The sequence below is a fragment of the Lepus europaeus genome, chromosome 11 (assembly GCF_033115175.1).
Source record: "Lepus europaeus isolate LE1 chromosome 11, mLepTim1.pri, whole genome shotgun sequence".
Lineage (NCBI taxonomy): Eukaryota > Metazoa > Chordata > Mammalia > Lagomorpha > Leporidae > Lepus > Lepus europaeus.
In genome coordinates, this window is record NC_084837.1 from 72,814,313 (window position 1) to 73,024,372 (window position 210,060).

Sequence of the window (210,060 nt, forward strand, 5' to 3'; positions counted from 1 at the left end):
GTTCTGAGCTTCAAGGCAAAGTCTTAAGTTCCCTTTCCTACCTCAGTCCTCAGAAGCTGTATTCTAATTCCGCTATCTGCTAAATGTTAGGAGATGTGTGGCAGAAGTAGTTCCTGAGCCACCTGGCTAAGGAGTACCCAAAGGCTCAATCTGAAGTACTGGCCTGGGAGCAGGGAACTTGGGTCCCTGTCTGACACTGTTTATTTTTAAATTATTTTTTATTTAATAAATGCATTTTTACATAGAGACAACTTTAGGAATACAGTGGTTCTTTCCCCCATGCCCCCCCCCCCCCCGCTCCCATCCCACCTCCCATTCCCTCTCCCATCTCCTTCTTCATTATGGATCATTTTTTGCATGACTTTATATACAGAGGACCAGTGTTAATCATAAACTTCAACAATTTGCCCCCACACCCACACACAACATACAGAGTACAGTATGGGGAGAGAATTTGTAGTCAATTCTCATATTGCAATTCAATAGGGACAGAGGTCCTACCTGGGGAGCAAGTGCACAGTGACAACTGTTGTTCCTTTAACAATTGACATTCTTTTTTATGTCAGTGATCATCTGAGGCTCTTGTCGTAGGCTGCCAGGGCTATGAAGGCCTTTTGTGATCTTAGACTCCATCGGTGTTTGGACATGGCCATAAGCAAAGAGGATGTTCTCCTCTCCCTTCAGAGAAGAGCTGACAGTGATTTTTGCCATGGCAGGTCTGGTACTGGGTTTCAGATTTTTTTTTTGACAGGCAGAGTGGACAGTGAGAGAGAGACAGAGAGAAAGGTCTTCCTTCCGTTGGTTCACTCCCCAGATGGCTGCTATGGCCGGTGTGCTGTGCAGATCCAAAGCCAGGAGCCAGGTACTTCCTCCTGGTCTCCCATGCGGGTGCAGGGCCCAAGCACTTGGGCCATCCTCCACTGCCTTCCCGGGCCACAGCATAGAGCTGGACTGGAAGAGGAGCGACCGGGACAGAACCGGCACCCCAATCGGGACTAGAACCTGGAGTACTGGCACTGCAGGTGGAGGATTAGCCTAGTGAGCTGCGGCGCCGGCCTCAGGTCTAAGATCTTGACTTAATTCTCCTTTCCTTTGCCAAGCCAGAGGTGAGGCTTCTTTGTCCATGCTGTACTATTTGGAGCTGGAGGTGACGAGCAGCTCTTGCTTGCTTGCGTTGTTCAATGTGCCTTTTCTTACTGTTAGAATACAATCAGGTATGGTGGCCTCGCTGGTCTCCTTAGCTCTTGTGAAGGTGCCTTGGTATGTGGATAGCTGCTCAGATTGGTGTCCGTGGGGGATGATCCCCAGAGCACCTTACTCAGCTGCCATCTTACTGTGTCCCATCTGCTTGTCTTTAGGAGGGTTGATCACTTCCTTCCAAGGACCCTGGATCCTGTACCTAGATTATGGTTCATCTTTAAGTACTTTACTGGTGTCTATGAATTGGGTGCTTTCCCTTGAAGGAATGTGTACCCCTGCTAGCTGTGCTAAGGAAGGTTCCCAAATGCCATCTACAAAGACCTGGAGCCGGTGCAGCTCCGTTTCTGTCAGGCAGCCGCTGTCCTACAAATCTCTCCCCCTGGGATGGTCACATTTGAACCATATGTGACCAATGTGTGGAATGTACTTTGTTATGTATGGTGCTGGTGAGCTTGCCAGACCAAATGTTGAGCTAAGTGGGAGGTATGATGCTGACTACTGATGCTGTGGTCCATGAGGAATTGCAGTTCCTACAAGGAAGAGGTAGGAAGGTACCCATGCCAAGGACACGAAGGGGACCTGGAGGAACCTCGTCTTTGAAAAAGTAAGCCTGGTCAGAATGCAAAGATTCTTTTCAAATTGTAGCCCAGGTGACTATAAGTGAATACAGCCCTACTGTGTGTGCCTTCGTGAACTCTGCAAGGCGACTTCAGGATGTAGTTGTAATTACATTGTAGCTGTATTTTAATTTCATTGTAACTCCCTGTCTTCAGTGATTTAGTGCTGTTTAGGGGTCTCTGTTTATTTTTAAATGATCATTTAAAATATGTGCCTGTGTCAGATGACTGTAAACTGTGCATAAAGTGAACAGGGAGTGAGGGAATCGCAGACTCAGAACTCACCTTGTAGCCTGAGTCCCCATTGCGTGGGAAAAAGGAAGGAGAAGGACCAAGAGAAGCAGGTAGTGCGTCCTGGGTACGAGCTGGGGGTGAGTGGAAAGGAAGCAGCCCCTCAAGCAAGACTGTATCCTCTGGCTTCCCTCTGCTCCTTGCCGTCGGATGTTCCATTCTCTGCTTTTTGTCCTATCTTCTCAGCAGCCATTGAAGGGTGCTACCTTTGGAGAACACTTCTGGGAGTTGCTGTTCTCCTCACTGTCACCCCATTGGCTTCTGGGTACTCCTGAGAGGCGTGAACCCCGCAAGCCTGAAAGTCAAGGGAGAGTGAGAATCCAAAGAGAGGGGCTGCAGTGTGGGAAGGCCAAAGCGGCACCCATGCGAGCTGTGGCTTCCCGAGCGCTCAGAGGCTTAATGCCCACGCAGGCTGAGGCAATTGTTCAAGTCGATCAACTCTAATCAACCTCGTGCTTCTGAGGAAAAGGCTGCCGTTTTTGACGGTCTCACTTGAACTCACAGAGCAGATACAAACTTCTAGAGAATTCCCCCCGTCTGATTCCTTTTCAGGGAAGAGCAAGTCTCTAAGCAGAGTGGAGGGTATGAATCCAAGTGGAGAATACGGAGTAAAAGTAGATTTTTAACCACTGCACACCCTTCACGGTGACAACTATTTAAAAAAAAAAAAAAAAAAAACCTAGGCAGTCCTAAGTGCTGGGGAGGAGGTGAAGAAACTGGAGCCCTGTGCATTATTAGGGGAAAGAATGTAAATTGGTACAGTCAGTACAGAAAACGGAGTGGAATTTCCTAAGAAAAGTAAAACTAGAAATACCCTGTGATCGAGCAATTCCACTTCTTGTTCTATTCGTGTCCCTAGCAGAACTGAAGGCAGAAACTTGACCAGACATTTGTGTGCCCATGTCTGTAACGGTGTTCTTCACAACGGCCAAAAGGTGAAAGCAATCTGGTGCCCACGGACAAATTAATGAATAAACAAAATGTGATCTATCCATACAATGAAATATTATCAAGCCTTAAAAAGGAAGGAAATGTGCTCACATGCTATACCATGGACAAATCTTGAGGTTATTATGCCAAGAGAAATAAGCCAATAAGGACAAATATGGTCTGATTCCACATATGAAGTTTCTAGAATAGTCAGATTGGTGGAAACCAAAAGTGGAATCCTAGTTGTCAATGGGTAGAAAGTTTCAGTTTTGCAAGATGAAAGAGTTCTGGTGGTGAGGGTTTTATACAGTGTGAGTCTACATACTCCTGAGCTGCACACTAAAAAATGACTAAGATGTTAAGTTTTATGTGTATTTAACTCCACTTAAACATTTTTTAAGAGAGAGAAAAAATGGAGTTTCGACATCTCCCCATCTGTATATCTCACTACTGTTTTTTCTGCAGAGCTTGGAAGGCAAGGATGACTTGAAAACTATGTACCAATTCATTTCCTCTGATTTCCCCTGTAATGAATTGAACCATAGTTCATTAGGAGAGGAAAAGTAACTTGAATGTCGGCCAAGTAGACCAGGGCTGGCCCGCATCCAGGCCTCGGTGGAAGGAAGTGTTGAAGCAATCAGCTGCATTCATCCACGGGCAACATGTGTTTTGCTGTATCTGCCTCCCCTTGCACAGGCAGGCTGAGTTGCGGTTTGGTTTTATGGTTCAGGAGGAGAGGGCCGCAAAGGGCCCCAGACCCTGGTGCTGGAAAGCAGCATCCAGGCCTGACCTGAAGTTTAGATCCCATCCCTGGAGTGCGGCACCGCTGCGGAGGCAGCAAACAGCTTTACCTGTCGGCAGATTGTAGCCTGAGCTTTCTGGAAGGGAAAGGGGAGTGTAGCAGGCAAACACTAGACAGAATCAGGAGACTGGTCATTCCATTGCAGCTCAGGAGCTGTGTGGCCCTAGGCACAATGTCCCTAACCTCCAAGGGTTCAGGGTGAGGATGGTGTATTGTGTCCACTCTATCTTCAAAATCTATGAAAACAGTAAAAGTCAGGGCCATGCTGTGGTATGGTGGATTAAGATGCTGCTTACAATGTCAACATCCCAAATTGGAGCACTGGTTTGAGTCCCAGCTGCTCTACTTCTCAGCCAGCCCCCTGCTGTTGTGCCCGGGAGAGCAATGGAAGATGACTCAAGTGCTAGAGTTCCTGCCATCCCTGTGGGATACCCAGATGGAGTTCTGGGCTCCTGGCTTGGCCTGGCCCAGCCCTGGTTGTTGCAGTCATTTGGGAAGAGAACCAACAGATGAAGATCTCTTTGTCACTCTCTGTTTAAATAAATATGTAAAAATATTTAACAGTAAAAGTCATGTGGAGAATTTCCTTTGAGGGACCACTGTTGTAGTACAGTGAATTAAGCTGTTGCTTGCAACATGGACAATCCCATATCAGAGTGCCAGCTTGGGTCTTGGCTGCTCCGTTCCCAATCCAGCTTCCTGCTAGTGTGCCTGGGAAGGCAGTGGAAGATGGCCTGGGTATTTTTTGGGACCCTGCCACCCACATGGGAGACCCAGATGGAGTTTCAGGTTCCTGGCTTCGGCCTGGCCCAGCCCAGAGTTGTGACCATTTCGGGAGTGAACCAGCGGATGGAAGATTCTCTCTCTCTTTCTCTGTCACTCTTCCTTTCAAATAAATCTTTTCTTTAAAAAAAAAAATGCTGTCATAAAAAATAAAAGGAAAAAGCATTAAAACTAACGTTCCTTGAAACCATGATATATGATTAATTTCTAATGTAGAAAGATGCAATTATTTCATCCTAAATGAACTCAAATCACTTTTATTTCCATGATCTATAATTGCAGAATCTTTAGAAAAAAAGTAGATTGGTTGATTTATTTCTTTTGTTTTCTTGTGATTAAAAGTGGGAAAAGGGTGGGTGTTTGATGCAGAGCTTAAGACACGGCTTGGGATGTCTTCATGTGATACTGGAGTGCCTGGCTTTGTGACCCAGCTCTGCTCCCAATTCTAGCTTCCTTATAATGAAAACCCTGGGAGAGGCAGCAGATTATTGTCAAACCCTTGGGGCCTTACCACCTCTGTGGAAGGCCTAGACTGAGTTCTGGGCTCCTGACTTTGGCCTGGCTCAGCCCCAAATTGTTCCAGCCAATTGGTTACCCAGCAGATGGGTAACCGTTATTTGTATCTCTGCCTTTAAAATAAAATGAAAATTAAAAAAGGGAAGCTTATTTGATTGCCTCGGTGGCCATTTTTAAATTCTCTGCATTCATGTCATAAATAACCATGAGCTTTAAAGTACCAGCTCTGGGGCCAGCGCTGTGGTACAGTAGGTTAATCTTCCACCTGCAGGATCGGCATCCCATATGGGCCGCAGTTCTAGTAATGGCTGCTCTCCTCCTGATCCAGCTTTCTACTGTGGCCTGGAAAGCAGTAGAAAATGGCCCAGGAACTTGGGCTCCTGCACCCATGTGGGAGACCTGTGCAGGGAACTTGTGAAGACCTGCCCCAGTGTGCCTGAAGATGCTAGAACCACAGGATGCCGAGTGTGCGAAGCATGAGACAACGGAACCTTCTAGACTCTCTCCGTGCTCCTCAAACTTGAGCATGCAACCAAAGTGCTTGGAGCTCCTTTTATAATATGGATTTGGGTTCAACAGGTCTAGGTGGGCCCTGTGAGTTTCCATCCCAGCATTCTCCTAGGTGGTGCTGCTGCTCTGGGTAACACACTGCTCCACATTTTGCTCGCCTTGTTAGTCAAATGGGGACCACTTACCTCAGCATCGGCATGACCTGGGAGCTTATCAGAATTGCGAACTCTCAGCCCCACTGGGTTGGAATCTGCAATGTGACAAAATCCGCAGGAAACTCAGACAGACTTTAAAGAGTGAAAACCAGCAGTCTTTCCTGGAGGTACAGTGGGTTAAATGATGGCCCCTAAGACATATAGATACACCCCATGCCTGTAACTTAGTAGTGTGCCCTTATCCGGAAAAAGGTCTTTTCAGATGTAAATTAAAGATCTTTTTTTAACAAAAGATTTATTTACTTATTTTGAAAATCAGAGGGAGAGAGAGATCTTCCATCTGCTGGCTTACTCTCCCAGAGCCAGGCCAAAGCCAGGAGCCAAGAGCTTCATCTGGGTTTCCCACATGGGTAGCCAGGGCCCAAACCCCTGGACCATCTTTCACTGCTTTCCCAAGGCCATTAGCAGAGAGGTGCGTCAGAAATGAAACAGCCAGGACATAAATTGCCCATAGAGGATGCCAGCATCACAGCTGGGGGCTTCACCTGCTACACCACAACACAGGCCCCTAAACGAAATACCTTAATGTGAGATCCCTCTGGATTACCTGGGAGAGTCAGTTACCAAATGAAGTCCTTAGGAGGAAAAGCCATGGGAAAGGACAGAAGGAGAGGAGGCCATGGGACCACGGAGGCAGGGATTAGGGTGATGTGACCATGAGTTGCAGAGGCCACGGGTTGCCAACAGACCCTGGAAGCTGGAATAGGCAAGGAAGGATTCTCTTATAGAACCTCCAAGGGGGCACGGCCATGCTAGCACCGTGGTTTTTATGGAGAATATATTTCTGTTTAAAGCCACCGGCCTATGGAAATGTGTTACTGCCGTTCTAGGAAACTATTCCGGGGAGGAAGGGCTGCAGCTCACCCAGGCAGGAGCCTGTTGTCATGAAAGGAAGGTGAGTTGCCTAAGCAGTGACCAGCTCAGGATAAAGGGTCTCATGAAACCCCTAAAAGGGTGACCTCTGCCCAGAGCAATTCAAGGAGATGCCTGAGGATTTTAAGAAAGAGGGAAGTAGGCAACAGGAGGCTTAGGAAGGGGTGAGGGAACCATGGAAGGTGGATAAGCAGAGGTGGGAGAAAGAAAAGGACAAGAAGGAAACACAGATGGGAGTTGCTGGGAGAGGACAGCGAGCCTGGGGCTGGGAGATGAGGGCGGGGCTTCCCCAGAGCACAGTCCTCAGTGCCATCCCCAGACAGGCTGAGGGGAACTGCAGAAGGACTCACCATGAAAGGATCCGCCCAGATGTGTGAGAAGTGGGAGTGCAGGCTGTGGAGAGAGACTAGAATGAGATCCAAGTGGGAGAAGCAGGAGTGATTGCTCCAAAATATAAGGAAATGTGGTTTTTAAAAGTTTATTTGGACACGAGAGAGATTTGTAAATAGACATAGTATCTCCTATTCCGATAATCAGTGAGCATCCTATGTGATCATTGAGCACAGAATGCCATATATTTGTCATCTTTATCAATAATGGCTGCTTATTTAAAAGCTAAGAGAAATTCTTCTAAAAGATGGCATCTTTGAGCCTCTCTGTTTCTTAACGCCAGCTCTTTAGCTTCCATTAGAAAATGTTTAAACCTTATTAGTTGGTTCTAGAGGGGGGCACCAACCTATAGACTTTTGGAGTCTTAAGTAGAAAAAATCCTAAAGTTTATCCCCTCCAGCACTCTAGTGGGCAGGAGTGTCCTCCCCAGGAGTCTTGACCTGCATGTGTCCAGCTTCTATTGCTTGGCCATGCTTTTCTTGTTTTCAGTGAACAGACCACTCACCATTACTCACTAAGTGACTGCAAAGGCCACATTATAGAATTTGTATGTTGGCACCTGTTATTCTTGTGAATCTAAGAGAACCAGCTGCTCTTATCGGCTCAAATGTTCATCCTCTCATTCATTCACCAGAAACATATTGGGAGTGTGCTATGTGCCAGAGACCAAGATGGATAAAACATAGATACCTAGAGAAAGCATATTGATCAATTTACTTTGGCTGCTCACTAGATCCAAACCAATATACCTGGTTTGATCTACCCTTGGCTGGTGGTTAGTGAAAGAGGCCAAGGTCTCTAATCACTGTTTTTGAATGTAGAGGACTGGTGGAATCTAAAGTGGAATGGCTGGGCTAAACTAAGACAGAAGCCAGAATACACCAGTATCCTCAATACCTGGCCCCTATCCTCCAATTTTAATATCTAATTTTCTGCCATTCCACCTTCCAAAATTAATGACTAATCTGTTGACCAATTAGAACCTACAGACATTTGTTATTATATTTAATTTTTACAGAGAACCAAATTCCACTTTAAGGGTAACATATAGGAAAGATTTTGGGATAAGCCAGAGAGTTCCAAATACTCTTTGTGAGCAAAGTACTCTTTGGGAATCAGTTTTACTACCATAGAAGGGGGGATAAGCTATGTTTTGTGTGATTATCATGAGTTTAAATCAGATAAACTGGTCTGTGGTCTTAATGATTTATGCTAGTTCCTTCTCACCACACCTCCCTCAAGGACTACCTGCAAAATCGTGTCAGTCACTTCTGCATTATTACCATAGGCGGAGCTTTCTCCAAAGCGAGAGCTCATTTCTCTGTTGGTGGTTGTTTCTAGAAGCCTCGTGAGTAGTAAAAGTAGTGGCTGCCTTTTGGGAAGGTGATAAGCATACCAGAACAGTTGTTGCCCAGAGAAAGTGCTAGTTTCAACAGGAAGGGAGGCACTGTTTAGCTCTTGGTCATTCAGATGGTTTGAGTATGGAACGAACCAAAGTTACTCAGGAAAGAAAAAAAAAATTGCTTCAGCAGATCCATTGGTTTATCTGAAAGTTCAAAGAGGAATACTAATTATTTCTGAGTGGAATGAAGACCCTCATTCCCCTGAAGCAGTAGGGCTACATGCAGACATATCCGCAATTGAGGACTTGCAGTCTGTCAGTCCATGCGCAGTGAGTGCCCAAGTCACCCTTACAGTCACTAAATTGCTTGTTTGATCTGAAAGTGAGAATGCCTTATACATTTTCATTTTGCTGTTGGGGCTTAGATACAAAGAGGAAAATAGTACTGTGTTTATGAAACAAAGTAATAACAAAAGCATTGGAAATGACTGTAGTGCTTCTCTGGTGTAATATGCTTTTTTTTTTTTTTTTTGACAGGCAGAGTGGACAGTGAGAGAGAGACAGAGAGAAAGGTCTTCCTTTTGCCGTTGGTTCACCCTCCAATGGCCGCCGCGGTAGCGCGCTGCGGCCTGCGCACCACACTGATCCGATGGCAGGAGCCAGGTGCTTCTCCTGGTCTCCCATGGGGTGCAGGGCCCAAGCACTTGGGCCATCCTCCACTGCACTCCCTGGCCACAGCAGAGAGCTGGCCTGGAAGAGGGGCAACTGGGACAGGATCGGTGCCCCGACCGGGACTACAACCCGGTGTGCCGGCGCTGCAAGGCAGAGGATTAGCCTAGTGAGCCGTGGCGCCGGCCTGTAATATGCTTTTAAAGATGGCTTCACTGAGGTTTAGATTGGTGAAAAGGGACCCAAGTAGTCATCAGAATATACAGCTATGAAGGGAAGTCAGGCTGGTGAAGTCAAATGCCTCCTAGATTTGCAGCCAGAATCCCTGGAGGGCGTCTTGGATCTGGTACTTACTGTGTGGCTTTGGACAAACCACTCAGCCTCCCAGAAGCCTCTGCTTCTGTTTCGGCATCAGTGAAATAGAGACTTCTCTGTCTCTGTCCTCACTGGATTGGTTGGTTGGGTAGAGGGTGCCAATAAATAGGGATGTGAATGAGTTTGTTGCTAGACTAACTTAAACCATTGGCCCAATCCAGCTCAAGGACCAGGGTGGCTTGGCTAGCACTATGTTTTAGAAACACTGTGCTCGAATGCCTTTAGATGGGGCAATCTCCCTTTCTCCCACAGGCTCGACCTGCAGCTGGACTGATCATCAGGTTTATGTTGCCTGCCTGGCTGCGGCAGACACTCTGACTTGGGAACCCTTATAACCCAAACACCACTGTAGAGGTAGGACCAGCTTCTCACGCAGGTGAAATCTTTCTGAGGGGTACCTGGATGACACTGCTTCCTTTCTCTCTTCACAAGCTCAGCTTGTTGTCTGTAACTCTTCTATGCAATTCCTTAGAAAAATCAAAATCTGTTAGTAGGGAGGATGACATTTTGAGCCTTAGCAATGGATAGATAAGTTTAGCAAATTAAAAAGCAGTTTTTTCAGAGCAATTTTGGATAACAGAACCTCAGACACTGGCCATGTGTGTTGAGGAACGTATGAGCGGGAGAGGGAAACTCTATCCAGCAAGTAGCAAGGGACTAAATATGCACGGATGGGAGACATCATCATCTGTAAAATGGGAATATATATCATATATTCTTGGGAGAGTTAAATGAAATCACTGTGTAAAAGGGCTTAAGACAGACAGGAAGAAAGTAGTTATTGTTGTTTTCCTGTCCTGAAAGAATGAACACACTTTTCCCAACCAAATGCATAGGGAAGAGGCAGTTTGTGATGTGTACTCGTTCCTCACCTGTGCCTAGGTGTCTTGCCTTCTCTATTTCTCACCCATGTGTGGTCTCCTCCACACCAAACCTTTGGCTATTTGATAAACAGCTACACGAGGCACTGAATATCTCATTTATATCTGAATTCTTTGCCTGATGAAAATATTGCACAACAGCTGTTGATCATAATGGACTTTCTAACACTTAACAGTTTGGCCAAATGGAGGCAGTGTTGTGGCCACCCTGAGGTCTGGTGTGCTCACCGTGTGTGCTTATAGTAAGTTACTTTAATGAGGCCCCACATCTGAAATGAACTGAAATTGTACAAAGCTAGAAATGTCCCTTGTGGTTAGGTAATATCCAAATAGAATCTGGTAATTCCCCATTGAGGCAATTGTTGGAATACAAACGTTAATACTACCACTTTATACTACATGAACCTCTACGGCAGTTTCCCATACTATATTTCTGGAGAAACACTCTCCAAACACGTGTGAGAAAAAGAGAAGGCAAGGCATATGGGACCATCAGTATTTTGTGGAAAAAGAAACTGAGATATTCCTTGGGCAACAAGATGGAGAATGCGCAGCTGTTTAAAGAGGTTTACCTGACATCACACCCCAGAGCTGAGAGGCTAGAAGTCGAAGCCCCGGCCTTTCAACAATTTGTCCTGTTGCAAAGAAGTGGCATGTTGAAAGACAGCTGCTTTGGAATGAGAGAGGGTCTTGAATTCACATTCCTCCTTTACTCACTGAGTGCTTGGGGGCAAGTCCCCGAGACTCTCTGGGCCTCCGTCTTCTGAGCAATGCATTGTGGGATGACTGGTGCAGGGATACTAATGTGAGAGTTGTCGTGAAGTATAAAGTGAGAACAGGAAAGCATCTGGCTTGTCTTCTGCCCCTTTGCTGCATGGTATCACGAATCAGACTAATTACTAAACATCATCATTGTCAAGCTCAGGGCTTGGGGTTTTCGTGTACCAGACACTCTGCTAAAGAACTTTGCATACATCATCTCCTGTATTCCTCACAGCAAGCTCTTGAAGCATGCATTTCCCTGACTGGATTGACGAGAAAGCTGCAGGGTGGACAGACGAAGCTGCTGATCCCAAGCATATATTTCAGAAAGGCTGAGCCCAGATCCAGGCCTTCGCTGGATCCCTACTGGTAGAAATGAAAGGAGATTCACCCAGACTTTAGATCTCAACTTCCGTGTTTTGGGACATAAATAAGATTTTCATTGCAGGAAATATTTTACTAGTAAATTAAAAACAGTGCTGTGAAATAGTTTCTTTTGGTTATAAATTAGATTCTAGTGATTATAATGATTATATTTGTGTTCTCAGGCTTCTCATTTGTTCCACACATTGAAATGCTGTCTTGGCCGGCGCCGTGGCTTAACAGGCTAATCCTCCGCCTTGCGGCGCCGGCACACCGGGTTCTAGTCCTGGTTGGGGCGCCGGATTCTATTCTGGTTGCCCCTCTTCCAGGCCAGCTCTCCGCTATGGCCCAGGAAGGCAGTGGAGGATGGCCCAAGTGCTTGGGCCCTGCACCCGCATGGGAGACCAGGAGAAGCACCTGGCTCCTGGCTTCGGATCAGCGAGTTGCGCCGGCCGCAGCGGCCACTGGAGGGTGAACCAATGGCAAAAGGAAGACCTTTCTCTCTGTCTCTCTCTCACTGTCCACTCTGCCTGTCAAAAAAAAAAAAAAAAAAAAAGAAAAAAAAAGAAAAGAAATGCTGTCTTGATAGAAAAGAGCAGAGAACAGTTCGTGGCCTGGATTTGAACAGATTGCCCTGTCTGAATGGGTTGTTTGTCTAGAGAGTTATTTTTTTATCTGCATTATCTATATACAACCATACCAACCTTTCATTTCCCTTTGTCTGTATAGACATAGGCTTTGGCTATAGGTATATATTTAAAGTACACATAGATAGTCCAGGAGTGTTGGATAGGAGATACACATTCATCCAAAGCCCATTTTCCTCTGAAAGCAGTCCCAGCCAGGGACCATGTAAAAAGTGTGTTAGTAATCATCAAGTGAATTAGTGTGGATCTACTAAATCTCAAAACGTGGCCTGGCTCTCAAGGGTGATTGTCTGACCACAACATAGTCAGGTACGCGAGCAAATTCCATGTATCTTTAGGCTAAATGAGCCAAAATTCAAAGTTCAAATATTTTCTCATTTCCTAATGCCTTTGCTTAAATTCTTAGAATACTGGTGTTTTCCTTATTTGACTCCAGGGTCGGTTCAGGGTCTCTGTAAGCAAGAATGCTGACTCAAATTATCTTTATAGTAAATATGCAGAGTGAGAATGAGGATAGGGCAGACTACAAAAGAGAAGAGCTCCTGCTCCCATGGGGCTTCTACTCCCACACACACTGGCCTCGTTATTCCTAAACATAATATGCAAATGGGATGGGAGTGGCTGTTGAATCAATGGAAAACATTTCCATATTTGTAAATGAGTTTAATTTTTCAGTCTTTAGGTGATAGTCAATAGATACACTCATTATTAGCCATAAAACACAAGGAAAACAATATTTGGAAAATCAACCCATTTATTTGATTCCACTTACAGAGCTAATTCCAAGATGTACTACATACTATAATTCAATGAACTAGATGAAGTACACACATTTTACCCATGGCTACATACAATGATTGATTCAGTGCACTAGGTAACTGTTAAAATCTCTAAGGTAACAAACTTGAGGTAGGAAAGAGAAATGATTTGAAGAGTTTCTACCTGTGTTTTTTACTCATCTGTTACCCTTAGCTTTTGGGTCATAGAAAGAAAGGGAGGGAAAAATGTTAAGGGAAGATAGTGGGATGAGAACACTATTTAGAAGTTGGATCCCCTAGATTAGAGAATTAAAAATAATTTACAGGACTTCCCCTCCACCAAATCTTGGAAGCTATGGTAAAAGTTAAATCATGGTTTCAAGTTATCTCTTGGTTAGCCACACTAATGGAGCCAAGGAATAATGCAAAGACATGAAATGCATTTTTATTTGTATCTGACTGGATTGTGTGATTTTTTCCCTGCAGAAGATGTAGGATCCTAATTATATTTTATCCAGGCTACTGCTAAGTTGGCTTGTATTAACTCAAACTATAGCTGTTGTAGCAGAGGTAAGTAGCTGAGGCATGAATTGGAGAAAATGGGAAAGGACATCCTCTTATTCAACTTTTGCCAGTTTACACATGGATATATAGTAGTTAACTGGGCATAATTCATGGGAAAAGTAAGATACTGAATTTGTAAATATTCCTCCAATGAGTATGAATGCTGTTGTATCATCTTCCCCCAAAACCAAATTAAAGCTCCTCTATGTAGAACAGCCGGTGTGCTTGGCGCCAGGTCCTCTGATATTGGCCTGGCATGGCCAGTCAACTTGAATCCTTCTTCCCCAGACATTAGATGCCCTTGGGACAGGGCAGTGGAGGTCCAGTAGGAAAGCAGACAGAAGTTTTGCTGGTGACTGATCCTTTTCCAAAAACATCATCTGGAGCTGGGTCTTCAGAGCTGCAGTTTTCTCACTGACCATTTCCGCCACAGACTCTTAGCCTCTGTCCTCTTTCTCTTACTGCCTGGTTCTCTTTGGTTGGGACAAGAGCACATGACTGATAACTCCCATCGTGCTGATGATCCACAGGAAGTAAGCCTAAAATACAACACTGCAGGCCGCCGAATGTCCACTGTGAGGTTGATACTACCCAACCAGGATGGATGGGCTCCAGGTGAACTACTGACAGGAAGTGCTCCAATAGGTACTGACCAAGCTTCTTTACTGTCCCAGGCACGTGTCTGAGTTTCTTGGAGTAAAAATCATTTCCAGCAAGCCACTGGTCTCATCCGGGTGCAAGGACAGGTCATTTTTTTTCTGTATGTTCTCAACACTCCTTCCTTGCAATGCTTTCACCTGGAATCGTCTCAGAAGTGTGACCAGGATGACTTTCATCATCACCATGGCTATGTACTTCCCTGCACATCCACGGGGCCCAAAACCAAATGGCTGAAAATACCTGTAAGGAACCTATGAAAATGAGCAGATAGTTAGCCAGAGTGTTCAAGGCTGGCCTCATGCAGCCGTATTTGATCAGCTCTGAAAACACAGGTGAGTCAGAACCTGTGTTAGGGTCTTAGCTGTACTGCCTCTTCCATGAGAGGGACAGCGCCGACTCTCCTGACTCTCTACCCTGTTTGATTCACCTCTTGTGACACAGACCCAACCTAGACAATCTCATTTTGTTTTTGAATAAATGTGCTGGATTAAATCGATGCAAATCATCTTATTAAAGGAAGTCTTAATCTAAGGGATCTTCACAGAGCTTGTGGAAAATGTGTATTTTGAATAAACTATGCATGGATTTCAAACTATATATGGTGCATGGGATCATTAAAATAAATTTCTTTGCGCCGGCGCCGTGGCTTAACAGGCTAATCCTCCGCCTTGCGGCGCCGGCACACCGGGTTCTAGTCCCGGTTGGGGCACCGGATTCTATCCCGGTTGCCCCTCTTCCAGGCCAGCTCTCTGCTATGGCCCGGGAAGGCAGTGGAGGATGGCCCAAGTGCTTGGGCCCTGCACCCGCATGGGAGACCAGGAGAAGCACTTGGCTCCTGGCTTCGGATCAGCGAGATGCGCCGGCCGCAGCAGCCATTGGAGGGTGAACCAGCGGCAAAAAGGATGACCTTCCTCTCTGTCTCTCTCACTATCCACTCTGCCTGTCAAAAAAATAAATTAAAAAAAAAAGGTTTAAAAAAAAATAAATAAATTTCTTTGCATTAAATTTTTTACCATAAACTTTTTGAAGTCCCCTCATAAACTTAGCTAGATTTGTTGAGGAGTCGTAGCTTTACTACTTTTGCAAGTAACCAACACAAAGTTTGTTTCTATGTGATGCTATATATCTGATGAAAAGGAACAAATGCAGGCAAGGATATGGATTCCTGGCTCATCAGTGCCACATAGCTAACTTTTTATAGTTATGTAGAAAATTAATGAGGACACATCCTCCTGTCTTGTCTGAATCTAGACTTACAGCATGTAGTAAATGTTCAATAAATTTTTGTTGACCAAATGAGTGATTTATATAACTTTATCTGGATTGCCTGGGTAGAAACAGGATAAGCATAGTACTAGATTAATACTGGGTTTCTACATCATACGAAACGGAAAAAGGACACAGGGAGGGAACTGTCTGGACAATTTAGGTTTAAAAACATTGTTGCCTGAAATTTGATATCATGGAGTCAGAATCTACAGTATACACCAGTTACAGAAAAATAAAAGGCTTAACTTCTAATTATTGAGTCCTATTTAGAATAGGAACTGTTGCTCATGGAGCCACTTGATGCACCAAAGGCAGCTTGCCTTGTTTTCCATCGGAAGCCTGGTTTGTTTTCCATCTGAAGCAAAAGTAGACTTTCCTTGGCTTAGATGGAGGTACAACTGGATCTACATGTTCACAAAGTTATCAGTTTAAATGCAAAAGTGAGTTGATTGAGTTAAACAAGATTTGTCTTTATTTGGTCAAATCAAAAGAGTCTGTATTTTTCACATCTTGGAGCTATTTCCTGGAGATGGAGACCCAGCATCCTTGACTTGAGAATAAACAAGATATATTCTAAGCTAGGGGGCATAGTGGAGGGGAGTGAGTTAGAAATGATAAAATGTACATGGGACAAGCACAGAAAACCAGATTTAATAGATGACATTGTCAAGAGTGATATATTCAGTTTTAAGGAAGGGCTCTTACATTCTTTGCGAAGTTTTCAAGAGTAAATTCATTGGGCTTGGGAAAAAACTCAAGTCGATGCATTCTTCCAATATTCAGAATAATGTTAGTTCCCTTTTTCACTGGGTAGCCATCGATGACGTCATCTTCTAAGGCTTTGCGCATGACCAAGTCAACGACAGGCTGGTACCGCATGCTCTCATAAATGAAGTTTTCCACCACTTTTAATTTTTGTATATCATCAATCCTTATATCTCTTTCACCTGTGGAGACAGATGAAAAGGACAAGAGAGAGAATGTTAGTTTCACTAGATGACAGGCAATAAAGCTCCTGTTGTCCCACAGAACAGTTCGCCTTGGCTGAAAGAAAACAAAAACAAAAAACAAAACAAAACAAAGCTACATCTAATTCTAATTTACCTCAGCAACTGGAGCTAAATATATTTGATACACAGAATCTTTTATAAAAATTCAGGTTTTAGGCCAATTTTCTTAAAAACCTTGGAGATTTCATAAAGAAGCCTGGATTTCCAGTAAAATCAGAAAACTTGGTAAGGCTGGACCCACATTTCCCTGTGGCAATGGTGGGCTGAAGTTGAATGGCTGATTACAGCCTGTGGTTCCACGTGGCCACATCCAGTCTATTTCAAACATCAGTTTGATCTGAGCGGCCTCTGAAATTTTTGGTTTTCTTGTCCCCTACTCTAAATTGTAGGGGACATTCATTCCCTCTCTTAGCCTGGGAGCAAACTAACACATCAACTATCCCAGAGATGGATGCTCAGGCTGCTTCATACTCAAAGTGAGACTGTGGACTTGATCCATTTCAATGACATTTTCTCCTCTGGTTAGCTGTGCAGTCATGTCCCTACAGATGTCTCTGTTCTCTCCTTCTATGTAACTCTGCCTTTAAAATAATAGAATAAATCTACAAACAAACAAACAACCCAGGATTCTGAAATAGTCCTGTTTCCCGTACAACTAAGCCATTTAGGAAAGGTCTGGTTTGATCAGAGAACTCTACCAGATCTCCCACCCATACATGGCTCTTTGCACACGTGAGGGTCAAACAGGGTATGTATATGTGGGGGAGGGAGGTAGAAGGGAAGACAATGGAGAAGGTGACTAAAGGTGCTCCCTAGGACGTAATGACCCTGTCTATGTTTGGAGCACAAGCAGGAGCAGGACACAGGTACACGTGGCTCCGCTGGCTTTCCACCTTTGCAGTGGTCTGAAGTTTCAGGGACATTGAGAAGCACAGAGACTTTTCATTTCTCAAGGAAGTTATGTTTAAATAGTATTAGAGGCTGAAGTTCCCCCTGTTCCCTGAACGCCATCCTTCTGTGACCCCATCTCCGGTCACTCCATGAGCTTGCTCAGTTCTTGTTCTTCCACCAGCCCAGGAGCCCCCTAAGTGCAAGGATGGTACTGACTTGTTCACTGCTGTGCCCCTGGCTCCTGGCACAGAGCCTGGTAACCCAGTGAAGGGAGGCATTTGAGAGAACATTGAGCCCAGATGTTATTCTGCTCCTTGCTAGCTACATTGCCAGGGTGTTTCCTAGATATGTGGTGCATCTACAGATTCCTTCTCTCACATACGTAACCTTTCTTTAAGATTTCCCCTTAGTTTCTTTTTTTTTTAACTTTTATTTAATAAATATAAATTTCCAAATTACAGCTTTTGGATTACAGTGACTTTTTCCCCCCCATAACTTCCTTCCTACCCACAACCCTCCCATCTCCCGCTCCCGCTCCCATTCCATTCACATCAAGATTCATTTTCAATTCTCTTTATATACAGAAGATCAATTTAGTATATATTAAGTAAAGATTTCAACAGTTTGCACCCACACAGAAACACAAAGTGTAAAGTACTGTTTGAGTACTAGTTATAGCATTACTTCACATTGTACAACACATTAAGGACAGAGATCCTACTTGGGGAGTAAGTGCACAGTGACTCCTGTTGTTGACTTAATAATTGACACTCTTGTTTATGGCGTCAGTAATCTCCCTAGGCTCTTGTCATAAGTTGCCAAGGCTATGGAAGCCTTTTGAGTTCACCGACTCCAATCTTATTTAGACAAGGTCATAGTTAAAGTGGAAGTTCTCTCCTCACTTCAGAGAAAGGTACCTCCTTCTTTGATGGCCCGTTCTTTCCACTGGGATCTCACTCACAGAGATCTTTCATTTAGGTATGGTTTTTTTTGTTTGTTTGTTTGTTTTGTTTTGTTTTGCCAGAGTGTCTTGGTTTTCCATGCCTAAAATACTCTCATGGGCTCTTCAGCCAAATCTGAATGCCTTAAAGGCTAATTCTGAGGCCAGAGTGCTGTTTAGGATATCTGCCATTCTATGAGTCTGCTGTGTATCCCGCTTCCCAAGTTGGATCATTCTATCAGTTAGTATTAGCAGACACTAGTCTTGTTTATGTGATCCCTTTGACTCTTAATCCTATCATTATGATCAATTGTGAACTGAAACTAATCACTTTGACTAGTACGATAGCATTGGTACATGCCACCTTGATGTTCCCCTTAGTTTCAACCATTTCAAGCAATGTCCAAATGGTTTTTAAAATATGTTTCCCTTCCACAACCAAATAAGTTGCTTCACAGGGTTTGTGTGAAGTCAAGGAAAAAAAAAAACAACTTTATATTGTGTGTCATCTCTTCATTTCTGTAAGACATTACCCATGTGAGAGGTAAACGCTAAGGAATTCCATTTTCTCCTAGAAAACAACTCTGATTTCTTACAGACGTGGCAGTGTTTCTGTGGAGGATTTGGGGTACAATGTGCTGAAGACAGAGCAGGGACAGATGGGGAAGAGCTCAGTGGGGACCTGGAGGCCCCCCTGCAGAGGAGGAGAGGGTGGGTAGGTCTGGGGGAGAAGGGGCTGGCATCCCCAGGTTGGAGTGGAGAGGAGAGCTCATCACTCCCCAACTTTGTTGTGATCCTCCCCCCCACCCATTCATTGGCCAAATGGAAGTTAACTTGTGATTGGGTTTCTTAAAACCAAGAAGCACTGCTGTAAATGACAGCCATCTTCCTGGTGGGGACACAGATACCTTTTGTAACTGAAAAAGTGGGCAGAACATTGTATGCTATCCCATGTTTTTGTAAAACAGACAAATCCAACCATAGGAAGGGGCCTCAAAAAGATCATGGAAAAACGGGATTAAAAAATAATGCATATTTTCCATGAACTTTTAGAAAGCTTCCTGAGTGTGTGTGTGTACACAGAAAAAGACCTTGAAGAATACACTGTAAAACTACTAACAGTGGTTAGCCCTGGGGAGCGGGAATGAAAGTGGGAAAGAAATGGAAGGTATTGGGAATGCCACTTTATGTTTTATACAGTTCTCTCTTACTGCATTTCTTCATTGGATGTATGTTTATTATTTTAAAAGACAGAAAGAACCGTCTTTTCAACCCAAGGGCCTAATCAAAGTGTAACAGAATGACTTGCTTCATTATTCTCTGGGTGGATTATAAAAGATACTATGTTTGACATCAAATTCTTAGGACATAAAAAGCTGGCATTCAGCATAAGCTGCGTTTTATGTCCTGTTACTTATTTGATAAATTCTTACCAACAACAGTCTGGATTTCCTCCATTATTGCCTCCTCAACACTAGGGTGCTCTGCAATGAGAAACAGCATGAAGAACACACTGACGGACATGGTGTCGGGGGCCGCAATCAACATCTCCAGCACACACTGGTTCACATTCTCTCTTGTCAGGTCACCACGTTTCTAAGCGATAGAAAGAGCGGGGAAATTGGAAAAATGAATCAAAGTTTTTTTAAAATGAGAGGAGGTGACACTCAAGAATCGACAACCTCAACCTAACGAAGTAATAGAAATTATTTATTTCTGTAATTGACTGTGAATGTTTTACATGACAATCTTTAGCTGAAACATAAAGAAATTTCGCTAATTATCCCTGTACCGTCAGCCCTCCAAATCCTCAGCTTTTGTGTCTGTGAATTCAACCAACTGCAGATCAAAAATATTTGGAAAAAAATTGCATCTGTACTGAGCATGTACAGATTTTTTTCATGTCATTATCCCCTAAACGATACAACGACTATTTCCATAGTATTCATAGTGTATCGAGTATCATAAATAATCTAGAAATGATTTAAAGTATAACAAAGTATGTGCAGAGTTATCCAAGTGCTATGCCATTGTATGTAAGGAATTTGAGCATATGTAGATTTGGTTATCCGTGGGAGAGAGTGGAGGCTCTGGAAACAGACCTCTGCAGATACAAGGGTCTAATGTACTTAGTGTCTTTGGTTTTCCTCCTTCTTCTTTTCATAATTTGTATTGTGACACAAAATAAGTTTCCATTTACGTGGTCAGTCTTGCTAGAAAGTTTAACGTGGGGGCTATTTGGGTTGGGTATTCTAGAATGGCTAAAGAAAATACTTAAATGCAGAAATACGCAAAATTTTTAAAGGAAATCTTTACACATCTACACACAAACAGTCATAACATGTATTATGAGGGAATTATGGTTAGTTCAGGTCAAGTACCTCAGCAAAAATCAAGTTAGTAGCAAAATCCATATGGTCTTCCAGTTTCTCTGCTGTGGAAATCCTGCGTCTTTTTTCCTCTACCAGAATATCTATGGCATCTTTCAAATCCTTGCTAGAAAAAACAGTCAAAGTATAATCTATTTGTACTCAGTTTAGACATCTAGCAAAATTGCTTCATTTGCTATTTGTTGAAATAAAATCTCCTTTAACTGAAGCCATTGGTGCTCATAAATAATTAATATTTTTTTCTGTAAATATACTTAACCTATACTTTAAGGTACCAGAGTTAGCTGAGATTTCTAGATAATGGTAGCAAAACCAAAGCTGTGACCTATAGATACAGGTTAAAATCTGATGACATAAGGCTAAATCAATCATATTTTTCAACTTCTGATTTGGCAAGTTCAGTATTTAAAAAAACCAACACAGAAAACATCTGTGAATGCTACTAGGGGAGGCATTCACTCTTCCATTGGCCACAAGCACCACCATTGCTTGTTTCCTATCCACTATAGCCCACTTTTACTTGCCTAGTCGTGAAAATAATATTGAGATTCCTGTTCTAGACATTAACTCAGGTAACTTATTCTTAAGCCTGTGTAGTTACTGTCACATTGTAAACACTAGGTAAATATCTGTTGGTTGAGCCACTAGCTGCATAAATATGTCTACCCAGTTTGACTATGTGGTAGAAGAAAAAAGCACCCTGGACAGAGAGTGAGGTTTTAGTTAGTGATTCTATGTAACTACTTTCTGTGTAGCTACTTGAAGTCTTCAACTTTCTGTCTCTTAAAGGAATCAAACTAAATGAAAAGTAAGGTCACCATAGGATCTAAGTTCTGTTATTCTTGCCTCTGTTTTTAAGCGTACATGTTTGTGAGTAAGAGTATTGTTTTCTGATACCAGGGAGTAGTATTCTATATTACATTAAATGTATAATAAATGTTTCAAATTCTTGTTGACATGGTCACCTTTATACTTAAAAGCCTTGTTGATGTTGTTGGAATAAAAAGCCTCTATGTTTACTCCAGCTCAGCAGGGAAAGTCAGAGAAAATTCTTTAAGCGGCACTCCATGTGTCTCTGAGTATACACACGCATGCGCACACACACATGCCCCCAGGTACACACCACAGACATCGCAGTCACGTTCATTTGTTCACCCACCCATCCATTCTGTTAGAAAATATTTGTTGAGCTTCTCCTATGTAGAGAGCACAGATATTCCATTGATGCGCTATGGTGCCCTCTTCCTAGTAGGCTTAGAATGCTCAGTCTTTTCACCTGCGCACTAGCCCCAAAATGTTCTGGGAACGGTTGTAATTCCCCTGGACTCTGAATTCATAAAGAATTCTTTGGCAGAACCGTAGCTGCTACTGAGTATTGACTTCCTCCCTGACCTAGAATCCAAGGTTTTACATCAGCAGCCTTCTTTTCAAGGTAAAAAGTTGTCCCTACATAAATGCATGCATCTGAATGTACATGCCTTTCAAAACTGTGAGAATTGTGTTCAGTGATGGTTTGCAGAGAATAGGAAGTTTCTGACTGACAGACATGTAGTGCAAGAGTACATCTGGAAATCTGTCCTTGGAATTCTGAATACATTTTGCACCCACAGTGGTGGCAAGGCTAATCAGCCTGCCTGACCTGTTAACGCTTATTTAAGGTAGTGTAGAACTAAAAAGCCCTACGTTTGCCAAAATAAAGAGTAAAAGGCAATACAACTGTAATATTTGGAATTAAAAGAGACAAAAGGGCCTGAACTGTGGCATAGTGTAGAAAGCTGCCACCTGGAGTGCCAACATCCCATGTGGGTGCTGGTTCAAGTGTCGGCTGCACCACTTCTGCTATGGCCTGGGAAATTTTTAAAAAATAAAAAAGGCAAAATATATAATTTAATAGAGATGGGATAGATGTGTCCATATCCTTCCCATACATGTATTATTTAAAAATGTGGGCATCATTTTAAGAGCATGGGAGAAGAGACTTAAAGATTTCAATAGCTCTTTATTACCCCCAAGACATAGGAGATTTAAACCAGTGCACTGACCATTTGCAAAAATTACATATAGAGGGAGCGAGTCTCATGCAGAAAGCTTCAATGGGCTTGATAGCCAAGACCAAAGCTAATCTAATGACCAAAAAGCACACAATGAGACTCTTCAGTCCACCATCACAACCACCACCAAATCTGACCACAAGAAGAGATCAATCCTTTATCAAACTGATTCAAGTCAGTAAGCTCTGATGGAAATGAAATGAACTGTATGAAGAACCAAGTGTCCAAATCATTCACCTAATACTCATTAATCACATGAGATCATCAGAGCAACATCCAGTTGGCCTGGAAACTTGTATTACTGAATTTCAAAATCCACAAATAGGAACTAGCTGGATCTTCAAACGAGTTCAGGGATTCTTACACATGGAGAATTTAATATGGCTGGGACATCTGAAGAAGATAGGAATGTAAGGGAAGGGGAAACTGACGTAGTTAGTGCCACAATGTCCCAGGCTCTATGCTCAGTGCACCGTGTAAATCATCTCATTAACCTATGCCCTCACTCTGGAAGAGAAGTTATAGTTTACCTTCAACAACTTCACAAGATCATTTAGGTGCTAAGTATTAGAGATAAGACACAAACCAAGTTGTTCTGCCTCTGTATGTCCTGGGCTTTCCACTGGTGTTAGAGGAAACAGGGTTTAGTGCCTGGCTACTTGCACTCTAAAAACCCACTGATTAGTTGACAGAGTACTGAGCATTTGCCCACTTTTCTACTGGACTAGTCTAAGACCAGAACAGAGTGATCTAATGACAGTTTCAAGACTCTCAAAATGCGAGCTGTGTAACAAAATCCCCCCAAACACATTTCAATGAAGGTAATTCTATTCATGATAAAAAAAAAAAAATCTGTGAGGACTACTGTTAGCTGTTACAAGTAGAGTTATATTAATTTAGAAATAAGACAACTAAAAATTGATTCTGTTTCAAGATAATGTGAAACAGCTTTAACAGATATTAGTGATAGGACGAGTCATCCCTTTGCTTCAAATCAGAGCGTTCTACAGTGCCTAGTTCCAGAAAGGAAGCTCCGCCCCCTTGCTGAGATGCTGGCAAGCCAAGGTCTTATTTTACTCCTTGGTCTGGCGAAATGCAGTCAAGCTGTTATAGGGAATGTTTCATCAGCAGCTTAATCAATAGCTCCCTTTGGGCCCTGGAGAGCAGAAAACTGAGTAAAAAGGCCAACAACAGCAAAGACACGACGGAAAAAACCTGATGGTGTTCATAAATCTTCCAAACTTATGTTACTTACACAGACTTCTCATACTTTTTGTATAACCAGGAAAACTTGAAGAAGATGTTTGGTTTGAGGAGGAGAGCTTGCCAGGCATCAAAATAACCCTGGATTTTAACGACGATGGCACTTTCTAGGGGGAAGGAAAAGAAAGAGCAGTTGAGAAAAATGTGCACCTAAACAGGGTGCTCTGAGCACTAGACATTCCCTGTAGATTCTACTGCCAGTCTGGGGTTCTAACCTGAGCAAAGTCTTATCTTTGGTAGGCATGTTAGCCTCTTGGGTGTCACCAGACAGATTGAGCTCTGATTTATTTTGCTTGGTGTCTAAATTGGCTAAGTTAACCAGAGAGTTGCCAGGTTTGAAGTTTGCGTTTAAGCCTAGAATCTCACATACGCCCCTTTTTGTGAACCTGCCAACTCTCTCCTATATATTTTTTATAACAGTAACTAATAATTATGACTCTCACGCCCTTGACTCTAGCACCCAAGAGGGCAAGAAGCAGAGCGCGTTAGGCAGCTAACAGCCACATTCTAACTTCATCTGGTATCGGGTTGTTATGAATATTAAATGAAAAACATATATGTGAAGAAGCTCTCATACTGCTGGGCACATGGTAGATACCAAATAAATCACAGCTGTCACCATCATTCCCACTTGCAGCAGCACCATTTTTTTTTCCATCATGCAGCCAGGGTCAAAGTTTTCACCTTGGTGGCTTTGAGGGACAGGTGTGTGTATATGCATAAGCGTGCAGGATCTTCAAAAAGTTCATGAAAGATGTCAATTATGAAAAACTATGCATGAATTTAAAAATTGTGGTACACCCAAATAAACTTACATTGCATTCCATTTTCCATGAACTTTTTGATTGGAAATGATCAGTTATACCAGTTTGAGTTGCAGTAGGATATGCTAATGACCAAATGAACTGCTCACATTTGTTAGGTTTGGATGGGGGGCTGAGTAGAATCATATTTCCGAGAGCAATAAGGAGAGAGAGAAAAACCAAGAAAAGCTGGCCCTACTTTAGAGAAATTTGTATTGTATAAGTGAAGACGGCAGAAACACAAGGGGGAAAAAACTTTATGAGGACTTAGCTATATTTTACGAAGAGCAATGTGCAAGACAGCCTGAGTGCACTTTAGTCTGCTGTCCCTCTAACCCCCCTGCTCAGCACAAGGCAGGAGATGCGGTCGTGAGAATGGAAAGCTTGGTACCGTCCATGGGGATGCCCAGGAAGAGCATGTTGGAGGTGTCCAGCATGATGCGCCGCATGAGGGTCAGCACGTCCACGCAGCCCGATTGGGTGGTCACCTCCTCCAGTTTGTCCAGGTGCCGCCCGATGGATCCAACGCAGATCGCCACCATCTGAACGAGCCCAGGGCCTGTCAAAGCTGAAGGGCACAAGCCAGAGAATGGGCTGCCACTCACTGCAGGCCACACGCAACGCAATCCATCAGGCCACTTTGCCCATTTTTTTTAGCTTAATTATTTGCCAGTTGTATTCACTGGTGGAGTGGAAATTTTCATATTCACACTTTCCTGTGTGTTCCTAATGTTCTACAAGTATGTGCTACCGTTACGCTTAAAAATGGATGAATGTTTTTTCAAACCAACTATGTAAAATTCAGCTCTTATTCGTGATCTCCAAATCATTTGTGAGACTGTGAATGAAACATGTAGCACTTGCGGTCATAAGTCACACAGCAGTATTTTTCATATCTGTTGTATACACTTCCTGCTAATGATGGATTTGATTTGGTCAGAGTCATACTTACCTGAAGCTTCAAGTGGTAGGATATTACTACACAACTAGTCAAATTTGGACCATAAATATTTGATCTAATGTGCTTCCTGTTTGGTTGTAGGTATAAAGTTCAGTGTTATAAATCACAAAAAGTGTTCTCTCAATTTCAGTTTCTCTTTCTACCACTTCAAAATCTTATTTTATTCAATCAATGGCCTCACAGCTAAGCAAATCTTTGTTTAGCAGAATTCCCCACTGAGCCGGGAATGCTTTAAGGAGTGACAACCACTTAAAAGCATTGTACAAGTCAGTAGTGCATAAGGGCCCTTGATACCCATTTGTCAAACAGAGGAATGAATAGAAGCTGGTAGAGTGAACTGGTTCTGATCTCGCCTCGTTTTGCTCCTAACTGCTGAGCTGTGGCTAGTGGGTCTCGATGGGGGGTGGTCTATTATGAGAGTTTTACTCTTAAATTTCCCCTTTTCCTCCTTGTTCTAAGTTTTCTTTAAACTTCTTTCAGGAGTTATCTTCTTCTTCTTTTTTTATTTAAATGTCTTTTCTTATTCAGGGCTAATAAAAAAAAGTCACAAAGATGTTAGGGTTGGCTGAGTCTCCAAGTACTGTGGATTCTATGTTCTGTGAATGCCTCATACCAGCGGCCTCCCCTCCATCCAACCTACATCACTACAGTGTCTCCTCACCTTTCTCCCTGCTCACATTCTTGCCTGGTTCCATAATTGGAACTAATGCCCTTCACTCTGCTACCAGAGGGATTTTTCTTCCCAAGACACAAATACGTGCATGTCATTGTGCTTAAAATCTTTAGGGATTTCTCATAGCTGGGGAGATCAGCTCATCTCCTTGGCTTAAGAGAGGAGTCTTTGGCAATCCGGCCCTGCCCTCCCATTGGTCTCATTCCTGTACGTATTTGTGTCAGGCGCAGGGCCTACTGACAGATCCCTGGACATGGACACATCGATCTGTGCTTCCACGCCTTCACCTGTCCTGTTCTGTACTCCTGGCGTATCTTCGCTTATCACACTTTCTTAACTAGGTAGCTTCTAGCATCTTTTGAAAGTCGTTATGATCATCCACTCCTCCAAGCCTCTCCGGACCGCTTGGGGGATTTGGATGGCTCATCTTGCCTGTGCTCAGCAGTGCTGTGTGCACCTCCCACATGACCATTATCTAGCGTAGTATTTGGTGACGTACTCCTCTGACCCTCCTGATCCTCTCTGCTTCCCCGCCCTGCTGCCACCCATTATAAGCTTCTCAAGAGCAAGAACCATGTCTTGTTTGTCGTATTCTTGGCACCTAGTTCAATGACAAGAACAGTAGTTTGTCAAGTGAATGACTTTCAGGATTCCATTGACTAATACAGGATATTGTTGTGTGAAAGTTAACTACTCCTAAATACTGGTTCACATATTCCTAAAAATTCTGGGTTAAATGACAAAGTAAAAGAAAACTTACATTTCTATGGGATTTTTACATCATTATTTTACATATTCCTCATAGTAGCCCTAGAAGACAGTTCTGTAATATGCATCATTTCATGTGGATGAGCAAACGAAGGTCAGAGAGGCTTAGTGACGTGCCTGGGGGCATACAGTTAGTGTCAGCACTGGGATTTGAACCCATAAGCTATAATGCTGAGTCCTGTTCGTTTTTTATTAACCCATTCTACAGTTTTGTAAGGCACAAGGAAATTGATCTATCCCAACTTGAATGATATGCAGAATAATAGCTCCCCAAAAGTTGTCCAGACCCTAATCCCCAGAACTGCTTCATATGCTACATGGAAAAAGAGATTTGGCAGCTGTGATTAAAGAACCTTGAGATGGGGAAATTGCTGCAGATTGCCTGGGACAGGCCCCACCTAACCCCATGAATCCTTAAAAACAAGGAACATTTCCTGGCTGAGGTCAAAGAGAGAGAGGTGCTGTGAAAAGGAGTTGACTCACTGTTTCTGCTTTTTAAGCTGGAAGAAGGGGCCATGAGCCATGGAACGGGGTGGCTTCTCAAAGCTGGGAAAAGGCACCCGAAAAGATTCTCCCCTAGAGCCCTAGAGCCTTGCCAACACCTTCCTTTTAGTCCATTAGGACCCATGTCACACTTGGGAACTTAAGAACTGTGAGGTAATGAATGTGCTGTTTTAAGTCTTTGTGGCAGTTTGTCACAGCAGCAGTAGGAAACGGATACACTGTGGCCTACAACAGTTGTGCTGAGTCTTGGCAAAGGGCCACTCTACAAGGTGGGATCAACGCTCAGCTAGCAGGGCCAGAGGCTTAGCTTTTTCCTGTCTTAGCAGCCATGCAGGAGGCGTTTGGGTTCATGATGGAGGCTGGCTGGAGGGAAGCGTATCAGTGCTACAGGGTCAGACCCAAGCTAGGTCCCGTCACTAGGAGGCTTTCCGGGTCATGGTTGCCTTTCTTGATCTTCCTTGATTGAAGTTAGTGTAAGACGTGATCAGCACATGATTTGTACTTCCCCACTGCTTTACTTCTGGCGTGGTTTAGTACGGGGCGGGGGGAGTCACTGGACAAGGAGGCTTAGAATCGTCTGCTCATTCATGACTAGCTATGCTGCCTGAGTGAAAACCACAGTCTCTCCCAGACGTTATTTCCCCAGTTCTGAAACTCAGAGCCCGGATGAGACAACATACACAGTCCCAAAATTCTCTTAATTCACCCACCATTTGCTTTCTGCTAAAGCAACTGGGCTAGCAGCTGATGACTCAGCAAATACACTTGCTGACTACGTTTAAATCAGATAAATGGCTGACTTAAATGTTTGATTGAATTGACCCTAACTATGCAGCTTCATCTTGTCTTTGTGTACATGTAATTGCTTCATACACCAACGGGAAGAGAAGGATTCGTGGTGTTTAAAAATGTAGGCTTTGATGTTGTTTCCTGGGCCACTTTTTACTAATGTTGGAACCTTGGGCAGATTCTTTGGGCTTTTTATGCCTTGATTTTTCTCATCTGTAAACTGTAGGCATAAGAGTATGTATCACATATGGTTGCTGTGGGACTAAAACATCAAGTATTTAAAACAGTGCTTATGATGTTGTAAAGGTATAATAAATGTTAGCTCTTCTTCCCATGACTTCAAAACTGCAAAGCATTAGAACTTAACAATATGATGTTTTACAAAAAGGCATATTTGTAGACAAAAAAGAAGAATGTAGCCAGGTACCTGCTTACCTTTCATAAAGAAGGGTCGAACTACTTTCCAGAGAGCTGGATTATTGTTAAAGATGATGCCGTTCTCATGCATGCCGATGCATTGCAGCCCAGGTTTGCTGCCAAATCGGGAGACGTAGTGGCTGTGCTTCATCACGTGGAACATGCTGGAGGACCTGAACAGAAACAAACCTGGGTCTCAATTCCCCACGAGGACTCCTGGTGGTGCATTTGGACCGTGAGGTAGCCCTCTTAACAAATGTGTGTCGATCCAAATGTAATGCCTGATTTCTAGTGTTCACGTTGAATAAGTACTTCTATTAGCATGAGAACATCCTCTCACTGATTCACTTCTACCTACTGACTCCTTGTTTGAGCATCGCAAAAACTAAAACACACACACACACACATACACACACCATTTCTTATCTCTCTTTCTTTGCTAATCCCAAGTTATCAAAATACGACCAACTATTGGTGTCAGGGCTGCAAGGCTGTTTAGAAGCTGGACCCTCCATACCACTAAAGTCCTGAGAGCCTCCAGCCTCCCAGGTACCATCTAGCCTCACTCCAGACAGTGCCACTGCCTACAAGAGTGAGCCACAGAACTGAGACTTGCTGGCATCACCAGAGCCTTGCTTTGTAAGTTTGGAACAAGCAATTCTTCTAATTCTTCTTCTTCTTCTTCTTCTTCTTCTTCTTCTTCTTCTTCTTCTTCTTCTTCTTCTTCTTCTTCTTCTTCTTTTGACAGGCAGAGTTAGACAGTGAGAAAGAGAGAGACAGAGACAGAGACAGAGAGAAAGGTCTTCCTTTTTCCGTTGGTTCATCCCCTAAATGGCCACTATGGCCAGCACACTGTGCTGATCTGAAGCCAGGAGCCAGGTGCTTCCTCCTGGTCTCCCATGCAGGTGCAGGGCTCAAGCACTTGGGCCATCCTCCACTGCACTCCCGGGCCACAGCAGAGAGCTGGACTGGAAGAGGAGCAACTGGGACAGAACTGGCACCCCAACTGGGACTAGAACCCAGGGTGCCGGCGCCACAGGTGGAGGATTAGCCAAGTGAGCCGCAGCGCCAGCCAGCAGTTCTTCTTAGTACCATTCATTCCCCCAGAGTCTCTCATCAGCCCTTCTAGGTGGGCTGTCATTCTGAGATTGAAGGATATCTCTTTGAGCACCTCTTCTGGGCTGGCCTGGAAGGCTCATGTGGTGATAAACAAGCTGTCTCAGGGCTCTTTCTGCCTTCCATCATGATCCATCAAGATCTCCAGGGTCTCACATTCTATATCATCATCTCCCATCATTAGAATGTGGTAAACCATCAGAGAGTGTAATTTGCATGGTACCAAATAGTGCAAATTCAAGATGTGTAAAAATGTCATCAACATTATAAGTTGTGAATCCCTTATCTGAAATGCTTGGAGCCAGAAGTATTCCAGATTTCAGATTTGTTTGGATTTTGAAATAGTCACATATATGTTATGAGATATCTTGGGGGTGAGACGCAAGTCTTAATGTGATATTTATTTGTCTCGTATGTACCTTATACATGATAGTGCAAATTTTATGCCATATTTTCAATAGGTTTATGTATGAAACAAAAGTTTTATGGTGTGGAATTTTCCTCTGGTGGTGTCATGCCGGTGCTCAAAGTTTCGAACTTTCAGATTAAAGCCGTGCAAACCTTCTTTGTCTCAGCTGTTGTAATGTTATTTTGGCGAACCTAGTAGTTACACAAGTTCCCATGTATTCCCTGCAACTTCGGCCCTCCCTCCCTACTTCTCCACTGAAATTTTTTTTCTCCTACCATGGTGGTTTTCAAAACTCCTGACTCGTGGATAAGAGTGGCTGCTAGGGAGTCTAACTGGTTCTCAAACTCACTTGCTCCTTCCTCTCAAGTTCAATATTTGGCTCTTAAAAGGATGCCTTTGCTTTAGCGAGGGTGTTCTGTTAATCCCTGCTGAAATACATTCCCTGAGAAGACGTTAGGCCAAGAGGGCTCTCTTCTGGCTCAGTGGATTAGGCTGTGGGCTAAAGATGAGTCATTTGTGATGTGTTCCATAGTCCTACTGAAAATTTAAAAGCAAGCCCCTGAAATAATAGTTGTGCCAACAAATGAAAGCAGTTATCACTATGTGAAAAACTGATTTACTTAGTATTTATTTCAGGAAAAATACCCTCCTATTTTCAAATCATGAGTCAGATATTATCTTGGTTTGATTTCTGATAATGTTCATCAGATGATCTCAAGTTTGAGGCAAGTTTTTCTCTTCCTGACAACAAAAATAAAAACAAAAAATCGAGACACTTTAGTGTATTTTCCAGGGAGTTACTTTAACTGACAGTTCAAATTTTATCCTATGTAGAAAAATCATGCGACGAAAAAAAGGCTGAAATTCTTATTAATTAAAGTAGCTGAAAACGCTGGCTTTTCTGAGCTCCTCATGCTCCATTCTGTAGTTAAAGCAGAGAGTTAGTACAGCAGATCTTCTCTGTTCTCAAACTGTGTCTAACAATCTTACATACCGAGCAAACAAGCAGAAAACCACATTTCTGCTCTGACTCCCAGAGCATTTGTGCTCTGAGCTAATCATATTAGCATGTCCCTTTCTTTTAAAGGGTTGCAAATCAGTTTTTAAAAGCCAGCAAAACCAAGAGCATGTTTTAAAGAGCCAACTTTTAAAATGCACATGTCCTTTAGGGGGCACCAACATCTCAGCTATTCTGAGTCGGACCAAGCCCATCAGGCACAAGTGACAGAGCCAGTGAAAGGGTTACCATCACAGAACAGCAATATAAGACAAAGTCGTTTCTCAAAATGCGATTTGTTGAGGTTATCTAGCCGGAACACACTGGGGAAAGTGAAGCAGGGAAGGGTGAGGACCTAGGCACCAGCGGGAACTCCTCTGTGCAGTCGGACGAGGCTGATTGAGGGAGATGTGGCGCTGTTAGGGAGAGTGAGGATTTCTCCACACCGAGAAGAGACCAACTCAGTCTCCAAGCTCAGAAGGGACAGTGGGCAATGCAAGGAGTCTGGTTGTTGGAGTTCTTCTGCTTCTTTAAACCTGACTGAAGTCAAATGACAGCTCTAAAGACAGCAAACCCATTGGTCACGATGAAGAGTAGGCAGGCAGTGAGCTCTTAGGTGGTAAGGAGGAAGGCACTTAAGTTCTGAGTCGCCACAAATCACCCACCTGTGCTAGAAGTACAGCGGAAGCCACAACTGGAATGATTGGCATCAAACATTTAAAAACACTTGCATAGATCTATTCTGAGCCCAAGACTTGGGTTCCATTAACCCCATCGCCTCTCTACTGCCCTTTGCCCCTCTGATGGCCTCACTTATACAGCGGATGTGCTAGGGTTGTTGCAGAAGAAAAAGAACCTTTGTTTTAACAGATCTAGCTGTAGCCATTCCAACCAAGAGATGGAATTTTAGCACTACTCATGAGACAATCTGTCTTTTAGCTGATGTGATTCAATATGAAGTATCTACTACTACTAATGGAGCATTCTAACAAACATGTGTAGCCTGAATCTAAATGAGCATTTAGACCTAATTTTCAAGTTACAAAAAATATGGGGAGAAGAGGAATATATGAAATGACATGTGATGAAACAACAAGATAAATTCAGAATGTGGGATATCCTACAAGACAACTGACATAGTCCCTTCAAAAGTTCCATGTTGTGGAAGAGGCTCCTTCATTTCTCCTGTTCATTTGAAAATTTCCTCAATAGAAAATTGGAAAACGGGCCAGCATTGTGGCACAGCAGGTAAAGCCACCACCTGCAATGCAGGCATCTCCCATGGGTGCTGGTTCGTGTCCTGGCTGCTCCACTTCCAACCCAGCTCCTGCTAATGGTCTGGGAAAAGCAGAAGAGATGGTCCAGGTGCTTGGCCCCTGCTGCTTACCTGGGAAACTGGGAAGAAGCTCCAGGCCCCTGGCTTCAGCCTGGCCCAGCCCTGGCCAAAGCAGCCATCTCGGGAGTGAACCAGCAGATGGAAGATTTTTCTCCCTGTCTCTACCCTTTCTCTCTGTAACTCTGACTTTCAAATAAATAAGCCTTTTAAAAACAAAGTTGGAAAAAATTGTGAATTATTAAGATTAAAATAATCTTCAATGTATCCTCAAGCCCTTTGACCCTCTCCTTGCATAGTGAAACTTAACTCTGGCTAAATGCAACTCATCTTGTCCTGTGCTTGTACTTGACAGCTGGACTGGACTGGAAGAAATGTGTGTGTGTGTGTGTGTGTATCTCCACCTGCTAACAGGTCTCAGTTAAAGTGAGCCCTTACTATAGCTGGCATTTCTACTACATTTCCCTTGTCTGTCCACTCTCTTGCTTACAATTGACTACTATATCCTTTCCTGTTGTTTCAGCTAATGACTTTATCTCCTGCTTTCCTAGAGAATAGAAGTGACTAAAAGAAAACGACCTGAAGCTCCAACTACCAGGACCTGTGCCCAGATAGCCAGCCCTCCCTCCTGTAACTATGGATGAAATTCCATGTTCCTACTCAAGGATAACCCCTTGCTTGCCCCCCGGGGCCCCTTCACCTCCCACCTAGCAGACCCCTTCTTTCTCCTTTAGCCACGATGTTCTTCTGTCACTGATCATTCTCACCGTGACTCACATACTGTAACTTCTTTCTGAAAAATCCAAACTCCTTTGACTGCACCTCCCTCTCCTGCTCCTGCCTGCTTTAGGGCAAACTCCCTCAAAGAGTTGCCCACCCTCAGTCCTTCTGATCCTCCCCCCACAATTCCCCCTAGTCAGAGTCTCACTCCCACCGTTCCATTGAAACTGTCTTGTTGAGGTCACCTAGGACCAACCTCTCTGTTGCCCAATGCAGTGCTCACTTCTCCATCCCTTCCCTGGCTATCAGCACTGTTCGACGTGCTAGGCAATTTCCTTCTCTCCGAGACATAATCTTTGCCTGGCTACCGGACCACTGCGCTCCTGGGATTTTTCCTCCTCTGCTTGTTCCTTCACAGTCTCCTTTGCTGTTTTCTAAGCACTTTGCACTGGAGGGTCTCAAGGATCATTCCTCCCCACTGGACACCCCACTAAGATGTCTGGTGGACATGTCAAGTCCCCCATGATCTTAGTCCTGACCGCTCCCCACCCTAAACCCCATTCCCCCTATCTCAGGTCACTATGTCCTCCTTCTTCTAGATATTTGAGGCAAAATCTGGACATGATCTTGACTCTCTCTCACACCCAACACTCAACCTGTCAAAAGTCATGTTGACGTTGCTTTCAGAATACACCGAGAATGTCACCTGGACCAGCTACCACCATCTCTTGCCTAAGCGCTCTTTCTGCTCCCATCCCCTGTCCCCTTACCATCTCTCCCCAACAGAGCAGCCAGAATTATTCTGCTGACTTGTGGATGAGTTATCTATGTCGCTCAGACTCTTCAGTGGTTTCCCCTCTCATGCAGGGTAAAACACAGACTTGTCACAGTGTGAGATCTGGTACCTTGGTGCCCCTCAGATCTCATTGCCTCTGTTGTCCCACAACAGGGTATCCTTGTCCTTCCTTGAACATTTCAGACAAGTTCCTGCCTCAGGGCTTTTGCATAACTATTCCTTCAACCTGGAATGCTTTCTCTCTAGATCTATGCATCACTCACTTCCCCATTTCCTTTTTGTCTTTTAAGATTTTATTTATTTATTTGAGAGAAAGAGTTACAGACTGTGTGTGTGTGTGTGTGTGTGAGTGAGAGAGACAGAGAGAAAGGTCTTCCTTCCACTGGTTCACTCCCCAAATGGCCACAACGGCCAGAGCTGCACCAATCCGAAGCCAGGAGCCAGGTCTTCTTCCTGGTCTCCCATGTGGGTGCAGGGGCCCAAGCACTTGTGGCTTTCCCAGGCCACAGCAGAGAGCTGGATTGGAAGAGGAGCAGACGGGACTAGAACCAGAGTCCATATAGGATGCCGGTGCCGCAGGCAGAGGATTAACTCACTGCGCCATGGCACAGGCATCCCCCTGCCCCCATTTCCTTTGGGTTTTTATTCAAAGGCTGTCTTGTCAATGAGGCCTGCCTTGATCACCTGTTTATGATTGCATCCTCCCCCACCCCTTCCTTCTCTTTTTACCTGTTTAGCATAAACCTCCTGCAAACGGCATGACCAGCCATCCTGGTTTGCTTGAGACTGTCCTAGTTTTAGCACTGAAAGTCCTACATCCTAGGAAGCTGTAAATCTGAGAGAGCAAACTCAGACAGTTGGTTACCCTGCTGTTCCACTATGTATTTTACTGGTTCATTGTTAGCTTATGAACATATCACTCCATGAGGATGGGGAATTTTGGCTAACTTGTTTCCCAAAATAACAATACTGTATTCCTAGAGCCTAGAACTGTACTTGTATATATAGAAGTTCCCAATAAATATCTATTTAATGAGTGAATGGAGAGCCATTCACTTAGGGTCATCTGAGGTCATAACTTAGGGTCATCTGAGGTTTAATCCATAATAAATTCTCAATAAATGTATGCTGAAACCATAACTGAATCCTCTATAAATTTATATACACATAATTTAAAATGTGCATGTTAATTAATTGGAGATTCTCCTTTTTTTCAGATGCTACTTGATTTGTTCCCTATTTATGACAAAACTAACATACACGTATAGCGTGGGCATGTAGTATCTTACATGGCATCTGAAGACCCTCGTTAATTTAGAGTGTGGCTGCCTGGGGGAACTGTGTGCATTTTACCAGCAGATAACCAGAGCACCTTCCCTGCAAGACCCCAGGTTGTTCGGGCAGCATCCCAGAGGCACGTGTGCCTGACTTCCGCCCCTGAAGTTCAGCAGTGCCTACCACTCCGGGTCCAAGCTGGTTGGGAAAGTTGAGCCATGATATCTACACAGATACAATGACTAGAGACTTCAAAGTTTTCAAAAAGAAAGATAAAGAAATCTGGTACTAGTTTTACTTCAAATAAAAGTAAAAAGCTTTCTGAGGTTAAACAGGGTCTTTTCAAGAGGTACGGGTAGTTCTGGAAGGGACTTGAAGAGCACACAAGGAAAAGAGATGGGGACAAACATGTCCTATCCTGCAGGGAGCCCAGCCTTTAACAACAAAATTGAGCAGCTCTGAGGCAATTAAGGAGAACACAAAGCCCCAACAAGTGAAAAGCCTGAGAGGACAGGACAAGAAAAGAACTGGGAGAGCTGGGTGAAGGGCAGGAGGTTGTCTCCACATCTGTGTGTGCATCAGTGCCTGACCTGGTCAGGGTTGCTAAGGGCACTTTCCCAATTAAGACAAGCGAAGTGGTCCGATGCCATCCTGACTCTAATGAATATCCTACCTCAGGAACTGTCTTCAGCATCCAGGGAACTTATCTGGTGATCTCAGTATCTAATACCAAAGTGTGTAGTACCTAAGAGGGCGTTCTCTCCTGGTCTCTGGTCCTTTCTCAAATCCATCGTTCTTCACTCCAGTTTTAGTCTGTACCACCATCACCTGGGCTAGAATCAAGGGCAATGCAATAAAACAAAACCGCTCCAACGCTGCCTAGGTGTTTCCCCTTAACTCCATGGAAAGACACTCCACTCTCTCTAGATGGAAAGTTCTCCAGCTCTGCAGTGCAATGGAATTACCTGGGAAGCTTCGAACGCTACTGATGCTTGGGCTCCATTCTCAGAGGCTCCAATCTAAAAGGTAGGGGGAAGTGTCGTGGTACAACAGGTTAAGCCACCTCTTGGGACACTTGCATCCCATATCAGGGTGTTGGTTTCAGTCCCAACGTCTCCATTTCCAATGCAGCTTCCTACTAATGCACACTCTGGGAGGCAGCAAATGGTGCAAGTGCTTGGGTGCTTGGGTCCCTGCCTCCCACATAGGAGACTCAAATGGAGTTCCAGGTTCCTGGCATCAGCCTGGCCCAGTTCTGATCATTGTTGCAGACATTTGGGGGAGTGAACCAGCAGATAGAATATATCTTTCTCCTCCCTCCCACCTCTACCTTTCAAAAAAAAATTTTTGTTTAAAAAAACTCCCTGGGGTGACTGCTATCCAGCCAGATGACAACTATCTAGCCATAGTGAGAACCACAGCTGTAGATCTGGGATGCAGGTTGGTATCCATCTGGATAACTATGCTGAGGCTCATTTCACCTGTCTGCTGTGGAAAACAGTCGAGACACTGATAAGAAAGCTGAATGCTGAGCTGAGGTCAGGAAGGCAGCCCTGCTATGCTGGGAGGTGAAAAAGCAAGAGAGAATGTCCCAAACCCAAACACCATCTGCTCCAGGACAGTTTTGAGGCCATAGGTAGTTGTAAAAATGACTGAAATTCTGCTTTTTAAGATGAGAACATTTTAAGAATAGATAAAAATCTGCTTAAACTTGGCTGTGCAGAGCTCACTAGACCAGGAAAAGTCAAATCAAACAGTAGTTATGATCTCATCATCAGAGCAGTGGTTCTGGGGCCGGCGCCGTGGCTTAACAGGCTAATCCTCCACCTTGCGGCACCGGCACACCGGGTTCTAGTCCTGGTTGGGGCGCCGGATTCTATCCCGGTTGCCCCTCTTCCAGGCCAGCTCTCTGCTATGGCCCGGGAAGGCAGTGGAGGATGGCCCAAGTACTTGGGCCCTGCACCTGCATGGGAGACCAGGAGAAGCACCTGGCTCCTGGCTTCGGATCAGCGCGGTGCACCGGCCGCAGCGGCCATTGGAGGGTGAACCAACGGCAAAAAGGAAGACCTTTCTCTCTGTCTCTCTCTCTCACTATCCACTCTGCCTGTCAAAAACAAACAAACAAACAAACAAACAAAAAACAGAGCAGTGGTTCTGAGCCTCCAGAGAGCTCAGCATCACCTGCAGGCATGCTCAAGCGCAGGCTGTGGGGCCCGCCCCCAGACTTTCTTAGGTCAAGGCAGAGCCCAGGAATATGCATTTCTCAGTGCCCATGTTTATTGATGCTGCTGATCAAGGGGGCGCACTAGGAGCACCACAACATTAAGAGAATTTCACGTGATCTTAGTGGAAAGACATTTCTGTCTGTGCATTTTATGTTCTGCCCTAGCTATTCTTAAAACTGTCACAGCACTAAACTGAACAAAACAAAGATCTGGGCAGAAAGTGAGGTATTGGATAGAACCAGAATAACATTGCTGGATAGTTTGAAATACTTGGAAGTATGACATGTTGGGTCCCCCCCACCCCGCCCCGCTCCCTTCTTTCCATATTAGCTTTAAAGAATTAGGCTTTGATGTCACCAGGGTATTTTGTGAAATGATGCATGTAATCTTGGCCTGGAAAAAAATCATGTCATTTCCAGAAATGCTTCACTTAACTTTTGAGCAATAGTCTACGTATGTATCTGAGTGGAAAAATCTTTACAAATCAGTAACGCTTCCTGGTTGCTTTTGTTTGTGGGTAAAGCTCTGTCTGGGACTAGAAATATAAAAATCCTATTAATGAGAGAGTGTTGGCGGACACTTTACTAAATATGCCTTCTTTGAAGTGCTCCAGTTTCTGCAATCAGTAATCAGTAAATGAGGAAGCTAGTATTTCATAAAGTTGCTTCTTCACGGTAGATTACATATTCCCTAGAGTAAACTCAGTCTGCTAACGTTATCCAGCAAATATGCCACTCAGAGAGGGAGGATACCACTCATTTTCCCCAGCGGGCAATACTGTTGCTGATTTACTTATTTAAGACTGCTCAGCCGGGACACTGGTTTGCAGTCACAAACAGAATGGCAGCATTGGATGGCTTCTCTTTTGGAGGTACTCAGGGGCTGACATTAGAAACTTTTATCTAATTGGGGGGGTCACAAAACTTTGTCACAGTTTTGGGTTTTGAATTTGTATGTGTGTGTGTGTGCACGCGTTTAATGCTTACTTGTAGAGTTAAGACCAAAATCTTAGGAAAACAGGAACGATACCACCCTGCCCTTAAAGTCTGTTTTGCCAAAATCAAATCCTCTGAATTTTCCGTTTCCACATTCACTGCTTAGGGAAATGTTGAATGATTTCTCAACTTTCTAGAGGTCTTGATCTATGTGCCTCTGACTTCAATTCAAGTGAAGCCTAATTATTCTGTTTGTTTCTTGTGTTTGTGTTTGATTTTTACCTGAGAACAATTTACCTTCATTTCAACAGTAAGAACATTTCCTTAGAAACTGCCAGGACAAATTAAAAAAAAAAAAGAAAAATAGGACCCCGCCTTGGTTTTGAAAGCGTGTCTCTGATTATTACAGACTCACTTGCTGATAATGAGCGTTTCCTCTCCACATATCCAGACCCTCATGAATTCTCCATACATCTTGTTGTAATAGTTGCAGGCGCTGCCGATCCCCATCCACAGGAATCTGGCGTAGGAAATGAGGGGACCGATTCCCATACAATAGCTAGGACCTAGGAAAAGTCGTCACATCACAGTCAACATCTCAGCCACTTCAGAAACAACAACTGCTCTAAGGTACCACTGCTTTTGGTCTTTTCTATCTAAATGTTCTCTGCATCTTCTGTTGTATGCCTGTGGATCACGAATATAGTGATTTACCTCAAAATAAAACAAGCTTAACATGAGGTTCTTCACCCCTCCATGAGGGTAAAGTAGTTCAATGTGCACCTGATCCTCATTCGGCTTGGTCTCAGTCTGAATGAACTTGGATACATGTTAACCTCCTCCTGTGTGTTTTTTGTTTTTCTTTTTTGACAGGCAGAGTTAGACAGTGAGAGAGAGAGAGAGAGAGAGAGAGAGAGAGAGAGAGAGAGAGAAAGGTCTTCCTTTACCGTTGGTTCACCCCCTAAATGGCCGCTACGGCCGGCACACTGCGCCAAGATCTGAAGCCAGGAGCCAGGTGCTTCCTCCTGGTCTCCCATGCGGGTGCAGGGCCCAAGCACTTGGGCCATCCTCCACTGCTTTCCCGGGCCACAGCAGAGAGCTGGACTGGAAGAGGAGCAGCTGGGACAGAATCCGGTGCCCCAATCGGGACTAGAACCTGGGGTACCGGCGCCGCAGGCGGAGGATTAGCCTAGTGAGCCGCGGCGCTGGTGTTAATGAGTTTCAAATACAAGTCAGTGGGTTGATCTGGCAGCAAGTGTGGAAACTGTTTGGCTGCCTGGTTTCCTCTGACAACTTTTGGTTGAATGCCCCAGTGGACAGAATGAGCGGGTTAGAACTGGGTCATAGTTTTGGAGTAATCGGTTTAACTGAGAGACACAAGGTCTGCAAAGATAATGTCCAATCTAAGAACACCCATTTCTTCTTTTCCCTTCAAAAGGACTCAGCAGAAAAGAATCTTGAACTAAATTTCACCGGGCACAGTAGAGCTGAGCTGAGCAGTTGGACAGTGAGTCTGCTCAGTGTCTAGACTGGAAGTTGAGTCCTGCCATCTATTTTAGTCAAGAGTGTGGCCATGCATAGCTGTGCTCACAAAGACAAGGGCAGAACTATAACAAACAAATCCAGGAAACAAGGGGGGGAATTGGATGTGAAGTTGTAGTTTTTCTGTCTTTCCCTTTAATTCCATTCCATCAGGGAGATGGTTACAAAGCCTGAACACATCAAACTGTATGAGCCAGCACACGCCCCCCTGGACAAGAGCTGTGTCATAATCTGGGAAGTCCAAGCTTTCACTAGATCATCTGAATGGGATGTTTAATCCCAAATTGAACAATGTTGTCTTTTACTTTGCTAAGCTGATAAGACCGAGACTGTTGGCTCTGATTTTTTTCCTTTGGGGGAAGACCTTTGTTAATAGCCATAGAACCAAAATATTGTCAAAGAGTTGTGAATCTTTTGATTATTTTAATAACTATTTTATACTGCAGATAACTGAATTTACTTTAAAATAATTCCATGGAGTTCTTAAAAAGATTTAAACAAGCAGATTTTATTGTATGTGTATGTATATGTATATATATATGTATATGTATATATATATATATATATATATATATATATATATATAGGACAGGCAGAGTTAGACAGTGAGAGAGAGAGAGAGAGAGAGAGAGAGAGAAAGGTCTTCCTTTACCGTTGGTTCACCCCCCAAGTGGCCTCCTCGGCTGGCACGCTGCAGCTGGAGTGCTGCGCGACCCGGAGCCAGGAGCCAGGTGCTTCCTCCTGGTCTCCCATGCAGGTGCAGGGCCCAAGCACTTGGGCCATCCTCCATTGCCTTCCCGGGCCACAGCAGAGAACTGGACTGGAAGAGGAGCAACCAGGACAGAACTGGCGCCCTGACCGGGACTAGAACCTGGGGTAGCGGCGCTGCAGGTGGAGGATTAGCCAAGTGAGCTGTGGTGCCAGCCTTAATTGTGTACATATTTCCTTAAAATGGTACCATATACTCCAACCTTTAATCAATTAAAATATGCATAATAGCAAAATGCCACACAGGGTATTTGTAGCTTGGCACATTGTAAATGCTCAAGTAATGTTTCCTGAATGATTACTTAAGTTTATATACATATAATATAAAGGATAAATTTTAAAATGCCATCCTTATTTGGGGTATTTTAGGCTATATTTACATGTAATACAAAATAGAAAATATTGTGTAACGCATATTTAGTCCACGTGAGGTCAAACACCTGGTTATATTTGAGAATAGATTTATTCAATGAACATTCACTTATTTCATAGGCCAGGCCTGTGGGGAACAAAGACAAACAAAAGGATGCACTTTTCATCTTGTATATAAAAGTCTGATGCCATGTAGAGATCTTAACATTTGAGAGGCAGCTTCAAACTTATGGTATGACAGTAGAGATCTGTATCTAACTGAAACAGAAAGAATGAAATGAACCCTGTGCTTAGGTTGACAAGCTAAGTGTTCTAACCAGAAGAGAACCAGAGTTGTAGGTCCTTAGAGAGCAACTGAACGTCAGCTTAATTTATACAACAGATGCTTACTGAGATTCTATTGCCAAGTTAGGGATGGCGATATTTTAAGAATAAGGGTCCCCATTACAGTCTCAAGACCAGAGAGGAGAGGATGTGAAAAATAATTACACAACCAAAACAATTACAACACACTTACACGCACATCCTAGAACCCTCTGGATGGAGAGAAGAATGCTCCAGGAAGGGAGAAACTAGGGAAGTATTCTGGTTGCATCCTCATTAAGCTGTGCTTGCCTCTCAGGCTTGGGAATGCTTATTATCTAGGCACGCAGTGATTATGGGAGCCTCTTTCACACCCTCTGAGGGCAAAAATACTTCACTGCATTTTTGTTCAGAGACAGCCTCCTTGAAGCCAACAGCTGGGACCTCTCAAATTGTTGCATTCTCCACCGAGGAATACACCCTAGAGAAACCCACAGACAGCTGTTGTCCACAGCTACACCAAACTGGAGACGCCCCAAACACCCCTCACCTGCAGAACTGCATAGATGATTCTTAAAAATTTGCTAGATATGCTAGCTAGCAAAAGAAGCAATGAAGATGGCCGGCGCCGCGGCTCACTAGGCTAATCCTCCGCCTCGCGGCGCCGGCACACCGGGTTCTAGTCCCGGTCGGGGCACCGATCCTGTCCCGGTTGCCCCTCTTCCAGGCCAGCTCTCTGCTGTGGCCAGGGAGTGCAGTGGAGGATGGCCCAAGTGCTTGGGCCCTGCACCCCATGGGAGACCAGGAGAAGCACCTGGCTCCTGCCATCGGATCAGCGCGGTGCGCCGGCCGCAGCGTGCCTACCGCGGCTGCCATTGGAGGGTGAACCAACGGCAAAAGGAAGACCTTTCTCTCTGTCTCTCTCTCTCACTGTCCACTCTGCCTGTAAAAAAAAATAAAAATAAAAATAAATAAATAAATAAATAAAATAAAAGAAGCAGTGAAGAAGAATAAATAATGGATGATTTGATTGTTGAGATGTTCAAAACCACGCAGAATTAAATATTGTCTGTGGATGTGAAAGTAGGTGGCGAATCTATAAAAAAAAGCAAGGGCGTGACTGGTGCAGGAGCCAGGAAATTTGAGCTCCAGGAATGAGGGAGAGCGAGTGGTTGAAAAGGCAGACATGGAGCTTCTGGGCTGCTGCTGACGCCCTGATTCTGTGCTGCAGACCGCGGCGGGAGATTTATCATCACGCGGTGCACTTTCCTGTGAGATATGTTCTTAATGGGAAGAAGAGGAATGTGTTTCCCTTTTTCCCAGCGCTCTGTTCTGGAGGGAGAGGACCCGTGTTCAAGGTTGGGATAGCTGTGCGTCCTTGGGGAAGGGAGAGCCGCCAGGTGCCAGGTAACTGCGAGTCCTGGACAGAGATCAGTCGCTTTGGAACAGTTTCCCCCGCCAAACGACTCTTTCCTCCCCCAGACTCTCACGGCCCCCTCCCTGGCGCTAAGTCATCTGCCCACGTCTGCCTCTGCTGCTTTGCCTCATCCATGTTATTCCCACCAGGGCAGAAACGGCGGCGTCTCATTCCTCTTTGCGTACCTCTCACCCCCAGCATCTGATGTAGTGGGGCTTCCCAGGAAGCAGAGGGGAAGAAGCTCCGTGTTGAGTCCCCATTTCATCATTTGCTAGCTGAGGGACATCTACTCTTGAGTCGCAATTTCTTCTACAAAATAGGTATAGACACACCAACCTCACCAGAGAAAATGGGCAAGAAGTTGTCTTGCAAATGGTAACTTACTGAAGGGCTTTGGTCATTCTACCTTCTTAAAGCCCTTTGGCTTTTGCTGACCCTGAGCTGAGTTCCGCCAAACCTGCAGAATCAAGGACCCCCAGAGAGCCAGTGACTCCAGGGAGCGAGCAGAGTTCAGGAGTACTGGTCAGCAAGAACCGCTGGACCAAGGCCAATTTTCTCCTCTTCCTGCCATCATCAGGAACTACAAGAGCTCACAGCCTGTGCCACTAGAGAAGGCTGACAGAGCTCAGGTTTTCTAGGGGACAGCATGACATTAGGAACTCCCTGGTTAGCAAAATCGACAGCTTCTAAGTTGTCTCCTTCTACTCCTTCCAGCTTGCCTTCCAGCCGGGGAGCCAACAAGCTGCTTCCCTCCCCGGGATAGAATCCCCACCTATAAATGAGGAGCTTGAGCTCCATACTTCTCAGACTTGCTGTAACACTTTGCCTGGGCAAGGCAGATCACCTCTCTGGGCCTCAGCTTCCTTTCCTGTTAAATGGAAAGGTTGGGCTGCTCTCTGTGGCTCTCGACCATGGCTGCTCTTAGAAAATCATTTGAGGAGCTTTAAAAATATACATATCAGCCCTGGAGCCCTCCCCGAGACAGGACTGGGAACCACGTGCTCATGTGACCTAGTTCCTGATGTATGGCAGGACCGAGTCTCTGGTCCGGAAGCAGTGCACAGAGTTGAGTGCTATCCAGGCTCCTGCCCCAGTGCCCAGTTCCCATGCTTGCCAACTTCCTCACTCAATGGCTTAGGAGATTTCCACAATTGCTTGTAGTGTAAGCATCCAGGCTGGAGGAGGGGAGAGGGTGCTTATTAAAGAAACAGACATTTCTAGGCCTGGAGCATGATTTGGGAAGCCTGGGGCAGGGCCCATGGATCTGGGATTTTTAACAAGTTCCCACCTCCTGGGTGGTTCTTTACATATACAGAAAATTGAGAACCTGTAGCCTACTGGATGGGCAATGTTGAGTTCTCTCTCCTTCCAAGACTCAATTGGACTATAACATCTGAGCCTATGACAGGGAAGAGGAGGGAAGGCATTCCACTCCCCCTTCTGCATACCCACCACACCCCTACCAGTCATTGACCCTGACCGAGGAGCCCACAAAGAAGAGGAGAGATCTAGTGAGGAAGGGGCAGCCCTGGGGAACAGAGTTCAACTTCAAGACCATGGAAGAGTCTTCCCTCAGCTCTGAGCACCCCTCTCCTGGAGCTGACCCCATCAGGGAGCAGAGAACAAAATTAACTAAATGTTCCATTGGATTGGATATTAAAGTAGTCTAAAATATCAGGCTGAATCAGCCAGAGAGGCAGGCAATTATCTGGAAAATTTTAAAGGGGTCCAGATACACAGAATTCTATGCCCGCCCCATTTTTCCATTCTCAAACACCTGTGCTGAGGCTCAGCACACGTGGAAGTATGCAAGTCCTGTGTCCTTGAAATGTATGATTACTGTATATCTTACAGAATGGGGAGGAAATTTCACTGAAAACTAAAGTAACAGTCTGAAATGTCTGATACTGAGTTGTCTGACATTTGTCAAATATCACCCATTAGTGGTAGAATGGGAGGGTGTTTTTTGTTGTTGTTGTTGTTGTTAGAATGATCTGCGTAATGATTTTATTCCTTCCTCTTGATTGGGCTGTAGGCCAATCAAACAGGGGCCGATATTCCAAGGGAACCACAGTGGTCCCCATTCTTCTCTCACTGCCCAGGTCTCCTGCAACCCTTATGGTGGCTCTGTCCTCACCACCTCACTCCTTAGGAGAGAAAAATGCAGAGTGGGATGAAGAGAAGAGACAAATACAAGAAAGGGAGAGGGTGTGGATGAAGCAAAGTGGGAGGGAGAGGGAAGTGAGTATAGGAGGCATTCCAGAGATATTTTTGCCTTCAGAGCAAAAATTGGAAAGACTTTTAATCTGTTTCTTAAAAAATTAGCCAAAATCCCTAGAATTTTACTTTGTTCCACCCCATCTCAAGCTTGTTTTAAAGGGCACTCATGCCAAGACTATTTTAGCAAAGCAGACTGCAGAGCGGAAGGGATTGTTTAAGCAATTTAAAAAATATTTTCATTTACATATGCAGATAATTGGGGTAGAAATGTTCACTTGAAGTCCTCATTTGCTAACACAGTGGTGGTCTTTGAGATCTTCCTGGGTTTGCTCTTTGTCCTTTTGCAAAATTTTCTTTGCCATCGTAGACCAAAAGCCCAAGTAAATAGCCTTGTCAGACACAGATAGAGACGACTGTCTTACCTGGTATGGAGGATGTGCCCTCGTACTTCCATATCAAGAGAAGAAAGCAGGTGAGCAGCAGGACTGGCATGGTAGCAGCAGGCATGGCAGCAGGCACCACGGTGGTGATGTTAAAGTGCATTGGGTTCAGCATTTCCAAAACCATCGTGTGTTCTTTGGCTTCAGACGAAGCAACTTAAAGTCCTGTGGAAATGAAAGGGGCAGAAAAATTGAAGAATCCCCTCTAAGGTGCATCTATGACTGCTGTCGTCTCAGGGGATACTGTACTGAAAGGATTGGCGCTTTGTTTTATAGTGCGGTTGGACACTCAGACAAGACAAATTTGTGGTTACAAGTCAAAACAAACAAGCCCAAGAGAGATCTTTTGGCTGAAAGTGCAGCATTTCTGGCCTTGGTAGAATCTCAGGTTCATTTAGACACTTGTTCTGATAGAACCTTATCTTGCCCTTGAGTGAGTAGAGTGACGTGCATTCCCAATTGAGAGCCAAACTTCTTACCAAAATATAAGAAACTGAAGCTCATTTCAGAGGTGGAATCATTTTGTGACTTCATCAGGAGGTTTGGTTTAGACAATCTTCTTCTCTTGAAACCAAATCAATTCAAACAAACAAACAAACAAGCAGACAATTCCCTAACTCCCTGGCTTGTACAAAATTAGCAAAATTGATCCTCTCCCCAGCCCCAAGTAGTAAGTTTCTACAGCACGAACACATTTCTTGGGCATTGTTGTATTCTCATGGCCTCCCGTTAGGCTGTCTGTTGAATTCAAATGGACTCACGTAGTTCAGTCTTTCTCTGTCGCTTGGATGAGGGTCTGAACTCTTGCACCACAAGCTGGAGTGTCCATGGAGGCCAACACTGGAGGGAGTGGGCAGAAGAAGAATGAGGGAGGAAGAATAAAGGGAGAAAAGAAAGAAACAGAAAGGGGAATGAGCAAGAGAGAGAGAACAGGCAGAGTAGGATGCGGCCAGCAGTAAGCCCAGGTGCTCCTGAGGAACCTCATCCCGACGGCAGCCGAAGTCCTGTGTAAGACAACCAGTTTCCAGTTTGATTTGCTGGCTCTACTGTGTTTTTCAACCGGTTTTCCTGCCAGATTTTGTAATACCTTTGCTCTCAGAAGAGTATTTCGGGAATGGTAGTTTGCCGTTGACGAGGCCTGGGTTGAACAAACTGTACAGTGAGGTAAGAAGCATCATTCTGTGTTTTCTGGTGGCACGTCACAGGCTCCGAGGTTTGCCTTTTCTAGGAAAGTGACCACAGTTTTGAGGACTTGTGATGGCTCTGAAGCAGACCTTGGGTGGGTTTTCTCCCGAAATAAAAATTCTAGATTCAGTAGCCAGGGCTTCTACCTGGATTTCAGAGGCTCTGTGACTCCCCTACAACGTTTTACGAAATGTACCTGCTCAGGTACCCTTTTGAAGGGAGAGAGCCCATAACTTTCCCTAGATGCCTGAGGAGTGTGCCATTCTGTTTCTCCCTCATCTGTATGAGACCTTAAACATCTAAACATATACCAACGTCTCTCTACTACAGAAATTCCCCTGTATAGTTGAATTCATTAAATTACTTCAGTGTTTTGTTGATCCATTTCACCATGCACATAATCATTAACACATATGTGCTAGGTTCTGAGAATGCCCACACCCATGTTGGGCAATTTTGATTTTTTTTTTCTACTACAGGAGGGGTCTTCAAAAATACATGGGAAATGCACTTTTATGAAAAGACTATGCAGAGATTTTTGGTACCAAAATAAACTTATCTTTTAATTCCACTTTCTGCAAACTTTTTGAAGTGCCCTTGTATGTAAGTTGAAACTGAAAGTCAGCATTGTGTCTGTTACATTCTGGTTGCCTTAATATAATGAGCAGCTACTTCTAACAAGCTGAGTTGTTCTGTTAGGTGTCTAATTTCCAGAGTCGCATTTTACATCATTCTGAGTAAGCTCTGTGTGACGTTCTGACAGCTGCAGTCCTTGAAGTTTCTGTTTGTACTGATGAAAGCTGAAACCAGTGTTAAAAACACAGATGAGGGGCCGGCGCTGTGGCATAGTGGATAAAAGCCAAAACTGCAGTGCCGGCATCCCATATGGGCGCCGGTTAGAGTCCCGGCTGCTCCTCTTCCCATCCAGCTCTCTGCAATGGCCTGGGATAGCAGTAGAAGGTGGCCCAAGTCCTTGGGCCTCTGCACCCGCTTGGGAAACCTGTTAGAAGCTCCTGGTTCCTGGCTTTAGATCGGCCTAGCTCTGGCCATTGTGGCCAGCTGGGGAGTGAACCAGCGGATGGAAGACTTCTCTCTCTGTTTCTGCCTCTCCTCTCTCTTTGTAACTCTTTCAAATTATTTATTTATTTATTTATTTATTTATTTGACAGATAGACAGTGAGAGAGAAAGACAGAGAGAAAGATCTTCCTTCCATTGGTTCAGCCCCCAAATGGCTGCCACAGCTGGAGCTACACCGATCTGAAGCCAGGAGCCAGGTGCTTCTTACTGATCTTCCATGTGGGCATAGGGGCCCAAGCACTTGGGCCATCCTCCACTGCCTTCCCGGGCCACAGCAGAGAACTGGACTGAAAGAGGAACAGCCGGGATTAGAACCTGGCACCCACATGGGATGCCGGTGCCACAGGCGGAGGAGTAACCAAGTGAGCCATGGAGCTGGCCCCAATAAACAAATTTTTTAAAAAACCACACAGATAAGAAAAGTGATTATGGCAAAAAGGATGACGATGCCCAAAGGAAGTGATGCTGGCAGAGAAGTCACATTAAGTGAACTCAGATATTTTACAGGATTGAAAGTGCAAAGTGCAAGGATGCTGGAAACTGATGCAGATTTACCAAGAAGTGTGACAACTCACAGAGACACACAGAGGATGCTCCCTCAGCATCCTGGGATACATACACAAAGAGAAGAAAGCAAAGACAACTTCTTTTCAAATAGTCTAGATGACTTCACTTTTTTTTTAAAGACTTTATTTGAGAGGTAGAGTTACAGACACTGAGAGACAGAGACAAGGAGAAAGGTCTTCCATCCGCTAGTTCACTCCCTAAATGGCGTCAATAGCCGGAGCTGCGCTGATCCAAAGCCAGGAGCCAGGAGCCTCTTCTGGGTCTCCCACATGGGTGCAGGGGCCCAAGGAGCATCCGGGACTAGAACCGGCGCCCATATGGGATTTTACCATTTTCCAATTCTTACAAATTATGGCAAGAGGGGCTTTGAATGTTTTGACAAAAAATGTAAAACGTCATAATCATATTTTTTCTTGATCTTTAAGATTGCTTTGCACAGTTTCAGCTTGCATAGTCATTTTCTCAGTCCTGCACTACTGTGCAACGTGAGACTATATGTCTAAATGTTTAAAGGGGCTAAGTAGCTTGTTTCCTTATCTTTCTTGAAAGTATATCATAAAGACCATCCCTACCCCTGACACACACACACACACAAAAGAACACTAGTTAAAGATTCCAGAGGGTAAGAATTCTAGCAATTACAAAGTACTTGCTGTATGTCAGACATTGTTCTAAGTAGTTTGTGAATATTAAATCAGTCATCCTTACAGCTTTGCCCCCGTTTTACAGATGGGAAAACTGTGGTATGAGAAGGTTGTGTGTGACAGAGCTGACGTTGGAGGCCAGGTGGTCTGCCTTCAGAGCCCAGGCTGGTACGCAGGCCATTTTGTTGCCTATTATTGAATTAGTTTGGTCCGTATAGTCAAGAACTTTTCATTTATTTGTGTTCATTCCTAAGCTGTTTAGAATGACTCACTTTAAAGGATTAAGCTTATAGGCCTCTGAAAGACACAGCTGGAGAGGCTGAGAGTCTCTTCTCCCTGCACATTGATTTTCCAGTTCAGTAGAACATTCTACTTTTCAGTTATCTATTTTTTTTTTAAGATTTATTTGAGGCCAGCGTTGTGGCATAGTGGGTTAGGCCGCCGCCTGCAAATGCCAGTATCCCACATGGGCGCCAGTACTCCCTGCTAGTGCACCTGGGAAAGCAGTGGAAGATGGCCTAAGTCATTGGGCCGCCGCACCTACGCGAGAGAACTGGATGGAGCTCCTGGTTCCTGGCTTCGGTCTGGTCCAGACACAGCCATTGCAGTCATTTAGGGAGAATGAAGATCTCTTTCTCTCTGTCTCTCCCTCTCTCTCTGTAACTCTGCCTTTCACATAGTTAGAAAGAGAGAGGGAGAAACAGCGAGAGATCCTCTATTTGCTGGTTTACTCCCCAGTTGGTTGTTAACGGCCAAGGATGGGTCAAACTGAAGGCTGGAGCAAGGAGTCAGGAGCTTTATCTGGATCTCCCACATGAGTGACAGGGGCCCAAGTACTTTAGCCCTCTTTTGCTGCTTTCCCAGGTGCAGCAGGGAGCTGGCTAGGAAGTGGAGCAGCTTGGACGCTAACAGCCACCCATCTGGATGCTAGTGTTACAGGCAGCAGATTAACTTGCTATGCTGCAACACAGTTGTCTATTTTTTAATTTGAAAGGCAGATAGGCAGACAGAAACAGAAATAGAATTTCAGCCTACTGGTTCGCTCCCCAAATGCCTCCAACAAACAAGGCTGAGGCAAGCTGAAGCCAGGAACCTGGAACTTAGTATGGGACTCTCAGGTTAGGGCCAGGGACCCAAGTACTTGAACCATCACCTACCACCTCCCAACGAATGTGTTAGCAGGAAGCCAGAATTAGGAGAAGGGATGGGACTCAAACCCAGGCATCCCAAGGGGCATTTTGCCCACTGTGTCAGATCCCTGGCCCTTGGTAGAACATTCTGATGGTCCATGTGGACAGGTGAAGCAGAAACCTTTGAATAGTGGTATAGGAATGTAGGAAGGTCCTAGAACACTACAGAGGTTGCATATATGTCTGCTGTGCCAGAAATATCCTATTCTCACCCCAAACACACACACATGCACATAGAGCCTTCAAGTGCTATGCACCTTCAAGGACCATCTTAAATGTCTTCATGGCCCCATGAAGTCATCCCCTCAGGTCCTGCCGTTGTAATTTGCAGGAAGGTCTCCGTGCACTCAGGCACCCGTGCTGGGTCTGCCCCCAAGCAGGGTCCTGGCTACCTAATGGACAAGACCTGTGCTTCCATGCCGTGGGAGTCACAGATGCCCCTGACTGTAACTCTGTCACTTAATGTCCCACCAAGCTCCCAGAAAAGAAATGTCAACCCTACAGTCAGAGCCCTGTGGGGATCCAGTAGTGCCTAGTTATCTTGGTGACCTTGGTGTCAGAACACATCCTAGGCCCCACAGTGCCACGAGGGACCCCTAGACTCCCTGGTACAGCCGATATCCACAGGGAGTGAGGCAGGGCCTTGCCTTGTGGAAGTATTGCTCAGTCTGGCCAGACCCTCCTCAATCCTACCTTTCCATGTTGGAGCAGTCTGTCCGGCAGGAAGATGGACGCAGCAGCCTTGGGTGTGAGGGCAGGGTGCCCAGCTTGCCCTCCTCTCCTGCTCTCTGGCATACCTGCTCCATCCCTCTCTCATGTGTTTCCACCAGCCACCTTGGTTCTCCTTGCTGCACTTTTGCCTTTGGTTCCCCACAGAGGGGCTGACTCCTAGAGCTACCACTAGAAAAAGTATAGGGCCATAATCCAGAAATAGACAGTCTTGACCACTATAATCCCAATTGTCAAAAGATCAAAATATAATTCTGAAAATACAACTCTGGAAAACAATTTTAAACTCTTTAAAAGACATTTATTTACATTTTAAAAGAGAGCCTTGTTTTTGAGAAACATAAAAACAGAGCACTTCTTGGTCAGTTTACATGATAAAACAGATGATAGCAGGTTTTTTTGTTTTTGTTTTTTGCAAGCCTAAGCACCCAGATCTACTAACATCAGGCACAAAAGGGTAACTGTTAGGAGCAGAGGAACCATATTCACAAGTAGGTCAAAAAGCAATATGTATAAACGTGTATTACCTGTGGTCATTTGAAATACCGTGATGGACAACCCAAGTCTTTGGGTGAGATCGATTAAAAAATGCAGTTGGTTACTGTTGTATATGCAGTTACGCAAACAGCTGGGTTTTAAGAAATTTTATCTCTCACAAATGCAGATGTACAAAAAGGGCATCTCTTCATTTATTGAGGAAGTTTCCATGTTTTCACATACATGTCCAGTGCGTACAAAGTCAGTGTTACAATGTACTTTCATGGAGTCAAATTTGCAAAAAATATATAAAACAGGTTAGAGCACTCTAAAAGTCTTGTGTGTGTGTGTGTGTGTGTATCCCCAGTACTGGAAATGATGCAAACATGAAATGTATAGCATATCAAATTGTTTTTTTAAAAAGTTTAAAATAGTGGAGGAAAACAAGACATAGGAGAATACCCCGAAAACTAAAAAGCCTAAAAGGAAAATTCAACATAGAAAAAAGTGTAATATGGAGTAGTTATGGTCAGTTACATAAAGGTAGCGTATAGGAGCTGTCTAGCTTTTACAATCCTTAGCTATGTTCTGAAGTCTTGTATTGTGATAGTAATTTTTTTTTTGGTAGGGCATGTCTGCTCAAAAAATAGGTTCACATTCATTTTCTATGTGGAGCTGCTCTTTTTGAAATTCTGTGATTCCATACGCACCAACATGAGCATTCCCTGTTAGATTTCTCCATCTTCTGTGCTGTGCTCCTGCGTTTTGAGTATGTGGAAATCCGCCCCCCAGGCATTTAGACAGAGCTCAGACTTGGTGGGAACAACACTGGTGATGGAACAGCATTGCCAATTGTGTGTCTGCTTCCTCTACCATGCACATAATTATTGTCAAGCCAATGAGTAACTTCAGGCAAAAATGACTTCTATTTGTTAAAAGCTCCCAGGAATTTCCTCAGCTGGACTTGATGCCAATGCAGACAGATGGTGCGAATTCTACTTTCTACTCTCCCTATACATAAGCCTTTTATGTTTCCCTGGGAATTGTAGTTTGGGGGATTTTAGGATTCAGGGTTTCAGTATTTGGGATTTAAGCCTTAGAGATGGTGATTTTGAGTATTTTAGACTTCAGGGCTTTTGGTCTTTCAGGATTTCAACATTCTGGATTATGGTGGTTGGGATTGTGTCGCTCGGGATTGCGATCAGCACTGCACTAAAAAACAAAACCTGATGTGACTTTGGCTCCCAGGTGCTGACAGGGTCTTAGAGAGGAAGCTCTAGACCCTTATTTGTTCCCCCAAGCAGGCGAGAAGGTCCCGCTGGGGTCAGGAAGGCTTGTGGCTATTGAGAGTGTTCTCGGGGGCTGGCACTGTGGCACAGCAGGTTAACACCCTGGCCTGAGGCGCCAGCATCCCATTTGAGCACCGGTTCTATTCCTGGCTGCTCCTCTTCCAGTCCAGCTCTCTGTTATGGCCTGGGATAGAAGTAGAAGATGGCCCAAATCCTTGGGCCCCTGCATCTGCGTGGGGAATCTGGAGGAAGCTCCTGGCTTCAGATCGGCACAGCTCCAGCTGTTGTGGCCAATAGGGGAGTGAACCATCAGATGGAAGACCTCTCTCTCTGCCTCTTCTCTCTGTGTGTCTCTGACTTTCGAATAAATAAATCTTTTTTTTTTTTTTTAAAGAAAAGAGGGTAAGTGGGATGGGGAGCTGCAAAGTGGTACAAGGAGGGTCAGGGGAGTAGGTTTGGAATAGGGATGAGTATGATGTTAATAAGCAGAAAGGAGCCTGCCAGAAACAAGGAGAAGACTAGTGACTAGGGGCTCAGAGAAGACAGTGGAGTGTGGGGGATTTGGGGCTATCAGCAGTGGGAGGGTACACCTGTGTAGAGCCTTGTAGGATGCAGTAAGATATGAGTGTTTGTCCTAAGAGGCATGAGAAGCCATTGAAGGGGGTCAAAAACATATTTGCATTTTGAAAAGTACACTCTGGGGGAATCAGAAGAATATGATGGATGTGGTAGGTGTTAGAGTGGGTGAAGAGAGACCAGCTTGGGGGGCCTGCATAGTTTTTTAGGCAGGAGAGGAGGTTGCTATGGTCTCAGTTGGTAGATGTGGATGTAAGTGGACAGGTCAGGGAGCTTCAATTGACATGCCCAGATCATAGTTTAAACCCGATGATGTAGACGGAGAGCAAGTGTTACATATGACTCCCAAGTGTCCAGACTTTACACCTGGAGGGGAATCCGTGCCATTCTCTGAGCAAGGACAAATTTTGAGGTGTAGGAGGCTCGTTGAGGCTTTTGAAATCTTGAGTTTAAAGAATTGTTGAACATCCAGGTGTTTGTGCCTGGTAGGTCACTGGGCATACAGCCAGTAATTCATCAGGGAGTCTGAGCTAAGGAGCATCATTGACTTATGGGAAGAAATCAAGTCCTGGCTATAAGAAACATCACTCGAGGAGACGGTGTAGTCTGGGCAGGGCATCTTGAGGGCCACCACAATTTAATGACAACGTTGAAGAAGACAAACCTGTCTAGAGAAAATGAGTTTACAACAAAGGCAAGAGAGGAGTGGCCCAAGGGGTAGCAGAAGACACAGGTGGTGGCTAAGTGCATCTTTGATAAACAAGGAAGCCTGACTGGGATGGTAATAAGTAGAAGGCAGAGGAAGGTGGAAGTTGGGGGTCCAAAAATTATGAACCTCCAAAAAGCTAATTCTTTTTAAAGGCAGAGTCAGAGAAACAGAGAGGAAGAGGCAGATATCATCTGCTTGTCACACCCCAAATGCTTGCAACAGTTAGAGCTGGGCCAGACTAAAGCCAGGAGCCCAGCTTTCCATCTAGGCCTCCCACATGGGTGATAGGGACCCAAGCATTTGAGCCATCCTCTGAAGCCTCCACAGGCACATGAGCAGGAAGCTGTAAAGGAAGTGGAGTAGTCAGGATGGGATGCAGGCAGCCCTGTGGCAGCTTAACCCACTGTGTCACAATGCCTGCCCCAGCTGTTTTTTGTGTTTTTTTTTTTTTTTTTTTTGACAGGCAGAGTTAGACAGTGAGAGAGAGACAGAGAGAAAGGTCTTCCTTCCGTTGGTTCACCCCCCAAATGGCCACTACGGCCGGCACGCTGCGCCGATCCAAAGCCAGGAACCAGGTGCTTCCTCCTGGTCTCCCATGTGGGTGCAGGGCCCAAGCACTTGGGCTATCCCCCACTGCCTTCCCGGGCCACAGCAGAGAGCTGGACTGGAAGAGAGGCAACCGGGACAGAACCGGCGCCCCAACCAGGACTAGAACCCGGTGTGCCGGCACCACAGGCAGAGGATTAGCCAAGTGAGCTGCGGCACCGGCTACTAACTGTTTATTTTTAAAGATTACAGCAGTTGTTATTGCTGTTGTAGAAGACAGACAAACGGTGTGGGTGTAGTATCATTGGTCCCTTGAAGAGAGTAGACGAGATCTGTTAGCTGCAGCATTAGTCTCACTCTCTCCTGGAATGTTCTACCAAGCACTATACATGCTTTACAGTTCATTCATCACAACAGCTTTTTGTAATACGTTTGATTCTATACCTTCCTTTTACAGGCAACCTCTCTCATACTCAAGCGTTTTCAAAAGCTTCTGTTGTGAAAACTTTATTGGGGCTTCCTGGTGGATCTTTAATGCTCTCTTGGCCATCCCAAGCTCCTGTGCTTTCAAGGACTGTGCAGATGACATCAGTGTGGAAGGTGGTGGGCAGACTGTGGCCCTTCAGAGAGAAGAACCTTCCTCTTCAAGTTTAGGCATGGATGCCAAACAAAGCATCTCTCTATGGGCCCAGTCTAGCTTCCAGCCAATGTGCAGCCTTTACTCAGTATCTGAATCAAATTCCATGAACTTCAAGGAACTGCACCTGGAGACCTATCCATGTTCTTTTTGCAACTGCTTCTGTTTAGTCATGCTTTTGTACCAGGCCATAAACTGACTTTGTGAGAGCAGTCACATGGAACTCACCTTTTTATCTAAAGAAGAAATGCCCTTGAAGACAATAGATGAGATTATTCATGTTAACTCTTTTGAGTTGAATGTAATTCATTAAAAGTCATGTTCCTTCTTCTGCTTCCTTTCCTTCTAGAAGGTGAGTTCCCCAAGGATGGGAACTCTGTGTCTCTTCTTCACAAGTAAATCTCATTTTTTAAAGATTTCAAAGAGAAGAAGAGAGAGGGAGGGAAGGAAGGAGAGAGAGGAAGAAATACACACACACAGAGTGAGAGAGAGAGAGAGAGAGAGAATCTTCTATCCACTGGGTCACTTCCAAAACAGCCTGAGCTGGACCAGTCCAAAACCAGAAACCAGGAACTCCATCCAGGTTTTCCACATGAGTGGCAGGAACCTAGATATTTGGGCCAACATCTATTGCCTTCCCAAGTGCATTAGTGCAAATGGAAGTGGAGTAGCCTGGACTTGAACCAGCACTCTGATATGGGATCTGGGCATCTCTAGCGGCAACTTACCCCCACTGTGCCACAATACCCATCTCTGCATCTTACTTCTCAAACAGTGTCCAGGCCCATCATCCATGCTCACCACAAGCCTGTTGCCCGAGTTGGCACTGTTTCCACCTTTGATCAGCTTGCATTTCCCATTGTAACCTTCTGAGGCTCTTTCCACCCTTCCTTTCCACTCTGCCCTGTACACTACCATTAGAACTCCATTTTCTTCACATCAGTATCCTATTAAAAGTCCTCTTTGCTTATAGTTGCTTGCAAGGTGTCCAAACTCATCCTCACCCAACACTGCTTCTTGGCTCTCTTCACTCAAAGTCTGACTCCTCATTGACCCACATACATCCTACCTGCGGAGTTCCTCTTCCTCCATGGCCCACCCTGCTCATCCAGGTATGTTCCACTGGCCCCCAGAGAGGTCTGCTTCGCCCTGTCCTTCCTTGACCCCTTTCTTAACTGGTATAAACACCCTTCCTCCTCTTCTATTTGACATAGACACGGGTCCTCTTGCTTTTGACTGCCAAAGCACTAGATAAATCAGAGTCTTGGAGCCTTTCCTTAAGCAAATATTTATCAAACACTTTCCTGAGCAAAATACTATATTAACTTCTGTTTCTATATATGAGCAGCAGTAAGGCGAGAAAACTAAATATGGTATAACCTAGGACATCTATGAGAATCAAAGTTCTGAGGAATGACAGGCAGAGCTGCCCATGAACTTCTACATCAAGGAAACACAAGGTATCAGGGCTGAAAAGAAATGTCACAAGATCTACCAGTAGTACAGCTGTCTCCCTTTAAAAATGAACCAACTACATGAGATCCAAGGAAGGAGGACCACTTGTCAAGGTCACTTGAAAGCGAGGCAGATCTACCTGGGTGCACATCTGCACTGTGCTCTCCATACCCCGGTGCTAGGGTCATGACACTAGAGGTTCTAGCTGTGCTTCCAAGTAGCTTTCTGAGTCCCTGGGAATCCTTGCTGTGATGGAGCAGATAGACAATAGGAAACAAGGGAAACCAGACAGATAAACATAGGATCACCTTCAGGCAAGTGTCTTGTCCACCCTATCTTTCCCATTGAGTCCCTGACTAACCATATGGGTTGGAGGACGTGAAAAGCCCAGGAGGTACCACTGGGAGAATGCAGCCTCTGGGGGTCCAACAATGCAGGGAAGACCATTGACAGCAGCTGAAAGACACATGCTGCAAAATTCAGGTTTCAGACATACATGCAGACCCAGAGCTCTTGGGCACCCATCAGGCAAGCCCAGGGCTTTCTTACTCATCTTGAGGTCCCATGATTTCTAACACAACACCTGGCACAGTAGGCATACAAAGCATATTCATAGGAACATTCATTTTTTCACTATAGCTTACTGGCCAACCACCAACAGTTTGGGGCTTGGGCAAGTTATCCCTGTTGTCCTTTGGCCTTAGCTTTCATCTTTACTCCTCGGATGATGCCTGTTGTCTCCCAGATACATAATCCATTATTTCCCAATGGGCTGTATCTAGTAGCATGAGTCTCCCAGGAGAGTTTGGTTTAAAACATAGCAGTGACTGCCTTAAAAGCCTTATAGATCTTGATCATGAGAGCCATAGCACGCCACGAGACAAAGTGCGGGGAAGTATGTTGGGGCCAGAGGCTCACTTCTTGCCCACTGATCCTGTTGGGCTGGGGTCGCCCAACATGCACACCATGCCTCTCCTCCTTTCTAAGCCTGTCTGATAGGAGGCAGAAAGGGGCAAGCCAAGCATTGCTCCAGGAACGGCATTTCTTTCTCCAAAGCGTTTTCCACCACTTCGCTTTTCAGTTCAATTTTGCAAGACTTACTAACATGTTTCTGAGCCCCGGAAGGCAGAAGGTAGCAGAATTTTGTGGTCAGATCTTGGTTTTTTAACCTGAAGAGGGAACAGGCAGAAGAGGCAGCACCCCAAGAGCAGGAGTAGGGCCAGAGGACCTGAGTTCGAGCCTAAGCCCTGGGACAACCAGCCCTGGCCTGCTGAGTCCTGGCCGAGGAGGTGACTTCTCCCTCAGAGCCATTCATTGTCATCCTCTAGGCCCTCAGGTCTCTGACACGTGGGGTTGTGTGATTCTATGACCATGGGAGCAACAAGAGAAGATCCCCAAGTGGACACCCAATCCTCAGGACAGCCCAGATGCCACAGAGACACTACTGACCCCCTTTCTGAGGGAAGACCCAGAGCCATACCCGAGCTTTGGTCCCCAAGATTTAAACTGAGGTCCAAGTGGCCTTACTTCTGTCCCCACCTGGACAAGATAAACTACTGTAAGGGAAAAAACACACCCCCTACTCCTATCCCGAATAGCCAGCTCCCTCTGCAGTCAAGAGGTCGATCTGTACTTCCTTCCAGTCCCCTTGGAGGCCACCGTGAGGGCCTTCTACCTAGTAGGCGCCCAGTAAATATCAGTGAAGTGAGCACTGAATAGTGAGCATCATGAGCTCTTTTAAGCTTGGGGTCAGCAAAGAATGATACATTCACATGTCCCAGAGGAATGTTTTCCTTAGCCTATCTGTGATTGTAAATGCCAAGTCCCAGCAATGCAGGGGCCCACAGCCACCACCCAAACAGCCATGATAACAGAGCACTACTGCCCTTTACTTGTGAGCTTATCTATTGTTTAATGAACAAACTGTGAGGCCAGAGATATGTCCTAGAGCAGGGCCACTCTCTGGCAAGGGAGCCACTGGCTGACCCCAAAGTGTTGGGGTTACCTAACCTCTGAACCTCCATGTCCTTATCTAGAAGAAAAGGGGTTTGGGCCACATGACCGCTTTTAGTTCTGGGTCTGGGGGCTAAGATGCCCTCCCCCAACCCTGCCCCAGAGCCTTTGCCCTCCTCATCTTCCTGAGTGTTTTTCTTCAGCACCTCTGCCTTAGGCCAGCCAGGGGTGCCTATGAGCCCGGGTGCCTATGAGCCCAGGTGCCCAGTCATACCCTGGGAGGTCAGGGAGGCCAAGGGACAAAGGGCCAGCTTTGATCACCTTCCCTAGCTATTCTCATTCTTTATGGAGCCCAGACCCAAACTGAGAATCTAATGAAAGCTGTGGAACCTCGCTCTGGAGAAACTCGCTAACAAATCCACACGCAATGCTCCAAACTCAGTGCTGGATCCTTGGGCCCTGAGGCTCTTCTGCAGGCATCCAGTGGACAGCTCCCAGGTCCAGTTCCTTTCTCCGCCTTCTGCCTCAGGTGACCAATGTCCCCAGAGGCTCCTTTCATATCAAAACCACCTTCCCTGACCAGTACAATATTGTTTTCAGGTCATAAGTGAGCAAGATTTCTCTTGTTACTTGCATGTTAACTAGAAAATCTCCCAATCTCCAAATGGAGGTCTGATGCTAAGACAGCAGGTTCTTCAGCCCATGGAGCGAGTGAAAAAGCTATTAGAGGAGTGGAAGAGGCGTTTCCGATACCCTGAATTCCCAGCCCTGGCCTCACGCAGACTGACAACTGGCTCTTCAGCAGGCACTGACCTCTCAGGACTCCAGGCTTCTGCCACGGAGGGCCCCATCTCATGGAGTGCGCATGAGCATTGTGGGCTGTTGCTTTCACTCCAAAAAGCTAATTAATTTATAATGTCCTACTATTGTGAGCTCCAGGAATATCACAGAACTTCATTTAAGGAATTCATTAGGGCACCACACAGCCACCCCTATTACTTTAAATCAGATTGCAAAAGGGTTCAACCAGAAGCATAGGATAGATTATGGCTAGATGCTCATTGCCTTAAAGGAAGAGCACTATTTACAAGGTATCAAACTGGGGGAAGGGCCTTGCAGGTTGAGAGAATAAGAATTGAGAGGGAAGCTAAAAGCTGCTCCCTCATCATTCCCTGTGCCCTTTCCTGGGTTCCTGGGTTCAGGGGGCATCCCTTTCACTGCATCCACAGTGATAGCTCCGCCTTGGTTTCTTCAGCAGAAAAACAGGGGGCCAGTGCTGTGGCGCAGTGGGTTAACCCCCTGGCCTGAAGCCAGCATCCCATATGGGCGCCGGTTCTAGTCCCGGCTGCTCCTCTTCCCATCCAGCTCTCTGCTATGGCCTGGGAAAACAGTAGAAGATGCCCCACACTTGGGCCCCTGCACCCACTTGGGAGACCTGGAAGAAGCTCCTGGCTCCTGGTTTCGGATCGGCACAGCTCCGGCCGCTGTGGCCATCTGGAGAGTGAACCATTGGATAGAAGACCTCTCTCTCTGTCTCTACCTCTTTCTGTAACTCTGTCTTTCAAATAAATAAATAAATAAAAACATGTTCAGACCTTGTTAACATGTCCAGCATGTAGTGAGAGTTCAGTGGAAGATGTTACTGTTAGTCTTCAGTCTCCAACAAGAACACATGTAATGATGGTCCGTCCTATGGACAGCTGGCAGGTGGAGGTCTCTGGGCTGGACTCATGCCCCTGGGGGCTCATTAAAAAAAACCTGTGTGCTTTTGGGTGAGTCACCAGTTCTCTCTTGGGCTCCCAGAAGGACTTGGGGAATGCCATCGTGTCTAAACTCCCTTGGTTCTAGGGTTCTGTGACTCTGGGATCCTGGTGTCACTAGTAGAGACGGTAAGGTGGCCTGAACAGAATTGTGTAATAGTTGACATTTGCCTCCAGGGGCCCTCCTGACCACACTTGCTTTTCTGTGTCATTTCCTCATATTTTCTGTCCACCCACTTTCCTTTCCCCAGTTAGAGAAAGTTGTTTCACCAAAGTAATTAGTATCCAGGGGCTAATCGTTCAAATTGTTCTTCCTCTGGGGGATATTTCCATTTTAACAGGTGTCCAGAGCAGTTCATGGGAGGACACAAAGACAATGTTTGGCATGCGTGCAGCCTCAGGGCAGCCCGCAGTCTTAGGAGGATAGAAACGTGAATGAGCCCACTACTGCTGATGAGTATGAAGAGGGAGGAGCCTAGGGATGTGGCCTGCAGAGGCTGCACGTGAAACATGGGGCTTGATTGACGGGGGCCTTGAAATGTGGTTGAGACTTCAATGGTAAATAGAGAGGGCCTTGTAAAACCAGTAGGTAGGAAAGAGCAAAGCAGTTTGGGATCATGAAACCCAAGAAGCTGGATTCACGTTGGGAAGGGTTAATACCCATGATGGACCTAGAAGGAGTGGCGTCGATGACGATAAAGGAAGATACAGGAGAGGCACTGTTGCTTGTGCGTTCAGCCCTGGCTTCTAATTTGTTTCTGTACTTGTATGCCACACAGCAAGTAACTAGAGAAGTGCTGAGAAAACAGCAAACTCTTCTAACCTGCCTTTGAGTGCTAGTAGCATGGGCTGGCAGGCAAATTGAGAACCGGTTTATGAGTCTTGCAAAATTTCTTAAATGTTTAAATTGTTTTACACCTCATTGTCCACCTGTCTTTTCCACCATTCTTGGTTTCTGTTCTCCAAATCTAGTCTATCTTCAGGGAGTCAAAGAATCGTTCCTTTCTGCTTTCTCCTTGTCCCACACTGTAGGATAATCCCTTGACTCACTCTCCCAGCTCATCAGCTATTGTCTATTTGGCTTTTCAGCCCATCCATTCGAGCTTTAATTTCAAAAATCAAAATATTGTTATCTGCTATCTGGCAACTTTTTTAAAGAGATTTATTTTATTTATTTGAAAGATTTGCAGAAAGAGGTAGAGCCACAGAGAGAGAGAGGTCTTCTATCCGCTGGTTCACTCCCCAGTGGCCAGAGCTGAGCTGATCCGAAGCCAGGAGCCAGGAGCTTCTTCCAGGTCTCCTTTGTGGATACAGGGGTCCAAGCACTTGGGCCATCTTCCACTGCTTTCCCAGCCCAGAGCAGAGAGCTGGATCCGAAGAGGAGCAGCCAGGACTGAAATGGGCCCCCCCCCCCTTTTTTTTTTTTGCTTCAGGCTGGGGCTTTAACCTGCTGTGCCATAGTGCCGGCCCCTTGGTAACATTTTTGTAGATGCAATGTCTATGGGTATTTTTGATGTCAGTCATTCAACGCATTCCTTTTTTTCCCCCGAAGAAACCTTTTATTTAATGAGTACAACTTCCATAAGTACAACTTTAGAAATATAGTGATTCTTCCCACCATACCTGCCCTCACACCCATACTCCCACCCCACCTCCTCCTCTCTTTCCCATTCCCTGTCCCATTCCCCTTTAAGACTCATTTTCAATTAACTTTATACACAGAAGACAACTCTATGCTAAGTAAAGATTTCAGCAGTTTGCGCGCGCGCGCACACACACATCAATTCAAACTGTTTGAGGACAAATTTTACAGTTAATTCTCATAATGAGTTCATTGAGGACAGAAGTCCTGCATGAGAAGTAAGTGCACAGTGACTCCTGTTGTTAATTTAACAATTAACACTCTTCTGTATGACGTCAGTGATCACCTAAGGCTCTAGACATGAGCTGCCTAGGCTATGGAAGCCTTCCGAGTCCACAATCTCCGTCAGTATTTAGACAGAGAGGCTTGGGTGTGCCCTGCATCACCAGCTCCAACCCACTTTCCCCACAGCTTTTTTGGGGCTGATGCCTCACTGCAGTGGCTGCTTGGCCAAGGAAGGAGCATGGACGGGAGCCCTAGGCCAGGTCGCCAAGCTGCTGATTGCCTCTGGTTTCCTCCTGCTCTTAGGACCCGCCAGTGCCAGTGGGATGCCCAGCTGGATTTTTGTCCCACTTTTGCAGAAATGTTTTTTTCTTCTGGGTGTGTTTTCATCTGCTGCTTTTGTCATATCGATCCCACCAGTTTGTATGTTTCCGGAACCTCTGGATCCAGTTATTTTATAGTTCAGTCATGTATTTTAAAAATACCTTGTTTGGAGCAGGTATTTGGCTCAGCGGCTAAGGCACCACTTGGGACTCTTGCATCCTGCTTTGACGTCCCTGGGTTTGAGTCCCAGCTCCACTTCCAATCCAGCTTCCTGCTTACACACAGCTGGGGACAGCGGATGATGATTCAAGCCCTTGAGTCCCTATCACCCACATGGGAGACTTGGGTGGAGTGTTAGGCTCCTGGCTTCAGCCTGGCCCAGGCCAGGCTGTTGTGGTCATTTGGGGAGTGAACCAGTAAATGGAACATCTCTGACTGTCCATTTCTCTCTAAGGGTCTGTTCCTTTCAAATGAAATAATTAAAATTATTCTGGAGAATTGGACAGAGAGTGAGGTTTGGCCATGTCCTTAGTCTGTCAGCTTAAAAATATATGGTGCCAGGGTCGGCGCTGTGGCGCAGCAGGTTAATGCCTTGGCCTGAACCACCAGTATCCCATATGGGAGCCAGTTCGAGACCCAGCTGCACCACTTCCGATCCAGCTCTCTGCTATGGCCTGGGAAAGCAGTAGAAGATGGCCCAAGTCCTTGGGCCCCTGTACCCATGTGAGAGACCTGGAAGAAGCTCCTGGATCCTGATTTTGGATCAGCACAGCTCTGGCTGTGCGGCCAATTGGGGAGTGAACCATTGGATGGAAGACTTCTCTTTCTGTCTTCCTCTCTTCTCTCTGTGTAACTCTGACTTTCAAATAAATAAATAAATCTTTAATATATATATATATATATAGCCACAGGTTTATGACAGCAATTCTAGATGAGGAGCCCTGGTGATATTTTGGTGACATCACTAAATGAGCAGTTAGGCTGGACAGGATAATCATCTGTTTGGCCACGTAATAATGTCTGATCTATCAGTTTTTCATCAACTGAGTGGCCCTGAGGCCAGAACCTGTGACAACAGATCACTATCGTTAATGTGGAAGGTGCTCTAGGCCTCACCTAAGAGATCAAGAGCTGGAGGTGAGAAAGCCTGGAGGCAGCAGGTGAATACTGGAGGCATACATACCAGGAGATCAGGGAGTAACAGTAACACAGGCCAGCCAAGGAGGACAGCTCCAAGAAGGAAAAGCAAGCAGCAAGGCAAGTGCCCAGCAGTGGCTTTCCAGAAAATAAGTAGAACGGAGAGTACGAGAGATTTTGGCCACCCATGAGAATCCCAATAAAACAGCCAAGGTTACCACAAGGCAGGATAAATTTGCAGAGAGGCAACGGGCAAATCCTTACAAAGCAATTTGAAAAAGTGGCAATTTGAAAAAAGGCTCTGGATGATACGTGATCAATTAGAACTTGGAAGTAAGAGACAATCAGCATTGTTAGTTTTTGTGACATTATGTTGTTAATGAAGTTGTATCATGTGGGAAATCGTTCGCTCTCCAGCTCTGCCCCATACTGTGTGACTCGGGGCAAGTTACTATACCAGTCTGAGCAATCAGTTCCCTTGCCAGTAAAATGGAGATAACAGCACCTTCCTTGCCTGAAGTAACTTACGGGGAAATATTATGAACTGCAAAGTGATATATGTGGCAGATGTGATTTTTGCATGAGGCTTACTCTAAGTTTCCTGGTGTTTAGGAGAAAAGAGTTTACAATCTAGTGTTTCTCAGCAGAGGAGGGGAGGGTTGGGAGGGAGAGAACCTACAAGCCCAAGCAAACGTCCCAGGAGTCCCTGCAAGACCCTGAACTGCCACAGCCAGGGAACCAAACCCATTCCTCCCAGAAATCCATCCCTTCACCCAGCGCTTTCCGTGGTGGTGGTGGAAGAGAGAGGACCTGAGGAATGTGGCAGACCAAGCCCTGTCTTTAGTGCAGGCTGACCTTGAACTAGGAATTGTAAGAGTGAGACGAGGTTTATCAATGGAAGCTGTGGGATTCATGTGAGTATGTAACAGAAAACCTTTTCCAGAGCCCCGGGCAAGATTAGGTGCCCCCTTCTGCAGAAGCTCGAAGGAGTAGGAGTTTGCCAGGAGGAGGAATGGCGACGGGGTAGCTTATCTCAGGAAGAGGTACAGTGTGCGCCAAGGCCCTGATGGTGAGGAAGGGGATACTCTTACCAGAAGTAGGAAAACTCCCTCTTTCCAAATTCAGCAGGCATTATTCCAGTAGTAGAGGGCACATACTATTTGTCTTGAGGGTCCCTGGGTCAGTGGGGCCACAAATTCCCACAGGGTTTCCCGACTTGGTGGGTGCGAGCAGATGAGGGAGTGGGGAGCCTCATGGGCAGAGGGATTCAGCTGAATTGACCTTTGCACTATGCTTCATTAGAGTCACAGTGAATAAAACAAAGAGCTCTCTCTCAAAGTAACACAAAAGAATCTACTCAACAGAACGTTAGAGAACAGATTTAATTTTCAGTTTGTCATGCTTACAAGTAGTGGGGCAGGGTAGGTGGCAGGAGGACGAAAGATTTTCCTGTCTTCTGCCCCTCAGAACTGGGGTCAACACAACACTATGTTGAAAAGTCAGGAAGCCCCTGACCCGTGGAGTGGAAACTGCCCCTGATGCCCAAGCTGACTTGAGACCAAAGTTGCGACTCATCTGCTGTTGATCCCAGGGTTGACATGGATGCTGTCATCAGTGGTCCTAAGAAATCAGTGGGGGTCGCGGATGCAAAGGAGAGCTCGTCTTGCCAGGACATGACTTAAGGGAAGAGATTACTTCTGGCCAAGTACCCTGAGAGTGACAAGCGCTCTAAGAATGGACGAGTGCTGGGGGTGGCGGGGGACTCTTCACACTCACGTCAGTGCTGGACACAGTCATTTCCTCCCACTTTGGGGATCCTGCTTCTGAAGATTATGGCTGCAGAATGATGGGGTTGCCCCACATAGTTACTGAATTAGAGGCATCATTGCCCAATTTTATGGGAACCCTAGGTTTGCTTCCATGGTACCAGCCAATTGAAGTTAATATTTTCCACCAAGAAACACAGGATGAGCCAAGGTGGGTGTAGCTATCACCATGGCAAAGTTCCTGTGACCAGTGATTCTGTACAACTTTTCAACCAAGAGCAGAAACATCTGAAATAGAAGAAAACAATAAAATCTGCTCGAGGCAGGGCTGGGTCTTAAGAAAACTACACAAGCTTTCATTTAAACCAGAAGCTGGTTAAACAACCTACATTTCTGAAGCTTCCATTTCTGTGGGTATCAGAGAGCAGCCAATGGTTATTCAGGCCATTTCTCTGGCTTGAGAGTCAGGAATTGGTGTAGACAAGTGAGTTACGCAAATATGCGCCTTAGCACCCATCCCACAACAATGACAGAGGAAGGGTGCGTGAGGGCCCCACATAAACCATTCTGGGTCCCCCTCTAAACATTCTGATCCAAGAAAGCTCAGTCAGTGAAGTGTTTGGTGTTAAAAACTGTGCACAACAGATTCCAAAATACATCACTGGATTGACCCGAACCTTGGTTGGGCAAGTTACTTAACCTCCCTGAGCCTCAGAGTCCATCGCTGGGCAATAGCTGTGACACTCGCCTCCCAAACTTGCAAGGTCATTTCCATAAAACCCCTTGGCACAATGGCTCACACATATTCACTCCCCCAAGCGCAATGTCAAACACATACTCACTCCCGAATAAGCAGTAGCTAATGTCAGTGATAAAATAATACCTCTTAGGCAACAAAGATGTCAAGAACCAAAATATTCCACCAAGGACTATGTTTCAAAGAAACGGGTACACTTCAGCAAGAGGTGGGCAGAGGCTAGAGAAGCATCGACTGGTCTCCCCAAGACAGCCCCAATTAAAGGGTGCTGACCAAGTGCCGTTATTAATAGCACCCCCTTAAATCTCAACAGTGCCATGCCCCATTTGGATGATACATTTCATGGTCAATTACATGTGAGTCTCAGATGGGCTCTCAGCAACATCTACCCCCTTTCTCTTTACCTGAAACATCAATAATAATACAGTGGTTGCAACTATGAATAGCAATAATGACTACATTTTAATGGGTATCCAGATTCACTTATTACATCTGAACCTCCCAATTAGTCCCATGAAGTAGATTTTATTTTCATACCCATTTTACAGTTATGGTTCTTGACAGGGTCAAGTAGCTTGCCCCAAGAGTTCATATCTCACCAAGTGTAGGACTGGGTAATGGCCCCAATGCGCTGTACTTCAGGTCTAGAAGTAGTAAGAGCATGGCTCTGCAAGTCCTCCAGTCTGGGACAGGGCAGAGCAGAGAGATGGGTAGTGATTTTGTTAGGATGAGAATAGACACCCTGGAAATTTCCCTCAGCCATGAAACTGATCTCCCATGATCCACAGGGCCTGGACCATGGATACGTCTGGGGTGGTGAAGGTCTCTTGGGTCGGTAGCCAACAGGAGTTTTGCCTTCCTGCCACCGTGTGAGGAATCCAAACAGGCCTTGGTTTCGTGGACACTCTGCTCCAGGGCCTGAGCCCAGGGCTCCAAGGTCAGTCCCACCCAGCACCACTTCCATTGCAATGTTTGCCTCCAATGTTATCCTCCAGTGCTAAACCATGTCAAAACAGCACCAGCAGATGAAGGCCAAGTCTTCTTTTTCTGACCTTTCATGGTATCTTGCAGAATAACTTTCAGTCAATGGATCCTGATACTACATGCAGATCACAACAGGCATTTTGTGTGTACATTGGTAAATGTACACAGATGGATACATATTGTATGCATGATCATAAATAAGAGCTAACATTTAGTGAGCACTTACCCTGTGCCAGTCACTGTTTTAAGTACTTTGTAGGTAGTGTTCTCATACCAACTTTAAGAGGCAGGTGCTACTACTGGAGTCCAGAAAGTAGAAGCAGCTTATCCAAGGTTATCCAGCTGCTGAATGGTAGAATGGGACTCAGATCCAGAGAGTCTGGCTCAGAACCACGCTCTGATCTTCTCTACTGCATCTTGCTTCCTCCTCTCTCCCTTCCCTTGTCCTGGTGGCCACAATGTTTATGCCCTATCTACGTCCAAAGGGCCGGAGGCTCGTGGAGCAGGCACTAAGCAGGACTGCGGAACCCTGCTAATAGATGGGGCTGTGTTTCACTCCTTTTAGGGAGAGTTGCATGCTTTCCAAATCATACTCCCTTCTCTACAAAGCTTGCAGTGCTGCTCAGCTCACCGTTTTATCTCCGACCATCATCTTCCTTCCCCGTCCACAGCTACATTCAGCGTGTGGTGTGGCATGCCTTTATTCCCCTGTAGCCCAGGGACTTGTTTAACCTTTATGCATGTGCCTTGTCTTAAACGTTCTCGTGTCTCTTGTCCACCCCTCCTAACCCGTGCAGCACATCTGTGTAATAGAGCAAAGGCCTCCGCCTCTGGAAATATAAACTTTGTAAAAGTCATGCCCCCTTCATAGATCTGGAGCTGGAGATCAGACTCCCACACTCCTTCTCCCACCCTGTTCCCTACCATCTCCCACCCCTGCTTCTATCCCTCCATGTCTATCAGAAGAGCTGACACATAGGTGTTGCCTGTAATCCTAAGGCAAGACCTGTTAAAATTGTTACAATGCTTCACAAAGATTATGAGTACTGTAAGAATGGTTTTCTTTGGTAGCGTACCAACCTGATTTTAAGCATTTGAATTGAAAAAAGGGAGCCAGCTTAAGTGCATGACTAAATATCCAAAGTACCAAAGTTGACCATAGCACATTCTGCTGACGACAAATTTGACAAAAGCTTGAGAAAGTGGGAAAGTTTTGGGAAGTGGTGGTTTAAGTACCACCCCCCAGGCTGCATGACTGCTCACGAGCTCTCTCCCAGCCCCAGGTTGTGCATCTGTAAAATGGGGCTAAAGATCCCTGCCCCTGTCCCATTCAAGGGAGTGTGATCATTAGAGGAAACAAGAAGTACTCAAAGCACCCAGAGAAGAAGTACTGGGCAGAGCTGGGACTTTTTCGTAATTATTGTAAGAACATTTGTCAAGCCATCACAAAAGCCAACGACACTTTTTAACTTGAAATACAATGGTGAGTCCATTACACGATGATCAGTTTTTGGCATACATCATGCTTAGGAATAATTGGAGATAGCTTCATCATTCTGGCTGTGCACAAGAAAATATGACGTCATAAAAGAACCCAGAGAGAGACCACACTGTGTTCACTTCCTCAGTCTCAAGGGAGATTCAAGATGAAATGGACATTGCACACAGCTTTCTTTAGCTCCAAGTCAGCCTGGTCCTTTGCTGAGGGTAACTCTGTAAGGTTTCCTTGTGGAACTGCCATGGGTGGGTAGGGGCTGGGCTATTAGAATTGGAGAAACTAGGAATGATAGGGTAGTTCCCCACATGGAAAGTGCTAAAGCGTGGAATCAGCCTTATTCAGCATCTTTAAAAATGAGTCAGTAGAGGGAGTGATGGTGCAGGGTTGCAGCAGACTGGAGAGATTTTAGAGGCAGAGAGAAAAAAATACCAGACAGATGGGGAGAAGCTATAGGAAGTCGGCATGAGTGGGCAGAAAGGAGGCAGAGGATTTTCAGAGTGGGCAAAGACAAGTGATGCATTTTATGGGAAAAAATGGCCCAAATTATGCTCTTGGTTCATTAACTTTTCTAGAACCCCAAACTCCAACGAAGCACAAGCCATGGTGTCAGCATTCCAGTATTGAGGGGACGGACTGGTAGAAAGGATTCTAGTATTGTCTCTGTCTTTAGGGAGCTTATGATTCAACTGGGGAGAAAGACATGAAATACAAATCAAAACAGTAGGATCTTCTATTTCAAAGCCCTCAGGAACCATGAGGAGATTAGCTCAATCAGAAGAGGGCAGTAAAAATCAGGAACTAATTTTGGTCAATCACAGATCAAGGAAATTAAGACAGGGAATATGCTTGTTTCAATTTACAGAGTGTTCTCTCCGCCCCCTCCCCTCCAACAACTCTAGTTTGCAATAGTAATTTCATCACAGGTGGCACAATGCCTTGATATAGTCAACTACACAGACACTCATGTTGTATACGGTGGGCAACAATACTAAGCATTTGAACAACGTGCTGTGGGGTAAAGAGGAAGGAAAAATTATTTTCCTTGGGGTATTCAAAAAGAGCTTTGTAGAGATCATGACAGAGGAGGAGGACTGCAATGAGAGAAGTGTGAGGAAGGCAGATCCTTCTGCAAAGAGAGAGCAGCAAGTGTGGGAGGGCCCACTGCAGAGGATGCAGCACCCTTGGATAGACTGCCCTGGGACTCTGGGCAATCTCTCATTACCCACCATCTCACCCTCGTATTTAGTTGTTGTTTTATCTCGCAGAGTCTCACCTCTTTTCCTCTAGTTTCCAACCAGCTGTGAGTAAAGATTTTCATCAGCCGTCTCTTGGAACACAATGACAACAATCCCTCATGCTTGGTTTCTCTTTTACTCACTTCTTCCTCCTTACTGCTGACGGCTCCCCATGCCACCCCCCGCTTACAAACCTGGAGACACCCTTACACCTCAATGCTAGGGTTTTTAATATTGTTATTAATACAGGATTCCCTCATTTCTTATAATAGTTGGATTTCCTGTTCTACAGTAAAGATAGTTGCACACTCAAATCTGGAGAAAAAACTGCATTCACAGGTCCTGGCTGTGAGACAGTGCTGTGAAGGCAGGTACTCACTTTCTCATGAGTAGAAGCTCATAAAGCTCATTCACTTTTGTGGTGGGCTGACCTGATGGATTATGGAAGTGCTGAATGAGGAAGACACTGCCTACCCCCATGGAGCTTATGGCCTAGTAAGGGAAACAAACAGAAGATCACTCAAATAAGCTTTCATTTCAGTCCTATGCTGAAGAAGGTTAAGATTTCAGGAAATATTAGAGCAGTGTCCTAACTGATCATTGTAGAGATAATCTTGAAGGTCTCGCGAGAAGGTGAAATTGCCACAGGAACATGTGGTATGGGAGGAACTTGCAAGCAACTCGGGAATTTAGAATTTGGAAGGAGGAAGAGGCCAAAAACCCTCAGAAAGAATAGTCAGAAGGTATTAATAAGACCGAAAAATCTATTTTTTGGTCCCTGAAGCCGAGAGAGTGTTTCAAGAAGGAAGCTCTGGAATGCTGCTGGGAGAGCAGTTAGATGAAGGCAGAACATGAATACTGGACAAAGCAGGACGCTCATGGCAGCCACAGCAAGAGCAACGTGGTCAAGTAGGAAGCCATAATGGAAAGAAGAGGAGATAAACAGAGCCAGTTCTTATGTGTGACTGACCCAAAGTGTGGCTGTAAATGGGGAGTAAGTAGAATGCATGATGGCTTGAGGGAGATGTAGACTTTAGAGAACTTTTTTGCTTACTTGGTTTTGTAATGGCAAATTCTAGCATATATTTTGTGTTGAAAAGACGAGACTAATAGTGAGGAAGAAGTTGAAGCTTTCAAAAGAGAGGGAGGTGATGTAGCTAATGGAGCAGAACCCTTGACTAGACAGGAAGGGATGGCACCCAGGGCACCTGTGGGGGGACTGGCCTTGGTTGCGGGCAGGACATGTGCCCCATTGTAGTATGACTGGAGGAGAGGACAAGTGCAGGTGCAGCTGGGCGGTTTTCTCGATCAAGCTTCTTCTCTTGGAATTAAAGGGTTGGAAGCATTAAAGCTCTGAGAATACCAAGCAAAACTGTGATTGTGAAAGTGGAAGGAGCGTCTAGAAAAGTAAGATAAAGCTTCTGGACTTTGCTTACTGCACAGAGTTATTTAGAAAACATGAAGTTAAAGCCATGTAAAAACAACCAGCTTTGTCAACATTCCCCAGTAGTTCTGAGTTGCGCAGACTTAAGTCTAGGAGCCTTCACCAGAGAAGGACAACTGAGAGGGGAACAAAGGATTTAGTCCATAGTTTTAGAACACTGTAGGAAGAACTGTGGCCTCTGAGGTAGATCCAGAAGGAAAGGAAGACAGGAGGAGGTTTAAAGACATAGAATAAGGGGTGCTGGGGGCACCATTGGCTTGGAAAGCTCACTGAGAATGGAGAACTCTTGCAATGCATTGAGCAAGTGAGCTGGAAGGTGATGGTGAGAGAATGGGATTTCAGAGGAGGCAGTTTCTGATAAGGTCTTAGCTGTGACCACACAAGTGTGTGCTGAGATGGATGGAAGGGAGAGGAACATCGCTGAAGGTGCAGATGTCTCAGAACTGAGCCGTCAGGGCACTGGTTGGTCAGCCACGGGTTGTTAATTGAGGTGAGAGCCTTTGGCAAGTAGGGATATAGGTTGAATGGGTGGACAATGAAATGGTTTCAGTCTTTGAGAAAGAAAGTGGAAGAAACAGTCATAGGACTGCAGTGGGATCCTGGACAGCACCAACACCAGCTCTTAACACTGCACATGGGGAATATGTGATTGAAAAACACAACTTTTGAAGAGGGCAGCAGGGAAAAACTAAATCCTTGGGAGTCAGCTCAAGTGCAGTGAAGAGATGGAGTTGGAAGGATCACTGGCGCAGAAGAAGAGTTTGATGGAGAGGGAGTAGGGGTTGGGAGCTGAGGTTGGGGTGAGGGGTGAAGGCAGAGTGTAGGTAACAGTCCCTGACCTAGGTGACAGCTGCAGCACACCTCTCAGTGAGGTCTGGGGTTAGCTGATGTCCTCAGATGAATCTGACCAATTTCAGTTTGGATGCTTACGGAGATCAAAGACCACCACCCAGTCAAGGTGAGCATGGCGTCCAGCTCAGCTTCTGAGGCTTTGTTATGGCCCTTCACTGTCACGTGTAAAGTGCACAGATGACAAACTACAGAAAACAAGTGTCAGACTGGATGACCAACTTTGCAAAACTTAGCACAGTAGTCAGACATCTGAGCCAGTTACATTTCCTGATGTTAGGTCCCATTTCAGACATTTCACAATGTTTATGTGTGTCGAAACATCACATGGTATCCCATAAACATGTGCAAATGTTAGCTGTCACTTAAAACTTTATTATAAAGAATAAAATGGAAATATTTGGTTAAAACAATACAATAAATCCTATTGCATCTGCCTTTCCAGTATTATCTGCAGCTGTATCAAACTGGTCCTGGCTTCCCAAGTACATTGTCCATGTTCAAGTCTCTGAGATTATGTGTGTGCATGTGTACATATGGGGGGGGGGGTTATGCCTCCACCTGCTATAGCCTCCACCTTCCCTAGGCTGGGGACAGACAGGTCACTGACTCTTCTATGTTCTCCTTTCTCCCAAAGAATCTCACTTGGCTACCCCTTATTCCCTGCCCTCCTTAAGTCAGCTGAGCGTTTTTCATGGCTCAGGGAAGCAGAATGCAGAGGGGTGTGTGTGTGGTGGGGGGGGGGGTCAGGGATTTTTCTGGCTTTTGAGTTTCAAAGCCCAGACCCTATAGAAGTAGGCAGGGATGGGCCATGATAACAGCTTGGGGGAAAGGGATGAGTGGTAGTTGTCAGTCTCTTGAGCCTGAAGTGAGAAAACAAGGCTGAGGTGGTAGGTGGGTTGCTGAGCAAGGACCTTCTGGGGTCTTGCTTCTACTCAGGGTTCTCTGTGCCAACCTGGGCAAAGGGCTGCATCACTCCTTGACTTCATATTCCTAACTGGAGTTGTAGTGTTAACCCATTCAGCCTGCTAATCTTACTTTGTCTTGACTCATGGTTTAAATTTGTTTAAATAATTTAAAATTGGGGGGTATTTTTACCATCCAGATTTCAGGCCTCCCTTGAGAAAACATCAGAAAATCTGGCCGCTGCTGGACCTGAACAGCGGCTGCCTGCCTCTTCCCACAGGGCAGGTGCTCCCCATGCACCTGCCTCCATGCCGGCCCTTTCCGGCTGTTTATTGTTCTGTGACCATTACCTACCTGAACTTTTTATTTTTATCTCTTTCTGTCTCTTTCCAATCCTGACACCCACTGAGCCCAGTGTCAGGCCATGAGCTGGAGAACACAACTGGTTCTGATCAAGCTGGTGCTAGCCCGAGACACAGTAGGCCTAGTTTTCCCCAACATTGAGGGTAATGGTTGGTATTCTCCATGAAAAGGTTTGAAATCAGTCTGTGGTCTCTCCCAAAGTCTTTTCAGATGTGTAGCCCAGATCCAGGGGAGGCAAGATTTAGCTCTCGCCCTCAAAAAGCTGCCAGAATCAACCCTTCTCTTCCAGGCTAGGAGAAGAGCGAGCAGAAGAGTGTGCTGTACCTCCCCCATGTCCCACTATGGGAACAGTACACTGCTATCCTTAAAAGGCACTTCCACATACACACCCACGCTGGCGTGTCCTCAGGGGTCTTATAAAACCATGCAGCAGCCTCTCATAACTAATTAGTGGCAGAGCTTAGAACCCAGATCTCTGGACCCTTCCCAGCCAGTGCCCCTTGCAGGTTAGATTGCTTCATCCTGCCTAGGAGGACTAGGTTGGAAGCACCCAACATGGCAGAGAGAGCAGCACTTCCCCTCACCTGGATGGAGGTGGGCAAGCTCTTCAACTCTTGCAGTTAAAGATGAGCCCCAGATTTCTATCAGGACTTGACACCTTTGATGGAACGTTCTAAGTTTACTTTGACTTCTAAATTCTGTGAGTTTAATAGGTTGTATAGAGTGAGTTTCCTACAAAGAGTTCACATCTGCTCTCACCCTGTTAGGATAGGTTTCTAAAGCTGACCTCTATACCACGTAGAGAAAGCTAGAAGCAAAAACTGACAAAGCAAGCAGGTATCACTAATCTGTGCAGGGCTGTGGGCACCTGCCAGCTTCCTGGGTCTGGTCTTCCCTTTTGTGCTTTTGTTCCTGCTGGATCATTGTCTGACTAGGAGCTTTCCTTCAGGAAGCGAAGGCGTTAAAAGTGAGCTTCGTGCATTTTACTGCTCTTTCTATGGACTTGGCTGTTGTCATGGTTACTTTTTTCAAAACAACACATTGGGACCTTCTCCCTTATTCCACACTAGAGGGGAAATCAAAAAAACAGGCAGACCTGCATACAGAAGAAAAGCTGATGAGGGCAGGATTTCCTTGTTTCTACCCCAATACATATTTCCAGCCATAGACAGCAAGGTGGCCCTACTTTCTGAACTTGTCACTTCAATATAAGTCTTCAGTCTTTCAATATAAGTCTTCAGTTATTCCTGGACAGAGTGATTAAGTCTTTGCCCTGGGTTGGTGTCCAAAGCATTGAGGAGAAAAACCCACTACACTGCTTGTAGCTGGGATGTCCCAGGCATTCTGGTAGAGAATGCATGCAGGGACGCCTTCCGATTTGAGCAGCCTAATGCATATTGAAAATGCAGACCCCTCTTTAAAAAACAGGAGTCAAAGCCTTTTCCTCTCCTCTGTGGTCTTTCTTCTTGGCACCTGACATAGTGGGTTTTACTTGCTGTTTAATGTTGCTCCCTCTTGGACTCAGAGATGGTCATGGGACAAAGGCAGACCCTCCTAGGCAACTCCCCCTGAGACTCAGTCCCCTGATGGTGCACCCCACCCTGATCCCCGCCTGGCCAGAAGAGCTGGCAGCCAGAACCCACCCTGGGAAGAAGTGGAAGACACAACCTGGTTTGAGCCAGGAGTCCAAGTTCCTGGCACATCTATTGTCCTATTGTACTTCACTTACGAAATGGGATTCAAAGATAAAATGATTAAGAATTTCAATATGGTGACTGCAGAACATTAAACTCCAAGTGCAACCCCTTCTGAGAGTTGCACACAGGTGACTGCATTGGCTCATTGCCTCCAGCCAGCCCTGATTCCTTGTCCTGGGAAAGGGGCCTCCTGGTGTTGGCCCCAGACAAGCAGGCAGGAGCACTCGAGGGAGGCTAGTGCTCCTGCCCTCAAGCCTTCCCCAGACTGAGGGGAAGGAAGATACTAAATAAATTAAAAAATGAAAGTGACCGCCAGCCTCAGTTCTCTCTGGGGTTTCTTCATGGGCACTTTCAAATCTTCTTACTATATTGCAGGGTTGCATTCTCTACATTAGACCCATCTCCCTGCAACCCTTCTAAACTACTTTACTGAGGTATAATTGACATACAGTAAACTTCAGACATTTAAAGTGCATGATGTTAAGAGTTTTACCATGCACTGTGAAACATATATGAACATATAGCATGAAACTATCACCAAGATCAATATAACATTTAATCTCCATCATGCCGTTGCAATCCATCCCTCCTCCACTCCTATCCGGAGACAACCACTGATCCTGCTTCCTGTCACTCTGTTCATTTGCACTTTCTGGAATTCTATGTCAGTATAATCTTACAGACTGTACTCTTCTTTTTTGTCTGGGTTCTTCTATTCCAGGTTATTAGTTTTGACATTCACATATTAACAGGTTGTTCCTTAATACAGCTGAGAAGTATTCCATTGTGCCACAGATTATCATTTTTTTTTTTTTTTGAAAGGCAGTGAGACAGGAAGAAACAAAGACAGATCTCTTATGTGTTGGTTCACTCCACAAATGCCCACAATAGCTCCAGGCTGAAGGCAGGGGCCAGGAACTCAACCTGTGTCCCCCAAGCGGGTGACAGAGACCCAAGTAACTTGAGTCATCATCTGCTGCCTCCCGGTGCGCACATTAGCAGACTGCTAGAGTCCGAAGTGGAGCTGGAACTTGAGCTCAGGTACTCCAGTACAGGATGCCGGCATCACAGGCGTGTCTTAACTGCTGTATCCAACGTCCACCCCACCTGCCAGCTTCTTAGCATTTCAGTTCCCAGTTGTCTGACTATGTCATATAAAGCCACTGTGAACGTTAGAGTACAAGTCTTTGTGTGGACATGTGCATATGTTTCGTTTCTCTTGGGTAAAGAAATGCTAAGAATGGAATGGCTGTGCTGTTTGGCAGTTCTATGTTTAACATTTTAAGAAACTGCAATATTACCTCCTCACGTTCCACTGAATTTCCCCCCAGCAGGATTGGGGAGTTCCAGTTGTTCCACATCCTCATCGATACTTGGCAGGAGTCAGTCTTTCAACTTCAGCCATTCTAAAGGGAAATGATTATGGCCTTAATTTGCATTTTTCTGATTACTAGTGACTTTGAGCATTTCTAAAGGAGGTTATTTGTCATTCATACATCTTCTTTTGTGAGGTACCTAGTCAAATCTCTTAAAAACCTATATTTTTCTTATTGACTTTTTTTTAAAAAGATTTATTTATTTGAAAGGCAGAGTTACAGAGAGGCAGAGGCAGAAAGAGAGAGAGAGAGAGAGAAAGGGAGAGAGAGAGAAAGATCTCCCATCCCCTGGTTTTCTCTCCAAATGGCCACAACAGGTAGAGCTGGGCCTATCTGAAGCTAGGAGCCAGGAGCTTCTTCCAAGTCTCCTACATAGGTGCTGGGGCCCAAGGACTTGGGTCATCTTCTGCTGCTTTCCCAGGCCACAGCAGAGAGCAGGTTCGGAAGTGGAGCAGCCAGGATTCGAACCAGTGCCCCTATGGATTGCCGGCACTGCAAGCGGCAGCTTTACCACTACACCACAGCGCTGGCCCATCTTACTGACTTTTAAGAATTTTTTTTCAATATATTCTGGACTCATGTTCTTTGACTGATACACGTGTTTTTGTTATTTCTTCCTAGTCTCTGCTTTGCTTTATTTTCTTTGTTTATTGAGGATTAGAAATTTAAATGTCTTAAAAAGATTTATTTATTTATTGGAAAGGTGGGGTTGAGGTTGGGGAGAGAGAGAGAGAGAGAATGAATCTTTCATCCACCGGCCCATTCCCCAAGTACCTGCAAGGGCTGGGACTGGGCCAGGCCAAAGCCAGGAGACCAGAACTCCATCCAGGTCTCCCATGTGGGTGGCAAGGACCCAAGCTTTCCCAGGCACAATAGCAGCGAGCTGGATTGTAAGTGGACCAGCCAGGACTTGAACTGTTTCCCATATGGGATACTGGCATTACAGGTGGCATTTCATCCCACTGCACCACAAAGCTGACCCCAGAAGTTTTAAATTTTTGATAAAGTCCAATTATCAGCTATTTCTATTATGGTTCGTATTTATTTGATTATTTGAGAGGTAAACAGAGATGGGGAGAAGGAGAAGGACAGGGAGAGAGAGAAATCTCTTATCTGCTGATTCACTTCCCAAACACCTGTAACAGCTGAGCCTGGGCTAGGCTGAATCCAGGAGCTGGCAACTCAATGTGTTTCCCTTGTGGGTTGCAGGGATCCAACCACTTGAGCCATCACCTGCTGCACATTAGCAGGAAACTAGAATTGAGAGCAGAACAAGTACTCAAACCCAGGCCCTTCAATATGGGAAGCAGGTGTCCCAAGTGGCATCTTAAGCACTCGGCAAAATCCCTAACCCTGGTTCATATGCCTTGCGTTCTAGGATAGAAACCTTTGTCAACTCCAAGTCTCTGCTCAAATATTTTTCTCCTGTTTCTTCCAGAAATGTAATAGTTTCAGGTTTTCCATCTAGATCTTTGATCCATTTTGAGTTCATTTTTGTATATGGTGTGAGATAGGATTTTCATTTTCCTTCTCTATAAATGTCCAGTTGATCCAGTGCTGCTTGTTGACAAGACTTTCTCCACTGAATTGCCATCATACCTTTGTTAAAAACTGGTGCTATGTGTGTGGGACTATTTCTGGGCTGTCAGTTCTGTTCCACTCATCTATGTTTACCAGTACCAATCTGTTACGATTTTTACAGCTGTAGGGTAAGTGGAACTATGAAGGTTAAGGCTGATAAATTGGAAAAGGAATTCTCTAACTTTGTTCTGTTTAAAAACTACTTTGTGTGGTGACCATGGAGGTGTGGTACTCAAATCTGCTTCAGAAGAAATTATTGTTCGGAGCATATGTGAAACCCCCACCCTGCGGATTTCCCCCACAGTTTACAAAAAGGCCACAATTCTCTAGGTAGCTCCTAACCAGTGACTAAGTATGGGGAGGGTACTGGTGGTAGCCTATTCCAGCCAGGTCAGGACAGTTCCAACAGGCACTCTTTGCTGGAGGATTCCCCATTGCTGGGTAAAACTTTCGTAGCGCTGCACTGTAGTGCAAATCCCTTTCCATGTGAATCTTTCTTCCCCTTCTTCTTTTTCAGGTTTCTGATCAGCAGTGGGGTCTGAAAGTTCCTTGCCTACTTCTATTCCCTCTCTTTTTATCCTGCCCAGTCATTCCCCTACAAATCTCTGTGTATCCACTCCAGCCTTGCCACATAATCCTGAGAAGTCCCTACTCGACTTATTCCAGGCCTTTTGCATTTCTTTGTAAACTTTGAGAGAATCAACTTAGGGGAGCCTCCCCAAGAAAGCCTGCTGGACTCTTAAGTGGAGTTCACTGGCTCCATAGATCAATTTAGGCAGAATTGCTACCTTAACCACATCGACATATTTATCTATTTGTTTAGATCTTCTTCAATTTCTCTCAGCAATGTTTTGTAATTTTCAGTGTGTAGATCTTACACGTTTTGTTGTTGTTGTTGTTGGATTTATCCCTAAGTGTTTTGCATTTTGGTACTACTATATTGGAATTGCTTAAAAAGTTTTATTTTCCAAACAATTACTGCTACTGTACAAGGCTGCAATTGGGTTTTATTTATTGACCTTATATCCTGAAGCCTTGCTAAATTCATTACTACCCTCAGTGGTTTTAGTAGCTCCTTTTTCCATCCCTACTAAACAAAAAATTTTCATGAGATCCTAGTGCATGGGGTGTGGGGAGCTGAAGCTCCTCCTGTCAGGGACCATCTTCCCTCCTGGAACTCTCTCATCTTCAATAAGAGCCTCTAGAAGCTTCTGAAGAGCTCACAAGGCTCCAAGTAACACAGATTAACCAACCACTCTTCTAGGGAAGCTGGTATTGACTGAGCACCTGCCCCACCCATGTATTTTATAGACATTTCATCTCATCATAGTCCTTAAAAGAACAACAACAACAACAAAAATCCTTGTGGGATAAACAGAAATAACTCCACTTTAAAGATGAAGAAATAGGGATTGCACCTCCGTGATTGGCCTGATAGTTGGTGTCTTTCTGAGGCAGGACTGCAATCCATCTCTCTGACTCCAGAGTTCATGCTCTTTCCTTCCACCTCAGGTAACAATCCCAGGTCACAAAGGCAGACTGAGGCTAAGGCAGACCTCTGCTGGGGCGCGCATCCTCCTACACCGGCCATCTCGCATTCATCCAACACATGGTGCTGCAGTTCCTTGAAGCCTGACAAGGCTCTGCTATTCCACCCCTACAGTGCCTGCTGCCCACTCTGGTTTCCCTGCCTTCTCTGCACCCAAACTGTTTTCTTGGTGGTGTCAGTGAGCTCTCTCTCACTTTGTCTGATGAACCATTTGCAAATCTAAGGGTTTTTTTTTTGGTTGTTGTTGTTTGTTTTTTTGTTTTTTACTTCTCTGGTGCTTTTGCAGAGAATATCTGCTGAAACTGTGTGACCCAGTTTGATCCAGTTCTCTCCTAAAGTCTCTGTTCATTTTGTAACCCATCCTCTGGCCTGATTTTGTGTGTGTGTGTATCTGCCACTCAATGCCTCGGGTTCACCCTGTCTGAAGTAGGAAGCCAGTTCATTCTATTCTACACGTATTGTTAGAGATGCTATAGGAGCCAGACCCGTGCCACCAAATGAGCCTAAATGTCTGCTCACTAGGCTTCCTGGGCTTTCCAGGATAGCCCTGCTGTTGCTAATAGAGTCATTACAATGTCTGGGGAAATCTGGTAGGTAAGTGTCTAAGTTGTGTTTTCCCAAGTGCTCACTCCTTCTTCCAACCTCAGAAGAGCACAGGCAAATCTTGATTTATAGTTTGGGGGACACATTTCACGTGTCCAAGGAATGTAGCCACTTGCATGAGCACATTCTCAAAATCTAAACCTTCTTGACAAACTCATCATATTCCTTTTCAGTCAAATAGTGAATCCCCAATTTTCTCTTTATTTCCAAAGATGCCACCATCCTTGTTTTCTTCCCTCTTTCCCTCATCCCGTCTAGTCACCAAGCCTAGTCCCTTGTTTTCTCTGAGCTAATCTTGAGTTGGCTCCTGTTTTCTGTGGCTTCTCTCTGCATTAGTTCAAGGATTTCAGAAGACTGTGTTCTCCACCCCGTCAGGGCCAATGTTACATGGGCAGAAGTCTGTTCCTCTAGCTCTTTGGGTTATAGATGATATTAAGAAACCAGGAGCCTGTTACAGCAGAGGATTTTGTGTTGGGCTCCCTATTCTGCCTTTGCCAACCCCAGATGCCTCTGTCTGATCTTTACAGTTTTTTTTTAAACAGTATCTGTAGCTTCACCAACTTCAATGTAAATATTATTCCCCATATGGAACTCCTTTAGCCAAGAGAGGAATCCCTTGATACCCCTTTTGTGTGATCTGACTCCTATTTCCTGCATGCTTTAGCCAATTTTACTCTACCTCCTATGATTTCCAACTTTCTGTCAATCTATCTCTTCCCCTCATTTTAAATCCTGGCTCTATATTTTTCTAAGGTAATATTTCTTTTTCAAGATATATGTGCTAGAGCAAATATCTTGGGATTTACTTAGTAAATATCTTATTTGCTATTAGAATGAAGCGCTGAAGCTCAGAAGGTCCCCAAATTAACTGGGAACAAATATCATTAGGCTGTGAGCTTCTTCAAGACGAGGACCATGTCTTATTTAACTTTATATCACCAGCCTCCAGTCCAGGTACATCACTTGAGTGCAATAGTATGTTCTCAATAAACACGTACCACTTTATGGTGTTGCCTTCAACAAGCTCTTTAGGTGTGAAAGACTGTGAGCTTTCCCATCTGGAAAATGGTGTTCAGGTTACGGACATCAAGAGTTATGAACATTAAATAAGAAACACCTATGTAAAGTTCCTAGCACAGGATCTGGCATGAAGAATTTAATACACACGTGTTTCACAGCTTCTTGTTACATTTTTAGAATTGCCATCAGAATGGTGGTGTCCCCAGAATTGTTCCTCCTCACTAGGGTATTTTTGCTAGTACCTCCTCTGGGGTAGTCCCAAACTCAAGTATGGGAGTTGTAATAATTGGTAGGGAAAATGAAAACTTGATTCAACAGGAGGAAAATCCACAAGGACATCTTACAATGCTCTCTGTTATTCTTGGTGTGGTGTTTGGCTGTGACAGTTAAGAAATGCCAATATATACGGACTTATCTTTTTCAGGTATTTCATAAAGGCATTTTGTAAATGGCATTATGATGGTAGGGACCATTTTCCTCTTCCTTTCCTTACTTTTCATATATGGGAGAGACACTGTAGATCTACAAGCTGAACAGCCTTTGGATACTCCGATATGTTCACTTGAACACTGAACTCCAAATATTCGTGTTCAGAGAGAATGAAAATTAGCCACCCCAGGGAGCTGTTGAATCACTTTTGTAGGCTTCATAATTCCCACATGTTTGGAGTGGCAATTGTCCCTCAACTGAACTATGTACCCAACTTTTCTATCTGTCAAATGGGGAGTAAAAGTCTGTACCTTCTCCTTCTTCTTAGGAATAGCAACTGTTATAATACAGAGGCAAGAGCACTGAACTGAATAGAATTAAGCTCTGTCCTCAGCTTTAGTTGCTGTCAGACCTGGGGAAAATCACTTCAAGTCAGTTCTCTCACCTCCAAAATGAGATGTCCACATCCAGCAACCTCCAAGTCAGTTCTCAGGTTAAAAGGGACTTTTTAATGAGATGAGTTATGAGGTCCTCTTTTTCTACCCAGAGTTCTATAGGAAAGGAGACTTGGTATGCCCTGTGTAGAGAGGGGGATTCGGCATGTGCTATGCATGGTAGGTGTCTGGTCATCATGTGCTGACCACTTATATTCGAGCACCACCCAGCAGGCAGGAAGTCAGAGGAGGAGCATGCCAGATTGGTGACAAGAACCCCAGGGAAGTAGGAGCAGCATACTACTTGGATACTTTTGCATAAGAATTATTTTTAATACTTGTATAAAAGTGAAGCCTATTAGTAGATATTCTTTTCAGACTATTGGAGGAATTACCCACAAGCATATCTCAGCAAGAATTGGAAAACGAAACAGGTGGTTGCCACTTACACCTTTTGGGTGTATTGGTCCCTCCTCTGGGGATGGGCAGGCTCAAAGGTGGTAGGCAAAGAGCTGCCTCTGTTCAAATCAGGCCACCTCCAACCCCAAAGCTTTCTAGATCACATCCCACCTCAGACTCTGTACCTGCATACAAATACCATCGTTATTTCCTGGTTGCAGGAAAGAGCCACAGGGTTCCAGTCCTAAGACTTGAGTCCAGGTCCCACACACACATGAACTGTCTGGCTTGAAGCAAGACCCCCAGGTCTCTGAGCTGATGTAAGGGTCAAAAGAAATAGGGGTGCATACTGGTCAGAGCCACACTGGCCCTCACTCTTCTACAAATCTCCTTCCAAATACTGTTTCAGTGAAATTTTACTCAATAAACTAAGACTGACCCATTAGTCAGGAATATTTGAAGAAGAGACAACCTCATGAACCGAAGAGGACAAAACATCAAAACCCTGCAACTATGAAGCCACATCCTTAAGGTGTCAGTTCACACCTGTACCCCCAACCCCAATCCCACCCCTGCTCCAGACACAACTGGATCCTCTTCTCCACATCTTTACTGGATGGCCTTTTACTTGGCTTAAACAAGATCTTGGCTTAGCTTCCTCTCTGCCTGTGCAGTCTAGGGATGCCCTCCAGGGAGTCCTGGCTCAGACTCTGCACCGGAAGGATCCCTTGAAGAGTGCTCCCCTACCTCACTTGAAATGTGCATCATGGCAAAGAATGGCCACACACCCTGTGGTTGCTGTTGTCACAACCAACCTGAGTGCCCACCTCCAGTTCATAGCCTATTGCAGCCATTGAAAAGGTGGGATCCAAGTCACTTCACTCCAACCCATGGAACCAGGCAGTAAGGAGTCTCTTCTGTGAAACGATGCCCAAAGACTCAAATTTTGTATCATCCATTCAAAATAGCTGCTTGTCCCATCGTGGGAAGGAAAAGGCACAGGCAATGGGAGCTGGTGTCCTGGGTTCAAACCCCAACTCCAGTACTCAGTGTGTAGGTAACTGCCTCGGCAAATGGCTGAACCTCGGCTGCACGTGTGTAAAATGGAGAGCCTGGTCCATTTGCACAGTTGTCACGAGCACTGACCAAAGCGGCATGTTGTAAATTGCCCCGTACTGTATAGCACCTGAATGGGTGCTCCAGCTTTTTCTCCTACTTCCCTCTCACCAGAGAAAGACTAAATTGTTTCAAATAGGGCTCATTTAGGAGGGTTCAATTTGTCACATCAAAAATCCATTCCTGCAGCAATTGACCAGTTCCTGCCTGATCGTCTCAATTCAGGTATTAAGGTGTCCAGAGTAAAGGGACACCTTTTACAGGGCAAGTCTCTCCCATTGCAGGACTGTCTGACAGGGGCTTTGCCCTCTGTTCCATCCATCGCTGGAACCTAGCCTCAGGTCTGCCAGAAATGAACCATCAAGTTTGTCTAGGGTTTTTAGGCACTAAATGAAGATTACGGTGGAAGCTATCCTTGTGAAATTGAAACTGTCATTTTTCCTAGGACGATCTCATTGCTGGAGAGTCTCATTTTGATTTCCTGATTTATGTTGAGTCCATTTTTGTCTGTGTGTGTGTGTGTGAGAGAGAGAGAGAGAGAGAGAGAGAGAGAATGTGCATATCTCAGAAGCAATTAATTCAACAGTGCCAAATGAGTTGGCTTAGTCCACATAGTCTGTTATTTCAGAGTATTTCCTAGAATGTCTCAAGCCCTGAAATTGTTTTTCTTGATCAAATAGCGGGTAGGACAGCCAAAATGACAAACTCTACATTGTCCCTCTGTTTCCTTACATACGAACTCAGAAAACATGGATTTGAAACATCTTAACCATTGTAAAACTTAGCTGCCACTGTACTAGAAATATATTTGCTTTCATCTTGATTATCTTTTATATTTAGCATACTATGTTGCAGTTAAAACTGGAAATACATCCAGACACAGCCAATACGAATTTTATAGCTAACTTTGAAGCCACAAACATGTTTCTACAATAATCACCACACTCCAGTATAAGCACATACAATCTACAGGATTTTACAGGATAAAGCTGTTTGCTTCTCCGTGCTTTCAATAGTACATTGCTTTTTAAGAAAGCTTTCTGCAATTCAACATAAAATATCCAAGTTTCTAACTTCCAAGCAAAGCCATGCCAAGAAGGTAAATTTTTTTTCCTGCCTGAACTTGGTAATAGTAAACAGAAATACAAGTCATGTGCAGCTTTTCCAATCAAATGTAGCAACGTTGCACTGTTTTAGTATATATTGGGTATATGTATTCGCAGAACAATTCTAAGTCCCAAATTTTCTGGGGTGGTCCTTATTTCGATGCCCTGATCAATTGCCAAGCTTTGTATTAAGATAAAGTTACTGTTTCTGAGAAAATATCCATATAGGGTTCAATTTAAAGAAAAGTAGCACTAGCAGTATTTATAAAAAAAAAATTTTTAAAAAAAGTAGGCATGATCCCAACTTTCTAAAGTCAGCTCTCTTACATCTGTGGTCTCTCTCTACAACATTGTTTGCAAGCAATTAATTAGGAAGATTTTTGCTTCGCCCTTATAAAATCCTAATCTCCTTTTTTATGCACCCAAAGTGGGTTTGTAATTACATAATGTTAATTGAACGAGTACAGATGAAATAATCATTTCTCATCTCCAATTCCGATTTTCTAGAAAGGCATTTAAGTGATTTCTAGATCCCTGAGAAAACCAAGCAAGGTGCAGATGGTTACAATATCTCCTGTTGTCACAGTCTTTTCATAAGACACTCGAAACAAAGAGGAAAATGCTTGCTTTTGTGCTATGAAAGAAAAGCTAGTCCTTGAATATTTGCCACACAAGACCCACACTTGCTCCTGGAATTGACACTGGATTAAAGAGCTGAAGTTTGGAAGAAAAATTAATTTTGCTACTCTCTTAAATTTTAGCAGTTTAAAAATACACTAGGAAAAAAATAAACTTATCTCCCTAACTTGGAGTGACATCCTGCGTGCTGCTATTTGTGGCTTTTTCTCCCCCTTCAAATGCAAATCTACAGAAATCAACTCTGCAAAGGATTTCCCCCCACCCCGCCCGCCGCCACTTTGATTCTCAGGTCTATGAAATATTTTGAGTGAACTGTTTTCTGATCACAAGTTCATGTCCTTCTTGATTCTTAAAGTCGAGAGGCAGTTATTTACAAGAATACATCCTATTATTAAAAGTTAGCCAAGACAGCTTAGTAAGAGAAATGAAAAACTGAAACATGTTTCAAAGAATTTTGTTTTCTTCAATAGTTGCATGAGTTTTATTTTTAAATTTTATTTTCCAGGAAAATGTGCAAATATCAAGGTTACCTGAGTCTGCTGGTCACTTCTAGTTTTTGGACTCTTGAAGATAGAAGGTGAGTTTTGCTAATGATGCGCGCGGCTGTTTAAGAACCGGTGGCTTTTCTGGCAATCACTCTTTGTGTGCCATCTTTTATAAAGGTGCTTCTTGTTGCTAAGAGATCAGTTGCTTAGAGACCACATCATTTAAAAAAAATATATATGTCAGGGGCCAACATAAATTATAACCCAGTTTTGTCATTTCAGCTAGCCCTCTGCATGTTTGGTTTTTGTAATAGATCGGAGCGTACCAAGAGAAGCCAATTACTAGTCACAAAGAGAAAACGGACCATGGGGAGGAGAAAAGATCTGTGCGTACGCTCCCGTGGACAGAGAGTAAGGCACAGACTCCCTTCGGTGGAGTCACATTGTGGCAAGGCTCCCGGAAACTTTGGTCCCAGACATAGGCTGCAAATGCAGATTGGCACACCCGGGTACCTGTCCCAGGCAAACTTGAGTGCGCTTTGGAGAATTGTGGAGCTACTTTGCCAAAGGAAAAGGCTACGCTTAGGAAAATGTAAGTTGCAAGTGTGCAGTGGTCACTGCCTGATGTCTGTGCGTGGGAAGGTGTTTGTCAGTGCTCGAGGTCCAGGTGTGTCCATGCTGTGACAGGGGAGCACGTGGACTGGGGCAGTTACTTGGCTAAAGTCTCTCTGTCTTTTGTCTTCTCTGCTGTATTCAGATACAGCAGCAGCCAGAAGACAGGAATAAATACAGTTCATTAAGTTGGGAGGGGGTTCAGCTTTTGGGGTGTTTCTCTCCCCACCCCCACCCTTTGTTATGTGACAGTGCCCATGGAGACCCTCTCCTCAAAATAACCCTACATACACCCCTTCTTAGGGATGCTTCCATTTTAGGAAAAGGGTCCAAGTTCTTTAATATTCAAAGGGATGGTTTCATTCCAAGCTTCCAAACAGGCAGGATGGGAGGCATGCAGGGGGCAAAATAAAGCCAGAGCCAGTCCTTGGCTGTTTCAACTGCAGCTCTGCTTTTTCTGCCTCCTTTCCCCAAGGTCTCCTTGACCCTATGTTAGGTGAGAAGCAAGCAAGCAAATCAGAGACTTGGCACTGGAATCAGGAGGTAACACAGTACAGAGGGTCTTCGAGATTTTTTTCTCCTTTTCTAGCCTCCAAAGGGCTGGGCATGATCGAAGCCTTCGTGCCTCAGACTTGGCTGGCACAAGCACCTTGTAGTGGACCTGCTGTGAGGGAGGAGGTGAGGCTGGGGGCTGGGGAGGGGACATCGAGGGTCAGTTCTCAGTTCACGCTATGGCTCTGGCCTCTGCTAGTGGAGCAGCACCCCAGTACTCCTGTACACAGTGGATGAAAAACCGCTTTGTGAAAAACGGCAGGTTTGGATTTACCTAAGTATATATCAGTAAAACAAAAGAGGGAAAAAAATTCTCCTCCAAGGCCATGGGGCAGATGCTCAGGAGAGATTCATTGCGAGAAGACATGAAACCCTGGTTTCCTCTCACCTCACACTTCACTGCAAATAGAATCAGAAAATTTGCGGATTGTGGAATCGGTCAGGTACATCAGCTAAACAGACAGTCATCCTCCAGTCTCCATCTTCCTTCTAATCCCCCAAAGTTCTTTTCAATGGCTTATATTTGGGGAGAGAGATAGAAGCAGAAAGGGAAGGCATCAGAGCTCGCAGGAGTTAGTGGTAGCAAAAGGCAAGAGAAAGAACATCCTGGGCACACAGTCAGTGCCTAGGAAACACTAGCTGAAGGCATGAGACGGGGCTCTAGACCCAGGAGCACACTCTCATCAGCCTGGGTGGAGGTGGGGGGAGGCGCACTGGACAGTGAAAGACCCATCCGGCACTGTCAGCACTCAGTGTGGCTGAAAGAAGTAGGCTTGGCTCCCTGAGAGCTCTGCTTGCAAATGTCCCAACTGGAAGGCTTGAAAGACAATGTGGGCACAGGTGGAACTGCTTGTTCAAAGAGTATAATCCGGTGTCGTTCTGGGCCCCCAGTGCAGCAGACACCTGTGCACAGGTGCCTGGACTACAGAGCCAGTCCCTCCCTGTTGGAAGTTGCCCAGCTCACATGAGCTCCATTTCCCAGTTTCGGGAATGGGGGAGTTGCTCTGTGTTCTGTGGGAAGCCAGAATAATGGGTGCCATGGCGAGAGATCGAGCCCCCAAGCCCCCTTGGTGAAAGCGGCTGCCACAGACAGGTTCCTATTAGTGGGAAACCAGTGTCTCCTGATGCCATTCCCAGCTGAGTATCTAGAGATCCTGGTGCTGTCTCTTGCCTGCTGCCCACCTTCCCATAATTCTCCCACAGCTTAGGCTCTTCCTGGCTGAAAATCCAGCAAACACCATTTCTGGGAAGGCGCACAGAGCCCTTTCATTAGCTAGAAGGTAGACAGGCTCCAGTCCAATCCTGAAATTTTCCAGCGTAGGGACCACACCCTTCCTGTTTCCCCAGAAGAGGCCTACAGAGCGGCCTATAGAGAAACAGCCCCTATCAGTATGCAAAAACAAAAGCTGTTGCAAGGGTTCGGGGCCCTTTGTTTGGGGGGGGGGGTCCCAGAGAAGCTGAGAGAAGCTCAGGGGCTCCCACACAAGCTGCTCACCCCCAAGCCATTTCTCCTTGCCAGGTGCCTTATGCCAGGCAGAAACTGCTCCGAGAGGCTGGAGCACCCACCTCAGGAGGCAGCAGAGGAAGGCCTGGCTGGAGAAGTGGCAGGCAGTCACCCGTCCAGGCCAGCAGTCACTGTAGGAGTAGGATCTGGGCTGAAAGGGGCAGGACACGCGTAGCAAATCATGGCTGCCTCCCGTTGAACTCCAAGGCAACTCTGGGATGCGTGCGGGACAGGGCAGGAGAGTCTGCTCTCCCAGAGGACAGGCACTTGTGCTGGCCAGAGGGGCTGCAACCAAGCTCCCCCCCATGCTGGTTGCCTCTCTGGCATGCCAAGACCTGAGGCCATGGCCCAGGGTCCCTGAGGACCACATCTCAAGACACGTGGCTCCGGTTGCATTATCTGATCTCACCTTCTCCCAGCCTCACCCCATCCTTGTAGTAGATGGAACCCTCAGGACGCCATATTTCACTGTCACTTTTTGGCATCAGGTACCACAGCCCTCTGTCCACCTTGCTCCCTGAATCCAGACTGCCTCTCAGCTGTGTTGGGCAAACAGCCCCACATGCACAGCCGCAGGGATTGTTACCTCAAGAGCAGGGCAAGACTGTATCACCTTGGGGGGAAGCGCTGTTTTGGGGGATCTGCCCTCTCACCCAATAATGGGCCTTGCCTCGCTCTCCAGGAGAATTTGCCTATAACAGCCCCACCCTTCCTCTGCCTTCCTTCTCCCTCTCCTCCCTTGCTACAGGAAATATGCCTTCCACTCATACCAAATCCCCAAAGCTCTGATGGCACCGACTCTGGCAGCCAGCCTGTCGCTGGAGGAGCAGCAGCACCCTCTTCCAGGAAGGCCCTCAGCAACGTGCACGCCAGCCACTCCTGGGCTCCAGAACGAGCACGCATGTCCCACTCGTGCCCGTTCTTCCCAAACGTACAGGCAGGAAGCCTTGGGGCTGCAGTCCGTGTGATAATTGTAGTAACAAAAGACGAGAGCCTAATAAGCAGCCTAGGACAGTCCAGTTTCATCACTTGTCTCAGAGAAAGAACCATGGTGTTCTTCTCCTAGGTTAGTTGGCTGTGGTTGACCCTCTTCATGGTGGTCATTTATCTGTAGTTACTGCCTGACAATTTTTAGGTGTGAATTACACACATCTGTAAGTAGTGACAGTAAGACAGGCTAGGGGAGAAGGTGGGAAACTGGAAAGAATATGATGTGGTGGGGGGTGTGTGGGAAAAACTAGAAGCCAGTTGTCCTTTCTTGAATGTACAAGATAACATGTCACACGCAAGACGCATGCTTAATATCCCCACCAAGTCAATTCCACAAACAACGTGCAACAATTAAGATGGGCACAGTGCTCACCTGTCAATCAAACTAGCTTCCGTTCTTCCCTCTGGCCTTTCTGCAATCCATCTCCTCCTGTCTCCCTCTTCTACCTGTACATCCCACCCAGCCACTTCTCATCTGCAGATAAACACCCCCGCCTCACCCCTCATCCACATGCTTCCCCCACCCCACACTCCTGCCTCCATGGATCACATCTGTAAATGATCTGGACAAAAATAAAAGCCAAGAAGCCCTGAACTGCTCTGTCCAGTCGCTTGTGTTTGGGGATTTGGGATTTTTTCTTTTTCCCTGTGAAGGTTGATTCTTCTCTGAACCACAATCTTCAGCCAGCAGGGTACCACGTGCTTTTTATTTCACTTAGCATTTCAAAGCCAAGAGTGCCCAGACTACCAGGCATGTCCACAAGCTCAGACATTCTTCCTGGCTGGTAAAAAGAGAATCCTTCCCAAGAAGAGTAAAGACCCTCCCACATGAAGAGGGAAGAAGAAGCTACTCTAAGCTTCCTAAGAAGCTACTCTACCCACCTCCCTCCTCCACTCTACTTCATTCCAATCCACTCCAACCCAACCCAATTTAGGGTTTCCCGACTGTTTCCATCCCGCAGACTTGCTGACTTGTAAGCACGCAGCAGGCAACTGGTAGAAGATTCATGAAGACCACTGAGAGAAAGGAAGAAGAGGCAGGGAGGGATCCACACGTGAGAGATACATTGGTCTCCGTTCCCAGGACACCTTGAGAGAGGTAAGCCTTGACTGATTCAGAGTACAAGAGTACACCTATAGAAGGCCTCTTGGGACAGAAGGTGCAGCTCGCTCCCTTCCGGCTGAGGCTTATTTTGGCGGAAAGAGCTTAGATTCATCCTACAACATAACATTTCTATCCTTGGGGGAAGGGGGGGGGAGGGAACATCAATAGAGGACAGGATCAGCAGGAGTGGAACTTGTCTCCATATGTCCCAGCCATACATAACTTAGGCTAGTGCCCCCCACTGTGCAGAGGGATGGACTCCAAACCAAAAATGCACCTGTGGAAGTGAGCTAGAAAATGTCAGTCTTTCCTTCCTTACCTGCCCTGTCCTTCCCAGCCCCCTCTGAACCGACCCTAATCAAAATAATGGAAAAGGCATCTTCTGAGGACAGAAAGCTCTGAGGTGCTCTAGTCAAGAGAGCAGAAGATCTCTTGGCTTCTGCCACAGGGTTTCCAAGAGGCACGGCTAAGGCAACGTGCACCTGGGTACAGGCAGGTGCTCCTCCGGCAGATAAGGGCAGGTCTGTTTGGAAGCGGCCAGGAAACTAGGCCCACTCGAAGCCGGGGCTTCTCCATACCACGCTGTCTTGGATTCTCCAAGTGTGGCTTCCTCTAGGCTGCCACAGGCCTCTCTGGGATCCTCAGGGAGCTGCAGCTCAGACATTAGTGCCTCTGCTCTGCAGAAGATAGCTTGTCCTCATCTAGGCTGTCCAGGCTTCTCCCCAGCTCCTGGGCCCAACAACCTTTCCCCTAACCCTGCTCTGGCCAGTCTCCACCCTACTCTTAAATCTTGTCCACCTTGCCCCTCTCCCCCACAACTCCAGTTGCTCAGTTAAAACCCCCCGAAGTGACTGTTAAGCTGACTTCCGGTTTTCTTCAAAGATGCAGGGCTTAAGTCTATGAAATGAAGCATGACCATCCCCTCCTTGCCGTGCAACCCAGAGCAGTTCCAGGTTGCCTTGGAGCCTGACCCCTGTGTGCATCATGGAGGTGAATTGAAGGTGGAATGTTAAAAAGTTCAATGCCCCTGAGGACTGAACTTGGTGTATGAGCTAAAGAGGTTTACTGTAGTGAAATGTAAGTACCTCCTTAGGCTGAGGGACAAGCTCCATGAAGATGACTATGCTTCAGAGAAATGTGGATTTTCCCCAGTCTATCTCCCCTAAAAAATCATGAGCCTCTCAAGAGTAAGGACCATGTCTTACCCATCTTCCTCTCCTTGGCTGCCAATGCCCGTGGTGCTCAGCGGTTGTTCAGGCATTTCTGAATGAGGGAAACTGTTTACCCTTTGCATCCTGTCCCCAGCCACTCCCCTCCCTGGCCCGCTCAGGTCCTGACAGCAGAGCAATCTGCACACGCCATCCTGCTATGCCCCCAGACCCATTCTGTCTTCAGACGGAAATTGGGATTCAAACAGCCTCAGCTCTGCCCTTGTGCAAAGAATGGCCCTGACTCACTGGCCACTCCCAGCAGTCTTAATGCAGTGCTTGATGTCCCAGAGCTGGAAACCTGGAGACCTGCTCCTAAGGCTTCCCTCGGGCACCCAGCTTCATCTAATCCAGTTTCTCCTTGTTCCAGAAGAGCAATCTAGAGAGGTAAGCTCTCCGTCTCTGCCCTCCGTACCCGTTGGCAGAGCTCCTGTGGCCACTACGGAGAAAAGCATTCTCCTGTCCTCTTAGCTCCCTCCTTTGCTCTCAGTCTCCGTTCCCCCTCCCTCCCCACCCTTCTTCTCGAAGCAGAAGCCCTGGTCTGAACCGCTGGCCTAACAGTCCCTTGCACACAGCCTCAGTCAGAACAGCTGCCTTTTTGCCCTGGCTCCGGGCTCTGCCTTGCTCCTCTCATCAGGCCTAGCCCCCCCACCCCTCCCCCTCCCACTCCCTTCTCCTGAATTCCTGGTATTGACCATTTGTTTCGATCAGTGGTGGAGAACTTCTGAAGCCTTTGTCCTCTCAGCTGGCCCTCTATTTTTCGAGAGGACAGGTAGGCGCTGCACTTAGCATCTGGCCCATTGCGGGTGACAAGGCCTGTCATCCCCCAACCTTCCTTGACAGCCTTTAACAAGGCAAAGGAACTCTGCAATATGGTGATGCCCTCTGCCGCCAACCTCACCCCCACACACCTGCATTTCAACTTCCTTCTTGCACTAAGCAAAAGGAAGGTGACTTCAGTGTATATGTGTGTGTTTGGACTAGGGGGTGGGTAGAGGATTCTAAATGGAGTTACTGGTATAGAACTAGAAGCTGTGGTCAGTTACTTTCTCTGTAGCAGGAAAGGTGGTACAGGTTCCCCAACAACCAGATGTTCTGATTGTTTGGGGCAGTCTTTGCTGTGCTTCTTCCATTCTTTTCTTTGAAGTCAATTTACAACTCAAATGTCTCCTTTAGACTTCACCCAAAATTCCAACATTTCAAAAATAATTCCTTTTCAAACCGTAAATTTGAGAAAAAAGGACCCCTGGATGAATACCTGGCCAGGCTACTTTATGCAGGTTCCTGGGACAGTTCTGGGCATGAAGCAGCTCTGCCTGGGCCAGTGCACCTGCCTCTTGCCCCAAGGCGTCACATCCCAAGAGTCAAATGTCTTCAACCAGGGACATGAACTTGGCTCTGCTTACCCTCATTCCTGGTTCCTTCCCACATGAGCCTGCAAACCATTGTCCTGTCTCAGACTTGGGGGGGACAGGTTCCCTTGGGACCTTCTGCCATGCTTGATGACAGGGATGTGTCGACAGGGCTCATCCCTTCCTTTACTCCTTTCGCCAGCCAGGGTTCCTGAATATCCTTGCCCCACTTCTTGCTGGAAAGTTTTCCTGCTCACTCATCTCTTCTTGTAAATGGGAGGCAATCCTCTTAACCGGCTCTAGAACTATCTGCATTTTATGCCTTTTTGGAGTGAATCAAGGAATGAGAGCCCCCTCCCCCCACCATGGAAGGCATTTTTAGCAGTTAACCCTAAAGGGCACAAGCATGGGAGGGGGCTAAGGATAGAGAGGAGCTTGGGGAAAGGCCCTCTCCCAGCTCCCCTGTGTCCCACACAACACTCAAGATACAAGACTCAGCTGAGGCTGGTGAGATCCCCCTGCCTAGCGCTGAGCTGCAGGCCCACTGCTGAGTGAATGGACGATAGACAGCAGGCCTGCAATGGGAGTTGAATGGCAAAGCCGTCTTTTGAATGAGGCCCTCCCTGGCCAATCCCTGCCTCTATAAGCCCACGCTCTTCTAACTTCTCAAAGTTTCTGTTTACTCTGAGTTCCTAGACACTTTCACAGGAGCCACCTAGGAATGAGGAAATGTTTCCCTTGGCATAGTGCCTGGCACATAGTAAGCACTCAGTAAATGTTAGTTATTAGTAAAAAGAATAACTTCAAAATGGGATACATAAAATGCTTGCATAGAAGCTTCCAGGAGCAGACAGGGGACCAGGAGGTAAAAGGAAGTTAAATTCTCAGGACACAGTGTGCCATTCACAAAGTGTTTCTCAAGTGGAGGGAGTTTCAGTTCTATTTAGAGTGGGAAAAGGATACCTCCTGGCCAAATGACAATGGTTAAGAGTCCCTTATTGCTCCTAAATTTCCAGAAGAGGGTGCAGGGTTTTCTGCACACTGGCTAAGCATTGTGCCCGATGCCTAAGATGGAAATTTACAACCAGAACATCACTGCACCGTCTTCTGTCTTGGCTGTGAAAGTTCCAGTTGGCCAAATGATAGAGCTTTCATATGATCTGGCAAATTGGAAATGGAAAGAGGTGAGTCTAGTGAGGTGTGTCAACCCATTTAAGCAAGCACTGTTTTCAAGATCCCTGCTGGAAGCCAGGGAACAGAGAGAGCAGCAGCTGAGGGTCTGCCCTCAGAATCCAGAATTAGGCCTCTTCCATAAGCCCAGGATGGCTGTGTTGTCTTCTTTCCTCCCGCCTCCCCTCGTGTTGCTCTACACAGAGGGTTGGAAGTTTGCCTCCATTTCCCAGAGACTTTCAGGATTTCTAACTTGTCCTTTAGTGCTGCCTTGATTTCCAAGTTGCTGACCTGGGGCACAGGCTTTGATCCACTGCCCAGGACTTGCCACACTCCTTGCCCAGTGCTTAAGTGCAGGGGAAGCCCTCTCTTCACTTTGAGCATTCCTGAGACCCAATAGCACTGCCTCCCAACACCAGAGTGGGTACCTGCGGGTGGATGCTGACTGCCCTGGCTGCCCCAACCAGCCCCCTCCCCAGTTCTGCATCACTGTGATCTTAGCATGCCTTGGGATTGAGCCAGTTTGTTTGTCAGAAAACCAGGTTTGAGGCAGATGATTAAAAGCCTTGAAAGTCGGGGGCTGGGATTGAGGGGGGGAGCCCTGAGGGTTTTAGAGCAGGAAATTAATATGATCATACCTGCGCTTCAGGTCGTGGTGGCTGACAGAGACCATGGGCGGAGAGACTGGTTGCATGGACACAAATAGATCACTCTCAAGATGGAGAGACCAATGTGAGAGATATTGCTGAACAACTGACAAAGATTTGGAGAGGCAGAAAGGAAGGGAAGTATATGATTAAACAACGAGGCGACTCCAAGACCGTTTTAGAAGAGAAATGTTCATGCTAATAGGAAGTGAGGAAGACAGAGGCCTACACTCTCTCCATGCTTCCTGTGTCATGAACACTGATGCTATTTGTTGAACATAAGACTAAAGGGCTTGGCCTCTAAGGCTACGCAGAAAAGTGTAGAACCAGGATTCCAACCTAGGAGTATGAGCCCACAGTCTTTTAAAGTGTTTCTCTAAAGAAGCCAGAAGGAGAATGAAACAGAGGGGTGGAAGGGGGTGGCAGTTTGAACAGGTTGAGGGGCTGGGCAGGATAGGCAGCTGGTCCTGCTAGCCAGCAGTTAGAAATAGTTAGAAATGCGAGCAGAGGTCTGGGGTGGGAATCCGGGAGTCACCTGCACAGCCTTTTTTTTTTTTTTTTTTTTTGAGAGGTAGAGTTACAGACAGTGAGAGAAAGAGACAGAGAGAAAGGTCTTCCCTCCATTGGTTCACTCCCCAAACGGCTGCCACGGCCGGCATTGTGCTGATCCGAAGCCAGGAGCCAGGTGCTTCCTCCTGGTCTCCCATGCCGGTGCAGGGCCCAAGCACTTGGGCTACCCTCCACTGCCCTCCCGGGCCACAGCAGAGAGCCGGACTGGAAGAGGAGCAACCGGGACTAGAACCCAGCACCTATATGGGATGCCAGCACCGCAGGCAGAGGATTAACCAAGTGAGCCATGGCGCCGGCCTCTCCTGTAGAGCCTTTAACCATGGAATCCCAGGGAGTGAGCACAGTCTCCAACATGAAAGATGGAGACAGAGGAAAGTTCCAACTTGAGCCACAAGGAATGCTGCTCTCTCAGGAGATAACAAGCAAACAGAAAAGAAGCCACCGAGTAGAAGGAAAGCCAGGAGAAGGGTCATTTAGCTGGATTCCAGGAGGGCAGGAGCTTAGAACACTTCGCGCTGACAAGTAGGTGGGGAAAAAATGAAGTGAGGCCAGCAGTTTCAGCAATTAGAAACACACTGGGGTCACTCATCTGTCCCGTTTATTCAGATGGTGGGCAGAGAAGCTATTGAGACTCTCCTTTCAAGAAATTTGACAATAAAAGGGGGGAGAGACTGAAGAGAATATGGGCAAGGAGTGGAGGAACTCCCCTTTGGACCAAGTCTAACAAATGAACTGGGCAGATTTCGTCACTCAGCCCTTGATCCCTGTGGGGTTCCAAGGGAGAAATCATCCTAAATAAAATATCTGTTCCAGGACAGACCACACTTTACTGGCAACAGTTTTGCAATGCCTTTGCTTCAACCCCAACTGCTCGCTGGTAGCAACTTTGCTACCATCATTGGTCATCTCCAAGGTAGTGCTGGACTCTTGGGGATTATCTGCTCTAGCCTTCCACCTCACCCTTTGCAGGTGCAAAGAACTGACGGCAGCTGTGAACATTTCCATCAAGTGGCAAGTCCTATCTTTCCCAGATTCAGCCCGTCACTTGGCTTCTGCCCATTTCTTCTGAATTGGGAAGGAAAGATCCTTCACTTTTGCATGCAAGCAAAAGGAGCCGAAGTCCTGCTCCTGACTTCATGCCATGCTTTGTGCCTGTCCAAGTGGGACACCTTTTCCTAAGCCGCACCAAGGAGCGTTGAGCAGCTGGAGCCCTGCCTGTACCTTCGTAGTCAGAGAAAGGACAGGGTCCTTCTGTAGGGGCCAAAAGCAGGCTTCTCCAGAGGAGCCATTTCCTCTGAGAGAGGCCCTGTAAAGGACACATGCCTGCCTGGTCCCCAAACACCAGCAGCTCTGGTTTTCCACTTGACACCCAAGGGCATGCCCTGCAGAGCTCAGGCTGAGTACTTCCTTGGCCATAATAGTCCTGGGCAACAGAAGTCAGTCTCCAGAGGGAGCTATGGATAAAACTGGGAAGAGACCAAGGCAGTCCGCCGAGTTAAGGGAACAAGTCTTCGGAGTTCAATGCCTAGTGCAGATATTACCAGCAACTCCGGGGCTCACATAAATGGCTACAAACACTCGACTAGCAAGTCTGAGCCACCGACCCACTGGAATGAGCCAGCTGAGACCAGACAACAGGAGTTAAATCATGTAAAAACTCTCATTTTTAAAATAGAACTCCATTTAGTCAAGAATCACTTGTGTAGGATATGTCTTCAAATGAAATCGTGTTGCCATTTGCCAGAGAAAATGTGCTTTAATTCCTTGATGCCAAAGAATGTCTGATACATTGTGTAATGAAACTAGAATAATTGGACTGCTTGTTCATTACAAAGATCTGTAGCTGAATACTCAAAATTCTTCAGCGGCTGAGTGGGCTTGGAGTGAATTAACAACCACTCTTTTTTTTTAAAAAAATTAATTTTGAGGTAGGACACAAATTTTACAATAGAATTTTTTGTGAGGCACGGCTGAATGCTTTTCACTTTGAGACGGATCACACACTATTCTTTGTTGGTAATGCCAGGCTGATTCAGAAGGACAAGTAGATTAGCAAAAAAAAAAAAAAAAGGCAAAAAACCAAAAAATATCAACAAAGAAATCCCACAGAGAAGTCCCTCCAACCTCACTCCAGTTGTTTGTTCTGTTTCCTTGGGATCCATTACACGCCCTGGGCCCGTCAACTCCTCTCTGTGGAGTTCCTGTCTCGCATCAAAGGCAGAGAACCAACTGTTCTACCCATGAGCTTGTAGATCCTGTGAAGGCAGAGACCCGGCTTTATTAACATCCCAGTCATCAAAAACATGCAGCAGAGTACTTGACACCTAAGATGCTCTCTGGAGGCCCTGCTGTTGGGTGTATAAAATAGGTTAGAGACTTTGGAATTGAAAAAAACAATAACAGAAAAACGAAATGCAAACTCAGAAAGACCGATGCTCCCTTCACCCCACCAGACATCGACGATGCACAGTCTCAACATCTTCCCATCGCCTGGGAAGATAAAGCCAAGTTCACGTCAGGCCAGTTCTATCTTGTCCAAGTCTAGCTAGCTTTGGGAGAGCTGCCCACACCCTCCATTGCAAAGCTCTGGCAGCAGAGGAGTTTGGGGAGTGGAGACAAGAGTGACAAAAGAGAGGAGTGACACAGTCAAAAGTGGCCAGACCAAGAAAGGCAGGTGAAAGAAATGTTTCAAGGAGGGAGTGTGGTTGTTTTAAAGACCACAGACAGGTTAAGGAGAAGGATGATGATGACCAAAGAAAGGCTCCTGGATTTCAGGAAGTTTCTGGCTGATTTTTCAGTTGTCCCCAGAGAGTTGTGAAGCAAGGCAGCAAGAGGGGCTTGGGCCCTGTGGCTAAGCCCACACACTTCTACTAGAGTCAGCTGCGGAAGGAGAGAGTAGGTAGGAGAGCTATCTGGGCCAGACTGCACCTGGGGATGCGGAGTGGATGCTCAAGGTTTATTTTGGCAGCGGACTTCTGGGAAGGGGCTATGGTAGAAGAGGCCTTGAAAGAAAGAATGCGAGGAGCAGAGGAAAAGCATATTCCTCCCCGAGGAGGCGAGACATAGAGAAGGAGGGCTGTAGATCTCACGGTCCTGCGTGAATGTCCCTCTCTCAAGTCCAGATGGCACATGAGGGTGTGACAGAGATGGGGGCCTTTGCAACCACCTCTTTTTACAGGGTGAACAAGTCTCTAAAAACAACAGACGGGCAGGTATACAGATCCACGGGCCTTGACCAGATGACGGCGTCACCCCTCCACTGGTGATCCCAGTGTCGATCCATAGACCAGTGTCTGTGATAAAACTTGTCCCTAAAATAGGGACCAAGAGATGCCTTCTTCATGGAGCTAAAGCCAGTATCAAGCACAGTCATTGAGCTTAGTGTAGCCATACTCTCCTCCCTTTTTTGGTATGAAAATGTTCTTTACTGAACATAAAATGGTGATGATAGATCAGAGTTTGGGTTTTTCTCTCGATGTCTTTAGTGACATTAAAAAAAAAAAAGTGTTCCTGATGGGTGCCCTCTCTGACCTCCACCACCACCACCACCATTTATTTTTCATACTCCTGTTTGTAGCAAATTGTTGGGGAACTACTGTTCTGAAACTCGGGTTTATACCCCCCCCCCCCAAATACAGCTTTAAAAAGCATGGCTCTAAAGTGAGGTCTTTTTGAACACTCAAGGCAAGACATCTCTGGCGTGGTCCCCTGTTCAGGATTTACAACCTCATGCCAGTGTATCAGCTGGACTGTGGATCATGTTCTGGGCAGCACAGCTTGGGGATGAGTGGGAAGCCAGTAGTTTTGAATCAACTATTTCCAAAAGGACCCGGAGATGACTTTTATGCACACTTCTCTCCCGACACACCAAGGAACAGGCTTGTGGTGGGAACTGAGTTCATGCAGCCCTGCGAAACAAGACCTTTAGACCTGGAAGGAACTTGAGAATCCATCCAATCTACATTCTCTCACCTGAGGCCCTTTCAAAGGGAGCAGGTTTGCCCTTGGCCAGGCAACCAACTGGCTGCAGAACCAACAGAGAGAAATCTGTCTTCCAACACCCCAACCAGCCCTCTTTCCCAGATCTCGACATGTCTTTAGCTCAGGATTATGCCCAGTTCCTCTTCCTTAAGAGGCAAGCCTCGAGTCAAACTATGTGGATCTGGGCCCAGCATGCTGGGTCTCCTAGCGGGGCCCAGAGCCCCATGGGGTTGAGAACATTGTCTCCTGTGTTACTATGGCTGTTTGCCTCAAATAGTCAATGCCTTCCTGATTGTGTGACTCAGAGCTGCTGCTGTGGCCTCACCTCCTCCTCCACATGGGGCTTCTCTTCTGACCACCAGGGGGTCACAAGGCCCCCCGGCTCTCACAGGATATCTCAGCCTCTGCCCCCACGGTTCTACCCCTTCCCTCATCTCTCTGCTCAATCCCTACCCCCACGAGTGGCACCTTATCTCTATGCCAACTCCCCTGGTGTGAGCCAGCTCTCTGATTTGACACAACTTCTCATAGTACTTCTTGAGGCTGAAAAGCTCAGGAAATGTCAAAACACCTCTAGGGCTCATGGTGGGCTTGGGATAGTGATAGAGAGGCAATACAGACAGTGCCACAGGGTGTTAGAAGAGGGAAGGATTTGGGCCACTCGTTTGAATGGTCAAGGACCCAGGAAAACTTCGCAAAGTAGACATTTGAGCTGGACCTTGCAGCATGAATCAGAGGTGGGGAGAGGACCTTATCAACCCAGCTCTCTGCCTCTTCTAGAGTAAGAATCGGATTCAAACCCAAAGCAGGAGGTGAAAGGGGAGAATTGTACTCTGAGGCAGGGAGGCTCCAGGCAGTGGGAGGCAGCCACTGTTCGGGGTTGGGTGAGAACCAAATGATCCTTCTTTGTTGGGACTTATACCCCAGCTGGTATTATTACAGCTGTCAATCCACTGACTATAAACTGAGCTTTAAAGCCCAGATGTCATTTAAGTGACCATAGTTTTGGCTTGTTACCTTGTTTAGAGTTTGTAGAATAGTTTTATGATGTCCACACTACCAAAAAACGAAATTTAAAAAGTTAAAGTTTTTAACTTTTATATTGACTAGTTTGGTGAGTTACATTAACATCTCACCCACCACCTATGCCTTTGGTGATGAAGGTTAAAAGCAAGGCTAGGGCAGGTGCAGAAGTCCTCTCTCGAGAACTGAAGTCTCCTGGAAGGTGCTCAGCCCCCTCAGGGTTTGGCCCACAGCAGGTGGGAGGGGCGGGGCTCCTGCAGATGCCACGTCTCCCACACCTGGGACGGCTTTCCTCAGAGGTGGGGACAACTCCTAGCTGAGTGTCAATGCCATGCCACAGTGCTCAGGGCCCAGGCCTTTGAGGCTGAGACGGTGGACGACACTTCCAAGTCTCTCCTGCATAGACCAGCTCCACCATCTCGATGTGGCCTAGAAACCAAGAAACGGGCCTAGATTTGAGAGCCATTATCTTTGGATTTTGTGGATCACAGGGCCACCCTGGCTTTACAGGAATTGAAAAACCATAGCTTCTATAAAACTGCAAGCCTTTGGATCAGAGAGTCCTAGTAAAACAAGTATGAAAATAGCGGTTTGCACACAGACTATCCAGGGCTTCTATACTTAGAAGTATAACATGTGTCCCATTGTGTTTTTTGGGAAGATACCAGGGATTTCCTGGGTCACAAATAGAAAACATATTTTGGATGAGTGCTGCAATAAAGCTACAGACAATAGGCGGGGGGGGGGGGGTGATGATGTATGCTTATCCAGATAAGATATTTCTTGTCTGAGGTATGTTGTAAGCCTCTTGTTTTTAAAAGTTTATTGACACTAACAAGAATCCAGAAATATATTCTATTGATTTTTGTGGAAAGAGCGTTCACATGGGCATCAGGAAAACTGACTTGGCTTCTAGCCCTGGCCCAGCTCCAAACACCGACTCATCCCTAAACCATCACCCACTTTGCTTTCTCACTTGTAAAAACGAAAGAGTTGGGTAGGGAGAGGAAAAGATGGTTTCCAGCTCTGCCATGTCTACGACTCAATTTAAGGGATTCCTTTCATTGACAGTGGCCCAGCACGTTCTTTTGTGTCATACCATTCCTACCAACCCGTGTATATCCTGTACTTCTCAAACTCTGAACCCCTGACTTCCTCAGGAGCTCCTCACGTTGATGGCTGGTTGACTCAAAAAATGGTCAACTGCTAAGGATCACTGTCCTGTCCCAGTTTATGGCTGTTGCTGAGAAGGAGCCAGCGGAGCGGGGAGTGAGAAAAGAGGAGCTGGGTCTGGGGCAGAGAACCACCCCTGGTGGAGTGGGATCACTGATCTTGCACAAGTTGGGAAATGAGGTCTGAGCTGGCCACTAGGTGCTTTTGTCCACATGGCTCGTGGCCAGTTGCAAAAGGAGCTAGCTGGTGCCAGATCCCCCATCTGCCTTTCCACGCAGATTTGCAGAGCCAGCCAGGGCATTTTCTTGCTCTTTCAATCTTCTGCCTTAGAAGGCCTTCAGAGGCGGGTGACCCTCCAGCCCGGGTGGGAATCCTTCCCTCTAAGGCCACACATACATTGCTGATAGTGTCTTCTGTTTTAAGGGCAGCTGGGCTTGCTACCACCAGGGTTTCCTTCTGGTCCCTGATGTACATGGTTTTCTGTTGAGCAAATAAGCACACACACTTGTCCCCACCCCCAACAAGACAAAGGCAACTCATTCACAAGAACCACGGCCCAGCTGACAGATGTTTTGGCCTTCTTTGCCCAGCAGCCAGGCAAGTCACTGACCCCAAAGGTGAAAGGCTGTGTCACCCATTCTCATGCCCCAGCTGGCCAGTTGCTACCCAGGATCATCCAAGAATGTTGACATTTGTATTTCCTCCCCTACTCCTGCCTCCACAGCTCTTAGGACAGAGCCATTTCCAAAGTGGCCTTTGACCAGGTCAGCTGGAGGATGGAAAAGATGGACCGTGTGGTCAGGGTTGCTTTGCCACAGCTGCTGAAATTCTACATCTGCCTCCTTGTGCCTTGGCAAGGCCAAGGCCATGAGGAGCCCTTTTGTGTGCTTCCCCACACACAGAGGGCAATCTTGACGAAAAGTCGCTTTCTAGGAAATGTAATGGCTGAAGCATCAAGTGCCACCTTTCTGGCCTCTCGCCTCAATGCTCGCTGATCTTCCATTCACTTGTAGTTCACAGCCCAGTGGCGGGGGGGTCAGGGGTGAGGTGGGAGGGGATCAGACCTTCACTAACATGCTGTCTTGCTTTTGGAGGGTAGGGGTGCACCCAGGAGAATGGCTGTTGAGCCCAGAGGAGAAAATGTTGAGTACCACAGGATAATCATGAAGGTTCGACAGAGGAGGTGACATTTGAGCTGGGCCCAGGAGAGAAGCAGCATTTCACTGGGCAGGGATGAAGATGGGGGCACTTTCACTTAGGACGTTGCATCCGTGTGGAGGCAGGGGGATGCAGAGCTAACCTAAGCAACAGGGAGAACAGAACAGTAGCCAGTAAGTCAGAACCAAGGCACCACAAATACGCTGCTTCGCATTGCCGGCCGGTATACCTACAAGTAAGTCTCAAGCAAGGAAGTACTGAGACCAGTTGGAGTAAAGCTCTTATTTAGACCATATTCTAAGTAGAAGTTTATTTTATGGAGGGGGAAGTAACCCCTTAAAAGAGAAAACGACTCCATGATCTCAGTACAGCTCACTGCTCATCTATCTGGGCTTTGGAGGCTTCCAGAATTTTTCTATTTAAGTTCCTGGGTGCTCTACATTACACCTCACAACTATAGCTAACCAGGGAGCTATAAGCAGCCTGTTAAACTTCTCATCGAGAGTTTGGATGTCCTGGAAATCACCTTGGTGCCGTTCCGTTGTTTTCAAAGATCATCTCTGAGGCAGATGGTGGGGTATGATAGACGGTGACAACAGTCCCCTGGGAAAACATGGAGTGAAACTGACCCTTTGCTCTTCTGGCAATTGTCAGGGCGAAGTGTTTCAGCAAGACCCTAAGGGCCTGTTGCCATTACACCTGCCTGGCCCGGAACCCTGGAACCTCTTGTTCCACCAGCTTTTAGAGTCCAATCAATGCCACTACCAATTCAGTTCCCCACTCCCAGGTCCCTACCTTTCTCTCTCTGATGAGCCACAACTCTTCCCCCAAATTATATTCCTCTTCTAATCCTTTCTGTTCGTGCAATGTTTTTGTTTAAAAAAATATAGTAACAAGGACGCTTCCCTAAGAAAATAATCACCCTCCAAGACAAAGGAACAGTAGGGTGTGAACTGGATACCAATGATTGAAGGCCAGCAAAATGCAATCATAGAAACAGCAGGAAGAGAACGAGGTGGAGAGAAGTGAACAGAAAGCTAGCAAGGGAAAGCGCCTCCCCTGGGAAGACAGTGCAACCAGTTCTGTGTCATGGCGCTGGCAGAAGAGAAGTCAGCACCAAAGGGAGCTGCCACATCGGTGGCCGAGAGGTACTTGGCTTGGGCTTGGAATGGGCAAAATAAAGTCGGGTTTTCTGAGGCAATCTGCTGCGGGCTGACGGAGCTGCAAAGAGTGTGTAGAGGCTGAAGGGACACCTCTTGGGGGAGACCCCAAAGAGGCAGTTTCTCAGACTGAACTTTGGCGAGGTTGCCACTTATATTCTGCCTCCTCTCTCTGATACCCTGAGATTATTCACACTCATCTAGTATTCTTCCTGCCTCACTCAAGGGCAGACACTGAACATGAAACTGAAGTGGCACAAAGCTTCCTTTCCACACGAAGTCAAATTGAGTGTTTCTGGTCTTCTCTTGCCCAGAGGCAGACTTGGCCTCCTCTTGGATGTAGGGACTCCACACATTTAAGGTCTTGGCTCCTTCCACTAAACCCGGTGGTTGAAACTATCAAGCAGAGAAAGATGCTCCTTCCATCTGGGAGCCTCAGATCGGGGGCCACAGCCTTGCCTATTGAGCCAACACCTGGTCTTCCTTTCCCTTTGACCATCCGTGAGGGACTGATTCTTCCACTCTTTTATCTTTTGACTGTGCCTGGTTTATCTGTCAGCCTCCTTTCCACAAAGTATCATTGTGTTGCTTCCTCTTTACAAGGCCAGGGTTCCTGCTGGTCAAATTCAGTTCACTGGGAATGCTGAGATTTTAAAACAAAAGTCCAAGGGGTGTGATGGACCAAAGATTAGACAAAAAATATTCTGGAAAGTTGCACAAACATTTTTTTTTAGCAGTTAAAGCTTCAGTAATTATTTCCCTGCTAGAGAAAAAATTTTAATAATATCCACAAAATGGTAGAAGACATGTAGATTTCTTACACTTCCCTGTTTATTAAGTAGCTGCCCCCTCTTGACCATTTTCTGGGTTCTCCTCCTACAGTGTTGCCACCAGTCCTCTTTCTCGCATCTATCTGCCCTCATACTCCTGAGAATGTATGTCCATACTGATTCTCCTGGCAGACTTAAACTAAACATTGAGACTGTTGCAAATTCAAGTCAGTGGCTCTGAGCATATCTTTCTCTGGGGTCCTTTCTCCCATTCTACCATGCAGGGGAGTTATTCTCTTGAAGGGATTCACTGATGAGGAGATCTTTCCTAGACCCAAAGATGTGACCTCCTTCAAATCATAGACTCAGAGGGCTCTTTTCAAATCTCACTGTGAGTTCTCAAATTTATCCTATAAACAGTGACCAAAAATGACAATCCTTGATGTCCTCTCACTAGAGAAGGTGCCTAGAGTCTCCTTGGCCAGCTCTTTCCGCCTCCCACCTCCCACCCACTCCAGCCCCCACAGTCACAGCTTCAGACTGAAGGCACATGCCACCATAACCAGCACTATATTAGATCTCTGCCTATAGAAAGTTCACTGTCATCTTCCAAGGTCCAGCTCAAATGCAACCTCCTGTGGCTAGCCTTCTTTGATGTCCAGCCTACATCATTTTCTCTTCTGAAGTCCTGTGACCCTTGGAATTGCCTTTGCTATGGATTTGGCACTTTGTACCACAAGGCAGTAAGCTCCTCGAGGGCAGGATCCATGTCTGATTCATCTCTGGGTCCCCTGCAGGGCTGGGCCTGGTAGACCCTCCGGGAGACATGCAGAACTAGCTGGGGAGCAGAAGGCCCTAGCTCTGCCCCAAGGTACGCTGCCAGTAGGCTGAAAGGAGCTTGCATCAAGTGTCAAGCTCCCGCTAAGGCTGGTCATTCCCCTTCCATCTCTTCTTGCCCCCAACCCACTCCTGAAGTGCCTCTCTCTTGCCCTGTCTTCAGCCAACTGTCACCCAGGAACTGAGTCCTCTGGGAAGGAGTCAACTGTTAACAGCTTAGAATGTTGCTGTTCCCAGGGGTCTCTGCATTGAATGGTAGAGATGGGCAGGAGGTGGGCCTTGGGGGAAAGTTGGAAGAAGAGGGTGGCAGGCACTCCTGTTGTTAGGACAGAGTGGGCAAAGGGGAATCTGGAGGGTGAGAGTGTTGATTCTTGACACCCTTTGACTGCCCCTTAATATCTGAGCTAACTTTCTTCCCCTTTGGTCTATGTCCTACTATGGCTGTCACAGAATAGCCCTTACATGAGTATTAATTATTATTCTTATTGCCATTACTAGAAAGCCAAGAACATAAGCAACATAAACACGTGAAAACATCCATAGCCCACCCTCAACACATGAGTGCTTGGAGATGCCAAGTCAGAGGTGTAGGTGAGTTTGGTTAGGTAGAGCTTGGGAAAGGCAGTGTTAATCTGGGTTTTGACCTCTGCCTTCCTGGTGGTGGAAACAGTCTGAACAAAGACAAGGAAATGAAAATGACAAGGTTGTATGGGTACAGGCAGTGGCTAGTGGCTGCAGACATGATCCTTGTAGAAGATACCCATAACGAAGCTCATTAGAAGGCTCGAGGTGGTGGGAGGGGATAGAGGAGCCAAGCTGAAGGGAGGGGTGGAGCTCTGGCATAGCCAGTAAAGCTTCCACCTGCAGCGCGGCATCCCATATGGGTGCCAGTTCAAGTCTCAGCTTCTCCACTTCCCATCCAGCTCCCTGTTGATGTGCCTGGGAAAGCAGCAGAAGATGGTCCATATACTTGGCCCCCTGCCCCCACGTGGGAGACTGGGAGCTTCAGATCTACCCAGCTCTAGACATTGCAGTCATTTGGGTAGTGAACCAGAGGACGGACTCTGTCTGTTTCTCTCTCTCTCTCTCTTCTCTCTCTGTGTGTGTGTGTGTGTGTGTGTCTGACTCTCGCTCTCCTGTCTGTCTCTTCCTTTCTCTCTCTGTAATTCTGTCTTTCCTATAAAGTAATTTTTTAAAAGCTGAAGGGAGATATGATCTTTGAATTCAACTTTGAGTTTCAGCTACAGGAGTTCATGGGTGAGTAAGAGGAAGTGTCTTCTAGGAACCTGAAGATCCCAGGCTGAGGATGAGAAGGGGCCACAGGGAGGGAGTGGATTATCCAAAGCAGCAAGAGCAATGGAAAAGCCAAGTGTGTGCGATGCAGTGGGCTGTTTGAGTGGAAGAGACGGGGGTCATGATGGTAGTGGCAGTGGTGGCTGCAGCCCTTTCTTGTTTTTTTTTTTATTATTTTTTTCTTTTTTTGCCAGGCAGAGTTAGACAATGGGAGAGAGAGAGAGAGAGAGAAAGGTCTTCCTTCCATTGGTTCACTCCCCTAATGGCTGCAACGGCCCAAGCCACGCCGATCCGAAGCCAGGAGCCAGGTGCTTCCTCCTGGTCTCCCATGCAGGTGCAGGGCCCAAGCACTTGAGCCATCCTCCACTGCCTTCCCGGGCCGCAGCAGAGAGCTGGCCTGGAAGAGGAGCAACCGGGACTAGAACCTGGCACCCATATGGGATGCTGGCGCCACAGGCGGAGGATTATCCTAGTGAGCCGGGGCGCTGGCCTGTAGCCCTTTCTTGTTACCCATGTGCAGCAAGACGTCCTGAAAGAAAATCCCAGGAAGCAAAACCTAGGATGAAGAAGGGGAATGTCATTAGAAACCTTCACCTGCTCTAAGGGCAATGTTGTTAACGTCAGTATTGAGCTTGTATTTATCCAGTTCCTGGTTCAAAAGTTAACATTTTTTTCCCTGTTTTTTTCTGAGTTGGGAGGTATCCTAAGGAGTGCTTAAATGTTGCACTTCCCGCTTGGCCCGTACCCTTTGGGGGCCATGGTTCAGATATCACTCTTGGCCCATTCAGCTCCCATCAGCAGCCAGGCAGTACATCTTACCGAAGAAAATCACCTTCGCATGACTTGAGCTTCTCCTCCACCCAGCAGCACTAAGCTAACGTTTGCTGAGGAGGAGTAAAACTCTGTCCTCATTTTTTTTTTTTCCAACCCAAGCCTACTCCCAAGTCATGTTAAGAGTAGTTTTTCAGGAGGTGGTAAGATTATGGGGGAATGTTGATTTCCTTTATGTTTTATACGTTTTCCAAATATTGCTTCCGCAGTTAATTTTTTGTCTTTGTTTTAATGGAAGAAAAGTGAACTGGAGGTTCTTGGACTTATCAGCCTAAGTTGTGTTCTAGGAGTCCTCCTAGGCCAGGAAATACGCAGTGACTTCACCTTGATGTCTCTCAAGGGAAGATCCTCAGCATAATACACAAAGTTTTCAATTTTTGTTTTCTGATGCTTAAAATTTTTCAGTCCAACATAATGCTTGCATTTATTTAAGGGACACAGTATAATAATGTGACACCTGTACACGACATGCCATGACCTAATCAGCACAATTAGCATTTCTCTCTGCTCAAATATTAGCCATTGTTTTGGAAAGCCATGTGAGCAGAAACTCAACAAAGGGGGGAAGAGAAGCTGTCCCTCACTGACCACTCAGGAGGGAGAGGAGGCTTCCACATCAACATCCCAGCTCTCCTGTGAGGACAGGCAGGGAACTAGGGGAGATGACGTTGCTACCCTAAGGCTGCCTCTGGTCCCCACAAAGCAATCAGCCTGCATCCCCAAATCACCCTGCTGACCAGAAGAAAGACCCCTGCCTTCCCTCACTTTTTCTCTCCTAGGTCCCATGATCTATTTATTTTCTATTTATTAGAGAGGAGGGGGATAAGCACTTGCTTGAATTATACTCCAAGGAGATGTAGAACCAGAGAAGCTGGGACCTGGCTTCTTAGTGAGTTGCCTTCTTCCTATCTTGTGAACCTCTGGACCCCACTGACAGTGGTAGGGTCTTCTTTTCCTCCCAAACTTCTCCCCATTTTAACTCACATATTGGAGGCTGTCGTGACTCTAGTGATATGAGAAGGGAACACATTCAAACCCCAAAGTCTTAGAGGCTGATGAGGGGAAAAAACAATGCACACTCATTCCCCTCTGGAGTGCAGTCTAAATTTTGTAGTTTTACCCTGAGAGAAAGATCACGTCACCTCTGAGTCTTAGTCTCCTGGTTTGCCTTATAGGAAACCTAACACTTACTGCACAGGCTTGCTAGATCTTCATGAGCATGATAACCGATGACGCACAGAGCACCCTCGTGCAAACATGACGCCCATCTGTGCCAGCTAAACGACTGGAACCCTGTTCTTTCCTCCTGCCTTCCACCTCCATGCAGATTCAATGTTCTAGGTATTACTTCAATACAGAAAGGGAGGGCATGTGCTTTCAGAGAGAAAGGGCAGCAGAGATGGGCTGGGGAATGTTATGTCCCTCGCACCCAAATTCCTATGTTGAACTCTAACCCTCAATGTGGTGGTATGAGGAGTTGGGATCTTTGGAAGGTAATTAGGCCATGAGGGTAGAGACCTCATAACTGAGGTTAGTACCCTTAGAAGAAGTGACTCCAGAGAGCACTTCAGTTCTCTTTCTGCCATGTGAGGATAACAATAGGAAGTCAACAACAATAAGAAGTGCAACCTGAAAGAGGACCCTCACTAGAACCTGTCCCTCCTGGCACCCTAATCTTGGACTTTCAACCTCCAGAACTGTGACAATAAAAGTTTGTTGATTAACCTATCCCATCTATGATAGTTTACTATGGCAACCTGAACTACTGAGTCAGGGAGATATTTCCTCTGCTTTATGAAAGATTATCTTCTTGGCAGATAGCCTCAGCCTCCCCCACTCTTCTTCTTCTTCTTCTTTTTTTAATATTAGATTCAACCTGTTTTCCACTTCAAGGTCTAATCTGGACACTGCACAATGTCTTCAATTCCCTGTTGAGTTCTAGAGCCCCATACCAGACTGTGCTATCTAAGACTATGTTTACTAGGCCAGAAGACTGTTAGAAGTTGCCATCTAGACTTTCTGTAGATTTCATAAAAACTAAAAGTAGCATTTCATATACTGTGGTGCAGAAATACTTTGATGTTGGTGCACCTCGAAGGAGAGAGGCAATCAAAGATGCTTCTAGCAGGCAAAGGTCCAGAAACAGGCTTAGACATGTTCTCTGACCATGAGTTGTGGTTCTGGGGCCCACTGGACAGCATGGGGGAAAACTCTCTAGCTTGGATCCTGAATTTTTGATCCAAATTCCTGTTACTCCATTAGTCTGTGAGCTCCTAGTACAGTCTTTCATGTATGTCTCCTGAAAGTTCTCCAAAAGTCAAAAAAAAATCCACAAAGTCAAATTCTAATAGTATTTAAGAGGTAGCACCTTTGGGAGGTGATTGGGTTATGAAGTCTCTGCTCTATCATCAATGGGTTAATCTATTCATGGACAACTGGGTCATTGCAGGAGTGGCTTCATTAGAAATGTGAGCCCTCTGGGGCTCATTTGCTATGTCAAGCTTGCCATGTGATACCTTCTGCCATATTATGTAACAGGAAGGCTCTCACCAGATACTTACAGTATGCTCTTGAACTCCCTGGCCTCCACAACATTAAGATAAATAAGCTTCTAGTATTTAAATTACCCACTCTGTAGCATTCAGTTTTAAAAACAGAAAATGGACTAAGCCATGTGGGGAACACATTTTAACCATTTTTTCTATCTATGGTACATAGCACATGTCAGGCACCCATTACATTTTTGTTGAGGTAACACTGAAGATATTTAATCATTTCTTTCAAATATGTATCCGAATAATGTAGAAAACTTGGAAACATAGACTCCTGGGACCTGACACCACCAGGTCAGGGCATAGGATTCCCAAACACAGATCCCCTCAGTCGGCCTCATCGAACAGAAGTGCTAGTGGTGGGGAGTACAAACCACAAGAGATGGATTCCAAGTGTGTAGCCAGCCCTTTCCATTCAAATACAGGGCATGCATTGCTTCTGTCTCTCTCACTGATTACAAGTAGCACTCTGAATAAAATAGAAAATGCAATTAACCTAACAGCTAGATTAAAGAGAGAAATCAAAATTAGAAGAATGACCAATAGGGCAGTAGTGAATTTCCTGGAACTGTTTTTCTCCTGGCTTTGACCCCATAGTAGCTGAATCATGAAACTGTATGGCAGTCACGGACAGCAACAACCCCCAGAAACAGCCCATCTTAGTGGCCAGATGACCTGGAGAAAGGGTCCCTGCAAGCCAGATAATGTGGGAAAAATCTTTGACTTCTTTCCTCATTGTTTTCTCAGCTCAAGCTCCAAGGCCAGATACAGCCTAAAACTATATTGCCACCACCACAGCAGCATTTTGGGCACTAAAAAATCCCTGGGAGAAAACCTGTCCCTCTGGTTAAAGAATCTGGGAAAGGGGCCCCTGTTATGTGAAGAGTATGGGGGAGTCCTGCCACTTTTCCCTGAGGGCAGGCCAAGTGACATGAGGTTTTGTGATATCATCAGTGGCTCTAACTCTGTGAAAGACCCATTTTTTTCTGGACTGAGGACCAGGGAAAGTGACTCTGGGAAGCTGAAGAATGTGAGGAAAATCCCATAGAGGAAAGAGTGGGAGAAAGGGATTCTGTGTGTGAACTAACATGAAAGTGGTGTGCATACTTCCAAGCTGCACCCATATGCAACATATCCAAACAGCATAGAAATGGATTTGAAAACTGAAATTGCATTGGAACCACTGTCTGCAGAAGGTGAGACACAGCTTGAAGTCTGGACTTAATTTGGTTGAATGTATGCTACAACAAAACAAGTATCTTAACAGAGCCCAGAGTCTCACTTATACACAATGTCCAGAATACAATCTAAAATCACCCAACATTATAAGAACCAGGAAAACATGACCAATTCCTGAGGGAGTAGACAAAACAATGTGAGAATCTTGAGGGAAAATACCCTAAGGCAGTTATTATAACTGTCCTTTATGACAGAAGTGACTACTGTTGAAGTGAATGGAAAGGAGATGTTCCCAGTAAAGAAACCAACTCAAAAAAAAAAAAAAGGCAATTTTAGAACTGAGAAAGACAATATCTGAAATTAAAAAACTCATTGGTTGGACTCAATAACAATGCATGAGAAAGAGTCAGTGTACTGGAAGGTAGATGAACTGAAATTGTTCAACCTGAAGAACAGAAAGTAAAGTTTAAAAATAATTATAGGGCCTTGGGTATCAAATGGTCTAACATGTCACTGGAATCCTTGAAAGAGATTGATACAGGAAAACACAATGGCTGAAAACTTCCCCAATTTAATGAGAGACATAAATTTACAAATTCCAAGTCGCTAGGGAGTCCCATGAAAGATAAACTTCAATAGGAAGTAACATCCTACCACTTCCTACCTTCTTAGTCACCAGTGCCAACTAGAGAAAGCACCAGCTCCTCTAGCTTCCAATTTTGTTCTCCTTTGCCACCACCAAGATCCAGAGTCAATGCCAGAGACTCTCTCACCAGAGCCCTGCTTACCTGCCTGGACACTCAAAGCGCCCATGTTTTTGACCTTGGGGTAAGGGCAGGAGCACATGAAGAGCAGTCAGACTCCTGGGGATTAACCCTGGCTTAATGACCCAAGTGTGAGATCTAGAGAAAACTCATTCCCCTTCCTGGGCCTCAGTTCCTCATCTGAAAATTCTCAGGGTCAAACTAGGTAATCCTCTAACTCCCCTTCAGCTCTAACATATCCACCCTTTATCAGCAACTCTCTGGACATTTTCTGCTCAAAAATAATATCAAAACCTCGTTCGACGAAATGAGGCACTTGGCACGTTTCTGCCAAATGTCTTTCTAATTTTCATAATGTGAGGATGGTCACAGAACAGAACCAAAAGTGGAGTTTCATAGCAACCAGGATGGAAGTCGGCTTTTTCCAGTGGGCTCCCACAGAGCCCTGCGGGCACCACGGGAAGGCTGCAACTCATTGGAAAGGACAGAAAGCTCTGTAGCCAACTTTCCAGTGGCAATAAAGACATAGCCAATGTCGTGTATTTTATATGCTAGAGAACGGAATATAAGGTCCCATTGCCTTGGATTCTGAGTTGGACATCAGGTCTGTGAGACTGTGTTAAGTCACCCATGTCTGTGAGCACATTGGTCACTACCATCTGTATAGCATCTTTAGTTCTGCATGTGTTATTTCATCCTCCCCATCACCATCCCCTGAGGCTGGCGGGAACAATCGTCTGTCTCCTCAGAGGACATAATCCAAGGTTAAGGGTTTTACTCCAGACTCTTCTAGCGCCAACTCTTCTAGTTTCCAACTTTGTTCTCCGTTGTCACCACCCACATCCAGAATCAGTGCAGAACCAAGCTGAGCTGCAGCCCTGGGCAAGGGGCCAATTATGTCACATTTGAAGAACAGACTGTAGTAGATTCAGATCCTCTCATTCCTCCAGAGAGGAACACGGTGTTGAGACTCCTTCTCTCATTCCCTGATCTGTCCCCCAGCCAGACTGCTCGGCCTGGAGCGGCCGCTTGATGTTCTCATTTGCAACACCCCACTACAGCCACCAAGACCACCACCACCATATTTGATGGCTCTGTTGAAAACCCCTATGCTCCTTGCTCTCCAGCTACATGAGAATCTACTGCGGCTTTAAGTCAGGTGGGCTTGGGAATCGGCGGTGCTTCTTTAGGTTTGCCACTGATTGGCCCCAATGTCTTCTTCCACTTGGCAGAGAAGACTCTACCAAGGAGCTGTTGTTCCCGCCCATCCTCGCACACTCTGCCCTGATGCACCCGAGGCCACTCTTCACCCCTCCCTTAGCTACTTTCACCTCGTTTGGTCACACGGTGTCTCCCCATTTTCAAGACAAATGCAAAGTTGAGTGTTTGAATATGGGAACTCTTGAGTCACTTGATACTGTCATCATTTCAGAACAGAAAAAGTCAAAAGGTGGGTGGGAACAGACCTTCCCTTCTTCGTTTCACCCAGGATGACTCAACCTGAGCTAAAGCTGAGTAGTCCTGGCCTTCAAATAGGAGGCTGGGAGTGGGGGAGCAGCATGCAGGCACCACTTCAAGTGGGGTCACTGGCCCAGACCCCAAGAACCATGTTCATGTGGCATAGAGTGTACAGAGGAGACTGAGAAATAAGAGAGAGAGCATGGTGGCATATGGAACCCTTGTTCATATGTTTCCCCTTCTATAAAGACCGTAACATGATCATACAGGAGTAGGCTTGGGAAAGACTGGGACGCGTGGCCTCACTGTGGCTATAGTCTGGAGTCACTGTGCTTTCTTACTTGGTAATTGGAACCTTGCTTCAGAGGAAAGTAGTTCAGTTCTCGCCCCAGTTAGGAACCCAGAGAGATGGAGAGAGCAGGCTTTGGCGTCAGGCAGGTGTGGGCTTGGATACCACCTCTGCCATTGCCTGACTCTGTGAACTTGGAATAATTACTTAGCCTCTCTAAATCTTGATTTTCTCTTTTGAAAAAAGGGAACTGTAATACTCATCCTGGTAGAGCCGCACACGGATGAAATATAATGAATGTGAAATGCCTAACACACCTGCCGTAGTCAATATTGGTTTTTACTCACATACAGGATAGAAGAGTGCACAGGTAGGCTGAGCATTCTTGGACGAAGTCATTTCATATTTTAGTTTCTTCATCAGTAAAATGAGGATAATACCATGGGCTTTTGCAAGAGGGTTGTGAGCATTGGTGATAATGCCACAGAGTCCAGCATGGCCCTGGATACCAGGGGTACACCTATATAGTTACACTCACCTTAGAGGTCATCAGCAGAGACCACTGTCCCTAGCAAGGAGTCCCTGGGAAGGTGGCAGAACTCTAGGTCAGAGCCTAGAGCCTGGGCCGGAGGAGGCTGGGTGTGGGTCTCACTAGACGAGGACCAGTACCCAGAGGTATAGGACAGGGTGTCCAGGCAGGACATGGCGTCTGGCAAGAGACTCGCTCCTTGGGACCAGAGCTGCTGCTTCACACACCCAGTTACACAGCCGTGTCTTCCAGAGCCATGGATTCATACACCTTCCCTTCATGCTCCACGGGGAGTGAGGAATGGTGAAGCCATACCTCGGGACAGAAGCACGCAGCACTGGGCGGGGGTGGGGTGTGGGTGTGGGTGGGGAAGGGGATCATTTACAGCAGGAGACCCGTGAGCGTGAACTCATTACTCCTGGGCAAGCACATTTTGTCTTTTTTCATGGTAGAAGCCAGTGTCTGTGGGGCTTCGGTCATGCTAGGCTCTCTAGGTCATACAAAACCCCTGGAGCTTCCTACACAGGTGGCCCTGGGGTACAAAAAGATCTCTGTGCCCTTCTGGGTGCACCATCTTCCTGGGCTCTCCTTTCAACAAGGGGGCCAGTACCCCATGGAGTACCCGTTATTTGGAGTTTTCCCAAAAAAGCCATGACCAAACACTCTGCTTAACAAATCCCACTTGTTCTAACTTGCCTCAAATGTCCCTTCCATCCATCAAAATCCTACCCCCACGTAGGGCCCAGCTCTAATTAGGAAGCTCTTTTAGGAAGCCCTCCAAAATCTCACAGCAGGTTTCCCTTCTTTAAAACACGCAGTCATACTGCCAACTTCGTCCTGCAAAACACCTGCTACTGCTTTGTTAACATCTACCTCTGCTACTTTTAATTCTTTTTCTTCTTGAATGTTGATTTCCTCATTCTTTCTCATTTCTTACTTCCAGCCAGTCCCTGGAGCCTGCTGCTTGTACTTCTCAGAGATCCATCAAATCCACCAACTTTGCTCTGCCTTCCAGGGCTATTTCCTGGTTCAAGCCCCCATCACTGCCCGAGCCTCCTTCTAACTGGCCTCCCCACACCTGGTTCTACCTGCTCTGAATCCATTTTCTACTCTAATCAGAGAACCCTTTCTAACATTCTAACACAAACATTGCTTCGAGCCCTTTGTCCCATTGATCTTCAGGTAAAACATGAACTGTCCAGTGGGTCTTTCAGAGTCCTCTGTCTCCTGGTCCCGTTTCTCAATATTCCTCACCCTTTTTTCCACCCCCATCACCAAGGCCTGAAACATCTCGGTCTCGGGCTCCTCACACACGCCACAAGCACAGACTCTAGCAGGAATACTTTTCCTTCCTTCCCACCCACCATGCCATTCGTGCAGTATGTGCTTGGCCCCACACATTCAGTCCGCAAGTCTCCAGTGTTATCCCGCTAAGCCTTGATTTGATACCCCCCAAACCCAGAGTGCCCTGTCTCCTCCCCATCACCACAGGTTTGTTTTTCTGCTTTGTAGTTGACTGTGTCCTTGCTTCTGTCTTTCAGCAAATCACAAGAGATTTGAGAACCTTATTTGGACAATTTACTATTATATCTTCAGGGTTAGGCCCAGTGTCTGCCTTCAGAAGATGCTCAAGAATAAACAAAGAGCAATGAATCTGTCCATCAGAATCCTCCTGTGTAGTAACCATTTCTTATGCTTCTTGTACCTCCTTTCAGTCCCTAATCCACAGGGCCCTGTGCATTCTAGGGTTAAAGGAAGTGATTATTTGCTCTTAGCAAAAAGGCCTCATTATTATTTATTATGTTAATAGCACGCTCCTCTGTTCCTTGATGTTTTCCATCTGTTCAGAGTGGAAGTTTCTGACCTGCGTGCTGGGAATGCAGCTGGCAACGTGGTGATCTAGAGCTGCCTACGGGGTGTTGATTTAGTAGGGTCTCCAGCCAGGGTTAGGTGACTCCTGGCAGAGCCTGAATGAGCCACTCATCATGGAATAGCCAGGAAGATCCTTGGGGGAGCCTAGAAACCCAAGCTCCAGCGCTGGTTCCACCCGCCTCCTTCACTATTTAGCTGCATGGCCCCAGACAAATCATTTAGTCGCTCTCTGATCTTTCCTCATTTGTAAAGTGTGGAAAATGGAGGGACCAGAAACTCATTTTCACTTACAAGCCTGAGTTACTGTCCTATGACAAAATATATCACCATGTTCCCATCTAGAGGGGAAGCAGGATTGGGCTCTTTCCAGCCCCCAAATCAAGACACACATATCATTTCACGAGTTAAGTGTTTTGTAGCAATAGTCTTATGTGTCATACATAGCTTCAAACTCTGTAGTGAGTTTTCATCATCTTCATTCTTTCCATAACAGTGTGGCAGAGACAACTATGGTCATGTTCTGAGAAAAATTTCAGGGGGCAATTTCTTTTTGTGACTTTATGGGGTGTATTTACACAGACCACGAGGGCTGTGGGGGAGGACGTTGGCCTAGAGGTCAAGCCATGCTTAGGATGCCCATGTTCCAGATCAGGGAGCTTGGGTTCAGTGCCCACCTCTGGCTCCCATCTCTAGCTTCCTGCTAATATAGACCCTGCCACGCACGTGAGAGACCTGCCTTTAGTTCCTGGTCCCCAGTGTCAACCTTCTGGTGGGATGGGAATACATTCTGTCTGTCTGTCTGTCTGTCTCTCTATCCCTCCCTGTGTGTGTGTGTATGTGTTTGTGTGTGTGTGTTGCTCTCTGTCTCTCAAATGAATAAATAAATGTTTTAATGATGGCTATGATATGACTAGACAATATAATCTTTTAAAAATATTTATCTGTTTGGGCCGGTGCTGCGGCTCAATAGGCTAATCCTCCGCCTAGCAGCGCTGGCACACCGGATTCTGTCCCGGTTGCCCCTCTTCCAGGCCAGCTCTCTGCTATGGCCAGGGAGTGCAGTGGAGGATGGCCCAAGTCCTTGGGCCCTGCACCCCATGGGAGACCAGGAGAAGCACCTGGCTCCTGGCTTCGGATCGGCGCGATGCGCCAGCCGCAGCGCACCAGCCGCAGCGGCCATTGGAGAGTGAACCAACGGCAAAAGGAAGACCTTTCTCTCTGTCTCTCTCTCTCACTGTCCACTCTGCCTGTCAAAAAAAAAAAAAATTATCTATTTGAAAGGCAGAGATAGAGATAGAGACAAGGAGAGAGATAGAAATAGGGAGTGAGAAAGGGAGAGAGAGAGAGAGAGAGAGAGAGAGAGAGATTGAGAGAGAATCTTCTCTATCTATTGGTTCACTTCCCAAATGACTGCAACAGCCAGGTCTGGGCCAGCTGATGCCAGGAGCCAGGAACTCTATCCTAGTCACCTACATGGGTGGCAGGGGCCCAAGTGCTTGGCCTTCTCAGGTGCATTAGCAGGAAGCTGGGTCAGAAACAGGGTATCCAGGACTTGAACCAGCACTCCCGTATGGGATGCCAGCACCACAAGTGGCAGAATAACCCGCCGTGCCACAACACTGACCCCTAGTTGATGTGATCCTATGAGCCCATCATCCTAGCTGCTGTCCATCATTGACGGAAACATTGTTATTAGCCACATGACCACATATGGGGATGCCAGTATCCATTCTCCCCCTCTTCCTGGTCAGTTGCATTAGAAATGGCAATCAGTGCATTTAAAAACCACCTTTCCCCATGCATCAGCCACAGTGCCGGGTGCTTTGTTTGCCTCGTCTGATTTACTGTCCTCCACAGCCTGAAAGGAAGTGATGCTGCCTCTGTTTTTGCAGATGAAGATGAAGACACGGAGGCTCCACAAAATGAAACTGTCTGCCCAAAGTCACCCAGTTAATGGCGGAGTGGAGGTACAAAGCCACATTTGTTCAACTCCAAAGACAAGGCCCTGGAACCACATTCTGATGTCTCCCTCACCCCGGAAAGACAGAGCAGTCTCCTGTCCCTGCTCGAGTGGCCACTAACCAAGAAGGTATTTGAGCTCAACAATTACAATGCCTTACTTCCCACTATTTTTATAAACTCCAGTTTCCAAAAACTTACCTGGTTTGATGGGCTGATGAGAGCCAGGTTCCAGATCTGCACATGTCCCCTGCAGCCAGGAGTCAGAGTCCCATCTCTGAGTCGCATTGCTCACACCCTGCCCATGACCCCAGATGGCTCAGACATCTCCTGGAGTGGGGGCAGGCCCTTGGACACCCAGTCTCCACGGCCTCAGTGGCTCCTGCTCTTGGCCGGCCGTGGACAGGGTTGTCAGCGTCCTCCCAGTCCAGTTCTAGAGGTCACAGATTGCAGAGGGCTATTCCACGGGATCAGGGACACATTGTTCTTTGTGTCCTGTCTGTGGCTATCATGGTTCGAATGCATTTGTTATGATTCAAAATGACAATCTTTCAGAAAACAACTGGTCATTGGAACTGAATATTCTATCACTGCCGACATTTGGAAAGTTGAATTTTATTTTGTCAGCCACCCAATGTGCATCTTTCCAGTAATGTGGCATTTCCAAGTAGTCCAACATAAACCACACATTCCCCCCAAGATGACCATACCCCTTTCTTCTGGAACGTCCACAGGGAACACCCTGAGATGTAACCTGCAGGGGAAAGAGTGACAGGTGGCCCCTGGCCCTCTTACTTTCATTGTCCCCAGTTATGGGAGGCTAAGCACTTTGCCAGGCTTTGCCCTGGGTTGTCACCAATCCACGCCATTTCTGTCTTGCACAGCCTCCCTTACCATTGGCCACATTTTACCATTCCTTTCCTCTCACCCCTTCACTCTCTCCTCTAGTCAGGAAGACTCTGGAATGCACCCATCTCACTGTACTATAATTCGATGCCTCAGGCTTAGCCTTAGCTCTAGCACATTTTAGTAGGCATCAAGTGACAACCACCTGTCCATTTCCTCATAAACACTGTGATCAATATTCCCACCCTCGTCTGCACCACTTGACGATCAGACATGAAAGAGTGATTTAAATTCATTCATGACAAAGCTGTGAAGATATAGGCAGATTCTGTCAGACACAGAGGCACACGCAGCTCTCACAAACACGGTCAGGCACTGTAATATCGTCAGAGTACCTGGCCAGCGCTTGTCACCGCACCTCGTAGACAATGCTCAAGGCAGTTCTGATACAATCTTCAGAACTCCTAATAACAGCCAGTGCAATAGTTGGAGCCGCATGACTACAAAGACCTGCCTCTTCGTTAGCTACAGCAATCTCAAGAAAACCGTGCCGTGCGTGTAAACAGCAGCACTTTGCGTTTCTCATCCCTGTCAGCAGAAGCAGCAGTTGGTGGACATGAAAGGCCCTTGGAACTCTGCATCTCACTATCCATGCACAATTTCCCTTTTACATAGGTAGCAAAGGACAGTGGCAGAAGTCAGGAGGGGCTCCGCACCCAGTTCCTCCTCGGAATAGCCGTGGGATCTCCATTAGGTCATTTGTACTCTATGAACCTCGGGTTTTTTCTCCATCTGCAAAATTGAAATTAGAACAGCATCTGCCCTACGTTGAGGTTCATATGAGGTAAAAGGATGTGAAGCCCTTTGCAGGCCAGGAAGCAACAGTCAAACGTTAGCCGCTATCTTTTCACACGCGTAAACTCCCAGTTCACAGCTCTAGGAAGGAGCAGATAGCATCTCCCCTACTAGAGATGCAGACATGCACCTGAGTAAGCACTTGGGGGCCTGAGGTCTTGAGTAGGAAAAACAAAGTCAAGTTCAGTTTCTCCTCCTCCATACACAGGGAATGTCTCAGGATGTCTCTTCACCAGCAAGCCATTAGTGAACTCAGCTGCAGCAGATACCAGCTGGGTGCCACTGTCTATCTGTAGGTAGCATCATATCCCACAGGTTGCAGGCTCCGTCCCCCGGACTTCCCCACTTTAGACCCAGTCACAAGCCCTGACCTCTGTCACTTCTGGTTGACCGGCTGCAAATTGGCGTTCCCTCCTCAGATTCAATTAATCTGCTAGAGTGGCCCACAGAAGTCGGGCAAGCAATATAGTCACATTTACTAGCTTATTATAAAGGATATTTGAAAGGCAACAAATAAACAGGCAGATAAAAAGATACCTAGAGCAAGGCCTGGGAGGATCCGGAGCGCAGGAGCGTCTTCCCTGTGGATTTGGGGTGCACCGCCTCTCGGCAGGTGAACTGGTTCTTGTTCACCTTCCTGTAAGCCTGTGTGTGCTCAGCTGTCCAGAAGCTCTCCTGCCCCTGTCCTTTTGGGTTTTTATGAAGGCATGACTGAAGTATGGACAACCATGCAGCAATACGATTGGACAAAAAGAATGCAGTTGATGATAATAGATGGAGTAAGCAATCCCAGCAAGGCCTGTCTGTTCAGATTCTTCTTGGTCCCTCTGCACAACATTCCTACCTCCAGGGTATGGGGCAGGACCCTTTAGGATATGAGGGTCTTAGGATCTACTATCAGGCCGGCGCCGAGGCTCAACAGGCTAATCCTCCGCCTAGCCGCGCTGGCACACTGGGTTCTAGTCCCGGTCGGGGCGCCGGATTCTGTCCCGGTTGCCCCTCTTCCAGGCCAGCTCTCTGCTATGGCCAGGGAGTGCAGTGGAGGATGGCCCAAGTGCTTGGGCCCTGCACCCCATGAGAGACCAGGATAAGCACCTGGCTCCTGCCTTTGGATCAGCGCGGTACGCTGGCTGAAGCCATGGCAGCCATTGGAGGGTGAACCAACTGCAAAAAGGAAGACCTTTCTCTCTGTCTGTCTGTCTGTCTCTCTCTCTCTCTCTCACTGTCCACTCTGCCTGTCAAAAATAAAAAAAAATAAAAATAAAAATAAAAGGATCTACTATCAAAGTGGGGTAGAGAATTCTTTTACGTCTAGCTCCAAGAAAGGAAGGGAAAGAAATATTAGAATCTGTTTTTAGTTTCTAGGACCCACATTAGGGAAGAGAGATTCCAGTTTCCCTGACCTGCCTCGGGGAGAAAAGGAAACAGGTGAAAGACGGGCAGGGAGAAGTCAGACAGAGGGTAACTCTGCTTTCTGAAGCCTGAAGTGCTCAGCATTTTTCTAGTCACTTAGGAAATAATGAGGACTCCGGAAGTTTATGAGCCATGGCTGATGGAATAATTATGTTAGAATTAATATGTTAGAATTAGTGTATAATACTGCTTGTTTATATTTCTATAACCCCAGGGTCCCACTTGATGCCCTTTTCCCTCTGCGCTAAGGTACAATATGTGACTTCCTTCTCTGGCCACAGGTACATCATCTGCACACTGCAGGCATTGTATGGAGTCCTTGACCTGAAGTCTGGAGCAGACCAGTTGTCAAGAGCCACATGCTGGGCAGAGGGAGACCGAGGACAGCCAGCCCAGCCTCCATGAGCTGTGAGTCCCACCTCTTCATCCAGCAGCCCAGCTCCTCCTAGTATGTTTTCCAAGTACCTAGGGAGCACTGGCTACACAGCTCTAGGTTGAGTAAGTACTGAGGAGAGCAAAAAGGGGTCAGCAGCACTGCCCTGAGAGGTGCTTCAGCTTATAGAGGCAAGAACTCACAGACACAGGCAAGCAACAGTCAAGCACAAGACAGCACGTGGTCAGGTGCCAAGGGAGTGCCAAGGCCTGAGGGAGTTCCTCAGATGTCCTGTGTAGGCCACTGGTGTCTCCATCCTTTACCCCATGCCCCCCACCGTCACCCCCACGACTGCTGACTGTTCTAAGAGCTCACCTGTGCCTTTCTCTTCCCAGCCTGTGTGCCCCTGTCTCCCTCTGCCTGGAACGCCCTATCTTGATTTGTCAGGCTCTTATTCACCCCACAATCCCCTACCCAGCTGCCAACTTGTGCAGGAACTCCTTCCTCATCTTCTTTTTTGAAACCAGTTGGTCCCCCTCAATGTTTCAAGCAGTTCATCAGCCCTCTTTGAACATCATTTGTTCTGTGCATCAAGCAGTGTATTAGCTTTTCTTTGCTACAACAAAATACCCAAGGCATCCAAACTTTATAAAGAAAAGAGGTTTATTTTGTCTCACCATTCTGGAGACTCACAGTTCAAGATCAAGGTCCCCATGGGTTTGAATTTGGATGATGGCCTTCCCACTGGCAGGGTCCCCAGGGGGCACAGAGCAGCACATGGCAAGAGACTGGGAGCACAGGTTTGCGGATCTTTATCCTTATAAAGCCAAACCTGGAGTCTCCACTCATGACCTAATCAGATCTCCTCACTTCCTATGTGCCCACCTCTAGTCAACATCATTGAATTGAGTTTTCACCCTTAGTACAATTAACATAAGACTCTGGGAACTAAACTCCTGAGGTCAGGGGGATAAATATTCAAATCTTAGCAAGCCAGTAGATGATTTCTTGGGTCTATCAGAAAAGACCTAACACAATGGCATCTCTCCCTGTCTTGTGGGTGATGTTATTTTTTAATGATCCCATCCGTCTCCCATGCTGGCCTACCAGCTCCACAAGATCAGATGTCCGACTTTTCCACTGCTGCCTTCTCCAGGCACAGACCAGACCTGCTCTTCAGTGAGCATCCACTGAGTTGGGCAGATGACAGCACTGGGGACCTGACCACTGCCCCAAAGGCCCAGAGTGCGGGGGGCTCCAATCGAAAAGGAAACAAAGTTGCTAAGCCTTCGCTCAACAAGGCCGCTAAGCCTTTGCTCGAGTTTGCAGCACTTCCGCATCCCAGTGACTCAGCGTTTCCAACAATCCAAGATGGCCCCCGGGGGAGGTACCTAGCTTGACAGGAGACTTCCGTATTCGTGAACAGTATGTGTCCTCGGCTGTGATAGGCCCTTGAGGGCGTGCCCGGCACGTGTCCTGCCTTACCTTTCTGCTGGTTGGCTTAGTTCCCTTGTGCCCTGGACAGCCCCCTTTCTGTGTCTATAAAAGCTTTTCCCCTCCCAATAAAGTCGAGAACCCGGCTGCGCCCTGGGTGTTGACTGATCTCCCGGCTCTGTGGTTCCTTTGCCACCAACATTCATCATCCCGCTCAGCCCCTGAGCTCCCCAGGCTGGCCCTGAGGAGCTCTACCGGACCTGCTGCCCCGTGATGAGCAGCACCACAAGAAGATGTCCAGGCAGGTGGTACTATGTCCTGGTTTGAGGGATGGCCTAGGCCCTCATGGAAAGAGGAGGAATCAGCAGAACTCCTTGGGAGGAAGAGAAACCCATCAAAATCCTATGAACTAAATTGAGAGAAACTATATAGAAAAGGAACACAGTGAATGAAATTCCTGATAGCAACAGCTTAAGTTAGGGAGTACTCTTCCTCTTTTGGAGGATGAAAGGAAAACAGAGCCACAGTTCCATTCCCAGTGTCTGTCGGGTGTGCCTTTCCCCACCTGAGCCACAGGCCAGAGCTGGGCTCTGCAGACAGCAGGGTGTTTCCTGGACTTGAGGTAGGCTGAGTAGCAACCTTCATGCCCCTTCCTGCCCTCTTTGGTTAGGGGGAGGAGGGAAAGGAGGCGTCATGAGTTTGGAGACCCCCATCCTCTTCACAGGAAGGACCCTGATCACTGGGCGGGGCTGCTACTCTTCCCAGGTCTCCAACTAAGAGAGCCCAAACAGAGAACAGGCAGAGAGCAGGGCTTTTCTATAACCCTGCAGCCCTTACCTGATTTGCAAGCACAAAGGGACAGTTAATAGAGACCTACTTTATGCAAATGCCTCTCTTTGTATACTATATTTAGAGAAAGGAACTGATTTGGCATTTAGAGATAAATTTTATGTAAGAGTTTGCTGCTGCTGCTGCTGTTGTACTGTTAATCATCCAAACAATAAGAGCAAACTGGAAATACTCAAATGTCAGTACACCCCCAAATGGCTTAAAAATACATCCTAGGCCCCCTTTAGTTGTCACATTTTTTAATTCTGGAAAAATACTTGGCATAATCCAATGTTTAAAATGGTTTCCAAGCCTCCCTCTCCAATCTCCTCCATTAGGGTTTTACAAGGGCATTTGACCGCAGCACCTTGGGCCAAACTAACTCCGCTGTGGCCATGGGCAAGTCGCTTACCTCCGGGTCTCACTCCCTGAATGCAGGCCCTCTAAGTGTCTCTCTTGCTGTGGAGCGCTTGCTAGTGCCGTGAGTCCAGGACCAGTGATCCATCCCGCTAGGAAACAGTGCAGTCCCTAAACTTAGAGGTGTACAGGAAACACCACTACTGACTAAATTGTTCCCGAACTGCTGCTCACACAGACGTTCCAGACTTTCAAGCCTAAGTAATGACTCCAAGGAATTTAGTGTTTTCTCCTTGAACTAAATGAATGCTGGAGCTGTAAGGGCCCTGGACAGGCCTTAATTGGCCCACTAGGAAGAAGGAAATTGAACTTCCACCCTATTCCTGATGTCCCTTCCAGTGGCCTCCAGGACCACTATGCCTAGATGGCCTCCTAAGCCCCTATAACATGTCATCACCATCCCTGCGGTGGCAGGCAGTGGCCCACCGCCCTCCCTCAGTCCCCTCATTCTCCACCTGTTGAGAAGCTACTGTGGAGGAGGCTCCACCCAGGTGGAAGGGCAGCCACGCTCCGACATAAAGCTTCCCAAAGAATTCAAATCAGATGTCCCATAGGAGGGAAAAAAAAATCCAAGTTTCCAAAGAAATGAATTTTAAATAGTAGAACCTGGGTCCTCCCAGATGAACTGAGGGAAATATATTTTATGGCACAGGAGCTTTCCAATCCGAAAGTTTTGAGTTTGGGTGTGGTTCTAGTTTTTTTCTTTATTCAATTGTGTGCTCTTGGGAAATCCATCTCTTTTTCTTTTTTTTTTTTAAGATTGATTTATTGGGGCTGGCGTTATAATGTAGTGGGTAAAGCCACTGTCTGCAGTCACTGTCTACAGTGGCAGCATCCCATATGGGAGCCAGTTCAAGTCCTGGCTGTTCCACTTCCGACCCAGCTCTCTGCTATGGCCTGGGAGAGCAGCAGACGGCCCAAGTCCTTGGGTCCCTGCACCTGTGTGGGAGATCCAGAAGAAGCTCCTGGCTCCTGGCTTCAGATCAGCACAGTTCTGGCCGTTGCCGCCATCTGGGGAGTGAATCAGCGGATGGAAGACCTCTCTCTCTATCTCTACCTTTCTCTATAACTCTGTCTTTCAAATAAATAAAAATAAATCTTTAAAGAGAGAGAGACAGAGACCTAGACAGAGATATCATCTGTCTGCTGGTTCACTCCTCAAATGGCCACAACAGCAGAGGGTTTGCCAGGCTGAAGCCAGGAGCCCAGAACTCCATTTGAGTCACCCACATGGGTAGCAGGGGCCCAAGCACTTAGGCCAGCTTCCCCTGCCTTCCCAGGTCCATTAGCAGGGAACTGGGTTGGAAGAGGAACAGCAAGGTCTCCAACCAGTGCTCATGTGGGGTACCAGTTTGGCAGGTAAAGGCTTAACCCTTTGTGCCACAATGCAGGCCCCTAGGGGGAAATCCATTTCTCTGACTACAAATGGCCATTTATAGTCAAGATAACAAGAAAGCACTTGCAAACTTTAAAGTTCAGCACAGATTTCACCATCCATATCCCCATCCCCAGCATCTGCCTCCTCCTCCAGGGTGTCTGTATACATCGCACCCATTTCATCCCCATCTCCAATCCAACTTGGACAAACTCTGCTTCAAGGAAGAGAGAGGTTTCCAAAGAAACAGGCTGCAGCACTTTCCCTTCCAGCCCTCCCCCGCTTCACCCCCTCCCCGCCACAAACTCACCACAGGGATTCCAAATGTGGTTTGATATGTGTGGATTTTTCTCCCAAAAAAACACTCCAAGTTTCCAAAAGCCACAGGCTGGACTTTGCTGCAGATCTTCGGACACGATGACAATAAATTGCCAGGACAGAAGCAAGGAGGGAGCTTTTCTGTGTCATGGACAAAAACCAGGAGACATTGGGATCTGCCTCTTAGAAATTAGAGATTCCCCATCTGCTGGCTTACTCCCTAAATGCCCACAACAGCTGGGGCTGGGCAGGGCCAGGCTGAAGCCAGGAGCCTGGAATTTAGTTTGTGTCTCCCAGGTGGGTGCCAGGGACCCAATTACTTGAGCCTCCCAGGGTGTGCATTAGCAGGAAGCTGGAATCAGGAGCAGAGTCGGGACACAAACCCAGGCACTCCAATATTGGATGCGGGCATCCCTAGCAGCACGTTAACTACCTTGCCAAATGCCCGCCCCATCCCTCTTTTTGAAATATTTAACTTCCTATATCTGAGAGGCAAAGCAACAGAGAAACACACACATATAAGTATCTTCCATCTGCTGATTCACTCCCTGAACGCCCACAACAGCCAGAGTTGGGCCAGGCTGAAGCTGGGAGCCTAGAACTCCATCCACGTTTTCCACATGGATGACAGGGGCCCACGAACCTCAGCCATCTGCTGGTCTGCAGGGTGCATTAACAGGAAGCTGGATCAGAAGCAGAACTGGCACTGTGGTACGGAATGCAGACCTCCTAAAGGCAGCTTAACCATTGCACTGCCGTGCTCCCCCACCTCTTGAACCTACACAGAAATGTGTCCCTCTGACAAACGACATAGCATCGCTGAATATCCCAGGAGACTGGGAAGTGTAAGGACAGACATGGTCCTGTTTTAAATGCAAAAAGCACACGGCAAGGGGCTACTCCCACACACTGAAGACCAGTCAGAAGACAGCCATCCACTCCCCAGAGTGGACCTGCTTGTTTCTTTAAGTGTAGACAAAGATTAGTCAGTTATATAGCCACAACTTCCTGTGAATTATTCAAGATACCTAGTTAGCACTTGGCTCATAGGTAACATTTTGTTCCTAAATTAGTTTGGGAATTTTTCTAAAGATGCTAACATGGAAAGCAGATAAAGCCAATTCATGGGCTACTAGAAGAGAGACCAATACGTTTCTCTGGCCCCAGTCTGATGAGCCTGTGTGATAAAGTTGCACACTGATCCAGTTCTTTTAATCTAGCTCTTGGATGGTTGAGAATGAAATAATGGTAAAATATGAGCTAAAACAAATTTATGAGCCAAAATATAAAAGGCAACTTGGTAACTGGTTTAAAAACAAGCCTCTATTTAAGTTCAATTATGAAAATTAAGTGAACAGGCCGGCAATGCGGCTCACTCAGCTAATCCTCCGCCTGCAGCGCTGGCATCCTGGTCTAGTCCCGGTCGGGGCGCCGGATTCTGTCCCGGTTGCTCCTCTTCCAGGCCAGCTCTCTGCTGTGGCCCAGGAAGGCAGTGGAGGATGGCCCAGATGCTTGGGCCCTGCACCCACATGGGAGACCAGGGGGAGGCACCTGGCTCCTGGCTTCTGATCGGCGCAGTGTGCCGGCTGCAGCGGGCATTTGGGGTTGTGAACCAATGGAAGGAAGACCTTTCTCTCTGTCTTCTCTCACTGTCTAACTCTGCCTGTCAAAAAAATTAAGTGAATAAAAGCATAAATTAAAAATGTAAATTTCAGAAAAGTAGAGTAAATGTTAAATGCAAGGAAATCCTTTTTAAGCTGTCCACTGATCCCGATTTTTACTGTCAGACCTGGGTAGCCATGTGGGTTATAATTCTGAGGTGGGAATGTTATGTATTGGGAAAACAAAAGTCAGAGACAGAACAAGAAAACTCTCAGGTTTGTGTTTGACACAGAAGTAGGGCTGAAGAGCTCGTTTTTGGTGAAAATGACAAAGGAGCATAGAGAAACACTTTCTTTTTCTGCTTCCCCACAAAAGGGAAGAAAATGCCAGTTATAGGAGAACAAAGCAATTAACTGAACCCCCAGCACAGATAACATTTCCCACTTTGATCAGCCTAGGTATCCAAACCAAGTTGCTCCAAGGCATGACCCTTTTAAGTGATTTTGAAATGTAAGCTGAGGCCAGAGGCCCTGTGCAACATGCAAAGGACTGAGAAAGCTGGGAAGAAAGACTCCACTGGACTGGCCATCTAAAAATATTTGCCTCTTCCAACCTCTGCTTTCTCTGCTCTGTCCTTTTGGGCTAGCAGAGGACGACAGTAGGGACTGTGCCTCGTACCTGTTGGTAGATTGCTACTGAGTTAGGTCTTCTACCAATCACTGTAGCTCAATGCCTAGTTTGCCTCTGCACCTCCCAAGGCCTGACTTCCATTCCAAGTGGTGAGAGGCAAAGCTCTTCTAGGCAAATGAAGGCAGAGAAATGCATCTGCACCATTGTAGTCAAATGTCTGAAAACCTGGGGCAAGAAATGAGACTGGAGTAAAGCTAATAACACAACATGGACCATACAGTACAAGGATTCTTGTTGGTAGAATTTTCACGAGCAGTAAAAGGGAGAACGCAGCTCCAGTTGAACTATTATATTCTTTTTTAATCAGGATTTTTCAAATCACGTGAAGTACCTAAAGAAAGGAACAGTGTACACATGACCCAGTGGTATCCTAAAAAGGTAAAAAATCACATTAGGAAACATGAGAGTACCTCGAAAGATTCATAGAAAATGAAATTAAAAGGTAAGCTTACTTTGGTGCAAAAAAATAATTAGTAATCTATGTACAATTCTTTCATAATATTCATTTTCCATCACCTTTTTGAAGATCCCTTATATGTGTAGGAGTCAGAATTTTTTGCACCAAAATAAACTTAGCTTTTAATTCTGTTCTTTTGTGAGCTTTTTGAAGTGCTCTCATACAACAGACCAGTGTAATAGAAAATGCCCTTCCTCAACCCTGTTGGCATGAAGCAGGATTTTGAACCCGAAAGAAACCTTAATATGAGACCCAGCATTAGGCTAGTGACAGCACCTGACAGAAGAGGCACAGAGCCTTGGGAGGGGCTGGTGCTTAAGGAGCTTGAAAGCTTAAGTGTGTTAGCTTCCTGGCCTGTCTACCAAGAACCCAGCCATGTAATTCCTTTAAATAGCTGTTTACTGCGTTTTCTTGAATTGAAGATCTTTAAACTGGAAAATGCGAACTGACTTGTCCGTGGCCGTATAGCTAGTTGGTGGAAAAGTCAGGGGGTCAAAACCAGCCTTTTGAATCCAAATCCAGAACTGTTTTCCCCATGTGTATGGCATCCCCACCTACTTTTCATACACCTCAAATCATCTAAAAGCGGTCCTTTATTGTTTATTTATTGATTCTGGCCTTAGGAAGTCAATAAAAAGTCTTAATTACCTAACATCCTGAAAGAATCAACACTTCTAACATTTAGAAGTTTCCTAGGACTCAGTCCAGCCCCAAACGGAAGCCAGTGGGTGACACATGGCACCATATGTCAGGCTGGTGACAGCCCAGATCTCTCCTGCCTGTGCTCATTGCTGTTCCCCACTTCCTTCAGAATCAAGTGCCAGGGCTAATTAAACCCCTGATTAATGCCCACGGCACCACTGGGAGCTCAGCTTGTAAGCTGGCTGGAGAGAATGCACAAAGTAGTCCCTGCTATTTGATTTCTACTGGCCGAGAGAGTAACTTACTGGATCCAGCAAATATTTTCCTAGCGCACGAACACATTCACTCATCCATCCACAGTCATGGATTCGTTCATCCATTCATTTGACAGTCTTCGTGAATACCATGGTGCAGAGAACACAGCGAGGCGTTTACAGTCCATTTGAGGAGAAAAGAACTCAGGAAAACCAGTTAAGATGGAGTGATTGCAGGCAGACAGGACAGAAGATGAGGGCCAGTGCTTCTTCCAGACAGAGCTGATCTGATCAGGAGGACTTCATGGAGGGCAGACAGAGCCTGCCAGATCCCGGGAAGACCTGGCGTGTAGCCTCGCGCGCCTTCCATCCCGGGGTTGAACAGACAACTATCCCAGTGATGCTGAGGAGCAGGAAAAATTAGCCCCCGTAGCTTGGGCACTTGTTAGTTCCTAATGGCTCCCCACAGTGCAGGAGGTCACAGGGGACCGGGTGTCCTCACTGCACACAGATGCCCTGGGACAAGGCTCCAGTCTGGAAGACAGACCAGCCTTTCCTCAGAGGTCTGGTTTCACCACCATAGTGGCTCTAGGCCATATCCAATCCAGTGCTCCTTCCTGTAGCAAATAATCTGTAGCTCTCCCTCTGTCGTACTGGAATGAAACCTATGGATAACATAATCTACCGGCACACAAAATTTCCACCCTAATCCATAACACTGAAAATATACTATGTGTTCACTGTGTTATAATCAAGAAAGAAGAAGAGCAAGTTAATAGGAAAGTATCTGGAGACCTGAAAAACCTGGTGAACGACCACACTAGAAGACTTAATGAAGTCCTATGGAAGGACTTCAAAAAGTTCTTGGGAAATGGAATTAAAGGGTAAGGTCATTTTGGTGCAAAAAAGCTTTTGAAATCCTGTAGAATGGCTTTTCCTGCGTCTTGAGTCTACTGGGCTTCAGACTAGAACGACACCATTGCTTCTCCTGGGTCTTCCGGCTTGCTGGCTCAGCCTGCAGGTCTTAGTACTTATTTTCAGCTTACGTAATCGTGTCAGCCAATGCCTTATAATAAATCTCTTTCTATATATATCCTATTGGTTCTGCTTCTCTGAAAAACCCCCAGCTAAGATACTCCCACACAAGTCTGGATCCTGGCCTTGCCCTGGCCTGCCTCTTGCCTTCTGTTCCCTGACTCTGGGGTTCTGGGCTCTCAGCTGGTACAGTGTTGTTCACCCTAACCTGGACCTCTCAGTCAGAAGGCTACAGCTTTGTCACCCAGGATTCCATCCCAAACTCAGCAGGAACCAGGCAATGGCAAACAGGAAGGGAGGGGGAGCACCAACAAGGTACCACCTGTGAGTTGACTGAGCCTGAGACTTCCACCTGTTTTCAGTGTCTGCACATGTAGGCTTGAGGCCTCTTGTGGAACAGGGGCCTTCAGAGGAAGGAGTCCAGTAGTGCCCCTCCAAGAAATGCAACAGGCACAACTGCAAGGTCAAGGTCAATAATTTAGGTGCACAGGTGTAGAGACCCCCCTCCAACTCCACCTGGGATAGAGAAAGAAGGCAAGGAGCAACAAAAAAGAAAATGGTTGTACTTTCTCCCAACATCTGGATGAGGTTTGTTTGGTGTGGGTGTGGGTATGAAATATAGGAACAGGAGACTTCAGGAAGATTTGGACATGTTGACTTTGAGGTACCTGTGGGCCTCTAAGTAGAGCAATGCCATTTGGTAGTTGTCCTTGTGAGTGAGCCCAGAGCGCAGAATAGAGGCCTGGGCAGCAGAGAGAGGGTTTGTGGTTGTAGGTGGTGGTCAGAAACTTTGGAAATCACCAAGAGCAGAGGCATCTACAGAGAAAGGAGGAAAGGGAGAACCCTGCGAACACTAGCAGTTGAAGGGGACAGCAGCTGAACAGACAATGGAGGCTGAGGAGGAATTGGCAGAAAGTGGGAGGAAGACCAAGGAAAAGTCATCTTGGAGAAGCCAGGGGAGGAAGTGTTGCTGAGTGTCAAAGGTTGCAGCAAGTTCAAATGCAATTGACGTTCAGACTGAAAAGTGTTCACCATACTTGGCAAAACAGTCAACAGTAAACTTGGCAGGATAGGTTGAACGTTAGGTGGGAAGAGGAGCTACATGGTTATGATCTGAGGAATGATGAGGGGCGAGGAAGTGGAGACAAGAAAAGTACAGCAACACGCAAGAGGGCTGGCTGACACTGCGAATAGGTGGTGTTGGATTGTGTGATTTTTTCACATTTGATTTTTAGCACATACTAGTTTAGGATTTCTTTGTAAATGACTCTTATCATTACATTGCAATTCTCTCTTATTAGTGCTTTCAACTTGAGATTTCATTTTGTTCAGTAATAATATAGAACTGTTTCCTGTTTTGTTACTTATATTGCATTGACCTGGTGTTGTTTTATTTTTATTTAAACTGTTTTTTTTAAAAAAAAAAAATTTATTTATTTGAAAGGCAGAGCAACAGAGAGACAGGTAGAAACAGAGAGAGGGGCCAGCGTTGTGGCATAGCAGGTAAGGTTGCCGCCTGCAGTGCTGGCATCCCATATGGGTGCCGGTTCGAGACACACCTGCTCCACTTCTGATCCAGCTCTCTGCTATGTCCTAGGAAAGCAGTAGAAGATGGTCCAAGTCCCTGGGCCCCTGAACCTGCGTGGGCGACCCGGAGGAAGCTCCTGGCTCCTGGCTTCAGATCGGCGCAGCTCCAGCCGATGCAGCCATCTGGGGAGTGAACCAGCAGATGGAGGACCTTCTTCTCTCTCTGTGTAACTCTGACCTCTGACTTTCAAATAAATAAATAAATCTTAAAAAAAAAAGAAGAAGAAGAAGAAGAAAAGCAAAAGAGAGAGAGACAGAGTATCTTCCATTCACTAGTTCATTCCCCAAATGCCCAAAACAGCCGGGGCTAAGCCAGGCCAAAACCAGGAGCCAGGAAATCTATCTGAGTCTCCCATGTGGTGGCAGGAACACAAATACTTGAACCATCAACTGTTGCCTCTCAGGTACATTAGCAGGAAGCTGGATTAGAAGCAGAGTAGCCAGGACTCCAACCAACCATTCTTACATGAGATGCAGGCATCCCCAGTGGTGGCTTAACCCACTGTGCCACCATTTGACCCCTATCTCAACCTTTTAAACACTTTATTTATTTATTTGGCAGGGGAGGAGGAGTGTGGAGGGTAGGGGAGAAATAGAGAGAAATTGTCCATCTACTGGTTCGCTCCCCAAATGCCTGCAGTAGTTGGGGCTAGGCTGAAGTTTGGTGCCAAGAACTCCATCTGGGTCTCCCACAGAATGAGTGGCAGGGACCCAAGTACTTGAGCCATTACCTACTGCTGCCCAAGGGGCACATTAGCGGGAAGCTGGAATCTAGAGCAGAGGCAGGACTTTAACCCAGGCACTCCTGTACGGACGTGGGTTTCCCAAATAGCATCTTGCCCATTATGCAAACGCTTGCCCCCTTTTCAACTTTTTACAATCATTTTTGTTAAATGTGTTTTTTTACATATAATTTTGCTGTTTTTAAAAAAAAGGAATAATTCTGTCCACATTTAGTATAGCAAATAATGCACTTGGTTTGATTTCTTATAATTTACTTATGTTTACTACTCAATTGCCATCCTATATCCTTTGTGTTAATTAGCTCATATTCACATTCTTGTGTTTCTCTTGCTAATTTGGAAGCTCTACTCGATTTTTCCGTTCTGCCAGCTGTGTCTTCTTTTTGCCACATATAGTCAGACTCATTCTAAAGATTTACTTATGTATTTGAAAGGCAGAGTTACAGAGAGGCAGAGGCAGAGAGAAAGAAAGGTTTTCTATCTGCTGGTTCACTCCCCAGATGGCTGCAACAGCCAGAGCTGCACCAATCTGAAGCCAGGAGTTAGGTGCTTCTTCCAGGTCTCCCATGCCCAGGCCATAGCAGAGAGCTAGACAGGAAGAGGAACAGCCGGGACCCGAACCGGCGCCCATATGGGATGCCGGCACTGCAGGCAGCAGCTTTACCCGCTAGGACACAGTGCCGGCCCAATCAGACTCATTCTGTTCTTGCATTATTGAAGAGTCCGACTGTTTCCCCAAATCTCCATTCCCCTGCTGTTCCTCCTCTCCTCTCCGGCAGAATGAACCCTTTAGAATGCTTTCACTTCCCACTCACACACCAACAGGAGGCCCATGGAAAACTTCTGCTTCCCCTCTTTCTCCTTTGGTACTTACAATTCCTTTCTCTTGAAATAAGTCTCTTCTATTTTCAGCCCTTATATTACAGTTACCATCTGACTGAAGTTAGCTCATGCTGTACTGTAAGGATCTTCGCACATCACTCTTTCATTTCCCCTTTCTATCCTCTCTCCTGAGGCCTGTAAGCTGATTCATTGATTGTTCGGGTAGATTTGGTCTAAGCATCTTTTTCTCTGATGGGAGATGTGGGTGACATGCCCTTGAAATCCTTGGGTAACCTCAGACTTGTTTGCTTCACCCTGCCAGGGCTGAGGTCTTGCAGTAGGATTCTTGGTGTGTAATGTTTTCCTCTCAGTAATCGCCACTGAATTTGCCTCAGTCTCCTCTGTGTCGGGTGGTTACAGAAGACAAAGTTGATCCTCTCATGCTCTTTCTTCCTCTATAAGGAACTTGGTCTTCTTTGCTGGAATATTGTAAGGTGTGGATCCTTAGACTTCAGGAACTTCCCACCTTACAGATCATTCGTCCTGGTAACAACTTGATGAAGCCTTCCAGTCTACAGAGTCAAGCCCTTTCTTTAGCTTAGGACATTTGCTTCTGGTTTCCTATCATCCCTTTTCTAACATTTTCCGACTTTGTCTGAAGGTTTTGTCTTTTGGATCCAGAGAATCTGGTGGTGATCTACCAGAATTGTTGTGTCCTGAAGTTTTCATTGTTAACTTGTCCCTGTTGTCCAGGGGCTTAGCTCTGTGCTAAGAAACATTGCTGGGTTCTCTTGGTATGATGGTCACGGTTTTAGTTTCTGTTTGTTTGGTTGGTTTCCCTTCTAGACTCAGCACCAGTGGTTGGGCTACCTTAAGAGGACACAGACCACCAACGGTTCTATCATGTCAACAGGGGGAAGACTCATTTCTCTGTTCTCTCCCCTCTTCCAGCCTAAGGAGTAGAGCTAGATACAGCACATCTGGACAGCTCCCTCCCTCTCATCCAGCTGGGTCTCTGCCAAGGTACCTGCTGGTGCCCAGACACTGGTATCCTCTAACGATGGCAGAATTGGGGGCAGTTTGGAGACCAGATGTGTATTTACACAGCTTTAAAAACTAGTCGGCATCAGGGGAGAACTTCATTCTGAACAATTTTGGCCTGGAATGCTGCTCAATTCTAGAATCACAAAGTCAGTTTCAAAAAGAGCAAGAAGAAAAAGAAGGTAGCATGGGTCCCATTCAAGAAGTCACCTCAAGGGCAGGTGTTGTGGCTCTGGGGCTTAAGCTGCCGCCTGCCACTCTAGCATCCCATATGGGGCACTGGTTCAAGTCTCTGCTGCTCCACTTCCAATCCAGCTCCTTGTTAATCCACCTGGTAAAGCAGAGGAAGATGGCACAGGTACTCGGACTTCTGCCACTCACGTGGGAAACCCAGATGGAGTTCTGGGTTCCTGGCTCTGTTGTGGCCATTTGGGGAGTTGAACCAGCAGATGGAGGATCTCTCTCCACCCCCTTCCCCACCCCTCCCATCCCTCCTAATAATTCTGCCTTTAAAGTAAATATTAAGAAGAAGCCATCTCAGTTCCAGGCCCTCAGCCTTCCTGGGCTTCCCCCAGCCGGGGCCACTCCTCCAGTTCTTGGCCTGAGTCTGGCTCCGCAGATGGTACATCTTCTCCAGGTTTGACATTGGTGGGACTCTTGGTCCCTCCCACCCTGCCCCTAGAGAGGCGAGGCCAGTCTAATCTGTCTAATCCGGCTTTCCACTCCGGTTTCTGAATGCAGGGAGCAAAGGTCTTCAGCCTTGAGCACCACATGCGCCTTTCTCTCTGAGCTGCTGAGATGATGGTTCCCCTGCCTGCTCTGCTCTCAAAGAAACCTTGTGCTCATACCATTGCTCCCTCAACACCTCCACAGAGTGCCGGGAGGAAGGGGGCCTGGCTTACGCATGGTAGCAGCCAGTGCTTGTCGTGCCTTTGTGCTGAGCCTTGGAGCTGAGAGCTGCTCTGAGCCTTGTCCACTTCTGCGGTTCGACTCCTTTGCCTGCTTCCCATCCATCATCTTGAGCATTCCCGGCTGGCCTAAGACTGGGGCCAAGAAGTTTCCCACTTTGGATCGGCAGGGCACGGGTGGACGCTGACAGAGCTTCCAGTCTGACCTTGGGCAAGTCACCTGAGCCTCCGAGCCCTGGCTTCCTCATCTGGGGAATGGTTCTGCAGCTGCCCCGCCCACTTCACAGGCTTATTATGGGACTCCGATGACATGAGAAAGTACTTTGAAAACCGAAGTGGTCTGCACACGGAAGATTTTGTTTTATCTGTTCAAAAACAACAGCTCACGTTTCACAAGTGGGACTTTGCGGTATTAGCTTACTTCCGTGGGCTTAGCAGTTTCAAATTCAGGAGTGAGTCTCGTGATCTCACAGGACCCACTCGTAGAGCTCCCCTTTGTATTCTTATTGTTTCTGAAGACAATAATTTTTTTTTTTTATTCATGGAAAGGCCATCACTCCTGATAAAAAAGAAAAAGACTTCCACCTTCAGACATGGCTACAGCTGAAAGTCTGCTGATGTTGGAACTGGCAGGCCCGTCACCAATGCTAATCAGACGGTTGCTGTGGACAGGAAGATGTAGCCTGGCTCACCCTTCATGGAGGGATTGGTGGCAGGGATGGAGGTTTGTGTGTGTTTCATCTGGCCTACGATCACAGCCTCCTGGGAGCAGCTCACATCTTTTCTGTCACCAAGTGAGCTAAGGGTCAAGGCCCAGCCACTGTGGCCTGACGTGGAACACTCTGATGGGCAACTCTAAGTTGGAGCTCCCACGTGAGCTGGCCAAGGCTTTTCAGGACTGCATTGCGTTGGATTTCTCCCTTCCCAGTCCTGCTGCCTTTCACCCTTTCAACTTCATAGATGCTGATCCCTAATAAACATCTCGCACCGCAAGATCCATCTCATTATCTACTTGCACACAACCCACACTGTGATCAGGCTACAATGCACTAGAAGAGTGGGCTGGCGTAGAAACACTATGTCTGCTGTGAAGAAAGGAGACAGAGCTGGTACGGGGGACCTGACACGGCCCCTCTGCTACCAATATGGACAGCTCCGCACCTAACAGATCGAAGGGCCTGGAACTCTGACAGGTGGGACTCTGTCGTTACCTGCCCAAGTAGGGCCATAATCTCACAGGGAAAGCAACAGCATCTGTTCCTACTCCCAGCCCTAGAGATAACCTGATTGGTGCTGTCACATTGAAATACCAAAGGCTGACTTGTAAGAAAATGAAAAATCGTGTTGGGTGTCATACAATGCCCCCTTCCCCCACTGGTATCAAGGTTAGCCAATAATCTAAATGTTTGCTCAAAGTTCTGGTCTTCAGCTGTCTTTATATGTGCAGATAAAAGAAAGAGAAGCATCTTTCTAGAACTCAACACTTTCTTATTTCGTTTGGAAAGGCAATGGATCCTAATGGAGGTCAGAGATTGATTGAAGACACCTCTAATTCTAGCAATAAAAGATAATCTGCTAAAATGAAGATCTGTCATCCCTTTACCCAATCCTCCCTCTTACCACCCCCACCCAACACACACACACTTAAAACTCAGTAGCTTTCCATTGCTTTTTTTTTTTTTTTTTTTGACAGGCAGAGTGGACAGTGAGAGAGAGAGAGACAGAGAGAAAGGTCTTCCTTTTTGCAGTTGGTTCACCCTCCAATGGCCGCCGCATTGCGCTGATCCAAAGGCAGGAGCCAGGTGCTTATCCTGGTTTCTCATGGGGTGCAGGGCCCAAGCACTTGGGCCATCCTCCACTGCACTCCCTGGCCACAGCAGAGAGCTGGCCTGGAAGAGGAGCAACCGGGACAGAATCCAGCGCCCCAACCAGGACTAGAACCCAGTGTGCTGGCACCGCAAGGCGGAGGATTAGCCTATTGAGCTGCAGCACCGGCCTCCCATTGCTTTTACACTAATAACTCCAGGCTTTCCAAGGCTGGCCCCTGGCACCAGCCTGTGTTCACTCCCTTCTCGCTCCCAGTGTCTCCGTACTGCAGCCACATTGCCCCCCTTCACATGGTTACTCAAATAAGCAACAGCACCTCCTGCCTTGGACCATGAACATGCTGTTCCCCGGCCTGCAACCCTCTCCACGCCCCCTCTACCTAGTTAACAGCTCCTCCTCTTCGGATTCCAGTTCAGGCAGCCTTTGCAACCCCTGCCCCCCCGCACCAAGTGCAGGACAGGCTCCTCAGTGACAAGATCTCAGAGAATTATGTTCACTTCCTCTACAGCGTTCACCTCACAGTCTGGTTCGGAATTATACCTGCATGTTTGTGATGACGTGGTCATTCTCTGTGTCTCTGCTTCGATGGTGGGCTCCAGGGAGGCAGGAATGCTGTTCTTTCTTCTCCATTCTATTCCTGTATCCTGCACAGTCCCTGGCAGATAGTAGGTACCCAGTTAGCATTTATTGACTAAATGGATCAATGAATGAGCAAATAAAAGAAAAAGAATTGCTGGCTGTGGTTAAGCGGCTTGGCATTTCTTGGGGTTAAGGTATGGGAATGGGGAGTTAAAGCCAAAAACAGCTTGAGTGGGAAATAAACAAGGTGGCCACTCTGAGACAGACTTTCTCTGTGATCAGCAGCAGAGGGGAAGGGTGGGGCGGGCAAGCAGCAAAGCCACATCAGAAGTCACAGCATAGCTGCCACCCTCATCAAGGAGTGCCAAAGGCCCAAGTGCCAGGCCTTAGAGTAAATGAGAATTACTCACTTGACAATCAGGAGAAAATGCTATGAGCTGGAGTTGGAGTATATTCTTGAATTGGATTTTATTCTCCAGAGCCCTGAAGTTAACTAGCTGGAGCCATTTCTTAAGGGCCATCCTATTGAACCTTTGGAAATGAAGCATCTGTCTTTTAATGGAAAAAACCGATTTCTCATTGTAAAGATGGCACACAATGTTCTTGCTGCTTTGGTCTTCAGAAAAGGGAATTCAGATATCTCCCTGTGTCCCTACTTTATTTGAAGCCCCCTATGTCAACAAAACAGCCCAGACTGATTGCTAACTTTTTTTTTTTTAATAACAAGTAGAAAGTACCACCCCTCCTGAGAAGTACCAGGCAGGACAGACTATGCAGACATTTGCCTCTCAAGAAGTTTCGAGAGGCTTAGGAATCCAGATTGCAGGGCCCCGCATAACCCATATCAAAGCCATTCTGTTCAGACAAGAATCCCAACTGACCGTGCATTTAAAAGTCCTGTCCCTTAACAAGCATTAAGGAATGTGATTAATTAACCAGTTAGTCAAATATTCTCTCATAGCACAAGTCCCTGTTGTGAGGGACACAGTGAAGGTGGGTCCGGTCCCAGTCATAAGCATACTACAACCCGACCTGCAGAACAGAGATGAGAAAGAGCTAAGTTGTTCAGCAGCACAAGGTGCACCGTCCTGTCTGCAAGTTCATACGGTCCATACCCAACAGCACTGGCCCATGTTGAGAATTTGCTACATGCCAGTGTTTCATACGCATTTTCTCATTAAAGTTTCACAAGCCTAGGATGTGGGTACACCTGTCGGTCTCTTTAGAGACATTGAGCAAGGCACCCAGAGTCACACGGTTGAAGAGCAGTTTCAAGCTCAGGTTGGTCTGATCCCAAAGCCCATGCCCCTGAAGTTTGCAGAGTTCAGGGCGAGGGAGCACTTGGGGCTGGCAGAAGGCAAGGCTTGCTGAGCAAGGGGCTCCAAGCTAGGCCTTAAAGGGGGGCAACACTGAGTTAAGCTAGTGAAGGAGAGACTGATGCATAGCTCTGGGGGCAAAAAGAGGGTTGTAGACAGAAGACAGGGGGAAGGAGGAAAAGAACACACAGCAAAGCTGCTGCTTGGATGCAGACCCCTTGGAGTCAGAGATGAGGGGCGACACCTGCCTGGCGGGCCCTGGTACCATGCTCCACCCCTCTTTCTTTGTCAAATGCTGCAACTCTACACAGAAAGGAGTTGGAGAAGGACCTGGGGGAGGAGTTTGCCTTTCCTTTGCTCTCATTCTACCTCTCTCTTTGCCCCAGTGCAATATCCCAGGCTCTGCACGCACCCAGCCCACCAGTGGAGATGCCACGAGGCTTTTGAGTCCTCCATCTCAAGAGATGCAGTTTCCCGGCCCGTGGCTCTCTGAAAGAGCCTGGCTGCCTCCAAATGGGCTTCAGAGCCGCTCTGTATGCTGGTTTTGAACTGAGGTGGGAAGCATTTCAGGCTACCACCCTTTCCCAGCCAACCTTGCAAGGAATGCAGGGGACCGGCTCTGTCACATACCACCACCACCTCACAGGGTCCTGCATGGCAATACCCTCACTCTGTAGCCTTCCACCCACCCATTCATGCACTCATTCAGCAGGAAATTACTGAATGGCGGTTTCAAGCTATGGAGCGCGCTGTGTGATGAGGGTGATGGGTTGAGACACTGGGTAGCCTCTAACCCCGGAAGCCTTTTATTCTGTTGGTGGTGGTGGGTGTCAGTGACAGATGGTCAGTCTGCAGTGATGGTAATGAATGTTAGGATTAAAAAAAGCAAACAAACCCAGAAAGCCCCATGCTGTTGTAACTGCTCACCTTGGAAACTGCTTGTCTCGTTCACTTCTGTATCTCCAGCGGCCATCATGGTGCCCGACACACAGAAAGTGCTCGGTAAGTGTTTACTGAATTACACGAAGATCTTAGTGGTGCTGAGTCCAACTCTGCCTCTTGCTGGCTTCTTCCTATTGGCCCTGACACCCGGATGAGAAGAAATAGAGGTACAAGGTGAAGGATACATGACAGTTCTTCAATTGGGCCACAGCATGCTAGAATCATTGGGGGGAATTAAAGCGAATGACGTCACCGTCATCCTCTGAGTGTCATCCATGTCCCCACAGTGAGGGTCCCTTGTGAACCACCGGGACAGTCATGCTTTATCGACTCCCTCCTCATCCTGGGTGCTCTTCTAAGGATACTCAAGTTGGCCAGTGTTCCTGTTCAAACTCAGAAATCCAGACCTGGACTCAGAATATCTGATTGACCTGTAACTTCCGTTTTCCTGGGCGTTCTCAGAGGCTCGACCCTGGCTCACCTCGGAGAGTAGGGAGCAAGAGGTCTGTTACCACCCAGACTTGCTCTCCCGTGCCAACATACCCACCTGCAATGCCAATCTGTGTGGACTAGATGCTTACAGAGCTCCCGTCCTTGGTCTCCCCTCTGCTGAGACCCCTATGGGGCTGTGGCCTCTATGTCAGGGGAGGTCTCTCCCCTTGACTGCTCCAGCTGGCTTGATGGCAGGGGATAACCCCCTCCTTGAGGTGTTGGACCTCGGAAACAGCTGTCTTCGTTTCTGGTTGGGGCTTCCCATATGAACGGAGCCTCCTGTAGGGAAGCAGAGTGAGGCTGGGGAAGGCTGAGAAAGACTGTGAGTGGAGAGACCGCAGGTGGAGTCTCTGAGGGGCACAGTGGCCCCCGGGGCAAAGTGGGCAGCTGGTGTGAAGAGTTCATCAGGAGGCCTGGGACAACTGCAAGGCAGGCTGGGTAGGTCCTGACGCTGGCCAGGCCCTCCAGCCCTGCAGCCCGACGGTGCGGCGGCATGGTGTGCACATGTGCCCAGCCTGCCAGCTGGGTGGTGGCAGAGTTGCGTCACAACCGGAGCTCCTGATTCCTGAGGTGGCTTTTGTCTTGTCCCCCACCCCCCCATCACCTGGCCACCTTTCAGGTGTGGGTCTCCTGGGAAACCTTGGAAGTCTCCCTTAGGGTTGGCTCCTGCTTGCCAGGGAGACCTGGGCTTTCCCGGTTCTGATGGGTGGCCACTGAACCCTCCAATGCCACTGCCTCCTGTCCCTGCTCACCCCCTTCCTGAGAGGGATCACCGGGGGGGTCTCCAGTGGCCCCCAGGGAAGAGGGATGAGCAGCCGGGCAGGAGGCGGGGGAGGGCAGCAACAGACCACAGGGACAGCAGACACGTGCCTTGGCATCTAGGCACACTGCGCCTTTTCTCCAAAGAGGCAGTGTTGGGGGAGAGGGAAGTGGAATCCAGAGACTTCTCAGGCCCTAAGAATTCCTGCCCTCCCCCTCAGTCTGACCCCTCTCTCTGCCTGTCTGGGCCACAGCAGTGCCCACGGAAGAACAGCGAGAAAAAGGAGGGCGAGGCGGCTTGGCTTCGCTGGTTCGCTCCACCGCCAGGCCAGGCTCCGGGAGCGCAAGCCATGCCTGCCCCTCCTCCGCGCGCTGCCTCCACTGGCTCCTCTCCCCCGCTGCCCGCCTGTCCCTCTGGGCTGCCCGGGCGCCACCACTGCTGTCCCCAGCCCGCCCCGGCAGACGGGCCAAAGGGCAGCGTGACTCACGGCGCTGCCACCAGCCCACGGCTTGCCCCGAGACGTATAAAGGCTGCCCTAGCCCGGGGCTGCCGAGCCGAGCCCTGCCCTGCCCTGCCCGGCGCGAGGCGCGCAGAGCATGGCCCAAGGCGAGGAACGAGGGCGCGGGCCCGCGGGCTGGGGGCTGCGCGGCGCCCTGGCAGCCGTGGCGCTGCTGTCGGCGCTAAACGCGGCGGGCACGGTGTTTGCGCTGTGCCAGTGGCGTGGCCTGAGCGCGGCGCTGCGGGCGCTGGAGGCGCACCGGGGCCGGGAGCAGCGGGAGGACGCCGCCCTGCGCGCCTTCCTGACCGAGCTGAGCCGCGCGCCGCGCAGGCCGCCCGTGCCGCCCGCGGACCCGGCGAGCGCCGCGCGCAACAAGCGCAGCCATGGCGGGGGGCCCGCGACGCACCTCCGCGCCGAGAGCCAGGACATGCTCATGATGATGACCTACTCCATGGTGCCGGTAGGCGGGGCCCGGCGGGAGGTGTGCGGAAGGGGGCGTCCGGCGCCCTCCTCTGCCCTGGCCAGGAGGCGAGGTGCCGTCGAGAGGGCCCTGGCTGTGAGTGTGGCTGGGGATGGCGCTTTGGCAAGCACGGGCATCAGTTTCCTCGTGTTGGGGGGTAGGGTGGGGGAGTAGGCTTCTCCCATCTCAGGTGTGTTGGGGAGGGGGGCGTAGGCGGTATTTTTAGGGTCCTTCTTTCTGTCCCAACTTCTGACCAGAGTTTCCACTGCCACGTGGCGTGAACGCAGCCCCGGCGGCCTTCTGGGCTCTCTGAAGGAATGGGGAACCCCAGAAACTGCAGGCGTGTGCATCTGGGAGAGTCCATCGATTTTCACTAGATTCTCAAAGGGACTCCAGTGCAAACTGCCCCCCGCCCCCCAAGAATTAAGACACGTTGCTCCGGGCCGGCGGCGCCGCGGCTTAACAGGCTAATCCTCTGCCTTGCGGCGCCGGCACACTAGGTTCTAGTCCCGGTTGGGGCGCCGGATTCTGTCCCGGTTGCTCCTCTTCCAGGCCAGCTCTCTGCTGTGGCCCGGGAGTGCAGTGGAGGATGGCCCAAGTGCTTGGGCCCTGCACCCGCATGGGAGACCAGGAGAAGCACCTGGCTCCTGGCATTGGATCAGCGCAGCACCGTAGCGGCCATTTGGGGGGTGAACCAACCGAAAAGGAAGACCTTTCTCTCTGTCTCTCACTGTCTAACTCTGCCTGTCCCAAAAAAAAAAAAAAAAGATGGCAGAGCTGATCCTTCTAACTATAAAGTGAAGCAAGACCCTAGCAACTGCAAGGCGTGGATGCGATGAGGAAGTGCAATGTGCTTTCAATGTATCCGTTAAATAATCACTGAGTTACAAATCAGCAAAAGCAAAGGCATTAAAACTGGAGGAAAAAAGATTTTTGGAGCAATGTGTCTTTTCAGGCAGAGTGAGAGACAGAGAGAAAGGTCTTCCTTTTTGGTTGGTTCACCCCCCAAATGGCCACTACAGCCAGCGTGCTGCGCTGATCCGAAGCCAGGAGCCAGGTGCTTCTCCTGGTCTCCCATGCGGGTGCAGGGCCCAAGCACTTGGGCCATCCTCCACTGCCTTCCCGGGCCACAGCAGAGAGCTGGCCTGGAAGAGGAGCAACCTGGCCTGGAAGAGGAGCAACCGGGACAGAATCCGGCGCCCCAACTGGGACTAGAACCAGGTGTGCCGGCGCCGCAGGCCGAGGTTTAGCTTATTGAGCCATGGTGCCGGCCAGTGGTGCCTTGGTACATCCACTTAAAGCTTCTGTAAGAGAGGCTTTTAGATACCTAACACCAGCTGCAGTGTTTTTTAAATTGTATGCAAATGCTGCGCGCTTCTACCACATCTTGAGAGAGACAGTTTTCCATTCCTGGCTTCATTTTTGAAACCTATATTATCATTTTAAAATCTGGACCTCAGCAAAAATTTGAAAAACACATTACTGGGGAAAGGAGACATCTCCTTAGGGGGTTCCGCCCCTCTGTCTCGCCTCTTCCGCACTTAAAGTGCTTTTGAAATTCTCAAGAAGGGATGAGCCAGGTCAACAAGGTTTTCTATTTTTAACCTGCTTTGGGGTGGAGGGTAGAGTTTTTGTCTTCAGATGGCCACCTGATTAGTCACCAACCCGTGGAATGGAGAGACTCCTTTCTGGGTCGTTTGAAAGCTACCTTTAACTCTAGGCCATCGGCAGTGCCGCCAGCAGCCCTGTTACAGGTCGGGGAGCGGGGGAGACTTCTAGGGAGTATCGGTGTGTTTTGATCTTTTCAAGTCACTGAGGAAATTTCTATGAGGCCAGGAGAAGGCAACCGTCATAGGGCTGACTTTCCTCTTGGGAGCAGTTCTTCACCAGTCGGCGGCTTAGGAATCACCTGGGAGGCCATGAAACATGCAGATTCCAGGGTCCCACCCCCAGACCCACAGAATCTTCATCACCAGGTCTGCTTTCCCCACCCTACCATCCCCGTGGTGAGCTGGAGGCAGGTGGTCCCAGCCCGGCACTTTTAGGAACACTGCACCTCTAGCTATGTGACGCACAGAAATATCTTGGGGATATCGATTCTGAATCAGAAGGTCCAAGGGGAGGCCAAGATGCTGCGTTCCTGACAAGCCCTCACTGATCCCAGCGTTGCTGGTCCGAAGACCACACTCTGAGTGGCAAGATTCTTGAGCACTGGTTGAACATCAGAATCATCTGGGAGTTTTTAAAAAAGAAATCACTGATGTCTGAATCTCACCCCCACCCCCCAGAGTCTCAATTAATTGGTTTGGGTTTGACCTGGGAGTTGGGTGCTCCCCACCAGCAGGAAGGGCCTTGGCCTGACTTCCTGACTTCCTCTGCTAAGCATGTACTCTTTTTTTTTTTTTTTTTGGATGGGCAGAGTTAGTGAGAGAGAGACAGAGAGAAAGGTCTTCCTTTTCGGTTGGTTCACCCCCCAAATGGCCGCTACGGCCGGCGCGCTGCGCTGATCCGAAGCCAGGAGCCAGGTGCTTCCTCTTAGTCTCCCATGTGGGTGCAGGGCCCAAGCACTTGGGCCATCCTCCACTGCACTCCCAGGCCACAGCAGAGAGCTGGCCTGGAAGAGGAGCAACCGGGACAGAATCCAGTGCCCCGACCGGGACTAGAACCCTGGGTGCCGGCACCACAGGCGGAGGATTAGCCAAGTGAGCCGCAGCACCAGCCAGCATTGTACTCTTCCAAACACCTGTGAAAACCTCACTTCAGAAGGAGAAGCCAGTTTAGTCACAAAAAACCTTTTACCTTATTCTAGCAATATGCTCACCATTTACGTTCACAAATGTTCCTTTCTCTATTCTCTGCTTTTCTCGGAACAGAGAATTACTCAACTGAGAAAACATTGGCTTTGTTTTTGTTTTTTAGACAAAACTTTTGACAGAAACTTTAGAGAAGTGCTTGAGAGAATGCTGTAGGCCAAGGGTACTTCGAAAAGTTCATGGGGAAAATGGAGTTAAAGATGAGCTCAGAGTCGGGCATTTGGCCCTCCATTTATGATGCAGGCTGGGACCCCCGTGGTGGAGTGCTGGGTTCCAGTCCTGGCTCTGCTCCTGATTCCAGCTTCCTGCTGATGTGCACCTTGGGAAGCAGCCAGTGATGGCTCAAGTGGTTGGGTCCCTGCCACCCGTGTGGGAGACCTGGCCCGAGTTTCTGACTCCTGGCTACAGTGGGCATTTGACTAGCAAATGGGAGATCTGTCTCTGTCTCTGAAATAAGTAAATGAGCAATTTTAAAATAAATAGAAAAGGTAAGTTAATTTTGGTGCAATTTTTTAAAAATTATAATTTTTAAAGATTATTTATTTATTTGAGAGGTAGAGTTACAGAGAGAGAGAGGGAGAGAAAGAGAGGTCTTCCATCCTCTGGTTCACTCCCCAAATGGCCACAATGGCCAGAGCTGGGCTGATCCGAAGCCAGGGGCCAGGAGCTTCTTCTGGGTCTCCCATGTGGGTGCAGGGGCCAAGGACTTGGGCCATCTTCTACTGCTTTCCCAGGCCACAGCAGAGAGCTGGGTCAGAAGAGGAGCAGCTGGGACATGAACTGGTGCCATGTGGGATGCTGGCACTGCAGGCAGTGGCTTAGCCCACCTTGCCACAGCACCAGCATCCATCGTTTTTTCATAATACATATTTTCCTTCAACTCTTTGATGTGTTCTTGTATTTATCGTGGAGGTAGGCATGCACCTTGCCCCAGCCTTCTTGTCCAACACCAGGTGAGGCGCTCACCCTGAGCTCTGTGTCCTCAGAGATCTAGGAACAAAGAAATAAGCTTTATGCCGACTGATGTCAGCATCACACAGGCTTCCAGAACGGTTCAGTTATCCCCGATGAGCCGCCTCAAGTTTCTGTGCCTCCTGGTGAAACTACATCTGCTCGGCGTGGCCATTCCGATGAGCACATTCCGACCAGAAAGTGGTTGGCAGCTGTAAGTGACTTTGTTGAAAAGGCAAGACAGTTAATACTTAAGGACAGTTAATTTGGTACAGTCAAGTACGTTAAATGTTTAAAAACAAATGAGTACCCCGGGGAGAAAGTGATAAAGGGGTCCTGCCTGGGCCTTGGTGATCCCTGAGCCAGGCCTGTCCTGGGACCAGGGACCAGGTGAGGGGTGGGACTGGAGGAAATCGGAGCCGTCTGCCACTGACTCCGGAAGGCCCTGCTGCTTTGTCTCTTCTCCCAGGCTCCTATGCTACTGCCTCCCTCGCCATCAGCCGCTCTGTCACCCCATCCTTTATATTTCACCCTTGCTGATGTTGTAGTAGCTTTATAATCTTGTCTTTATTTGCCCCAAATCTGGAGTATCTAGGTGTTTTGTAAATATCAAGTTAAACATAGAAAAGGCCTAATATGCTGAGACTGGTCGATATGTCTCCACAGTAACTCGACTTAGGGGGACTGGATGTGTTTCTATGCCCAGAGCAATGCACCTCCTTAGCAAAGAAAATCAGAATCGTTTCCATGTGTGGGTTGCAGATATAAATGATAAATTCAAGGAGCCCAAATATAATTCAATGATTGTCAAATGATGAAGAAACATTTGGCAAAATTTAACACATATACTTGATATACAATAAGATAGAAATCAGTGGCTTATTCCATAGCATGATAAAATGCAGTTTATATCTCTCACCCCAAACCCAGCTTTCTGTTTACCAGAGAAACCCTGGAGATGGCCCTACTGAGGTTAGTATCAAGACTGGGATGCCCACTCTCAGCACTAGTGTCTCACATCATCCAAGAGGACTTGCCAAAGCGATTAGACAAGGAAATGTTGTTTAAAAATGCTGGGGAGTGGCCGGCGCCGCGGCTCAATAGGCTAATCCTCCGCCTGCAGCAGCGGCACACCAGGTTCTAGTCCCAGTCCTGGTTGCCCCTCTTCCAGGCCAACTCTCTGCTATGGCCCGGGAGTGCAGTGGAGGATGGCCCAAGTCCTTGGACCCTGCACCTGCATGGGAGACCAGAATAAGCATCTGGCTCCTGGCTTCGGATCAGCAGGATGCACCAGCCGCAGCACACCAGCAGCGGCAGCCATTGGAGGGTGAACTAATGGCAAAAGGAAGATCTTTCTCTCTGTCTCTCTCTCTCTCTCTCACCATCCACTCTGCCTGTCAAAAAAAAAAAAAAAAATGCTGAGGAGTAAATGTTTGGCTGTGTTTAGATCATAGGGTTATATACTTGGAAAACCCAAGAGAATCTATTGGGTAGTCTACTGCAAAGAGTAGTGGAATTCATTGGGAATTATGTTATAAAAGTATTACAATGATATCAGCAGATTTTTTATATCCAAACTGTTGAAATATATAATAGAAGAAAAGACATATAAAACCAATGTGTGTATCAGTATCTTTTATCTTTTGCACTAAGAAAGAGCTGGGGGACCACTCTTGAATATTGCCTAAGATTGAAACAAATGGAAAGAAGTCCCATGTTTTGGGTTATGAAACTTAGCATTAAAATGAGTTAACTGTTTTCCAATTAATCAATCTCATCCCACCCCGTATATAAAATATATAAAATGATATGAAAATATCATTAGGGGTTTTTCCCCTGGAAGTAGACAAACTTATTCTAATATTCACATGGAAAAATAAATAAGCACATGTAGCAAGGAAATATATGAAAAAGAGCAATGGAGAGGACAGATTCTATCAAATATGAAAACAAAATTAGGGCCCGAGATTAAAACAATGTGAATGTGAATAGACCAGTGGGATGGAACAGAACGTCTGGAAATACCAAATAGAGCAACTTAGGACATGATAAAGACAGCATCTTGCATCAGTGCGGAAGAATAGATTTAATAAATGGTGTTGAGAGAGTGGGTCTGCCCTCTAGCAAAAGGAAAGGGTTGGAAAAGGGTAGTTTTAGTCTCATAATGTGCAACTTAACTGGCTCTAAAGAGATTTAAAAAAATGAAACTAAAATCATCCAAAAAATTACTAAAATCATTTTTAAAAGATTGATTTATTTTTTTGAATGGCAGAGTTACAAAGAGAGGGATCTTCCATCTGCTGATTCACTTCCTGAGTGGCCACAACAGCTGGAGATGGGCCAATATGAAGCCAGGAGCCAGGAGTTTCTTCCAGGTCTCCCTGAGGTCCAAGCACTTAGGCCATTCTCTGCTGCTTTCCCAGGCACATTAGCAGGGAGCTGGATCAAAAGTGGAGCTGCTGGAACTCAAACTAGCACCCACATGGGATGCTGCTATGCCACAACGCTGGCCCCACTAAAATTATTTCTAGTCTTGGGATTGAGAAGGCTTTTGAGATTGAGAAGGCTTTTGTTTCAAATGATAACTCAAAAGCCAGAAGCAAACAATAAATGAGTAAATTTGACAGCATTTTGAAAGCATATAGGGGCTGGCGCTGTAGTTCAGTAGGTTAATCCTCTGCCTGTGGTGCCCGCATCCCATATGGGTGCTGGTTCAAGTCCTGGCGGTTCCTCTTCTGATCCAGCTCTCTGCTATGGCCTGGGAAAGCAGTGGAAGATGGCCCTAGTGCTTGGGTCCCTGCACCTGGTAGGAGACCCAGAAGAAGCTCCTGGCTGCTGGCTTTGGATCAGCTCAGCTCTGGCCATTGCTGCCATTTGGCAAGTGAACTAACAGAAGGAAGACCTTTCTTTCTGTCTCTCCCTCTCACTGTCTGTAACTCTACCTCTCAAATAAATAAATAAAATATTTTTTAAAAAGCACACAAAACGGCTGGCGCCGTGGCTCACTAGGCTAATCCTCCGCCTTGCGGCGCCGGCACACCGGGTTCTAGTCCCGGTCAGGGCACCGATCCTGTCCCGGTTGCCCCTCTTCCAGGCCAGCTCTCTGCTGTGGCCAGGGAGGGCAGTGGAGGATGGCCCAAGTGCTTGGGCCCTGCACCCCATGGGAGACCAGGAGAAGCACCTGGCTCCTGCCATCGGATCAGCGCGGTGCGCCGGCCGCAGCGCGCCTACCGCGGCGGCCATTGGAGGGTGAACCAACGGCAAAAGGAAGACCTTTCTCTCTGTCTCTCTCTCACTGTCCACTCTGCCTGTCAAAAAAAAAAAAAAAACACACACAAAACAACAACAAAGCTTCCACATGATAACAAAAATACCATAAACAAAGACAAAAGATAAATGGCAAGTATTTGCAACACATATCATAGCTATGTACTTCATATATATATATATATATATACACACACACACACACACCCCTTGGAGTGGGGAGAGGGGAGAGGGAGAGAGAGGGAGCGCTCCTAAAAGTTGATAAGAAAAAAACAAGAATTTTATAAGAAAATCAACAACAGAAATAAGAATAATCCAAAAGGAAAATGGAATGTTCTCTTTGAGAACAGAAATACAAATGTCTCTTGAATATGTGGGGGAAATTCTGTTACTTATAAACAAGTCACAGAAAATACAAAAGTATAACTTTTGCCTGTCAAAATGCCAAAACTACAAAAGTTTGACAACACGTCCTTGGGGAAGCTGAAGGGGGACAGACATGTTTTTACATTGCTGTACAGAAAGCAATTTGGCACAATCTGGAAAAATTAAGAATGTATTTTCCCTTTGACCCAGCAACCTCCCTTGTGGGAATTGTTTATCCTCCCAATAGACTTCATCGCCTATGAGTGACATATGTACATCATCATTCACTGCAGAATATTTGTAAAAGCAAAAGCTTATAACCCAGGTCCATCAACCTAGAATTGGTTAAATAAACTGACCTGTACACCCCCTGGAATGCTAAAACTATACAGCAGGAAGGAGAAAATTCTCCGTGTAGTGCCTGGACTAATCCTCAGGATATTTTCTAAGTGAAAAAAAGAAAGGCAGAGAAAAGAGTACATATTGTGTTACCTTTTATAAACAAGAAAGGAGTACTTATGGGTGAGGATGAGGAGGGGAAGATCTTTTTCACTGGGTCATTTTGTATTATTTTTTACCTTTGAGCCATGTGGCTGTGTTATTCTCTTTTTGACATTAGTGAAAGATCCATAAACCACACATTACAGGGCAGCTGTGACCGTGCTGAGGAGCAATGGGGCATGGTGGGGATTGTACACACCTGAGGTTCTGTCTTGGCCCATGTTCTGTTGCTGCAACAAAATAGTTGAAAGCAAGTCATTTATAAAGAGTAGAAGGTTGTTTGGCTCACAGTTCTGGAGGCTGGGCAGGCCAAGGACGTGGCTCTAGCATCTGATGGGGCCTTCCTCCTGCACCTACCATGGCCGAGTGCATGACGTAACCAGAGGGAGCCAGTGCACTGGCCCAGGCCTCCCCTCTTCTTATAAAGCCACCGTTGTCACCATGGGTCTCCTTCATGACCTCATCTGATCTCCCAAGGCCACCTCTCTGAATGCCATTACCATCGGAACTTGGGGCTTCAGTGTTCAACACATGAACTTTTGGAGGACGATTCAAACCGTAGCAGATTCACATGCTGTTGTCTGCCAGGGATGCTCTTGTTGATGGTTGCTTTACAACAACCAAGCCGACTGTGCCTCATCTTTTGATTATTCCTTCAAGAGAAATAAAAACTCTGAACTTTCTTGTGAAATCTATGGCTTTTGAATGTTGACAACAACTAAAAGTTTTTAGTCGACTGACACCATCACATTGTTAGGGGCTGTGTTAGGACTTCTACACATGAGTTCTAGCAGTCTCACTTTATAATCCTGAGTGGTTTTGAACAAAAGTGTCTTTATGTAGTGTGACCACAACCCCTGTCTATACCAGCCTGATTCTGAAAGGGCATCAGTAGCTGTGACTGAGCCTGGTTGAGGGAACAGTGATCCTGTTGTGTGGGTTTGGGGTGGCCTGGGTTTTGTTTTGCTTTTGCTCTTTCTAAAATTCAACTTTATCTTCCGTAGATGGACAGTTCCTGTCACTATGGCTTTTCAAAGTCTGTGCTCCCAGTTCTGAAAGTTCCTCTCAGGAGGACAGTCTAGCTGGGTTAAGCAGTAACATTATTGTAGCAAACATACATCTTTTCATGATGACTGCTATGAAGCACACCTCTTTGGATCTGTAGGTTCTATTGTTTATGTTGGAGACAGATGGATTGTAGTCACAGCTCCCATTTGCAGGGATGCTGTGTTTCCCAAAATCGGCTGTGCAAGGGTTTGCTACCTTTTCCCATCTCCCTGGACTGGGTTACTTGTGGGTGGCCTAAGAGCTGAGGATCTAGACCAGGGCCCACAGGCCAAACCCAACCCATTTCTTGTTTTTGTCCCACCCATGAAGCAAGAATGGTTTTTATACTTATAAATGGTTGGGGGAGAAAATCAAAAGAACGTAAATATTTTATGACATGGGAACACTGTATGAAACTCAGATTTCACTAACCGTAAGTAAAATTGCACTGGAATCCAGCCATGGCCTTTTGTCTCCATGTTGTCTGTGGCTGCTTTTGCACCACTTCAGCAGGGTTGGGTGGTTGCAAAGGAGACTGTGAGGCTCCCCAAGGATAACATACTTTCTGTCTGGTCTTTTATAGGAAAATTTGCTAACTCCCCAGTTAGACCACGGTCCACTAGGGCAGCACTAAGCAGCCCCCACTGTTTCAGTCATGGTTAATTCTGAGGTCTGGGGCGGGCGCTGTGGTGCAGCAGGTTAAAGCCCTGGCCTAAAGCGCTGGCATCCCATATGGGTGCCGGTTCAAATCCCGGCTGCTCCACTTCTGATCCAGCTCTCTGCTGTGGCCTGGGATAGCAGTAGAAGATGACCCAAGCCCTTGGGCCCCTGCAGCCACATGGGAGACCCAGAAGAAGCTCCTGGCTCCTGACTTCGGATCGGCACAGCTCCGGCCATTGTGGCCACCTGGGGAGTGAACCAGTGGATGGAAGACCTCCCTCCCTCTCTCTCTCTCTCTGCCTCTTCTCACTCTGTGTAACTCTGACTTTCAAATAAGTAAATAAATCTTTAAAAAAATTTTTTCTGAGGTCTAAGACCCCTCCCATGGAGACTGAAGGCAGGACAGAGCCAACCCAGAGCCTCTCCCAAGGAGAGCTGTAGGCTCAGCCAAGCCATAGGCTTCCCAGATCAAAAGCAGTCAAGATCGGGACAGCTTCTAACCCATTAACCCTGAATCTTGGCCTTGCTTCATCCTCCAGCTGTTCTCTTCAATTGAAAGAGAGTTATACCCCATTAGTCGTGCTGTGTGGGCCTCACGGAGATTAGAGGCCTGATGCAGGAGGTCAGAAAAAAGGGCAGCAAAGTCATAGACCGGGAAGCAGAGCGTGGGAGCTGGGTTTCCGTGGCCCTCCTCCCAGCACCACGTGCACTTGAGGTGTCAGAGCCCATGTACTCGGAGCACACCTGACGCCGTCTCGTTGGTTGCATGCCAGAAGCCATCCCTGGGTGTCAGTTAAGGGTAGGGAGGAAACTTGAAGCTACATGTCTGCCGAGACTGTGTCTCAGCGGTGTTGCTGCTACAAACACATTCGTGAGCCTAACTCGTGTCTCAGGTGATGGTACTCCACTGAGGAAGACTGGTGAGCGCTGGCCCCTTAGCACCATCCTGCAGGCACCTGCTGCCTCAGTGCATACGTTTCACACGCATGATTAAAGCAGTCCGTGTAGACACGGTCAGCCTTCTCTACCCGGGGTTGCATGTCCATGGATTCAACCAACCTCAGATCCAAGTATTCAGAAAACAAAATTGTGTGTGTACTGAACAGGTTCAGACAATTTTTTCCTCATGAGTATTCCCTAAACAGCGTAGTCTAACTACTATTTGCATTGTATTATGTGCTGTAAATAATATAGAGATGATTTAAAGTGTATGGGAAGATGGGCCTGCATTACATCAAATGTGAGAGATTCCAATTTATAGAAAAGACTGTCCTGACACCAGTACCCTGCCTGTGTACTGAGAGACAGTTATGTATAACCAAGGTGCCAGTCCGTTCCTTATCGCATTCATGAAGACCATGCCCTCATGGCCTAATCACTCCCTGTGGGCCCCACCTCCTGATATCAGCACAGTGGGATTAGGTTTTAGCACGTAAATTACGGGTGGACGAGAATGTTCAGACCATAGCAATCGCTGTGACTTTATCATGATCCCTCCTGCCCCCTGCTCTCAGCAGTTTGCTCTGGGTTTCCTCTTTATTTCCAGTTTTGGCAGCGTCTGTCTGCCTTGGGTTTAATATTCGGCCCCTAAAGCCTGGGTTGGCATCACACCAACCTAACGCACCCTGTCTTGGACTACAGAACAGAGCTCCCCTGATATGGCAGTAGGGCTTCTTCAGCAGTGGAGGGTTTCCTGGTTCCCACCCCGTTGTACCACAGTGATGATGAGGTTTGCCACCTGCGGGACAGGAGTCATCGCCACCCCTTTCTGACCGGCTCAGCTATAGTTCACTTGTATTGATTCCTGTTGGTGGCTTTCCTGCAAAAAAATTGTGTAAAAAAGCTTGGATTTGGAAAATTGAGAAAATGTGAAGAGAAGGTAGAGGAACAACAACTAAGAAGAAGAGTTTAGATCTTAGTGATCTTGTGTTCTCCAGGATTTGCTTACCTACGTGAGAACTATCAGTCTTCAGATTTGAAGACTTAGGTGATTTTAAAAACAACAAAAAAGACTTTCTTTTGTCTGCATTCCTCAAACTGCCCCCCTCCACCACCACCAAAAAAAGAAATCCTTGGGCAAATCTCGTTGACATTCAAGCTTAATTTACATGCATTTTATCTGCGATGAGAGGTCACGCTGTATGAAACAAGCTAAAGCTTTTAGGTTGTGATTCAGCTACAAAGAGAACATTTATCAGCCCATCAGCTGCTTTTATGTAAATTTTTTTACAGCTCTTTATTTTAAATAGATATAATTTATTTCTAGTTTAAAGTTCAAGACACAATTCTCTTTACGGAAAGACAGAGTTGAAACAATAAGACAAACTAAAAGATCATTCAAGATGCAATTTGTAGAGTTTGTTCTGAATGCAGCAAGTAGAGTAACCCCTTCATCTGACTCTCAGAAAAAGGTTCTTGTGGTTTGCCCAAGTGCTGGGAAGTTTGGACGCCTTGCCTAGGCTACATGTAAAGGCTGTGAAGTAGTTTGAAAAGGGTTGTGGGTAACGTACCCAACCTAGAATGTCAAGCTGTTTGTGGCCTGCAAAATAAATCCACAGCTTTTCAGTAACTCAGGAGATGAGGGTTGGAGTTAGAATCTTTTACGCCAGAAAGTGGGGAATATTCCCTCGAGATAGGCAACCCTGGAAAACCCCGGCCTCTCTGAGCAGTAGGATATATAGAAGAAATTCCTCTGCAGAGAGTTCTGTGATGAGCGTGGGGGCTGTGAGGGAGAGAGACAGAAAATGTGGGCAACGTGGAATGGGCGAGGTTTGGGCGGGCCGGGACGACACATCATTCATTGCACATGCACTTCACTTCCGTCAAGGCCTGAGGGCTGGTGTGAAGATGGCACAAGTCAGCAAGAGCACTGGGGAGTTCGGGCTGGGGGGAGGGGAGCTCCAAGGTTGGCTAGGCTAGAGAGAGGCTAGAATTTCCACTTGGGAGAAGTTGAGAATGAACCCAATGAGCAATTGGGAGTCCTTTGTACCCTTTACCAGAGGGGAGTCACAAAGTGGTTTTCTAGGGAGACAGAGCTAATGGCACCATGCAGCAAAGAATGAAGTGGCAGAGACCAGAGCAAAAAGAAAAGTTTTGAAATCATTCCATTAATCCAGTCAAGAAGTGATTTGGATCTGGCTAAGGTAGTGGCATGAGATGGAGAAGGGATAAATCCTAGAAATATAAGAGATACAAGTGAATGAAACTCGGTAACTAATTGGCTGTAGGAAGTGGGGCAGGCGTTTGGCACAGCAGTGGAGTTGCTGCTTGGGGAGCCCACTTCCTTACTGGAGTGCCTGACTGGAGGCCCAGCTGCTCCGCTTCTAATTCAGCTTCCTGCTCCTGTGCACCCTGGCAGGCAGCAGATGATGGCTCAAGTCCTTGGGACCCTGCCGCCCACAGAAGAGGCCCCAATTTATTTGTAGGCTCTTGGTTTCAGCCTGGCCCAGTCCTGTCTGTTGTGGTCACTTGAGGAGTGAATCAGGAGATGAAAGATCTCCCCGCCCCACACACACACACACAAGCTTTCTCTCTCACTCTCTTTGTCTTTCTAAATAAAATGAAAATTAATAAATAAAAATTTGAAAAATACAGAAAAGGTGTGTGGCATCATGGCACAGCAGGTAACTGCCACTTGCGATGCCACATTCCATATTGGAGTGCCTGGGTTTGAGTCCCTCTACTGCTGCTTTTTTTCTTTTCTTTTAAGATTTATTTATTTATTTGAAAGGCAGAGTAGAGAGGGAGAGAGAGAGAAAGACAGAGAGAGACAGAGAGAGGAAGAAACAGAGGTATCTTCCATCTGATGGTTCACTCCCCAACTGGCCACAACGGCTGAAACTGGGCAGGTCCAAAGTCAGGAGCCAGGAGCTTCCTCTAGGTCTGCCACATGGGTGCGGGGGCCCAAGCATCTGGGCCATTTTCCCCTGCTTTCCCAGGCTCATTAGCAGGGAGCTGGGTCGGAAGTGGAACAGTCAGGACTCGAACAGGCGCCCATATGGGATTCTGGCATTGCAGTCAGCAGCTTTACCTGCTAGGCTACAGCACCAGCCCCTCTACGCTGCTTCTGATCTAGCCTCCTGCTAATGCACACCCTGGCAGGGAGCAGAAGATGGCCCAAATAATTGGGTCTCTGCCACTCACTGGAGAGACCCAGAAGGAGTTCCAGTCTCCTGGCTTCTGGCTGGCCCAGCCCTGGTTGTTGTGGGCATTTGGGGACTGAATCAGCAGGTGGAAGGAAGGTCAAAATCTCTGTGTCTCTCCCTTTCTCTCATACATAAAAGTAAATTGGTAAAACTTAAAGGAACGGAGCCACCTGGTCCAGATACACGCAACCCCGAGAGGGAGGGTGGCCACATGGACAGGAATGAGGACCCACAGAAGCAGGTTAGTTTAGAAATGAAATTCGGAGTTGGGGACGGAATGTGCCATGAGGAGAGAGAAAGAAGAAAGGAAAACTGCTACAGGATGTAGCGTTCCGGGATAGAGCATCCTGCTTCCAAGATCTGTGCCTTCTCCCTGAGAGAGGGCTTCACACGTCTACACTGGGAAAGGCGCCCCCAAAGTGAGCTAAACCTTTCCCAGTGGTTAGGAGCGTGAGCACTGGGACGGGCTGTGCATTTACTCCTCCCCTCCTATCGCTGTGTGAACTTGGCCAGATCACACCTCAGGTCTCTTATCCTTAAAGAGGCGGCAACAGCTCTATCTAACCTAGGTGTTACCCCAAGGACTCAATTCAGTCATCCATGCAAAGTCCTTAGCATGTGCTTATAACCCAGCCAAGTTCAGTCATTGGCTTTGTTATTCTAGTCTTTCCCACTGGCCCCCTTTCTGTGCTTTGGGGAATTTAGAAGCCTTGGAACAGGAAGTACTTGCAGATAGACTCCAAAGCACTCGCCAGAAAAAGGACAGAGTATAGGATGACTCTAAAGTTTGGAATCTTGGGTAATTGTAGCAACATAGAAAATTCTAGAAAAAAAATACTGTTTTCTAGAAAGTTGTTATTTAGGCCAGCACCGCAGCCTAATAGGCTAATCCTCTGCCTTGCGGCACCAGCACACCAGGTTCTAGTCCCAGTCGGGGAGCCGGATTCTGTCCCGGTTGCCCCTCTTCCAGGCCAGCTCTCTGATGTGGCCCGGGAGTGCAGTGGAGGATGGCCCAAGTGCTTGGGCCCTGCACCCCATGGGAGGCCAGGAGAAGCACCTGGCTCCTGCCTTCAGATCAGCGCAGTGCGCCGGCCGCAGCACGCCGGCCGTGGCGGCCATTGGGGGGTGAACCAACGGCAAAAGGAAGACCTTTCTCTCTGTCTCTCTGTCTCACTGTCCACACTCTGCCTGTCAAAAAAAAAAAAAAAAAAAAAGTTGTTTTAGGAAAGTTAAGTAAACTAAGTGCAATTTACAGATATTTTTTATTCACTGTGTCCACTGTGTATTCATGCATTCATTCATTTTTTAAAAAGATTTATTTATTTTACTTGAAAGAGTTACACAGAGAGAGGAGAGGCACGGGGGGGGGGGGGAGGAAGAGGGAGGTCTTCCATCCACTGGTTCGCTCCCCAGGTGGCCACAACAGCTGGAGCTGTGCCAATCCAAAGCCAGAAGCCAGGAGCTTCTTTCGTGTGTCCCACGTGGGTGCAGGGGCCCAAGGACTTAGGCCATCTTCTACTGCTATCCAGGGCCATAGCAGACAGCTGAATTGGAAGTGGAGCTGCCGAGTCTCGAACCGGCGCCCATATGGGATGCCGGCACTTCAGGCCAGGGCGTTAACCCGCTGCGCCACAGGCCCCACATTCATTCTTGCATGCACTAAATCTGCGTGCTTGTTAGACCGAGGGTCCCATGCAGCCAGGGTTGTGATACTAACAGCTTCAACAGTTGTTTTATAAGTAAACATCTCACTACAACCTTAAGGGATTTACCCCATTTTTTTTCCTTTGAGTACCCTCTTGTAGATACTCCCTTTGCTAAGGAAGGAGGGACTGAGCGCAGAGCGGGTTGCTAAGACATCTTCACACACGTCTTTGCTATATATAAAGAGTGCTGCAGGGCAGAGATTTGAGATAATGGTTTAAGTCTTTTTCTACTTCCTGCACAGGTAAATTGCTTAATGATAGTGTCTGCATACTTCTGAGAGAAGAATGCTGAGATAAGAATCCAAAATTACAGGCCGCGGCTCACTAAGCTAATCCTCCGCCTGCGGCACCGGCACACCGGGTTCTAGTCCTGGTCGGGGAGCCGGATTCTGTCCCAGTTGCTCCTCTTCCAGGCCAGCTCTCTGCTGTGGCCAGGGAGTACAGTGGAGGATGGCCCAAGTGCTTGGGCCCTGCACCCGCATGGGAGACCAGGAAGAAGCACCTGGCTCCTGGCTCCTGGCTCTGGATCAGTACAGCGTGCTGGCCATAGTGGCCATTTGGGGGGTAAACCAATGGAAAAGGAAGACCCTTCTCTCTGTCTCTCTCTCTCACTAACTCTGCCTGTCAAAAAAAAAAAAAAAAAAAGAATCCGAAATTACCTGGAGATGCTTGTTGAAGGGAACAATATGAACACACAATACCGCTAGTGGCAGTGAAAGATGATTCCACCACACTCCTGCTTCAGACACTCCATTAGAGGCCTGGGGAGACAAGTGGTTCTTAGCTCGCTTCAGAACACTCATCTCTTCCTACCCTGACTGCTTCTGCACTTACTCGTCTGTGTCACACAGCTCAAACTGTTTCTGTGCAGTTTGGGGCTTTAATTTGCCACCATTAGTCACCTTGTCCCTCTAAATATATCTCAAAGTTCTTACCCTGCCTCTAGTGAGGTATTTGATGAACACTTATTAATTGATAGATTGAGCCACAGCCCAACAGATACCAATATTAGCTCAAGTTTATGGCCGTTTCTGAGCCTGATTTCTTGCTGTGGAAGAGTTTTGGAGGTAGATCTTGGAATTTAAAAATTCTCACCACTATATTCCTAAAGTGGTACCAATGAAATTTGCATTCATTAAAAGCTTAAAAAAAAAAAAAAGAGGAAAAAAAATTCCCTCCTAAAAATTTGTGCTACCCACCATCAGGTATTGGTAAGACTGAGAGACCTGCTCCTCTCTCATTCAGTGGGTAGTCACTGAGCCCCTGCTGTGTCCCAGACACTAGTGTAAACACATAAGAAACAGTTGAACATAACATACAAGTCCCTGTCCTCCTGGGGTTTAATTCGGAGACAGAGGGCCACACAAAACCCATAGCAAATCAGTAAATTATCTACCGTATTAGACAGTGATAAACAATACAGTAGGGGAAAAAAATGGGGGCGGGAGAATGGGAAGATGTAACTGGAAGTCGTGTGACTGGGGAAAGCCTCCTTGAGAAGTTATCATTGAGCAAAGACTTGAAGGAGGTGAGGGAGTGACACGTGGGGTTGTCTGGATGCAGGGTCATTTAGGCAGAGGGAGCAGTACATGCAAAGGCCCTGAGGTGGCCCTGGGTGTCCAGAGAGCTCAGAGAATGGCAAGGAGATGGAAACAGAGTGAAGCAGGGGCAGAGGAGTAGGAAATGAGGGGAGAAGAATGAAGGAACCTGTGCATGCAGACCCTTGCAGGCTGTTGCAAGAACACTGGCTTTTAAAATGGGAGGTTTATGGCCGGCGCCGTGGCTCAACAGGCTAATCCTCCGCCTTGTGGCGCCAGCACACCGGGTTCTAGTACCTGTCGGGGCACCGGATTCTGTCCCGGTTGCCCCTCTTCCAGGCCAGCTCTCTGCTGTGGCCCGGGTGTGCAGTGGAGGATGGCCCAAGTGCTTGGGCCCTGCACCCGCATGGGAGACCAGGAGAAGCACCTGGCTCCTGCCTTCGGATCAGCGCGATGTGCCGGCCGCAGTGCACCAGCCGTGGTGGCCATTGGAGGGTGAACCAATGGCAAAGGAAGACCTTTCTCTCTGTCTCTCTCTCTCTCACTGTCCGCTCTGCCTGTCAAAAAAAGAAAAAAAAAAAAATGGGAGGTTTGTGGAGGATTGGGGCAGAGCAGGGATGTGACCTGACCTCTCTGTGATGGAGATAGACTCTACATGCGGACAGATCCGGTAGCAGACATAGGAAAGCCATCCGTATAGCTGTTGCAATATTGTAAGTGAAAGAAATGGTGGCTTAGGCCAGGTGGTAGCAATAGAGACACTAACAGGGAGGTGGGGTCCAGATACAGCTGGTGGCTGAGTGCGGGCGGGCACGGCATGGAGTGCCCCAAAGTGAGAAGGAACCCTGAGAAGGAAGCTCTATATCAAATATCAAAATAGTTTATTAGGAAAACTTACAGCCAGGATGGTAGCCAGGACAGAGGGATGGCCTGAGGACATGAAGCATGGTGGTCATGGTTTTTTCTCACACAGCATGGCACAAGGGGCAAAGTTGTACACTTTTCCAAGTCATAAGGGAGCTGAGGGTTGGAACTTGTGTTCAGTATCCCTTTCCTGTTCATTAGGAATCAGCCGCTTGGGCAGTCCTCTGGGAGCTTGGGCCTGAGATAACCTTTGAGGGTGTGGCTGGATAACGAGAACAGCACCAGCTAGGTTGGCAGGTGGTCCAGACAGAGACTGCAGGATGGAGAGAGGAATGGTTTGTCATCGCACAGTGACACAGTGGAGCAAATGGAATCTTTTGACAGTGAGGAAGGGGAAAAAAAAAGTTAAATGACGTCAAAGTCAGTGGCTGACCCACAGGAGGGAAGGATCACCATTCACGGAGATGCAGAACCACAGAAGGATCAGGTTTGGGGGGAGATGGGGCGTTGAGTCTGGGACATTGTTGATGCTGAGGTTGCCAAGAGATGTCCAGATGAGGGTGGGGGAGAGGCGTCTGCACATGGGGTTGGGGGAGGGCCCCCCAGCAAACGCTGGGGACAGTGCGTATGGGAGGACCCCTCTCCTAGGGGAGAGGAAGCTCTCATCTAGCCTGTCTGCTCCTTAGTAAACCCAGACTGTTTAAAAATAAAAAGCTCTTCTGTAAACCACCAAATTAAATCAAGTAGCTGTATTGTAAGCCTTTTGTTAAAAGCATCAGGCCTAGTTTATCAAGTATTTGCTACTAAATAAATAGGTGCTTCTAAGCCAGTCTAAGAGATCTTGGAGGGGCTGGTGCTGTGGTGCAGCAGGCTAAGCCACCCTTTGCCAAGCCAGCATCCTGTATCTGAGCGCCATCTGAGTCCCAGCTGCTCTACTTCTGACACAGCTCCCTGCTAATGCGCCTGGGAAAACAGCGGGCAATGACTCAAGTTCTTGGGCCCCCCGCCACCTAGGTGGGTGGCCCTGATGGAGTTCCAGGCTCCTGGCTTCAGCTTGGATCAGCCCCAGCTGTTGAGACCACTTGGGGACAGAACCAGCAGATAGAAGATCGAGCAATCCCCCTCCCCTTTCTCTCCCTCTCCCTCTTCCCCTCCCCCCCCTTCCAAATAACTAAATATGACTTTTTAATCCACTTTTTCTTTTCAGCTTCCACATATGAGAGAGAACATATGCTGTTTGTTTCTGGGTCTGTTTGTTTTAGCATAATGTCCTCCGCTTCCATTCACTTCCCTGCAAATGAAAGGCTTCTATTCTTCATTGTGGCTGAACAGTACTCGACCACGTGTAGACCAGATTTTCTTTCTGCATTCCTCCATCATGGGCAGCTAGGTTGAAGCCATCTCTTGGCTATTGTGAACAGTGCAGCAATGAACCTGGGAGAGCAGATAGCTCTTTGATAGGCTGAGTTCATTTCCTTTGCATAGCTGGGTATAGCCAGGAGCTGGGGCACGTGGCAGCTTTCTTGAGGAGCCCGAATACTATTCTCCGTAACTGCTGTGCTAATTTACATTTCCACCAACAGGGCATTAGGGCTCCCTTTTCTCTATATCCTGTTGCACCTGAGCAAGTGCAAACAGAGGAGCACCACACATTGATACAATTTGACAGTCCTTTTTTCTGGTGGTGGAGTGTGGGCTCATGCCCTAAAGAACTCTTGACCCCGGAGCCCAAAGCCACTGGGTTTATAAAGGCAAAAACCACAAAGAGGGGGAATACATGGTTACTAGGATCAAGCTAACCTAAAGCCTACACGAAACTAATACCAATTATGATCTAATTGTAATCTTGACATTAATCCAGGTACTGGCCTAAATCATATGTGGACATAGACAAATTGCAATCTTATCATTAACCCAGGTGCAGCCAATCTGTTTTTAAGCTTAAACGATCCTGTTAGGGGGTTTCTGTGCTTTGCAGAGTGTGATGCAGTGTGCCAAGTGTGATGTAGGGGACTGCTATTGTCTGATTGTTTTAGATCAGAGTTTCAGACCAGAGTCTCACGGTGAGCGGTGCTTTCTCAAGACGGAGTCTCAGGTGCTCCAAAATGGAGTCCCTACTGTCAAGGTGTTACTTCAATCTTTGCCAGCACTTGTTATTTTTTGTCCTTTTTATAATAGCTGTTCTCACTGGAGTGAGAAGATAGCTCATTGTGGATTTTATTTTATTTTTTTTTATTTGAGAGACAGTGTGCTCCCATGTGCTGGCTGTGGCTGAGGGGGTCCTGTAGCTTAGAACTTGCAGCCTCTGGTCCAGCAGTGGCGTGTGGCAGCATGGTTCTACCCCGAATGTCACGGTGCCAACGCAGCCTGGGCTCTGGGGGCAGGAGGGGGAGATGATGCAAGACCCTTGCTCGTGGGTCCTGTAACCGGGCTCCAGTTCTGAGACAGCTATAGCATTGTCCTCTTGCTAGCGATGCTGGCATCTACAGTTACCAGCTGGGGAGCTGGGCTGTGGCTGGCTGTTATGCCTCATCCCACTCTCCATGCCACTGTCTCAGGTGTGTGTCCTCCAGGGTTTCCATCTCTCCCTGGCTGGACTCACTGCCATTCGTCCCAAAATGCCGCCGCGTACTTGTGGCTCTGGTCTGTGGAGGAGGAGATGAGCACTGGGTATTCCATTCAGTCATCTTGCCCTTTCTCCATTTTTATTTACTTTTTTTTAAAATTTATTTATTTATTTTAATTTTTATTTTTGACAGGCAGAGTGGACAGTGAGAGACAGAGACAGAGAGAAAGGTCTTCCTTTTGCCGTTGGTTCACCCTCCAATGGCCGCCGCGGTAGCGCGCTGCGGCCTGCGCACCGCGCTGATCCGATGGCAGGAGCCAGGTGTTTATCCTGGTCTCCCATGGGGTGCAGGGCCCAAGGGCTTGGGCCATCCTCCACTGCACTCCCTGGCCACAGCAGAGAGCTGGCCTGGAAGAGGGGCAACCGGGACAGGATCGGTGCCCCGACCGGGACTAGAACCCGGTGTGCCGGCGCCGCTAGGCGGAGGATTAGCCTATTGAGCCGCGGCGCCGGCCCCATTTTTATTTACTTTTTAATGTTTGTTTATTATTTTCATCTACTTGAAAGGCAGAATAACAGAGAGAGAGAAAGAGATCTTTGGTCCAGAGCAAAGCCAGGAGCCCAGGACCCCATCCTGGTCTCCCACAGAGGTGGTGTAGGCCCAGTCATCGAAGTCATCATCCACCACCTCCCTGGATGCATTGGCAGGAAGCTAGATCCAAACCAGAGTAGCCAGGACTCAAACCAGCACTCTAGTAGGGGCTGTGGGCACAAGACCCGCCCTTCCCTCCCCCCCCCCCCCCCTTTTAATAAAAACCTCACATTCCCTTTGAGTTTTCAGATTGCCTTTACCAAACATTAGCTATAGCCTAAATTCCTGCTTCTCCCAGAGATGAGTCCAGGACATCTGACCTTAGCTTCCAATCTCCTTCAACATCTGTGGTCTACCGTCCAGTGCCAAGCAGCTGGCCCACCACGTTCACAACCTCATCTCTCCAGCCCAAGGAATCTCAGTCAATGGCAGATTGATTATCAGCTCCCTGGAGCTTTTTTCTAACATGCACAACAATAACAGCAATTTGCATAATTAGGGAGATTTATGCAGAGCATTTATTGTCTAAGAGAGTTGGAATTTAAGGCGCTACATAGGTCAGATCTGGAAGGTAACTCAGAATTTGAACAGTTTTCCAATTAGCAAAGCGGGGCCTGTGCTTGCAAAACTTCAGAACAACCAGGACTAGACCAACACGTTCTTTCAGTAACACGGAAACAAGAGCAGGCTGATGGCACTGGGCAGGCTTGTTCTCTTACTTTTTCCTGAGTTAATCCTGAAAGTGAAAGGTGAGAGGAAAGCAGTTCAAGAAGGCAGCCAACCCGCCTCTGCCAGGCTTTGGGTTCGATGGGTCATGGCGGGGGACTGCAGTTAACTCTACTCATTCCGATGAGAAAGACACTCTTTTTTTTTTATAGAAAAATTCTTTAATCAAAACAAGTTTACACGTTGACACTTATGGCTTAACTAGAATAAATCTGTCCAAGTTAAAACTGAATTATGGACCGAAACAGGTATATATAATGTAACAGCAGAGTTCCCTCCAAACATTGGGTCCTAGCTTCCCTTCTAAGACCTCTGAACTGCACAAGTCCGATTACTGAAGTAGTTCAAATGTTAACCTATAGATGAAAAGTCAGAACATACAATGCATGTCACACGCGAACACTGGTGTTAAAGTCCTTTTCCCATATCATATAGTGTCAAAACGTAAGTATCCTTCTACCTATTGAAAACCAACAACTGCCCTAATATTCCAAATATCTTAGAAATATTATCCTTTGTTATTACACTTATAATCTGTGATAACATTGGTGCACTCTGATGTAGTCTCTACTTTTTGTAATCCTGTTACATGTATGAAACAGAAATGGAAATACAAACTACTTTCTAATATGGCCTTGTTTTCAAATAGGTTAGTTCACTTGTATAGTATTTATATTTCCCACATAAGCATCATGGATTGATTTTTTTCCAATTAAAAAATATAACGGCTTTCTTAATGAGTGTGACTTTTAAAAATATTTAGAAACTTGAGACGCTTCTCAAAAAATAAATGTATCTAGTTTTCAGTGTTACTAATGCCTGTAAAGGATCTTTGGTGGTTGAACCCTAAAGCCAGATTTCTAATACACCCAGTGTGTTCTCTTTAGGGAAGTCATGTGACTTCACTGAACTCCCAGCAAAAAAAACTATTTCCAAAAATTAACAGTTTGTTCTGTACCTCCTAGAATTGCCAATTAAACTTCAGTTGGGTATCTAGCTGTCATACAAAAAGGCATAGAGACTACACATTGTTACAAAGAAGCAGGATAATGTACCACAATGTAGAGACTGTGATATTAAAATTAACTTTTGGTGAAAGGAGGGAGTGAGTACTTACATAGAAGTAACATTTTCTCTACCGTAAAAATGCTCAACTTCTACAAAACCCACAAACAGTGAGATCCAAGATTTGTAATAAGCTATGCATAAAACCCACGGTATTTGGGAGAAGAGGAAAGGTTATACAGGTAGCATTTTTTTAAATGTAACTTTGTTCTACCGATTACACATTAACATACACACACTAATTGAAAATATGCTACAACCATTTCTGGAAAAGCAGTTTTAACATTTTCTAAATGGACTTTCTCCCCACGTTTACTGTTTAATGGAGCTGTTAATACTGCACAAGAACAATTAGTGATAAGTTTAATTACTTTCAAACAAAGGCATTTTCTCCCTCAAAACAAGTTTTAAACATCAAAGCCTATGCTTATAAAAATTTAACACTTTGAGCAGTCTAAATATTTCAAATGAAAACCATTACAAACTTCTCAAATGTTAACTTTAAACTCCAGGTATGTCACCCTAGTTATCTAGCATAGAATCCGTCAGAGATATTTCAGTCTCTCTCCCTTCACTGGTGGCTTTTTCTTGCTGCTGGCCTCATGAGTGTCTTTGCTTTCCTCAGTGCTGTCGCCATTGTGTTGCAGCTGATTGCTGTCTTGCGCCTCAGATCCTCCATTTACAGTCTTTGAACCTGTTTGTTCAAAGACACTCTTGCAGTGAAAGCGTTCACCTTCGCACAGACATGGACACACTTCCCACCACACCTTTAGCAATGCACATCTAAAATCCTGTGCGTTTCAAGTTGCATTCAGACAACTCTTTTGTGCAAAGGCTCAGCAATGAGGGTAATTCAATAAGGGGTGGGGAGTGGCAATTTATTTGAGAAAAATGAAAGTCTTAGGGCCAGTGCATAGTTTCAAAGAGAGTGGACTAGACAGCTGTTCTCGTTCCTTCTGTCCATTTGTCTAGAAGCAACAGAGGTCTGTGTAAGGTATTTCACGTGCTGGGTCCTTGGACCCATTGTTTCACTGGCAAGTTCTTCCTTCCTTCTCCCCCTCCCCTTCTCCCCCAACCCTTCAATCATTAAAAGCACAGCAAAGTGTCAGTCAGGTCAGCCGTCATGGTGCAGCAGGTTAAGCTACTGCTTGGGCCACCCACATCCCATTTTGGAGTGCTGCTACAAGCCCTGGCTGTTGTGCTTCTGATCCAGCTTCCTGATAATGCAACTGGGAGACCTGGTGATGGCCCAGGTACGAGGGTCCCTGCCTCCCACATGGGAAACACAGATGGAGTTCCTTGCTTCGGGCTTCTGCCTATCTCAACCCCAGAAGTTGTGGGCATTTGGGGAGTGAACCAACGGATGGAAGACCTCTCTCTCTCTCTCTGCCTCTCTTCTCTCTGTAACTGAATTTCAAATAAATAAAATAAATCTTTGAAAAATATTTATTTATTTACTTGAGAGGCACAGTTACAGACAGAGAGCAAGAGAGAGAGAGAGAGAGAGAGAGAGAGAGAGGTCTTCCATCCGTTGGTTCACTCACCAGATGGCCGCAATGGCTGGAGCTGCACCGATCCGAAGCCAGGAGCCAGGTGCTTCTTCCAGGTCTCCCATGTGGGTGCAGGGGCCCAAGACAGAGAAAGGTCTTCCTTCCGTTGGTTCACTCCCCAAATGGCCGCTACAGCTGGCACTGCGCCGATTCGAAGCCAGGAGCCAGGTGCTTCCTCCTGGTCTCCCATGCGGGTGCAGGGGCCCAAGCACTTGGGCCATCCTCCACTGCCCTCCCGGGCCACAGCAGAGAGCTGGACTAGAAGAGGAGCAACTGGGACTATAACCCGGCACCCACATGGGATGCTGGCACCGCAGGCAGAGGATTAGCCAAGTGAGCCACGGTGCCGGCTCCCAGCTGCTCTACTTCTTATCCAGCTCCCTGCTAATAGTCTGGGAAATTAACAGAGAATGGCCCAAGTGGTTGGGCCCCTGCACCCACATGGTAGATCCTGAAGAAGCTCCTGGCTCCTGGCTTCAGCCTGGCCTGACCCTGGCCATTGCAGCCATTTGGTGAGTAGACCAGCAGATGGAAGATCTCTCTCTGTGTGTTGTGTCTCTGTCTTTCCTTCTCTCTCTGTGACTCTTTCAAATAATTAAATCTTTTTAAAAAGAAATTAATTTTAAAAATAAAAAATTATATAAACTAAGAGATTTGTTAAAATACCACTTATCCCCTAGTTTCCGTCTAGGTGGAAACAGTATCAGTTAATGGTTTTGGTTCATCATGCTCCCAGTTTTTCTCTGTGCTAATATAGATTTAACTAGATATTCTTTTTTTAAAAAAATATTTTTTCCACTTTATTTGAAAGAGACAAACAGAGGTCTCCCATCCACTGGTTAACTTCCCAAATGCCCACAGCAGCCCAAAGTGCCTACAAGAGCTTGGAGCCCAGAACTCAGTTCAGGTCGCTACGTGTGGTAGGAATCCAGCTTTCTCAGCATTGTCTACTGCCTCCCGGAGTGTGTATCAGCAGGAAGCTGGATGGGAAGCGGAAGGGCTGGGAGGACTCCAACCCAGCCAGTCCAGCATGGGCTGTGGGCATCCCAAGTGCACCAGGTGCCCACCCCCCACCCCCCCGACAATTATTTTTCTTTCTTTTTTCTTTTTAAGATTTATTTTTTAAAATTAATTTGGAAGGCATAGTTACAGGGAAAGAGATGGAGAGACAGAAAAATAGATAAGATCTTTCATCTGCTGGTTCACTCCCCAATTGGGCGCAGTGGCCAGGGCTGAAGCCAAGTGCTTCATCCAGGTCTCCCACATGGATGCAGGAGCCCAAGGATTTGGGCCATCTTCTGCTGCTTTCCCTGACACATTAACAGGGAACTGGATGGGAATTGGAGCAGCCAGCACTTGAACCAGTACCCATATGGAGTGCAGATGGCAACTTAACTTACTCCACAATGTTGGCCCCAGATATTCTTTTTCAATCAGAAAGTGCATTGTGCTATGTGGCTTGGTCTGCACCTTGCTTTTATCACTGAACAGCATGCCGGAGCTGTCTTCCCAGATAGCACGGATGGACCTGCCTCATCCTTTTTCATGTGTTTGACAAGTGTTCCTTACCGGTGAACATTGAGATCATCTGGGCGTTTTTGCCACCGTGTTGCGGTGAGCAAGCTTAGTCACCTATCTGTGTGTGCTCTTCCTACCAGTGAGATTCCTCATTCATAGCATTTTCATCCTAATGCTGCCAAGCGCTGTTACATCTCCGTTTAATTTGAATTAGGACCAGGTCAAGCCATCTGAGACCAGGTGGTATTTTCCCCTGGGGTCCCTTCCTTGCCTAGGATCCCCATGAGTTCTGTTAACCCAGTGAGAGCAGTTCCCTTGCCTGAGAGAAAGCCACGAGGGCTGCTCAGAATGCCTGCATGGCCGGCCTCGGCTACCTCCTCCAGTGGCTCCCTAGTGCGGCCGGTGTGGGGGTGGGAATGGGGGCGAGCACTGTCACGAAGAGCCATGGCCGACATCCTTACCTCAGAAGACAAGTCTGCAAGAGAAGAGCGTAACAAGCGTGGGCTCCGGGCCTTTGGATGGAAGACCTCGAGTCCCAGGGCCAGCCAGCCATTTTATGAAGAATGGGCGACCATACAGGAATATGATTGAGCAAAAAGGGTGTGATCCGTGCCAACAGACCAAGTAGGGAAACGCAGCAGGGCCTGCCGGTCCTGATTCTCCTGGGCTCATCTGCACAGCATTCCTCCCTGCCACGTACAGAGCAAGAGCCTTTCTGAGATGAGGATTTTTAAAAAAGATTTTATTTACTTATTTGAGAGACAGGGAGAAACAGAGAGAGAGGTCTTCTATCTGCTGGCTCACTCCCCAAATGGCCACAATGGCTGGAGCTTTGTCGATCCAAAGCCAGGAGCCAGGAGCTTCTACCAGGTCCCCCACACAGGTGCAGGGGCCCAAGGACTTGGGCCATCTTCCACTGCTTTCCCAGGCCATAGCAGAGAGCTGGGTCTGAAGAGGAGCAGCTGGGACTTGAACTGGCGCCCATATGGGATGCCTGCGCTGCAGGCGGAGGCTTAGCCTACTAAGCCACAGTGCCAACACCTGAAATGAGGATCTTAAGATCCACCATCAAACAAGGTAGGTCAGCTACAAGACAGAAAGGCAGGGGAAGATCAGAATAGTATGTGCAGGCTTTGGCTTGCTTTGGGGAAAAAAGGGGTTCGAGTGCCCGTGACCCCTTTGGGAAGGGAAGCTCTGGTTCCTATGCCTTGCCTTGGGATGTGGGTGCATAGAGAAGAGAGCAGGAAGCCAGAGGACAGGAGAGGGACAAAGAGAACTTTGCTCCTGGGGCCCTCACTTTGGGGTATTGGCTTCTGAGCCCCCCAAAATTATCAGTGCTGAAAGTAAGTCCTCGCACAGTGCAGTGTGTCCCCATCCATGGCTGCGTTGATCTTTTCATCCGATGGGGACGTCCTGGCCACGCTGTGTCTTCTTGTGGTAAATTCACCTCCTAGCAGCGCTCATGGCCGCTGGGGCAATAAGCCTGAGCCTGGAGGGTACTGTCCTTTGCCTTATATTCTGGGTTACAGCTGTTGTTCCCACAAAGTGGGTCCTCCAGGCTTGAGTGGCTGGATAGGGAGGGGCCTCTCACCACTTCCCCCAGGCCTTTCCCACTGCCTCCCGCATTCCTTCACAACACTGTCAGGGTCTGGTTCCATAAGCCCAGGGAGCGACTGGTTGTCACCCATCTCAAGGCAGGTCCTCCCTTAGAGAACACAGAAGTGCTTTCTCACTTGATCTGTTTCTCCCCAGTGGAGAAGTCCTAGGCCTGGCCCAGTCACTGTCCTGGACACAGGGCGAGTCCTCCTGCTCTCAGAATGCTCCAGTTCTCTGGAGAGCAGTGGCAGGTAGTAAATGCAAGCACAAGCAGGCAATATTGGATTGTAATGGGTGCTGCCAAGACAAATGCCGGGTGGGCTGATGGAGCGGCTGCGTGGGTTCCTTTAGGTGAGTATTCAGAGAGAGCGAGATTTGAGGCCTCAGTGATCCAACCAGATGAAGGTGGAGGGACCCGGCGTGACACATGATGGAGGCCTGTATGACTGGAGCAGAGACACAGGGGAAGAATGTTGAGAAACAGCCTCCAAAAAAGGCTAATCATGGGGCTGGCATTGTGGCGTGACAGGTGAAGCTGGCAACCCGTATGGGCACCAGTTAGAGTCCCAGCTGCTCCTCTTCTGATCCAGCTCCCTGCTAATGTGCCTGGGAGAGCAGCAGATGATGGACCAAGTACTCGGGCCTCCGCAACCCATGTGGGAGACCCAGATGGAGTTCCAGGCTTCTGGCTTTGACCTGCCCCAGCCTTGGCTGTTGTAGCCTTCTAGGGAGTGAACCAGCAGACAGAAGACCTCTCTCTGTGTCTCTTCCTCTCTGTAACTGTGCCTGTCAAATAAATAAATCTTAGAGTGGGGGGGAGGGGAGAGGCAGGCAGGCTCTTCTGGGCTGGATCAAACGAATACTCCAGAGCAGTAACCTTGAAGGCCTTTTCCAGCTCGAATGTCCTCAAATCCCAAATGAAGATCTAGGGAGCTCTGTCAACCAATCATGACTTCTGAATCTGACCATGTAGATTTTGTGATTTTTATTTTTATTTTTAAGATTTATTTATTTATTTGAGAGGTAGAGTTACAGACAGTGAGAGGGAGAGACAGAGAAATATCTTTCTTCCATTGGGTCACTCCCCAGATGGCCACTATGGCCGGAGCCAGGTGCTTCCTTCCGGCCTCCTATGTGGGTGCAGGGGCCCAAGCACTTGGGCCATCTTCTACTGCTTTCCCAGGCCATAGCAGAGAGCTAGACTGGAAGAGAGTAGCTGGGACTAGAACTGGTGCCCATACGGGATGCCGGCACCACAGGTGGAGGATTAACCTACTCTGCCACAGCGCTGGCCCCTAATTTTTAATTTTCTTATTTCCATCCAATTTTTTTAGTGTTCTTTTTAAAGATTTATTTGAAAGGCAGAGTGACACACAGAGAGAAGGAGAGACAGGAAAAGAGATTTTTCATCCACTGGTTCACTCCCCAACTCTTGCAACAGCCAAGAATGGGGCAGGCCAAAGGCAGGAGCCAGGAACTCCATCCAGGTCTCCCATCTGGGTAGCAGGGACCCAACTACTTGGCCATCTCCTGCTGCTTTCCCAGGTGCATTAACAGGGAACTGGATTGGAAGCAGAGCGGCTGGGACTCGACCTGGTGCTCCCATGTCCGATGCCAGCCTCACGGGTGGTAGCCTAGGCTGCTGTGCCACAAGCCTGGCCCCTTCATCCTAATTCTTAATCAGAATGATCAGAAAAAAAGTAGTTTCTGCCCTTTTGTCACATCCTTTTCATACTGTGTTTTCCCTCGATCTTCTGTAGCCTGCGTTTGTTAAAGAAATATTCCCATTTTCTGGTAAATATCTAAGCTGACTCCTAGCACTTAAGTGAAGCCGAAAGGTCAGGAAATGCAGACTCCTTCTTCATGGCTGTTAGCTGTGCCTGGCCGGGCCGTGATGAGCATCAGAGAGAAAGGCTCATTTTCCCTATTGATGCACCTGCTGTTTCCAGCTAACCCCTTGTGCTGTGATTCCCCAGGCAACAAACGAAGCATTGTGGAGTCTTTTCTGATCCTCTCAATGGGCAATTATACATCTTTAAGACAATAAATTTTGTCCATAGAGCTGCTGATTACACTCACTTCTGAAAATGCCTAAAAACAATGAATCGAAATTTCTTCTGCCTCGTTACATTGAGATGCTCATCAGAGATGTAACAGAAGGTGCAGTGGACCTGGAAGCAGGCATCCTGGAGTGTGGCTCTTCTGGAGCCAGCTGTGGGACTTGGAGTCTTCAGCCTCACCTCCCTAAGCCTTGGGTTTCTTACCTGTGTGAAAGCAAGAATGCTGCTCAGAGTTGTCAGCGGTGGGCGGGAGGAAGCTTGAGAGGCGCTGGTGCATTGCCAATTCTTAAGCTTGGGTGCTGGGCAGTCCCTTCACAACTGCGGGGCCTTGGTTTAGGAACCTGCTGAGCATAACAATATCTGAGGATGTGCAAGTCCTTTATAAAGAACAATATAGGGGCTGGCACTGTGGTGCACCGGGTTAAGCTATGGCCTGCAGCACCGGCATTTCATGTGGGTGCTGGTTCAAGTCCTGGCTGCTCCAGTTCTGATCCAGCTCCCTGCTAATGTGCCTGGGAAAGCAGCAGAAGATGGCCCAAGCACTTGGACTCCTGCACCCGCGTGGGAGACCTGGGAGAAGCTCCTGGCTCCTGGCTGCTGTGGCCATTTGGGGAGTGATCCAGCAGATGGAAGATCTCTCTCTGTCTCCTCCTCTCTCTGTAACTCTGCCTTTCAAATAAAAATAGTTAAAAAGAAAAAAAACAGTATAGTATTTGCATATAACCTACACGGGTCTTCTGGTATGCTTAACATCATTTGAGATGACTTATAATACTTAATACAATGTAAGTGCTGTGTAAATCATTGCTACATTGTTTTGTTTAGGGAATAATGGCCGGACCAAAAAAAAATCTGTACAAGTTTAGTACACTTGCATTTTTTGGATATTTTCTATTCCTCTGCTGGTTGAATCCACAGATGTGGTACCTGATACAGAGAGACAACTGTATGTGTTTGTTCTGCTGCTCAGTTTTACATATTTTGTACATTTATGGGGTGTATGATATATTTCTTTTTTTTTTCCATTTACCTTGTTTTTATTTCAATGTAACATGCAATTAAAAATATTAACAGGATTTATTAGCATTTACAATGCTTACAAAGAAAAAGGACTTTTAAAAGCATTTTAGTTCAGATTTAAGAAAAGCTCTAATTAAACACTTACAATAAATCTATTTCCAAATGTTCAGTTTGAACCAAAATTTAATTTATGTCTGCTGTCTATTTGCAGAATTTTTATATAACCACTGATTCTTGGGATATCCAGCCCCCATTTTCCTAACACAGCAGGGAAGACATATACATGTGGCCACTTAAATTAAAGGAAGATATGGAGTAGGGGAGATCCCAGGCTGCAAAAATATATACAAGCATTTACCTTTTCCAGAACTAAACATTTCTTCCATAAAAATATTAAATAGCCAAGCCCTATAGAACTAGGGCCAGGACTACTTCAAATATAGCTATTCTGTATTTTAAAAATATAGGGCAGAAAGCCTTTTGGGTAATATTTATACATTTTCACACAATATTTCTAGGTCCCTAAGTGAATCATGAAGCATTATGTAGAACCAAAAAAAAGGTCTATTCTTTACATTATCTCTTAACTTAATCTCATAAATCTCAGGTAAATATTGCAGGAACTACATTTCACTATGAGAATTCACCTCAATAGGAAATCTTAATAGAAGGCTTAATCCTCATAGCCATATATTAGTATGATATATTTCACATATAAAGAAGCAGCAGTAGGTACCTGCTGATTCTTGACAGAAAAGGATGAGTTTTCCTGGATCTCCTGGCAAATGGAATGAACCAAGATAGAAGAGACATTCAGTTTTCTCAAATCAAAGCACATTCTTTGCCACCTAGTCCAGCTGGAAGAGTAATCAGTGAGCATTTCATGTAGGACAAAGGGCACATGACGCTCAGTGCAGCCCCTTCACCTTGGCCTTCCACACTCCTCACTGGAGTTCGCTTAGTTCTGTCTCAGAAATATGCCAGAAAGCAAAGCACAGAGAGAGTGTCTTAAAAGTGGCAAGAGAGAAGCTTCTAGAAGCATTTGTGGGTATACCTCTATTCTACAAGAAAGAAAGCGTGTTATCCATGCTGCTCTATACTTCACTTTGTTGTTGTTATTGTTTATGTTTATCTGAAGAGATCTTTCCATATCAGCCTACGAATTTCAAGCAATCAGATCTGGTTTTGGTGAAGCTTATGGGAGCAGCGTGGAACGTGGGTGTGGGGCGCCATGTGTGGGGCCTGCTGACCACACTGCAGCATCCACTCCACTAGGGACAGTTTCCAGGTGCCAGGGACTGACCTGGGTCAATGCTCGAGACAAGTGCTTAGATCATTTCCATTTTCTGAGCAGGAAACCAGAGAGTCCTGCAGCCACCCGGTTAGTCTGTACTTGCTCCTGACCACTGGGCTCACCTCCATCTCCTTCCTGAGGCCAGCAGACTGAACCTTCAGACACTGGGGAGCTGGCTCGTCACAGTGCTGGGAATTGAATTTGCTGATGCTCTCTCTCACCACCCTCTCTGTTTTCTGAATTTGAGGGGAATCAGGGCAGTGGTGTTGATGCCTCTGATGGGTGAGCTGCTGATTCCAAACATCCTGCGATCTCCAAGGGCTTCTTTCTGCTGTGGGTGAAATGTTGTCCTCAGACTCCCTGTGATTCCTGTAAATTCTCCTATTCTGTGGTGGACTTCGGTGACTGTTTTCTCACTGTCCGCTATTAACCTGCTCTCATCCCTGCAGGTGCGAGTGATGGTGGACCTGTGCAACAGCACCAAGGGCATCTGCCTCACAGGTAGGCTGGCTGAGCACCGAGCCAGGGCCACCCCACAGCACAGGCGTGTGCTGGCCAAGGGGACCGTGGCAGGATGTGCACCCGGGGACCCTGTGTGTTCTGAACATGCATGTTCGTCTGCTTTCACCACATGTCTTGAACACGCTGAAAAGCAACTGTCATATAATGAGGAAAAATTAAGTCTTCAGGATTCCCATGGAAATATGGCCATGGAAGATAACCAGGACCTGGGTGATTAGCAAAGTGGGGTACTTTGAACCTGGTGTCTTTCTTATCCCCATTGGCTTTAAAAAGGGAAAAGAAAGGGTCCTTGATAAGTGATAGAGTTCTTTGATAAGAATCAAGTTCATGGAAGGTAGAATTTTAAAAAAATGTTTATATTGGAGCACAAAAATTCATGCATATGAAAGATTTTCAAAAGATTTTCAAAAGGTTCAAGAAAATGTATATTATAAAAATTATGCATGAATTTCAAAAAATTTGCACAAAAATAAAATTATCTTTTTAAATATATATATATATATAGGTATATAGTATGTATTTGAAAAGCGGAGTGATAGATAGATTTTGCATCTGCTGGAGCCAGGAACTCCATCCGGGTCTCCTGTGTGGGTGACAGGGTCCCAAGTACTTGTGCCATCCTCTGCTGCTTTCCCCAGGCACATTAGCAGGGAGCTGGATCAGAAATGGTGCAGTTGGGACTCAAACCAGAACTCCAATATGGGATGCCAGCATTGCGAGCGGTAACTTAACCCACTGTACCACAGCACTGGCCCCAAACTTATCTTTGAATTGCATTTTTCTATGAACTTTTTGAAGTACGCTCACGTCTAGCTTGAACGTCTGCAAGCTCATTGGGACTGGAGGTTGGCTCCCTTGGTGCAGCTGGAGGTTGCACTCGGTGAGTCCAGGATCCAGCCAGGAGACGTGTCAGGCCCTGGGGACCAGGAAGGGCTGATGGCTGACGGATGGGGAAAGGAAGAAATGGCGTTCTCTGCCTGAGAGGAGCTCCATCCGCCTCCCGCCTCCAGCAGTGAGGGCCCAGAACAGCCCCTCATTGTCCCCCACGCCAGAAAAGGCTCTGGCCAGGCGGAGGACAGTCCTTCGGGGCTGGATTGGGGGCACTGCCTTTCCTGCCTCTCCAAATGGCATGGAGCACTCTGAGGAAATGAGAAAATTATTGTCTCCTAAGAACAGCCCACTGGGATCGCACTTCAAAAGATCACAAGACTAAGAAGCCACTCCAAGTTTGTGGGGCCCAAGTTTGTGAGGCCAGGTGGTACGGCCACAGGGTCTGGGGCGGTTCTGGGCCCTCCTCCCCCAAGGAGCAGCCGGGTCCAGTGCATATGGGGTGTGAAAAGCCTAGCCCCTTGCCGGCTGCTGTCTCCCAGTTCCTCTCATTGCCCACCATGCCTGAGGGCGAGTTACGAGGGTAACTCACTCCGTGAGTTTGTTGCATGCAGAAGCCAGTGGTTCCTGTGGTCAGCCGCTGAAACTTGTCTCAGGAAGCCCAAATCCAAGTCTGATTCCCATTCGCTTATGTTGACCCTGGAGAGGAGAAACGGATCCTGTGGCTTCTTGGGAAATGCTAATTGCATTACTCAAGTCACACTTGGGCCCTCACGGAAAATTCAATATCTTCAGAACAGCTCGGTCCTTTATTCTGAAACCCTTGAGACTTAAGCACCTTTCTTCCATCTGTGGAAGTCCCCTTTCAGAGTCCCCACGTGTGACAGCGATGAGTGCTAGAGAAATGCTAAAATGGGTGGAATTGCAGGCACAAAAGCCTTGTCGAGAGGCACAGGAAAAGCATCCTCCTTTCTGAGTTTTATAGTGACAGCCCTGAGAGCCATCGAGACCACTTAGAGGAGAGCGATGGGGAGAGCGGGTCCCCTCCGCGCTGGAAATGGGTTGAGTAGGTGATTCTTCGGCACCTGCAAATGCTTGTCAAAAGCCAGCACTTCCTCCCTTTGTGCCAGCCTGAAATTAGGTGTCCTTTTGCACAGAAAGCTCTTTGATTAAAACTTAGGCGTGAAAAGTATGAGTCACGAAGCCCTGGAGCCAGGGAGCCCGGAATGCATTGGGCTGCTTCAGGGCAGAGGGCCTTGGCTGGGGCCCAAGAGGGTGCTGGAAGGCAGGTTGCCTGGGTGCTGGTGCCCTAAAGCCAGACCTAGCTTTATGCTGGGTTCAGACGCATGTAACTCGAATGTAAAAGGTGTGTAACTTAAGGCTACTCCAGCTGTGCCAGCAAAATCCCATTCCTGTCCCTGATGTCTAAACAGCACTGGCTGAACATGTATGTTAGGGCCAAGGCACTTCGGGTCCTCACGGTCAAGGGCCCCCAGCCCAGGGATGGCACTTGTCAGCACCCCATTGCCCCCTGCACAGGCCAACTTCATGGATCCCAGTTACTGCAGAGCTTGGCCTCGTGGCATTCTTCTCTAGTTTTCCAGAAAGCCATGACTCATTGCTTGGAGTGGGCACCTGAAAGAAAACCTGTCTGCCACCCCTTCTGTCATTTCTTAAGGCTCCCATGGTTATTGTCTGAAGTTAAAATGCCCCCGGCGAATGGGACTGAGCTGAAGCTGCAGTGTACTGGGGATGTGTGAGCAAAGATGCCTTTCCAAGTCAGGTGTCTGCCACCGGCCCAACAGCTGGTGGTTGGCCCTGTGCCAGGTGTACCAGTGCACATGGGGCAGGGCTGAGGCCACAAAGCTGCAACCAGTGCGACATTGGGAAATAAACACGGGGGCCATACGTAGAAACCGCTGGTGGGGCTGATTGTGTTTCTACTCAGCTAGAGGCAGCCACCCAAACTAGCTGATTGCTTTAGTGTTGAGAGGATCAGCCTCCAAGCATGAGCTGCTCAGGTCATCTTACAGAGAGCCAAGCACGCCTAACTCTCATAGGAAAGCGGGGGGGGGGGGGGGGGAACCACACCCCTTTGGGTCTGAGCCCCTGTCTAGCCCTGAAGCTAGTGTTGGCGTGAAGGCCAAGTCCTGGCTAGGGGGGAGGAGGAGGAGGAGGAGGAGAGTCAGCACCAGACCTCCAGACTGGCAGCCTCGAATTTATGGTGTTGCATCGTTCGCTAGCTCAGTCTAAGACAGCAGAGCCAGGCCTGGCTTTCCCAAGTGTCACATTTGGCTTGGTTTGGCTTCCTCGTTTCTTCCATCAGAAGAATTTGGGAAATGCGTAGCCTCCGCCTCCCTGGTCGCTGCTGGGCTAAGCAGGTGCCTTGGATTAGAGAGTGCCCATTTGACAGCATCCCTGGGTCACAAGGGAGGCTTCTGGGAGCGGGGGGGTGGGGGAGGGAGGCTGGAGGTCCTCGGGGGTGAGTCGCTTCCCCTTGATTCGGAATGGCCACTGTGGGAAGAGCCAGGTGCTCAGGGGCCTGCCACGTTAGCCACTGCCCAATGCCCTCGTGCTTGTCTCTATCACTTCTGCCCCACAACTGTGGAGCCTGTATTTCCTGTCTGAATAAAGATTCTTCTGGCTGCTCCTAGTAGAAGCCCACTAGAGCGTATTTGAGAAGAAAAGCCAGGGTGTGGGGGAGGGGCAGGGAAAAGATATTAAACATTATTGTTAGAAGGGAGTATCTGTCAAGATGAATTAGGACAAACCATGGTGCCGACCAAACCACAAAACCTCAGTGGCCTCACCCAGCAAACGCTTCTCTCTCATTCCACTAAGTGCAATGAAGTTTAGGCGATTCTTCTAGAAAGTTCTGCTTCCGCCAGGGGCTCAGGGAGCCAGGCTGTGGCCTGGAGAAACAGAAGCAGCTCAGTTGCTCAGGTTACAATCTCGTTAGCTTGTCTGAGTGCTCAAGCAGAATGGCCCACAGGAGGACACTCCTCTGCAGAAGCACAGTCCGTTTGCTAGGTTGTCTGTAAATGACTCTTAGCTTCCCAGGGACTGGCCCACTAAGGGGAGCTATCTGTTACCCGACCTGAGCTCGCAGCTTTCCTCAGCGGCTTCATGCAACAGCAGAGATTCCCCGAGCCAGCATCAACAGTTCCCCTCAGCGGGCTGGACAGCACTGTCCTGGGCTGACACCGCTGTGCCCGGGCTGCACCAGGGCCTTGTCTTGCATTCATTGGCACTGATTAGATTGATGGCTTGAGAGATTATTAATAGATGCATCTATAGCGAAGCCAGCTCAGTAGCTATTCTCGGTGCATTGAAGCTAACGCCAACGTGGTTTGCTTGGCATAGGAGTCTCTGCCAGATTGTTGCTCAGGGTCTTTGGGGCTGATACAATGAGTTCTAGATAAAGGGCCCAGGACCCGTTTCTCAGGGTCAGCGGGTGACCGGGGCGTTCGGAACGGGGAGGGTACTCTTCGGTGGCTGCGGTGTCGGCTTCTCTGTTCCGCTTGTGGTTTATGGTCTGCGTTTCTTTTTCTGTTGTAGGACCTCCCGGCCCCCCAGGTAAGAGCCCCTGGACTTTCCTAGTTCAAGGGGAGGCTTTAGGTGGCTGGGTCCCTAGGATTCCACTGCGGGGACAGGGGAGGGGGAGGGGGAGGGGCGGAGTATGTTGGCAGCCCTGGCTACGTCCTTTTCTCTCTCTCGGCTCCTCTCACTTGAGAGCCTGTCATCACCATCCCATCCCCATCTCTGCTTCCAGAGGAGGAGGGAAGATGCAGAAGAGGGTGCGGAAAAGGCACAGGTGCGGATGTTTCTAAAATGTTCCTGACCCGTGTCTTGCTGCAGGACCTCCAGGAATCGGTGGCTTACCAGGACACAATGGATCTGACGGACAGCCTGGCCCCCAGGGCCCAAAAGGAGAAAAAGGAGCCAACGGGAAAAGAGGGAAAATGGGTATTTTGGCAGCTCTTCTAATTAGCTTCTTTGTGGCTTGTCTCAGTGGCTTCATGTGGGATGGGCTACAGCGGGGCACAGCGGAGCGAGCTGCTGCTTCTCTGGGCTTACCTGGGGACCAGGCAGTTCTGGTTCACCAAGGGCGTTCTTTTCAGCCCATCCCTGACGAATGTGTATGTGACACGGGAAAATCTGTCTCACTGGGAACTGATCTCCAGCTCTGCTTGCTCTGATGCAGTTGGAGAGGTGGGAGAGCAGGGGCAGGCAGCCCTGGGAAGCCCTGATGGGCCCTGGGCAGCCGTCGCTGCCGAAGCCCCATGTTCTTTCAAGGTTCAGCACCTGCCTTGCCTGCTCTGGCCTTCTCCTCCCCAGCGAGTCCTAGCCTGGTTGAAGTTCAGCAGCTAATGTCAGCCCTGGGAAGGTGTCGCTGGCTGCAGGAACAGCTCCCAGTGTCGAAACAGAAAGGCCGTGAGGGGGCCAGGGGCAGGGGATGCACAGAGAAGCCCCGAGCAACCTCACCCAAAGAACATGGCACCTGCGTGGTGAGAGACCCCTCGGGGGCCCTTCTAGGAAAGCCCTGCTCTTAGCCAGTCAGGGCCACTGCTAAGGGCAGGAAGAGATGACTTTTAGCTGAAAGTCCCTAGGCCACCAGGCACAGCTTTCCTGCTTGTGTTCCCAGAGCGGTCCTGGGAGATCGGGCACACACTGCACTCAGTGCCCAGGGGCCGGCAGGGACACTGCAGCACAGAGCCGGGAGTGCATCGCTACGGGCAGGGTGATAGGTACAGGTATCGGTGAGCGTCGGCATAGCAGAATGCTGACATGTGCAGACAGACACCTGGCTTCTCCTGGGAGACCCTTCAGCAGCCAGGATGACCAGGGGCACTGTGTGAGGACTGGGCAGGGAGCAGGGAGGAACGAGGTGACTTTCAGAAAAATCGGAAACAGATCTCCGGCCCTGAGGATGTGCGCTTAGCACATACCCCAGCGTGGGGCAGAAAACAATGTTCCCCTTTCTGTCTTCACACTCTGGAGACCCCAGGATGACAACGGCCCTGCCTTTGCAGGGACGAATGGAAATCTCTCCTCCACCCGCACAGCTTTGCTGGGATAAACAAAGATAGTCCAAGCAGGAGAAAGGGCGTGCCCAGGCCACCGCCCAGGTGGTGTCCCCGCACCCGCACCGTCCACAAGCTTCCGTCCCCTCCTTTTCCATAGGGGCGGAGGAGACGGGGAATGGAGACAATGTTGAGGGCTTGTGCAGGATGCCTGGGGAGAGTGGCTGGTGGAGGAGACAGATTAGCTCATACCAAGATAACCACTGGAATTTCAACAAGTCCCGGAGTCCCCCAGGTGGGTCACCTGCAGTCCCTCGGGGAGCCTGGTCTTAATGTGACAAAGGCAGTTCTCCAGAGCGCTGCTGCCTGTGCCTGGGCCGCCAGAAGCTTCCTGGCCTTAGGGGGACCCCAATTCTGAGCCCGCCTCTAAGGCCTTCAGTTTCCTTTTGATCGTACTGCTCAGTGGGCCACAAGGTGCTACTCTGGGGGTGGCGGAGCCATTCGCTGGGCCCCAGTGCCTTGGTGAAGCTTTCATTGCGGTGGGGAGGGTGGAGAAGTGGCCCTGGTGCATGGCCAGGGCAGCCGGGCAGAAAGGAGAGGTGAAGGTGGGGGAGCTGAGAGCAGAGGGGCAGCACGGCCCCACCGGGTCGCCCTGGACAGCTTAAGAACAGTGACTTGTACTCGGAGCAAGGTGGGGAGGATTTTTGTGGCACAGGGCCAAGCCCTGCTCTGCTGGTGAAGGGGAGCCCAGCAGCTATGCTGAGGGGGCTGTAGGAGGGAAGGGAGAGGCTTGGAGCAGGGCAGTGCAAAGATACTGGGGTCTGTTTGTCAGTGGGGCTCAGTTTCTGGGAGAACCCTCGGGAACTGGAGCCAGCACACAGCCATCCCCTACAGCTGTCTCCCCTGGGAAGGCCTCCTGGAGTGGGCAGCATTGGCCTCAGATGCCTCACGGGAACTGGGGATGGAACGTGAGTCACCGAGGGCCCCACCAACCCTGTGCTGGGTGAATGATGTCAAAGCCAACCCTTGAGATGGAGGGGTTTCTGAAAGCGAAGGACGTACTGGGCTGAGACCATCTTTCTGTAATGAACATTTAGGAAAGGAAGGGCTAAGCTGTTCGCTGAGACTACCTTGGCTGTCAAGGCAGGGGCAGGGGTTACATGAGGGACGAGGAGGGCTTTGGGGCAGGAGGGCCATACGGAAGAATTCGCTGTTTTTGTTTTTAAAGATTTACTTATTTGTTTGAAAGGCAGAATTACAGAGAGGGAAATAGAGAGATCTCCCATCCAGTGGTCCACTCCCCACATGGCCACAACGGCTGGAGCTGGATCAGGCCAGAGCCAGGAGCCTAGAACTCCATCCAGGTCTCCTCTGTGGATGGCAGGCCCCAGCACTCGGGCCTTCCCAGATGCATTAACAGGGAGCTGGACTGGTGGGATTTCAGTCAAGCTTTCAACCTTAACCATCTCTTTTATCTCTGCCCTGCTTCTCTCCTTGTAATTAAATCTAGGTCATCTCAAATCTAAGACAGGGTTATCTGAGGCCGGCGCCGCGGCTCACTTGGCTAATCCTCTGCCTGCGGCGCCAGCATCCCAGGTTCTAGTCCCAGTTGGGGCGCTGGATTCTGTCCCGGTTGCCCCTCTTCCAGGCCAGCTCTCTGCTGTGGCCCGGGAGGGCAGTGGAGGATGGCCCAAGTGCTTGGGCCCTGCACCCGCATGGGAGACTAGGAGAAACACCACCTGGCTCCTGGCTTCAGATCAGCGCAGTGCACCGGCCGTAGCAGCCATTTAGGGGGTGAACCAACAGAAAAGGAAGACCTTTCTCTCTGTCTCTCTAACTCTGCCTCTCCAAATAAATAAATAAGCCAGGGTTATCTGAAGAGCCTGGCTTTATGGAAAGAGGTTGCTAGAAGCAGATCAGCCCTTGGCCAGCCCAGGCTCCAGAGCAAGGGCCCCCCCGCCAGAGCCCTGCTGCAGGCCCTGCGGCCTTGCTCCCCCCCTCCCCCCGCACTTCTGAGCCCCTGGAGGGATTGCCTGCGGAGCAAGAAGGAACCACGTGCAGGGCCACAGCAGGGAATTGGTCTATTCTGAGCACGGTGAGTGACAGGATCGGATCTTTCTAAATACTACGGTGGCTGCTGCTGTGTGGAGAGCACGTTGGAAGTAGCACGCGAGAGTGGGAGTCAGGGCAGGGAGACCGTGCAGATGGCACCTGCTGGTGCAGGTGGAAAGGATGGCGGGTGGCTGTGGGAAGACTGGTAGAGCTGAGTGCTACTTACAGTTGAGGTCAGCAGCTCCTGAGGGTGGTGATATCAGGGGTGAGGGAGCGGGGAGGCACCAGCACTGACGCCAAGGTGACGTCCTGCCTGGCTGGCTGGGTGAACTGGTCCTCCCTGAGTTGGGGAGTCATGTTCCCCCTCGGGTTTAGGGGGATAACTGTGGACCCAGCCTGAGATGTGCTGGCTTTGACATGCCTTGTGATTCCTGGGAAAATATGTCAGGGACCCTGAAGATACAGATCTGCAATCAGAGTTGACCTTAGGGCTTAGAGGTGCACACAAGGGAGTTATCAAGGCATCTGGCAATGTTTGCAATCTCTTAGGGACAGGGAGTGACTGGAGAGGAGCATCTCCGTGGAGCCCAGAAATGCTCCAAGGTCTAGAGACGCAGCCGAAGGGAATGAGCTGGCCAAGGAGGCCGAGCGGAGGACTGAACCACTGGAGGAATACTGGGAGAGGGTGGGCGCGATCATGAGCAAACACTTCCTGAGCAGGTTTCCAGTGCTGGTGGGGAGCCAGCCTGAACCATCCACAGCCACAGACAGCTACAGCACCACCTGAGACCGCTGTGCACGGGACAGGCTGGGGTGCTCCGAGATAACAGGGCGGGGCCGGGGAGGTCGCCTCCTAGGTCAGAGCTGGAGGGTGAGAGCCACGGACAGGGGAGCCCTGGGCAAGGGCACGGCACGCTCCAAGACCACCAAGCCCTTCCAGAGCCTCTGTAGCAGCCTGGGTCTCGCTGCGAGTGCCCCCGGGGCACCGCAGGGTCTTAGGGAGAAGGAAGGGCTGGTATGTCAGCTGAGAGTTAAAGGACCATTTGGTTTGCTGCAGTGGGGAAGGGGGGTGTGGGAGTGCATTCCAGAAAGAGAGAACAACAAGTGCTGTTTCCAAAAATGGGAGAAAGGGACAGGGGGTGGGATGTGCCCTCTGGCGACACTCTCCTGAACAATGGCAGACAGCTCCCAGGGGCTGCTGGGCACTCTGCTAGAGGTCCCTCAGTACACTGAGCTCATTCGGTCCTCATGGTAACCCCTAAGAGGGAGGGTTTTGTTAGCTGCATTTGTAACAGATGAAGAAATCTTACCTTTCACTCAGAGCATCCATTGCTCTCTTTCAAAACATGTGTCCCTCCCTGAAAGTACCTCCCAGGGTTAGCTGTGGACGTGCTGGTGGTTGGCGTCCCAGAGTAGAATGTGATGTCCCTAGGAGCATAGGTCTCACCTCCAGGGCCTGGGATGCCCAGCGAGGGAACTCAGTGCATTTGTTGGTGAGTGGATGACCCTGGCACGTCACACGTTAAAGGGCAAGTAAATAGGGAGGCAGGACTTGAATCCAGGTCCCTCTGGCTCCTGGGCCCTGCTCCTAACCCCAACAACATTCAACTGCCACACTCAAGGGGCCCGAGGGATGTGGGCCCAAGTGGTGAGAATAGGGTTATTGGAGGTACCACGGGGCAGAAGCAAGCAGGAAGGTGGGGCTGCAGAGCTGGTACAGTCAATGGAAGAGATAGGGCTTGAAACAGCCTCCAGCCTCAACCCCAATGCTGTCTCATGGGGAGGCCGGGAGAGCTTCAACCTTTCCTGGAGGCCTACGGGCCATCAGTGAGGAATAACCTGTCCGTCAGACTGACCAAGGCAGAGAGGAACAGTGGAGGGAGTTCTAGGAAGACCTGCCTTGGTTCCCACTGCCCCAGTAGCCTTGGACAGGTCACCCCAACACTGGGCCGTCAGGTACTTATCTGTGCACTGAGAATGTTGGGTTACAACTACCCTTACGTGGTCTCCAGTTTTAAATACCCCGCTATGGTGTTGGTCCGTGAAGGCTGAGACTGGGTCTTGAAGATTTTATTACCCATCACAGCTCTTAGCCAGGCCTCAGCAGAGGCACCCTAATTAATGAACGGAGAGTACATGCGTACATGATGGAGAAGACCAGAGCACAGTGCACGTCCATGAGGACCTGCGGGGCGGTGGAAGGGAAGGAATGCGTACTCCACAGCCATGGCCGTTCTAGTCGGGACACTTCACGGCAGGCAGCGCTTCCCAGGCACCAGCTGGATTTCCGGTGCACACACCTGGCACCTAGGACCCTACGCCAAGGACGGGTTGGGCAGTAGCGCTAGGTGTGGCCAGCATCTTGGAAGTCAGTAGACAAGAGGTAGGGAGGGCATTGCAGAGAGAGAACAGAAAGGCCTGGGCTCGTGGTTGTGAGGTCAGCCCTAGGTACTGCTGGGGCCCCAGGTGTGGTGGAGTGGGGGCCAAAGGCCTTCAAAGCAGGGCCAGGGGCTTTGGCTCCACGGATGTAGGAGGCGGTTAGAAGCCGCTGTGGGCTCCTACGGAGAAGACTGGCCTGATGGAAGCTGGAGTTGAAGATCTGCAGCCTCACAGGTAAATCCAGGAAGCTAGAGTATCCGAGGGCCTCGGTGTCTGACCTCAGAACAATGCTGGAATGGCGTGGTTTGGGTCCTGGGTCTTCCACCAACCAGCTGTGCGCCCTCAGGCAAGTTGCTTAACCTCTCTGTGCCATAGTTTCCTTCTTTGTGAAACAGGGACAACCGTGGTATCATCCTCACAGTGCTGTTAGGAAGGCTGAATGTGCGAATGCATATGAAGTGCTGGCTTCTGTTAGGGCCTGGCATGTAGTCCGTGCTGTGTTTATGTCCGCTCTTCTTTACTGTGGTGGTGGTTTGTAAACACAGGGAAAGAGAGACTTGGTTTTAGACCAAAAGGATCGAGGGGCGTGTCCGCCCTCCTCTGGAGCCCCCGACTTGGATCAAGTGAAGGAGACGGCCAAGTTCTCGGCTGCGTCCCTGGCACGCGCTGTGCAGTCTGACATCCTGTGGTTCAAAATCCAAGAGCGGCTTGCTCTCCTGCCGTCGCTCTCCTCGCCGTCTAAGAGGCGATGTGCAGCGCCTTCTCTAAAGACCACATCCTTAAAAAAGCAGAAATAAGCCTCCTCCCCCCACTTCCACGTGTCTTGGGGCTGGGTTCTGTGTGACACCCTCTGGCCCCCTTTCTCCTGCCTTAGCGACAGACAGACGGCACTGCCAAAAATAAACCGTCCCCGCTCAGCCCCTGTGGCGAAGCCGGCGGGAGTGGGCCCCAGCCTGGAGACACACAGCCCCAGCCTCGGTGTTTTGTGTGGGTGACGCCCGGGAAGAAAAAACAGCAGAAAGCTGCTCGCAGCACCGGAGCTAGTGAGGCAGGCAGAACCCAGCCTGTCTCCTCTTGCCGGGTGTGCAGACTCGAACCCAGCCAGAAGCCCAGGCCCAGACGATGCCAGGGTCCAGATGCCACGTGGGTCACTGGGCACGGCTGACAGCCCTGACCTTCCAGGGTCGGGGCAAGATAGAACGCCACACACACCACAGCCCGGGCATGGCCAAGGCGATTCTGCCAGCAGAGACGGGAGGCTGCTTTGTCGCTCACAAGAGGCCCAGAGCAAACTCTGCAGGGGACACACTGTCCGCACCCTTCCTTAATGAAAGCTCCCAAACAGTACCGCGCACCCCCGGCCCCAGCTCAGAGCCAGAGCGCGTCCTGGAGCAGGGGCCTTCCCTAGCTTTCAGTGCTTGCCCGGCGGAGGGCTGCCTTCTGGCAGGAGCCTCTTCCCATTTCACCTGTGGCTTTTCGGAGGAAGAAAGTCAAAGGCATAAGAGGAAGGAACAGAAAAAGGCAGGAGAAGCTGGCCGACGGTGCAGGAGCTCTCCCTGTCGCTAATGCCCGGAGCCAAGCTTGCAGTGGCCAGCAGCAGGTGCCATCGCCCTGGGCATGGCTAACTCTGGCTCGGGTGAAACCTGGAGGCGGTGTCGGTCCCACCTGGCGCGCTGCACTCTATGGCAACTTTGCAGCCCTTTGTCTCCTTCAGACCGCGTGCCACATTGCCCATTGAAAACAATGACCGAAGAATGGCTTGTGAGGAAGGCCCCACTACAGCCTCTCCTCCAAAGTGAGTGCCCCGGTTGGCAGCCAGCCGTCCTGGTTACGTGGCTGAGGGTGGCTCGGAGCCGTGGGTTTCCCGTGCTGCTGTGAGGGATGCGTTAGGAGCCGGGACATCCCAGGAGGCAGAGCACGTGTTCCTCGTCAGCTTCATCGCACAGGTGCACAAGGACACCCGAGTTTTCCACTGCAGCGGCCCGGAGTGTCGTGGTTTTCATGCAGATGTTTTGTATGATTGGCTGAGATGTAGCAAACATTCGTCGGCTACACTTCCCATCAGCCATCAATATCAGTAGCCGAAGTCGGTTCACGCGGCGCCGTCTTACTTGAGACAGTCCAAGGGTGCTCCCTTGAATCTGGAAGAACAGTTTGAGTATTAGTCCTCTCGGGGTGAGTGGAAGGGCTGAGAGCGCCATATTTGTTTGAATAGCGGTGTTGGCTAATGACAAGATTGTGTTGTTTAGAGTATTTGAGTATGGACGAGATGCATCGTGATGTGATAATGTCCCCGTGGCTGAAGGGGCTGGGGCAGAGCCAAGTGAGTGGCACAGAAACACGGTGGGATTGGTGGGAGGCTGCTCTAAGTGGCTTCTCGGTGGCACCTCCAATCTGTGACTCCTGGAAGATGATATTGGAAGCCAACAGGACTGGCAGGAGCTGGTGGGGGATGGCAGGAGGGTGTTCAGAATCGGCTTTAAGTCTGCAGGGGGGACATTGGCAGTGCCACAGGATGACAGCCTGCGAATGGGGATTGGCCAGGTTGGTAGAACGCAAGAGAAGGGTCCTGAGCAGTCATTCAGCCAGGCTGTGAGAGGGGCATGGGGACTGGCAGGGCAGAGAAGGCAGTGGATCGGAAGTCCTCTGGGCGTGGACATTGAGAGTAACTGAAGACTGGTCTGTGTAGAGGAAAGGGCAATTTCTCCCCTGTCCTCTGGGGTTCGCTGGCACAAACTGACCAAGATTGGGTAGGAGAAAAGGCACACAGGAGACGGTGGGGGCGGGGGACCACGGCACAGGGAAACACAGGAGCGGGACGACGCCCCAGCCAGCCTCGTTCAGAAGCTCATAGACCCGGTTTCCTGTAGGAGAGAGGGAGAGCGGGGAATGCAGCCAAGGTGGAGGGATTGGGAGCCATTACTGGCGAGAGTCTGTCCAGGAGACAGCCATCCGCTCGTGAGAAGATTCTCCCAGGGATCTGAGCGATCCCCAGGACACACATCATCCGGCTCTACTTCCCGGTCTTCCGCTGTCAGATGGTGAGATGTCAGGGTGAGGTTGGAAGGCAGCTGTGTTCCCTTTTACAGTCTGGTCCTAACGCAGACAACGGATTCCAGATGGCCTCTCCTTGTGCTTAGGTGGGCAGAGGGGGCACGAGCTTCTCCTTTAGGTCAAGTGCATAGCATGCCGGAAGTGCCGCACTTTTGTCCCATCTTCTGAAGCCCAGCGTTTGCACTGTGCTAGCCTTCCTGTGCTGCCCGAGGCCTCTGCCACTTCGAGCCACATCTCTACTGCACGACATCTCCGAAAGCTGTTGTCTGAGTCTGCAAATACTCCCTGAGACAGGGGAGCTGTTCATTGATCCGTATCTGTCATCCGCTCCCTGGGCACCAGGACTGCTGTGTAGTCGTGAGTTCTGATAGCTTTTAAAAGATTCCTTCAGATTTTCTATGTAAACAACCATGTTGTGTGCAAATAAGGACAGTTGGAGTTCATCCTTCCCAATCTCGTTTTTTTTTTTCTTGCTTTATTTCACCAGCTAGGACCCCCAGGAGAATGTTAAATAAAATTGATGAAAGTAAATATCTTGGGGCTGGCATTGTGGCACAACAGATAAAGACACTGCTTGTGACACCAGCACCCCATATGGGTGCCGGTTCGTGTTCTGACTGCTCCACTTCCAACCCAATGGAAGATCTCTCCCCCCCGCCCTTCAAAATAGATGAATTTTTAAAAACTTTTTAATTAAAAAAGAAAGTAGATATCTTTGGGTTATCCTCCATATTAGATATTAAGCCATTCAATGTTAAGGGTGTTGTTAGCTGTAGGGTTTTTTTAAGATTTTTTTTCCCCCTTTGGAAGGCAGAGTGACAGGGAAAAAAAGAGAAAGGCATCTTTTTAACAAATTTGTTTATTTATTTATTTATTTGCAAGGCAGTGTTACAAAGAGGGCAAGACAGAGAAATCTTCCATCTGCTGGTTCACTCCCCAAATGGCTACAACAGCCAGGGCTGGAGCAGGCTGAAGCCAGGAGCCAGGAACTCAATCCAGGTCTTCTACATAGGTGACAGAGGCCCAGGGACTTGGGCCATCTTCCACGGTTTTCCCAGGTGCATAAGCAGAGAGCTGGATGCAAAGCAGAGCAGCCAGGACTTGAACTGGCGCCCACGTGGGATGCCGGCACTGCAGGCAGAGGCTTTACCTGCTACGCCACCGCACCAGTCCCTCAAATCTTGATTTTTAATATCTTGAAGTCCATAATAACCCTGTAAAATAGCACCACAATGCTGGCCCCTGGCTGTAGGTTTTTTATAGATACTCTTTTGAAAACTGAGCAAGTACCGTATATTCCTAGTCTTCTGAGGACTGTTTGAATTTATCAAATGCCTTTTCTGCATCTGTTGAAATGATCGTGTGGTTTTTCTTGTTGAAATTGTTAACATGGTAAATGACACTGAATGGCTCAGATCTTGGCCTTTCTTCTTGCAGGCACTTACAGATCAGTTTGAACCTTTCAAAGCTTGGTTTAAAAAAAAAAAAAAGATTTATTTATTTATTTGAAAGGCAGTTACAGAGAGGCAGAGGGAGAGAGAGAGAGAGATGGCCACAATGGCTAGAGCTGGGCTGATCTGAAGCCGGGAGCCAGGATCTTCTTCTGGGTCTCCCATGTGGGTGCAGCGCCGGCCTCTGAAAGCTGGATTTTTTAATATTTTTAGGTTCATAATAGCCTTTTCCCCATGGCTAATCTAACTCCACTGCAAAGACAAGACTTTCCAAGAGCTCTGCCCAGTAACCTGTTAGTTTGTGCAACTTCTCCAAGTTGACTGGTAAGGATGAGAACTCTGTGTGTGAGCTCCAACAAAGGACACACATTTATCAAGCTGTCTGAATTCTTATCTTGGCCTTGTGGAGTTCATTTCCATCAAAGACTCAAGGGTGCCCTCTGCAGGTCTCTAGGGTTTTCTACACTGTGCTGCAAATTCTAGCCACTCCCACATCTGCAAACCCAGATTTTTGGCTCCTCAACTCTGTGAGGTTGCCAGGCTCTGTTTGGGTTCCCCCTCCCTGTACCACTGGGGCCTACATCCAGGCAGTGAGCTTGAACAGTGGGAGGGAGCCCTGCACTGCCCGTGGTCCAAACCTGACATGAGCTACTGCCTAGACCTCGACTGATTTCTGGTTGTGTGTGAGTGGATAGCAACTCCTTGGGGTGTCAGTCTCCCAAAGAACAGAAGCAGGAGTGTCACCCCCTACTTTGTTCACACTGTTACCATCCCTGCTGAGGGCCCTGCTAAAACAACCTCCCGCATTTCGCTGTTGCGATTCAAAGTATTTTGCACTGGACAGTCCCAGTGATGGCAGTGGAGAGGGAATCGGAGGCCCTTTGGGGCTCACTTGGCAGTGTCAGGTTTAACCCATGTAGACCTTGGTCTCGACATCTGTGAAGTGCCAGGAAGGGTAAGTGCTCAGTCGACCTCGCTGACAGGTTGTGAGGCATAAACTTAAGTACCGTGGGTGACACGTGCTGTTGTGACACCAAACAGACCCCACCCAGTGACCCAGTGACTCTTCGTGGGGACAGTGCCAGCCTTTTTTTTTTTTTAATTTATTTAATTTTATTTATTTAAGAGGCGGAGTTACAGAGAGAGACAGAGAGAGAGGTCTTCCAACTGCTGGTTCACTCCCCAAATTGCCGCAACAACTGGGGCTGGGCCAGGCCAAAGGCAGGAACCAGGAACTTCCCCCAGGTCTCCCATGTGGGTGCAGGGGCCCAAGCACTTGGGTGATCTTCTGCTGCTTTCCCAGGCACATTAGCAGGGTACTGGATTGGAAGTGGAGCAGTGAGGACTCGAACTGGCATGCATATGGGATGCTGGCGCTGCAACCAAGGCTTTAACCCACTGCGCCACAGTGCCCTCCCCAATGAGAGCCTTCTAATCAGGCCTTCCCACCCATTTCCACCGTGGCCATCATCCCTCTGGGGGCTCGCTCCTCTGCCCCCCCACAGCCACTCACCTGGAAACAGGATTCCTTCCTGAAGGTGTGGCTCCCTGCTGCCCCAGCGAAGTTCCATGTTTTCTTCTTCAGCTACTTTGCCCCTGAAGTGCAAAACACAATGATCGCAAAGTGCCATACCAGGATTTCTCGCTCAACAGGCTAATATCTCATTTCTCCCCCACCCTCAGGGCTACCTGGAGCCACAGGAAATCCGGGGGAAAAGGGAGAGAAGGGGGACATCGGTGAACTGGGCTCGACTGGCAACGAGGGCCCGCCAGGGCAGAAGGGGGCCAAGGGAGACAAGGGAGACGCATCCAATGATGTGCTTGTGGCAGGTGAGAGGGCTCAGGGGGCCCGGGGTCCATGCAGGGTCTGCCTGTACTCTCGCCCCACACTGGCTTGGCATGGCCATCTTGCTTGCAGGGTGTTTTGCAGTCTGTGTTTTCAAAAAAAAGAAAAAGAGAGAAAGCCAGCTTGTACTACTGCCTGTGGGCAGTACCAAGCTGGGAGCTACACAGCAGCCCTCTAACTAATTCAGATCTGAAAGCTGGGGTGGGACTGAATGGGCTGAAGGAAGCTTCCTTTTCCAAAGACTTAGTGAAATGCAGTACAGGCTGGAACAAGGTGAGTGACCACGGATGTCACAGAGGATGCTGGCCAGAAAGTCACGGCTGAGCCCACCGCAGACCCTGGGCCTAAGCCTTTGACGTAGAATTGGGGCAGACTGCAAAGAGTTGGCATGTGTAGGGCAGCAAGCCACACAGTCACCTGGCGGAGAGAACAGGTGACAGCTGATTATTGAGGACCGAGAGGCAGGAGAATTTGGAATCCACAGTCGTCTGAGACCACTGCGTCCTACAGACATAACCATCCGATTAACTCTGTAAACCCTGGATACCCAAGACCAGCATTCATGAACCAGGGACTGTGCCAGTGACTAGAAATATGAATAGGAAAATGAGCGAGGTGTAGAATCTGCCCCCAAGGAACAAGGAACAAGGATGGTTATAGATGCTCAGAGCAATGACCCTGAATCAGGCACCCACTCACCATTCAAAACAGATTTCCAGGCACTGCATCAAGGTTGTAGATCAAATGATGTTTAGCACGCTTGCTTTCATAAACAGGGGCCATTGCCAAGCAAACTGCATAACACTGAAAAAGTGTTTTGGCGGTGTCATGATTTTAAGTGTTTGAAAAGCTGAGGTCGTGTTACAATGGGAAATCGACACATCTGGTATACTACAGCCCCTAAGCTGCTGCACAAGTCGGGGAGGCCTGGGTGGAGCGGGCGGGGACGGGGAGGGAGTGATGACAAACCATCCTCCAGTGGATCTCAATTGAAGAAATCGGGCCGGAGCAGAGTGCGCCCCCTGTGGGGAGTAGAGGAGGTGCAGGAGGGCCGGCCCACATCCACTCTGCCCACAGATCTCTGCCCCTTCAAAGTGGACAGAGAGCCATCTTCAGCCCCAGTGGCTCCCATCTGCCCACTCCAGGCAGAATGAAAAGGCTGAATGGGAAGAGGCAGCTAAAGAGACCTTTGCTTGCCGTTCTCAGCTCAGGACAGGAAGTGAAACAGAGCCCGGCAAGTAATGTGCTCCTTAAGAAAGCTCCAGAACAATGATCCTTGCCAAGCACTGCTCCCTCCTTGGCCATCTGCGGTTAGAGGTCTGTCTGCCTGCAGGTGTGTAGGGAGCAGAGCTGCCAAAGCATTTGTAGCAGTGACCTCATTGGTTTTCTCAGGGCAAGGGTCATGATTCTCTATGAGGGGTGGATTTTCCTGCCCAAGGTCACGGAGCTGAATGGAACCCGAAACCACATGAGCTCCTGCTTTCTTCTACCCCTCTCATCCCTGTCCACGTGTTGGTCTTTAAAAGATGCAAATGGCCAGCCCCTTCCTCCTCCCCCAACACTTGATGCAGTTGGCTGGGGATGGGGTACAGGCCCTAGAAGGTTATTAGAGCTCCTTAGATGGTTCGAATGAGCACTCAGGGACAAGCGCCCAGGAAGAGAGGATGCATGTGGAGTGAGCACACCTGGAGCCGAGTCCCAGCGCTGAGACCCTGGGCAGATCGATGAACTGTGCTAAGACTCGGTTTCCGGAGGGGATCCTCCTCCCACCCCCAGAGCGGTTTGGAAGAATGATGGGAAGATTGGTCAGACTTGGCACAGTTCCTAGCACGTGCCTGATCCTTATCCCAGTGTAGACAAGTGCTGAGATCAGTTCCTCTGGGAGGGGCTAGGCTCGATGAGGCTCCCAGGAGCGATCACGAGTTCACTTCTTGCAGGTGAAACGCAATCTCTGTTTATAACTCTTCATTTTTTCTTTCTTGCTTCCTCTCTCCAGGTGCCAAAGGTGACCCAGGCCCAGCCGGCCCACCTGGGCCCCCAGGCCCCCCAGGGCCTCCAGGGCCCCCTGGAAGCAGAAGATCCAAAGGCCCTCGGCAGCCAAACCTGTTCAACGGCCAGTGCCCAGGTCACGCACCCCTGCCCAGTGAACCCACCTCTTCAGCTCATGACCCCAAACTCTGGGTCTGCACCCCAGGCCTTGGGACCAAAGCAGAGGGAGGAGGGTTTGTCCAGATGAGTGCTGCCCCTTCCAGCATGCTCATTCAGCCTGGGAGAAGCTTAGCAATGACAGGGCGGGGCAGGCAGGTAGTCTCCTTATTTTGCTGATTGAGAAACCCTTTCAGACCATCCTGCGAGCATCCCTGGTGACAACAGAGAGGCCGCCTGTCTGTCCAGCACCCACAAGGTGACATGGACCCTGCGGGATTTTTTGAGCAAGTGGGCCTGGCCTTCCTCAAGAAGCCCCGACTGCCTCCAACCTGCCCCCAACCAGTCTCTCCCTCCAGGCCAAAGCACCCCCTGTCATCCTCTAGCCACGTCCTCCCCCTCCCGCTGCCTTGCTTCTGCCACCCAAGACACCTGTTCGCACAAGGTCCCCATGAAGCCCACTCATTAAGGGGCACATCGACAAGCCAAGGGCGAGGGATGCTAGCTCAGGTGCAGCCACCTGTGGAGGCCCCGTGTCCCATAGGTCTTCAAGCAGGGGAGCTACAGGTGGGCCTCCCACGGCCCCGAGCTGGGCTGCCTCTGGGTTCCTTCCTGTTCCTTCCTGTCCTGCGGCTCCATGATTCCTCTCCTGATGCCTCTCCCGAGAAATCGCCAGGCCAAGTGGGCTCCCAGTCCCTCCAACCTGCTTCCCTGGTAGTGACACTCCTTCCATGACAGTGCCATCTGTGATGGTGATGCTGCCAGCAAGCCTGTCTCTCCCTCAGGTTGCTGAGGACCGGAAAAGGCTGGCTCAGGCCACTGTACCCTCTTTCCTGACTGCTGGGGTTTGAATGATTGCCCAGAAGGCATGTGTTGAAAACTTAGTCCCCAGCTGCAAGAGTGTTGAGAGGCAGGGCCTCTAAGAAGTGGATTAGGGCCCAGCAATTGGGTTTAGCTGAGTCGGTGCCAAGGGTTCTGTCCTCGTGAGTGGGCTCCCTATGAGGGATGGGTTCAGCCTCCTACTGTTCTCTCTCACCATGTAATGCCCGCTGCAGCGTTAAGAAAGAGCAAAGAAGGTCCTGACCAGACGGAGCTGCTCGACCTTGAACTTCACAGTCCCAGAACCACGAACCAGATAGATACATTTCTGTCCGTTATGAATCACCCAATCTGGCAGGCATTTGGTCCAGTGCCTAAGATGCTGCATTGCATATTGGGCTGCCTGAATTCAAGTCATGGCTCTGCTGTGTATTCTAGCTTCCTGCTAGTGCAGACACTGGGAAGTAGTGGTGATGGCTCAAGTATTTGGGTCCCTGCTACCCATATGGAACATCTGGATTGTGTTCTTGGCTCCTCACTTCAGCCTGGCCCAGCCCCAGCCATTGCAGCCATTGGGAGCTACTCTCTAAGTAAAATTCAATTTTGAAAAAAAAAAAAAATTATTCAACCTATGATGTTAGGTTATGACAGCACAGAGTGGAATAAGACGTTGCCATCCTACTGGGATTGTATCTTAGCAATTGTAGTCATAGGAAGTTTATTGGGAACTTGCCAAGCAGGGAACAAAACTGGAAGAGTTCAACTTAGGCTTGTTGAAAAGCGAACAACCAAGAAACTCAGTGGGCTTCTTGCAAAGGGGTGTTCATGGGACTAGGTCTGGATGAGGTGGGGGAAGCAACAGTTATAACATTATGCAAGTCTCCCGGAGCCAGCCACCTTTGCCCTGGGTAATGTCGCTGCTGTCATTGTAGGTGAGACATGTGCCATACCCAACGATGACACCTTGGTTGGAAAAGTTGACGAGAAAGTCAATGAGCAACACTCCCCCAAAGCAGGTACAGAAGAAATCGTCCTGTTTTGAAAGTGGGTGCCTTACAGTCAGAGCTGGCACGTGACTCACTCCTCCTCTTCCCCTTCGGCTGGCAGAATCCACCATCACCTCCATTGGGAACCCAACACAAGTCTTCAAGGTCAAGGAGACTTTTGGGGCTTGGATACGAGAGTCTGCTAACAAGAACGACAGCCGCATCTGGGTGACTGAACACTTTTCAGGTACTTTCACGCGACACGGGCTTTACATCTGTGTTACAATTCTGGTTTGCTTGTTTTTTACTCTATTGCCTATCCTCAGGCTTGTTTTCTGTCTGTGTACCTGAAACCCCTGCTGATTGGTAAAATAAATTGCTCCTTATTTCAGGAAGCACAAGTGAGTGGTCAAAACAACTTTCTCCTTTTGAACTTGCTAACGACAAGCCCTGCAGCTCAGATCACAGGGGCCCGGCTGGGGGACCCACAGTGGAGCCTATCTAATTTTAGGCAGAGTACCCAGAAGGAAATTGCTTGGTGAGCTTGATGGCTGCATGCCTTCCAAACCACAAAACCGCGATGTGGAAGAAATGTCAGAGATAAATCCTTGTGTTTTTAAGATTGATTGCTTTCTTTGAAATGCAGAGCAACTGAGAGAGAGCGAGAGCGAGAGAGCGAGAGAGCGAGAGAGAGAGAGAGAGAGAGAGAGGAGTTTCCATCTGCTGGGTCACTCCCCAAATAGTCCTGGGTCAGGCTGAAGCCAGGAGCCAGGAACTCCATCCTTGCCTCCTGCATGGGTGGCGGAGGCCACCCACTTGAGCCATCATCTGCCACTTTCCCGGGTGCCGTAGCAGGGAGCTGGATCAAAAGCAGAGCAGCTAGCATCAAGGTGGCATTCCTATATGGCATGCCAGTGTTGGAAGTGGCAGCTGAACCCGCTGCGCCACCATGCTGGCCCCGGAGATAAATTCTTGGTGCACTGCCCATCTTTCTGTAAGTTCAGCCCCCTCCCAGGAGAGTACTCTTGGTCATCTTTCTCAGTTATCAGTTGGACGGAGATCCCAGCCACCTTACCACCACCCTGCCTCTGCACGTGACCCCTCCCACTGTCCCAGAGGCCTGTGGTCAGGGTTGCTCACGGCACTGTCAGTAGCCTCATCCCAGGAGGCGTCTGGCCAGCCATTGGTTGGAGAAGCAGCTGCTTTGATCCACAGGTTTGGCATGTCAGCTGACAGTAATCACCTGATTTCCAGTCAGAAGGATTTGGGGGCTCAAAAGGAAAGAGTAGGGGCCAGCGCCATAGCACAGCAGGTAAAGCTACCGCCTACAGTGCCGGCATCCCATATGGGCACCAGGTCAAGTCCTGGCTGCTCCACTTCTGATCCAGCTCTCTGCTATGGCCCGGGAAAGCAGTAGAAGATGGCCCAAGTCCTTGGGCCTCTGCACCCGTGGGAGACCTGGAAGAGGCTCCTGGCTTCTGGCTTCAGATCGGCCCAGCTCCAGTGGTTGAGGTCATCTGGGGAGTGAACCAGCGGATGGAAGACTTCTCTCTCTCTCTCTCTCTGTCTCAGCCTCTGCCTCTCTCTAACCCTTTCTTTCAAATAAATACATCTTTAAGAAAAGACAAAGGGAAAGAGTAGTGACATTGGCCCATCAGCCGCTGCCGCAGAGGCAGGAAGAACTCGGGGAGGCCTGGGTGACTGCATGAGTGCCAGCTTCCTGCTCTTCCTGGGGTGGGCCTCTGCTGCTGGGGGGAGAAGGGAGCTCACCCCTGTGCCCTCAGAGGGTCACTGGGATACAAGGGGAAGGATCCACTAGGAGAAGAGGCGTATGGACTGCTGAGCGGGTCTGGGGGCAATGGTAGGGGTGTGGTCCTCCCAGCGCAGCGCCATTTAGAGCGTGTGCACCCCTTTCCTGGGGAGAACGGAGGTTGCTCACGCTGTGGAGGAGTTGTGAGTGATTGCTGGGGGAATGAATGGCCCAGCAGACAGGGATTCGCTTGTGAAAGATTCTTTCTAGAACTTGAATGAGCCCAGCAGACGGACGCCATCTTGGAAAGGCTATCAGCTGGCGGGTTGCCTTTCTCAGTCTTCTTCCCTGAGACAGATAAGGAGGCACAGGGCGGGGCTGGACGGCTGCATGTTCCGTCTCCCAGTCCAGGCAGATAAGGGAATTCCAGGGAGTGTCTCCCTACACCTGCAGGTGCAGAAGCAACACAAGCTTGTCCTGAGGGCCAAGCGCTTCGCATGGCAAGCATGCCATTGTCAGGGTACGGCTCTCTGAGCCCCAGCGCTGCTCTGGTAGGACGTTTCATAAGCACCACAGAGTGGGCTGCAGAGATGGGGGGGGGGGAGCATCATTCTCTACAGGGGAGCAGAACCGAGCCTGTGGCTATGGCCTTTGAAGGACAGTTTTGGGTGCCATTGGGAGAGCTGGACTTTGAGTTTGGGACTCTTCACCCACGAGAGGGGACCCTGGGAAACATCTCAGTCTCAGCTCCCCTCCCCCTGAATGCCCCGACTGTCCGCAGCCGGGCACCCTCGGCAAGCGGTGTTTGCTGGGAAGTGGGCCGCAGCCTTTCGCTGGCTTCCCTCCCGCAGGCATCATGGTGAAGGAGTTCAAAGACCAGGCAGCCCTCCTGAACGGCAGCTGCACGTTCATCCACCTGCCCTACTATTTCCATGGCTGCGGCCACACCGTGTACAACAACTCTCTCTACTACCACAAAGGGGGCTCCAACACCATCGTGAGGTGAGTCGCTCGGGTCCACAGCCCCTCCTCCACGCACCTGGTGGCGAGGCATGCATCCCAGGCAGCACCCACCGTGCATCCGTGCAGTGCTTTCCTGAGCTATTTGGGAGTCAGGACTGCGTTTGCATCCCTTATCTATTGTCTGCCTGTCCCCCAGGCTGACCTGTGGCCTGGGAAGGCCAGGGCCAAGGGCAAGTGGACTTGGGTGGGCAGGCTCAGCTTTCTTAGAAGGGTTGCTCCCCTGATGGCAGTTCTGTTTGGAAAACCTTTGGGTGTGAAGAATGTCTTGTCAGACCAGGGACTGTAACCGGAAGTCAAGTGGCTTTGCCTTCAGATTCCCCTGTCATCCGGAGGGAGCCCGAGGCCAGTGCCCCCTCCCTCTGCATTTCCAAAGGGCCGCCTGGATGGGCTGTGCCCAGGACAGCAGCTGAGCCTTCCTGTCCCCCCACAGGAGTTTTGTCCCCATGGTTCAACGAGCACAGCTCGAGTCACCATGGGCAGATCAAGGGAGCAGTGCGTGGAAGCCAGGGCGCCTGGTCCCTGGTTCCAGCTCTTCCGCCCTCTCACTCTGTGGCCTTAGCCACAAGACACAGCTTCCATGGTCTCCCCGTCCTCCACTCAAACAGGAGACAGACCAGTGCCTCGGAGTCCTCCTGGCTCTGCCCCCTGTAGAGCAGGAACCCTGGGCTTATGGATGCCATGGCCTGATCGTTCAAAACCAGAGGCGGTGACAGGGAGGGGGCACTGAACCCCTGGGCCCCTCCTCCCCTCGGCGAAGCCCAGGCTGCCTGTGTGATCAGCCAGGTTAGACAAAGGCATCTGTTGTGGCGGGGGGGGGTGTTGCCCCTCCCTTACTTCATTCCCCTCTACCCAACTCCGTCGTCATCTCTACCCATTTGGATAGAACTTGTGCCAGCAGAAGCGGACAAGTGGCCGCCCCTGCCACACAGAAGACATAGCTCCCGAGCCACCCTCCTTCCCGTGACATTCCTGCCATGTTGTGGGGGCTGTTGTTACACAGAGGAAGAGCAGCAGTTCTGGGATAGATGAGCCCCAGGATGAGGATTGGCCTCTTTAAGAGAGGGTGTTGGGGCTGGCGCCGTGGCTCAATAGGCTAATCCTCCGCCTTGCGGCGCCGGCACCCCGGGTTCTAGTCCCTGTCCGGGCGCTGGATTCTGTCCCGGTTGCCCCTCTTCCAGGCCAGCTCTCTGCTGTGGCCCAGGAGTGCAGTGGAGGATGGCCCAAGTCCTTGGGCCCTGCACCCCATGGGAGACCAAGAGAAGCACCTGGCTCCTGCCATCGGATCAGCGCAGTGCACCGGCTGCAGTGCACCGGCTGCGGCGGCCATTGGAGGGTGAACCAACGGCAAAGGAAGACCTTTCTCTCTGTCTCTCTCTCTCACTGTCCACTCTGCCTGTCAAAAAAAAAAAAAAGAGAGAGAGAGAGAGGGTGTCGGGGCCGGTGCCATGGCTCACTTGGCTAATCCTCTGCCTGTGGCGCCAGCATTATGGGCACCGGGTTCTAGTCCCGGTTGCTCCTCTTCCAGTCCTGCTCTCTGCTGTGGCCCAGGAGGGCAGTGGAGGATGGCCCAAGTGCTTGGGCCCCTGCACTCCCATGGAAGACCAGGAGGAAGTAGCTCCACAGCCATTGCAGCCATCTGGGGAGTGAAACAGCAGATGGAAGACCCCATCCCCCACCTCTGCATCTCTGTAACTGCCTTTCAAGCAAATAAATAAATCAGAGAGAGAGAGTCCTCTAGCGAGGCTAAGCTTGTGATGGCACGGATAGGAGACCGGTCCCCAGCCCCTGCTCGATGCCTGGTCACAGGCTGGGAGCCGAGGGAGAAGCAGATCTGAATTGGAGCCTGCTCCTGCTGGGAGAGAGACGTTTTCCTGAAGTGGGCAGCCGCCAGGGGCCGGTGGAACCGGCCACATGGCAGGAGGAAATCCCAGGCATCAGAGGAAGAATGCCTGCGTGCTGAGGGGTCCAGGACCTCCCATGCGCTCTCTCCCCTCTAGCTCCTTCTCAAACTTGCTGCGAGGTTTCTTCATCAATGCTGAGCTTGTTCCGTCAGATGCTCAGCCACAGTCCCACGGTTCCCAGCTCTTGCGCTGCTCAATGGCACCCTCTGCTGGTTCTCTTTTCCTTCAGCCGAATTATCCCTGAATTGTCATTTCTAGAGTTAGTAACCTTTTGAGCCATAATTCCCTTTTTTAAAGAATGCAATCTATAGTTTCCACCTGCCACACTACACGGCCCCCCAGGAGCAGAGGGGCCTGGGACCCCCACAGCACTGTTTATTCTGTCCGCCCATTTCCCGGGCAAAGCCCTGACTTCCGTACATCCCTCCTGAACCAGTGACTTTCATCTGAATCTTGAGGGCGATGAGAAGTTTCCCTTAAAATCATAACACAGAATGAATAGCTAACCCCCATATGGGCACGGGTTCAAGTCCCGGCTGCTCCTCTTCTGATCCAGTTCTCTGCTATGGCCTGGAAAAGCAGTGGAAGATGGCCCAAGTCCTTGGGCCCCTGCACCGGCATGGGAGACCTGGAAGAAGCTCCTGGCTCCTGACTTTGGATCAGCCCAGCTCTAGCCATTGCAGCCATTTGGGGTGTGAACCAGCAGTTGGAAGATGCTTCTCTATTTCTCTCCCACCCTCTGTTTGTAACTCTACCTCTCAAATAAATAAAATCTTAAGAAAAAAAAAAAAAAAAGGATTGGGCTGGGTCATCTGCCACAGGGGGCAGCAGTGACCTGGGGGCTGGTGAGGTTGGGGCATTTTCCCAGGGCTCTGGCTGGTGAGTGGTGGCTTCTATGTGAATCCATGCTGACTGCGGGAAGTGCTCTCTTTGCCCGCCCTGCCCAAGCTGGTTGTGCACTGACCTTTACAGCCTGGCTGCCAGTAGCCCAGGGGGAGGGCCAGTGCGCCAGGCATCACCAAGGCCTTGTTAGAAGTGCAGAATCCTGGCCTCACCCCAGACCGACTAACTCGGTTTAGTTAGAGGAGCCCCATAAACCACCTGTGTCCACAAAATTCGTGACGCCTGTCTGCTTCTTCTCCTTGACACATTTCAGATTTGATTTTGGCAAAGAAACATCAGAAACGCTGAAGCTTGAGAATGCCCTGTATTTTGACCGCAAATACCTTTTCGCCAATTCCAAGACGTACTTCAACCTGGCTGTGGACGAACAGGGGCTGTGGATCATCTACGCTTCAAGCGTGGATGGCTCGAGCATCCTTGTCGCACAGCTGGAGGAGAGGACCTTCTCCGTGGCACAGCACATCAATACCACGTACCCCAAGTCCAAGGCAGGCAACGCCTTCATCGCCCGCGGGATCCTCTATGTCACAGACACCAAAGACACGAGGGTAACATTCGCCTTTGATCTGCTAGGAGGGAAGCAGATCAATGCCAACTTCGATGTCAGAACTTCCCAGTCTGTTCTCGCCATGTTATCCTACAACATGAGAGACCAGCACCTGTACTCCTGGGAAGATGGCCACCTGCTGCTGTACCCAGTGCAGTTCCTGGCGGCTCCGTTCAGCCAGTGATGTGCTGCATTCTCTTCTCCTCACTGGATCTCACGTGTCTTCTGGGACCATTTTTGTCCCATCAGAAAACCTGTCTTTAAAGGTAGCCGGGTTCTTAGAGCTTAATCTCACATCATATGCATTCTGTAGTCAGTGAGCCCCCTGTGAAACCCTAGTGCCCGCTGTGGGGTAGCATCAGGCTGGAAGTTGCAATGGCTCTAGAGCTTCCTCCACGTATGAGTTGGCCAGGTTGCCGACCCTTCCTTGGGCCTTGGTTTCCCCATTGGTAATATTCAGCAGGTGACCAAGAAAATGGGCACAGTTTTCTCTACCTACAAGAATTTCTGTGGTGTTTGGCTACCGCTACTCTCGCAGTTTTTATAGCCCCATTTTCTGTTTTTTGTAGCCGGGTGCTAAGTAACTTTACCTGTAAGATCATAGCCTTGTTGCTTCAACAGTGAATTCTGCAGTGCCGTGGGAAAATACGCTGAGCCTTTATGGCTTCTAAGGCACCATGACGTCCATAATTTATTACTTTTCTCCACATTGCACCTGCCGCCTCAGAGTGACCCGACCCTCTGCCTTTGATTGCAGCTCCCCGATCAGCAAAAGCCAAGAGCAGCTACATGCCCAGGCTTCTCAGTGAGACAGCATCGGCCCTTCCGGGTTTCTATCCATTTCCCATCAGGTTGACTTGCAGCGGTGGGTCTCCAGGGCGCTCCAGCTACTGCTGCTGCTGCTGCTTCTTTTTTTAGGGAAAGGGTGTACTGATGGAAATCCGACAGATCGGAGGGAAGGGGTGAAGAAGAAAGAGCGGGGTCAGGAGAAAGAGACAGGGAGTCTGGCTTCTTCTACCACAGCCACAGATCCAGAGTAAAGGGCCCCGCCCCCCGCCCCTGCCTTAGCCATGGTTTCAGTTACCACAGTTAACCATAGTCCAAGAATACATCCAGTACAAGGAGGGATTAAGATATTCAGAGTGACAGAGAGAGAGAGAGAGAGGCCACATTCACATAACCTTTACTACATCGTATGGTTACAGTTGTTCTACTTAGTTATTAGTTATTGTTGTTAATCTCCGGCTCTGCATCATTTACAAATTGAATGTTATCATAGGTATATGTAGGGGAAAAACCATGGCCTACATAGGGGTCGGCATTGTCCGTGGTTTCGGGCCGGACAACAGGGGACTGCTGGACTACATGCTGTGCGAATGGACAGTGTCTGGTCGGAACTGTGACACTCTACGGTCTTTGGAAGAGAGGTACCATTTGTGAGTTCATCTAGATCAGGGGGTGGGAAAGCTGGCCATAAGCCAGTTCTTCACATGTTCTTGTAAATAAAGCTTTATTAAAACAGTCCCCTCCGTTTGTTCATGTATCATAGACAGTCACTGTTGCTCTGTAGTGGTGGACGGGAGCAGGTGCAGCAGAGGCTGGGTGGGCCCACAAAGCCTAAAACATCTACTAGCAGCTTGTTTTGTTTTGTTCCAGACTGAGAAGTGGCCCTTGCTGTGGTCTGAGGTTTAGGCAGAGGGGAAGGCTAAGAACAGCACAAAATGCAGGGGCCCTGCACGAAGCCCTGAGTGAGCTGCTCTTTGCTATAGCTAATTTTAAAGGTTCTGATCTAGGGTCCTCGGAGGGCAGGTGAGACTGCAGGTGGACCGGCTCCTAAGTGCCCGTACACACGCACATTTTCTGCTGGCTCAGTTCTTTGGGCGCCCTGTGCCGAGTGCCCTTGCAGGGCCACTGGGAGGAGAGAGGAAGTTGGGACAAGGCCCTGGGTGCTGCAGCCAGGCCCGGAACTAGAACAGTGCTTATATGAAGCTCTGTCAGCAACTGGCCCTGGCCTGTGGGTGTCCTGAAACTGTCTGGACCCAGATTCGTTTTCAGTGGCCTTGAGTCATCACTTTCTACCTTATTAACAGAAGCGTTTTCCAACTTCAGGGAAGAACAGATCTAATGGTTTCAATCTCCCCCACTCTCCGAAGATACCTGGGCAGCTGTTAGCGACTTATTTGTTGTTATATTTTAAGATAATGGATATTTGAAACTAACCCCTCCCCTCACTTTTAATTACTTGGTTGCATTGTGTCATCATAGCTTTTTAAAAAAGCCCTTTCGGGGCCAGCACTGTGGTGCAGTGGGTTAACACCCTGGCCTGAAGCGCCGGCATCCCATTTGGGTGCCAGTTCGAGTCCCGGCTGCTCCACTTCCAATCCAGCTCTCTGCTATGGCCTGGGAAAGCAGTAGAAGATGGCCCAAGTCCTTGGGAGACCCAGAAAAAGCTCTTGGCTCCTGGCTTCGGATTGGCACAGCTCCAGCCGCTGTGACCAACTGGGGAGTGAACCAGCAGATGGAAGACCTCTCTCTATCTCTCTGCCTCTCCTCTCTGTGTAACTCTAACTTTCAAATAAATAAATAAATCTTAAAAAAAAAAAAAAAAAAGCCCTGGGGCCAGTACTGTGGCTCACTAGGCTAATCCTCCGCCTGCAGCGCTGGCATCCCATATGGGTGCCAGGTTCTAGTCCCAGTTGCTCCTCTTCCAGTCCAGCTCTCTGCTGTGGCCTGGGAAGGCAGTAGAGGATGACTCAAGTGCTTGGGCCCCTGCACCCCCATGGGAGACCAGGAGGAAGCACCCGGCTCCTGGCTTCAGATTGGTGCAGCTCTGGCCGTAGCAGCCATTTTGGGGGTGAACCAATGGAAGGAAGACCTTTCTCTCTGTCTCTCTCTCTCTCACTGTCTAACTCTATCTGTCGAATAAAAAAAAAAAAAAAAAAAAGAAGCCCTCTCTTCAGATTCATGTTTTGTAATGAAGTCAAAGAATCTCACATTCAGGATCAGTGTGTCTAAGGAATACTAGTGTTGATTAACATGAGTATGTGTATGGCTATTTCTGCATACAGGTGACCTGGATATGAGTATAACTTTAGTAACAGTATTAGTAATGTATACAATATGGTAGCAACTAAAAGAGGTTAGTTATTGAATTGACATATATTTCTTCTAGAGAATGCTTTAGAAGTCCCAGTGTTGAGGCGCTGGTGTTGTGTTGCCGCAGGTTAAGCTAACGCCTGCAACACCAGCATCCCATATCGGAGCACCAGTTAGTCCTGGCTGCTCCACCTTTCTGCTGATGTACCTGGGGAGGCAGCAGATGACGGTGCAAGTGTTTGGGTCCCTGCTACCCACATGGGAGACCAGGGTAGAATAGAATGTTTTTAAGTCATGAGAGCTTTTTAGTAGTTTTAACTCTTGCTTATAACCACAGTTGCTTTAAAGCACTTTCAAATATCTGCACTTCTGATGTCACACTCAAACTAGATCTCTAATTCTCCCGCTGAAAAGTGAGTAGTACCATCCTTCCGACCTCAAACCAGACCGAGCCTCCACCAAAGCGCCTTCTTTTGAGCTGAGACAGTGTCCCTCTGGGCTCTGCTCTCAGTGTGTCATTCGCACAGGTGTCCCAGCAGAGAGAGAGTTCTGGGGTGAAAGTTTTAAAATGAGCGGGCTTCTGGGCTTCGCAGTATTCTTACTTTCAAGGTCGCAAAGTGAGAAGTCAAAGGCGACTGTGGTTTTTGAAAGCTCACGTTCCAGCCGCGCAGAGCACTTAGGGGCCACGGCTGCGTGCTGTCAACCGCGGCCAGGAGAAGGGAGTGATGCGTGCCTGAGTTCTCACCCAGCTGCTGTGACCTTGTGTTTCCCGTCAAGAGCCCCGATTTCTGACCGGTACCCCAGATTCGGAACGAGAAGTGACTAGCAGTGAATGCCTCTGGGGTTGTAATTCATTTGACTATAGTCCAATAAAGGAACTGCTGAGCCAATCCCATGTTGAAACAAGTGTTCTCTTCTTTTTCCCTTCTGTTGATTTATCTGTAACAGTAAAAAGGAAAGGGTCACACCCCCTAAGCAATTCTGTAGTAGAACATAAAATCCTGGTTGCTCCTCTGTGGAAATGCTCACCCTTTGCCGGCCCCTCCTGCACCCTGAGAAATCATTGATACCGACGAGGTGTTTTTCTCTAAGAAAACGTGAAAAATGGAAAATCCAGTAACTAGAACGGGACCACACAGACATAAAGAAAGAGAAGACTTGCGAATTTGCCAGCAGGGGCAAGGCCACTGAGAACTTCATATTCGGGACTACGAATAAAGAGATAAATAATAATAAAAAATAAAAAATAATAATAAAGTTCAGTCCTGGACTTGTGTGGCTTTGGGCAAGTCTCTGCGTCCCTCCGAGCCGGTTCCGTCTGCGAAGTGTGGAGGGTGGGGTTACTTACCTGACCTAGTGTCTCTGTGAGAAGTGCTCCGGAAATCAGACAACTCTCCACAGACTGGAATTGTTATTTTTTAAAAAAAGATTTATTTTATTTATTTGAAAAGCAAAACAACAGGAGAGAGACAAAGCTCTCCCGTCTGCTGGTTCACTCCCCAGATGGTCACGATGGCACAGCCCGGACCAGGGGGGAGCCAGGAGCCAAGTCTCCCACATGAGTGACAGGAGACCAAGTACTTGGGCCATTGTCCAGTGCCTTCCCAGGCCCCCTAGCAGGATGTGAACTGGGGTGGCCCCACTGCACCTCGGTGCACGACGCCTGCCCCTGAGCTGTCCCTGGGGTGGTTCATCCCCGCGTAGCACAGCTCAGGAGTTCCCGCGTGCTGCTCCGTTGAGTCAGTGAGGAGCTCCAGAACCTCACCAAAGTCTCTTTACCGTACAGCAAACGTAAAACAAAATTTCCTCCAAAGTTCAAGATCCTGCCTCCTTGGCCTCCAGAGCTGCTTTATAACCTGCCCTGTCACTGGGCCACTCAACGATGCACTGCTGCTGACTTCTGTCATTGAAATATTACAACAGAAAAATGAGAGAAAGCGAAGTCCCAAAAGAAAAGAGTGGTCTTCCTCCTTTAAGTGGGCTAGTCAGATCCCGCACGCGATTTTTTTTTTTTTTTTTTTTTTTGAGAGTTGAGGGTGATAGGGAGAAAGAGAGCATTCTCACCTGCTGATTTGCTCCCTAAATGCCAGTGATGGCTAGGGCTGGGCTAGACCAAAGCCAGAGAGCTGGGAACTCAGTCCAGGTGTCCCACATGGGTGGCAGGAACCCAGTGACTCCAGCCGTCACGATCGCCTCCCAGGGTCTACATTAGCAGGAAGCTGGAGTGGGAGCCAGAGGCACTCTGGTGCGGGGTGTGGGCATCTCCACCAGCAAGGTAGCCGCTAGGCCAGACGCCCAGCTACACGGGATTGTAAGATGACTGATGTCAGGGCGGGTGTTGGGGAACAACAGGTGAAGGCACTTGGGCTGGCCCTATCCCGCAGGCGAGCTCAGTCCTGGCCAATCCGTGCTTCTGATCCAGGCTCCTGCTCAAGTTTCCTTGGGTTTCTGCCACCCATGTGAAAGACGTGGGGTTCCTGGCTCCTGGCTTCGACCTGGCCTAGCAGCTGTTGAGGGCATCTGGGGAGTGAACAAGCACATAGAAGATCTCTCTTTCTGTCTCCCCATCTCTGTCTGTCTGCATTTCAAATAAATCTTTTTTTTAAAAAAAAAGATAACTCATCTCACAGGCATTTACAGTAATATTTAAAATAAGGGTGACATTAATCTCTCAGTCTCCGTTTTTCCCTCTGATCAGCCTCAATAGCTGAGTTAAGTTTTCATGAAGTTAACCAAGTTAGCTTGAGAGTTTTAATGAAGTTAAACAAGTCCCAGGCTTGTTTGCCAAGAGGCCACATCCTCAATACAGGGCGCGATTTACCAAAAGGCCAGCTCCGGCCGGGACCTGGCGTAACACTGGCTCCCGAGAAGGCGAGACGGAGAGGCTGAGCCGCCACCTGCCTTGCAGCTGAAGCGCCAGTGTGGGAGGAGACTTCCCTGGCTTTCCAATTGTCGGCCGCTTCAAAAGAAGGGTCTGGTTGTTTAACTGAATGCGGGAATCATTCACTTCGAATATTTTTGTGAAAACACCCTTTCAAAAAGAGCTGTGTGTGTCACTCAGTAATACCCACCGTCACCTTTGGCAATGCTTTGCTGTGAAAACCTCTACCTGCAGGGATGGCCCTCCCTGGCCCGAAGTCTTAGGAATGTTGAAGTAGCTACCACTTGGTGCACTTGATGCACCCCATCCATACGCCATGGTCTGTTCTAGGCAGACGCCATGGTCTGTTCTAGGCAGTTTGTCAGTGTCCTGGCATTTAATCCTAGATGCCCAATATCATTCTCACGACTCAATCGTTACCTCCTCTCCACAAATGTAGCGGATGCTGCTGCACTTACTGCTTGGATCCTGGTACTAGGAGTGCCCTCCGCTGTGAGCCCCTGCAGGAAACCCGAGGACGTGGCCGCTAACACAGGGACTCATGAATGTGTGAGCCCAAAGGCCCATATCTCGGTCGAGCTTGGCACTGCTGGGAACGGCCCTGCTAGTGCCGGGGTTCCCCAGGGTTCAGCCAGGGAGCCAGCTCTGCAGGCTGACCGCCCCTTGCCCTTCCTGCAGGGGGCGCCTCTCCCACAGGTGCTGAGCCAAAGGGCGCTCCTTAATGATTCCCAGCCCACGCTGTGCCTCTGGGGCAAGGCCAGCTGTGGTGAGGCTACCATGTAAAATATAGGATCCCCAAGCTAAATTTTACCTGGACAGGGAAGTGGGGCCCGGACTCGGGCCAACTAGATAGTTGGCTGCCACCCGGATGTGGTTTGTGTGGAGATCATGAGCGCTGGAAAGAATGGGGAAATTCAAAAATTAATTTTTTAAAGAATGATTTATTTTTTATTAGAAAAGCAGAGTTACAGAGAGAAGGGGTAGAGAGAGGTCTTCCATCCGCTGGTTCAATCCCCAAATGATGGGGAGTGCAATGGCCATGGCTGGACGACGCAGAAGTTAGGAGCCTGAAACTCCAGCCAGGTCTCCCATGTGGGTGCCAGGGACCCAGGCACCTGGGCTGTTTTCTATTGCCTTCCCAGGAACATTGGCTGGGAGCTGGATCAGAAAGGGAGCAGCCAGGATTCTAACCACTGCTCAGATGGGCTGCTGGCGTCACAGGTAGGGAAGGCTTAGCCGCCACACCACAACAACGGCCCCTAAATTAAGTTTGTCGGCAGACTCTGTGTAAGAGAACGGGTGTAAACACCGCGGGCTGTTAGAACCACGCAACTCTGCTGTTGTCCTTGAGACCAGCCGTAGACAATTTGTAAAGGAGTGGGCGTGGCTCGATTCCAGTAAATCTTATTTAAGGACACTGAAAATTGAGTCCTAAAAAATTTTTGTGTCACCAAATGTTTTTCTTTTAAACATTTAAAAATGAAAAACCCATTCTTAGCTTCTACATCATACAAAAACATACTGCTGATTTAATCCTGGTCACTTATCCAGTTCCCTGCTAAGGTACCTGGGAAAGCAGCAGACAAGGGCTCAAGTACCTGCACCCCTGCCACCCACGAGGGAGACCTGGATGGAATTTCTGGCTCCTGGATTTGGCCTGACCCAGGAGCTGTTTTACTCATTTGGGGAATCAACCAGAAGATGGAAGATCTGTGTCTCTCCCACTCTCTCTCTTACTCTACCTTTCAAATAAGCCTTAAAAAAAAAAAAGGTGAGGTTGGTGTTGTGGCCTAGCATGTAACAGCCGCCACCTGTGATGCTGACATTTCCTATGGATGCTGGTTTGTGTCCTGG

At 47.9% G+C, this 210,060-nt stretch overlaps 2 protein-coding genes and 1 long non-coding RNA gene across 3 annotated transcripts; 2 read left to right on the plus strand and 1 right to left on the minus strand.

The window, feature by feature from the left end:
• Positions 1–14,150: 14,150 nt before the first annotated feature.
• Positions 14,151–45,872, minus strand: LOC133769563 (aromatase). The gene is made up of 9 exons (XM_062204771.1): positions 45,728–45,872; positions 39,099–39,249; positions 28,896–29,050; positions 25,157–25,333; positions 23,955–24,069; positions 20,640–20,754; positions 19,692–19,854; positions 16,123–16,364; positions 14,151–14,399 (listed from the first exon to the last, which is right to left on the minus strand). The coding sequence occupies exons 1-9, from the start codon at positions 45,870–45,872 to the stop codon at positions 14,151–14,153; spliced, it is 1,512 nt and encodes a 503-aa protein (XP_062060755.1).
• On the plus strand, positions 38,534–136,789 carry LOC133769564 (uncharacterized). The gene is made up of 7 exons (XR_009867210.1): positions 38,534–38,619; positions 39,171–39,313; positions 86,122–86,193; positions 90,722–90,858; positions 118,573–118,769; positions 122,035–122,161; positions 136,113–136,789. It is a non-coding gene; the product is annotated as an uncharacterized LOC133769564 (long non-coding RNA).
• Positions 136,790–142,791: 6,002 nt separating this feature from the next.
• Positions 142,792–203,743, plus strand: GLDN (gliomedin). The gene is made up of 10 exons (XM_062204772.1): positions 142,792–143,154; positions 175,449–175,500; positions 179,908–179,925; positions 180,208–180,315; positions 191,993–192,139; positions 194,152–194,280; positions 196,052–196,135; positions 196,227–196,352; positions 198,707–198,857; positions 201,936–203,743. Exons 1-10 carry the CDS (start codon positions 142,792–142,794, stop codon positions 202,411–202,413), a joined length of 1,656 nt encoding a protein of 551 aa, XP_062060756.1. The 3' UTR covers positions 202,414–203,743.
• The last annotated feature ends 6,317 nt before the right edge of the window (positions 203,744–210,060 follow it).

Excerpts from the sequence above, each read along its gene's own strand:
- GLDN (XM_062204772.1), top strand. The coding sequence starts at position 142,792 with ATGGCCCAAGGCGAGGAACGAGGGCGCGGGCCCGCGGGCTGGGGGCTG. Across the intron at positions 194,281-196,051 it reads GTTCAACGGCCAGTGCCCAG|GTGAGACATGTGCCATACCC; the intron begins GTCACGCACCCC and ends CTGTCATTGTAG. Across the intron at positions 196,353-198,706 it reads GGTGACTGAACACTTTTCAG|GCATCATGGTGAAGGAGTTC; the intron begins GTACTTTCACGC and ends TCCCTCCCGCAG.
- LOC133769563 (XM_062204771.1), bottom strand. The coding sequence starts at position 45,872 with ATGGTTTTGGAAATGCTGAACCCAATGCACTTTAACATCACCACCGTG. Across the intron at positions 24,070-25,156 it reads CCTGGGCATCCCCATGGACG|AAAGTGCCATCGTCGTTAAA; the intron begins GTACCAAGCTTT and ends CCTTCCCCCTAG. Across the intron at positions 14,400-16,122 it reads TTGAAAACTTCGCAAAGAAT|GTTCCTTACAGGTATTTTCA; the intron begins GTAAGAGCCCTT and ends TCATTTTCATAG.